General features: G+C 40.6%; 4 protein-coding genes and 1 long non-coding RNA gene across 8 annotated transcripts; 3 read left to right on the forward strand and 2 right to left on the reverse strand.

The window, feature by feature from the left end:
- The first annotated feature begins 17030 nt into the window (after positions 1-17030).
- PIAS1 (protein inhibitor of activated STAT 1) lies at positions 17031-141714 on the forward strand. 2 transcript variants are annotated; one of them, XM_020910014.2, is made up of 14 exons: positions 17031-17114; positions 51588-52032; positions 94572-94656; positions 94918-94965; positions 98671-98761; positions 99422-99556; positions 107609-107714; positions 118149-118222; positions 128136-128296; positions 130011-130141; positions 130855-131035; positions 134861-135003; positions 137017-137054; positions 137673-141714. In XM_020910014.2, exons 1-14 carry the CDS (start codon positions 17091-17093, stop codon positions 137964-137966), a joined length of 1956 nt encoding a protein of 651 aa, XP_020765673.1. In that variant the 5' UTR covers positions 17031-17090; the 3' UTR covers positions 137967-141714. The 2 variants fall into 2 exon arrangements, with proteins under 2 accessions (XP_020765673.1, XP_020765674.2); XM_020910015.2 differs by lacking the exon at positions 17031-17114 and adding an exon at positions 17679-17889.
- A 2359-nt stretch (positions 141715-144073) lies between these two features.
- On the reverse strand, positions 144074-154640 carry CALML4 (calmodulin like 4). 2 transcript variants are annotated; one of them, XM_020910018.2, is made up of 5 exons: positions 153239-154640; positions 153107-153137; positions 148687-148827; positions 146920-147108; positions 144074-144377 (listed from the first exon to the last, which is right to left on the reverse strand). In XM_020910018.2, exons 1-5 carry the CDS (start codon positions 153371-153373, stop codon positions 144280-144282), a joined length of 594 nt encoding a protein of 197 aa, XP_020765677.2. In that variant the 5' UTR covers positions 153374-154640; the 3' UTR covers positions 144074-144279. The 2 variants fall into 2 exon arrangements, with proteins under 2 accessions (XP_020765677.2, XP_070324808.1); XM_070468707.1 differs by lacking the exon at positions 153107-153137 and having other exon boundaries at positions 153239-153299.
- Positions 154641-157495: 2855 nt separating this feature from the next.
- Positions 157496-176754, reverse strand: CLN6 (CLN6 transmembrane ER protein). The gene is made up of 7 exons (XM_070468706.1): positions 176473-176754; positions 168689-168803; positions 165388-165486; positions 163957-164145; positions 163644-163699; positions 162087-162209; positions 157496-160262 (listed from the first exon to the last, which is right to left on the reverse strand). The coding sequence occupies exons 1-7, from the start codon at positions 176640-176642 to the stop codon at positions 159992-159994; spliced, it is 1023 nt and encodes a 340-aa protein (XP_070324807.1). The 5' UTR covers positions 176643-176754; the 3' UTR covers positions 157496-159991.
- Positions 176507-178450, forward strand: LOC139035557 (uncharacterized). 2 transcript variants are annotated; one of them, XR_011488152.1, is made up of 2 exons: positions 176507-176595; positions 177543-178450. It is a non-coding gene; the product is annotated as an uncharacterized lncRNA (long non-coding RNA). The 2 variants fall into 2 exon arrangements; XR_011488153.1 differs by having other exon boundaries at positions 176521-176609.
- Positions 178451-216766: 38316 nt separating this feature from the next.
- On the forward strand, positions 216767-232048 carry FEM1B (fem-1 homolog B). The gene is made up of 2 exons (XM_020880528.2): positions 216767-217708; positions 225969-232048. The coding sequence occupies exons 1-2, from the start codon at positions 217461-217463 to the stop codon at positions 227602-227604; spliced, it is 1884 nt and encodes a 627-aa protein (XP_020736187.1). The 5' UTR covers positions 216767-217460; the 3' UTR covers positions 227605-232048.
- The last annotated feature ends 4226 nt before the right edge of the window (positions 232049-236274 follow it).

Consider the following 236274-nt stretch of genomic DNA (forward strand, 5'->3'; position numbering starts at 1 on the left):
CATGGCTGCTTTCCTGCTACAACAGCAGAGCTGAGTATTTGTTACAGACACAGCATGGCCTGCAGAGCCTAAAATGTTTACTGTCCAGTCCTTTGCAGTCCAAGTTGACAAATCCCTGATGCAGGAGGTTGGGGTGGTATGAAGAACACCAGCCCCCAATGATGTCCATATCCTAGTCTCCAGACTCTGTCACTGTTAGGGAAAGAAAGCCCTTTGAGGAAAGTGCATTACTCCAAGGTTGGGAATCATGTGATTCATGCAGGTCACATACAGAACATCAAAACCTGTGCACAGGTGTCCCAGAACACTGACCCAAGAGATTCAAGCACATATTTCAATTTTCTAGTGATGTTTTCTACTAAATAATTAACTACAGAACTAAATCTATTCCTTTATGCAAAAAAATATGCATAATATGCCTTCTATGTACTTCACAAAGCAAAGTTCCTGCTGTCATGAAGTTTTGGCTAAGGGGACTTTGTGGATATAATAAGGTCACAGATCTTGACAAGGTGACATTATCATGAATTACCAGTGTGCATCTGATGTAATTGCAAAGGTCCTTAAAAGGGATAAAGGGAGGCAGGAGAGTCAGAGAGTTGAAGATGCTATGCTTCTGTCTGTGAAGGTGGAGCCATAAACCGAAGTATACAGGCAGCTTCTAGAATATGGGAAAAGGCAGGGCAATAGATTCTTTCCTAACCCCTCTGGAAGAAATGAACGCTTGCTGATACCTTGATTTTTTTATTTGTTTTTTAATTGAAGGATAACTGCTTTACAGAATTTTGTCGATACCTTCATTTTAACCCAGTGAAACCCATTTTGAACTTCTGACCTCCAGAACTGTAAGATAATAAATGTGTATTGATTTAAGCCACTAGGTTTGTGGTAACATACTGGAGCAGCAATAGCAATCCAATACAATTGATTTAAACAGATACTGGAAGACTGAGGAGGCAAAAGGGGGCTTTGAGATAACAGAGAAGCTGTAGGAAGTGGCTCCCCACCCCTAGGGCTGGAGAACAAAGGGAATTAGCCAGAGCTGTTTGAACTTAGACACTAGGAGAGCTGGGACCCAGACCTCTTGAGGAGTAGACACTAGAGCACCAGTGCTCTAAAGGGGCATCATGAAGCTCATTCTGGGTTTGTGGGAAGTAGTGAGAACTGGAACCAACCGTTGCTGCCAGTGTGAAAAAGTACTGGGCTTACTTTTACAGGGAGCCCTCAGGAGGCAAATAGGAAGTCCCTCCTTCAACTTTCCAGTCTCCCTCCAGCAGCTTGTATTAACAGAGGGTGATAGCAGCTGGCAAATGTAGTTTGTGGCGTATCAGGCCTAGCATCACAAAGCAGAATGAAAGGTTTCTGGACCTGAGACAAGAGTCTAACAACAAGCACACAGTGTTCATGATATTATCTGCATGCTGTACACTTTTCTCTGTGTTCATAAAAAGATTTACTCACGTGTATTATAGGTGTTCCTCTTTTTATTTAGAAAAAAATGTGATCATATTATACACGTTACTTGAAAACTTGATTGTTTCATCAAACTATCAATATATATTATGCTCATCTTTCCAAATAAGCATGGTAGAACAATCTCATTTTTTAAAAGCTGCTCAGTAATATCTAGTGGAAATACCAACATTTATCCAGTCGTTCCTAACTCCAGTGATTAGTCCAGGGTTTGGCATGTGACTCAATCCAGTCTGGAGTCCACTGGAGCTGAGGGTGTGGTCAGACCTACCCAATCACATGCCTGAGAACGTGAGGGGAGCAGTTCCTCCGAAGGAAAATCTACGTTTTCGACAGAAAGAAAAGCTGCTGGAGGAGGAAACTAAACATGTCCACCTCAATTTCCTCATATCCTTTTCCTATTGTTTCTGTTGGGTAGTTTTTTAATCAGTTGGTTAATGGTCTTTGAAGATAGCGAATATTTATCCTTTGTATATGTGTTGCCAATGTCTTTTTCTAGCATGTGATTTCTTTGTGGCATCTTTTACCACACAAAAGTTAAAATTAGTACATAGTCCAATATGGCTTTTTTTTTTTTTTAGTTTATGGCTGTGGATTTCCTTTCTTGCTTAATGTTTTCCTCCTACAGAGATTAAGCACACCGGTCATTGCATTGGTCAGGATAGATCAGGGGTGCTGTGATGAGAAAGAAAAAGACTATCTAAAACCTCAGTGGAGTAACTCAGTAGGAGTATTTCTGCTTTATTACATGTTAGGTGGGCAGAAAGCTGCATGGACCGTGGTCACGCAGGGACCCATGCTAAAGGAGACCGAACCTGAAGATGTGCTTCTACAAACACCGACACAGAGGAAGAAGAGGAAGAGGAAATGCTGGGTCAGCACTGGCTCTTAAAGCTTCTGCCCTGAGTTTCCCTGGTGGTCTAGTGCTTAGGACTCCAAACATCTACTGCAGGGGCACGGGTTTGAGCCCTCGTTTGGGGAACTAAGATCCCGCAGGCTGCCAAACCAAAAAAAAAGCTTCTGCCCCCAAATGCCATCTGTGATTTCCTTTCACATGTTATCAGCCAAATTCAATCACATGGCCAGGATTAATTTCAGAGGGAAAGAGGAAGTACACTCCTACCATATGTTTAGGAGAAGAAAACCAAAATATTTATAAACAGCCAGGAGGATTACTATATTCCACATCGCAGCCCCCAAAAGCCTTTCCCACAATCCAAATATTCTCATTCATAGGCTTCCCTGGTGGTCCAGTGCAGGGGACACGGGTTTGATCCCTACTCCGGGAAGATCCCACATGCCGCGGGATAGCTAAGCCCCTGCCCCACAACTACTGAAGCCCACGTGCCTAGAGCCGTTGCTCTGCAACAGGAGAAGCCATCTCTCTGCAATGAGAAGCCCGCGCACCATAGCTGGAGAGTAGCCTACATTCACCACAGCTAGAGAAAGCCTGTGCGCAGCAGCGAAGACCCAGGGGAGCCAAAAACAAAACGAAACGAAAACCACAAACAAAACCCCAAAATCCAAATAGTCTCACTCACTGAAGGGAATCAACCCCAAAGTCCCATTCTGATTGGACCTTTATTCTCACATTTTAGTCCTTGGGGAGGTTTTAAATGTGGGTATGAGGGCAACAGCCTTGAATAGATTCTTACTATAACACTGGGTTTTCGTTGTTTGATCTTCTATTTGTGAGTAGAAGCAGTCTTCTAACTTTGCAAATCTCTGAATTCCTGGACTTTTGTCTTTCATTCCTGCTTGCAAACCACTCACCCCTCCCTCCCTTTCCCTCTCTGTAATAACTTGTCGAAAACAGCCAAAGCATACGGTTAACATTATGTTTTTTAATTGCTTCTTCTAGAGCTACAACTTCATTAGGTACGTAATTTACCTTCCAAGTAATTTCAGGCAACAGCTTTTACCAAATGTTTCACCATTGGATAACATGACTCATCATCTTTGTCACTGCCAATGACACTTTACAGGTTTTTGTTCTGGCAGCATCTCATATTAGGCATGAGGTCAGGATTAAGCTGTAGTAACAAACTCCCAAATCTTGATCACTGAAAACAATGGAAGTTTATTTCTTGCCTATGCTATATATCCAGTGTGGGTCAGCAGGGCCAACTGTTTGATGATGTCACCCAGGAGCCTTAGCTGCTGGAAGGTCCACTTCAGCATCTGCTTCTACAATCATCACAGCAGGGAGCGGGAATATGCACTGATCCATGGCTCTGCCTAGAAGTGACACATCTCCCTCCTCCTAACACTTGGATATTTGTGAGCACACTTAATGGCTATCACAGGTATTTCTGTTTTGAAGGTTTATTGCAGTGAAATAGACTATAGGTAACAATAACAACCTCTCATTATCCACATCACTGGGTACCATTTTTTAACTCCAAGAAGGACTTCTGCTACTCTATTTTTATGGCTCTGAGGATGGGCCACCATATTCTGAGCCCACCTTCAAAAAAATGTAATTTTGCTTTAAAGCTAAATAAAAACACCCAGTCCTTTAGACTGACTTCCTTCCGCTACACCACCCTCACTCAAAATAAGTTATAATTTGGATATCTCCTTATTCTATCCTTCTTCCTTACCTGATATTTCATTCTGCAATTCTATTAAAGACTGAAGCTCTTGGTTAATAATGTGTTTTGCAAGAGGGTCAATTCAGAGAAATTTAAAAAGTTAGTTCTTATGCAAAACAAAATCCTTATTTTGGTTTTATTCAAAAATTTTAAATGGCTTAGTTTAGTTCCCTAAGATGGTGGATATTCATATGGTTATGATGATCTACTTTGTGGAATGGAAGAATGCTAGTTAGACAGAAAAGTGAACTATTGTTTAGCACTTAAAAGGTTAACATAAATATCTGGGCATATTCAAGAAGTAGCAACATGAGGCAGCTTTCTAATCATTTAACCTGAAATTAGATCCTCGATCTATCTTGAAGCTAGGCTCCCTTAATGCAGGCTTCTTAATCATTGGATGAAAATGCTTCAACAGAAAATATGTTGAATTAAACATTACAGAGGGGTTGGCTGTTGAAAATCCCTTGTCTATGAAGAAACAGACAATACAGCAGGTAATAAGCAAAGGAGGCATTCATTCATTCAGCTAGCACTTACTGAGTTCTTGTTATATGTAAGTTCCTATTCAAGCATAAGAGGTACAGTGGAAAACAAGATAGATACTAACCCTGACTTCCTGAGGCTTACTGTTAGGTATAGGTCAACACCAAGTAGACAAATAGATAAAATAATTATACATTGTGATAGCTATAATGAAAAAAATGAATGAGAGAGACACATCAGACAGGATCCTTGATTGTAAGCAAGCAAATTCACTTAGGTTAAAAAAAGGGAGTGGGGGGAGTTATTAGAAGGTAATTGGAAACTTTGGATGGAAGGGAATCTGGATAAGTAGACTCTGAAAGCAAACTAGAACCCTGAGAGGTCCAGGGACTGAGTATCAGAAACCACTGAGAAGGTGATGCTTCAGACAGCTGTGTTTGCTAGGTCTCTGCCCTTGTGTCTAGGTCTCAACAGAGAACCATCGAACCAACCGCAAGCTTTTGTTTGACTGGGTTTGATTCACACACCTGCCCCACTTCCTGTCCCATGAAGCTGTTGTTCTCCCTCAGCTCCTGGCTTTCATTTTGGGTGGCTAGCTCTGGACACTTGCTTCCCACAAAAACTCCCACCATGGGGAATTCCTTCTGTGAGGTCTAGCGTAACAGAGGTGACTTAGATGTGGGTTAGCCAAAATAAGGTAAATATTGACTACAGGTGAAATAAACACCACCATGTACCATCTTGGATAAGAAGGCATCTCAGAGTAACATTTAAGTTGAGCCAAGGCTGTTTCTTCCTTTTCCTAAATTTGCTACACTATGGGTTTAATAAGTGTTTCCCTGATGACTGATGAAGTTGAGCATCTTTTTATGTATCTATTGGCCATTTAGAATACGCTCTTTATTGAAGTGCCAATTCAACCCTCTTGTCTATTTGCTCTATGGGGTTGTCTGCTTTTTATTTTGTTGAATTGCTTTGAAAAATTTTTATAAGCTTCTTGCATAATATTATAGAAGATCTCTTTTGTTGGATACATGTATTTTAATATGTTCTCCCACTAATGGCTTGCTTTTTCTCTTTCTTCTAGGATGCACCTCCTAGAGTAACGGAAATAAAAACAAAAATAAACAAGTTGGACCTAATTAAACTTAACAGCTTTTGCATAGCAAAGGAAACTACAAATAGGGCAAAAAGACAACCCTCAGAATGGAGAAAATAATAGCAAAGGAAACAACTGATAAAGAATTAATTTCCAAAATATACAAGCAGCTCATACAACTCAATACCAGAAAAACAAACAACCCAATCATAAGGTGGGAAAGGGACCTGAAGAGACATTTCTCCAAAGAAGACATACAGATGGCTAACAAGCACATGAAAAAGATGCTCAACATCACTCATTATTAAAGAAGTGCAAATCAAAACTACAATGAGACATCACCTCACACCAGTCAGAATGGCCACCCTCAACAAGTCTACAAACAATAAATGCTGGTGAGGGTGTGGAGAAAAGGGAACACTCTTGCATTGTTGGTGGGAATGTAAATTGATACAGCCACTATGGAAGATGATATGGAGACTACTTCAAAAGCTAAGAATAAAACCACCATATGACCCAGCAATCCCATTCCTAGGCATATACCCTGAGGAAATCAAAACTGAAAAAAATACATGTACCCCAATGTTCATTGCAGCACTATTTACAATAGCTAGAACATGGACACAACTGAGCAACTTCACTTTCACTGTTCACTTTCATGTTGGAGAAGGAAATGGCAACCCACTCCAGTGCTCTTGCCTGGAGAATCCCAGGGACAGGAGCCTGGCGGGCTGCCATCTATGGGGTCGTACAGAGTCGGACACGACTGGAGTGACTTAGCAGCAGCAGCAGCAGAACATGGAAGTAACCTAGGTGTCCATCAACAAATGACTGGATAAAGAAGCTGTGGTTCATATATACAATGGAATACTACTCAGCCACAGAAAGGGACACATTTGAATCTGTTCTAATGAGGTGGATGAAACTAGAGCCCATTATACAGAGTGAAGTAAGTAAGAAAGAGAAATTTAAGTATTGTATACTGATACATACATATGGACTCTGAAGAGATGGCACTGATGAATTTATTTTCAGGGCAGCAATGGAGAAACGGACATAGAGAGCAGGCCTGTGGACACGGTGGGAGGAGAGGAGGGAGAAGGGGAGATGTATGATGAGAGTAACATAGAAATTTACGATACTATATGTAAAATAGATATCCAATGGGAATTTGCTGGATGACTCAGGGAACTCAACCATGGGCTCTGCAAGAGGCTGAAGGGTGGGGTGGAGAGGGAGATGGGAGGGAGGTCCGGGAGGGAGGGGACATGGTTGTACCTATAGCTGATCCTTGTTGATCTATGACAGAAAACCACAAAATTCTGTAAAGCAATTATCCTTCAATTAAAAAATTTTGTAAATTAATTAGCATATTTATTTTTGGCTGTGATGGGTGTTTGTTGCTGCGTGTGGGCTTTCTCCTGTTGCGGCCAACAGGGCCTACTCTTGGTTGCCACGCGTCGGGTCCTCGTTGCAAAGCAGGCTTTAGGCGTACAGGCTCAGTACTTGCGGCTTGTCTGCTCTAGATCACAGGCTCGGTTGCTCTGTGGCGTGTGGAATTCTCCCAGACCAGGGATTGAATTCACGTCCCCTGCATTGGCAGGCAGATTCTTATCCAGTGTCCCCCCAGGGAAGTCCATCTCCTCATAGTGTCTTATGATGAAGAGAAGTTTTGATTTTATATACTCCAATTTATTAAAGTTTTCCTTTGTGGTTGGCATTTTTTGTATCTCATTTAAGAAATCTCTGCCTATCTTAGGGCCTTAAAGATATTCTTCTCTGTTAACTTACAGAAGATTTTATTTTACATTTCACATTTAGATTTATAATTTGTCTGTAGTTGCTTTCAGTGTCTGATTTGAGGTAGGGGTCATGAGTCATTTTTTGCTAAATGATATCCAATTGACCTGTATCTTTTTCTGAAAAGATTGTGTTTTTTCCAAGTGTCTCTGAACTATTTCTTCTGTTCTTTGGTCTATTTGTCTCTCCTTGTGCCAATGTTATAATGATTTAACCACTCTAGGTTTATAATATATATTGATATCTGGTAGTGTGAAGCCTCCACTTATGTTGTTTCCTTTGAGACTGCATTCCCTTTTTCTGAATCATCACATTTCTATAAATATTGGAATCAATTTATTAGTATCTGTAACAAATCTACTAGGATTTTGATTACAATTACAGTGAATATATTCCAATTAAATACATATCAATAAAGGAAGAACTAATATCTTTACAATACTGAGTATTCAAATCTATGAAGAGCATAATCTCTCTGTTTTGTTTATTTAGGTCTTTAATTTCATCAAAAGTTTAATAGCTTTCTGTGTAGAGGTCTTTTTTTATAAGATGTGTTCAAATATATTTTTTGTTATTTTTAAAATGTAATTGACATCTTTTTCTGAATTACATCTTCTATTTATTTATTGCTGATATAGAAATGTAATTGATTTTTGTTAGCTCACATCCCATCCAGTGAAATTCACTTATTGATAAATTCTACTATCCAATAATTTTTGTGAGAATTCTTTGAGATTTTCTCCATGCACCATCAAGTTCTCTGTGAATGACAGTTTTATTACTTCTTTTCTAATCCTGATTTTCCCCTTCTACTTACATTATCATCTTGTCTCATTCTAATTATCAAAAGAAATACTTTCACTGTTTTACCATTAATTATGTTTTTTTGTGGGTTTTTGGTAAATACTTATAATCATATAAAGGAGTTTCCTCCTATTACTAGTTGATTGAAGTAGTATCATGAATACATATTAAATTTTATTAAAGGATTTTTCTGTATCTATCAATGTGATCATATCATTTTTTTCTTTTTGCTAATGTGACAAATGGTTGGTTTTCAAATATTAAACAGTTTTTTTGTGTTCCTAGAATAAGCTCCTCTTGGTTATATTCCATTACATGTGTGTGTGTGTGTGTGTGTGTGTGTGTGTGTGTGTATAGAGAGAAAGAGAGAGAAAGAGTTGGATTAAATTTGCTAATATTTTGCTTAAGATTTTCACCCCTACGGGAATGAAAGAGAGTGGCCCTTACTTTTCCTGTCTTGTAATATCCTTGTCAGGTTTTGGTTTCATGGTCCTGGCCTTGTAAAGAGTTGGGAATGTTATATCTTTTTCTGTTCTTGAGAAGACGAAGATTGGCTGTTATTTCTTCCTTAATTGTCTAGCAAATTCACTGGTAAAATCATGTGTGTCTGGCGTTTTCTTTGTAAGAAAGTTTTAAATAATAGATTCAACTTTTTCAATAGATATAGAACTGTTCTCATTTTCTTGGATATGAGTCAGTTTTGGCAAGTTGTAGGTTTTATGGAATTTGTTCATTTTGTTTAAGTCATCAGCTGTATTTGAATCAGACTGTTCACAGTATTCATTATCCTTTATAGTGTCTGTAGGATCTGTAGTGGGTGACCCTTAGTTCACTCGTGATGATCATAATTTCCAAAAAGGGCTTTTGTCATCACTGGCATGCATAGGACAGCTCGCTTGCCTTTCATGTAGAATTGACATCACGATGATGATAATTTCTTTCTTTTTTCTTCTTCTTGATACGTTTCATTAGGAGAAATTTAATTTTATTTATTATTTTTATTTCACTTTATTACCAATTTCATTAAAGTTTTAAAATAACCCACTTTAGGCTTTGCTGACTTATTTTTATTTTAAATTTTATCTCTGTTCTCATTATTTGCTTACTGCTAGCTTGAGTTTGATTTGTTATTCTCTTAATAGCTGCCTGGGATGGAAACTTATATAATTGATCTTCAACCTTCAAATTTTTCTTATACTGGCACATATGGCTATAATTTCCTTCCAAGTTTATTTGCTTGGTTAATTTTTTACTGTGGTAGATCATATGACACAAAAGTTGCCACCTAGAAGTTAAATTCAGTAATGGTATGAAATACAAAATCAACACATAAAAATTAGTTTTTTTTTCTGTACACTATGAACAATTTAAAAAGGAAAGTAAGAAAATAATTTCATTTTTAATAGTATTAAAATGAATAAAATTCTTAAGAATAAATTTAACCAAGAGATTCACATTGAAGAGCTTAATCATTTATATTTAAAATAACTATTGATTAGAAATGTCTTTCTTCTGTCATTTAACTATCTTCTGTATGGTTTATACACTTTTGATTCCCTCATTACTGCCTTGACAATTTTTTTGGTTGATTTTTATGTAGGATTATATTTTGATTCCCTTCTTTTCTGTATGTATTTTAGTGATTTTTCAATCTAATCTGAATAGTACCAATGTCTGAGCTTTGTCAGGGATAGTTTCTGTCAATTTTTTTTTTTTTGAATGGGCCATTTTTTCCTGTTTCTTTGTACTTTTTGTGATTTTTTGTTGTTGTTGAAAACTGGATATTTGAATATTATAATAGGTTATCTCTGGAAATCAAGCTCTTTCCCTTGCCCAGGATTTGCTGGTCTTGATTTTTTGAAGCCTCAACTTACGTTCAGCCAGTGCTTTTACTGAGATTTCCTTGAACACTGAGCACTTAAACAAACACCTTTCCCAATTTTTGCAGTTGCCTCTTGCAAGAGCATTCCTTTAACACTTAGCCAGGCCACTTGAAATTCTTCCTCAGCCTGTTAATTCCTGGTTGCACTGAGCATATAGATCAGCCAGTGGTACAATTTTAGGATCTTCTCAGGTCTTTCCTGAGCATGCCTCTTGTTCAGCTTTCTAAATACCCCAGTGTGCATAAACACTTTTGAATATGAGTGCTCTAACTTCCCAGAAAATTTCTCTCTCCAGCTTTTACTTCCAGGCTTTAGGTCTTTTGTGTACCAGCTGTAATCTTTGGCCCCAGGCCATTGCAGGTTATTTATTCACCTTACAGTGTTTTCAAGCAATGACCACTGCTTTGGGTTCCAGCGCTGGCAAGATGGAGACAAGGGCCTTGAATTAGTCCTTCAGCTAGCCCCCAGACAGATTGGAATAGACAAACACAGCGATACCAGGGATCAGGGCTCTTCCCTGGAAATGTGGACTTCTGTCTGCTGCAGAGTCAGGCGGGGAGTAGGGAAGGGGCAAGTAAAAATGTCATAAAGTTTTCTTACCATTTTTAAGGTGCCTTTAAATAAAAAATTAAGCATTTGGTTGGTTGCTGTAAATCTTTTGACTGTTTTCCAGCATTCTGAAAAAGTTGGTGTGATACCTTCTGTTTGTTTTTTCAATGATTTGTGGTATGGAATTGGGAGCTATCTACTCTGAATTTTGTTGCTGTTCCTCTCTCCACAAATTTTGATATATATATTTTTAAATAATTTCCCATTCATTTTATTTATTTTTATTTTTGGCTTCACTGGTTCTTCCGTGTGGCACCCGGGGGCTTCTCTCTAGTTATAGCACATGGTTTTCTCTTGTTGTTGAGCATCGGCTCTAAAGCATGAGGGCATCAGTAGTTACAGCATATGGGCTCTCTAGTTGTGGCACATAGGCTTAGTACCCCCACAGCATGTGGAATCTTAGTTTCCCAAACAGGGACTGAACCTGTGTCCCTGCATTTGAAGGCAGATATATAACCACTGAACCTCCAGGAAGTCTCCAGATTTTGATATGTTAATACATATATACATATATATATACATATATATATATATACACACACACACTGTTCAAACATATGTATATATATGTATGAAAAAATATATGTACTTTCATTTTGACGTAGATTAACAGAAGATTGCAAAGAAACATGCAGGGAAGTTACATGCATCCTTTTCCTATTCTCCCCCAAAGTTATTAATAACATCTTATGGAAGATGTACAATGTCAAAACCAAGAAGTTGACACTTGAAAGAACTATTTTCTCCCTATATCCCTAACTCCTGGCAACCACTAATCTCTTCTCCTTCTCTGTAATTACATTATTTCATCACCTGGTAGCTCAGATGGTAAAGATAAACTTAGATAAACTTCATGGAATTTATGCTGAGTGAAAAAAACAATCCCAAAAGAATTACATGAATTGTTGCTTGATTCCATTTATGTAGCATTAATGAAATATCTCATAGCTCAGTTGTGTCTGACTTTGTGACCCCATGGATGGTAGCCCACCAGATTCCTCTGTTCATGGAATTCTCCAGGCCAGAATACTGGAGTGAGTAGCCTATCCCTTCTCCAGTGGATCTTCCCAACCCAGGAATCGAACCAGGGTCTCCTGCATTGCAGGCAGATTTTTTACCAACTGAGCTATCAGGGAAACCCATATCCATTTTTTTACCAACTGAGCTATCAGGGAAACCCATATCCATTATAAGCATCCTATATTAATGTCTACTTTGTTGCCTATCACTTTGCCTCTTGCTGAATTCCTATTTCTCTAAGACATGAAGAACCTGAGCTTCCATAAGTCCTGGCACCAGGTGAGTGCTTTTAATTTAAAGATGGTGAGTTTGAGTCCCAGTCCATGGGTTCAAGACCCAATCTGAATTTTGACTGTGCGCAAATCCCATCCAGTGTGTGCAGTTTCAGCATTTCATGGTATGGATATATCAGTTCATTTGGCCATGTACTCATTAAAGGATATTTGGATAATATCCACTTTGGTGCTCTTATACAGCTGCTATGAACATTCTGGTACAACCTCCTGTATTTCTCTGGGAAAACTGCCCAAGGACACAACTGTTGTCTGTATGTTTTTAGTTTTCAAAGGAACTGCTAACCTATTTTGCAAGCGGCTATGAGAGTCCCTTGGACTGCAAGGAGATCCAACCAGTCCATCCTAAAGGAGATAAGTCCTGGGTGTTCACTGGAAGGACTGATGCTGAAGCTGAAACTCCAATACTTTGGCCACCTCATGCGAAGAGTTGACTCATTGGAAAAGACCCTGATGCTGGGAGGGATTGGGGGCAGGAGGAGAAGGGGACGACAGAAAATGAGATGGCTGGATGGCATCACCAACTCGATGGACATGAGTTTGAGTGAACTACGGGAGTTGGTGATGGACAGGGAGGCCTGGTGTGCTGCGATTCATCATGTCGCAAAGAGTCGGACACAACTGAGCAACTGAACTGAACTGAACTGATACTGGTACAGATGGAAAATATACTTTTAAAGTTTTTTGTGGAAGAAGGGGCCTCTGAGGTTCTTTCTGATACCAAATGTGGTGGCATCTTTCCACATTAATTCTCTAGCACCAACTGGGTATCCAACAAGTCAATTTTGACACTAACTACAGGAGTAAGACCCTGATGCTGGGAAAGATTGAAGGCAGAAGGAGAAGGGGACAACAGAGGATAAGATGGTTGGATGGCATCACCAACTCAATGGACATGAGTTTGAGCAAATGGACATGAGTCTGAGCAAACTCTGGGAGATGGTGAAGGACAGGGAAGCCTGGCACGCTGCAGTCCATGGGGTCACAAAGAGCTGGACGTGACTGAGCAACTGAGCAACAACAGGAGTAAGATCAGACCCCGCAGATTAAGTGCTCCCTTCCACAAGACTGCACCTACTTCAGATGCCAGTTGCCAGTTTCATAGGCCATTCATACTTTTGACTGACCATATTGGAGGATTCCTGCAATCCCCTCCTCAGTTTTGATAATTCCATGAAATGACTCAGAACTCAGGAAAACACTTCACTTACATACACCAGTTTATTATGGCTTTTCCCGGTGGCCCAAATGGTAAAGAAAGTGAAAGTTGCTCAGTCGTGTCCCACTCTTTGTGACCCTGTGGTGGTCACAAAGAGTCACAAATTCCATGGTCATGTACAGTCCATGGAATTCTCCAGGCCAGAATACTAGAGTGGGTAGCCTTTCCCTTCTCCGGGGGATCTTCCCAACCCAGGAATCAAACGCAGGTCTCCCGCACTGTGGGGTGGATTCTTTACCAACTGAGCTATCAGGGAAGCCCTGATTACAAGAATCTGTCTGCAATGCAGGAGACTCAGGTTTGATTCCTGGGTCAGGAAGATCCCTTGGAGAAGGGAGTGGCAACCCACTCCAGTATTCTGGCCTGGTGAATCCCTTGGAGAAAGGAGCCTGGCAGGCTATAGGCCATGGGGTCACAAAGAGTTGGGCACAACTGAGCGACTAACACTCACTTTTCACCATTTCATGATAAAGAAAACAACACAGAACAGCCAGATGGAAGAGATGCATAGGGCAAGGTATGAGAGGAGGGGACACACCGCTTTCACACCTTCTTCGGGCAGCCCACCTCACCTGCCACGGCTTCCAGGTATTCACGGTCCTCCCTCTAATCAACTTTGATTTTCTAATGACCAACTCCCATCCTGAAGCCACCCAAGAGCCCCACCCTGAGTCACCTCTTTAACATAAATTCAGGTGTGATGGAAAGGGGCTTGTTATGATTAACAAAAGATAATTCTATCACTCAGGAAATAAGGATTTTAGGAGCTGTGTGTCAGGAACCAATGTGTGTGTTTCAGTGGTGTCCGACTCTTTGCGACTCTTTGCAACCCCATGGACTGTAGCCCGTCAGGCTCCTCCGTCCACGGGATTCTCCAGGCAAGAATACTGGAGTGGGTTGCCATTCCCTTCCCCAGGGGATCTTTCTGACCCAGGGATTGAACCCTGGTCTCCCACATTGGAGGCAGATTCTTTACCTTCTGAGCCACCAGGGAAGCCTTCCAGGAACTGGGGACAAAACCAAATTTTATCTGTTATTATACCACAGTACCTAGAAGGCAAAAGTCCCTAGGACCAAAAAAGTCTGTGGTCCTGTCAGTTGAGTAGCTTTCCAGCAGTCCTTTTGTGAAATTATGGCAGCCCTGGAGTAGGGTGATAGTAGTGGAGACAGTGAAATGGATGGGCTTGGGATATACTTTAGAGATAGGGTCAGCTGAACTGACTGATGGATTGGATGTGAGAGGTTAATGAAGCAGCAAAACCAAGGGTGACTTCCACATTTTTGGCTTGAATGTCTGGGTAGATGATACTGCCAGTCCACTAAGAATATTGGGAAAAGGCCAGGATTGGGGGTAAGATCAGGCCTTTTGCTATGGATCTGAGAAGACCACGAGTCATGAGGTAGAAGTATTAACTAATTATTGATTGGGGGATTTTTGCAGGAACTAACACCTGTGGCCAGTGATTTTTATTTTGACTGGTCAAAATGAATTCTGTTATATAAGTAACACTTTGTGGGCTATTACATTCAATAGTTACATCTGACACCTGTAAAGCTTCTTCAGCACTGTTTCACTTTCCATATAAGAATCAATCACTCAGGTTTTTTGTTTTTACACTGGTCTAATATTCACAGGGCCTGAATCAGAACTATATTCTGAAGAGCTGTCATCTTCTGAGACACTAGTATATATGTCACTTGGACAATCAGAAAAAGTATGCATAAAATTTACTGAAAGATTTATCTTTGCTCAAAATTTTGCAATGAATCATTTTTGAAAATGTTATGGTAACAAACTTGCATTTATAATATACACAGGTTGGAACAAAAACCTAATGGAGCAAAATGTGATTGATAACGGTGATCATAAATTGCATAACGAACCCTTGATCAATTTTAAGCTCTAACACTGTGATGTTAATTGTCTCATTTTCTATAAACATATCGATACATCTCTGGTCAATAACTTTTGGGTAACAAAAGACATATTAATATGTCTCTGATCAATATTTTAAGTAACCAGTTGGATTTCTGAATCTGGGTTTTGGTGGAGTATCTGGGCTGGACAGAAATCTGAGTGTCATCACAGATTTAGACTTAGGGGATAAGGACTGAACCCTGGAGCACTGCAACATTGAGAAAAAGAGGGAAAAAACAACAAATGATTTTGAAAAGGAGGCTCAGGGAGGGAACAGAAAATCAGGAAAATAAGATATTGAGGGGAGTTCAGGTGGAAAAGTGTTTCTAAAGAAAGGAAGCTTGTCAACTGAATCTGCTGGGCTATCAATTTAGATAAGAATAGAGAATTGGCAATTGGCTTTGGAAACCTGGAGATCATAAGTAATCTTGATACGTTATGTTGATGAGGGAAGTCCAAGCTGGATCAGAGTAGGCGGAGAAGTAAATGTGAAGTGAGAAAGTGGGAAAGAGCACTGTAGAGAGCTCTTCAAAAACCTGTGCGTTTATGCAGCAAAGAGAGCTGAGAAATTGGGCGGTTCTGGAGGAACTTTTGGAGTCAGGAAGTTTATTTTAGATGGGAGGAGTTTCAGTATGTTTATTTGGATATAGAAATAATCTAATGGGTGGGGGGAATTAATGATGCTGGAGGGCAGGGTAATTGCAGGAGGAACATGGGAGGGGGAAAAAAGTCAGTTTCCTGGTGGAGGGACTGGCTTTTATAGGCACAGGAAAACTTACAGTAACCCAAATGTTCCCACACCTATAAGAGTAGTTTTAATGCTGAGAGGACATATGATATCTTTTCCATCAGGTGTGACACAAATGTAAGCAGCAATAAGTGGAGTTTAGGAGGAGGATTTTAGTAGAGAGGGAAAGGTGTGAAATAATTCTTTCAACACTTCTTAAATGTCAATTTCATGGAGAATGCCCTTGCAGGATTAAGTGCATCTCCTTCCAACCCCCTTTTCTCTCGCTGGATCATTTCTTCATTTTTGGTACTCAACACCATTTGTAATCGTATCTTTATTGGTTCACTTGTCTGTTCCCACGTTAGAGAACTACAGGGAGACAGGGACTTTGTTGTATTATATTTAATTTCCCAAAGTATATGTGTATATATATACACATATATAGCCCTTATAAGCAGGGCAGGTACATAGTCTCTAAATAAATATTTGTGAAAACAAATAAGTTAATGAATGAACGTCCTCAACCTCTTTTAAGTACTAATTTGGGCAAGTCACTTTTGCTATCTGAGCTTTTATGTCTGAACATATATACTACAAAAAATTGTAATCTCTTCCCTGCCTACCTCACTGCTTCATGAAGAGGAAGATCTGAGCTAATAAACCTGGGAATGCTTCAAGTGATCCTTGAAATGTAACAGATTGTTATTTGCAGCCCACGTGAAGCCTTGCAGGTAGCAGGTGCTGAAAAGGACTTGCTGATTAGGGGAGAGGGGCATTACTGTTTCCTGTGGCTGCAGGTATAGAAGCTTTGCAGAAGGGTTCCACAGGCCGCGGAGGGGCGGGGCTCAGGCCAGTGGCCCTCCAGCTCCGGCCTTTCCCTGGAGGCGCCAACCGGGCAAGGATGGGGGGCGGGGAGGAAGGGGGGGAGTAACTGTCAAACCTCCTCGCTTGGCGCCATTATTTAAATAGTACGTACCCGTCTCGCAGCTCTACGTGCCCGGGGCGGGGCTGCGAGCGCCCGGAGCCGGGCGGAGGCCCGGGGCGGGCCGGGGAGGTGGAGGGGAGAGAGGGGACGGGCCGGGGCGGGGCCAGGCTGGCTAGAGGGGCGGGTCTAGCGGCGGCCCCCGGCGAGGTTCACTGCGCTTGCGCTGACAGACGCAAGATGGCGGACAGTGCGGAACTAAAGGTAAAGCGCAGCTCGAATTCACTTCTAATATTCGGCCGCGGAGACGGCGCCGCTTGTGCCGGGGGGGATGGGTCCGACCCTGGGGGGCCGCTCGGGCTTGACTCCACATGGGCCTGGAGTTGTATAGAGGATCGGCGCCCCTGGCCCCAGTTGAGGGGGCCCGGCAGCGGCGGGCCGCGGGCCCCGGGTGCCTCGGGGGCGCTGACGGGTCGTCCCCGGCGTGTTATTGTTGTGGGCGCCTCTGGCGGGGGTGGCGGGGGTAGAGATCGGGAGTCCGGAGGTGGGAGCCGCGGCTGTCTCTGGGGCTCAGCTTCCTCACCTTCCAGGCAGCCTCCCCGCCCCCCGTGAGGAGCGGGGGCAGGGGATGGGTGTTCATGTTGGGGGGATTGGGAAACCTCCCCGCCGCGGCTTCCTCTTCCTCCTTTGCAGTCCCGGGCTGCTGTCAGGCGCTCTGCTCAGACCCCCGGGAACTTGGCTCTGGCCGCCCCGCCCCTCCGTGGCTCCCTGCCGCCCCCGCCCCGGACTCGGCTCTCCCCGGTTACCCGCCTGTCAGGAGGCGCCCGGGGTGCCCGTTTGTGGGCAGCGCGATCCTGGGGCGATGGAGTGGGGATGTGGGGGAGAAGCTCCAGTAAAGTTTAGTGAACCCCAGGCTGGCGTTGAGGTTCGACTGGGGGGTAGCGGGGGAGTCTGCCTGGGCGGGACGGTACTCTTTCTCTCTGATTCCGGGCAACCGCGGGGAGAAACCCCCTCGAAGGGTGTGTATTTGGAAGCAATGGTAGGTGGTGGGAAGCAGCAACTCTCCCTTCTTTTCCATCTCTTCCTTTTGGCTTGGTGTGGAGGGTGAGAGGAGCCTTCGGGGGTCTCTGCACACACCATGATGGCGATGCTATAGCTGATGGAGGTGAATGGTTCGTGTTTATATCCCCCCGTTGCCTTTTGTTTGTAGGGACATCTTGCTGGCCATGTTGATTTAAACAAAATTGTCCCCTCATCCTACTTCAACCTCCAATTAAATAGAACGTTCCTCCGTTCCTCTCAACTGTACCAATTACTCACGCCTCGCGAAATTGGATGAAAGGGTGCCCCCTTTTCCCCGCTTTTTCTCCCACCCCAGTCTTCTTTACCTGATGATGGCTTCTTTACCGAAGCAGATACACCACTACACAAGCAGTTGGGGGAGGGGGGGTGGAACCCTTGTGATTGGATTGTGACAAATGGGGCTCCGCTTGAATAATTTTGGTTTAGTAGCAAGCAGTTTTTAACTAACGCGTATTATTTCGAGGCTCTGAACGCGATATTCCCTTCTCTGTGGCTTCCTATATGTGAACCGAGCAGTTGGTTGTATCCTGACCCAGAGAACTGACATCGCTGTCAGAGTCGAGATTGGGGTATACAGTTGTAAATCTTTGGGGAAGGCTTGTCTTTTCCTAATTAGTAAAAATTATTTAAAGAATTCTCTCTGTTATAGTGAAACGATAACTCCTAGAACAGGCAAACGCCAGGTTTGTTTCTGGAGAGTTTTTCAGTGGAAAGCTTCGCCGAGAGATCGTTTTTCCCAATAATTTTTCAGTGTTAGCATTACAAAATTTGTATATTTAGACTCTGCCTTTGAGTGTCATTCTTTTTAATTTACTTCTAATTGCAAATTAAGGGAGAGCAAATCTAGAATGGGTGGTTTCGTTTTTTCTAGTTTGAAACTATTGACTTAAATGAAAAAGCCCCAGGGATTTGAATATTTGGAGGTAATTAACTCTTAAAATAAAAAAGTATGCAACTTTAAGGTACATGTTTTCTGTAGTTGTATAATGTAGTCACTATGTCGCTGTGATCTTTGCATTCTAGTATTTATTTTGTTAGGAATCCTTCTGATTGATGGCTAAACAGTTCTGTTATGCGTGGACTACAGCGTAAAGCTGAAAAGCTTGTGCTGGCTGTGTTGTCACTCTTGATGCTGTCCAAAGAACCTGGTATGGAAAGCACATGCTGGGAGATTTCCTCCTTTGTTCTTTCTCATTTTAAGAAAGTGCCTTTGGGGATAGATCAGATCCCTGGTGTGAGTCTTGTTAGGTAAAGTTTCTCTTTACAAAAATGAGCCTGCATCAGATAAATGCTAAACACATGGGGGGAAACATTATTTTTCTAAAACTAGTCTCCTGTTTTGCTCTCTTCAGAATCTCCTTGAGTTTTTCTAAAGGAGTTTTTTCTATTATTATGTTCTGTTGTACAGTGTTTTTTTCTTCAAATTGTAATAACTGTTCTTGACATACTGGTCTGTCATTGTGTGTACCAAGTACCTTGAGGAGCTGTGATAAATTGCTTAGTTGGTGATAGCTGTGTTAAACATTTTGTTTATATTTGATTGTGGTTACATTTGCTGCTTTTTTTTTTTTTTTTAAGGGGTGGAGATGATCTTAGGAACGCCTACCATAGTTATTTGAGAATGTGTATATATAATTTTCTCTGCAGTAAACTTTGGAAGATACTTTTGGAAATTATATTTTCTAAGTGATTTTGTGTGTGTGTGTGGTTTTTGGAGGTAGATAGCATTTATTCCTAATAAGGAATGAAAAGTCAGAGTAAGAATTAAGAAAAACTCAGATTTTTTTTTTTTTTAAATGTTAGGTGACAACACAGTATTCCAATGGATTTCCAACTATGAGGCTTAGAGTAAATACAGTGATTTGTTACTTTAATTATGAATACAATCCATAGCAAAACAGAAATATGGGTTGTAAATTTTTTTCCTCATGACCCATTTTAGTGAGTCCCTTTAAATCTATAACAAATCTGCAGAATCAGAAGGGGAAAATGGATAGATCTGTATCTGCTGCAAATGCAAGCTGCAACACTTAGAGATACTGCCAATAAAAATTAGATTGTGAGTCATACATATCAGAAAAGTCTCTGTACTCATTTGTTTATGGAAGGTTTAATTTTTCATTAGGGGAATACCCATAAATGACATTTGTAAGAATGTAGAGAGTGAGCATTTTATTATCTTTAGGAGCTTAAAAGCAGGAGGGTGTGATGACCAGATGATCTTGGAAGTTAATCTGACAGCTTCATGTAGCTTCTCTTAAAGCTCTTTAAAAAAAAATTACAAATATTTTTTGCATTAAAAGTCAGATTGGATTGTATTGCCATCTTACCTCAGGAGGAACAGTGGAAAGGAAGAAATTGATTATCATTTAGTGAAGTAAATAATGGAATTCAAGGGGAAGAGAAATCATACTTTAAAAAACATATCTTTAAAAGTAGTATCTATACGAGCCTGTCAGAAAATTATGTTGTTGTATCTTGCCTCTCTGTTTTCAAGAACTAGCCATTTAATTTTGGTCTTTGTGGTGTAATTTGTCTGTTTTTATTTTAGATGGAAGCAAGTAAATCTGACAATTTATTCATGAGTTTGATTTGAATCTCCATAACTTGCCTTGCTGAAGTGCCACATTTAGATGGCTTTTGTTTTAAATCACCATTTTTATGAACAGCATTTAAAAACAATTTGTAAGACACTCTGGTTTTTAAGTATTTCATATAATAGTTTTGAAATATCTCCTATTCCTCTGCTGTTTTCTCCTGGGTGATCGTATTGTCTTTCTCTTCAAAGAGTCTCTTGTAATCCCTGTTGATTGCAGTAGTGCTTAGTGGTGAGTCCGTAGCTGATTAACCTTGGGTTTCTTCTGCTGAACTCCATCAACGTGCTCCTCCAGGGTTCTTGCAAAGGCTTTGGAGTTCAGGGTAATTTGTACCCTTTCTTGCTCATAACTAGGGATAAGAAAAGAAAATGGCTTAGAGTTGTAATAGGAATGGGAAGAATTGTCTAAGTTTCTGAAAAACTGCAGTGTTTGTAATGAGATGTAGTCTTAAAAAACAAAACCGCTGGTCATTAACTGCACATCTAGAGGCACCCAGATATGAACCAGGGACCAACCACTGGTCATTACGTCATAGAAATGGTTGTAGTGTATTCTGCTCTGGCAGAATTGGATTTGTTTTGTTTTTTAATATGTGTATTTGAATAATACCTTATATGGTACTTGGCAGTTGATAATGTATCACATTATCACATTTGATTTTTCCATCAGTTCTTTGAGATAGGAAAGGCAGGTAGTATCTCCCTTTTATTGATAAAGTATGCCAAGAAAGGGTAAATGACTAGTCCAAGGTCATACAAATGAAAGTGGCAGGGATTTGAGCCTAGGACTTGTGATTTCAAAACTCTGTGCTGTAGGCTGCCTTCAAGGTGCCATGTCAGTCCTGGAACCCTTGAGGGTGCCTCGCTCACAAAGAATTCTAGTTATGTTGTTGCTAATACTTTCCCTCTTGCTCTCTGCCAAGGTATTTTTGGATATTCCTTGGGCTTTTTGCAGGGAAGAGTTTGGAGTTTCTTAGTTGGAATCATAGGCATTAATTCTTGCAAACATCATTTTACTTGAGAAAACTTCAGAGAATACTGAAAAGTAAGCACAAAAATAAACAGCACCTGTAATCTCAGTACTTAGAAATATCATGGATAGCATCTGGGTATCCATTTAGACTTTCTCTCTTAGAGCAAATGCATATGTATATTCAACACAAAAGAGAGATCATACTCTTTATTTGTAATCTGCTGTTTTCATGACTGTCTTTCCAGGGTAGTCAGTATAGGTCTTTATGATCCTTTGAAAGGTAACATTGTCTTTTATTCAGCTGATACCTTATCATTGGACTTATCTGGTGGCTCAGAAGGTAAAGAATCTGCCTGCAATGAAGGAGACCTGGGTTTGATCCCTGAGTCAGAAGATCCCCTGGAGAAGGAAATGGCAACCCACTCCAGTATTCTTGCCTGGATAATTCCATAGACGGCTACAGTCCACGGGGTTGCAGAGTCGGACACGACTCATTGACTAACACACACACACACATCCTATCATTGGACAATTGGGTTACTTCCACTTTTTGCTTTTTTAAGCAATGACTTGACAAACAGCCTGATACAAAAGTTTGCCAATGTTTTATTCTAACTAAATGTGTGTATTCTACAGACCATCTTTTGTGCTTCAGGAACAGTACAAATAGTGTTTTGATTAGGTGAAGTGTTCAGTGAAAAGTAATTTTTGATTTGTTCATTGTCTATACCTTTCTTATTTCTGTTCCTATAAATCTGTCAGATAAGGTTATAAAATGATGAATGATCAGATATTTTAAAATGATGAGATCATTATAAAATGATGAGAGATAGATTTTTATAAGTCAACATTATATAAATGTTCTAAATCAGAACATTTGATAAAGTATGAAATAGATTATGAAAATAGAAATAGATTTGAGAATATTTGCTTTAGCCGTACTTTTAATCTCAAAGCAAAGCGTTGCCATAGTATAAAATTGGTGGCTGACATTGTTTCGGGGAGGCTGTTAGAGTCAGGAGGTTCCTTCGGCAGTGAAAACATTTATTCTGTCTTAAAGAACCTGTGGGTTAAATCAGTTAATAAAACCATATGTGAATTGAATTAAAAATATTACTTGTGCAACATCTGAAAAGTACTACACTGTGGAAGGAGCAGCTAATGAAATTAAAGATATGAAATTGATCAAACTCTAAATTTTGACAAATTTGGTCCTCACCTAAAGCTTCAGCATTTATGTAACAAATTGTATCACTGGGAAGTTTTGGAGATAGGTGATAGAGAAATTTAAAAATACTAAGTTTTCCTTTACTACAATTTAAGAAATAGTGCTGATTATTATGCATTTTTTGCTACTCTTACTGCAAAGTGTTTGTGACTTTGTGACTACTACTTCCTCTTCCATGTTAAAAATTGTGGAATTCCTATTGGTTTTGATTCCATCTACTCTTTGTTTCATGGTAGCACATGAAACAAACTCCCTAAGTCTCCCCTCCCCTCAGAATTTTCTGGTAAAACTTCATTCTTAGTCATGAACTTCTGAAATTCATCAAAATGGAGAAATCTTTATTTCCTTTTCTGCTTCACCTTAGATCAAGAAACAAAGCAAACATAAATCCTTTGAACATTTAGCTGGTAACTTTGAAATATCAATAACTTTCGTAGGACTGTTGTATATGTTCCTGTTTTCAAAAACTTCATCTCTTTCTTACCTTTCCTGCTATTCTTCTCTTCTTTTAATTTCCCCCTTTAATTGCCCAAAGGTCAGTTTTCCCCAAACACTCCTTTCATCCTGTCACTCTACTGGCTTTTCATTGAAAACAGGATCAAGTTTTAGCTCTCAGTTTAGTATTCAAGATTTTCTAGTCTGACCCCAGTACATTTCGTGTGTATGTTTTGCCTCCTCCACTGTATAGCAGAAGTGTTTTACTTAAAGCCAGAGCTAAGTAGTTTGCTTTTTGTTGTTTGACCTCTTTGCTTTTTTGTTGTTGACTAGTGTTCTGCCTTGTATACCACTCCATTTTCCCTCCTCCCTACCCTGTGGACACAGTAGGTGCCTAAGGTATATTTGTCAAATTGCATTCAAGATTTGTTTCTGTTAGTGAGGGCAGATGCATGTATTTATATAACAGTCTTTTAAGTTGTCAGTGTTCTGAGATAGGGTCATATTGTCATACTTTTTTTCATGGCTGCTTCGTAGATGAATAACATTAAATCCAGAATAATTTATGAAGACTGTTTTCAGTTCAGTTCAGTCACTCAGTTGTGTTTGACTCTTTGCGACCCCATGCACTGCAGCACACCAGGCCTCCCTGTCCATCACCAATTCCTGGAGCCTAGTCAAACTCTTGTCCATCGCGTTGGTGATGTCATCCAACCATCTCATCTTCTCATCTCGTCCCCTTCTCTCCCGCCTTCAATCTTTCCCAACATCAGAGTCTTTTTCCAGTGCATCAAGGTGGCCAAAGTATTGGAGTTTCAGTTTCAGCATCAGTCCTTCCAATGAATATTCAGGATTGATCTCCTTTAGGATGGACTGGTTGGATCTCCTTGCAGTCCAAGGGACTCTCAAGAGTCTTCTCCAACACCACAGTTCAAAAGCATCAATTCTTCGGCGCTCAGCTTTCTTTGTAGTCCAACTCTCACATCCATACATAACTACTGGAAAAACCATAGCTTTGACTAGATGGACCTTTGTTGGTAAAGTAGTGTCTCTGCTTTTTAATATGCTGTCTTGGAAGACTGTTTTAGGTTTACCTTTCACATTTCTTTAAGTTATATAGATAATAAATGAATACATTTCTCATTGTAGTGATACAGCAGTAAGTAGTCTAAAATTTTAAGTCTTCATTTTCACCCCACCCACCCTTTGCCCCTTGCAACCACTTTGGTATCCTATTTTTTGAGGCAGAAAGAACATAAGCTTTATTGAGGTATAATTCACATACCATGCTTTTCATCTGTTTACATGCACAATTAAATGGTACTTTAATATTAATATATTCACAAAGTTGTGTAACTATTACTGCAACCAATTTCAGGATATTTTTCCCTTTCCCCTCCAAGAAATCTTGCATTCTTTAGCTATCACCCCTATTGCCCACAACTCATTCACCCTCAGGCAACTGCTTATCTGCTTTCTGTCCCTATAAATTTGCTTGTATTGAACACGTCATATAAATGGAATCACATATAGCCTTTTGTGTATTCATTTTTCTGTGTATGGACATTTAATTGTGTCTGTATAGCATTTGTAATTTATTGTATATGTCTAGATTTGAAACAAATTAGGGATATAGAACTCAGTATTTATTAAATGAATGTACATACATTGCTATACATAATCTTATTATACATGGTATCCTTTGACTTGCTTTTTTCACTTAACAGTATACTGTGTTGAAGCTCTTTCCATTGCATGTTCCAAAGTGAGAATGTTTCTCTCTTTTTTACAATGCAGATATTTCATATGTACATTTGTAGAGGTTTAGCTTGTGGATTTATCAGTGTATATGTCTAAAAATTCTTGTCTTGATGGTTTTGCTAAATTTTTTAATAGTTGACAATGTTTAATGTAACTCCAGTAAAGTTATATTTGAGGTTCCCTTAAAAATAGGAATGAAAACTGTAACAGGTAAGGGTTGTTTGGCTTGAAGAGAAATGGAATGTAGACTCTTGATGGCGTGCTAGCAGTACATAGCCAAAGCAATTCATTTTGTATTTGGGTTTTTGAATGTGAACAAGCCTGTTTTTAGCTTCATGGCATACTGCTTAAAATAGAATTTAAACATGCTGTCTTATGCTTTATGGTGAATTTTAAGACTTTTCCTTGTAGCCATGTAAGTGTAATCTCAAAAATAAGATCTGAAAGATTTTAGGGTAAATATTTTTCTCATATATTAAAATTATCAGTCTGGTCTGTGGGCTTCTGTGAGTTACCCCAAAAAGGGAATGTAGAGGCACCTAGCTCAGAGTCTAACATGGTAGGTATTTGGTAATTATTTGTTATTTATTTAGAAAGTATCTATCATATTCTGTTTGAGTTATGACTGTGAATGAAGTGTTAGATATCAGTTGGTTTGAGAATGTTGTCATGTAACTGCTGCTATTAAGTCGCTTCAGTCGTGTTGGACTCTTTGCAACTCTATGGCTCGTAGCCTGCCAGGCTCCTCTGTCCATAGAATTCTCCAGGCAAGAATACTGGAGTGGATTGTCATGCCTTCCTCCAGGGGATCTTCCCGACCCAGGGATTGAACTTTTGTCTCTTATGTCTCCTGCATTGGCAGGCAGGTTCTTTACCACTAGCACCACCTGGGAAGCCCATTACCATGTAAACGTGTATTTAAGCACTTACGGAGGGATATGTACCAAAAATATTTGTTTCTTAATCACCCAAGTAATGCATCAGCTATTACAGTGGTTCACAAAGTCTGTTTCCCACACCTCTGGTAGGTCTCCAGACTTTTTGGGGATCCTGCAGGTCAAAACTTTGCTCAATAAAAGTAAGGCATTATTTGCTATATTGAAAGTGGTAGTCATTCTGTCATGTCTGACTCTTTGTGACCCCATGGATTGTAGCCTGCTAGGCTCCTCTGTCCATGGGGATTCTCCAGGTAAGAATACTGGAGTGGGTAGTCACTCCCTTCTCCCGGGGATCTTCTCGACCCAGGGATTGAACCCAGGTCTCCTACATTGCAGGCAGATTCTTTACCATCTGAGACATCAGGGAAGCCCATTAGCTATGTTGGCATTTGCATAATCAGTGGTGGGTAAAATTGCATGAATTAAGGCAGTATTAAACGTTACTAGTTTGGGATATCATTGTGTACTTCAATTAAGATGATGAAGCAGTAAAACTTAATTTTATTATGTCTCAGTCCTTGAGCACATTTTAAAGTATATTTTGTGTGATGAAAGTCCTGTAAACCACTTTTACTAAACACCAAACCTGATGGTTAATTCACGAAAAAGAACTTGTACAGTTGTTTGAGTTGCATGCTGAACTAGCTGCCTTTTAAATGGGATATCATTTTTATTTTAAAGAATGGCTGACAAAGTACGAACACTTGGGTATTTGGCAGACATTTTCTCAAAACTAAATCAAGTGAGTTTGCACCACACTGACAGTATTTGTTGCTAATGATAAAATTCTAGCTCTCAAGTGAAAATAGAATTTTTGAAGACTTGTGTTTACCACTTTGAGCTTGATAGTTTCCCAATACTTGACTTTTTTTGGTATAAGATCAGTGGTGCTATTAATGAATGTCATATAGCGAAGTTGTATAGTGAAAGGGTCAAAATCAACATTGGCAGGACTACATAACTCTCAACTGTTATTTTCTAAATAATCAATGCATGGTATTACAAAATGGTAAAATGATCCATTGGAAATGTAACATAGATCAATGGATTTCAGTACATAAGAGTAGGAAGTATTCATTGATTCACATTCCATATTGGAGCAGCCTTTAAGAAACTGCCACTTGTTGAGTTTTGGTGAAGGATGAAAGAATATCCGTATCTGGAAAAAAAAAAAAGTGGAAGTCACTTTGTTGTATCCCACTCTTTGCAACCCCATGGACTGTAGCCTACCAGGTTTCTCTGTCCATGGACTTTCAATCACGAATACTGGAGTGGGTTGTCATTTCCTGCACCAGAGGATCTTCTGAACCCAGGAATCGAACCCAGGTCTCCTGCATTGCAGGCGGATTCTTTAATGTTTCAGCTACCAGGGAATCCCCAGTTACCTGGGAGAACTATTGAAATATTGCATCTTTTCTCACTACGTACCTGCATGAGGCTGAATTTTCTTCATGTACTTCGGAACAACCTAATGCAGATTGAATGTGAAAGTGGATATGAAAATAAATCTGTCTTTATTAAACCATACATTAAAGAGCTTTGCAAAAATGTCAAATAATGACTATTTTTGCTTTTTTTGTTTTTGAATAGTTTGTTTAATTTAATATTTTTATTTAACAAGCAATGTATTATATTTTAAATGACAGTCTTTCAAAATTTTGTTTTAATTTCTGTTTTTCTTTAAAAGTTTTAAGTTATGGTAATATATGCATAACTTGAAATTCTTGTCCACTTTTAAGTGTATACAGTTTAATGCTATTAAATATATTTACATTGTTATGCAACCAATATCCAGAACATTATATAAAACTAAAATTATATCCATTAGACAACAATTCCAGTTTTAACTTCTAATACAGTAAACGTGAATAGATTTAATCAGCAGAGTTTTTTGGAGGGAGGGAGCCTCTATTTTCAAGACTATAAAAAAACCCAGGTCAAAACTTTGAGACCCTGAACACTCTTCTTACGTAAGATGCACAGTGTAGCTTAAAATGGGAATATCCTTCTCATCATCTTATCCATGGTGTTTTTTATAATTTAAAAGAAAAAAGTTTTGCCTATAGATAATAGTGATCCATTTTCAAGGCAAGTTTGCTAAGCAGAGCTGTTTAATTGTATCCTGTGTCTCTATAGTAAGAATGCTAAGCAGTAATGGTTTGCATTGCATTGATTGGCATCATCGACTCAATGGACATGAGTTTGAGTAGGCTCCGGGAGTTGGTGATGAACAGGGAAGGCTGGCGTGCTGCAGTCCATGGCGTGGCAAAGAGTCGGACACTACTGAGTGACTGAACTGAACTGAATAAATGTGCTCCAGTATTTTCAGTCAGTAATGGTGTGAGAATTGTGTGATTTTTTTATTTTTTCAAGGTTATGTCTCAACCCTTAATCGCCATTTTTTTTTCTATAGTAGGGGATGGAAATAGCTCGAATAAATGAAAAATCCATACAGGTGTCCTCTAGCCTAATTTTAGCTGATAGTTTCCTCTTTAGCAGATCTTATTAGCTCTTGCATGCATACGTGCTCAGTTGTGTCTGACTCTGCAACCTCATGAATTGTAGCCCGCCAGGCTCCTCTGTGTCCATGGGATTTCCCAGGCGAGAATACTGGAGTGGGTTGCCATTTCCTACTCCAGGGGATCTTCTCAACTCAGGAATGGCACCCTTGACACTTTTGCATTTTTACCCTTGTACAACCTGGGAAGCCCCATTATCAGCTCTTAGCACACATATATATAAAAGATGGTTGATTTGCATTTGACGTATTTTGTTTTCTCCCTTTCTCTGTTGTATTAAAGTGGGACCTAGAGATTACAGGATTGAATGCTTTTTACTTTCTACTACTCTTTAAAGTTGTTTGAAAAACTTCAGCCTCTGTGTCTCAAGCATCTTTCTGCAGGATGTCAAGCTAAGATTGGAAAAGGAGGATTTTTGTAAATTATCTGCTTAAGACAGGCAGTAAAGCCATGCATAATTGATCTCTACCTTTTACTTAACTTTGAATCTCTGCATTACTGATATAGTTAAGAAAGTTAATTGTTTATCCTCAACTTTCACATATGAATGATTCTGATTAATAAAAATAGCTTTTTATTTTGAAAAATTTATATATATAGGCTTTTAGATTCCTGTGTCTCCTTTGTCCTGCTGTCTGCCCCTGCCCACAACCCTTCCTGCCCCATGGTTTTTAAAACGTATTGTTATGTTTTTTTTTTCTGCCAAACTAAGTTAAACTAGTCAAAATCTTTAGGAGCAGGAGAAATTTAAATAAGTGAACGTTGAAATTAATGATTTTACTCAGTTTCTGTTAAATCTTTGACAAATCTTAGCTTTTCAGAAAATTAAAGACTTGTTTTATCTGTTGATTGAAACTCCAGTTTGAAGTATGATATAATTCTAAATAGACATTTTCTCTTCTTTACTTTCGTAAACTAAAGATGATTTCTGTATTGTATGGAGTAAAGAGTGACGTTTTAGTTCTTGAACTTTTGCAAGTGGCCTGTCTGGAAGTTTTAGGATCTTTATGATGTGTGCTCAGACTTCATGACATGGAAACTGCATGTGGATGTTTTCTCATTCATTGTGCTGCAGTCCTCGGTGGAGCAGTCCGGAGGCGCTTTTATTTCTGAGAGATTTTCTTGTATTAGCCCTTAAGTCATTTTCTTCTTTTCCTCTTCTGTGTTTTGTCAGGGGAATGGACCTATGCATTTTCTTTCTTTTTTTTTTTTTTAAGCAATAATTACTGTTCCTTGAGCTTGTAAATTAATTTTTTTTTCTTCTTTTATTCTTTTTGCTTCCTTTTTGTTGTTGTTCAGTCACTCAGTCACGTCCAGCTCTTTGCCACTCCATGGACGGCAACATACCAGGCTTCCCTGTCCTTCACCATCTCCTGGAGCTTACTCAAACTCACGTCCATTGAGTCGGTGATGCCATCCAACCATCTTGTCCTCTGTCATCCCCTTCTCCTCCTGCCTTCAATCTTTGCTAACATCAGGATCTTTTCTAAGGAGTTGGCTCTTTGCATCAGGTGGCCTAAGTGTTGGATCTTTAGCTTCAGCGTCAGTTCTTCCAGTGCTTCCTTTTAGGGAGGGAATATGATAGATATTTATGTATGGTCATTTTGTATTTAACTGGAAAACACTGTAAACTTGCTGCAAAGCTTATGATACAAAATATTTGACCATTCTTAAATATTTGCTACTGTTCAATTAGGATTTATATTGAGTGTTAATAGGAATTGTGTTCTTTTCTGAGAAAGCTAGGTTGCTTTAGAAAAATAAATATATATGTAGAGTAATATGTATAACTTTGTAGAGCAATGTGTAACTTATAGATGACTAATAAACACCAAACTTAACAGAGTAGTCCAAAACTTTGAGGCTTTTTTTTGTGCAGCCACATCCTGTTTCCTCCCCACTTCCTTCATGCAGCTTTATTAATATGTTTTACTTTAAAAATCAAAACTAGTAGTGAAATAATAGTTTTTTGTATTATTTATTTGTAAGGTTGTTTTTAAGCCATTGCTTCTAATTAAACTATTAATTATATCACCATTTTATAAATTTCTAAATGTGACATAGCGTTTTTTTGAAGAGGAGGATTCCACAAGTGGAGAGTAAAGTTTTGGAGACCTCATTTTGAAAATATATGTGTGGCAGATATTCATGCCCATGTGGCAGATATTCATGCCCATGGAATCTATTAATTATGCTCAGTGATGTTTGGGGAAGAGAAGGGGTCTTTGGTTAATGACCACAGTGATCCACACTTGGTTAAGTCTTCAGAAGTGCTTAGATTTATATGTTTGTGGTATAGTTAATGAAGACATTAAATCAGTTATAGGAGAAGTCTAGCTTTTTAGTGGAAGCGTAAACTATTAAAGGATAAACCATTAAAGGGTTTCCTGGGTGGCACTAGTGGTAGAGAACCTGCCTACCAATGCAGGAGATGTAAGAGACCTGGGTTTGATCCCTGGGTCAGGAAAATCCCCTGGAGGAGGTCATGGCAACCCACCCCAGTATTCTTGCCTGGAGAATCCCTTGGACAGAGGAGCCTCGTGGGCTGTAGTCCATAGGGTCATAAAGAGTCGGACATGACTGAAGTGACTTAGCACGCACACATGCAAACCATAAAAAGTTATGTTTGATTTTTGTCCATTGTTTTGTTTGATACATTTTTAAAAGTCTTATGTAAAGTAAAATTAATTATGCCTTTTCTGGGCTATGGATATTCTGTGTTAAATCTTGAAAACAAATAAGCACTCTTTCCTCCCCCTTCCTTTTGCCTATTTCAAGTTTGGCTTTTCATGTCACAGTTGCTTACAGCAAGTTTCTTATTTATTCCATCAATAAAAATGAAGGCTGCTTTATGTGCCAGATACTTAGGTTAGATGGTCAATAATAGGTTGGGAATGAAAAAGATTCTTTGCCCTCATGAAACTTATATTCTATTATCCTGGTTACATGGTTGTATGTGGTTTTCATATATGAAAGATAATTTGGTTCTCCTGCACTTTTATGAAGGAGAAGGCAATAGCACCCCACTCCAGTACTCTTGCCTGGAAAATCCCATGGACGGGGGAGCCTGGTGGGCTGCCGTCTACGGGGTCACAGAGTTGGACATGACTGAAGCGACTTAGCAGCAGCAGCAGCAGCACTTTTATGAATCTAAATTTTTATAATTAGCAAAAAATGCTGTTTAATTTTGCAAGTTTTTAAAAAAGTATATATCAAATATACCAAATAACATTGTTAGAGGAAGTCATTGGTTTTATGTATGCTTCCTGAATGGGCTTCCCTGGCAGCTCAGACGGTAAAGAATCTGCCTGCAGTGCAGGAGAATGAGGTTCAGTCCCTGGATTGGGAAGATCCCCTGGAGAAGGGAATGGCTATCCACTCCAGTATTCTTGCTTGGAGAATTCCATGGACAGAGGAGCTTGGTGGGCTGTAGTCCAAGGGTCCAAAAGAGTCAGACATGACTGAGTGACTGATACTAGTGCTATGCTTCCTAAAGGTAGTATTGGGGGAAAGGAGATGTGAGAGGAGCAAGGGAAAGATATGAAATAGTTATCTTTCTGTGGGAGGTTTGCTGGTTACTGGAAAATTTAGTAGGATGCCTATACCCATTGAGATGGATGATTATGAGTGTATTGTAACATCTCTTTGCTTGTGTGAATGCATTCTTCTGTCTGCCTGAGTTGTAAAGTTAGAACAAGTTGTGTGTGCCAGGCATAGAGTGGGAAAGGGGATTTTGCACAGGAATGTTTAATTCTATACCATTCCCCCCCGCCCCCTGCTCCAAGAAAAAGGAATCTAAGCTGAAGGGATAGAGTGATAAACAGCACTTAACTGGAGGTCATGATAAAGTTGAGTTGTTGGAGTGAAGGTGCTTAAGCACGTAAGAACAGATGGTAGTTGGAGAGTGGAGTATTTGAATTGGTGATTTTTGAAGGTGGTACAGGTTTTGGTGCAGAGATCTAAGGTGAGGCCACGGAAGTGTGTGTGTGAGGTTGGAGAATAATGAGGAAGAGTCAGATACAGCCCAGGGTATTGGTTTGGAGCCAGTGAATGACAAGAGATATTATTTTAGAGCTGCATTTAGTTACTTTTTTTTTTTGCTTTTAAAAAATGTTATTGAAGTGTAGTTCATTTATAAATTTCTGCTGTACAGCAAAGTGATTCAGTTATACACACATATATGTGTATATATGTATATTCTTTTTCATATTCTTTTCCACTGTGGTTTATTTATTACATTTGTGGCTATTGAGCATTTGAGATGTGGCTGTGAGAAAAGATACACTGGATTTTGAAGACAGCATGAAAATGAAGGAATATATCTCAGTTGTTTTGTATTGATTACATGTTTGAATGATACTACTTTGGATATATACTGCGTTAAGCAAAATATACTGTGAATTTTACCTTTTTCTCTTTACTTTTTAGAGAGTGATTAGTGGAAAATTTAAAATTCCATGTCTGGCTAACCATTGCTGCTTACATTGTATTTCTTTTGGGCATTGATTTCTAGAAATAGTATCACCAATAACTAACCTGTGGAGCAGGAGGAAAGGCTGGGTCAATTGTACCCAGTATAAGACTTCTTTAGGAGAGGGCATGGGTGTTACTCTTAGACTTACTTTTGTTGAATTCCTGGTACTTTCTCTTCTGCTGTTTGTGCTTGCAGTTCCCTCTGTTCAGCCTTTTCACACCTACCTCTGCACCCCTATCCCATAGCTAACCTCAGGGGGTTATGCCTTTCTTGTGGAGGAGAGAAATGTCTAGAACAACTGTAATAGAAGGCTATAAAAGAATAACTATGTAAATAGTTAACAATATATTCATGAGAGGAAGACTAGTCACTTCTGGCCAAGCTTATTTTAAACTGGTTCTCAAAAGAGGAGACTTCTCGAAAGTTTTTGATTACAGGGAGGTTGTTTCAAGCAGAGGGAATGGCATGAAAAAAGGTAATGAGAGACATGGAGGTATGTTTATGAAACACCCAGTAGATCCATGTCTGGATATCTGTATAAGAGAGGAATGCAAATTGTGGAAAGCTGGAGCCAAATGATTATCAGGACTTTTCACGTTGAAATTATGAGTCTGAAACTGTACTAAGTTCTGTAAAGGAAAAGAACAAAGTTCTATAAGCACATGTAACAGGGAGACCTGACCTAGTTTGGGTGCTCAAGGAAGGCTTCCCTGTGTGTATTTCTGAGCCATCTGAGCTACATCCTTCACTTCCAGTTCTTGTCAAATGTTGTAAATGTTGTGTCTTCCTTTCCTTCCCTGCTATCACCCTCATTATTTCAGACTCTCATAGTTTCATGCTGATATTAACAACCCCTAAATTAATCTTGTATCTTAATTTCCCTTTTCAGTTTTAGTTAGATGACCTTTTTTTTTTTTTTATATGTCAGTCTCTTAGCCCTACATTTCTGCAGCTGGAGAAGTTTCCATAACTCCCCCATTTTTGTAGGATTAAGAACAAAATTCTTTACCTGTCTAAATTAAGTAAGTTACTATTTAAATAGCAATAACATGCTGAGTAGGCACTGAGCAGAATTATATAATGTCCTTATTTGTGAGAGAGAATACATATAATTTCTAATAGGCTTACACTCCCAATATGGTTTATAATAGTTGAGACGCCAGAATATTGTTACTCATATTCATTGGCAGTGAACAAAACACAGTTTGTATAGAGTGAGCTTATGTTTTGGTAGAAAGTAGACAAGTAAATAGGGCTTCTCTTCATTTTGGCATGAGAACTGTATTGGGTTAAATTGTAGGTAACATAAGGTAAATTTACTAACATTGAGGATAGCCTGTGGAAAGTATCCCAAAGTTGATGATTTCTAAGGTGTGACCTGAATGAGGTGAAATTAATTAGAAAAAGATTAGGATGGGAGAGGGGAGAAGAGTTATTGAAAAACAGCATATTTATGAAAGTCCTGGAAGACGGAAGGCTGGTTAACAGGGCTGTTAGTGGCAGTGTCCAAGACTGGATCATGAAGGATCTCTTATGCCATGCTGAGAAATTTGGCCTTTATCCTTAGTGTAATGGCTAATCATGAAAGATTTAAGCTCAAGAGTGACATGATCATCTTTCTATTTTAGAAAGACCTCTAGTGTGAAGAATGACTTTAAAGGATAATATTGGAGACGGGGAGAACAGTTGAATTTCTTACAGACATCTAGGAAAGGGATCATGGTAGTCCGAATTAAAGTGGTAATAGACATTTAAAGTGGTAGGATTGATGTGACTTGGAAAATAGATGTGAGTGAGGGAGAAGGTGGCATATAAGTTTTCTGGCTTGGATAACTGGTTAAGTGGTTTGAGAGAAGTTTGATTTGTTAGGCTTAGATGTGTTGAGCTGACTGCTTCTGGGACATAGAAGTGTTTAACGTTGTAATTCAGAAGACAAAGGCTAGGCTAGAAATGAAGATTTGAGGATTGTTAATCTCAAAATGTTATGAGATGGTTGAGGTCATCTAGGAAGATTGGAGTGAGTGAAAACAAAGTCAAGAGTTCTAAGGAACTCTCACAATTGAGGACTGAAATAATTTTCTAAAATACCTTTTAAAACATAAAACATCTTGTGTGGATGTGCTGTGATGTCTCTAAGAGTTCTCCTTTCCTTACAATTATATGATAGACACTTTTTAAAAAGTATGCAATTACAGACATCTTTCGCTGTCTACATCTGGTTTGTGAGTTCATTTAGCGAGAATTCAGTAGTCCAGAGTATTTTGAAAATATATATGATTGCTAGTGGAGAATTTTTTCAGAAGTTTGAGAAAAAGATATCAAGATTAATCATCATCTATATAACATTTTAACTGCATGTAATAACATCCTTGTTAATTTGGCATTTGGCAAAGGTAGTTCACATGCTTTAAAATAGGTGTTTAGTTTTAGAGTATTAATTCTAGGGTGACCATATAATTTACCATCCAAAGTGGGACACTTTTAAGAGTAGAAGGGACTACTTTTATTAATGTTGCTATAACAACAGGTGTACAGTGGAAAACTTGAAGATCTTGTTGGTTTTTCTAAAATTCTTTTTTTGTGAAGTGCTAGGAAATGAGATGACAGTGATTGAACAATAGTAATAATGAAGAGTTTAGTGGCCAGGTAACCGCAAAATGTTGGATACAAAGTTAACATACTTCTTTCTGCAGGACTTCTTAGGACCTTTAATGTGTGAATATTATTTGAGAAAGTAGGGCATGGTGGGGAATTAGAGAATCTTGAATTTCCTTGATTGGTTTTGCCACACCACCATATTACTTTGAATATCTATTAACCCTATGAACCTGGTTTGGAAAATGGTGACTTGGAGTATCCTGTCATTTAAATTAAATCTTTTTAATGTGAAACCCAATCAGATTGTTTCCAGTTTTAAGTTTTATTTAGGATTTTTATTTTTTCATGTTTGGGCAGCTAGCTGTATTACAGTGAGTAAAATTTGAAGTTTAAAAGAAATAACCTCATAAAATTGTCATTGTATGTAGATAACATACTATATATAGAAACCCCAAAAGACTCCACATAGAAACACTAGAACTGATAAATGAATTCAACAAGGTAGCAGGATACAAAATGCACATACAGAAATCAGTTGCATTTCTTTAACAATGAAATATCAAAAAAAGACTGTAAAAAAAAACTTTAAAATTTTATTAAAATTTTTTTATTCTATTTCAGAGTATGGTTCATTAACAATGTTGTATTAATTTCAGATGTACAGCAAAGTGATTCACATACACATGTATACACATGCATTTTTCTTTTTTAAATTCTTTCCCTATAAGTTACTACAGAGTATTGAGCAGAGTTCCCTGTGCTATACAGTAGGTCCTTGTTGGTTATCTATCTTAAATATAGCATTGTGTACTTATCAGTCCCAAACTGCCAATCTCTTCCTTCCCAGGTAACTGTAAGTTTGTTCTCTAACTCTGTGAGTCTGTTTCTGTTCTGTAAATAAATTCATTTGTATCTTTTTAAAAAAAAGATTCTGTATTTAAGTGCTATCATATGATATGTCTTTCTCTGACTTACTTAGTATTATAATCTGTAGGTCAATCCATGTTGCTGCAAATGGCATTTTATTCTTTTTAATGACTAGGTAATATTCCATTATATAAATGTACATCTTCTTTATCCATTCATTTGTCAGTGGATATCTAGTTTGCTTCCATGTCTTGGGTGTTGCAAACAACACTGCAGTGAACTTTGTCGTTCATGTATCCCTTTGAACCATGTTTTTCTCTGGATACATGCCCAGGAGTGGGATTGTTGGATCAACACACACACACACACACACACCCCCTAGGAATAAACCTGACCAAGGAGGTGAAAGACTTTTATGATGAGAACTATAGAACATTAGTAAAAGAAACTGAAGATGATTCAAAGAAATGTAACGATACCCCATGCTCTTGGACTAGAAGAATTAATGTTGTTAAAATGGCTATACTGCCCAAAGCAACATGCAGATTTAACACAGTCTCTGTCAAATTACCCATGACATTTTTCACAGGACTAGAACAAATAATCCTAAATAGGGAACTGTAAAAGAACCAGAATTGTGGAAGAATCCTGAGGAAAAAGAATAAACAGGAGGCATAACCCTTCCAGACTTAAGATAATGCTACAGTAATCAAAATAGTGTGCTACTGGTACAAAAACAGACATATGGATCAGTGGAACAAGATAGAGAGCCCAGAAATAAACCCACACACTTATGCTCAATTAATCTTCAATAAAGGAGGCAAGAATATAAGATGGGGGAAAAGGCAGTCTCTTCAGCAAGTGGTACTGGGAAAGTTGGACAGCTGCATTTAAATCAGTGAAGTTAGAACACATCCTCACACCACACACAAAAATAAACTCAAAATGGCTTAAAGACTTGAGTATAAGAAAAAACACTAAAACTTCTAAAAGAGATGATAGACAAAGCATTCTCTGACATAAATCATACCAATAATTTCTTTGGTCAGTCTCAAGGCAATAGAAATGAAAACAAAAATATACAAATGGGACCTAGTCAAACTTAAAGCCCTTGCACAGCAAAGGAAGCCACAAACGAAAAGACAGCCTGTTGTAATGGGAGAAAATATTTGCAAGTGACATGACCAACAAGGGCTTAATTTCTGAAATATACAGACAACTCTTTAACAACCCAGTCGAAAAATGGGCATAAGACTTTCCAGAGAAGACATATAGGTGGCCAAGAGGCACATGAAAAGATGGTTGTCATTGCTAATTGTTGTTTAGTTGTTAAGTCATCTCCGACTCTTCTGTGATCCCAGTGGACGGTAGCCTGCCAGGCTACTCTGTTCATGGGATTTCTTAGGCAAGAGTACTGAAGTGAGTTGTTGTTTCCTTCTCCAGAGTAGCTTCCTGACCCAAGGATCAAACCTGTGTCTCCTGCTTGGCAGGCAGATTCTTTATCACTGAGCCAGAAGGGTAGCCCTGCTAATTATTTGAGAGATGCAGATCAAAACTACCATGAGGTACTACCTCACACTGGTCAGAACAGCCATCATTCAAAGGTCTACAGATAACAAATGATGGAGAGGATGTGGAGAAAAGGGAACTCTTCTACACTGTTGGTGGGAGTGTAAGTTGGTGCAGTATGGAGGTTCGTCAGAAAACTAAAAATAGAATTACCATATGATCCAACAATTCCACACCTGTGCACGTATCTGGACAAAACTAATTCAGAAAGATACATGCACCCCTATGTTCATAGTTGCACTCTTCACAATAGCCAAGACATGGAAGCACCCTAAATGTCCATCGACAGATGAATGGATAAAGATGTGGTTCATACAAACACTGGAATACTACTCAGCCATAAAAAAGAATGAAGTAATGCCATTTGTAGCAAAATGAATGGATCTAGAGATTATTATACTAAGTCAATCAGAGAAAGACAAATACTATATGATTATCACTTATATGTGGAATCTAAAATGTGACACAAATGAGCCTTTCTATTAGATTGGTGCAAAAGTAATTTCAGTTTTGCATTGTTGAACTTTGCTGTTTGATATTGGAATCTTTCTTAATTGTGGCCATGTTATACATCATTTTAATGTGCATTTCTTGCTTTATGTATTTTGTTAATGAATTATTACTTGCTGTTTATTTGTATTTTAGACTATGGAAATGATGTTAGACAAAACGCAAATTCTAGCAATTTTCTTGTTTAAGTTCAAAATGGGTCATAAAGCAGTGGAGAAAACCTGCAAGATCAAGAATGCATTTGGCCCAGGAACCGCTAATGAACATATAGTGCAGTGATGGTTCAAGAAGTTCTACAAAGGAGACTAGAGCCTTGAAAATGAGGAGCACAGTGACTGGCCATCAGAAGTTGACAACGACCAAGGGAGAGGAGCCTCAAAGCTAATCCTCTTACAGCTAACGGGGCAAGTTGCCCAAGAACTCAATGTTGACTGCTGTATGGTCACTTGGCATTTGAAGCAAATTGGAAAGGTGTAAAGACTCGGTAAGTGGGTGCCTCATTAGCTGATCACAAATCAAAAAATTGTCATTTTGAAGTGTCATCTTCTCTTATAATTTGCAACAACAGTGAACCATTTCTTGATTGGATTTTGACATGTGACAAAAAGTGAATTTTATACAACAACCAGCAATAACCAACTCAGTGGTTGGACTCAGAGGAAGCTCCAAAGCACTTCCCAAAGCCAAATTTGCCCCCCAAAAAGATTCATGGTCACTGTTTGGTGTTTAGCTGCTGGTCTGATCCAGTACAGCTTTCTGAATCCCAGTGCAACCATGACATATGAGAAGTATGCTCAGCAGATTGATGAGATGCACTGAAAACTGCAATGCCTGCTGCCAGTATTGGTCAACAGAAAGGGCCCAGTTCTTCTCTGCGACAGTGCCTGACTGCGCTTTGCACAACCAGTGATTCAAAAGTTGAATGAATTGGGCTACAAAGTTTTGCCTCATCTGCCATATTCACCTGACCTCTAACCAACTGACTACCACTTCTTCAAGCATCTTGACAACTTTTTTGCAGGGAAAATGCTTTCACAACCATCAGGATGCAGAAAATACTTTCCAAGTGTTCCTTGAATCCCGAAGTACAGATTTTTATGCTACAGGAAACAAATTTATTTCTTATTGGCAAAAATGTATTGATTGTAATGGTTCCTATTTTCCATTAATAAAGATGTGTTTGAGGCTAATTATAATGATTTAAAATTCAGGGTTCGAAACCATAATTACTTTTGCACGAACCTAATAGAAAACAAACAAACTCACAGACATAGAGAACAGACTTGTGGGGGAAGTGGGGGAAGGAAGGGCTGGGATCAACACATTGTAATATTAACAATTATTATATATGTATTTATATATATAATATGATTTTTATATATATATATATATAAAGCTTCAGTTACATTTCCCTGAAAAACATTGCTGTTTTAGGGGAACTTTGAGGGTTGAATACTAATTTATTGAACAGATTTTTAAAAGGCCATTTAAGTGTTGTTTCTTCCAAGCTAGCCAATATGCCTAGCTAATTTTTTTTTTTTAATCATTTTAAACTTAGGATGCAGCTATTGGTATTGTTTCTTCTCTGTCAACGAATCTCTGTTTTTGATCTTTGAATGGAAAATTATGCCCTTATAGATTTAGGAAAGAAAGAATTGAACTTGCACTTTAAAGAATATTATTGCTTTGACTATATGGAGAAATGTTCTGGAATTTGATTCGTTATGCGTTTAAGGAATGGCATTGAGTTTTTATTTTTGTTTGATTATGATAAGCTCATAATATATGTATGTATTTTACTTTCTAATAACAACAAAAGGTAAATTATTCTTTTAGCCTAATTATAGTACATTTCTTTTTCTTGTTAGCTGGTTTTTTTGACCTTTAGATATACGAGTTAAACTTTTTTCCTAATTTTGTGCTTAAAAAAAATTACTTCTTCCTTGACAGTAACATTGGCATTGGTTTGCCCCCCCGCCTTTTTTTGTTTGTTTAATGTTCTGGATATGTAAATGTGGGTGCTGTTAGGTTTTTTGACATCAGAGGCTTGTAAGTAGCTGATTTTCCCTCCTCCCTAAATTTCAGGAAGAGTTTGTAGTATGTTTTCATGGTCTCACCTTGAAATGCATTTTTATATACATTAATGGAATTTCTCCAAAGAAAATATGAGCATTTTCTTAAACTTGCTTTCACTATTATAAAAGCTTTGCATGTAAATATTTATCATACTGATCTGTTCTGAAGATAATGATCTGTGTAAGTTTTGTAATACTTTAGCAATTTTGCTTTATTAACAGTATTACCTTACAGTAAAGGATGTTTCTGTTGTTTCTCTTAGCTGTAACTCGTAGAATAATCAGGTGAGAGTATTCTATTTATGTAGAAAAGGAAGGGGTATTATCATTAATAGGTTTCTGATAGGATTTAAAAGAATACTTAGACAAGTTGTCACTGTAGGACTTGGCTTTTCCATGCAACCTATTTTTTCCCCAATATTTCTTAGTAGTTTGTGAGCAGTCATTCCCAGGATTTTTCAGGATATTTGTATAATGCACCTCAGTGTTTGTACCAGCACTGTTTTCAATAGTCAAGACATAGAAGCAGCCTAAATGTCCATCAGCAAATGAATGCATAAAGATGTGGTATATATACACAGTGAAATACTACTCAACCATAAAAATGAAATAATACCCATTTGCAACAATATGGATGGACCTAGATGTTATCATACTATGTGCACTAAGGCAGGGAAAGACAAATACTATTTGATATTACTTATATGTGGGATCTAAAATATGACACAAATAAATTTACAAAACAGAATCACACTCACAGACATAACTTATGGTTACCAATGGGGAAGGGGAGTGAGGGGGATAAATTAGGAGTTGTGGATTAGCAGGTGCAAACTACTGTTTATAAAAGAGATAGACTACAAGATCCTACTGTGTAGCATAGAGGACTCTGATCAATATCCTATAATAAACTGTAATGTAATAGAAATTTAAAAAATAAAAAATAACATTTATGAGAATTCTCTGGTGATCCAGTGGATAGAACTCGGTGCTTTTAATGATAGGGCCTGAGTCCAGTCCCTGCTTGGGGGACTAATTAAGATCCCACAAGATGTGTGGCATCCCCCTCCCCAAAAGATGGATATCTTTTTTTCTAAGCTTGTTTTTCTCTGAGAGCTATAAGTCAAGACTGGTATATAATAACCTGAATTGTTTTTCTTGTGCACCCTGGACAATGTTTATTGAATAATTACCTTAAAATTGGAGAATCCTGGGGGAAAGTAATCATCTGTCTCCTAAGTAGTTGAACAGTCTTATTTGTAATCTTTAACTTTGTTATCTGAAGAGGAATTTCTTATCATGTGCCATTGGCCTCTATAGCCTAGACCCTGTTATATCTCAAGTGTTAAGGGTGATCTGTATGAATATTTAAGAAGCAAAACTCTCAGATTTTGTGGGTGACACAAAACTGGGAAGAATATGTTAGATGACAGAATCAAGAGGAATTAATTCATCATCACCATCATCTCCAGTGCATTTACTGGATATCATCTACCATACTTAGCATAGGTAATGTGGAGAAAAGTGTCCCTGAAAATTTCAAAGTCTAGGGGAGGACGTAGATTAGAAAATCATGTAATACTGTGTGATAAGTGCTACAGTTGAGACTGCAGGGTGCAATTCTTAAACAGCATTTTGAAAGGCTGTAGTGATGAACATGAAAAAAATGAAGTTTAACAGTACTATATATAAAGCTATATTTTTAAATTAAAAAAAATTAGAAGATGAGGGGGTTTAAACTAGTAGCATTTCATGTGAAAACAATTGAATAAAGGTTTTAGTTAACCTCAGTCTTAATATGAGTGACAATATGATGTGGATGTGACTCCCTGCCCCTGCTGAAAAAAAAGCATAATATAAAACATCCTTCCACCTGCCTAAATAAAATAATCCTGTCAGCCTAAAATGCCTTATTAGGTCGCACTGGTAGAAATAGTTGTATTCATAATAAGATAGATAATACTAAGAATAGTCAGACTTTTATCTGGATTATATCACTCACTCTGAGTATGATGGACAGCAGAATGCTCATGGAATAAGGAACCAGGCTGGGAAGGGGTCTCTGCCAACAGAATGAAATTTTAAAACCATTGAGCGTCAATTCACAGAACTTTTCAATAATATGTGCTGTTTTAAGATTGTAAACTCATAGTTCACAATCTTAAGTGTTTCAGCAGAGGATGGGAGACCATCAGTTAAGGAGATTACAAGTAGAACTTCATATATTAGATGAATAGTTGAACAAGAAGATTTCTAAAGTTCTATTTTAAACTAACAGCATTGTAAGTCAACTATATGTCTGTAAAAATAAAGTTCTATTTTATGTTATGATCCTGTGATTCTGCAGTTTTTAAAAACATCATTTCATGGACTTTCCTGTTGGTCCAGTGAGTGGTTAAGACTCTGGCCTTCCATTGTAGGGGTTGTGGATTCAGTCCCTGATTGGGGGAGTTCTTGTGCCATGCATTATGGCCACACACAAAAAAATCACTTCAGATTACTTACTAGTTTCTGTAATTGTCAGTACTGCCCAGCATCGTGTGGGCTTTGTCACCTGACTTGCAAGTCTGAACTCCACTGTTGCTAGCTCTGACTTCGGTTGAATAGGTCGCACCTGTGACCCTCACCTAGTTCTTTTCTCTTGATACTTTTCCCTCTAAGGTTTTTTACTAATCACTTTTCTGGGACCCAAATTGAAGGCAATGATTGAAAGACTTTGCGTAGTTACAGAGTGCGTTTTTTCCCTCACTGTTTGTTTTGTTAATATTTTAAAAATTAATTTAGTTTTTAAAATTTCTGTCTGCACTGTGTAGCATGTGGGATCATAGTTTCCTGACCAGGGATCAAACCCGTGCCCCTTACAATTGGAAGCTTGGATTTTAACCACTGGACTGCCAGGGAAGTCCTGTTTTGTTAACATTTATCTCTTCCTCCTTTTCCGCTTAACTTTCCGATAGAATGCAGTGGAATTCTCTAGGCTGGAATACTGGAATGGGTAGCCTTTCCCTTCTCCAGGGGATCTTCCCAACCCAGGGACTGAACCCAGGTCTCCCGCATTGCAGGCGGACTCTTGACCAGCTGAGCCACCAGGGAAGCCCAAGAACACTGGAGTGGGGAGCCTGTCCCTTCTCCCGCGGATCTTCCCAACCCAGGACTCGAACTGGGGTCTCCTGCACTGCAGGCGGATTCTTTACCAACTGAGTTATGAGGAAGCCTTAATAGAGTTATAGTATTACAGAATTTTGAGGATTTGAAGAACCTTGGAGAAGCTCTAGTCAGTCTCACATTTTTTAAATGAGAATATAGACCCTGAAAAATTGTGATTCAGTAAATTAGTGGCCAAGTCAGTACTAGAATCCAAATTCTACATATACTAGTACCATATTATGTTGTATTTGTACCTAGCACATAGTCGGTGTTGTTAGTTTTGATAATTGAATTAATATGATTTATGGCCCTATCTCTGAAGAATAGCTTATCTCTTTGTGTTCATTGTTTGTTCCAGTATTCCCTCTTTCTACAACTCATTTAGGGCTCATTCATAAATCCAGAAACTGTTACACACCTATGTACAGAGCAACTTTTTACATAAAGTCTTGTTTTTCCTACCTGTGTATAAGAAGTTTAGCAATGTGTTAGAATTTTAAATTCTTGATTTTTAAATTAAACTAAACTTTTTTATTTTAAAAATAATATTTTATCCAAATTTTAAACTGTTTTGGTTTGAGTTTGTTATTTTTAGTATTCAAGTTATCATCTAGAAGGAGCTTTTAAAGGACATATCTATCGGTTTCATGAAATGTGGTAGTACAGAAATGGGAATGATGTTTAAATTATCAAAAATCAAAGCCATGGTATGCGATTTCAACAGAATGTTAGGTTTGTACTTTGCTTAAAGCAGAATGGAATCTTCATGTTTTGTCATTATATTGGAGCTAAATGCAGCCCATGTGATGGAAGATACCAAAAGAGGAAAGGTAGTCAGCTAGAGGAGTAGGCACTGCAGGTCATTTTTCGGTCATCTTATATTGAGAAATCAATACAAGATGAGAAATTGGGTGGAACAAGGTTATGGAGAAGTATGTAACCAACCTAACTTGCTCCTTTAGTAGAAACTGTCTAACTAGGTTTTCTGGTTGAACTGGACATTGCTGACAATTGCTAATCTAACAACTGTTTAATTATTTCAAATGAAAAGGATTAGAAATGATCCCAAGGTCAGTTCCACTGAAAGAAGAATCCAACTTTGAAAATAATGAATAAAATATTTTGGTGTACTGTACCATCTTTAATGTGTGTACAGTATTTTAGATAATTGGGTTTTTATGTGGATAGAAAGCAAAAGTATAAATGAAGTACTTTGTTGAACGGGCATTGTTAAACGCTTCTTTTGTCTGCCTTTAGAATCCATTTTGCTTTATGATTGGTTGCAAATTGATACCAGATAAAGATTCGTTAATGTAGAGTCTGCTTCATGACTAATCCTTTAAAATACTGCAGTGGGAATGTGTGAACAGGGGTAATTAGTGGTTCAAAAGGAAGTACCTAATTCTTATTCAGAATTTAGTTATGACCTTTAATAACATAGGGTCATAGCTAATGAGAAAGTAACATTGGCACTTTTTATTTATCTCAGAAAGCACTCAGTCTACAGTATTCGTCACTATTGCTTGATTATTTATCTTTCTCAGGGTATGGTCCCTTCCTCTGTGGTCAAAATAGTGTTCTTATACAGGCACACACAGTCTGTGTATATGTGTGTTGTGTGTATATCTGTGTGTGTAAAATCTTAAATATGAGAAGAGATTAAGTTGAAATGTGTTCTTATTTAAGGACCTCTTCTTCCTCCCTCCCCGTTCCCCTACTGTGTTCTGAGGACACTGGAAGCCAGCCTTTTACTGCCAAACCAGGAGGTTGAAGGATTCCTTTCTGCCAAAATTGATCAGATAAAAGGAAAAAAAGGAATCCTCATGATAGCCAAGTTTCTTGCCTGATCACCCTGGAGTGAAGTACCCTGGTCTGGTCACTGACATAGTTCATCTGATCATCTTTGTCATCTTACTATTAGATACAGGGCTTCCTGGGTGGCTCAGAGGTAGAGACTCTGCCTGCAATGCAGAAGTTGCAGGAGACAGCGAGTTTGATCCCTGGGTTGGGAAGATCCGCTGGAGGAGGGTGTGGCAGCTCACTCCAGTATTCCTTGCTTGGAGAATCCCATTTACAGAGGAGTCTGGTGGGCTACAGTCCATAGGGTTGCACAGAGTCGGACATGACTGAAGTGACTGAGCACGCACTTAGTATTAGATACAAATGTACAGTCAAAGATTTCCTCTTGCTCAAGGAGGACATGAAGCCTGAGAGGCAGGGACCAGAGAAAATGTAAGAAAGTAAGAAAGACCTCAGATTATAGAGACACTGCAGGCAGCTGAAGAAAACTACAGTGTCAATCACCCAATTTATTTATATCCTCAAGAGAAGAGAAGATACTAAATTTGTGTAAAATAAGAACAAGATGTAGAAGGAAAGGAAAAGAAATGTGTAGCAAACAGAAAAGAACTCATAGAAATTAAAATTTTAAAAGAAGAGTTAGAAGCTATAGTTCAGGAAATCTCCCAGAAAGTAGAGCTAAAGACAAGAGATGTAAATGCAAGAGGAAAAAGAAAATAGAGCAAAAGAGACAGTTTAGGAAGGCCATAATCTAAATAATAGGCATAAAAGAAAGAGAACGAAGTCAAGGGAAGTTTACTGTAAGCAATCTTCCCAGGACTGAAGGACATACATTACTACATGTAGACACTTAGCCATGGTCAGTTCATACAGTTTCAGACAAAACCATGGGAAACTTCTGTAAGGGACACATAGGTGACTGAAAGACTGCCATCAGAAAGACGCCAGCCTGCTTAGCAGACATGAGGAGGAGAGCCTTACAGAATTCTGACGGAACATACTTTCTTGTCTGGAATTCTGTACTGAGCCAAACTCACTTATTAAGTATGAATAAATGAAGATATTTTTAGACAAAGAAGGAATTTTTAAAAAGTGTACTTCCCATGCCCTCTCCTCAGGAAGCTACTGGAGGAAATACCCCACTAAAAAGAGAAAATCCAGAAAGGAAGAAGTGAGATCAAGGAAACGAGGTCCAACATGACGAGTGACAAGGGAATTCCCCGGATAAGTTAGAGGGAAATTCCATCACCACAGTTTTGTGCCAGGCCAAGAGAGCAAGCAGTTCAAATTGGAACCTAATGGAGGGTTTTAAGAAGTATATTTTGAAGAAGGAAGTTAAAACAGAGATTTACCTGATATAGTTGAATATGTTGAGAAGAAAGTTGCACTTTAGCAGTTTGCAGATGAATTAACTATTACCAAGGAAACCAGATCTGAAAGAGACACGTGCACCCCAGTGTTCATCGCAGCACTGTTTATAATAGCCAGGACATGGAAGCAACCCAGATGCCCATCAGCAGACGAATGGATGAGGAAGCTGTGGTACATATACACCATGGAATATTACTCAGCCATTAAAAAGAATTCATTTGAATCAGTTCTAATGAGATGGATGAAACTGGAGCCCATTATACAGAGCGAAGTAAGCCAGAAAGATAAAGACCATTACAGTATACTAACACATATATATGGACTTTAGAAAGATGGTAACGATAACCCTATATGCAAAACAGAAAAAGAGACTCAGATGTATAGAACAGACTTGTGGACTCTGGGAGAAGGCGAGGGTGGGATGTTTCAAGAGAACAGCATTGAAACATGTATATTATCTAGGGTGAAACAGATCACCAGCCCAGGTTGGGTGCATGAGACAAGTGCTCGGGCCTGGTGCACTGGGAAGACCCAGAGGGATCGGGTGGAGAGGGAGGTGGGAAGGGGGACTGGGATGGAGAATACATGTAAATCCATGGCTAATTCATTTCAATGTATAACAAAAACTACTGTAATGATGTAAAGTAATTAGCCTCCAACTAATTAAAAAAAAAAAAAGAAATGGAAAAAAAAACCCAACTATTACTTCATAGAAAACTAAGCAAATACAAAAATGGTACAGTTATTAAGTAGAAGTAAGGTCTTACAAAAAATAAACAGTAATCATGATGTACTTTTGGCTCATCTTTGAATATTATTTACAGCCATAGTAATAATGTAAGCACCAACAATTGATTCAATCAAAAATGATGATGGGGAGGAGGTAGGGACTTCCCTGGTGGTCCAGAGGCTAAGACTCTGTGCTCCCAGTGCAGGGGGCCCGAATTCCATCCCTGGTCAGGGAGCTAGATCCCACACGCCACAACTCAGAGTTAGTGTTCTGCAACTAAAGATCTTGCATGCTGCAAGTTAAAAAAAGCAAAAAAGATCTTGCATGCCACAACCCAGAAGAGCCAAATAAATGAATAAATATTTTAAAAAAGAAAGATGGAGGTAGAGGAGATGTAACTAATCTAAATCGTTATCTTTTAATAGGAATCAATTTTTAAATTTAAAACAGTTATTTTAAATAACTCTAAAGACCTACTATATAGAAGAAATAGAGGGGGAAATGCCAGAAGACACAGCTAAAAAGACTTGACTGAAAATGGTTGCCTTAAGGATGTGAAAAATGGGGGCAGGGCAAGGGACATGTTTTTCTTCTAAAATTTTGACTTTTAAAACTGTGTGCATTTCTATCTGATTAAAAAGATTCATTTTAGAAAGATGTCTCTCACAGAATGCTTTCTATACAGAATATATTCATTTCTCAGACATTCTAAATTCCTTAGGATTCTGAAAACTATCATTTGGGCATGTAGAGTCAGCTCAGTGCTATCCGAGAAGGCGGTGATTTCTAGTAGTAGCAGTGGTTGATGTTATCCTTAGTTATAAATATTCATTTTGTTATAGTGCTAACAAACGGAGATTTTAAACACATGAAAGATTAAAATACATTGCATTTCAACATTTCAGATGTGTTTAGTTTTCCTCTCTTGTCAACACTTTACATTGTGAATTGACTGCTCCATGTTTCTCTGAAGTTTTTGGTTTGAGTAATAGATAACTTCAGATATTTGTGTTTCCCACCCTCTTTTACTTGGTTTTTTAAATACTGCATGCTTATTACAGTCCTTAAGATTATGCAGAAGCTGCTCCAGTAATAGCAATAGATAGACCCTCATCTTTCACTATATCTGATTATAAGGTGAAGTGGTTAATTTGAATCCAGATGTTTTCTTTTATCTTAACCACCAGTTTTTTTAAGGCTAAAATGTTGAAGCTTGAAGTTGAGATTGAGTATTAAATAAATTGATCTTTTAAAAAATTTTCCTAACTAAAAGGCATGTGGTTTGTTTTCTCTAAAAGACAATAACATAGTATAAAAGTGCGTTTGGAGTAGAAGTAGTTGCGTGATATTCAGCAAATTTCTTAACCTTCCTAGGGCTCAGTTTTTCCATGTGTAAAATGAGGACAGTAATTATGATGAATTATGCATCCTGTGATAACAAAACCAAAAATTATACCTATGTCATTAACTTCTTTCTTTTGATGGTCAGTCAGAAGATTTAATTTTATGTGAGTTGTCAATGTACTCTTCCATAGAAATAGAGCAATAATCCATCTATGCTGCATTTAAATCCTTACATCCATAGAGTTAGGACAAAAGTTCTGAGAAGTTTATGGTAACCCCTGAATGTTGATTTTTGTTTGTGTTAGACTTAGGATGGAATTGAATTGAAATAGAAAGACATTCTGTTTTGAAAACTTTATTGTGTTTTCTCTGTAAAATGAAATATATTTGACCAGTGTCAACTTAAATTTATTTTTAACCTATAATCTTTGAAGCATAATTCATATTATTCTCTAAGAGCACTTTACTTACTAATACAGTGCTTTTCTGTTGAAATCTCTGTTCCTTTTAAAATAAGTAGTAAAAAAATCTTTAAAACTATTCTATAGTTTTAAAATTGAGAAATTGACATTATAGTAATTATTTAACCTCTGATAGCAATCTAAAGAGATATGTCTAATTAAAGAAAGAAAGGATTTGGGGTAAAATTTGTTTTTAAGGCCTGTGTTATATCTTTGAATGAACCTAAGATAGCTTGGGAGTTAGTTTGGAGTTATATTTTAGTTGTATATATAACTTATCCTTGTAGAATCCATCCCCACCCTTTCTTCTGGTAGGACTTTCTAATTTTGTTCATCATTCATTGTCAAGGCATTATTGTTGGGCCGTAGTGTTAGAAGCTTAAGGTAACATGACCTTGTACCATAGAAGTCCTCAGTCTGATCGTGGAATTGTTTGTATAAAAATAAAATTGTAGTACAGCAAAATAAGTGCCAGAATAAAGATATGAAAAATGACCAGTGAGAGTAGTGAAAAGAGAATCATTTAGTTCTGCCAGGCCGAAAGGGCAAGGATGACAAAGTGAGCTTTGAGGAAACCAGGCCAGAGAAGGTAGGGGAAGGGCTCATAGTGTTTTGATTAACCACCTGTGTTGCATACAAAGCTCTTTATACACTTGTTTCTCTGTTTTTCTTAATTGTTTTGTAATGTGTAGGTAACTTCTAGATGATTGGCTTGAAATGGATGTCATTTCAGGGAGTGGCCATAAATTAGGGAAGAAGCCAGTTTAGCTTTTGTGTTACTGGTATTTGGGATGAGGCCTCCCTGATGGCTCAGGGGTAAGGAATCCACCTGAGAATGCAGGAGATGCAGACACGGGTTCGATCCCTGGGTTGGAAAGATCTCCTCGAGGAGGAAATGGCAACCCACTCCAGTCTTCTTACCTGGATGATCCCATAGACAGAGGAGCCTGGTGGGCTGCAGCCCATGGGGTCGCAGTCAGATGCACCTGAGCACACATGCACGAGTGTATAAAACAGTTGGGAAAATAGAGAGCACATGGTAAGCTTACATGTGCCTTTCATCCTGACGCCTTCTGTCAGTGGTGGTAAAGTCAGGATCCTGCTGTTAACAGCTGTTACGATCTTGGGTCGTATTTCCCTTTGGGTTTCATTTTCCTCAACTTTAAGATGAGGGAATTGGTATACATTGATATTTCCTGTTGGTGGTCTCTTAGTATTAAAAGTTGGGTGAAAAGGAGAAAGAAATTTGGGAACAGAGAGTTAAAGTTAGATTTCTTTACTACAGGCTTATGCCTTTTGACATGTGGATTGAATTCCTGGACTTTTTTGCTGCACTTGTGGGATCTTAGTTTCCACATGAGGGATTGAACCCAGGCCCTCAGCAGTGAAAGCACAGAGCCCTAATCCCCTTGACGGTGAATTCCCAATTTCTGGACGCTTTAGCCTAGCTTTGCCAATAGAATCAATAGTATGTTTCCAGTTTCATCCTTTTCCTAATGGTTTAATGAAAGATCATGGGATTTCAAATTACACATATCTGGGTTTGAATCCTGGTTGATATTTATTATAGTAGCTAAGTGGCCTTAGGTAAGTTATTTAACCTTTCTTAACTAGTTTCATCACATGTAAAGCAGGAAGGGTAACACCTTGTGGTGTGTAAAGATTTAATGACAATCCATTTGAAAATATCATATGTATCTGGTATATAATCGGTCAAAAAAGGTATATTTTAAGCCCTATAAATCCCTGAATTAGTATAGAGTACAATATTGTCTATAATGTTACAATATTTGTATCATGCCTACATCTGGTGCTTGAGGTGGACTGTTTATGTGTTTCGCATGTATGTATATAATTTTTCCCCAAGAAAACAAATTTTCTTGAGGGCTCATTATCTTTTTCCATCCACACAGCACTCAGTACTCTCTTGGAGACTTAGTAAGTGCTTGGTAAAGACCTGATGTTTTCATTATAACAATAAAATGAGGTGAGATGTGGTTCTACCTCATATCTGCTTTATTTTACAGCTTTCATAACCCTAGGTAGAAGTTAGTAAATTTATGAACATTAATTTTAAATTTCTTTGGTTACTTATTTTAAATGGTTAGATTTTAAGTTTGAAATAACTAGAATTGACTGTAATGGAACTGGCCTTTGTAAACGAAACATAAGGATAAAATGTTATAATAAAGTATTATTTAATGTTGTAAAGTGTGTTATTGGAATACTAATGTTTCACATTCTGTTTTGTCTCTAAGCAAATGGTTATGAGCCTTAGAGTTTCTGAACTCCAAGTACTGTTGGGCTACGCTGGGAGAAACAAGCACGGACGCAAACACGAACTTCTCACAAAAGCCCTGCATTTGCTAAAGGCTGGCTGCAGTCCTGCTGTGCAGATGAAAATTAAAGAACTCTATAGGCGGAGGTTCCCCCAGAAAATCATGACGCCTGCGGACTTGTCCATCCCCAACGTACATTCAAGTCCTATGCCAGCAACTTTGTCTCCATCTGCCATTCCACAGCTCGCTTACGATGGCCACCCTGCATCTTCACCCTTACTCCCCGTTTCTCTCCTGGGACCTAAACATGAACTGGAACTCCCTCATCTTACACCAGCTCTTCACCCAGTCCATCCGGATATAAAACTTCAGAAATTACCATTTTATGATTTACTGGATGAACTGATAAAACCCACCAGTCTAGGTAAGATTGTTCTATAATGGTTATTTGGTTACTATTGGAGGATACGTTTTCACTTTTGAGTTTGAATGTGACCCAGATTATTATTCATAATGAATTTTATATTTGGTATTAGCATCCAGATGGTAATAAGGATCTTTCAGTTTTAGACAAAATCAAATATATATAAGTTGTCTTTTAGACTGGAAAAAAGTATATTCAAGTCTTCAGTGTTGGTTGCTGACACAGTGAATGTTAAAAACTTTTAAAAAATATAAATGTTTTAAAAAGTATAATATTTTGAATTGTTGATTAATATTTTATAGTAACCTTTACAAAATCAAAACCCAGTAATTACTGTCAGTCTCTGAATTGTTTTTAATTTTTAAGGGTTGATGACATCTAAAATGACTATTGATATTTTTGATTATTTAAATGAGTAAATGGTTTAAATTGTTATAAAAGGAGATGTGAGCTTTGATGTGTAGTATTTCAATTTCAGTTGACTTTTTCAAGTGAATATGTGTGTCTTGAAGGTACGCACATGATCATGGTTATATAATACTAATAAACACTTGAAATTTCATGTACTGTGTTTTCCCATTGTTTGATCAGTGTGTAATATATTAATAGAATTCAATGTATTAAACAGCTAGAAGTTTTAATTGCTGTATGCTCCCTTACTTTATTTAAGGTAGAAGAAAACTGACCCTGTTGGGATCTCTGATTCATTCAGTGTAATACATTTAAAATATCAGACTTCCAGATGCTTGCTTGTTGTTAAAAATTAGTGATTGGCAAACTGTGGCAGGAAAGGCAGATCCTGTCTGCAGCCTGTTTTGGTGGATCTGAGCTAAGAACTTTTTTTATTTTGATATTCCTAAAGGGTTGTAAAGTAAAAACAAAGACGAAGAAGAATATGCACCAGAGACCATGTATATCTGCAGAACCTTAAAATAGTTACTGTATGGCTTTTACAGAAAAAAATTTGTCAATCCCTGTTACAAATCAGTAAACATTTCAGTTTGGGGGATTGGTGCATGTTGAATTTTGAGAACATTTACAGAAATTCTTGAACTAGGAAATGTTTAAATTATATTTAGCAGAATACATGAATAAATTAAGATTATAGGAGTCATTTTCAAACAACATGAATTTTATCACATTTGTAAAATAGCCATTAATAAGGAAACACTTGTTGAGAACCTGCTGTAAACTTCTAAAACTTATACATGCTCATTATAAAAAGTGAAAGTGCCAAATTCCCTTCCTCATTAGCAGTTTAGTGTGTATGCGTATATAAGCACATTATTTTTCTCGTTTTTAAGAAGGAATCTTATTGTACATAGTATTCTGTGACTTGCTTCTCCCTCCCTTTGTCTTACTAATATATTATAGACTTTTCTCCTTGTTCGTCTTCCCATTTTTGTTGGAGGCCATATATATATATACACACACACACACACACACACATATATATATATATATATACGCGGCCTTCCCTTGTGGCTCAGCTGGTAAAGAATCTGCCTGCAATGTGGGAGACCTGGGTTCGATCCCTGCCTTGGGAAGATCCCCTGGAGAAGGGAAAGGCTACCTGCTACAGTATTCTGGCTTGGAGAATTCCATGGACTGTATAGTCCATGGGATCACAGAGAGTCAGACACAACTGAGCAACTTTCACATCACACATACATACATACACATGTGTATATAATGTGTATGTGTACATGTGTGAGCGTATATATATAAAGTAGCTCTTTTCTCATTAAAGACTGTTAATTCTGTGTTCTAAATAAGTCCTCTATTCTAGTTTTTCGCTGCCAAAAACATGCTTAATAATTAGCATATCTTGTTGTTTTCAGTTTCACTAATATGAATTTCAGGTACCAGAGTGAGTAGATGATGTTTCCATACATGTCTATTAAATTTTGTCATGAAAAGTAGAAATGCAAACTGGATATACATTATGATTATATTGAATAATATTTTAAATAAATAAAATTGAGCATTTAAATGATTGATATTTAACTGAGGTACTTTGCTTAAGTGTGTATGTTATATGCTCACTTCTGATTGTCTACACTAATTTTTTATGCCTTTGTAGCTTAATATCTTGTCTTATTACTTCAGGATACTTTATCCTTATGAACTTTTTAGTGTGTAAAAATAACGGGTAAACATCTGGTTTTCCCCTAAAAAGATATTAGAAGGAGATAGTTCATAAGAAATTACATTAAAGCTACAGATAGCTTTTGCTATCTTTCTATATAGTATTTTCTTCTTAATGACTTTTTAAAGAGTAGTCAGTGAGTTTTAAATAATATTTCTCTCTTTACTCTTCATCTGAAAAGTAACAGAATGCTTTAATGGAGTGTTTTCATGTAACAGTTTAAGAACAGTGTCATAAAGTTTTATCCATTCTTGAAATCCAATAAGTAAACCCTTGCATTTACAAAATTGACTGAAGTGCTAAAATATTTCCCATAAGGTTTATTTAATTGAACTTTATTTGTGTTGTTGAGCCTCATTATTTGCACATTCTGGTGAGTGAATGTATGCTATCTCAAATTTACTTGTAAATTCAAAATCACTTCTCACAACAGTTGCATAGCCATTTAGAGACATGCACAGAGCTGCAAAAATCTTGAGTTGGCTGATGCAAGCATTCAACCTGTGGTTGACTAGGTGGTTCTTGCCTTTTTGTTTTCTGCTCTCATAAACAAATGTCCTCTTTGCACTCTACTTAATGCCACATTTTTTGCATTTCGGTGCTTTTTGTTGGTGATCACATTGTTTAAAATGGCCCCTAAACATAGTGCTGAAGTTTTGTCTATAATGTTCTGAAATGCAAAAAGGCTGTGATGTGCATTGTGGAGAAAACATACATATTAGATCAGTTTTGCTCAGGCATGAATTACAGTGCTGTTGGCGGTGAAGTTAGTGTTAATGAATTATCAATATATATCAAATAATGTGTCTTTAAATAGAAACACACAGAAAGCAAGGTCAGATATTGATCAGTTGTTGAAAATGTTGTGATCAGAGGCTTATAGGAACTTAACCCTGTGTTTATCCTAGGAGCAATGGTTCAATATTCACTAACTCATTGTTTCTGGTGACTTCGTATTAATAGAACACCAGACTTCATGAATGTGTATGTTAGCTGCTCAGTCGTGTCTGACTCCTTGCATCCCCATGGACTGTAGCCTGCCAGGATCCTCTGTCCATGGGATTCTTGTCCAGGCAAGAATACTGGAATGGGTTGCCATTCCCTTCTCCCAGGGGATCTTCCTGACCCAGGAATTGAACCCAGTTCTCCTGCATTGCAGGCATATTCTTTACCATCTGAGCCACCAGGGAAGCCTGTCTTCATGAATAAATCCATTATTTTTGATATACACACAAAATGATAGGTGGTATAGAATTGCTTAGTGGGATATAAATAGATTTCTAGTTTCTCACTCTTATCATAGAAATAAAATTAAACAATTTGGTTATACATAGAAAGCTCACCAGAAAGTGATTTGTGGGAGTTTATTGATCTAGTAAGTATTTGTGGGATGGAAATACTCAGAGACTCTGAAAAGATTGAAAAAAGATTCTGAGTAATCTGCAGGAATTTAGAATGAACGTATTTTAAAGCCCTGCTAAGTAACAGAAACGATTGAAAAAAGAATCTGTAAGATTTTTAACATTGTTAAAAGACTTTCTCTATACTTCATTAATTGAAGTGACTACTTCGTTGTGGGATTCAGTTTTCTAAAGGATGACTTTTGCTAGTAGGTCGTTTGTTTTGAATCTAGAAAACTATTTTCTGAAAAATTAAATGCCTTGCAGCATTCTCTTTCTTTCTCAACATACATACATTTAAAATCATTACAAACTCTTTAAGAATTTAGTTTTGACCTGTACTTAGCTAATTCATCACAGTCATTTGAGTCCAGAATGTGATGGATAAATTTAATTTTTCATTTTTTCCCCTTCCATTTTAACTGTAAGCACTAAATTTAAACAGAGTTTAAGAGGTTCCAGTGTAAGCTGAATGTTTGTATTGTATGCATGGTTCATGTTTCTAACTAAAAACAATAGTTTTGGCATTCCTCTACTTTATTAGATAATTTTTATCCATTTTTATAATAATTTTATTTCTTTAACAGTAAGTAATTTTAAGGTCTTTCTTCATTTTGGGACACATATTAAAGAGAACTCTTTTCATTGTCCATAGTAACTGGAAGAATTGGGAGATGAGGTAAAGATGTTTATAAAGTAAAATGCTTAATTTACTGTGTATTTTTGTCTGTCAGTATTAAAATCCTATTTGTTCTATGAGGCCTATTTCAGATGCTTTGAAAAGCCTTTTCCATTAAACTTTCCATGATGTCCCCCTTATATATCTGTGTTCTTTCCTGTCCAAATCATTTTCACTTTCTTGCATGCTCTTAATAAAATTTTGTGATTTATTCCTCAAAATCAACTCTGATGTATTCACCTGTATACTGTCAAAAGAATGTCTTATGTGGTAACCATAGTAAACACTTATTAGCTCTCCACTTTATTTAAATACAATAAATAAAGTCTTTTCTAATGTTTTTTGCAAAGAATCTGAAACTGAGACACATTTTAATTGATCATATATGGCTGTCATTCATCAGTTTGTCATGAAGCAAGTTACTTTTTTCTTTTTGAGTCTTTTTTAAAATTAATTTTTATTGAAGTATAGTTGATTTACAATGCTGTGTTAGTTTCTGCTATACAACAAAGTGAATCAGTTATAAATATACATACATCCACTCTGATTTTAGATTCCTTTTTCATATAGGTCATTACAGAAACGTGAGTAGAGTTCCCTGTGCTATACAGTAGGTTGTTATTATCTGTTTTATATATACTGTGTATAGGTCAATCCCAGTCTCCCAATTTATCCCTCCCTCACTCTTTTTGTAAGTCTTGGGAGGTGACTTCTATATAGGTTTTAATGTTTGTCAAACAGTCTTTTTCATCAAACACCACAGGTCTAAAACACCACATCTCTTTTCAATGTGTATTTGATTTTCCTGAGTTCTATTACGAGTAGTTCTCCTTTGATGTGGAACAGTGTACTGATACTCCTAGGAAAGTTCAACAGCCTAAGTGTATAGGGTTTATAGTCTCAGTATTTTAGAAAGCTTGGTCAATCTGTTTTCTTTTCAAAGTAGGACATTTGCATAAAGAAAATTACAGTTATTTTAGACTTGGGAAGATGTGTGAATAATTTATAGAAAATATTTGAATTAATAGATATTTATTCATCCGATTATACACACACACACACACACACACACACACACACACGCACACTTGATTTTTTGCCTTAGGAAACAAGACAGCAGATGGTGTCAGCGCTCCTAAACAGTTCAAGTGAGCCGTCTTGGCCTGTGCAGTGCGGGTAGGGTTTCTGCCACATCTTAATAACGTTGGTTACCAGTGCTTGCTGCCACGGGCTCCTCTGCCATTGGATTAGATTTCACAGTTTCCTTCTCCTCTCATTTTTTATAATTCAATTTGCCTTCCTTGACATGCCTAATAGCCAGTGCCTGAAGATCAGGTGATGCAAATTCAAGGACGCAGGCTCTGAGAAGTATTGAAAAGGGCATTCAAAGGTTTATGATTTACTCTGCTTTTAGAAAATATGCCTTCTAACAATTCAACACAAGCTGTGCTCTTCTGTACTTGAAATTTAGGAAATCAAAAGCACTAATTTTTTCTGTAGGCGGGTTTCTTCCCTAGAAACTTGTCTTCCTAATTTGGTAGCACTGGTTTCTTTTCTTTTCTAAAAGATGTAGAGAATATTTATTTATTTTAAACTTTGGCAAATTTGACTAATTTATTTCTTATGCATTTTAGTTACATTTGTTGTTGTATACAGTAGTATCACCATACACTAGTGTCCATTAAGTAATATAAATTGCAATTTTATTTTTAAAATTTTAATTAAAATATTTATAATAGTTTCAAGTATATAGTAAAATGATTCAGCTTTATATATAAACATATATATTCTTTTTAATTGTAGTTTATTACAAAATGTTGAGTATAGTTCCCTATGCTATACAGTGGGTCCTTGTTGGTTATATATTTTACGTATAGAAGTGTGTATATTTTATTCCCAAACTCCTAATTTAAACCCCCTTCCCCAACCCTGGCAACCATAAATTCGTTTTCTGTGTCTGTGAGTCTATTTCTGTTTTGTCAAAATGAAACTGTTAGTCGCTCGGTCTATTTATTATATTTAATTTTTACTCAAAATACATTTTAATGCATTTTTACTTAATATAAAAGTCAAAAGTTACAAAAGAGTTTATAGTGAAAAGGAAGTCTCTCTCCTAATTTTATTTCAACCACAGGTGTTGCTTTCAGTTCCTTTTATGTCTTTCCAGAAAGTTTTTGTCCTCATATTTGCCTCATTCTTTTTTTAGCATCTGCTTAGTATGCAGTTGATTGGACTATGTTTTATTAAATATTCTTTTGTTGATTGACATTTACTTTCCTGCTATTAAAAACTGTATCACACAAAAAAGCTGTATTACACAGATTGTTCTGGGATCTATATCCCTATGCACATGTCCAAATATATCCAATATTTTTATAAGATAAATTCCTAGAAGTAGAATGTGTGTTTAAAATTTTAATAGATGTTGCCAAATTTCCCTCCAGAAAAGGTTTTTGCCAATTTATAATGTTAGTGGCTATGTAGAGAATATTTTTTCCCCTATGCCTCGGGAATACTCTGTTACTAAACTTTTTGAACATTTCAGATTAGGTATCTGTAATACATTGAAGTTTTTACTTGCATCTCTTAGGAGTGAGGATTAAGTTTGTTTGAGATGGTTATATTTCTTTCTCTTTGGACTGTTCTGTGAACTTTGCTCAGTTAAAAACTGATTTATGGGACTTCCGTGGTGTTTATGGGACTTCACTGGCGGTCTAGTGGTTAAGTCTTCGCCTTTCAGTGCAGGGGGTGCAGGTTCAGTCCCTTGTCCGGGAGCTCAGATCCCAAATGCCTTGCAGCCAAACAACCAAAACTTCAGACAGAGGCAATATTGTAACAAACTCAATAAAGACCTTAAAAAATGGTCCATTAAAAAAAAAATCTTAAAGTAACATTTTATTTCAAAGAATAAGCTTAATCTGAGAAATGAGAAGATACAGAACTGAAGAAAAATTGTTAAGCAGTCAACATATTAAAAGTTTAGTCATTAAATTCAAGGACTTCCTTATCCATTCGTCTGCTGATGGGCATCTAGGTTGCTTCCATGTCCTGGCTATTATAAACAGTGCTGCGATGAACATCGGGGTGCACATGTCTCTTTCAGATCTGGTTTCCTTGGTGTGTATGCCCAGGAGTGGGATTGCTGGGTCATATGGCAGTTCTATTTCCAGTTTTTTAAGGAATTCTCACACTGTTCTCCATAGTGGCTGAACCAGTTTGCATTCCCACCAACAGTGTAAGAGGGTTCCCTTTTCTCCACACCGTCTCCAGCATTTATTGCTTGTAGACTTTTGGATAGCAGCCATCCTGACTGGCGTGTAATGGTACCTCATTGTGGTTTTGATTTGCCTTTCTCTGATAATGAGTGATGTTGAGCATCTTTTCATGTGTTTGTTAGCCATCTGTATGTCTTCTTTGGAGAAATGTCTGTTTAGTTCTTTGGCCCATTTTTTGATTGGGTCATTTATTTTTCTGGAATTGAGTGCAGGAGTTGCTTGTATATTTTTGAGATTAATCCTTTGTTGCTTCGTTTGCTATTCTTTTCTCCCATTCTGAGGGCTGTCTTTTCACCTTGCTTATAGTTTCCTTTGTTGTGCAAAAACTTTTTAGTTTCATTAGGTCCCATTTGTTTATTTTTGCCTTTATTTCCAATATTCTGGGATGTGGGTCATAGAGGATCCTGCTGTGGTTTATGTCAGAGAGTGTTTTGCCTATGTTCTCCTCTAGGAGTTTTATAGTTTCTGGTCTTACATTTAGATCTTTAATCCATTTTGAGTTTATTTTTGTGTATGGTGTTAGAAAGTGTTCTAGTTTCATTCTTTTACAAGTGGTTGGCCAGTTTTCCCAGCACCACTTGCTAAAGAGGTTGTCTTTTTCCCCTTGTATATCCTTGCCTCCTTTGTCGAAGACAGGGTGTCCATAGGTATGTGGATTTATCTCTGGGCTTTCTATTTTGTTCCATTGATCTATATTTCTGTCTGTATACATAATGGAATATTACTCAGCCATTAAAAAGAATACATTTGAATCAGTTCTATCGTGATGGATGAAACTGGAACCCATTATACAGAGTGAAGTAAGCCAGAAAGATAAACACCAATACAGTATACTAACGCATATATATGGAATTTAAAAAGATGGTAACGATAACCCTGTATGCAAAACAGAAAAAGAGACACAGATGTACAGAACAGACTTTTAGACTCTGTGGGAGAAGGTGAGGGTGGGATGTTCTGAGAGAATAGCATTGAAACAAGTATACTATCAAGGGTGAAACAGATCACCAGCCCAGGTTGGATGCATGAGATGGGTGCTCAGGGCTGGTGCACTGGGAAGACCCAGAGGGATGGGATGGGGAGGGAGGCGGGAGGGGGGATTGGGATGGGGAACACATGTCAATCCCTGGCTGATTCATGTCAATGTATGGCCAAAACCACTACAATATTGTAAAGTAATTAGCCTCCAACTAATAAAAATAAATGAAAAAAAAAATCAAGGACTTTAAAAAAATTGGTTTTCTCTGATCTGTAAAATTAAGGAATTTAGCACTTTGTGATATAATTCACAACTGTTTTTTCTGTTGTGATATCTTTTGACTTTATTTATGATTTGTGTTGGAAATTTGCATTCCACTCCTTTTTATTGCTAAGTAGTAGTTCATGGTATGCATGTATCACAGTTTCTCTACCTTTTTACCTGTTGAAGGGTGTTCTGGTTTTCTTCAGTTTTGGTCGATTATAAATAATGTTATAAGCACTGATGTGCAGTTTTTTTTTCTTTGTTTCTTTTTCATTTATAGGTTTTTTTATGGACGTAAGTTTCCTCTTTCTTTCCTGAATACATACCCAGCAGTGAGTTTTCTGAGTTCTAAGTATGTGTTTAGTTTTTTGAAAAAACACTAAACTGTTTCCTTGAATGTGCATACCATTTTATGGTTCCACTAGCAATATATGAGAGATCCAGTATCTCTTCATTCTTGCCAGCTTATGTGTTATTGTTGCTTTTTATTTTCAGTGTTTAATTACGTATGTAGTGACATCTCATTGTATTCTAATTTGTACTTCCCTAATAGCTAATGATGATGTTGAACATTTTTCCATGTATGTATTTGCTGAAATATTTATGCATGTCTTTCACATTGTTTTCCTGATTTTTATAATTGGAGGATAATTGCTTTACAATATTGTGTTGATTTCTGCCATACATCAAAATGAATCAGCCAGATATGCATAATATATCCCCTCCTTCCTGAACCCCACTCTCATCTCCCACCCCATCCCACCCCTTTATGTTGTCCCAGGGCACTGGGTTGAGCTCCCTGTGAGCACATTCCCACCTAACCCTAACCCTAACCCTAACCTAACCTAACCCTAACCCAACCCTAACCCTATCTGTTTCACGTATGGCAGTGTGTATCTTCCCTGCTGTTCTCAGTTCGTCCCACCCTCTCCCTGCCCCGCTGTGTCCACAAGTCTGTTCTCTGTATATGTGTCTCCACTGCTGCCCTGCAAGTAGATTCATCAATACCATCTTTCTAGATTCCATACACATGAGTTAATATACAATATTTGTCTTACTCTTTCTGACTGACTTCACTCTGTGTAATAGGCTCTAGGTTCATCCAGCTCATTAGGACTGACACAAATGTGTTGCTTTTTATAGCTGAGTAATAGCCATTGTATATGTGTACCACAATTTCCGTATCCATTCATCTGTTGATGAACATCTAGGTTGCTTCCATGTCCTAGCTGTTGTACAAAGTGCTACAGTGAGCAATGGGGTAGATAGGTCTCTTTCAGTTATGGTTTTCTCAGGGTCTATGCCCAGTAGTGGGATTATTGAGTGATATAGTAGTTCTATTCCTAGTTTTTGAAGAATCTCCATATTCTTCTTCATAGTGACTGTGTCACTTTACATTCCCAACAGTGCAAAAAGTTCCCTTTTCTCCACATCCTCTCCAGCATTTATTGTTTGTAGATTTTTTAATGATGGCCATTCTGACTAGTGTGAGGTGATACCTCATTGCAGTTTTGATTTGCATTTCTCTAATAATCAGCAATGTTGAGCATCGTTTCATGTGTTTGTTAGCCTTTGGTATGTCTTCGGAGAAATGTCTGTTTAGATCTTCCACCCATTTTTTGATTGTTTGTTTTTCTGGTATTGAGCTGCTTATATATTTTGGAGATTAATCTTTTGTCAGTTGTTTCGTTTGCAATTATTTTCTCCCATTCTGAGCTTTGTCTTTTAATCTTATTTATTGTTTCCTTTGCTGTGCCAAAACTTTAAAGTTTAATAATTAAGTCCCTTTTGTTTGCTTTTGTTTTTATTTCCATTAGTCTGAGAGGTGGGTCAAAAAGAATCTTGCTGTGATATGCGTCAGAGAGTCACATTTTTAAATTTAATTGTTTGTTTATAGAGTGTTGAATTTTGAGAGTTGCCATATATGTATTCTAGATACTAGTCCTTAGATACATGATTTGCAAATTTTTTCCAAGTTATAGCTTGTGTGTATTTTTTAATTATTTTTTAATTGATTTTGAAATAATCATAGATTCATAGAAAATTGCAAAGAAGTTCACAGTAACGATCATCCTGTCTACCCTTCACCCAGCCTTCCCATTGTTAGCATCTTTTCTAACTGTAGTGCAATATCTTAATAACTAGATAATTAACATTGGTACAACTCGTAGGCCTTATTCAAATTAGTTCTTTATGCATTCATTTTTGTGTGTATACCTCTCTGCAACTTTATCACGTGGTTTAGTCAGTTCAGTCTCTCAGTCATGTCCAACTCTTCACGACCCCATGCACTGCAGCATGCCAGGCCTCCCTGTCAATCACCAGCTCCAGGAGTTTACTCGAACTCATGTCCATTGAGTCAGTGATGCCATCCAACCATCTCATCCTCTGGCGTCCCCTTCTCCCCCACCTTCAATCTTTCTCAGCATCAGGGTCTTTTCAAATGAGTCAGCTCTTCGAATCAGGTGGCCAAAGGATTAGAATTTCAGTTTCAGCGTCAGTCCTTCCAAAGAATATTTGGGACTGATTTCTTTTAGGATGGACTAGTTGGATCTCCTTGCAGTCCAAGGGACTCTCAAGAGTCTTCTCCAACACCACAGTTCAAAAGCATCAATTCTTCGGTGCTCAGCTTTCTTTAGAGTTCAACTCTCACATCCATACATGACTTCTGGAAAAACCATAGCCTTGACTAGACAGACCTTTGTTGGCAAAGTAATGTCTCTGCTTTTTAATATGCTGTCTAGGTTGGTCATAACTTTTCTTCCAAGGAGCAAGCGTCTTTTAATTTCATGGCTGCAGTCACCATTTGCAGTGATTTTGGAGCCCCCCAAAATAAAGTCTGTCACTGTTCCACTGTTTCCCCATCTATTTGCCATGAAGTGATGGGACCAGATGCCATGATCTTTGTTTTCTGAATGTTGAACTTTAAGCCAACTTTTTCACCCTCCTCTTTCACTTTCATCAAGAGGCTCTTTAGTTCTTCTTCACTTTCTGCCATAAGGGTGATGTCATCTGCATATCTGAGGTTATTGACCGTTCTCCCAGCAATCTTGATTCCAGCTTGTGCTTCTTCCAGCCCAGCATTTCTCATGATGTCCTCTGCATATAAGTTAAATAAGCAGGGTGACAATATACAGCCTTGACATACTCCTTTTCCTATTTGGAACCAGTCTGTTGTTCCATGTCCAGTTCTAACTGTTGCCTCCTGACCTGCATACAGGTTTCTCAAGAGGCAGGTCAGGTTGTCTGGTATTCCCATCTCTTTCAGAATTTTCCACAGTTTGTGGTGATCCACACAGTCAGAGGCTTTGGCATGGTCAATAAAGCAGAAATATATGTTTTTCTGGAACTCTCTTGCTTTTTCAATAATCCAGTAGATGTTGGCAATTTGATCTCTGGTTCCTCTGCCTTTTCTAAAACCAGCTTGAACATCACATCACATAGTAGCTTCATGTAACTACCACCAAGTCCGCGTGACTGCCTGTTAAACTACCCTTTCGTAACCTCACTTATCTTCCTCCCCCATGCCTAGTCCCTGACAGCCACTAATCAGTTCTCTCTCTCTAAATTATTTCACCAATATTACATTAAAAAATCATGCCTTATGTCCTTTGAAGATTGGCTTTCTTCACTCAGCATAATTTCTTTGAGGTTTATCCAAGTTGTTGTGTATATCAGTAGTTCTTTTTTCATTTCTAGGAAGTAGTCTGTTGCATGGTATTCTGTTATTTAGCCATTTTATGCACTGAAAGACATTTTAGATAGTTTCCAGTGTTTTGACTATTATGCATAAAATTGCTATTACTCTTTATGGTGGTTCAGACAGTAAAACGCCTGCCTGCAATGTGGGAGACAAAGGTTCAATCCCTGGGTCAGGAAGATCCCTGGAGAAGGGAATGGCAACACACTCCAGTATCCTTGCCTGGAGAATCCCATGGATGGAGGAGCCTGGTAGGCTACTGTCCACAGGGTCGCAAAGAGTCGGACACAACTGAGCGACTTCACTTTCACTTTATATATGGATTTCTATGTGGAAATAAGTTTTCCTTTCTCTAAGATAGATGCCTGTGTATTCAGTTGATGAGCCATATGGTAAGTTCATTTCCAGTTTTAAAAGGAACTGCAAAATTATTTTCCACAGTTACCATGTTGTTCAGTCACTGAGTCGTGTTCGACTCTTTGCAACCCCATGGACTGCAGCACGCTAGGCTTTCTTGTCCTTTGCTATCTCCTGGAGTTTGCTCAAACTCGTGTCCATTGAGTCAGTGATACCATCCAACCATCTCATCCTCTGGTGTCCCCTTCTCCTCCTGCCTTCAGTCTTTCCCGGCATCAGGGTCTTTTCCAATGAGTTAGTTCTTCACATCTGGTGGCCAAAGTATTGGAGCTTCAGCATCAGTCCTTCCAATGAATATTCAGGACTGATTTCTTTTAGGATTGACTGGTTTGTACTCCTTGCTGTCCGTGGAATTCTCAAGAGTCTTGTTCAGCACCACAATTCGTAAGCATCAATTCTTTGGTGCTCAGCCTTCTTTATGGTTCAACTCTCACATCCATACATGATTACTGGAAAGACCATAGCTTTGACTATATGGACCTTTGCCAGAAAAATGATGTCTCTGCTTTTTAATACACTGTCTAGGTTGGTCATAGCTTTTCTTCTAAGGAAAGCAATCACGTTAAAATCAAATCCCATACCCACCGAGTGGGTGACCCACAAACTGAAGAACAGTAATACCATAAAAATCCCACTGTTGCAAAGATTCTATCCCACATCAGGCTTTCCAACCTGGGGAACCTGCAAAGGGACTGGGAATCCCCAAGGAATCTGACTTTGAAGGACAGCAGGATTTGTTTACAGAACTTCCATAGAACTGAGGGAAACAGAGACTCTTGGAAGGCACAAACAAAAACTATACCATTTTGCATTTCTACTGGCCATGTATAAGTGATCCGGTTTCTCTGAATCTTTTACATCATTTGGTTGGTTGGTTTTTTTTTTTTTTTTCTCTTGCCTTTTTGGTAGATGTGTAGTGATATCTTATAATTTTAATTTGGCTTAATGGCTATTGAACATCTTTTAAAGTTTTTTTTATGAACATCTTTTTATTTGTTTATTTGGCATCCGAATATCCTCTTTAGTGATTTTTCTCCATATTTTTTATTCATTTTCTAATTGGAGTATTCATTTGTCTTTTCATTATTGAGCTTTCAAAGTTCTTTATATATTCTGGATACTACTCCTTTGTTGAATATGTGGTTTGCCAATATTTTCTCCTGTTTTGTAGTTGTTTTAAAGTTCTTTACATATCCTAGATACTAGTCCTTTGTTGAATATGTGATTTGCCAATATTTTCTCCTGTTTGGTAGTGGTTTTTTATCTTCTTGATAGGGTATTATATAGAGCAAATTGAATTTTTTTTTTATAGATCATGCTTTTGAGGTAAAGTCTAAGAACTCTTTGCTCAACTCTGGATATGTCTGAAAGATTTTCTCCTATGGTATTTTTCTAAAAGGTTTATATTTTTATGTTTTATGTTTAAATCTGTGCCCCATTTGTTGTTACCTTTTATATAGGGTGAGGTTCATCTCCAGATTTCTGATTACTGCAGTATCATTTGTTTTAAAAGTGTATCCTTCCTCCATCAAATTGCTTTTTCACCTTTGTCAAAAATCATTGTCCATATTTATTTGGGTCTATTTCTGAGTCCTTTGTTCTGTTCCACTGATCTGTTTTCTGTCTCTCACTTATATCACATGATCTTGGTTACCATAGATATATAGTCTCATAAAATTGAGCAGAGTAATTTCTCTAACTTTATTCTTTTGTTTTAAAATTTTTGTTGCTATTCTAGTTTCTTTGCCTTTCCATATAAATTTTAAAAGTGGTCTTGTCTCTCTCTACCAAAAAAACCTGCTGAGATTTTGATGGAAATCAGGTTATATCTCTATATCAATTTAGGGATAATATACAGTTTTCCTGTTGAGTCTTTCAATATATGAATATCTTTGCATTTAATTTTTATTTTGTTCATCAGCATTTTGTGTGTAGTTTTCAGTATACAAGTCTTACACTTGTTTATTAGAGCTATATCTAAGTATTTCGCTCTGTTGAGTGATTACAGGTGGTATTATAATATAAATTTTGATTTTTCATGGTAGTTTTTAGTATATAGAGGTATGCTTGACTTTTGTTCTTGGTTTTCTATCTTGTGACTTTGTTGAGCTCATTACTTAGTTCTAAGAAGGCTTTTTTAAAAAAGTTTTTGAAATTTTCTATATAAGACTACAATGTCATCTGGTAATAGAGGCAGTTTTATTTCTTCTTTTAGTACCTTACATGCTGTTGTCTTACTGCACTTTTTGGGACTGAAATACACTGTTGAATAATGGTGATGAGAGTGACCATCCTTTGTTTTAATCTGAGGGGAAAGTCTCGAATTAAACTGATTTTTTTCCCCCCTGCTTTTAGACTTTTCCTCATAAAATTACCTTGTTTTGTGTTGTTACTTTTTTTAAGCTTCCTTTTTATTACTGTTTGCCTGATAAAAGCTGTGTTCTTTGTTTTTTCAGCCTTTTGTGGCATTTTATTTTAGAATGTTCTTTGTGTTTTAAATAGTGGCTTTATTGATCATTAGTCAGTTCAGTTGCTCAGTAGTGTCCGACTCTTTGTGACCCCATGGACTGCAGCGCACCAGGCTTCCTTGTCCATCACCAGCTCTCAGAGCTTACTCAAACTCATGTCCATCTAGTTGGTGATGCCATCCAACCATCTCATCCTCTGTTGTCCCCTTCTCCTACCTTCAGTCTTTCTCAGCATCAGGGTCTTTTCAAATGAGTCAGTTCTTCACATCAGGTGGCCAAAGTATTGGAGTTTCGGCTTCAGCATCAGTCCTTCCAATGAATATTCAGTACTGATTTCCTTTAGGATTGAATTTACCATAAAATTTACTCTTTTAAAGTGTACAATTCGTTGGTTTCAGTATATTCACAGTCTTGCAACCATCACCACTGTCAGTGTTGGAACATTTTCCTCACCCTGAAAAGAGACTTTATACTCATTATCAGTCACTCTCCAGTCCCAACTCCCCAGCCCCTGGAACTTCTAATGCAGTTTCTGTCTTTATGGATTTGCCTGTTTTGGATAATGTTTTCAAGGTTCATTCATGTTATAGCATGTTTCAGCACTTCATTCTTTTTTATAGCAAAATAGGTATTCCATTGTACCACATTTTTCAAATTCATCAGTTGATGGACATTTGGGTTGTTTCTATTTTTTCAGTATTATGAATAAAGCTTATGAATATTCATATACATGTTTTTATATGGACATATGTTGTCAGTTTTCTTGGTTATGTACTTAGGAGTGGAAATACTGGGTGACTCTGTCTAACCTTTGAAGAACTGCCAGACGGTTTTCCAAAGGAGTTGTACTGTTTTACAGTCTCACCAGTGATATATGAGGGTTCCTATTTCTCCACATTCTTGCTAACACTTGTTACTGTCTTCTTGTGTATAACCAACCTAGTGGGTATGAGGTGGCCTCTCCTTGAGGCAGTTTTCGCTCTTATAGCTAGGAAGCATCTAGCTGGCTGTTTAGCAGCTTCCCAGGTGGCTCAGTGGTAAAGAATCTGCCTGCTGGTGCAGGAGATGCAGGTTCAGTTCCTGGGTTGGGAAGATCCCCTGAAGAAGGGAATGGTGACCCATTCCAGTATTCTTGCCTGGAGAATCCCGTGGACAGAGGAGCCTGGCTGGCTGTAGTCTATAGGGTCGCAAAGAGTCGGACACGACTGAAGCAACTTAGCATGCACGCACTGTCATATTTGATCTTTGTTCTGCCATCTTTGTTTTCTTTCTTTTTTTTTCATCTTTGTCTTCTTAAGTAGTTATTATTTAAAGTTCTGTTTTTGTTGTTGTTTAGTTGCTAAGTCATGTCAGACTCTTTTGCACCCTCATGGGCTGTAGCTTGCTGGGCTCCTCCCTCCATGCGATTTCCCAGGCAAGAATACTGGAGTGAGCCGCCATTTCCTCCTCTAGGGAATCTTTCTCACTCAGGGATTGAACCTGCACTGGCAAGTGGATTCTTTACCACTGAACCACAAGGGAAGCCAATTTTAGTTTACCAAACACTTTAAAATCTAAGTTTTCTTAACAGCTTTGTTAGTTTTTCAGTGTAATCAATGTGTCTTGCCTCTTTCCCCCGCTTTGTTAACTTATTCATTGATTTATTTTACCAGAAGTATGTTGATGGCTATTTCTTCAAAGTTTATATTAACAATTGAAGTTTACATGACAGTCATTGACATAAGCATTTTTCTCACTGCATGATAAGAGTAGAAATCTTAATAGATTCAATAATTATGGTTATAAAAGAATTGCTGTCAAATGGACAAACAGACATTCACTTTAGTGCTTTATTTCAGATTATTTTGAGAGGTCTCTATAGAATCTAAAAGCTAATAAGGAGTTTTTCAACTCCAAGGTAGGTGAAGTGGGGATTAGAAAATCTGACAAATATATTGTGAATTTAGTTAAAGCTCAACCAAAAGAGGTGAGCTATAACAATATTTAGGATGTCCAAAAAAACCCCCAATATTTAGCATGTCAAATTGCAATTTTATCTGTTTAGCAGATTAGGAAATTCATATTTTCAAGTTCACTTAGGATGTGAATTGTTAACTTCCTTTTTTAATAGAAATAATACATTATTCTTTAACTAATAGCCTTGATGGTATAACTTGTATTTCTGCTTAAGATTGAAATTTCTCTAGAATTCATCCCATGGTTACTTTTAGATAAAGTAAAACAGGTCATGTGTTTGTATTTATTTTTCATGTGTTGGAGTGTAATTTTCTTATGCTTTGTATAGATTTTGGTTTGCTTTTGAAGTAAATTTAAAACCAAGATTGTATTTGTATATGTGACTTTTTTTTTTGTATTAATTCTTACCTTCCCACCATAAGACCTGGATTTGCTAAATCAAAAGACTGTTTAGAGAATGACTCTTGGTGTGACTAGAATTAAAGTGCTGGAGCTTTTACTACCTAATGAGTAATCTATATCAGCCTTTCTGTGTCTGCAGCTTGCTTCTACTTTGCTCCCCAATCTAGCATTTCATCTCTTTTGACCTCCTTTATGCAGACTTCTGAAATGTGTTTTAACTTTTATAAAATGAAACTGTAGTTCTTAATGATAGTAGTTTGTTATATCTTTGATTGCCCTACATGTATTGGATTTTCTATATAAAATTAGAGGATAGACATGTAATTTTTTTGAAAACTAAAAAATCATTCACACTGTTAACCATTGTACCTTTTAAAAAGTGATAATTATCAGTCTCATTCAGCTCTTCAACTGAAGGTCATTACAGAGCATACTTTCTCTGCTGTCAGCAAACTACAGTTTAGATACTGATTTAATTAAAGGTGGTACTTATTTTTCCAGTTGATTTATTTTAATACTCTTAGTTTTCATATATAGACATTTGCATACAAGAATATGTGTAAGAGAATGCACTCATTTGCACCCAGAGTTCGAAAGAGTAGGAGAAATGGAAATGTTTACATTCGAGATATTAAACTATTTGCATCCCCTTTTCTCCTCCAAGCTTAAAAATGATGGTTAAACACCTGTTTCTGTGCCCATGAGGAAAATAACCTTTGCTTCTAGGCCTTCTGGATTTTCTGAATGGAGGGTTTTGTGGTACAGGAAGGTCAACTTGAGGAGTAGGAAGAAACTATTCTCTTAACCCATGTGCAAAACTGGTGCAGACCAAATTTCAGTGGAAAGTATGTTTTTTTTTTTTTTGGCATCTTCCCATTTGTCTTTCTTCATGCTTCTCCCACCTCCTTCTGCCTTCTTCTTGGGTGTCTACTCTTTTTAGCTCCATACTGTGGCATTTTTTCCAGGCCTGCAGATGTACCTCTTATTAACTTCCACAAGACTCCTTCATTTTCTTTCCAATTCTATAAAATAAGAAAACATTGTCATCTATAGAGTGAAGGGAATTGGTTCTACAAGTCAGTGGATTAGCCTGACTACTGAGTGCCTGAAATTCTCTGTTACAGTAGTCTGCCATATTTAGATAGACACACAGCACCGTGAGCTTTCCTCCAGCTTTGGATCAGATTGCTGTGTCATTGGTTGAACACAGGTGAAATTGGCTTATGATTTGGGTCATGTCCTGTGAAAAATTTTTACTGGATCTTTAAAACATGAGCATCATAATGAGCATAGTGAGGTGCTCTCGTTAGGAGAGGTAGAGACTGACCTAAGAAAACACTTCTGCTTACCTGGGGACTGTAGTCCAGACAGAATTTCTGGCATTATTTTTGATTATTTGACACCTTAGGAGAGCAGTGGTTTTTGAGCAAGGAGCTGAATATAAGAAGCCTACTTTGGTTTGAGCGTTCTTCTCAATCAACTCCATTAATCTTTATATCATGATATTTCCACGTTTGAACCCGTAGGTTCTCTGCTTAGGAATGGGAGTCCAGGTAGTGATAGCTATTTGTACATGTTTAGTTAATCGTGTTAATTACTCAGTCGTGTCTGACTCTTTGCAACCCCATGGACTGTAGCCCGCCAGGCTCCTCTGTCCATAGAACTCTCCAGGCAAGAATATTGGAGTGGGTTGCCATTTCCTTCTCCAGGAAGGAAATGTACTTGTTTGCTTTTTGTAATTTAAGTATTTGTTAGAAATTAGCCAATGACTTATAGCTGGTTTCCCTCTGATCACTATTCATAGCAAAAATGCTTGGATATTGGGCTCACTTGCCACCACCTTCACCACATGAATTCTCTTAATCCTTATCAGAAGGAAATTCCATTTCTTCCTGCAGGAAAGTAAACATAATAGTTTGTAAGATTGAGTTCTCTTCAGCAGTGTATTTCAAGAGTATAAATCAGTATTTACCCAAATGCCTGGAATTTCTAGATTGTCTGTTGTAAATATAAAATCAGTTACGGGTAAATGTTACTAAATGTCTGATATTTACACTAGATAATTACAGTCTTTGGAACCTTTTCTGAACTTATGAATATAGGTTGCTACTCAGATTTTAATATTTTGCCCTTCATATATGAAAGGATAGTGTAGAATGACTTTGAAAATGACTTAAACTATATCTGAATACAAGTATGCAACTAATAGTAATGTATGATGACAAATAAGGTGGCTAACATTTATAAACAAGAAAAAAGTTCATGGTAAATACTTAATGCTTATATTTACTAGAGAAAATACACAGTTAAGAAAACAAGTGTACAGTCATTGTGTTTCAGTCTGTGCTATCAGATAGTTACTGAAAGATTATTTAAAGTAATTTCCCTTTCTAGTGTATAGTTGTGTAACTGGAAACTTCTAGCTACTTTTATGCAAGAACTCTTTTTTAATATATATGCAAGAATTTTTACACAGGAAAACTAGTAGAAAATCAGCTGTTTGGAGGTGTTAGAACTAATTAAGAGTTCAGCATGAGAGTGAATTAAAAAGTTATTGTGAAAAAAAATCAGTATTCTTACTACAAATGATACAAAAAAATCCACCTAAAACTGGCAGAAATGTAAAAATGAATCCATTAGTTTATATAACCAAAGAAGAAGAGGCTTGATGCTCAGCTCAATGACATCAGAATGATCCTTTTCTTAACCCTCTACTTCCCTTATCAGCTTCTACCCCCATTGCCTTGCTCCTCATTACGGCAAAATTCCATGAACAAGTCTTCTGTAGTCTCTGTCTCCAATTCCTCATTTTCCATTCTCCTGTAAGTTCACTCCAGTAATGCTTTTGTTCCAATCACTCCCTGAAACTTTCTTTGTCAGGAAGATTTTGATGCCAAAGCCCATGCATAGTTCATTCTCAGTCCCCAGCTTACTTGATCTATCAGCAGCATTTGACTCAGTTAAGTTCTCCTGCTTGCAGCACTTTCATCACTGAACAGAGTAGTCTAGGACACAACTCTCTGTCTTGGTTTTCCTTTTGTCTTGCTGGTCATTTCTTCTTACACGTATCTCTCTCTTTAAGTGTTTTTAACTGGAGTATGGTTGGTTCACAGTGCTGTGCCAGTTTCAGCTGTATGGCAGAGTGAATCAGCCGCGGGTATGTGCGTCGACTCGCTCTCTTCTAGATGCCGTTCCCCGTGGGTCACTGCAGAGTAACGAGTAGAGTCCTGTGCTGCCGCAGGTTCTTGCTAGTCATCCTTGTCTGCAGTAGTGTATATGTCAGTCCCAGTCTCTCAGTGTACCCCCTCCTCCCCCTCCCCCTTCCATTTGGTAACCTTAAGTTTGTTTTCTGTACCTGGGACTCCATTTACGTTTTGTAAATAGGTTCATTTGTACCTTTTTTTTTTTTACATTCCACATATAAGCGTCATCATTTATTTGTCTTTCTCTGTCTTCACGTATTAGTATGATAATCTCTAGTTCCATCCATGTTGTTGCAAGTGGCATTATTTGATTCATTTTTACGGCTGATGTATATTCCGTTGTGTATTTGTACCACATCGTCTTTATCCATACCCTGTTGACTTAGGTTGCTTCCATGTCTTGGCTATTGTAAATAGGACTGCAGTGAACATTGGGGCGCTTGTATCTTCTTAAATTATGGTTTTCTGTGGATTTATGCCTATGAGTAGGATTGCTGGATCATATGGTGTGCTTAGGCATTCAGTCGTGTCTGACTCTGCGATCCCATGGATGGTAGCCTACCAGGCCCTTCTGTCCATGAGGATTCTCTAGGCAAGAATATTGGGTTGGGTTGCCATGCCCTCCTCCAGGGTATCTTCCCAACCCAGGGATCAAACCCAGATCTCCTGCTTTGCAGGTGGATTCTTTATCATCTGAGCCACCAGGGAAGCCCATAGGATCCACCAGGGATCATATGGTAGCTCTGTTTTTAGATTTTTAAGGAACCTCCATACTGTTCTGCATAGTGGATGCACCAATTCACATTCCCACCAACAGTGTAGGAGGGTTTCCTTTTCTCATTACCCTCTCCAGCATTTATTGTTTGTAGATTTTTTGATGATAGCCATTCTAACCTGTGTGAGGTGATACCTCGGTGTAGTTTTGATTTGCCTTCTCAAGTAGTTAGTGATATTGAACATCTTATGCCTCTTGGCCATCTGTATGTCTTCTATACTTTTCTTATCCCCAGACCTCTTTGCTATCTACACTTACTTGATAATTCTATCTAGTCTCAAGACTTTAAATAGTAACTGAACATTAATGATTCTAAGTTTGTATCTGTAGCCAAGTTTTCTCTGAGTTGCAGAGTCTTATCCAACTGCCCATATAAAATTACTATTCAGATGTCTGTCTCAACCTTAATATGTCCAGCAGTGATTTTTTGTTCTTTCTTTTAAAACAAATTTGATCCACAGTCATCTTGGTTAAGGACACCTTCCATCTGCCTAGATGCTCAGGCTAAAATCTTTAGAGTCATCCTGGATTCTTCTTTTTCATTATAGTGTAAGTAAGTGAAAGTCATTCAGTTGTGTCTGACTCTTTGTGACCCCATGGACTATACAGTCCATGAAATTCTCCATGCCAGAATACTGGAGTGGCTAGCCTTTCCCTTCTCCAGGGGATCTTCCCAACCCAGGAATTGAACCAGGGTCTCCTGCATTGCAGGCAAATTCTTTTCCAGCTGAACTACCAGGGAAGTAAACTCCAGAATCCTTATGATCTAGTCCCGTCTTCTTTACCCATCCGGTATCATCACTTACTAGTATTCTGTTTAATTTGGCTCTAACTACAGTGAGTTTCCTGCTGTTCTTCAGATGCACTGTATGCTCTTATCCTGGGCCTTGGCATGGATGTTTTTTTAACCTGGAATGCTGTTACCAAGATATTCACATGGCTATCTCCTTCAGTTCCTTCAAGCCAAATTACTAATATTTTAAAATGACTTACCCAGAGTACCCTATTTAAAAGTCCATCTCATTCTTTCTAATCCCTGTTACCCTGTCATATTTTTTCATAATGTTTACCACTTTTTGACATACTTCATTATGATGTCATTTATTATCTTTCTTTTCCTTTAGAATATAAGTGCCATAAGGGCAGAGATTTTGGTTTCTTCTTCATTAATTATCCCAGGCACCTAGCATGATATCTTATACATGTTAAATGCTCAATAAATACTTGTTGAACGAGTGTTTGTGTAACAAATCTGTTTCATGTTATTTTGTGACTTTTGCTTCCTTGCTGTTGGTCTCATTTTTTTTAGTCATTATGTAGTTCCCAGCAGTTCCTGGAATCCTTCCAGATTCAAATCTAGCCCAAAAGAGAAAAAGTCTTTGTCCCAGTATTCCCAGGAAAAAGCCGTGAGGTTCACTATGATTTAACTACTTTAAATGCCATGTCCCACCCTTGACCGATCAACCTTGCAGAGGAATGCAGCGTACTTTCAGCCTAGACTTTGATCATATGCTCCATTCTGAGACTGGAAGAAAGTCACAAATAAAAATATCTGTTGGGGGAATGGAAGCTGCTGAATACAAGAAATGTCTACTAGCTTTTGTACCACTGTTTTACAAAATGTGATTGTTAGATACTGGTTCCATGGCATGTCAGTTGGTGTTCTGTGACTGTCTCCCATTAATTTTGGAAACTTAAATTTTGTAAAACTTTGTTATTGCAGAATTTCTTGGAGTTTTAAATATAATACTGTACTCTATGAATCTCTAAGTAGGATATGTTTAATGCAACAATTCCCAAAATTCTTTGAACACGGAACCCTTTTCCCTCAAGAACGCTCATGGTATATTCTCATGGCCCACACAAGGAGAAATATTGTTACATTTGCTAAGAACTAGTTAGGGAAAAAAAAAAAAACTAGTTAGAAAATTGAAGCAAAATCTCATGCAAGAACAGCAAAAAAAAGAACAAATATGAAGGAATACTCATCAAATTTACAGGATTTGTTAGAAGAAAAGTTTATGACTCTACAAAGACTTTATAAAGAAAAACACAGTCCTTTGAAAGATGTCTGTTCTCAATAAATTTAGTGTAGTTGTACTTATAAATCCAATTTAATAGAGAAGGGAGTGAAGGGAAGAGAAAGAGTGCTTTATCAAATGACTTTCAGAGTTCCTTTGTGTTGTAGTTTTTTTGATTGCAGGAAAGGGTAGTACCTCAGGCCACCTCAGAAAGGTTTATTGTGAGGCTATATAAGAATTAAAACCCAGAATTAGAAAGTTAATGATTATGTACTTTGTCTGGTTTTGTATATTCTCTCCCTCTGTGGCACCTCTTTCTCTTTCTAAGCATCTAGTTTGTTTGCCTCTGACTGCAGGTAGCTTTTGGAGACTTTCTGTGTCCACACTCCAAATCCTGAAAGAAGCTAGTTTGAATTGATTTTAGTTAATATGTTGCTAATGGACGAATTCCTTCAGGCATAGTCATTTTATGGTTTGCCAGTGGATATGCTACTGGATAGGCTACCCCTGGGAAAATTATGCTCCCTGTTGCTGACAGTGACTGTCCAGTATAGAAAACAGCCTAGAGCTGCTTTTCTGGTAGAAGGCATGGGCTGGGAAGGTTCAGCTAGGAGAGAAAGTTGGTTGTGGTAGGTAACATGACTGAAATGTCTAGTATAATTTAGAAGAAATAAGAATAAAGGAATTCTGAAAAAGAAGCGTATGGTATATGACATTAAAAATATACTGCCTATAGGAATGGTTGCTGCTGCTGCTGCTGCTAAGTTGCTTTAGTCGTGTCCGACTCTGTGCGACCCCATAGATGGAAGCCCACCAGGCTCCCCCGTCCCTGGAATTCTCCAGGCAAGAACACTGGAGTGGGTTGCCATTTCCTTCTCCAGTGCATGAAAGTGAAAAGTGAAAGTGAAGTCACTCAGTCGTGTCCGACTCAGAGACCCCTTGGACTGCAGCCCACCAGGCTCCTCCGTCCATGGGATTCTCCAGGCAAGAGCACTGGAGTGGGTTACCATTGCCTTCTCCTATAGGAATGGCAAAGGTATAGTAATTAAAGCTGTGGAACTGATGCCTGAATAAGCAGTTAATGAAGTAGAAATATAATTTTAAAACAACATAAAAGTGAAATTTCTAATTAGCATAAATTGGATATTAAATTAAGAATTACCTAATAAACTGCTAAAAGTAAAATTCCTACCTTCCAACTTGTCAGAATAATATAAAAATGGTTTAAAGGTTTAAATGCTTAAAAATGAAACTGTAGTGAGGTCAGAGAGGAATATAGGTTGCATTTAAATAAATGAATAAATATGCATTATGTGGCATAAAAATATTTAAATAATATTGGAGTTAGGAAGGAGTTTTTCTTCTGGGGAAAAAAGCATTAATTGTGAGGACTCAAAAATTTTTTTATTACATTAAATGGCAAAATAAACCAAGGGAAAATATTTACTACATATGATCGTATTATAATCTTTGATATATGAAAGACTGTTATAAATAATTTGTGTGTGGACGGAAGTGCTTAATTTTACCCAGCCATCAGACAGTGTTACCCTAGTTTCTAAAAGTTCCCACCATCACAAGTAACTTATACACACCCACCCGCATCTCTGCGCATATGCTATATGTGATTTTTGTGTGACTCTGGGTGAATTCTTTGATCTCTGAACTAAGACCAATCTTAATACTTGTCCTCTAGATCCCATTCGCTTCCTTATTCAAGGACATTGCTTATTAATTCTTCCTTCTCTCTCCTATGTCATCAGTTTTTTTTGTTTTGTTTTGTGTTTTGCCTATATACTATATCATTCCTTTAATATACAATTTTGTGTAAACTTTCCCATCTTAAAAAACAAACTGCTGTTCTCCTAATTTTCCTCCCGCTATACCCCCATTTTCTTTTCCTTCACCATAAAATTCCTTGCCAGCAGTGTTTCAATTCACTGTCTCTTGATTTCTTTCCTCCCTTTTCTGTCATGAATCCTTTCCAAGTAGATTTTCACTTAACCCATGCCAAAGAAACCACTGTTATCTAGGTCATCAGTGACTGTTATGACACTAAAAGCAAATCCTTTCTCAGTTTTGAGGCAGCGAAAGAGTGGCTCATAACATAAAGCCAAAAAGGGTATGAAAAGTAGTCAGCTTAGAGTAGCTAAAGAAATGCAAATTTAAGACAATAAGATGTTTTTCATCTAGTGCCCAGTGTTGGCAGGGAACTCTCATATACCACTTACTTATGCAAGTGAACAGCATTTCTGGAAGCAGTTTGGGCAGTTGTACAAAAGCTTTAAAAATATGTATATCCTTTGACCCACCCCTTCCTTTTCTAAGAGAGTATGTCCTAAGGAAATAAAGCTCACACAAATGTGTATACACACTTGCCATGGAAGAGGAAAGGATCATCAACGAGTAGTTTCCAAAAGGAAAAAATTGAAAACAACCTGAAGGGGAAAATTGAAAACAACCTAAATATCCTAACAATGGGCGATTGGTTAAATTATCACATATCTGTGTAATAGAATACCTTGCAGCCATTTAAAATGGTGACAGAAGTAGGTTTGTTGACCTGGAAAGATTTTTATTATACCTTTTTAACTGCGAAAAGTATTTAGAGCAATTTTTATGGGAAACATTGTGTATATTACACTCTTGAATGTACATACACATAACAATGAAATGCTTGTTCTTATTCAGTTGCCCAGTCACGTGCAATTCTTCATCACCCCATGGACTGCAGCATGCCAGGCTTCCCTGTCCCCCACCGTCTCCCGGAGTTTGCCCCAGTCCATGTCCATTGAATCAGTGATGCCATCCAACCATCTCATCCTCTGTTGCCCCCTTCTTCTACCTTCAGTCTTTTCCAGTATCAGGGTCTTTTCCAATGAGTCAGGTGTTCGCATCAGGTATTGGAGCTTCGGATTCAGCATCAGAATGCTTGGAAGAATGTATTCCAAATGTATTTTAGCTATCAAGTAGCAGAATTTTGTTTTTTTCTTAGCTTAGATTGGTTGTATTCCCAACATCAGAAAAAGAAGAAAATGAAAAACTTTTGCAAAAAGAAAAAAACCCACCTTTCCAATTATAGTCTTCTTCCTTTTTCTGTTTTTGCATTTAAACATTGAGCATCAAACTTGGTTCATACCTGGCTGGCTTGGTTTGACGTAGTCTTTTTTCTTAACCTCAATGGACTTAAATAGCCTGATGGCCTGTCAGCTGTGAAAGAATAGATAGGCCAGATATAATATTTACCATAATTTTAGTTCTAAAGTTATTCAGGGGTCTCTATAGGCTCATTGGATCTAAGTCTTTCAGGAGATCAGCTAACTAATTCAGTAAACTATCTGAGAAATTATAAAGACAAATAGGACAGGCAGAGTTAAATTCCAGAGGAGAAAGGTGATGAAAAGTATAGTAAGCTTACTGAAAATGAATTTATTAGGAACCTACAATTAGGATGTGATAAAATGAAACCAAAGGGTTTTATAGAGCTCGAGTCCATTAGAATTGCACGTTCCAATGTTCTTTCCCACTTATTAGTACTTTTTGTTCTATATAAGTGGAAAAATGCATGTCTAGCTTTTGTTGTCCCCCCTAAAGAACTTTAGTCAGATTTTGTTGTGAAATACTTGCCACCCTACAATTCTTAAAATCTTGAAATAGAACATCATAGCTGTATGTTTAATGCATATGTATGATATTATATTGGCTTCTGTGTAAGATAAAACATTATTATAAAAGCAATACATACTCAATATGGAAAAAATTTTAAGTTACAAAGTAATCAGTTTTGCTGCCTCTTGATCTTTCAATGCATATATATATATTTATCTATATATGAATTCTCCTTATGCTGTACATTTCAAGTTTATATCTTGCTTTTTTTAAAACTTAATATTTTATGACTGTGTTCTTAGATCTTTATATTTTGTTTGCTTAAAGTATTTCCCATATCAAAGATAGATAGTAAATTTGTTGATGATTTGTTATAGGCCTTTTATTGGGGAACAGATTTTTTGTAATCTTATGTTTTAATGGTAGTTAGCAGCCTAATGATGAAATTATATAATTTCAGGTATATTTTAAAAAATTACCTAGTCGTCCAGGTTTTTGTTTCTTTAAGTAAACCAATATGCTCATTAAAGATTTCATGACTGATATTTGTAGATAGGTGCTTTAGTTTCACTTTCCCCAAGACAGCAAGAAATATTCTGTAACAGAAAGATGACTATTTTTAGCTTTTCTTTCTGCTGGTGAGGTGGAATAATGAATATTTTTAGAGCAGTTGAAAGTACAACCACTTAGATTAGCTCGGTGTTTCTGTCATCAGAATCTCAATAACTTTGTTTATTTTATGTATCTAGGTTTTACCTTCCATGTGTTTAGTTTATGTAAATTGCCACATGATTCTTCTTTCTGTTTTTAGTCTAGTTCATCTTTCTATGGAACAATGTTTTATACTTTAAAAAATGAAGTTTCTAAAACCTTAACTTTTTCTCTGCACATTTTATATATTGAATGATAATTAAATTCTGTTTATTATGAGCAATGCTTTTCTTTCTTACAATTGAAACAGAAATTAATACTTACGGGGAGATTATTGAAAATCTTTTCTTTTGAGTACAGTATGCCCTTAATATTCTCAAGAGAAATCCTCTACAACCTTTGTAGGTAACTCCACTAGGACATTTCATCCTAAATTGGTGTATAGAAAAGGTGGAAATCTGAATGCCTCTTTTTACCCTCTAAAGAGCTACTGACAAGTATACAATGATTTAGGCCACATTGAGAGACTGAATTATTACCCAGGACACTCATCCTACGTCCTGAAAATGCTCATATTAACACTCTTAGCAAAATTTCAAGTTATATTATAGAACTTTGGAGATCTTCAAGATTGCTTATAATAATTCAAAACAGAATGATAATTAGTTCAGAAATCTAAGATATTAATTTCCTATTGCAGTTATGAAAACAAACATCTCATATTTATAAGTATTAAAATGAATAACCATTTATACCTGAATTTGTTACAATCACATTCCACTGAAACAGGTCCAGCCAAGATCGCCTATGACTTGCTAGTTATTAAGTATAGTTCTCAATTCTTATCCTGACTTCTGAGCATTTAACATTATCACTTTGAAATTCTATCTTCCTTTGATATCAAGGACAACATTTCCTTCTGTTTTTCTTTCTGAATTCCTTGACCTGAGCCTTAAATTTGGTACAGGTTCTCCAGGGCTCTGTTGTTCATCCCCCCTCACCATCTGCCCTTTTTTTGTGTGTGGGTGTGGGTGTGCACCATTTTGCTTTACATACTATTTTTTTAAACAACTTTATCCAAGTATCCTTGACATTCCATAAACTGCACATACTTGAAAGGTACAATATAATACATTTTGACTATGTGAAATTACCACCATAATAAAAATAATGAACATACCTGTCACTCCCCAAAGTTTCCTCATCCCATTAGTAATTCCTCCCTGCTGCCCCTTCCATTCCCACCCAGCTCCTAGATTAGATGTTTTTTGTCACTATAGATCCATTTGCATTTTCTAAAATTTTATAAATGGTATCATGAAATACATAATTTTTTTTTTGAATTGGGGAGTGAGGTCTGATTTTTTTTTTTAATTTAAGATTATATTCTAAGGTTTATCTATGTTGTATTGATAGTTTATTGCTTTTTATTGCTGAGTGACATTTCATTGTATGGATATAACACTATTTATTCATTCACCCATTGATAGATATATGAGTTGTTTCCAGTTTTTGGCTGGTGAGGACAAAGCTGCTATAAAAATTTGGGTTCAAATGATTATATGCTTATATTTTTCTTGGATAAATTACTTAGGAATGGAATGAGTGGGTCAGTGGATATAGGTTTAACTTAATAAGCAACTGCTAAACTTTTTTTAAAAGAATTAGGTCATTGTACATTCTTACCTACAGCATATGAACTTTGCAGTTGCTCTCCATCCTTGTCAACACTTGACGTTATTATTTGAAAGATTTTTGGACATTCTAATAGGTGTGTATCTTATTGTGGTTTTAATTTGCATTTCCCACAGGCTAAGGGTGTTGAACATCTTTTAATGTGCTTTTTTGTCATCCATATATTTATCTTCTTTGGTGAGGCGTCTGTTTAGATCTTTTGCACATTGTGAACTTTGTTATGTTGTTTGCTTTTTTGTTGGTGACTTTATGTAGAGTTCTTTATATATTCTGGCTGCAAGTCTTAATAGATATGTGAGTTTTAAATATTTTCTCCCAGTCGGTGGTGTCTCTTTTCATTTTTTTTTTTAACAGTGTCTTTCCAGGAGCATGAGTTCTTAATTTTCATTAAGTTCAGTGCATCAATTAAAAGAAACATTGTGCTTTGGGATTGTATCTCTAAAGAAATCTGTACTCTTAACTTGCCCCTGGACTGGGAGTTTGGGATTAGCAGCTGCAAACTATTATACATAGAATGACTTTAAAAAAAAGGTCTTACTGAATAACACAGGGAATAAAGTATCCTGTGATAAACCATAAGGGAAAAGAATATGAAAAATATGTGCATATATGTATAACTAAATCATTTCGCTGTACAGCCAAAATTAAAACAACATGTAAATCAACTACAATAAAATACAGTTTTAAAAACAGAAGTCTTTACCTAACCCAAGATCACAAAGAATTTTCTTTTATGTGTTCTTCTAGATATTTTGTAGTTTTAGGTTTTTCATTTAGGTCTAGGACCTATTAATCTTGTTATTATGATAATATAGGGCCTTCCCAGGTGGTACAGAGGTAAAGAAATCCATCTGCCAATGCATGAGACACGAGAGACGCAGGTTGGATCCCTGGGTTGGGATGATCCCCTGGAATAGGAAATAGCAACCCACTCCAATATTCTTGCCTGGAAAATTCCATGGACGGAGGAGGCTGGTGGACTGCAGTCCATGGGGTCGCCAAGATTAGGACACAACTGAGCACACACAATATATATAATATAAATTAGATTTGTCATTTTATCATTTTTAAAGTATGTAATTCAGTGTGTTTCATTATATTTATGATGTTGTTCAATGATTATAACTACATTTCCAAACGTATATCACCCCAGGCAGTGACTCTGTAGCCATTGAGCAGTAGTTCCCCATTCCTCCTTCCCTACAGCCGCTGGGAACCCCTAGTCTACTTTGGATCTCTGAATTTGCCTGATCTAGATACATAAGTGGAATCGTGTAATATTTACCCTTTTGTGTCTGCCGTATTTCAACTTAGTATTCTCATGGTTCGTCCATGTCGTAGCATGTGTCAGCAGTTTATCCTTTTAATGGCTGAATAATACATTCTGTGGCATAGATAAAGCACATTTTGTTTATCCATTCATCTGTTGATGGACACCATTTCACCTTGTGGCTATTGTGAATGAACCTGTCATGGACGTTGGCACCCGGTTACCTGCCTGAACCCGTGCCTTCCTTTCTTCGCTGTGTGTGTTTACACCTGAAAGGGGGTCACTGAGTCTTACTGATGGCTCTGTGTTTCACTCTTGGGGAACCACCAACTTGTTTTCCACAGCATCTGCATCTGTGTATGAGGGGTTCCAGTTTTTCTGTATCCTCACCAACTCTTGTGATTTTCTGTTTTGTTTTTAATTATAGCCATCCTAGTCAGTTTGAAGTGGTTCTGGTTTTGTGTACAGTAAGTCCCCTACATATGAACCTTCAAATTGTGAACTTTCAAAGATGAGAATGTGCATTTGCATGTCCAATCACGTAAGTTAGTTCACGTGTCTGGCATACATTGTCAAGTGCATGCTTCCTCTACAAATTGTTGTGTTTTTGTGTACTTTACTATATAGAATACAGTAGTACGTATCTTTATATCAAGCCTAGGATGTCCAGAAGCAAGTGTAAAAGCAGTGGTGATGTAGCTGATACTGCTCGAAAGTACCAAGTGATAACAAGGTAAACAAAAATGAAAATAATTGAGAGTGCAATGAGGTGAAAAGATGGTAGATGTTGCTTGTTCCTATAACATGAATCATTCAAGCATAGGCCCAATTCTGAAGAACATGGAGAAGATCATGGAACATGTGAAGTCTGCTGTGCTGGTGATATTGACAATAATATTGAAGAAGTGTGGAAAAGTAATGGAGGAGATAGAGAAACTTCTCAGTGTGTGAATGCAGGATCAGCCTCAGCACTGAGTTCCAGCTCAGCTTAATGCTGACTCAAGAGAAAGCTCAAAGTCTTTATGAAGACTTGAAGTAAAAACATGGTGAGAAATCAGAGGGTGCATCTTTTAATGCCATCCATGGCTGGGAAGGACAGGGAACCCTGGCGTGCTGCAGTCCATGGGGTTGCAGAGATTCGGACATGACTTAGCAACTGAACACATGGCTGATTTCACCAGTTCAAGGCTAGAGCCAGCCTTCACAATGTAAAAGTAAGTGGCGAGGCAACCATTGCAGATACGGTAGCTGCCTGGGAATTTCCTGAAACTCTTCAAGCTATTATTGATGAAGGCGAGTATTTACCTGAGCAGGTTTTTGTTTTAATGTGGATGAGATCTCACACGCTAGTAAAGTAATGCTTAAAATTCTCCAAGCCAGGCTTCAGCAATATGTGAACTGTGAACTTCCAGATGTTCAAGCTGGGTTTAGAAAAGGCAGAGGAACCAGAGATCAAATTGCCAACATCCGCTGGATCATGAAAAAAGCAAGAGAGTTCCAGAAAAACGTCTATTTCTGCTTTATTGACTATGCCAAAGCCTTCGACTGTGTGGATCACAATAAACTATGGAAAATTCTGAAAGAGATGGGAATACCAGACCACCTGACCTGCCTCTTGAGAAACCTGTATGCAGGTCAGGAAGCAACAGTTAGAACTGGACATGGAACAACAGACTGGTTCCAAATAGGAAAAAGGAGTATGTCAAGGCTGTATATTGTCACCCTGCTTATTTAACTTATATGCAGAGGACATCATGAGAAATGCTGGGCTGGAGGAAGCACAAGCTGGAATCAAGATTGCCGGGAGAAATATCAATAACCTCAGATATGCTGATGACACCACCCTTATGGCAGAAAGTGAAGAACTAAAGAGCCTCTTGATGAAAGTGAAAGAGGAGAGTGAAAAAGTTGGCTTAAAGCTCAACATTCAGAAAACTAAGATCATGGCATCTGGTCCCATCACTTCATGGCAAATAGATGGGGAAACAGTGGCCTGACTTTATTTTTCTGGGCTCCAAAATCAGTGCAGATGGTGATTGCAGTCATGAAATTAAAAGATGCTTACTCTTTGGAAGGAAAGTTATGACTAACCTAGACAGCACATTGAGAAGTAGAGACATTACTTTGTCAACAAAGTTCTGTCTAGTCAAGGCTATGGTTTTTCCAGTAGTCATGTATGGATGTGAGAGTTGGACTATAGAGAAAGCTGAGTGCAGAAGAATTGATGCTTTTGAACTGTGGTGTTGGGGAAGACTCTTGAGAGTCCCTTGGACTGCAAGGAGATCCAACCAGTCCATGCTAAAGAAGATCAGTCCTGGGTGTTCATTGGAAGGACTGATGTTGAAGCTGAAACTCCAGTTCTTTGGCCACCTGATGTGAAGAGCTGACTCATTTGAAAAGACCCTGATGCTGGAAAGGATTGAAGGCAGGAGGAGAAGGGGACGACAGAGGATGAGATGGTTGGATGGCATCACTGACTCAGTGGACATGGGTTTGGGTGGACTCCGAGAGTTGGTGATGGACAGGGAGGCCTGGTGTGCTGCGATTCATGGGGTTGCAAAGAGTCACACATGACTGAGCGACTGATTGAACTGAACTGAACTGAGACAGGACTGTACTGGAAGAGGATCCAGACCAAAGTTACATCAATAAGTAGGAAAAGTTGATGCCATGCTATATAGCAGGAAAGGATAGGCTAACTCTTGTTTGGTGGCAATGGTTCCAGCTATATGAAGCTGAAGCCTTTCTTGGTTTATCTTTCAGAGAACCCAAGAACCCTTAAAAACATAGCCAAGGACTCTCTTCCTGTTGTGTGGAAAAATAGCCCCAAAGCCTGTGTTGCACAGGCCATTTTCCAGGACTGGTTTTTCCACCACTTTATCCTGGAGGTAGAGAAATATTGCCTGGAGAAGGATGTCCCATTCAACATTCTTTTGCTGCTCAACAGTGCTCCAGGCCCTGTTCATGGACGACTTTCATGCCAACGTCAACGTAGTGCATCTGCCATCAAGTACTACGTCTCTCAGCATGGACCAGGGACTTATAGCGACTTTCAAAAATACTATTTGTGTCACACTTTTCGTCAGGCAGTAAAGGCGAGTGATGAATCAGGAACAGTCTTGCAACAATTTTGGAAGGGCTGTAACATCTATAAGGCTATAAACACCATTGACTTTGTGCAGCCTGAGGTTTCAGCTGTCATCATGAATGGAGTTTGGAAGAACCTTTTCCCACAGTTTGTTCATGATTTTCATGGATTTGAGAAGGTGGATGCAGAGTTCAAAGAGGTTGTCAGCAACTTAGTAACCCTCAGGGATAAGCTGGAGCTAGCTGTATTCCTTTTGTGTGGTCTATGACGTTTCTCTGCTGTTTCTCTTCAGTCAGCCAGTGATCTGACAGAGATTTCTGCAAATAGCCAATAACCCTCTCATCCTGCCCCCTCCTAAGGTGTGTAAAGTGTGTACATCTGTTTAAGTCTTGTAACAGTCCCTACAGCTATAGTAGGGCCGAGGAATAGGGGATGATTGCTAGATCTCTCACAAACCCCTCTCAACATATTCAATAGTCTCTTCATCAGGCATTCTTCCTGGTTGCTGTGACGTGTCTGATCAGGTTTAAAGTTCTGAAATCATTAATTCTGATCTTTTTAAAAAAAATTTCTCCAGCTTAATGGTTGTTTTGGAGGAGGGAATAACTCCTTGAGCTTCCTACTCTACCATTGTCTCTGTTGTCACTTATGATCTACTTTGTGTTAATTTTTACAAATCATGTCCTGTGTATTCAAAGCACTTTTCCCCCCACTGCATATGGTTATCCAGTTGTTCTGGCACCATTCATTGGAAAGACTATTCTTTTTCAACTAGATTGCCCTTGTGCCTTTGTCAAAAATCAGTTGTTCATGTATATATGTGGGTATATTTCAAGATTCTCTCCTCTGCTCCATAGATCTATTTTTTTTTTTTTGACACCAACATCACCGTGTCTTAGTTACTGTATCTTTATGATAAGTTTTGAAATCAAGTGGTATTAGTCCTCCAACTTTGTTCTTGTTCAGAGTTGTTCTAACTCTTCTAGGTACTTTGCATTTCCATGTGAAGTTCAGAAGCACCTAGTCTATTTCTTTAAAAGAAAAAAAACAGCAAAAACTAGCTAGGATTTTGGTTGGATTACATTGAATCTGTAGATCAGTTTGAAACAACTGATATTTTAACAGCATTGAGTCTTCTGATCCATAAACACTGTCTCTTCATTTATTTTGGTCCTTAGTTCTTCTGAGCATTATTTATCATTTTTCATTGCACAGGTCTAGCGCCTCTTTTGTCGCATTTATCCCTAAATATTTCATTTTGAGGGTATGCTACTATAAATGTGTTTTTAAATTTTCAATTTCTTACTGTTTGCTGCTAATTTACAGAAATAACACCGATTTTTGTATTTTATTGTTACCTTACTGAACTCACTTATTCTAATACCTTTTGGTAGGTTCTATGAAATTTTCTACATAGATCATCATTTTGTCTGTGGATAGATGGTTTTAGTTACTTTCCAATCCTGATGTTTTTTATTTTTTTTCTTGCTTTATTGCACTGACAAGAATTGCCAGTACTTTGTTGAATAGAAGTGATAAAGTGATAAATGGATATCATTGCCTTGTTTCTGATTCTGTAGTCTTTCATCTTTAAGTATAACGTTGACTATAGATTTTTCATAGAAATCATTTCTTGGGTTTAGAAAGTTCACTTTTACACCTGGTTTGCTGAGTTTTTTTAAAAATCAAGAATGTTGAATTTTCATCAGATGCTTCTATATCTATTGAAATGAGAATATGTTGTTTCTTTTTTCATTTGTTAACCTAGTGACAGATGTTGAACCAACCCTGCATTCTTGGGATAAGTCTCTCTTGGTTGTGATATGTTACCCTTTTAAAAATATAGTCATAGTATAGTCATTTTTTTATAGTCATATAGTCATTTTTAAAATTTTAATGTAATTGGATTTGATTTGCTAAAGTTGTGTCAAGAATGTTTGTATTTATGTTCATGAGAAGTAACAGTAGTAGTTTTCTTTCAATGTATTTGTCTTGTTTTGGTACTGAAGTAATAATACTCTCTTTGTGGAATGAGTTGAGAAATATTCTCTTTTTAATTTAGGGGCAAGAGTCTTTAAGTTGTCAATTCTAGGCTGAAAGGTGTTCATGATATTCTTTTATATGTTTTTTAATATCTATAGACTCTGTAGTGATGTCACTTCATGTTTCTTATTCTTATTTGTGTCTTTTCTTCTTTTCCTTAGTAGTCTTGCTAGAGGTTTTATCAATTTTATTGATCTTCAAAAAGAAACTAACTTCTGGTGTTGATTTTTCTCTATTTTTTTTTTTGTTGTTACAGAGTATTCTGTTATATGAATGCTTATCATTCTCCTATTGATAGTTTGTGTAAGAATAATTTAATGGAAACTATGTGATTAATTTTTATGATAAAAATGCATTCGTGTGTGCTCAGTCATGTCTGACTCTTTGTGACCCCACAGACTGTAGCCCGCCAGACTTCTCTGTCCGTGGGATTTTCCCAGTAATAATACTGGAGTGGGTTGCTATTCCTTCTCCAGGGGATCTTATTTCCCCAGGGATTGAACCTGTATCTCCTGCATTGGCAGGCAGATTCTTTACCACTGAGCCACCTGGGAATCCCATGATAAAAATGGTAAAACCTTAAGGATATGAATAAATGCACACAGGTACAGTACTCCAGGATAGAAAGATTAAAGATATAAAGATATCAGCTCTTAAAGTAAGTCATGGGTATAGTTTTACTCAAAATACCATTGAACTTTGAGAATCATGACAAAAGGATTCAGAAGCTCATCTTGATAAAACATTTTGAGTTGATGTTAAAAATTCTGAAAAAAGAATAAATGGAGAGAAACCTAATAGAAGATATCAAAACATAGTGGAACTATAACAGTTAAAAAAAATAGGGTGCCAGCACAAGGATAAAGAAGACCAACGAGAAAGTAGCCTGGAAATGGAACATGTTGGATATACGGATTGAATATGTGATAAAGGAAGCACATATATCCATAAGGAAGAAAGATTATTTAATAAATAGTGTTAGTATAACTAAGCAATTTGGAGAAACAAAAATTTATACTTTAAAAAATATCACGTATTAAAATATGTTCCAGATGAATTGATAATTACATGGAAAGAAGTCAAAGAAATGAATTGTGTACTGAATGAACCTCAGGAGGGAAACAATGCAAATTAATAAAGGAAGTGATTGACAGATAAGACTACATAAAACTTAACTTTGAATTATCCAAAAATATTGCCAAAATGAAAAAATATAACAGACCAGGGGAAATATTTTCAGCAAATTTCCAAGGGTTAATTTTTTTTTATATATGAAACTCTATGCAAATATAAAAATGGGCATAGGACAAGATTGGGCAATTAACTAAATAGGAAGTTGAAAACAAGAAAAAAATTTTTGATATAATTTAAACTACTAAGGAGTTACACAGACCCATCCATTAAATTAACAGCGACTCCCAGGCAGGCCAGAGTAAAATGCAATAAGTAGATGCACAAATTGGTAATGGTCTTTATATATATATAGTGTTATAAGCATTTGAAAACCACTCTTGTGATAAATCAAAATTCATTTTAAAAGATCTCCATACTTTTTGACCCAGAAAACCCACATCTGGGAATTGATCCAAAGAAAATAAAAACAACACCCCCCCCTTTCAAAAAGCAAGCATATAAATCCTGTATACAGAGTTGTTTTCAAATAATGAAAACTTAGAGAAACCTAAATGGCTAATCAAGGGAGTAATTACAATTTTCATATATCTCATAGATAGAATACAATGCAATAATTAAATATGGTAATAGAGATTATAATTGAAAATGTAATAAGAGTAATTTTTTTAAAGCAAGCTTTCAAATTATATGTATAATTTAATTGGTAAGAAATATGTAGAAATGACAAACAGTTATGTTGAGGGTATAATGGGGAACTCTTTTCCTGTTTTCTGTGATCAAATATAATGCTAGTCTGTACTTAAAAGAAGTACAACACTTAGATCAGGGAAGCTAATAGACCTATGTTATGAGAAGAGCATGGGCTTTGGAAATGTGTAGATCTGAGTTCTAATTTGGGTTCTACTTACCTAGTATGAGGCCTTGACAGTTAACTAGTTAGAACCTCAATTTCTGAATCTGAGAAAAGATTTGTTTATGGTTGTTGTGTGGATTAATAATAGTATATTGCAGTTGTTGATGGAAATATTGTTCTTGTCATGTGACATCTGGAATAATGTCAGCTTAAAAGCAATCATAAATTTCAATGGCAAACAGCTAAGATTTATTTTTCACTTAGCTACTTATTAGCTGTGAATTGATTGTGGCTCTGCTCTATGTTCTCTCCACTTTAGAATCAAGGTAGACTAGAAGGAAAGCTGTTGAAACCCAAGGACAGTTCTTAAAGGTCTGCTCTGAAGTGGTACACTTCCACTCATATTTCATTGACCAAGGCAACAGTGACATTGTGTCATAATCCTCCTTGGGGAATGAACCAGTACAGAGGGGCAGCAAATATTTGGGAGAAATAATATATGCTATGACAAAGAGTGTGTTCAGTGCTGTGACTTTAGAAGTGTGATAGGCTGGCATATGTCTGGAGGAGAAAGATCAGAATGGTGAGTAATTCTGAAATCTTGCCTGCAATACAGTGGAAATAGTCAATGGAGAGAGGGGGGCACATTAATGCTGTCTAAAATATTTGAAGAGTGGCTATAACTGGATATACTATATGACATTAATAGGTGGGAGTTAGAGCATTATGTTTTGATTCAGGAGAAGGCAATGGCACCCCACTCCAGTACTCTTGCCTGGAAAATCCCATGGACGGAGGAGCCTGGTAGGCTGCAGTCCCTGGGGTCGCTAAGAGTCGGGCACCACTAAGCGACTTCACTTTCACTTTTCACTTTCATTCATTGGAGAAGGAAATGACAACCCACTCCAGTGTTCTTGCCTGGAGAATCCCAGGGACGGGGGAGCCTGGCGGGCTGCCGTCTATGGGGTCGCACAGAGTCAGACACGACTGAAGCGACTTAGCAGCAGCAAGATCATAAGGAGAAAAGGAGACAGAAAAGGAAATTGGTGCTTTTTAAATATCTTACCTCATTTATATTTATATTTAAAATAATCCTATGAGGGTTTTTGTGTTTGTGTATGTTTAAGTATTGGAGAAAACAGTACCTAAGGTCACATGGCAAATAAGTGGTAAAACCTGTTTCAGTCCACGTCTGTGTGATCTCATCTCTCTCCCACTATACTTGCTACTCTGTTGGGCTGCAAGCTTTCTTACAATTACACTGTACATCACTAGTCATCTTCTGCCTGACAAGGTAATGACCACTCTTCCCTCATCTCTAAAATGTTTCAAAGTATATAAATGGAAGAATTGAAAGGAATGTTGAATTCCTGAATTTGAATTTAGATCAGTGGTCTGCAAGCTCATTTGATCATTTGTACCCTTTCAGGAAAATAATTTAGCATATGCCATACAAGATTTGACATAAAATTTTAGATATTTTTGTGAATTAGATTTTAAGGAAAATCTAAACTTTTAAAAACATATTTTACAGGTAAATATTTTTTCCTTTATCTCTGTGTACTGTCTTAGATGCTTATCCTCAACATTGGAGGTCATTGTTTCGGATGACTTGTAAGGCTTATTTTTCAGTATGAAGATTCCATGATTCTGTTTGACCTGAATTTGTCTGAAAGGAATAATAATAGCCTAATTAACTTTTAGAAAAAATTTTAAATGGTCTGTTACCTAAGACCAAAACTGTAAATTCACTGTCATTCATAACAAAATTAAACCTGAAAATCAAATAGTATGAAAGATGGTTTTCTAGGTAACCAGTCTACTGTTAATATATATAAAAGAGGATATAAAGGGGTTACTGTTAAGTAATAAACCTGATTTCTATGTGTGGCTCAAAAAGCAACCTCATTATTTTAGTTATATCTTTTCTAAGTCTGTGTGTGTATGTGTCCAAAACTTACTGTACTCATATATTCTAAAGGAATCTGAAATTTTGCCTAGAGAATAATATTATTTTTGATACTTGGGAACTTATTTTAGTACTGTTTTACAACAGTAGAGCCAGAAATCTAAATCAGGCTAAGCCTACTGGACTAAAATTTTGAGACAGACGTATCCTCTAAGTCAGAAACAAAGAAGTTGCTTTCATTGCCTGAAAGAGGAAGCTGCTTTTCTACATGCTGGTCCTTGGTTATCTGCCTTTTGCCAAGTTGATATTTCATGATTAAGATAACTTTCTGGTTATCTTAACTGTTTCTTGGGGATAGAGTCTTTAAGAAAAAACTTTCCCAACATAGGCAAAACACTGACATAAATCACAGCAGGGTCCTCTATGACCCACCTCCCAGAGTAGTGGAAATAAAAGCAAAAATAAACAAATGGGACCTAATTAAACTTAAAAGCTTTTGCACAACAAAGGAAACTATAAGCAAGGTGAAAGACAGCCTTCAGAATGGGAGAAAATACTAGCAAACAAAGCAACTGACAAAGAATCTCAAAAATATACAAGCAGCTCATGCAGCTCAATTCCAGAAAAATAAATGACCCAATCAAAAAATGGGTCAAAGAAATAAACAGACATTTCTCCAAAGACATACAGATGGTTAACAAACACATGAAATGATGCTCAACATCACTCATTATCAGAGAAATGCAAATCAAAACCACAATGAGGTACCATCTCATGCCTGTCAGAATGGCAGGTACCATTTCACGCTGCAGAAAGTCTGCAAAAGTCTATCAGAAAGTCTACAAACAATAAATGCTGGAGAGGGTGTGGTGAAAAGGGGACCCTCTTACACTTTTTGTGGGAATGCAAACTAGTAAAGCCACTATGGAGAACAGTGTGGAGATTCCTTAAAAAACTGGAAACAGAACTGCCATACAACCCAGCAATGCCACTGCTGGGCAAACACACCAAGGAACCAGAATTGAAAGAGACACGTGTACCCCAATATTCATCACAGCACTGTAGCTAGGACATGGAAGCAACTTAGATGTCCACTGACGGATGAATGGGTAAGAAAGCTGTGGTACATATACACAATGGAATATTAATCAGCAATTAAAAAGAATGAACTTGAATCAGTTCTAATGAGGTGGATGAAACTGGAGCGCATTATACAGGGTGAAGTAAGTCAGAAAAACACCAATACAGTATACTAACGCATATATATGGAATTTAGCTGAGGATGACCCTATATGCAAGACAGCAAAATAGACACAAATGTAAAGAACTAACTTTTGGACTCTGTGGGAGACGATGAGGGGGGGAATGATTTGAGAGAATAGCATTGAAACATGTATATTACCATATGTGAAATACATTGCCAGTCCAGATTCAATGCATGAGACAGGGCACTCAGGGCCGGTGCACTGGGATGACCCTGAGGAGTGGGATGGGGAGGGAGGTGGGAGGGGGGTTCAGGATGGGGGACACATGTACTCCCATGGCTGATTCATGTCAATGTATGGCAAAAACCACTACAATATTGTAATTAGCCTCTGATTAAAATAAATTAATTAATTTTTAAGAAAAATAAAAAACTTTCCCAGATCACAGAAAGCAGAAATACAAATGTAGACTTGAAGAAATAACTTCTATATTGACTTGAAATTGTAGATCCAACAGTACTCTTTTGGATTCCTTTCTCATTTCTTCAGCTTTTTTGGACATTTGTGTTTGGTGGTAGTTTTGGAGGAAGTGTTGCTTGCAGGTAAGAAATAGCCAACTTCAACTACTTTTTCCGCACCAGTTTAAGTGGCCCACAGGCTGGGAGTTCTCTGGTATTAAAAGTGATCCATTTGTTCTAGAAAATTATCCTGAAAAAGGACAGTTTAAATAATTTAATTTGCTATTCCTTCATTTTCGGTCCTTCCTTCGTTCAACACTCATTTAGTGCTTCTTTGTGCAGAAATATAGCAAACAAGAAAGATATTCACCACTGATTTCAGAATATACTCTTTTCTTTCCCTGCCTCTCCTTCCCTTCTCTCTATTCCCTTCTTTCCCTTTTTGTAACTCCTTTCCTCCTTTGAGATAGTAACCACAGGCAAATTTTGAGGTCAGTTCATCTAAGGATAGGGCAAATTATATATGATACTTACTTTATAAAATTTGCGTGGTATAGTTAGTCAGGGGGTGATAAAATTCTTAATTTGCGTTCAAGTCGAACTGTCATCTCACCTATGCAGATCTCAAGGTGCATGTATATGTTTGTTACTTAGCTCAAAAAACATATATCTTTAAATGGCTTTGTATTATTTTAGATAAAATTAATATCAGCATGTTTTTATACATGTCCTTTTTAGATGCAGACATCTGTGATTAGACATTTAGCACATATCTTATTTTTCAAATGCCATAATTGAGTTGTTATCTAAACACTAGCATCCATCCTAGGTAATTAAAGGCATGTGAATGGTTGAAGTTTTTTGTTTTGTTTGCTATTGTGTTCCATTTTGATGAATCTGAAGGTAATTAAAAAATATAATTCTTTTCTTCTTTAGCATCAGACAACAGTCAGCGCTTTCGAGAAACCTGTTTTGCATTTGCATTGACACCACAACAAGTGCAGCAGATCAGTAGTTCCATGTAAGTTGTCTTTGTGTGTAACTTGCAGTTTAACCTTTGAATCCAGTTTTGTCTATAACAAGTGACTTTTTGAAACAGTATATTCAGGGGAGAGTATTATTGTCGTGTTTAAATATTAGTACTGAAAATATTATTAGAGTGTTAGTTACTATAAGAAATGTTAATATTTCTGATATACGTTCTGGAGTTAGCCGTGTCTTTGAATCAGCTTTCCTGTGTATGTCTTTAAAATAATTGTGGTTCTTACCATGTCTTTTCTAGGGATATTTCTGGGACCAAATGTGACTTCACAGTGCAGGTCCAGTTAAGGTAGAGTATTGACTACAGTATATATTCAAAGTTTAGAAGTCAATATTTCTTAAAGATTTTAAAAATCTTTCTGATTTTCAATAAGTATTTTCTGCGTCCTATATTTAAACCATTAACTTTTAAATACTCTCTAATTTAGATTCTGTGTGAGACATCTCTTGATAAATTTGAAAGGCAAAATGAAAATTTTCCAACGTGGTACTGTCCCATATTCAGTTTCTTTTCTTAGCCCATTTCTTCTGAGAGTATCTAAGACATCTTTTATGTTAATGTCTCTCTCTCTCTCTCACTGCTTACATAAACCATCTTATGCTGTTCTTTTTACTCAGTGACTATTCTAGTGTAGACTTAAGTGCCCCACACTGTTCTTGTTGTGATAGAGATAGAAAAGAAAATAAAAGACAGTTGTTGTCCTCCGGAAGCTATTTTCCCTATAAAGTAGGAAGGATAAGTCAAACATATAGCCAGTCTCAAAATCAAATACTAAGTTGTATGTACAGATTATAAATATACTTGGAGATCAGAAAAGAAATTAAAGAACCAGCTCAGTGCTTCATGGAATAATGTGGAAATCTCTGATCTAGACTTAGAAATAGTGTGATGAAAACTGAGAAAGCAGAGGAGAGATTGAGGTCTTGGTTTTGGAAGGCACTGACAAAGGTGTTTTTGTGTAAAAGATACTTTATCCTCTGTCAGGGGCAGATGATGATAATGACTGAATAAAGGGCTAAAATTTGGTGCCTTCATAAATAATTACATATTGCTGTAATATTTTTTACTTCCTGCCTCAATTTACATTTTGTTCATACTGGTATGTGACTTTGTCTTTTAAAACAGTGGTTTTCAGACTGTTGCTTGAAGCCACCACTTGGGTCTACCCTCTGGCTATCATTCCACCTTCTCCCCCACCTCAACTCTCTACCTGACACACACACATATACAAACTCAAACCAAAGTAGTGCTGCTTTGACCTGTTTTTACATGTTTGACTTCTGGGTTAGTTTTTGTTTGAGGAGAATATCCCAAGACTAACCGTAGTTCTAGAACAGAAGATCCACCTGCTATTCTTGGCATTACCTTACATGCATTCTTTAAAGCAGCAAGCGGTATTGATCTCATTCCAAAGGAAGGTTTTCTTTCTTTCTAAGATCAATTCAGGGATTCTAAGGGAATCGTGATGGTTAAAAATGGCTTGTGAAGTGAAAGTTGCTCAGTCGTGTCCAACTCTTTGAGACCCCATGGGGGTCTGCCAGGCTCCTCTGTCTATAGAATTCTCCAGGCAAGGATACTGGAGTGGGTAGCCATTCCCTTCTCCAGGAGATCTTCCCAATCCAGGGATCAAACCCAGGTGTCCTGCATTGCAGGCAGAATCTTTACTGTCTGAGCAACCAGGGAAGCATAAGAATTCTGGAAGTGGCTTAGCTATTTTAAATTCAAATTATCTCTGAAACTTAATGGAAAAAGAACCATTTTGTATTATATTTGGGAATTATTAGGTGGTTCTTTGTGTTTTGCTAAATTGTTTTCGTCCCCACACTGCTCATCCCCCACAGCAATCCCAGGGTATTAAGTTTAGAGTGTATACCTTCTACTATCTTAATTATAAGTCTTTATCTAAAACATGAAAAACAAATTGGTCAAAATTAAGATCAGTATTTTCTCTATTAGATTCCTAATCTGTTTTCATTTATCTGTTTCCCCTCTCCACCCCCATGAACTTCTATATAGAAACTTTCTGCTATTGTTCCTTTTTTAAAAAATCTTTTTTTCCCTTTAGTTTGTAAGAATGATTTAGATTTTCACTTTTTACTTAGTTGAATAGGAGTCAGCTTGTCACATAAATTTTGTTTTCGGTAGCTTCAGGCAGCCAGGTCCATGCTTTTAATTTACCACGACATTGGTATAATTGATTTGAAACTAGAGCATCCTCTTACTTTTGCTGTGTAAAGAACTGGCCTATAATAGAAGGTTCTGCCGGAGTTAGAGATGATCTTGTGGGTGTTGATATCTATATGCTAAGGTATTTTGAGAAAATTTTTGCAGGTTATTAATTCTAAACCTTTCTATGACTCTCTAACCTCTTTGAGAATATAACGGAATCTATAGATTGTCCCTGCTTAAAAGTGACCGTATATATACCCACAAAATTTTACATAGAATATTGTCCCATTTGTGGACCTTCCCTCACACAGATTCCATGGCAGGCAGATCAAGATATTGAGAGAAGATACTTGTGCTTCTTGTGTAAAAACTTGTATAAAGCCAATGAATATTTCACAGAATTCAGAGATAGCATACTTAACATATAACTCAAAAAGTTCTGTGAACATTCTGTAAAGGTGGAATGAGCCTTAGCTCTATATTGGGAACAAAGAAGTAATTGAGAATCGTTGTCTTAAATAGCAAATTAATTTATTTCTCAATCTATGTAAGAATGAATATAGTAAGGAACTTCCCTGGGGGTCCTGGGCTAAACCTTTGCGCTCGCAATGCAGAGTGCCCAGTTCGGTACCTGGTCAGGGAACTAGATCCCACATACCACAACTAAGACCTGGTGCAGCCAAATAAATTAAAAAAAAATAGAATGAAAAGATTGAGAGTGTATAAATTATGTAGCTGTCTAGGTTTTTCCTAAAAGATTATGCATTTAATTTAGAAATAAATGTTTTTGTGAGTTTCTAAATAGTATCCTAAACACGTGTGGATATAATACAAATAATGTTATTATTCAACATCTTCGATTTTCAGGAACTCATGGAATACTTGAACTTGGTGGACAAAACTTGATCCCTGGAGCTTGACTTCTAGCATTTTCAGTATAGTCTGCTGAGAACCAAAAAAATGTTTTATAGACAAATAAATTTGGGAAATACCATATGTTATATTGGGCTTCCCAGGTGGCACAGTGGTAAACAATCTGCCTGCCAGTGCAGGAGATACAGCTTCAACCTCTGGATTGGGAAGATCCCCTGGAGGAGAAAATGGCAACCCACTCCAGTATTCTTGCCTGGAGAATCCCATGGACAGAGGAGCCTGGCGGGCTACCATCCTTAGGGTTGCAAAGAATCAGACACGACTGAGCACACACACATACATTATATTTCCCTCTTAAAAAGTTACAGCCCTTATTAGCTTTGAGATGTTCTGTATAGAGAAAACTTAATTGAATTTTTTCATTGAAGAATCATTGCTTTACCAAATGTCATTGTTTTCTGCCAAATATCAACATGAATTATCCATAGACATATACACATCCCCTCACTCCTGAACTCCCATCCCACCCCGCTAGGTTGTTACAGAGCCCTGGTTTGAGTTCCCTGAGTCATACGGCAAATTCCCATTGGCTATCTGTTTTACATATGGTAATGCAAGTTTCCATGTTACTCTCCAAAATTTCTTAAATGTATTCAACCCCAGAGCACTCACCCCTCAACCCCCTACCCCAGCCCCCACCAGCATGCTTGAACAAATGACTGGAAATATTATGAAGACAACTATAGGTTGGTAGTTGTGACTACTGAAACTCTACATTGATAAAATTATTTATTTTGATCCTATTTAAATGCATTTATTCATAATATGAAATGTCTAGTTTTAATAGTTGTTGCTGTTAAGTTTGACCATCTTTTAGATTAGCTATGGAACAAAAATATCAATGAGATCATCTTTTAATAAAGGAAATTAAATTTGTTCTTTATTGTTTAGGTTTTGTTTATCAGAAACCAGTTGTCCACAAGAAGATCACTTCCCACCCAATCTTTGTGTGAAAGTGAATACAAAACCTTGCAGCCTTCCAGTAAGTCCTAAAAGCTATTTTTCCAGTGCATTGCCAACATAGCTAGCAAATAAGTCATCACAGCTGTTGTTAATCATAGTTTTTCATTAAGAAAACATCTTTATTTTGGATGTATATTCATGTGACTGAGTGAAACACTTGTACCAACTATGTACAATTAACAGCTGTGACATTAGCTATGGAGACATAGTCTAGGACTTGGAGTTGGGTGTGGTAGCTTTTAGTATTTTATTTAATTTTGGGATGAAGAGATTCTTTCAGCAAAACCTCAGATGTATTCTTGTGTCTGAAACCTTGTGGTAGATGAGAGATTTGAAGACTGCTATGCATTTCACAATGGAGTGGGGGCTTTTATTGCTCACCTTTAAGATAGTCCTTATGTGTTTATCCAAGCTGTTTATGAATTCAACCTAATTCTTAAATTTTTAGAGATTTTTAAGTTCTATCACCAATATTTTTCTCAGGCTTACTGTAATGAGACTGTAGGGTAGTTTAGAGAAACGTACAGAAAACTCTTACAAATGTTTGCTTCTCCACTTTTAAATAAAAATACTCATATTTTCTAATATATAGTTTGTAGGTTTTTTTTTTTTTTTTTAAGGAATGGAAGTTGAAATGGTTGTGGAAGTAATAAATAGAAATGTTGTATTTCATCCTTAGGGTTATCTTCCACCTACTAAAAATGGTGTGGAACCAAAGCGACCTAGCCGACCAATTAATATCACCTCACTTGTCCGATTGTCTACAACCGTACCAAACACCATTGTTGTTTCTTGGACTGCAGAAATTGGAAGAGTGAGTAAATTTTTGTTTCTTCCAGAGTTTTGTTTTATAAGGAAGAGTTAATCTCCATGGCTACTTGTGCTTATATATAAATAAAATGGGTATAAAATGAGTTGCCAAAGGATTTATTTTTGTCTCACAATGAATTTTCAACATGTTCCCATTTTAAAAATGGGATCTTGCAGTTTTCAGTGTTTTATAACTTGATAACTATCACTCAGTATTTTCATAAACATCTTCCTATGTCATTTCATGTTCATCTGCATGATTTTAAACAGCTACATCATATTCCAATACGAGCATCTATAGTTTAGCCTATTCCCTATTGTTGAACATTTATTTGGTTGATTCTTTACTATTTCAAAGAACATTTTGAAAGCTATCCTAGTAGCTCTAACTTTGCATACATACATAGTACTTTCTTTAGAGTAAATTCCCTGAAGTGGAATTGCTGAATCAAAGAGCATCAGAATTTAAAGAAATTTTGTGTTCACTGGCAGATTTCCTTACCAGAAGATGTACAAATTTATTCTCTGACTTTCAGTGTTTTTTCATGTGCCTGTTGACTGATAACACTGAGTTTTATTTTCTTTGAAATCTCTACTAATTTTTATAGGTAAATAGTGGTATTAGATTGCTTTAATTCGTACTCCTTTTATTATTACTGAGATTGAACAAATTTATTTGTGAATATTCACATTTAAAAAATATATCAGTAGCTGTTTCTCTATTGCTGTTTTTATTTTTATTGTTTATGAGTTCTTATATTACTGATTTAACCTTCCACATGCTGCAAATGTTTGTTTCTAGTTCAGTACCTTTTCATTTATGTGATTATTTAATGTGTAGAAGATTGAAATTATTATGGAGCCAAATTTTAACCAGTTTGTTTCTTTTTTTTCCTTTATTTTTTATTGAAGTATACTTGAATTACAATGTTGTGTTAACTATAGCTATACATCAAAGATATGTGACTCAGTTATATATAGATATATATATTTACATTCTTATTCATATTCTTTTCCATTGTGGCTTATCACAGGTTGTTGAATATAGTTCACTATGCTATACAATAGGATCTTATTGTCTGTCTATTCTGTATATACTGGTTTTCATCTGTAAATCCAAACGCCTGCTTCTACCCTCTCCCATCTCCCTTCCCCTTGGCAACCACCAGTTTATTTTCTGTGCCCTTGATTCTGTTTGTTGCATAGATAAGTTGGTTTGTGTCGTATTTTAGATTCCACATATAAATGATACCATATGGCAGGTCGTTCTCTTTTTGACTGACTTCCCTTAGTGTGATAATCTCTAGTTGCATAGTTTTGTTTCTTTATAGTCGTGCTCAGCCTCTGTTGCATTTAGTCTATCTGCCCTTCTCAATCTTACATAAATATTTGTTTATATTTTTTCTTGACTTTTGAGATTTCTTGTTTTATCTTTACCTATTTCATCCATTGTAAATTTACATGTGGTGTGAAATAAAAATCTTAATTTTTTAAATAGCCAGTTCTAACACCATTAACTAGATAAATGCTAATTCTGAAGTAACCATTGTTATATATTTGATTTTTATTTATCCTGTGTGTGTTTCTGCTCTTAGCCTAGCATTCTTTTTCTGGCACAATTTTAGAATATTTTTGATTATTATAGTTTTATATGAGTTTGTGTATATTCACAAATTCATTTGAAATTTTTAGAATGTATGCTATATTCCATGTACTGTACTGAAAACTGGCAGTAACATAGAAAAAAAAGTCCTGACTTGGAGCCAGGATCCAGGGGCCAGGTAGTTTACACACGAAAATGTGAAGGTGTCACAGGAAATATAAAGAAGAGGTGCATGGTGACATTAGAATATATTAGAGCACTTTGAACTAGAGAGAGGTCAGGTAGGGCTTCCCTGAGGGTGTAATGACTGAGCTAAGAGTTGAGAGAAGGGTAGAAGGAATCAGTTTGGTGAAAGGTTCAGAGCAAACAATCTTCAGAGTAGCCCACTGGCAGGTGTGAGCCTAGTTCTTTTTTTTTTTTTTTTTTCCAGGCAAGACTTTATTGGGTCCCCTGCTGCAGCAAGGAGGAGCAAGAACAAACAACAGGTTTCCTTGTTTCCTTTCTCCCTGAGGGGAGATAAGCTTGTACCTAATACAGGGTGAGCGCAGGGGTGTGTTCAGGGGTCGGGCATATGCAGTTGGGGCAAATTCTGGACAAATGATACGAAAAGGCAAAAAAAAACCCCACTGCCACTTTTAAAGAACCAGGAGCAAAAACCAGGGTATTGTGAGCAAAAGCAGGGTACTGAGCATGTCTGCTGCACTCAACACCACCAGCGGGGTGGGCAAAATACCGAAGCCACTCTTCTGGCCTGACCTCAGCCTAGTTTTTTTACGAAACTGAAAAGGTGCAAGAATGGCTAGAGTTTGAGATGCCTTTAACATATTCTGAATAGGTGGGCATATGGGCTCAGAAAAGAGTTTGGGCGAGAGAGAAAAAAAAAAAGCATTCTCTGCATATCTGCGTATTGGTGATTATTGGACCATAAAAGCAGGCTGACTTTGTTCAGGGAAAATGTTTCAAGTAAGAAGAGAGTGTTGCAGACTTATTCTTGAGGAACTATATAACATTTAGTACTGGGTAGAAGAGAATGAACCTGAAGAGGGCATGGGGAAATAGTACCAGAGATGCGACAGAATCGAGGGTGAGTAAGAGAAACCAAGGAAAGAATTGCAAAAGAGGAGGAGATGATAAGCAGTATTGAACAGATGTTGAGAAATCAAGTATTTTTCGAAGTCTAAAAAAATACCTTTTGGATTAAAAATACAGCATAAGCTGTTCTGGCAGATAGTGGGAGGAGAAGCCAGATTGTGACCAGGTGCAAGGGAGGCCATGGAGATTGTGAGTTGTAGAAGTGTGGATTTGGAAATAGTTACAGGTAAGCTGGAGGGAAATGTGAGATGATAGTTACTTGTTTGCTTTAATGGGAGAGTGTTAAATATGTATAAAGGATGATGGCAAGTATCATCTTGAGAGGAAGAAGTTAAATATACGAAAGGAAGAAAGAATAATCAATAGTAAATTTCACAGTAACTCATTGTACCTAGGAGGGACAGCTTCTTTATTTAGTGGAATAAAAGAAGTGTGTGTGTGTGTGTGTGTGTGTGTGTGTGTGTGTGTGTGTATGTAATTGTTACTGGAGAGATGAGTTAAGCTCTAATCTGGTGACTTCCTGTATGTCTGTGAAATAGGAAGTGAGAGAAGCCGCTGAGCATGAGAGAAGAAATCAGGGCCTTGAAAAGAGTGAAATGTTGGAAAAGTAATTACAGAGAATAAGACATATTCCCCTGCATTATTCCCCCAAATCTTTCTGGAATTGAATGAACTTGCTTAAAATTTGTGTTAGCTTAGAGAAGATTAATTTATTTACGGTATTCAGTGTCCTTATTTCAGGAACTGTATGTTTCTCCATTTATTCGAATCTTCTTTCATGTTCCTGTGTAATTTAATAGATTTCTTCTCATAAATCTTCCATATTTTTTTGATTCTTATATTGTTTATAGTTATTACTGCTTCTATAAATAGTTCTTTTTCTATTGTATTTTCTAAAATTTTATTTTTTACTTATTTAAAAGCTAGTTATTGCTGAATATTTACTGTTCCTGAATTGTTTCTGATAATTTTTTAGTAGGTTCCTTAGTGTTTCCAGACCGGCAGTCTTGAGTCTGAGAAGTATCATTACATAAATAATGATAATCCTAATACTTATGCCATAATTTCTTCTTCTTCTTCTGTTGTGCTGTCTACAGCCTTCAGACAATGTTAAATAATGTGAGCACTATACTTGACTTGTTCTTTATGTTAATGAGAAGACATGTCACAGCATTAAGTATTATAATGACTATTAATTCTTAATAGAACTTAATTGTATTAATAACATAATCCTATGATCCTCTTTTTTACTGGATATTTTTGAGAGAAATATCCAGTAAATTTTGATATTTTATCAGAATCCTTTGTGACATCTATCACGATTATCTTTTTTCCTTTGCCTAATCAATATGTCACTATTAGGTTTCAAACCTTTAAAATGTTTTTTGTCTGGTATACTCTGGGCTCCTTGTTTTTTTCGTCCTTTTTAAAGAAGGTATTGCAGATATTTTGGGTTTGTCTGTGTGTGTGAGAGTATAACCTGCCTGGGAAGTGAATAAACACCAGGGTGTTTACAGTGAACCGTGAAGAAAGTCTGAGACTATGGGGAGGAGGGAGATGTGGTCGCTGATAATATAGCACTAGAGCAGGGGGAGATACTCTCCCATGGGAAACATTCCACACCTTAGACAGAAAGCAGTATAGTATCTTCATTGATTTGAAGATCTCCCAGGTAAGATCTTTATGTAGACCCTGATCTAAAAGTTGAGGTAAAATGCGGAAAGTAAATTATTCTTTTTTAAAGCTGCAAAAGTAACTTATTAGTTTGGTTTTTGATCACTAGTTTTATTCAGCTTTTGAAGATACTCTAAATAGTACATGTAGGATTTCTTACTGTTTGGAGGATTAATTTCTATATTATTAGTTTTTATTGAGAAATGTTACCATTATGTTTCAAAGGAAATGTGGTAAGGTGGTGAGTGGAAATGTTAGTCACTCAGTCATGTCTGACTCTTTGTGACCCCGTGGACTACAGCCCACCAGGCTCTTCTGTCCATGAAATTCTCCAGGGGATCTTCCTGATCCAGGGATTGAACCCTGGTCTTCTGCATTACAGGCAGATTCTTTACTATCTGAGCAACCAAGGAAGTCCATAGTGGTGGTAACCATCTTACAATATATTTTAACTCTTTACAGTCAACATGTTGTACACTTTAAAACTTACACAATGTTCTATGTCAATTAAAAAACTATAAAAGAAAAAGCTACTACAGTGCTTGAAGGAAATAAATGAACTATAACTTCAGAGTAATCACTGCATCTAGTATTTATTAAACTGTCATGGTAGAGAAGTTTAGATACTTGTATAAATATTGATACTTAATGTGTATATCATATCTTAATAATGAAGAAAATGTCCAATGAACTCACTAGACAGTTCTGAAGACTCTTTGAAAGAGCATTTGACAAAAGCATTAGTGTAGTGCAGTGTATTTCAGTAGTTGGAGTTAGATAACACTTTGAAAGGGTAGCTGGATTAGTATGTTACCATCCACTTAGAAGTGATACTATATCGCTATGAAGGTGGGTTTTTTTTTTTTGGAGTGGGGAGTTGCTGCTGAATCTTTCATGTGATATAAAATTTAATTCCATATTATCAGTCTAAGTGGTGTTTGTCAACAGCTGACCATCTCTTTGCTTTTTTGCTTGTCATATGTTTCAACTAGAGTGAACATACATTTTCACTTGTACCTATGGTTTCTACTTGATCTCTCCTTAAAAATCTATATAAAACCTTAGGTGATTCTGAATATTCAAGCTGTCAGTATATGATTTCACAGTGTTAATTAGCATTTCTTCAGTTTCTGTCATACTTGAAGCATTCATCAAATAATAAAGATGAATAGGATTTTCTTTTTCTAAAATAAGTTTTTTAGTTTTATATTAGATTGGTATGTTTGTTGTCAGTTTAAAATTTTGGCAAATTTTAACTTATTTGTTCCTCATTAATAAATTAGAAGACTTGGGACTTGCCTAGTTGCTTAGTGGTAAAGAATCCACCTGCCAATGCAGGAGACATGGATTTGATCGCTGTGGCGCACAACTATGGAGCCTGTGCTCTGGAGCCCAGGAGTCACAACTACTAAAGCCCACACACCCTAGAGCCACGCTCCGTAATAAGAGAAGCCACCTCGACGAGAAGCCCATGCACTGCAACTAGAGAGTAGCCCCCACTCGCTGCAGCTAGAGAAAAAGCCTGCTTACAGTGGCAAAAGAAAGACTACTAAAAATAATTATGTTTAATTATGGGATTTATTAATGAAAGTACATGTGTATGTGTGTTAGTCGCTCAGTCATGTCTGACTCTTTGCAACCCCATGGACTGTAGCCCACCATACTCCTCTGTCCTTGGAATTCTCCAGCCAAGAATACTGGAGTGAGTAGCCATTCCCTTCTCCAGGGGATCTTCCTGTCCCAGGGATTGAACCTGGGTCTCCTGCATTGCAGGTGGATTCTTTACTGTCTGAGCCACCAGGAAAACCCCTGATGAAAGTAAATTAGCTCTAAGTTTTTTTAAATTTAACTTTTATTTCATATTGAGGTATAGTTGATTTACAGTGTTGTGTCAGTTTCAGGTGAACAGCAGAGTGATTCAGTTTTACATATACATATATCCTTTTTCAGATCTTTTCCGTTTATGTTATTACAGAGTTTTGAACAGAGTTCCCTGTGCTATTTAGTAGGTCCTTGTTGATTATGTATTTTATATATGTGCTGTTAGTCATGTCCAACTCTTTGTGACATCATGGACTGCAGCCCGCCAGGCTCCTCTGTCCATGGGGATTCTCCAGGCAGGAATACTGGAGTGGTTTGCCATGCCCTCCTCTAGGGGATCTTCCCAACCCAGGGATTGAACCCAGGTCTCCCGCTTTGCAGGCAGATTCTTTATAGTCTTAGTTACCAGGAAAGCCCAAGAATACTGGAGTGGGTAGTCTATCCCTTCTCCAGGGGATCTTCTCAACCCAGGAATTGAACCGGGGTTTTCTGCATTGCAGAAGTGTGTATATGTTAATCCAAGACTCCTAATTTATCCTTCTCACATTAGCTTATTTGGTACTTTTCTTTTCCCCCCAGAAAATGTATAACATGTGAGCACCAGTAAGTTTCTGTAAATGAAAATGTGACCTTCCAGAGAGTATTATGGAATATATTCTCCTCTTGCCAAAAGAGGGCAATGTGTTTTCCAGAAAGTGGACGTAAATGAAAGTTGAGATGTACATTGGACTAGGTTAGGAGGGTCAAATCAAATGGTGTGTGACATTAAGATCTATAGAGAACCACTCTGGCCTTGGCCATTAGTCCTTTGTCTTGATATCCCTACTCTTTCCTCTTGATTTCTAGTGCCACCTTTGTCACCAAGCAGTTACATGATCATGAGCAGATTACATACATTTTTAAATTTTAAATTAAAAAATATTCTGTGTGCTTCCATTGCATCAATCCCTTACTTAGAAAAGTACTTGCCCTACCTATCTCTTACAGGCCTTCTTTGAGGTTTAAATGAAGTGGATAGCATACATTAAGAGTGCATACAAAGCTCTATATAGCTAATAAATTGAAAATGGCAATAACTGTTTTTCCTTTTGCTTCTTTCCCAGTCTCTTGATCTTCTTGATTGCAATACCAAGTGGAAAGTGGGCCTCCTCATTTACCTCTCTTACCCTTCATAAGCTTCAGCCCTCTTTTATTCCTCTTATCCAGTCATGTACCCTTTCCTTTGCCCTGTTGATGAGCTTTTTCTTTGTTCCTCTTTTCCTGCTTCCATCTCTGGGTAGTCCCTCTGCTGGTGATGGATATTCATCTGTTCACTTGCCAAACCAGCGGCTTCTCTTTGACTCTTCAGTATTCCCTCTGCTTATTGTGGTAATAGCCCCAGCAGGATCTTTTCAATAACTAAAGCATAGAGAGAGGTTAAATGGTATAAATTACCAAGCTAATTTGTAATTTTTTAAATAGCTACCGTTACTTACTAAATATGGTTTACGATGACTTTGACATCTTATTGGCCTTGGTTTATATTTATGTTTAATGATGTTCTCTTACAAAAGTGCCTAAAATGGTTAGCTTCAAGCATAGGTAGTCAGGTAATACAGAAGCATAACAGATCTGGCTTTATCTCTTGAAAGTTGCAAAATTAGGGCAAATTCTTTTACTTCTCTGCACTTCACTTTCCTCCGCAGCTTTTTGGTTAAGATTAAATGAATTACTGTTCATGAAAACACCTAAGATAGTGTTCGCACACAGTAGGTGTTTTAACAGGTGTTAATTTTCTTTATCATTTTGGGATTAAAGTAGATGTACCTATTTACTTACATATGTTGTTTGTTTTCTACATCGTTGTTTTTTTTTTTTTTTTTCCAGAACTATTCCATGGCAGTGTATCTTGTAAAACAGTTGTCCTCAACAGTTCTTCTTCAGAGGTTACGAGCAAAGGGAATAAGGAACCCGGATCATTCTAGAGCTTTAAGTACGTATGATAATCTTGTTTTATTTATGCAGCTGAACTGTTTTGGTAAAAATTAGAATAGTGTTTTTTCAACTCAAGAAATTTTAGTGTATTTATTTATTTATTTTTTACTAGAGGTTGTCACTGTGAATTAAAACACTGAAAACCTTGTGTTGTGAGCTAGAGTGATTCAAGACTTAACAGTAGTTTTACGGAATTCCTTGGCAGTCAAGTGGTTAAGACTCCATGCCTCCACTACAGGTAGCATGGTTGAGGAATTAAGATCTCACATACTGCATGGTGTGGCAAAAAAAAAGTTTTAATATCTTTGTCATGACCTATATTGTATAATTTATATTTTATTTATCTTAAAATTAACTTTGTAACATCAGTATATGAACACAGAATATTTTACCAAAGCTTCATAAAAATAAATGTTCAGGAATTTTAGAAGATGGAAAGAAAATCTTGGCATATATTTTACAACAATTATTGTGTATTAAAAGTTTATCCAGGAAAAACGTCCAAGGATATGTGATGACAGCATCCCTGCATTAACAAAGTAAAAAGAAAGTCAGTAGGGTGGTAGATAAAATAATGAAATAAGTTCTGCTTTTGTGTAGCCTTGGAAAGTCAGTCTACCTCTTCTGAATTGCTCATTCCTCATCTGTAACAAGATATCACATGATACCACATGATAATCTAACACTCCTCCAAAATCTGCATTCTTAGGTAGAAAGGATCATTCTTTTTGTTCTGTTGAACTTGAGAGGTAGAAAGATGCAACTAAACTATTCTGCCCTCAGTGAGGGTTAAGCCCAGAGGTTGACAGCCTTTCCAAAGAAGTAAACTAAGCTCTTCCTTTATTCTCTTCTTTATAAGAAGTAGATTCTTCATGAATGAATTTGCGGGTATCTGGAAATGGGCACTTGGAAAACAAAACTTTTACAGATGAAGGTTAGATGGCTACCCATTAAGGACATTCTTGATGTGAGTTGGTTAATGGAGCCCCTATCAGATTTGTAGTTGGGAACATTCTGATAGAAAAAAAACTAAAGCAGTAAGACCAGCTTTCCTCTTGCTTCCCTTTGTGGCATAGCGTTTATTTTTGTTCTAACCTGTTTTCATACCAAAGTAACAGATCCCACTACCTCTGAATATCAGTATACCCTTAAGAGTTCATTGAAGGATTTTTCTAATTTAAAGAGGCTCTTTTAAAAAATGCAAATATTCTGAGTCAAGAGGAGCACACTGGTGGCTAATGCCTCTTTAGGCATTCCTTGATAGACAGTGGAGAGCTGGAGGTCTGGTTGATGTCTAAGGGAATAGAAGCACCATTTGCCAAGGCCAAGGAGATAGTGAGGGACCCTGAAAGTAGGGAAGGGACCGACACCTGCTTGGAAGGAACATGAAGAGAAGAATTTTTCTTTTTTCACACTCCATTCCGGGTCATTCTCTTGAGAATCTTGGTATTTGCCACATGGTATTAGACTCTCATTTAGTCAGAAAGTATTATTAAATTATGGGAGCCTGTGTAGAAAAGGTCATACCAGGAAATAAAGCTAAAAGCTGATGAAGTTATTAAATGGCACAACAGTAATAAGGCAAGCTGTCTTTGTTCAGGCGGTAAACTCTTCTCCATTTGTAGCTGTAGCACCATCTGGAGGGGGAGTGGAAAGGTGAGCCTAGGGTTACTTTCTTTACTGGCACAAACTGCTGTTAGCCGCTGTTAAGCAGGAAAAGCTACTTAACTCAAAAGCTGTTTGTTTCACCTCTGATGCATCCTGGAAGTGGAGGCTAGTTGGAGATTGGGTAGAATTTTTGTCACACTTTGTTATCTTATCTTAATTGGCCTGGGGAACCAACAAAACATTCATTGGATCCTACCAATAAAACATTTGTCGTAATTGACTAAAGAACAGATTGTTTGCCTTTGTGCTATCTCTAAAGAAGTAACTTTCCCAGCATATTAATTATGTAATTAAAAGATTGTGTGAAACAACTTGACAGAAGAAAATGTTGGTGGATTTCTCAGATATTTTGAAGGATCTAATTACCTCCAAATATGTTCATTGTAAGTTATTCTTATCAATAAATTCTACTGGCAAAAATAAATCAGACATTATTCCTGAACTAAAGTCAGTAGTATTTAGGCTTTTCACATTTGTTTTAGTAGTTTTTGTATTGTGGTTTCTACCTTCATGTAGAGTTTTCCCCTCATAACTATCACAAAAGAGTCCTTTACTAATTCTTGGTCAGGTTCCTGTCTCCGCTTCTTTTTCCCCTGAGCAGACATTTTAAACCTTGGCCATACTTAAACAATATTCCCCCTCTTTCAACACACTGTCAGTGTAAGAAAATTGGTGCTATAAGATATGACTTCTCTAAAATGTCCATTTCTTCCATAATGTCACCATAACTTCATTCGTACTCATCCTTATTTATTCTCTTCAATCTCAGGAGGAAACGTCCCTTTTCATGCCCCAAATTAATCTATTGATTCATTTGTCTCATTCAAGAAATTGTTTAAGAGTCTACTGTGTTCCTGGCACAGGAGAACATGGTATTATAATAGCAAAACATACACTGTTTTTGCATCCTTGAGACGTTTGCAGTCTGATGGGAAAGACAAAATTAAATGATTGCACAAGTCACTAATGAATTACAGTTGTGACATGTGTCTTAAAGAAGAAAGACAGGGAACTCTGGAGGTAACAGCAGGAGAACATAGTTCTCTGGTGCTGTGATGTTTAAGGCAAGATTATAAGGATGAGGAGGAATTAAGCCCCAACATAGGAGGAGAATATATCAAGAGACAAGGCTAGTGGAGTTGGAGTGGAGAGAACAAAGGAGGAAAGGAGATAGCCATGCAGTGAGTTCTTATAGGTGATATAAAGATAAATGACAGAAGACCCTTAAAGGACTTTTAAGCAGAGCATATGACCGCATATGGGCAATGAAAAGATCACTTAGTAGACTGAATTGAAGGGGAGCTAGGCTGATGTAAGTGAGCCAGTTAGAAACCCAATTGTACAGAGATGTTGTCTTGAACTGAGTAGTAATGATGAAGATAGGAGTTGATATTTTGAGAGATGTTGAAAGGGAGAATGGTGATTATGTGTGGGGAGCAAAGAAAAAGAAGAAGGAATTCTGGGTTTCTTACTAGGCACTAGCTTACATGGTAGTGCCATTTACTCAAATGGAAAACAGTGTTGAAAAGATCAGGTTGCAGGAGCAAGATCAGAGTCCATCCTTGGACTTTTGGTATTTTAGATATCTGTGAGGCATTCAGATGGAGATGCTCAGAAACAGTATTATGAGGCCTGTCTTGCTCACTTATCTGCTCTCTGTCCTGTATTTTCAGTTCCTTCCTCTCCACAGGCTCTTTTGTCAACCTTCACTGTCAGGTCTTTTTCATCCTTTAAATAATACAAAAGCAAGGTACTCTCTAGGAACCTGTGTTCCTCCTATTCTCATCCTAGTTTCCTCAAAGACTAGTCTACACTTCCCTTTCTACCTCCTCACTGCAAACCATTGTGTGCTTTTAACTCCCATCATTCCACTGAAACTACTCTTGCAGATATCACAAGTGACCATCTGATTGCAGAATTTAAAGTTTGTTTTTTCAGCTTATAACTTAGGTATTTTTGCTACATTTCGTGCTAACAACTTTCCCCTTGAAATTCTTGTCTCTCTTCTCAGTCACTTGCCTTCAGTGGATTCTCTTAAGGGAAGCATCTTGCATGTTTGTTTTCCCTGGGTTTTTGTCCTTGGTCCGCTTCTATACATACTTTCGCTAGAGATTATCACATTTACCTTTGTGGTTTAAGTTAGCACCAACTCCCAAATAAATATTTCATTCCAGACCTTCTCCTGAATTTCAAATGTAGATATACGTAGCTGTCTTCACTGAAACATAATACTGTTTCCTCTAATTCAAGGAGTGAAAACTCACAAGTTCTATCAGACATAAACCCTAAATATTTCTCAACTCTTGCCAAATTTTCTCTCCCTACCATCACTGACCTCATTTAAGCTCTTATATCCTAAGTTTATTTCAAAAACCTATTCTTGAATTATATATTGCTCTCCTTTCTTAGCCCCCCTTTTCCTGTCTCTCTTCTGATAGCAACCTAAATGACTAATATGACCTAACCTTACCTATTTTTTTGCAATCCATGGCTGGCTAACACCAATGGAATAAAAACTAACTTTGAGGGCTCCCCTCCTGGCTCAGTGGTAAAGAATCCACCTGCCAATGCAGGAGACATGGGTTCAAAGCCTGATCCCATGTGGGAGGACCCCACATGCCGTGGGGCAGCTAAGCCTGGACGCCACAGCTACTGAAGCCTGCATTACCTAGAGCCTGTGCTGAGCAAGAGAAGCCTTCACGATGAGAAGCCCACACACCACAACTAAAGAAAAGCCGGTGCAGCAACAAAGACTGAGCACAGCCAAAAATAAATAAAAATTTAAAAATTAAAAAAAAAACCAACTTTGTTAGGATGACTTAAACATACAGCTTTTCATGGTGTGGCATCTGTTTATTACTTTCTGATGTCATGTGTATTCACTCCTCTCTCATTCTTTATATTCCAGAAATAATGAATTCTTTTATTTTCCTCAATGCTGTGTCAGTATTGTTCTCTGACTCAAACTTCCCTGTTACCTCCTTTGACTAATTCTAGTTAGCCTGCATGCTCAGAACCCCCAGAGTTGTTGCATTGAGTTTCAGCTAGTCCATTACAATGCATTAGAGATACTCTCAACTAAGTATCTTTGCTCCCATCTAGACTATGAATTCCTTTAGGCAGGAATTTAATCTTATTTTTCTTTGAATTCCCAATGCGTAGCTCAGGGTCTGGCACATAGAAGACCCTAAGACTTCTGTTAAGTAAACTGATGAGAAGAGATCTTGAGTGAAAGATCACATCTCTGTGCCTCTTGTTTTCTTTGTTTATAAAATGAACATGTTGTTCTTAATATGTTCAGTTGTTTCCAGCCTTAAAATTCTAAAAAGCATAGAAATTTTTTTTAATCCAGAACAGCACTAATGGAACCATCTGTGATGATGGAAATGTTCTGTATCAGCACTGTCCTGTCCCGTGTGGTAGCCACCAGCACCATGTGTCTGTTGAGCACTTGAAATGTGGTAGTGCAACTGAGAAACCGAATTTTAAATTTGGTTAAATTTAAGTATAACCACATGTGACTAGTGGCCAACTCTCATAGCACAGGACAACAGGGATTTTCAAAGATTAATTTTAAATGTGGCTAACTGTAACTTTGTTATGGGTCATAAAGTAATATACTGCTGCAGCTCACAGTGACACAAGAAAACTTGAATTCCTGGAAGACTTATCACATGTTGGTTGATGCAGCAGGATAAATATCATGTCTTGTTTTTATTTTTCACTCAAATGGCCACAGAGGATGAATACTTTACTTACTTTGTCTATCCTTCATACTTTCTTCTGAAATTTAACATAATGATTCCCATCCCCTACCTTTCTTCTTCAGCTCTTTGGTTGTGCTTATTGAAGTTTACAAGCAGTAAAAATTCACGTTTTTAAGTGTACATTCTGAGTTTGACAGTTATATGCAATCATGAACCACATGTTACAATGAAAACATGTAACTTTCTTCACCCCAGAAAGTTCCTCTGTGGACCTTCACACTTCCTCTCATTTCTTGTCCCCTGGTTCCCATAACTATGAATATGATTTCTGTCTGTATAGTTTTTCCTTTTCCAGAATTTCAGATATTTGAAATCCCACAACATGTAGCTCTTTTTTTTTTTTTTTTTTTTTTACTGAAGGCTTCCCTGGTTGCTCAGATGGTAAAGAATCTGCCTGCCATGTGAGAGACCTGGGTTCGATCCCTGGGTCAGGAAGATCCCCTGGAAAAGGGCATGGCAGCCCAGTCTAGTATTCTTTCTTGGAGAGTCGCAGGGGCAGAGGAGCCTGGTGGGCTACAGTCCATGGGGTTGCAAAGAGTCAGACACGACTAAGTGACTAACACACACACACTTTATTGAAGTATAATTGCTTTACAGTGTTGAATTAGTTTCTAGTGTACAACGAAGTGAAACAGTTTTACATGTACATACACCCCCCTTTTTTTAATTTCTTTCCTATTTAGATCATTACAGAGCATTGAGTAGAGTTCTCTGAGCTATGCAATTGATTCTCATTAATTCTCTATTTTATTTATAATATCAATAGTATATATATGTTAATCCCAATTCATCCCACCCCCTGCCTTTCATTTCTGATTTCTTTCACATAGTATAATCCTTTTAGGCTCATTTGTGTAGTTTGAGCTCTTTATTACTGAGTAATGTTCCATTTCTTGGTACTGTAATTTGTTTATCCATTTGTCAATTGATGGACATTTAGATTGTTCCCAGGTTTTCGTTAAAAATAAAGTTGCTGGAAACATTTACATTTTGCGTATGAATATCTCAGTTTTGTGAACATACATTTTCATTCCTGTTGGGTAAGTACTCAGGATTAGGATTGCTGGATCACATGATAAATGTATGGAAAAGAGATTGGCAGTTTCTTATGAAGTGCATATTCCATTTTTGCATTCTTTCCAATAAGATTTGAGATTTTGAGTTTTTCCCAATTCTCACTAGCAGTAGGTATTGTCAGGCTGCTTTGATTTTGCTGTTCTGATTACTCTGTAGGTGATATGTCATTTGTGGTTTTAATGTGCACTTTTCTAATGACTGATGATGTTAAACATCTTTTCATGTGCCTATTTGCCATCCTTCCAGCTTCTTTGATGAAATGTCTCTTCAAATTTTTCCCATTTCTTTTATAGTTTATACTTTTTGTATACTATGAAATCTTTGCCAAATCCAAGATCACAAACATTTTACTTCTAGAAGTTTTATTGTTTTAGTTTTCAGTTTAGGTCTGCAATTTATTTTACAGTAATTTTGGCTCTGCTTGGTCTTTGTTACTGCACGCAGGCTTTTTGTAGTTGCAGCAAGCGGGGGCTGCTCTCTCGTTGCAGTGCACGGGCTTCTCACTGCAGTGGCTTCTCCTGTTGTAGAGCAGAGACTCATGGCACACAGGCTCAGTTACTCCACATGTGGGCTCTTCCCGGACCAGGGATCAAACCCAGGCCCCCTGCGTTAGCAGGTGGATTCTTAACCGCTGGATCACCAGGGAAGTCCCTACAATTTATCAGAAATTAATTTTTACATGTGATACAAGGTAAACTTATAGGTTCATTTTCTCCCCATATAGATACCCAGTTCCATAACATTTGTCAAAAATATTAATTTTTCCTCCATTTAATTACCTTGGCACCTTTGCCAAAAACCAATTGATGATAGATATATAAATTTATTTCTGGACTCCCTTATTATCTTCCATTGACCTATTTGTCTACGTTTATACCAATGACACAGTCTTACTAACTAAAGCTTGATAGTAATTCTTGAAATCAGGTAGTCCTCCAACCTTTTCTTTTTCAGAATTGTTTTGACTAAGTATAGTATATAAAAAGCTAATGCATAGTGATCAAATAGTTTATACAGGAATATTAGGGTCATTAAATATTTTTTAAAAATCTGTCAATATAATTCACCTTCTCAGCCAACTAAAAAAAAAAAAATCATATGATCATCTCCATAGATTCAGTAAAAGCTTTTGGTCACTTTCAATATCCATTCATGATAAAATTCAGCAAAGTAGAGACAAGGGGGTTGTTTAATGTATGAAAGGGTATTTTATAAGAAGCCTTTAGCTAATATCATATTAAATGGTAAAAACTTCACCCCTAAGATTGAAAATAAGGCAAAAATATCTTTCATAATACGTCTATTCAGCATTGCCCTTGAGATCCTAGCCAGCACAGTAATGCAAGAAAAAAGAAACAGATTAGAAATGAATAATAGTTATTGTCTTTATTTGAAGATGACATCATTGTGTAGGGAAAAAAATCCCAAAGAATCTACCAAAAAAAAAAAAAAAGCTACTTGAGCTAATGTGCGAATTTATATGATCAGTTTATAAAAATTGTAACATCAAAAAAATGAAGTACTTAGGGATATATTATGCAAAATACGTGCAAGATTGGTATGCTGAAAACTATAAAACGTTGGTAAGAGTAACTAAAATAAGACCTGAATAACAGAGAGATACATCATGTTAATGGATCAGAACACTCAGTATTGTTACTGGAGAGATGTCAGTTCTCTCCATTTTGATCTGTAGGTTAAATTCAATTCAATCAAGATCCTCAAAAAGTATCTTTACATGAAAGGATTGATTGAATCTATAATGGCAAAGGTGAAAAATCAAAGCTTTTCTTAAGAGAGAGTGACAAACTGATTCTAAAATAATTTCAGAAAAATCTTTCACCTCTGAAAGAAATGAGCATACAAATCATATTTTGTTGCAATAGCTAATATTTTTTCCCTCCCTCCTGAACCTCCCTCCCACCTCCCTCCCCATTCCACACAATAGCTAATATTTATTGAGAATAATGTTATTTTAAAGCATTTGTTTGTAGTAACTCATTTAATTCTTAAAACAATGCTGTGAGCTCCTAATACTATTCTCATTTACAAGATGATGAAACTGAGGCACAGAAAAGTGACTAAGGCTGAATTATAACCTAGGCTGGCTCTAGATTCTTTGCTCTGAACCACTGCCTCAGGTTGCCTCTCCTTTCTCATGTCTTTTCAGAGTACTAACACTGAACTTCGTACAGACAAAACCTAAAGTCAGTTACTGTTCCCATTGCTGTTTGTCTTGCTGTGTGGGTATTAAGAAGGGTGGTTGTAAAATGGTTAGTAATCACATTTATCATACGGCAGTTGTCACCTTTAAGCAGATAGTATTCATTAAATGTATCTTAAGAAAGGATTAAGATTGGGTCTATAATGGCAAAAGCATGTTTTTCATAATTTACTTATATAATTAATTAGCATAAGTGATGTGATAACTATTTTCCAGACAAAATCCATGGATTGTATGCCTTGTTAGATGTGATAGCTTACAAGCTAAGTAGACTTTAAATTTTTGGAATTTCCAGGCCATAAAATGACTTTTTAGTATGTCATCAGAATCTCATCTGGAACTTTTTATAAAAAACTACTCATTTGTATCCCTCTGCTCCATTTTGATTCAGTGGGCAATTATAAATTAGAAAGTTCTGTAGGTAGTTTTGATGTGCATCTTAGTTGAGATCCACTAGTTTATGGAGACGGTTGTATAGAGTATCTAAGATTTGGACCACTTCAGAAAAAATTCAGACTATATGCTCATCAGGTTTAATAAAGGCAGGATTCTTAATTCTTATAAATGGCTATTAGTTCAATAGACGTCTATTCTGAAATTCTTCTTCTTTATACAAGTACTTTTCCCTTTTCTTCTCTTTGTGTATCTATGCATATCTGTGATTCTACCCATCTATCAGTCAACTGTCTGGTCACAATCACTTGTACCTCAGGTCTGAAATTCTGTGATTAACTATGTCCACAACTACTCCGCTTGGGCCCCCTTACATTATACAGACTTTAAAGTTACTGTGAAAGAGTTTCGAAAATTATTTGAATTTTACATTTAGGTATATCCTGTCTCACTTCTGTGTTGAAGTTTAATTGAAGTTCTAGGGTTTTTGGAAGTAACCTGAATGTCTCTGGTTTGCAGATGAGAAGTATAAAGATCCTTGTTGTATTAGACTGACCAAGAGTAACAGAATAGCTTTAAAAGTAAAATTACCAGAGCTGCCTCTCTTAAGAACCATAGGAAATTTGAACTGAGAAGACTTAGAGATTATATAGTGTGGGTTGTTACTTTCCAAGAAGTTAAATTAATCTCAGAGAAGAGGATTGACTTGCCCAAGATAGTGTAACTAATCAGGTTATGGGTAAATAAATAGAAAACTCAAATAATTATATGGTTTTTTTAAAAAGCAGTTGAACTTTTTTCTTCTTACAATATGAAATTAGAATTAATATGTTTACAATAAATATTTTTATTATCTGAGCTTTGTAAAAGTTTTATACATGTTAATTTTATAGTTTTTATTAATTTTTTAAAAATAAAATTGTCATAGTTGAAAAGAAAGAAAATATTTACCTAGTTTCTTAGCGTTATAAAAGAAGGGTCTGCCATCAGTGACTGTGTTAACCTGCTTATATAAATTTCCTTTATGTTAGTGCAGTGCAACTTTTGTTTTGTTGGTGAGAAATAGGAAGCTTACAGGAAATGTAGTCAGTCTATAGATAGGTATACGGTCATTTTCCTTCCTTTGCTTATTGTAGAGATTATAAACTATAAAATTGTTTTTCCATTCAGTTGATTGGAAGATAATTGAGCAGATTATTCTTTAGTATCATTTTTTTAAGTCCCTCATTCTTTTTCTTATGTTGCATCAATGATATGTCTCTAATAAACTTCTTTTGTTTGCTTTTTCTTTGATGAATGTCAGTTAAAGAGAAGTTGACTGCGGATCCAGACAGTGAAATAGCTACAACCAGCCTGAGGGTTTCTCTACTATGTCCAGTAAGTGCTAACTAATATTTGCTCTCCAGGAGGTTTAATACACATTTTCTTTTTTTTATTAAGTATTTCCAGTATTTAACAAATTCTGTTACCTTGAAACATACCCACTTTTTAAGAGTTTATGAAAAGTAAAAGATATTATGTAGTCTTAGGATTTGAAATCTAAACAAATTTATACCCACTTTTTAAGAGTTTATGAAAAGTAAAAGATATTATGTAGTCTTAGGATTTGAAATCTAAACAAATTTATGTCTATAAAACTGAACTCTTCAGTTCAGTTCAGTCGCTCAGTCATGTCCAACTCTCTGAGACCCCATGAATCGCAGCACGCCAGGCCTCCCTCTTCATAACCAACTCCCAGGGTTTACTCAAACCCATGTCCATCAAGTTGGTGATGCCGTCCAACCATCTCATCCTCTGTCGTCCCCTTCTCCTCCTGCCCGCAATCCGTCCCAGCATCAGGGTCTTTTCCAATGAGTTAACTCTTCGCATGAGGTGGCCAAAGTACTGGAGTTTCAGCTTCAGCATCAGTCCTTCCAATGAACACCCAAGACTGATCTCCTTTAGGATGGACTGGGTGGATCTCCTTGCAGTCCAAGGGACTCTCAAGAGTCTTCTCCAACACCATAGTTCTACTCTTAGTTATATTTAAATATTGATTATGGTTATTAGATGATTGTCTCTCAGACTTAAGTGTAAAATCTCCAAATAAGGCATGTTAACATTTCAGTGTATTTATTGAAATTTCATTTTATTAAATAGTATGCTTCTGAATAAAAATCTGTCCATGATTACTTATACATTTAACTTAATCCCTTTGCCAACAATGACTATAACAAGAATTAAAAACTATTGTTTAACCTGAATAATTGAATTGGTATGCATATAAAAATCAACTAGACATATTTTTAAACCAGAAAATGAGATCAGTTTCATTCATTTCTATAAAATAAATATAATGCCTAAGTGAAAACTGGTAGTGAAAATATTTCCAAAAACATGTTGTTAAGGTTTGTTTCTTAACTAATGTGATGTTAGGTCCACCAATAGTAGGAATGGTAGTTGAATGATGCTTTCATACAAAAATACATGAAAAACTAAAAGTAAGTTACATTTTGATTGCCTTTTGTTCTGTGATGAATCATATTTCATTTGGGGAGAAAATATGAAAAATAAGAGGACGCAGCTATTTCCTCATTTGCTGGGATTGTTCAGGCAAGTCTGATATTGAAGGCTTTTAATACTGAAATCCTACTAATCTAAGATGAATTTATTCTTAAAAAAAACAAAAAATTTAAATAAAGAGTTTTTGTCTTATATCTTAGTCTCTTATAATTTATAAAGCCTGAACACAAGTGTGAAAAACACACCTCAACACAAAAAGTAATGAAAAAGTCAGTAGCTCAAGAATTAGTTTATAATATAATGTTTTGCATAGCTTAAAAAAAAAACTTTTGTTAAGAGAACTTCTGTTCACTATTAAGCATCTATAAATTACAGAAACAGTATAGTGAAATTAAGAAAAACCACTGAACCTATCATTTTGTATATATCCTTCTATCTTTTTTTCCCTTACTGTGGCCAGTCATTTTTATAGGGAAAATATTTTGACTCCAGGATTTTTGTTTGTTTGGGTTTCGGGGTATTTTTTTTTTCTTTTTGCCATGCCACGTGGCATATGGGGTCTTAGTTCCCCAACCAGGGATCAAACCCATGCCCTCTGCATTGGAAAGGCAGAGTCCTAACCCCTGGACTGCCAGGGGAGTCCCTGTATAATTATTTTAAATTCTTTCCCACGTTTATGATTCAGTAGTTGACAGGACTGAAGGGAGAAATAGACAGCAACACAATAATATTAATAGTAGTAGACTTTGATACCCCACTTTTGGTTATTGATAGGACAACCAGACAGAAGATCAGTAAGTAAGCAAAGAGCTTAATCAACACTGTATACCAGTTGGACCTAACAGATATGCTGCACCCAACAAAGCAGAATACACATTCTTCTCAAGGGCACACAGAACATTCTCTAAGATAGAGCATGGGTTAGGCTACAAAACAAGTCCTAACAAATGTAAGATTAAAATCATATAAAATATCTTCTTTGATCACAATGTGATGAAACTAGAAATCAGTAATAGGAAGAAAACAGGAAAATCCACAAGCACGTGGAAAGTTAATAATACATTCTCAACCGATGAATCAAAGAAGAGGTCACAGGGAATTTAGAAAATATTTGAAGACAAATGAAAATAAAAATACAGTATACAAAAATTCACAAGATGCAGCAGAAATAGTAGGAAGAGGAAAGTTTATAGCAGGAAATGCTTACGTTAAGAAAGAACTCAAATCAACAACCTAATCTTGTCCCTCAAGGAACTAGAAAACTAAAGCCAAAGTCAGCACACGGAAAGAATAAAGATTAGAAAAGAGATAAATGAAATAGAGACTCGAAAAACAATCCAAAAAAAAGTCACGAGACTAAGAGTTGGTTTTTGAAAGATCAACAAGATTGACAAGCCCTTAGTTAACTAAACTAAGAAAAAAGAGGAAAGATTCAGATAGGTAAAATTAGAAATGAAAGAAGAGACATTATAACAGATGTCACAGAAATTAAAAGGATTATGAGACTGTTATGCCAACAAATTAGATAACCTAGAAGAAGTAGATAAATTCCTGCAAGCATATAATCTACCAAGATTGAATCATGGAGAAATAAGAAATCTGAACAGACTTCTAACTAGTGAGGAGATTGAAGCAGCAATGAAAAACCTCCCAACAAAGAAAAGGCTAGGACCCCTTGGCTTCAGTGGAGAATCCTACCAAACATTTAAAGAATTAACACCAAGCCTTTTCAAACTCTTAGAAAGAATTAAAGAAGAACACTCCCAAACTCATTCTTTGAGGATAGTGTTACTGATCCCAAAAACCACACAAAGACACAAGACAAGACAAAATAAACAAACAAATTAGAAAACTGCATACCAGTATCCCTGATGAATAATGATGCAAAAACTTTGAACAAAATTCTAGCAAACTGATTTCACCAGTGCTTTAGAATAATCACATTACCAGACCAAGTGGAATTCATAGCTGAAATTGTAAGACTGGTTCAGCATACAAAAATAAATCATTGTAATAGAGCACATTAACAAAATGGAGAACAAAACCCACATCTCAATCAATATAGAAAAAACTTACAAAAGCATTTAATAAAATTCAACACCCTTCCATGATAAAAATACTCAGCAAACTAGAAATAGAAGGATGCTTCCTCAACATATTAAAAGCCATATATGAAAAGCCCACAATGAGCATTATACTCAATGTGGAAAGACTTGAAAGCTGTTCCTCCAAGGTAAGGAACAGGACAAGGATACCCATTTGCACCACTGCTGTTCAACATAGTACTGGAAGTTCTAGCCAGAACATTTGGGCTGGTGGTAGATTGGAAAGGAAGAAGTAAAATAACTTCTGTTTTCTGATGACATGATCTTTTATATAGAAAACTCCCCTTAAGATTCCTCAAACAAACAAAAAACTTGTTAGAACGAACAAAGTTACAGTCAAAATCAGCACAAAGTAGCAGTCAAACGTTAGTGGCCTTTTGGGCTTCCCTGGTGGCTCAGTGGAAAGAATCCACCTACCAATGTAGGGGACACCAATGTAGGGGACACGGATTGGATTCCTGATCCAGGAAGATCCTACATGCTTTTCAGAGCAACTCAGCCCGTGTGCCACAGCTATTGAGCCTGTGCTCTAGCGCCTGGAGCCACAACTACTGAAGCCTGCGTGCCCTAGAGCCAGTGCTCCATAAGAGAAGCAACAGCAATGAAAATCCCACATGCTGCAGCGAAGAGTAGCCCCCACTCGCCCCAGCTAGAGAAAGTCCATACAGCAACAAAGATCCAGCACAGCCAAAAATAAATAAAAAAATTTTAAAAAGTTAATTTGTCTTTCTGAATAGGAGCTAAGTGACCAAACTGAAAAGGAAACTAAGAAAGAAAGAAAGAAAGAAAGTGAAGTAGCTCAGTCGTATCTGACTCTTTATGACCCCCATGGGCTGTAGCCCACCAGGCTCTTCCCTCCATGGGATTTTCCAGGCAAGAGTACTGGAGTGGGTTGCCATTGCTTCTCCAGGGGATCTTCCCGACCCAGGGATCAAACCTGGGTCTCCCGCATTGTAGGCAGACACTTTACCGTCTGAGCCTCCTCCCATTTACTATAGCATCAAAAAGGATAAAATATTTAGGAATAAACTCAACCAAGGAGATTGAAAACTATAAAACATTGCAAAAATTCAGAGAATATAGAAATAAATGAGACATCCTATAATTATGGACTAGAAAACTTAACATTGTTAAAATGTCCATAGTACCAAAGTGATCTACAGATTCATTGTTGTTCTTATCAAGTCCCACTGGCATGTTTTGCAGAAATTAAAAAAAAAAAAAAATCCTAAAATTTTTATGAAATCTCAAGGGACTCCAAGTAACCAAAGCAATTTTAATGAAAACAGAGTTTGAGCTCTTCCATTCCCTGATTTCAAAACATGCTAGAAAGCAATAGTAATTAAGAGGGTATAGTATCGACATAATGATATTAATAGATAATATAGACCAGTGGCCCAAAACAGATTTTTGCAGCATATATGATCAAATGCCTAGGAATGCCAGTGCTGCATGATGGGAAAAAGATAGTCTCTAAACAAATGGCATTGGGAAAACTGGATATTCACATGCAAAATAATGAAGTTGGACCCTCAAAATTAACTCAGCATAGATTTAATATCTAAACCATAATACCTTTAATTGTTACATTCCCAGAAGAAACATGGGGGGAAAGCTTCAGTTGAATTTGGCAGGTACTTGGATATCACACTAAAATCACAAGTGACAAAAGCAAAAACAGACCAACAGGACTGCACCAAACTTAAAAACTTCTGCTTATCAAAGGAAACTATTAACAGAGTGAAAAAACAGCTTAGGGAATGGGAGAAAATAATTGAGAATTTTGTACCTGAGAAGGGGTAAATATCCAGAATATATAAGGAACTTCTGCAACCGAACAGCAAAAAAAAAAAAAACCCAAAACCTGATTAAAAATAGGCAAAGGACTTAAATAGACCTTTCTCCAAAGAAGATATATAGATGGCCAGCAGCCCAGGGAAAGATGTTCAGCACTGCTCATCATTAAGGAAATGCATATCAAAAGCACATATGAGATAATCACTTCATGCCCATCAGGTTAGCTCCAACCAAAAAGGCAGAGGATAACGAGTGTCAGTAAGGGGCCACAGACACTGGGAGCTGGTGCGCTCTTGATGGGGATAGAAAGTGCTGTAGCCGTTATGGAAAACCGTATGGAGGTACCTCAAAAAGTTAAAAATAAATTGAGTGTGTGAGCCATCAATTCATATATCTACAAGAGTTCAAAGTAAGATCTCGAAGAAATAATTTGCATAACCACATTCATCACAACGTTATTCACAGTAGCCAAGAGGTGGAGGCAACCCAAATGTCCATCAAGAGGTGAACAAATAAAATATGATATATTATGTATGCAACATGAAAAAAAGAAGGAAATCCTGTCATATGCTACAAGGTGGATAAGCCTTGATAATATTACAATAAGCAAAATAAACTAGTCACAAAAGCATAAATACCATATGCTTCCACTCATGAGGTATCTAAAGTAGTCAAAATCATGGAAACAGAAAATAGAAAGACAGTTACTACGGGCTGGGTGGAGGGTTTCAGTGGTGCTAGATTAAAAAGTTCTAGAGATGTGTCATACAGTAGTGTGAACATAGTATTATTGAATTGTACACTTTAAGATGGTTAAGGTGGTAGATTTAATGTTAAATTTTTTGTACAATAAAAGTTATTGGCTGGAGGGACCTGGGATGGATTCTTAAATTAATCAGGTGTTATAATAGACTATGGTGTAAAGGAATGTGGTATTTTTTAACATTTAGAAAAATGGTTCACAGTCCAGGTTAGTGGAGGGCGAGAAGACAGTTTTTTTTAAGTTGTATACGTATCATACCCTCTTTCTTCCAAACACCTATTTATCCACCCTCTCCTTTGATGTGATTTCTTGCCACCCCGTTCCATTATAAAATACCAGTTTAGAGAATATGAGAAATTCAGGAATGTGCATAAGCTTCATTTTCCATTTAAATCACTGGAAGGGGTCTTGTTTTTTATGCATTCTCATTTAAAAAATGTTTACAGTTGTGTTAATATATATGATGTTTGTATCGTTTAACATTTAGATGAAGCATTTATTTGTATAAATAAGCACTACAATATAAATCTTGATGTTCTTATTTATAGAACTAGTTTTGAATTTCATAGTTCAGGTGATCTTTATATTATTACAAAATACTAATCATGTTTTGCTCCTTGTACCTCTTAATTTAATGGGCCAATTTAAAATTTTTCTTTCCATATCCCCTTTTTTAGTTTCAGCAACTATAGCAGTTCATTTTAAATTGACTTATGCTTTCAAAATTCAGATTGTAGGAAAAACTACTCTCTTAATCCATAATTATAATAGTTTTATGGATTTCTGTTTGACCTAAGAAACAATACCTTTACAATTATTCTGGAACAGTAATGCTTATATTTTAGGTAGGTTTTTACTCTAAAAAGTAAAACTTCTTAATGACAACTCATCTATATATCAAATTTATAGAATAATAAAAGAGATTTGTTCCCTTTGAAATATGTAAATATGATGTCTGACTGTGCATTTGAATTGCCCTGTTGTGATATACACAGCTCAAAATAAATGAGTTTCTGTTGTTTGTGTGCTGTTTAGCTAAAGGCAATGAAAATAATTAAAAATGCTTTTGCTCTTTGGGAATTTTTTAGTTCTGATTTATTAAAAATAGAACGGGAAGAATATTTGTGAGCTTGCTTTGTGAGGTACTCCCTAGACCTGTAAACTCAAATGCAAATCACTTGGAGTTGATTGAAGAAAAGGAAAAAGAAACTCTTTGAAGATTTATTCATGAAATACTTAATGATAATGATGAAAAAGTTGTAAAAGCCCCAATTTCACACTGTTCTTTTCTTTTTACAAAGGAAAAGTACATATATTCTTGATGTTTTTTAGAGTCCTTTTGGTATAAGCTGGTTTGAACTTATATCTAAGTAGGGTATTTTATTTTCTCTTGCAATATCCTCAATTACTATTATGTTATAGTAAGATTAGTGGCTTTAGAAAACTTATTTGGGAGTTGTTTTCAAAGTGTTTATTTGCAAATGATGCAAATGTCCATCCCATCCCATATAGGGAAAAGGGGTTTGTAATTACAGGATGAAGATGTTCAAAGCTCAGCTTCCTCTCTGAAAATTAGAGAATTCAGTGTCCACTCTTAGATAAGTATTTAGAATTTAGTGATTGTTTTAAAAAGTCAGAAATGTGAGGGTTATCACCTAACAATTACTCTGTAATTCTTTGAAACAAGGCATTTGTGTGACAGCTAATAAATTGCATTTCAAATTGAACTTCTTTCTTGTACCTGTTTATACATGTCCTTCCTGTGCCATTCATGTAGCAGTGTTCCTTAAAAATTCTGTAGGTAAACTTGTCAGTGTGGCTGATCATAAGGGCTTGAGAGTTGCTCTCCCAATGAAAAGATGAACTGACAGCTGGGAATTTAGGGCTAAAGGTATGTGAGATGATGGTCTTTGGAGAATAATTGCTTTTCAGAGTATAAGTTCTACAGCCTTTGCTTGGATTCTGAAACTGTCTCTGTATCTTATCTTCTTATCCACTGTCTTCATAAACTGTCAGAAGTAGCCTGCTTAGTTATACAGTTACGTGAACCATGTCTGTGATTACCGTATTCATCTAGGATCTCTCTACTTAGTTTTAAGGCAGTGGTAAATACACCTGCTCAGTAGGAATTTGCACTTCCCAGATAAGTTAAAGCCTGAACTTTAGACATAAAAATTTAATTTAGCACCACCAACTAGATTGTTTTGGGGAAATGTTTCTAGACTAATGTGGTATGTCTTGGCTAATGGTAAATAGGTGATTTTCTTGTTATGAGGGCTAGTTCTGTTTATGTGTATGCCTTTTCATCAGGTATTTAGATAAATCAAATCATAAAAATTAAATAGAAGTGTAGAGGGGAAGTAATGGAATTGTTTAATACTGTGTGAGCATAGAAGAGAAGACTGACTGGGCTGAGGTTTGAGTGGGTCTCCTACTAGCTCATAAAGCGATTTGAAGTAAATATGTTTTGGTACTTTAATTAATAATGGGGGGCATATATTGAGTACTTACTATGTGTTCGACCCTGTGCAATGAATATTATTTAGACCCCCAGTCTTATGGTATGGATGCATTTTTATCCCCATTTTATAAAACTAAGGCTCAGAGAGACTACGTAATATCCAAAATTCACACCCTAAGTGAATGGTGCCTCCTAAAACTATCCAGCGTGCACAGCTGAAGCCTGATCAGTACACAGGACCATCTTCCTGCTGTATATGTAGCAGGTACATTTCCTAGTGCTGAAGATAAGGAGATGAGCCAGATGTGTTTCTTGGAGGAGGAGAAACACATAAATAAGTAGTGTGATCATATGCAGGGTGGAGTTGGGAGCACAGAGGAGGAAGCTGTCAGTTTTCTCTGTATCCTTCCTGTTCATACTTCTGATACTATACACTGGCATTTCTCCTTTCTTAAGACGATGGCACATTCTGGGTCCTTGTTTAATCTTCGTCACTACATCCTGTTGAAGTAAGGGGGAAACCATGTTCCATCAGAAATAGAAAGAGAGGCCCAGCAAGGTTAAGTGCCTTTCCTAGAGGCACAGTAAGTCACTGGTGCCAGAACAATAATTTAGCACCCCAAATGACAGTTTCCTTGGTAGACTAGGAAATTGCACATTTTCCTGAAATTCAAAGCCAAGAATCTTTTTTTTTCCCTTATTTAACTTTTATACTTTTCAAACCTTTATATTTTTCAAGCTCACAAATATGTGTGAAAATCTTTTCCTGATATTTAGCGGGGAAAAAAACTGGTTATTGAAAGTAGGTGACTTCTATACTATATGGGCACTATGACCTTTGGGACCCCGCAGTGGTTATCCAGCTGAACTTGTATGAAGTGTCGTCCATGCAAGGAGGTGGTGGTATGGTAGTTCCCTGGGCAGGTCTTGGGACAGCTTTTCTGCTTTGGGCCAAAGCTAGCAGTTCAGGGACCGCATGAAGCAGATCTCATTGTTCGTCGGACAGACTCGACCTGTGTCAGCAGAAGCACTGTTTGCAGGGCAAGAGGAGCATGTCTCATAATACTCCAGAGATGCTAGAGGTCCAGAGGTGTTTGCTGAATTGCCTGTGATGGTACCCAGTGAGGGAAGAGAATGTGAACAACGGGCTTTCTTCTCAGAGCTGCCATTTGGCAATTATGCCAGACATGGGAGTGTTTATTCTGTTTTGACCTGTGAATTACTCTCATTCAGAGATCAGGTTGATTGTATCTTGAGCATTTAGTAAGGCATTCATTTTTCCTTTCCCAGCACCTAGTAAAGTGGTTCTTTTTTGGATTTGGGACTACCCTAAAAATTTGGTGAAAGCAGTCTCTGGAAAAATGCACACACTTATAAGATTTTGTGTGTAATTTCAAGGGATTCATGGTCCTTCCCCCTAAAAGTGGATCTGTAAGCTGTGAATTGAGGGTAAATAACCTATGCTGTAGATTTTCCATAGTCTCTGTATTTTATTATCTAAAGAAATAATAGTAATTTTTAACATGTCGACGTTTCACAGGAATTGTGTTGAAAGTAGACACAATATGCTTTAAATCAGAATACATGTACATTGTGTTTGTTTCAGGAAAAACTTTTAACAACGCTTGTCTAATACTTAACTTTTGTCTCCCTCTTTTAAAGCTTGGTAAAATGCGGCTGACAATTCCATGTCGGGCCCTTACATGTTCTCATCTGCAGTGTTTTGATGCAACTCTTTATATTCAGATGAATGAGAAAAAACCAACTTGGGTTTGTCCTGTCTGTGATAAGAAGGCCCCATATGAACACCTTATTATTGATGGGTATGTCAGTTTAAAGCTTTTCCTTGTACTTCATGGTAACCATCTATTACAGTTTTGTTACCCATCAGGTTTGGGATTGAAATTCTATAGATAGTGGTTTCTCAGTTATATATTTTTAGGATATTCATGACTGTAGAAATCAATATTTTTCTAAGTAATTAATATTGTGAACATTTTGCCTTTTTAACTATGTCTTCTTGTTGTAAAGATACATGTCTCATTGTCAGTGCCTCCTGACATTTACCATTTTAAAGGACCAGTGGTTCTGAGCAGGGTGTAGCTTACACCTTTTCCTAACATGAATCCATCTGTCCATAGACATGCAGACCATTTTAGAGGAAGAATGAAAGAATTGTGAAACTCTGGTTCACCTAAGCTGACCAAAAGTTGGTCTGTTTTTGGAGATTTTTCTGGTGCTTCATTTACTATATGGGCCTACACCCTGCTGTGTGGGTTCCTAAAAGTGATCAATACCCTGAATAGCGCTCTCTTTGTTTCTGTTTCCCCTAAAATACTTGTCTTTGTCTTTCTTCTCCATCTACAGCGTCACAACAGTTACTTTTTTTTTACATTCCAGTGTTTTATCTGTCCTTCCACACATCTTCAAATGTCTTTTAAAATTTTCTCCTATTCGCTAGCCTCCTTTTTTTTTCCTTTTTCCCTCTGAATAAAAAAAAAATTGTGAAAAGAAGAAAACATATTCTTGATATTTCCTGTGCTATCTATCTAGCAAAATGCTTACTGTATCTTATCTATAATATTTGAGGAAACAAAGGAGCCAGAAGGTATAACATAAGGAATGGAACACATTTATCAATACAGGTGTAACCCAGAGCTTGAAAGATGCCCGACCAATCATATGGGGGAAAGTAAATGTGTAACTTAAATGTTTTATGTTTAATTTTTCAGAGACGTCAGTGATCACTAATAAATTGAATAATATTTTACCAACTCTGTATATTACATAACTTTAGATGCCCCCATCAATTAGGATTTTTCTTTCTTATTATAAAATCCACACATACACACTCCTAAAGAAAAATTGGAAAACACAGGCAAATAAAAAGATGTATTATTTTCTGATTTTTATTTTCCCGTAATTGTGATTATATAGTATCAGTATTTTTTATCCTTTGGTTTTGTTTAACATTATAACCTAAGAATTTGATCATTCATGTTGCACATTTCTGCAAATCTCATTTTTTAGTATCTGCATGGTACTTAGCAAGGAGTTCTATCTTTCAGTACATATTTTTGCATGTATTTCTTCAGTTATTGACTAAGATGTGCTTATTGTAGGCAATTTGGATTATGTTGAAAAGTTTAAAGAAAAAGAATAAATATCTTCCATGTTACCTCTCAGAGATAACCACTATTTATATACCACTCACACACAATTTTGTTTTTGAAATACAGAGTTTTCTTTCTTTGTCCTCTTCCCACTTGCTGTGAACATACACTCCTCCCCATGTTATTTTTTTTTTAAATCTCTGGAAACCTCATTTTTCAGTTATGTAATATTTTCTTGCATAAACCTACCATAATATAAGTAACTATTTTCCTATTTAACCCTAGATTTTAAAAACAAATAATACCCTGTACTTTCTCATTTATACTCGTACAAAAAATAGGTCTGAATGTTTTTTGAACAGTAATAATGCTAATAGGTCTTAATTTAGAATGTGATATTCAAAGGAAAAATTGTTTTTTATAGCTTGTTTATGGAAATCCTAAAGTACTGTACAGATTGTGATGAAATACAGTTTAAGGAGGACGGCTCTTGGGCACCTATGAGATCAAAAAAGGAAGTACAGGAAGTTTCTGCCTCTTACAATGGAGTTGATGGTGAGTGTTAGTTTTCCAAAGGGGTGGTGCAGTCTCCCTGCTGTTTTAAAGCATGGTTTTCAATATTAAAACTCAGATTTTTTAAAGAATATTCAGTGATATATGGACAGCACAGTAACTCTTATTAAATTGTTGGTTAAATGTTCACAAGTAGTGAAGCTCTTTTTAAATTCACCTTTTGCAAGCTTTTAAATTTTTGTGTATAAGGTTTCAGAGTAACATAATTTAATAAGCTTTTTTTTTTTGTAAAGTCATGCTTTTGAAATGGTATCCTTTTAAATTTTTAACAGACTTAATATTAGGTTAGTGGACATTCTTTTTTCATTTGCGTTTTTTCTCTGGCTACTCACTATGTTTTGCTGTAAGGAAGCTAAAGTGTTACCATAACATTTCTCAGTGTATCAGGTAATGTACAGGGAAATGTGTAGTATGTGAATTTGCTCTCAGACTGTTTTTATTGTGAGGTGGACATAACATTTTGATTGTCCTAACTCAGAATTGTTTTTTTAAAAAAAAATCCTTGACAATCTATACAAGTAGTCTTGCGCTTAGAGGAACAGAGCCACTATTGCTTTTTTCTTCTTAGGCCCCAGCAATATAACTATAACTGATAAAGTCTAAACTATAACTGATAGACTAATCCATAGGCTGAGGAAAGAAAAAGAGATATCACAGGCCTTTTTTTGCCTTGTGTTTCGATTATTCCCTCCCAGGATGCTTAAGCTCCACATTAGAGCACCAAGTGGCTTCTCATCACCAGTCCTCAAATAAAAGTAAGAAAGTGGAGGTAATTGATCTAACCATAGACAGTTCATCAGACGAAGAGGAGGAAGAGCCGTCTGCCAAGAGAACCTGTCCTTCCCTCTCCCCCACATCGCCACTAAATAATAAAGGGTAAGTGCGGAGAGCTTGTTTTTAAAAAGTCATTGTGAAAGTTAATTTTGAAAATAGGATTAAAAGATCTCTCAAATAAAGTGGTTATGCATGATTGTAAAACAGTACAGAGAATGGGTTGGATTGTTCTCAGTGTATTTCTTAAGGGGCTGGAATAATGCATTAAAGGGGTCACTTGGATGTGATATTCATCATACCAAAAGATGGTTCTAGTACAGTGGTTCTCAAACTTGGTGTACATCAGAATCACCTGCAGGGCTTATTAAAACACATGGTGTCTCCTGTCCCCCCTTTCTGATTCAGGAATAGGAACAGAAACCATTTGGGGTTGAGCTCGGGTCTCCTGCAGGCAGATTTTTTACCGTCTGAGCCCTAGTGGGCTCTCAGATGATCCTGATGCTGGTCATAGGATTTTAAATACTTACTCAGACTAGAAAGCGTAAGCTCTGAAGTTAACCCTAAGTTGAATGTGTTAAGTGGAAAGCAGAGAAGTACAAGGTAAATGTTTTAAACCTGGCTCAGAATGTGCAAGACTAGCAATGAAAGTAGTCTAAGACTTAAGTTGCAATACACAGTGCTTTCTGTTTTGCAGGCTCATTTCCCATACTTCCCATTAGTCTCCTGTCAGTAATAATGTACCTTGGTTAGGCCTCAGTTCACTTCATGAAACATTGTTACCTGCTTTACCCCCTGTGCTAAACATGAGTGGTAATACAGTGAGTTAGTACAGCCCCAACCTTAAAGAGTTTAACATTTTGAAGAGGATGGTAAAATAAGTAGCGGACTCTATAGTCATACTCTTAAACAGACTGCTAGTCTCTTGAGACACTTTGGAGATTCTCAGCAAAGGATGTCCTGTTTTTCTGAGCCACAGTTGTAGCACACAAAAGGTAAATCTAGAAATAGATGTGACACCTTTTAGGTATATATCAGGAGAGTTATGTGGCCTGATGTAATTGAATAGAAGCTATTTAGAAAATATTCTAACAAACTAGTGCCTGAAGGAAGAATTTAAGTGAAAGGAGGAAAGTCTGCAGAAAGCATTGATACAGATTTCAAGGTTTTAGGAGGGAAGGTTAACACCAGACCAAGAACAGGTACTTTGATGCTTGCAGTCAAATTATTTTCAGGCTTGATATTGTTTGATGAAATAAAAAGATCTTCTATTTGAGTATATTTGTAGTTACATGAAAGTTGAAGTTTCAACATTAAAAGAGCACAATTGTTATAAATGTAGCTCCTCTCTTGTTAAAGGACTTTGGCTATTTCAGGAATCTTTGTAATACAACCAAACATGTTACACAGATTGATGTTTCACTCTAGAGTAGCTTATTTCATCACACAGATGGGAATAAAGATATTAAAAGCAGTGTCATTATTCTAAATGAAATGGGTCTTTAAACACTAATTCTACTTTATAAACATTCACTTCTGATGTAGCCTACCTTGACAGCTATTATCCAACAAGCCTGACCTTGTTATTATGCCAGCTTCTTTTTTAAATCTGGGGGTGTCATGGGGAGTCAGATTACCGAAAGCAGCATAGTTAGAATAAATATCTTATCGAATTTTTATTCTGAGATTTTATTTTAGATTTTATATTTAATATATATATTTACGGAGCTTCCCTGGTAGCTCAGATGCCTATAATGCAGGAGACCAGGGTTCAATCCCTTGATTAGAAAGATCCCCTGGAGAAGGGAATGGCAACCTACTCCAGTATTCTTGCCTGGAGAATTCCATGGACAGAGGAGCCTGGTGGGCTAATTTATATTTAAATATATATTTTTTAATGGTGTGACTATATTACATTTAACATGTGCTTAGTTGCTCAGCTGTGTCCGACTCTTTGCAACTGCATGGACCGTAGCCTGCCAGTATGACCAAAACCACGTTATTATTTTATTAGTTTAAATGCCATTATAGCACTATTAAAATTTATTTCATAAATCTGGATGTATAAATATTTCATGGATTAAGTGCATCGTTTTATATACATAAGTTCTACTCTTTAGGATATTGATAGTAGTCATATATATGTAAACATTTTTCCTTAAAGGAAATATTTTGAGTGTTTAGAAATCTAATATTTCTTCTTTGAATATTTGCTGTTCTGTTTCTCCAAAAATAGCTTATTTATTGTGTTTGGGAAATTACATTAGATGCATTAACTACTTCTTGAGCTTCCCAGTGACTAATTGAACCCAGATAGAGTGTTTGCAAATGCCAAACCTTTCTCTATTTTCAGATTTAAAAACAAGCAACCTAAAAGTTTATGATTTTTTTTTTAGAAGGATAACACCATATTCAATACCAGTGATCATTTTTCAGTAATGACTAGCCTATAAATAGAAACCTAAACCCAATATATTGGATTTGTTATTGTGCAGTGTGAAGGTGGAAATCGTTTTAGAATATTATCACAAAATTGGAAGAGAAAGAGCCAGCCAAGAAGTAGAAAGAGGCAAACATTAGTAAATGTAAAATATTTTGCCGTCTTCAGCCACTGAGTGTTTAGTATTCCTCCAGAAATTTCCTTTGCTCTTTGGTATACCAAGATGTTTTTCAAAGACTAGTGTTTCAACTGCTTTTGTCTCTTGTAATCCTTTATAATCCCTTGAGTATTGTCTGAGGAAATAGCTAATGGAAAATGGTACTTTCTGTAGATGTAAGAAGTTTAATTAAGTTTCCATTAGACAAAGCAATTTTATGAGGTGGATGAGAGTATATTTTATACTTCATATCCCATTCATAAAAACAAGGTAGCATATCATAACTAGAACACTGTTCCTGGAAATCCAGCCTTGCTTGGCATCTTTAGAGAGATTCTCTACCATTGAAATTGCATCTCCATACCCCCAACACTTACGCAAACTTTTAAATGCAAAAGACAGCCTCTGTCTGTCTCTCTATTTTCTATAACATATCTGTTGGCCTCTTATATGTTTGGGATAGCATATGGCCCTTATGATTTCACTCAGGACTATGAGAATTCTTTTTCTTTTCAAAATCATTTTAATTCTGCCTTTTCTTTTTCCTTTATTACTTCCTCCTTTTTGCTTTTCATTAATTTTTGGTGAAGAAAAAAAGTATTTAGTTACTCAGCTACTTAAACATTTCCCTCTATTCTCCCAGCATCTTTCTCTTTGTTCTTTTTTCTTTTTCCATTTATACTGTCCTCCCTTTAAAAACGCTCCACCTGTTCATTTTGGAGGATCTCTACTCCTTGTCTTGCTGCCTTCGTTCATTCAGCAGGCCTTTTATGCAAACAGCGTTCCTCCTGACTGTGCTGGGCATTAGGTATTCCAAGATAAACAGTACCTAGTTTTTATTCTCATAAATCTTACAAGTCTGAGGGCCAGCTTTTAACGCTTCACTGCTCAGATTGCTTCATTCCCTTAGTCTTGTTAGATGTGTTTTCTTTGCAAGGATTTACCTATCTTTTTACTTGCCAACACCCTAGTGCTTATTTTTTAAACGTTTCAGAATTTTGTCTGCTGTACTTTTCACTTACATTTCATTGAAGTGGCTCAACTATGCCTTCGGCCTGCCATTATAAAAGAGTGTAGATGATGTTCCAAAGACAGCGTGTGATTTATGAATGTCGGATACCATTGCATCCATCTCTTTTCCTTATAGCCTCGGAAAGATGCTATTAAGTGTACAAATTATTTCCTAATAATCATGGTAGTCTAAATTATATATTGCTTTGCTTTTGTTTTTATTTTCAGCACAAAAACTAGGACTCATTGTGAGATTCTGCCCTTTTATTAAACTTAAGTTCAACTGACTCATGAAAATTTTGCAAACCTTTTTTTCTTCTAGCATACTGAGTCTTCCACATCAAGCATCTCCAGTGTCCCGCACCCCAAGCCTCCCTGCTGTAGACACAAGCTATATTAACACATCCCTCATCCAAGACTACAGACATCCTTTCCATATGACACCCATGCCTTATGACTTACAAGGTGAGTTACCCATTCTTCTGTGTTGTCATATAGCATTATAAATGCCTTTGATCTATATAGTCTTCTTCTGGGCAAGTTTAAGAAAGATAGAAAGGTCAGGGATAGAGGAGGTTGGAATCTAGGAAGGTGGGGGAAATATATACTCTGGTCATAAATAAATACAGACTCAGTTTCCTGTTAGTACCTTCATCAATAGCCAGTGTTTTACTACCAGTGGTAAAATACAGGAATGATCTTTAGGTTTTTTGTACTTCAAAGTAGTAGTCTGCAAGTGGGTTTTGAATGATTTCCACTATGTTGCTTATGTTGCTTTGAATTTTTATATTTATGAAAATTATTTTTTGTTCCCTGAATCTGGTTATAATGCAGCAGGCATTGTGGGTAGCTGTGTTGTATTATCTTTTAGACAATGCAGAATTGAAACACTGGAAAGTTTTAATTTTTGTTCTGGTGAACCCGGTTTCTTCTTTTTGAAAGTAATTTGAAATGTCATTATAATCATTTCTACAATGTATTTTGAGTTCATAATAGTTGTTTATATTATCAAAAAGAATTGTTGTTGTCATGTATCTTTGTAATTTAATAATTTGTATGTTAGCCATATAATCTAAGAACACTTTTTAAATTACAAAAAGCCAAAAAAAAAAAAATTACAAAAAGCCATATATGCTCACTGTAGAAAATACAATACAAAAGCACAAAGTGGAAGTTTCTTTCCATCCCTTGTCTACAGTAAAATTCAGGGTCACTGGCAAGGATTCTTGGGAGCTGAGATATTTGAGTGGATTCTTAGTGGATGTTGTGAAAATCCTGTTTCAGCTCTGTCCAATAGAACTTTCTGCAACTAGGGAAATGTAATCTGGCCAGTACAGTAGCTGCTAGCTACATGTGGTTACTGAGCATTTAAATGTGGCTAGTGTGACTAAAGAACTGAGTTTTTCATTTTATTTAATCTTAGTAAGTTTGAGTAGCCATATCAGGTGGTTAGTAGTTACTCTATTAGTCAGTGTAACCCTGTTTCTTACTGCCTGTTGCCAAGCTCACTATCAAGAACCAAAGTTCTATACATTTTCAGATCCTTATGGTATAATCTGTTCTAGTGTAAGATAGTGGTAGTGGTGGTGGTTTAGTCACTATGTCAAGTCTGACTCCTGTGACCTCATGGACTATAGCCTGCCAGGCTCCTCTGTCCATGGGGTTTTCCAGGCAAGAATAATGGAGTGGGATACCTGCCATACTTTGGAGGTATCCCCAAAGTATTTGTGTTGTCATATTTTTGTCTACATCTGTGTGTTATACTTTTCTTCAAGTTCAGATATCATAATGAGGGATTTTTTTTATTCATTTTGGTTTACTTGCTCTTCATCACATCACACACTGGGCCTTGTGGACAAGAATGTGAACTGGAAGGGGCCAGCTTACAGTGACTCCCCTGCAGCCAGGGATGAGAGCTGGTCCCCCATGCCTGCAGAGACACTCCCTCGGATCTCTTCCCCCGCCTCGTGTCACTTGAGTCTCTGAGTTAGAATCCAGTACAGGCAGTGGGAAGTGAAGGAATTTGAGGAAGAAAATCTCTTACAACTTGCTTAACGTCTTTTAACTTCAAACTTTCTCATCTGCAAAATGAGACCAAATATAATTACATACCTTATGAGGTGCTTGTGTGGAGTAGGTTAGATTGAAAGGTAACTTTACGGGAGTCAGTGAGAGCATTTGGTGAAAAGTACTCAGTCAGTTTAAGGGATTGGTGTTTGGATTTGAATGGAGCAGCAGTGGCCCAAGTCCCACAGATGGCGTCACTGGGAGTGCACACCATTGCTGAAACTTGGACTCCAGGCTTTGTAATCTGGAGATGGGAGGGATCTTAAAATATTCAGCTGAACTCTTCATGTTTAAATAAAATGCTAAATGAATTTAGAATTAGCTTTTAAGATATTGTCTTTATTTTTGTAGTGTTGGGGTATTTGGGAGGCTTTTTTTCCCCCCCAACTAAAATGATTTTTTCTTCTGCAGGATTAGATTTCTTTCCTTTCTTATCAGGAGACAATCAGGTATGTTATATGAAATAAATACTGTTCTTTTAATTCTACATTAAAATACTTAAAAGTATAATATGTAGTCAAGAGAAAGAACATAAATTCCTTTAGAAAATTCAGAGTTGTTATACTTGTTATTTTTAAGGTTTTAAAATTTTAAATTAAAGTCCCTTTGTTTCAACTGTGCCTGAATATATTAAGTACAGTGTCTGGTTCCCAGTACTATTTTATAAAGAAACAGGGCAGTGGGTCATATTGACTGACAAATTTCTTGGCCAAGTATCTCCAGAAGGGGAAGTAGCCTGTCCTCTTTCCTGCATATGCCTTTTCAGAAATAGCATTATGAGAATTGCTTGCAGTACAGATTAAAACAAAAAACAGTATTTTGATCCCCACCCCCAGTTTCAGATACAAAAATGTCTCAATGTTGTGCTAATAAAAATTAAAATAAAAAAGGTCAATGATGTGATCATTATATAACACCATTTAATTTTGCAAAATGTTTTACTGAATATTTCAGAAACACCAGGTACTTAGAATATGTTAAATTTAGGACTTCGTTCTGCTGAGAAGAGAGTTTATTAATTTATGACTATAATTAACTTTATTTTCTGTCTTTTTTCTCCTCCCCAGCATTATAACACCTCCCTCCTTGCCGCTGCAGCAGCAGCAGTTTCAGATGATCAAGACCTCTTGCACTCGTCTCGGTTTTTTCCATATACCTCCTCACAGATGTTTCTCGATCAGTTAAGTGCAGGAGGCAGTTCTTCCCTGCCGACCACCAACGGGAGCAGTAGCGGCAGTAATAGCAGCCTCGTGTCCTCCAACAGCCTAAGGGAGAGCCACGGCCACCCCGTCGCAAACAGGAGCAGCGCGGACACAGCATCCATCTTCGGCATCATACCAGACATTATTTCACTGGACTGATCCCCATGCCCCTGCTGCTCCCATTCCCACCCCGGATTAAAGGAACTTGGCAGAAAGAAGAGAACTTTGTGCTATGTTTTACCTTATTCTGTTTAGAAGAGTACACAAGCGTGTTTTTTTTCCTTTTTTTAGGGAAAAAATTAAAAAAGAAATGTACAGAGAACAAAACTATATTTTCAGTTTTACTTTTGTATATAAATCTAAGACTGCCTGTCTGAAAAAAAACACTTGTAAAAAAAAAAAACAAAAAAAAGGAAAGAAAAGAAAAAAAAGAAAAAAAAAACAAGTACCCACAAACCACCTTCGGTTCATTTTTTCTGGATTCTGAAGATTTTTTTTTTCATCGTTTGTCCTATGGTTTTGGTTTTATTTTACTTCAATGGCATTATTTTATTTGCAATAACAGAAAAGGAATTGCATGTATGAAGTTTTCAATTGTGGGCTTTTCTTTGTTGTGGGGAGGGGGCCGGGGGGGAATAGTTTTAATTTCCATTTTCTAAAAATGACAGATTTGGATTCTGTTTGTGTGTGTGCATATTTTATTCAGCCTTAAGTTATAAATCTCATCTGTCCCTCTGCATTCCCTGTGTATTTTCAGGACATAGCTTGTAGGTGTGTGTTCAGTGTGTGTGTCTGTGTGTATTTTTCTGTCATTACTGTTCCTTCTCCCGAGTTTGCATTCAGTTGATAAACCAGTTGCCTGCTTCTTTCAAAGTGCTTTGAAGGTCTTGAATTCACATATGAGCATCTTTATCAACTGTCCCAATTGCATGTTCTCCATCACATATTCTCTCTTAATTGCTAGATGCCCCCTGAGAATATGTTTCAGAGATTGGAGTAAAGCTGTCTGGGTAAGGAGTAGGCTTAGTCTAGTTCTTTATTCTAAATTTGGATTGCCAGTATTATGTATTTAAACCAAATCTGTGAACACCTGCTATTTTGGCCACAGGGTAACAAATTTTCCTGTAAGATCGTCATACCAAAGTAGGAAGTAAAAATAGCATAGAAAGCCCTGTTGGGTATCTATCAATAGCATAGAAAGCTGACAGAGGTAAGGCTACATCACCTCAAAAAAGAAAGACAGTCAATTATCCTTACAAGTAAATTCTCTTCAGAAAATAGAGGGCACCATAGATGTTCGTCTGTAGAAATCTATCATCTGATAAATAATTGAAATTCAAAATGGGCTTAATCCTTATTCATTTTCATTCTCTGGTTCTGACTGTACTTATTTTTAGCCTAGTAATCTTGTTTATTTTTTTTCTTCACTTTTTAAATACAAGCATGACATAGGAAAGTCAGATTTTTTTAAGAATTCATGGATCAGTCTGATCTATCCTTATAATAATGGAACATGTAAATATATTGAAAACTGTTTTTCAGGAAATGAGTGAGGGTTGGAGGGAAGGAAAAAGTGATTCTACTTGTGTTCCAAAATCCTCGTCAGAGAAGGTATTAACGTTCTTCAGGTAATATCTGAAGGTGTCGAAAATATTTTTTATCTGATTGAAAGGTTTAGCAGATTTAACAGAAAAGATAAGAAGGGGCATAATGATTACCAGTTTTCCAAACTGGATTTTTATATCACAACTGTTAATGTTCTCAGAGTTGTTCTCAGAGTTGATGAAGGACCACCTTTGTGTATAAAATTGTCATATTTTAAACCTTGCAGTGGTAACAAATTGACCTACTTTAATCCAGTTAGAATTCAAGATGGCTATGTCTTCAATTGTATGATAAAATTAATGGCTCACATGACTGTGTGGCGTCTAAAAATACCTGTTTTTACAGCATCTCTCTGCCACCAAATTGTTGACTTGAATTTTGAAAAACAAGTTGGTATTGATATGTATATGTGTGTGTGTATATATGTATTTATAGACAAGTGTGTGTGAGTAACAAGTGAGTTATATAGTCTTCCCTACGCATGTGTATTCCACACATACATGGCTGAGTTATAGTCACTAAACAACTTGCAATAAAAAAAAATTTCATTGTCAGTTAAAACAGGAAATAGTTAAGTTTTTAAATGAATCTGGTGTTATGGTGAGTAAACACTTTAGAACTCTCATTGCCATGTTAACTTAGGCTAATATCTAATAGTATTATAATTTGTGTCTAATTCAGATTGGGATAGAAATTACTTAAATTGTAGGGAGTTGCTTCTTATTTCACATTGTAATAGGAAATGTTTCTATTAATTCAGCTACCTAAGATAAAATGAATAGTTTTGTTTTTTTCTTTTTTTGTCGTCCGTTAGTGGTCTCAGAATTCTGATCAATAACTTTGTGTATGATGCTGAATTACGAACTCTTTGAATGATCCAGTTGAAAACCCGTCCCTCTACTTTCTTCAGCCCAGTTTTGGAGAGAGTTATTTTCCCTCAGTGTCTTGCATTATACCAGCCTAAGGGAAGAACAGGTAACAGGGAGAAATAAATGTCTGTCTAGTAGCTTTGGTCATGTCTCCACAGGAGCAACTAACCATTCAGTTGTCTTTATTTTAGTTCATTCCACTGTAAGGAGTTTGTTCCCTTCAGTTGTTAACTTTCTAAAATGTTGCAGTAGTAGTAGCTATTACTCTGTTGGTTCATGGCCGATGTTAATCAATCAGACTTTTATGATCCGTAGTAATTATTAGTGGAGTAATGCGCTACATCTTTATCTTCTAAGTTTTGTTTTGTTTTGTTTTTTAAGCACAGTTGTTTCTTTTTTCCCTAGCCAACTATCACTACCCCCCCACCCACCCCCTACCCCAGCACAGTGCTAACACTGACGTGCTGTCTGTGGACAAATGACGATTCTCAGAATCTTTAGTCAAGTTACCACCATCCCCCCTTGCCTTGGTCATTCATAATAGGTGTGTGCATATGTTTGTGTTTCTGTACAGAACTGTGGGGTGTGTATGTGTATACGCACACGCACCTTTAGTATAATAGCTGTTTGACTAGCAGGGTTGAAGTGGCTTTTAATTACTTTGTGGGCATTATTGAACACGTTTTTAAAAACTATCTGGACCTTAACCATGCCACGCTTGGTTGACTAATTTATTTTGAGCATTAAAATTTTTCTGCTCCTGTTAATTTAGACATTATCACAATTCTTTATTACTGACTTAGAAAAGATATACTTAAGCTTCTGAGAAATGTGATTTCTTGGCAGATATTTCTTTGAGTCAAATGTCTGAAACTGAATGGAAGTATATCCCAATTTTAAATTACTAATTGTAGAAAGAACATTGTTTTTAAACAATTTTAAACACATAAAACACTTCAAGATCTTTAGGACTTTAAAGCACATTTGAAATTATTTTTAGTAAGATTTTAGTAAGAATTTTGTTTTTTCAATACATGTTGAATTCTGTTTTTTTAATTAAAAGAAAACACAAAGCTTAGATTTCAGAAAGAGGGAGGGAGACTAGCTGGTGGTTCCAGAGTGTGCTGCTGTTAATTGTTTAATTAACAAAGGGGAAAAATGTATATAAACAGATATAAAAGTTACCATAAATTCCATGAACTTAAATCTGTGATTCATTGCCTTAAAACTTTCTCTCTTAGAATTTCCATACCGCATGCCAAACCAGTAAAATGGCTTTTAAAAATGTATAGTAGACCAATGTCAGTTTGTATAAAAGTACCAAGTGAAAATATTTATTACATGCATTGGAAAAAAAAAAATTGTTTACCTATTGAATGTTACCTGTTTATGTAGAGCTCTTTAGATGTAATAAAAGAAAAACCTTCAGTTAATTTGTCTTCTGTAAAGTACACTGCTGGGTATACAAGGGGACAGTCCCTATGAGAAAAAGTGACAATGCTCTGTGCTTCCAGAGCCCCTTTGATGCAGAGATTTCAAAGCATGACAGGTAACTTATTCTCTTGCAACATGCTTTGAGGTAAGTAATGAATATACAGCTGTCATTCCCCTTTCTTACTGAAATATGGCCAGCTTTGTAATGAACCACAGCATTGGTTTAGTTTTAAATCTGTTTGATTAATTTGCAGTTTGACTGTTAAGAACACTGTGGCCTTTTTTGCAGCCATACTAGGCACTGGGTAAACCAGTTTCAGGAATGAGCATGAAACCCAGGCCTGGGATCCTTGTCAGAGCCTAATCTGGGGTGTATTCTTAAATTAGAACACATCCCAGGATCTTGGAATCCTACCCACTGAACACCCTTAAAACACGGAGTCAGTGGACATGAGCCCCAGGTTCAAAAGGCCACTACACACCACTCAGGTGTCTTTGGCAAGCTATACTTCAGATTCCTGTTAGACAAATGAGATTATAAAATTTGCCTGGAAGCTATATGAGTACCACCCAGTAGCATGTAAAGGCCAAGCTTTGAGGCACTGGACCCTCATTTACTATTATAGCCCAGAACTTCCTTTTCCTGTCCATCTAAATCCCAGGTATCTACTGTCTAATCCTTGATATTCCAGGTTGGCTATGCAGGACTAACTTCCTCATGTCCATGAGGGGTTAACAGTCGATGTGGAGCTTGACCCTTGAGCCTTGCCTGAAAGTGAAATATAGCAGTTCTCCATGGTCTGCCAGCATCTAACCAGCCTCAGATGAATTTACCATGAAGGTAATGAAGTTAAAGCATGAGAACCCCTCACTTGCTCTGACCTCTTCCAGGGTCCTGGGAGCAGCCCAAAGTAATTCTGTATTTCTCTTGTATTATTTTGGAAGGCTGCCGAATCATATAACCCTCAGATCCCACAAAACCTGGATCTGCCCTTGTATCGTATGAACCTAAGATCCCCAGCTAGACAATCACAAGTTCACCTCTGTCTGCCCCCATATAACCCTTCTCTCCAGCTCCTAGGAATTCCTGATCATTTAATGGGCAGTTACACTGTTGGGGAAACAAAAGTGACTCTCCTTTCTCAGGACCTCCCATTTGGTCTGAAGCCACGCATCCTTACTGAGATAGTTAAACCGACTGTGACTGCTTTGTCACCTGAAGTTTCCCTTGTGCGTTGGCCTCAAACTTGTGTCCTGTGTAAACCTCCCCAGAGACATACCTCCCTCTTAATTTGGTTTTCTTATGCTTTCGCTACTAAGGCACCATTAGAAAAAGCCACAGCCCAGAGAGCCCAATTTTGATACATATAAGGATGAAAATCTCTGTACTTTGAGTTCTGCGCCCGGCTCCCCCCTCAACATGCTGATGTGTGACTCCAGCCCTTTTTAGGGCTGTGCTGACTCTAGCAATGGATCCAAAACTTTGATGAGTACACAGGCAGTACCAGCCTGGCACCTCCCGGCTACGTAACTAACTTAAAAAGCCACTTATGCTAGAAAAGCTCCCGGCAGGACCAGTAAGAACCCCTAGAACAGTTTTGCAGGGCTCTTGCTGTGTCACGGCTGTGGTCTGTTCCATCACCTTACTACTTTGCACTAGTCCTGAGGAAACAGTTTGAAGCCATCATCAGTTTGACCCACTTAATTAAACCCATCCTAGTCCCATGACCCTCTGATAATGGGCCAGGGAAGAACTCAAAATTCTGACAGAAGCATCATGCTAAGTCTTCTCAAGCTCTGCAAGGCCGCAGTGCATGCAGCTCGTCACACCTGGTTTCCTTTGGTCTGGGGTGTAGTCAGATCCTTCTTCCCAACGTTTAGCTCATGCTGCCTGTTCTAACCTCTTGTATATTCTGCTTATGAATGAATATCCAGGACTACATTAGTATGCATTGGGAATGTGAATTTATACATGACCCCATGGTGCTGCAAGAAATGTTGCCATAGTTTGTCTGAGCTCTCTGCTTGTTGCTGTTTCTCAGCTAGCTTTATCTTGGGAATGTGGAAGATGGTTCCAGCACCCAAATACAGAATATTAGTCTTCCTGCAAATTGCCCTTTTTAGGAGAAGCACAATCATGGCAACCCAGGATTACACAGTGTTCTGCACTTTGCAAAGACAAAGCTCATTCTCAACAGGCTCCGTGAGGTAAGAAGCAAGAATCCACTTTAGTGAGGATCCTAAGGCTTTGAGGGGTGAAATGATTTGCCCAAAATCACCTGTCTTGGAAATGGCAGTGTCAGGACTAGACCCCTGGCCCATCTCTAAACCACAGGCTGTAAAGGGCTAGACTAATGGTAGTTGTTAAAACAGTAAAAAATTTTATTAAAGACATGCTAATCCCGTAGCTGGAATCATTTTGTTTCCTTGTTGTCCTCTTGCTGTGGTTAGGTCTGTCATCTTGCTGTGTTGGCCATCTCCTGCAAGTGAAAGGAACACTCTTCTTTTCAAAAACCCATCAGTCTGAGTGTTCAGGCCCAGGGGAGGCTCTCTTGCCTTCTCGTTCAGTCGTCCCTCACAGGAGTGGTGATCTTCTGGATGAGCTCGTCATACTTCACTTTGCCATTTGGTTCGATACCTGCTTCCCTGAAGAGATCCTCCACTGCAATAAATCACAGTAATTTTTCAGTGTGGCTTCAGTGTCACATGATAAGGCATCCAGTTGGGGGTTGAGCCTCCCGAGGTCTCCCCTGAGCCTCCAGCTGACTGCTTCCATAGGTGAGGAAGTAATCCAGTGAACAGAAAAGGACAACCCACTCCCTCCCAGTTGGAGACCATGGAATCAATTCTGAGTTCATCAGGCTTTCTGCAGGGGCCAGGATAGGGGGTGTGCGGGTAAGGATTCAGTCAGTGAAACCACCTTGTACTTTTTTTTTCCTTCAGAAAATATCTGGCTCCTGTGCCAGTACTTCCAGAAAGCGTTGGCATGGATTTTACCTTCTACCGCCTACCCTCTCAGACACCCTCCATAACAGACACCCCTGCAGCTCCATCCTGGGCCCCCTAGCCCAGACTATGGCCTGACAGCCCCCCACCCCAAGAGGGGGCTTGGTGACAAATGGTATCTGCCACTATCACCTCTTTCTGAAAGTGTTTTGGAGGTGGGATAGTACAAGAGAAAATAAATTCAACTGTGTCTAAGCTCAAAGCCTACAAAAACTGCCATTGTTCTCTAATATTGCTCAGAAAAAGAAAGAAACCTACATTCGCTGGTTCTGGATTCCTGGGATAAAATACAAGCTTGTCCCAGGAGTTGACAAGAAGAGCCAGTTCAGTTGACACTTCTCAATGGTGGCTTCTCAGGACCCGCCTCACCCTCTTAAAAAGCGCTCTCACTCTATGTCAACTCTGCCAGCCCCAGACAGCCCCAACACAACTCTGGACAGTGAGAAAGTATCACCTGTGACTTGCTGCTTAAGCATCCTCCTCAAAATTATAATTGCTATGCACTGTGCTTAAGCTGATAGTACTTCTGAGTATTTTTAGAACATTGAGCCTGTAATTTATTTCATGGAGAAGCTTCTACCCATCAACCACTTGGTTAAAACTGTCCCAATGGACAGGTCCAGTACCAATCACTGCAGCCTCCAGCTGTCCAGAAGAGGGGCAGCTGGAGTCTGATGGTGCCTTCTGGTTAGAACAGCACAGGGAACCAGTTTGCAAAAGAGGCCTCCCCCACAGCCATCTCAGCTGCTCCAAGGATGCTTCTGCAGTAAACCAACTTCTTTCTATCACTGAAGGTAAAGGAGTCCCCTTTCCTATCTCCCATAGCCAGGGGAAAAGGACATCAGTCTCTGGCAGACACTGCCAGTTTTTTGAAATGTTTCTTTACTGGTTAAACAAATGAGAGAGAGGTTTGAGTTTGGGGACCATGGTATTGTTTTAGGCAGATCATTAACCGCAAGAACGAAGGCCCCTGCTGGCCTCTCTGCTAACACTCCACCTGATCCGTAAAAGGCCGAGTAGTGTCCTCGGAGCCCGGGAGGGGTGCACAGCCTGTGATTCCCTGTTCACGTTGAAACAGCCACAGTGAAAGATGGGCTGATGATGGCCACCAGCCTGGAGGAGCGGGGGAAGCGCCATCTGCCTTCTCCAGCGCTATTTTTACTTGCTTTGCACTGTGCCTTGTGACTGCAGATGAAATCGCGGCAGGCTGCTTTACGAAGGTTCGCTCCTGCAGGGTCCTGAGGAATTGCCTGCTGTAACCTCGCTTGCCAACAAGGACTGAGGAGGGTGAGAGAGGGTGAGAAACTCACCTGAGTTCCCCCAGAATGAGGGGGAGCCGGGATTCAAGTCTGTTGTGATTTTACCAAAGGCTAAAGGCCCGTCATTACTGGAGCGACCCACTGTGTCCTCCTGCCCCAATCACAGGTGAGTCCAGCGGACTACCTAGAAATTGCAGCCTCTGGGGTTGGTGGGTGTGGACTCTGGTGGCAGCCTGGCATGGCTGCTGTGGCTGGACTCGGGCCTGTCAGCCGGCTGGGAGGACATCTGCAAAGGGCTCAGCATCAGGGTCACCCTCACTATGAACAGCAGGCTTTCCTGGAAGGTCCAAGCCCCTCATCTGGCTCTGAGGCAGGAAGACAGGGAAGGTAGACAGGACGTTCCTTCTGGAAGAGCTCAAAGCTGCCTGACTCATGAGAAAAGGGAGCAAAGTAACATCTCAATGTAGAAACTTGGCAGCAGCAGCAACTTCAGAAGACAGCTGTGGTGAGAGGAGAGAGCTTGAGCAAGGTCGGGGGGTGGGGGTCCCAGTGTCTTAAGAGCCCTGTAGCCAGCTCCTAGCTCTGCTCGTCACAGGCCACACACTGCACCTGTTTCTTTAATCGGTATGAGGGGGACACTAGTGATCCTAGAGGTGTCAATAGTCACTAAATGAAGGCCCACAGTGAAAGTTTAAAACATAGAGTAATGCCCAAGTAGATCCTAAGTGGGTTTCCCTACTGTCCCTTCACCCTGGCTAGCTTCTGCCACTCACAGTTCCTTAGTTGTTTTCCAGGTTCCAGGCCAGAGTTCACCAAGCTTCGCATCTAGTCCTAACATTCAAATGTCTACATAACCCACGTGGCATGATTTGGACTTAGGTGCCCCCCCAACTCCTTGGTCACCTCCCACTGTTGGGAAATAGGGCCCCAGGCCATTACCTTCTTTGGGGGTGAGCTTCTCCCCCAGTTGCATGAGTCTTGACCGCAGTTCAGATGCCATGATGTAGCCTTTCTTCTCCTTGTCCGCCATCAACATGGCCAAAAGAATTTCCTTTTTTGGGTCCTCTTGCTTTATTTGCATATGCATGATGGTCAGGAAAGTAGAGAAATCCAGCTCTCCACTTCTGTCTAGGAAACCCCCAAACAGCTGAGTGAGCAAAGAGGAAAAGGCTTCTCGGGGATGTCAGCTGGCCTCCTGCCCAAGCCTTCAAGGCCAGCTCAAGAGCCACCTAATTCAGGAAGCACTGTGATGGTGGCTGTGTTCCTGGGGAAGAGGCTGCAGCCTGTCTTGCTGAGTTCCCACCATGGATATGCCTCATTTAATCTTCCCAACAACCCTCAGTGCCTGGATATCTCATTTTGCCCACTAAAGAGACAGAAGCTCAGAGCATAGTCAACTCAGAGCAGTGACAAGACCAGGATGACACACTGCTTCCTCTACCCCTTCTGGATGCTTCTCTCGTGCCCTGAACTGGAGGAAGTGCACCAACATGTCTATCCATGTCTATCCTCCCCCTTGGACAGTCGCTGCAACACAACTACAAAGACAGGTGGATGATGGGGCTCAAGCCTCACTCACTTGCCCTTCCCTTCACTGCAGCCTCCACCCCAGCCCACAACCCTCCTCCAGGCATGCCTGGGGCCCTCAGCCCAGGCTGGGCTCCAGCTGCAGGAAATCGGAAGTGCCTGCCCCTGCCCACGGCTTCCTGTCTGAAGGAGACAGAAACCAAAGGAAACCAGCACGCTTTGAAGACGGAAGCAGGGGCTCTTGGTGGCTGAGCCCCCCGTCACCAGGCCTGGGGCCTTCAGAGGCCACCCCGAGCCCGGCCTCAGGACAAGCTCCCAGTGCTGCTGCAGTCGCCCTCCGATGGGGCTTGGGGGTAACCCCAGCAGAGAGTGGGAACCCGTCTGAGAGGTGGGGCAATGGAGGTCCAGATGGGCTGTTGATCAAGTGTTCCTTGCAGGCCATCCCTTCCTCTTTCCTTCCTGAGTGTCCAGCTACCAATGCAAACAGCCATCCTGGCTTCTGATATTCCTCCCTCTTTTTTTCTTAAAAAAAAAAAAAAGTTGCCACCACCAACAAAAAGCAAGTTGTTTTTGCTTGTAAAAGCAGTATATGTTTCCTTTGTCAAAAATAGAGGAAATGAGGAATGAAAAATCACCCATGATCACATCAGCAGAGGATAACTTGGTAACGTTTTGGGTGGGTTTTCCTCTACATTTTCTTGCTGTTTTGAAAAATTTGGGGAAGATGAGTGTTAGAAATGAGAATCTGGTTCCAATCTAATTCCGCCATTGGCTTAAGGACTCAGAAGTTACCATCTGGGCTCTGAATCTGATCTTTATCTGTAAAACTTGGATTAGGATAGTGCCTCCTTCATGGTGTTGCTGGGCTAAGCAGAGGACACACACTAAATAAAGGGACACTTCCATCAAGACAAGCTTGGGATCATTTAGCACTGTCTGGACTGCAGGTTTGTGACAACTGTGGTGAAATGTCTAGATCCCCCGGTCCTCTGGGAGGGGGCGTCACCTGTTGCTATGAGCACACCTGGCCAGGTGCCTCCAGACCCCCAGCCAGAGAGGTCTGGCTGACACTGACCCCTCAGACCTCTGAGCTGTTCACACCCGCCCGCCTGCCTGCGTCCCTGGGACAAGAGCTATAGGGCTCAGGGCCCACCCGCTCACCCAGCCGGGCCCACTCACCTATCCCGTGCGTCTGCAGGTGCCGCCGCGCCTCCCCAGGCGTCGGGCTGGCCCCCAGGCACCTCATCACCGTCAGGAGGTCGGCGGCTTTGATCTTCCCCCGCTGCTGCTTGTCGTATAGGGAGAAGCACTCCTTGTATTCTGCCACGGCCCAGAAGGGAGAGTCAGGGGCGCTTTTCCACCCGCCCCCCACTTCTCCGTCCTCTCCCCCTTTCTGCCCCTCCCCTTCCTCTCGCCTGCCCCCCACTCCTCCCCTCCTAGAGTGGCCAGGCCCAGCAAAAAAAAAAAAAAACTCCGGGGCTGTCAAGGTAAATTGAATTTCAGGTAAACCTCGGTCCATGAGGTCACAGAGAGTCGGACAGGACTTAGCAACTGAACAACATGCTTACAAAGGTATTTGTTGTTTATCTGAAATGTATGTTTAACTGCATTTCATCTGTCAACCCCATCCCCTTTCCCTCCTGACCTCCCTCCTGCCTCCTTCCTCCCTGCTCCTGTCCTCAGTTGACTAAAACCACAGTGGTAAAGAACCTGCCTGCCAATGCAGCAGACATAGACGTGGATTCGATCCCTAGGTTGGGAGGAGCCCCTGGAGAAGGGAATGGCAACCCACCCCAGTATCCTTGCCTGGAGAGTCCCATGGACGGAGAAGCCTGGCGGACTACAGTCCATGGGGTGGTGCAGAGTTGGATGTGACTGAAGCGACAGCACACACAGGAGAACCTGCTCTCTCTCTCTTTCCAGGGCCAGCCCAGGGAGACCAGGAGCCCACAGCAGGGCACCAGAGTCCCAGGTGTTGTAAGTTGTAGCAAGCTACAACTTACGTGGGAAACAGGATAATGCCTTGGGGCTTGCTGGAGGACCAGAAATCCCCTCTGGGAAGGCCTGGCAGAGAGGCCATCATATGTGGTGACAGATATCACAACAGGGAGTTTTGAGTCCACTGCTGCAGCCGCCGTCTCAAGGCTGCTGAGCTCTCAAGCCGCACTCTCACTCAGGCCCTGGCCCCACTCAAGACTTCAACAGGCAGTGCCCGAAGTCCTCCCAGCTCTACGGAGATCTTCCTTACTGCTCTCCTCGCACCCTCTCCCCCCTCTGGAGGCGAAGTGGCCTGCAGATACACAGCCCCCCAGCCCAGTGGAACCAGCCCCACCTGCATCTCCCCTGACACCCAGCCCTGGAGCCATGGGGAGGCCAGCCAGGAGCTTGGGAAGGTAAGGGGCCCTTACAGAGGCCCTGACCACGGAGTGGGGATGGGGGTGGAACTGGCCAAAACTCCCGTCTTGTGCAGCCCCCGGGACCCATGGGTAGAGCTCCAGCTTGAGCCCCGATGGGAGCATGTGGGGCCCTGCATTGTTCCTAGCACCCTGCTCTTCTCCCACTTCCCACAGCCAGCTGGTTCCTCAGAGGCCTGGACCAGCAGCTCCTGAGCAGATAGTAACAAAACCAGCCAAAGCAGCTCCCACTACTAGCACTTTCCCCCAGGCCCTGTGTCATCCGCACTGTGGCCCTGTGGGGAGGGACCCTGGTTGTTCCCATGCTGCAGATGGAGTGAGGAAGGCTGAAGCAGCCAAGAGCTCCTGGCAGCGGGGGCAGTGGGCAGCCTGCTCTGCCCAGGAGGCCTCCCTGGAGCTCCGCTTCCAAGCAGAAGCCCCCAGAGGGACGGAGAGCGGGAGAGGCGGCCGAAGTTACGCCCAAGCCTGGGGCCCCTCAAGCTGCCTCATTAAGGCCCCTCCCAGCAGCCTAGGATTTCAGGGCCCTTGCTAATCAAAGGCAGGCCAGGCAGTGGGGTTTAGGGACAATTATCTGCTTTGATGCCTGTGGAGAGGTTCAGAACTTTCCAGAGCCTGAGCTTTGGAGGGGCAGACCACCAACAGGACCTGGCAGCAGGAGCCAGAGTGGCCCAGGGAAGCAGGGCTTAACTGGTTCCTGTAAAACCTGATTCCCCCTAAGAGGGCCCGGGCCACTGGGGATAGGGACAAGGGCTGCCCTGCACGCCGGGCTTGAACTCAGCCCCCCCGCCCCCCTCCACGGGACCTGTCTTGGCCACCCCAGCTTACCTTCTGTCTGGGTTTGCCTCTGCCCAAGGGATGGGCCCACTACCTTCCCAAGATCCCATCCTGTGACAGTTGACCACCTTCCGACAGTAGCCGGGTGGGGACATCACACTCAGGACCCAGAATGGACCAGACTCCACAGGGGCAAACTACCTCCCTCCATACTCGGCTCTTGGGGGCCCTTGGCCCCTGGTATCAGGAGGGCTAGATTCAATTCCTAAAAGGTGTTCTGTCTTCCTGCCTTTAAAGATCTGGGGGGTCCTCTGAACTTGGCGGCTGGCCCTGAAACAGTAGGGCTCTTCTCTTTCTACTCCTGCCCCCTCCACGACCTCTACACCTCCTCCCTCCCTGCCCTGCCCTCCACCTGACAGACCTGCCTGCACTCCAACATCCTGTTTACTTTGCGCCTTTCCTCTGTGGCCTCCCTCCCGCCAAGGTGAACCCTGTGAGCACAAGGATGTGGGGCTCCTCTGTGCACCGCTGTATTTTTAATCCCTAGAACAGGGCTGACACAAAAAAAGGGCTCATAATTGTTGAATGAAAGAACACATTGGGTTAAACAAACTGGATTAAAATCCCCTTTAAGTTTTCCCTTCGAAAATGCAAATGCCCCACGGCAAGAAAGAATCGTCCCCAGACCCAGGATAACACCAGCTGTGCTGGGAATGGAACAGCTGACTCTGATGACATCTGTACGTGGTGTAGACTTAAGGATGTATAGCATACAACTTACAAGTAATAAAAACACTGATTATAAATCCCATCTAGCCAATTGATTATCACAAGTTAATTTTTGCCAAGCTCTTATATCCATTGCCAACCTACAGTTTGGATTTAACCATAAGTGAGGTAAGCTGCAGGCCAAGGAACTATTTTCCCAATGACTACGCTGTCATTACATCTGATGAGTGATCTACTATTAAACTATTCCTCACCTTTGCACAAATTACATCCATTAAACTGAAACCTTTCAAATCTTCAGCACTACTAATTGCAACAGAGCTATCTTTTTGAAACTTTTGTATAGACGAAGGGACTGGGACATTCTTTCATCTTCCTTTATTTAACAATGGTTCACAAAATTCCTAAAAGTGCACCACGCAGCTCACGCTAGCAGAGCAAGCTGGCCCCGGATGTCACCTGGGTGACAGCCAGGCCCAGAGCCAGATGCGTGGCCGCCATCTGCTCTGTCTCTTGCTCACAGCAGCCTGATGAGGCAGTGTCATTACTTCCACTTCACAGATGCGACCACTGAGGCTCAGAGGTGACTGGAGCCCAGGCCCACTGCCTCCAAGGTCCCTGGTCTTCCCACTCAGTCAGTCTTCCTTTCCTGGACGTTTGTGGTCACTTTCTTTGTGTCAGACTTTAGGATACAGAGGGAAACTTACCTTCTTCCCTTCTGGGAGATTCAGAAGCCCCAGAGGGAGGGTCAGTGAGCCCCGGCACCAGGTTTGGTGGGGGGACGCTGACAGCTGGATTCCAGCCCCGAGACTCATCAAGTCTTGTCTTAAGACCTAGGTAGGGGAGGCCCCTCTCCTGGGCCTTGGGTTTTAAAAGTCCCTGCTCTGGCCCCCCTTGAGGGGTAAGGATATGAAGGGGCCTATGGGGAGATGCCTGCAACCCACCTACCCTCTCTCCCTTATAGACGCTGCTGGTCCCCAGAGTTCTGCACGTCCTGCCCAGGTAACCCACCCTCAGTTCAGCTCCCTGCTTCAGCTCAGCCGAGCCTCCCCAGCTGGGTCTGGCCCCGGGGTTCTGTGTAACCCAACTCTGTTGGCTTGGCCTCGCGGAAACAGAACCAGGCACTGTGGGAAACTGAAGCTGCCTGGGGGCAGCAGGTTTGGGGACTCAAGGAATAAAGTGCTCCAGATGCCAACACTAGGCTTGCTGTCAGGGCAGAGGGACCTCTGAGACCACTGGCCCTCACCCTTTACAAATGGGGAGACTGAGGCCCACAGCCTAAACAAAGCACCCTTTCCGAGAGCACAGCCCTGGGCCCTGTTCTCTTTCTCAGCCAGTTACAAAGCCCCCTTCTCAGGCGGGGCCCTCAGCCACAACCAGCTGGTGTCTCTCTGAGCAGCCCCTCTCCCCACCTCTCCCAACTATCAAGTTCTGGAGGAGAACTGAGTGTGCTCCCTCTCCTATCAGGCCCTCTCGTAAATCACACTGACCAGTGGACTAGCGACAGTTCTTACCTCCAAGCCTTATCCCCCGCCCCTCCACCAGGCCCTTGCTGGTAGCAGTCGGCCCCTGGCTCGTGGGTGGGCCCAGCTCTCCCACCAACAAAACATGAGCAGAGCAAATTGCCTAATGAGACCCATATTTTGCTGTGAGTTGCTAATGAAAGAACAAACCAAACCTACCATTAATTTGGTCCTGGGAAAGAAACTTGGCCTGCAGCAGAGAGAGGAGAACAGTCAGGAAGGGACCCCATGAAAGCCCCCTGCCTCCCCAGCCCAGGGCAGCCTGGCCAGGCCACACAGATCCTCACTCACCATCGCGGGGCCTCCAGCTGCCACCCGTGGGCTCGCTGCTCCCAGAACTGCCTTCCTGTTCCCCTTCTTCCCGGCTTCAAGTCGAAAGTCCGCCCGGCCGGGTGGAGGCCCCGGTAATAAATCCACGGCTGCCATGGAGACCAGGCCCGACGCCAGGGGTCAGATTCCGGCTTCCTGTGCACGGTGGATGCCTGGCTGTGGGACGGTGGCAGCCTGGATTTTGAGAGATGGGAGCTGCTCGAGGGTTTCCCCGGCACTCGGTCCTGCACCAGGAAGCTGATGGCCTGTAGTCAGAGGACAAAGGCCGCTGTTCCTTCCTGGGAGCCCTCCGTGGACACTAAGAAGTGGTCACCCAGAGAGGGGGTCGCTGGGTCCCCCTGGGCCTGCCTTCAGGGGTATTTCTGAGGATTGTGCTAGGGGCTAAATAGTGTCCTCCTGGGTGTCGGGCACCTTGCACACCCCCTTTAGACTCATCACACACCACTTCATTAGTTCAGTTCAGTCGCTCAGTTGTGTCCAACTCTTTGCGACCCCATGAACCGCAGCACACCAGGCCTCCCTGTCCATCACCAGCTCCCGGAGTTTACCCAAACTCATGTCCATTGAGTTGGTGATGCTATCCAACCATCTCATCCTCTGTCGTCCCCTTCTCCTCTTGCCCTCAATCTTTCCCAGCATCAGGGTCTCTTCAAATGAGTCAGCTCTTCGTATCAGGTGGCCAAAGTATTGGAGTTTCAGCTTCAGCATCAATTCCTTCAGTTGAACACCATCAGTTCCTTCCAATGAACACCCAGGACTGATCTCCTTTAGGATGGACTGGTTGGATCTCCTTGCAGTCCAAGGGACTCTCAAGTCTTCTCCAACACCACAGTTCAAAAGCATCAATTCTTCAGCACTCAGCTTTCTTCACAGTCCAAGTCTCACATCCCTACATGACTACTGAAAAAACCATAGCCTTGACTAGATGGACCTTTGTTAACAGAGCAATGTCTCTGCTTTTTAATATGGGAGGAAAACTCGCGTGACACCACAGCCCAGTGACAGCCGCCTCCTCCGCCAGAGCCTTGGATGCCGCACACAGGAGAGAAAAGCCCCCCCTGAGGAAGACCTCGGTGCCCATTCCACAGCTCTGTGCCTCAGCATCCAAGCCTTATGTTGAGAGTCAATGGCCAGATGGCCAGTTTTCAGCTTGAGTCAGTTCCCTCCCCCCCTTCTGGGGGTGTGGTAGGTGCCCATGCCGGGGTCTCTGGCCCCACCACAACCCCTGGCAACCCAGGGGACTCAGAGGGAGACCTCTTAAATGACTTTCCTGGTCAGGAAGGCTCCTTTTCTTCCTTCCCCTCCACTCCCCACTGTAGCTCCCAGCCCTTCCAGCAGAAGCTGCTGACTCTCCCATTCCTCAGCGGTTTGTCCCCAGCCCACCCCTCCCCTCACCCACTGAGGAAGTGAAGCGGGGGTGGAGCTGCAGTGCTGGGCACAGCTGGGTCCCCCTTCTTCTCCCAGATCCCTGCTGTATCCCATGCCCACAGTTGGTGGCTGCCCTGCCTCTGGGGCTCTGACTCCAGGGCCCACCCCCCCCATCAGGACCGGCAGGTGCGGCCACACAGGTTGTGCGCTCCACCAGGGCTCCTGGTCTGGGGACCAGCGGGTCCTGCAAAGGGCTGCGTGTGCAGAGGGACATGTTGGGAACTTGTGGAAGTCACATGGATTGGGTGGGGGGTCTTTGTCCCCTGACCATTTCCTTGTGAAAGGTTCTCTTTTCCTCTACTTCACACCCATTTCGAGACCCAGAGAGTTTTAGCTGGAGGTTTCTGACTCCTCCCAGTTGGGGCTGAGAAGAGGGAAGGCTGCTGGGAGCAGGAGAGGAGGGAGCTCCTATCAGCCTTACAGGAAGAAGAGGAGACATCAGGTGGGGCCTTGGAAGGGCCAGGTCAAGGGCTCACTTAGAATCACCCTGTATTTGGAAAGGGGCTCCTGGGGGAGACATGACCACTGGGCTATACCCCCAAGGTCCTGCAAGCCTTGTAGTAGCCCAGCCTCGAGACAAAAGAGCCCAGAGACACAGACAACAACTTATCACATGGGGGAATCTTATGTATCTGAAGCCACATCCTGGAGCAACACCCCACTGTGGACGGCAGACGGCAGGCAGGACACGGCAGGGCCTTCTGCTACTCTGGAGGAGGCGGCGGCTACCAGTTATAGAGCACTGACTTCAGATGGGCTCATCAGTTACCAGGGAAACCAGCTGGGGGCACGGGCAAGCGTGTGGACAGTCACTGATAAAGGCCTATGATTAAGAGGACTGGATGGTCCTGTGAGTGAAGTAGGGACTGGTGGAGCAGAGAGCAAGTGAAGAGCCATCCTGAGTGGCCTGGCCATACATGCCCACATATCTGGCGTGACTCTTATAATCCTGGCCCTGCCCCTCTTCTGAGATATTCCTGGGGTCAGGTGTGCAGAGGGGCATTGCAACCAGATATCACAAATGTAATTACAGATTGTTGTTACTGCTGCTTAGTCTCTAAGTTGTTTTCGATTCTTCTGCAACCCCATGATAACAGTAGCTGGAAGAATACCAAGAGTTCCCAGGTGGTGCGGTGGTAAAGAATCTGCCTGCCAACACAGAAGACACAAGAGACATCGGTTCGATCCCTGGGTTGGGAAGATCCCCTGAAGTAGCAAGTGGCTACCTATTCCAATATTCTTGCCTGGGAAATCCAATGGACAGAGAAGCCTGGCGGGCCACAGTCTATGGGGTCGCAAAGAGTTGGACATGACTGAGCACACACAGGCAATCAAGAGTAAGACACAAAGTGTGCTAAAGAGAGTTAATTCCCCAAGAGTGGACCAGCTTGGGCTGAATTTTTCGTGGCAGTCCACAGGAGGGAGACCCTGCAGTCAGACCTACCAGTGGTGAGGCCGGGACTTCCCAGGTGGCTCAATGGTGGGAAGTCTACCTGCCAATGCACAGGACATGAGTTTGATCCCAGGTCCCGGAAGATCCCACATGTCTCGGAGCAACTAAGCCCCTGCACCATGACTACTGCAGCCTGCACGTTCCAGGGCCTGAGTCACCAGCGATTAGAGCCCGGGCTGCAGCTGGTGCAACCCGTGTGCCTAGAGCCTGTGCTCCCCGAGAAGCCACTGCAGCGGGAAGCCCGCGCTCTGCAACTAGAGTCGCCCCCACGCTCCACAACTAGGGAAAACCCGTGCGCAACAATGAAGACAGCGCAGCCATGAACACATAAATAAACTGGTGAGGCCACCACAGTCACCTGGTCCCAGATCCCCTCTGCTCAGGCTAGGGAAGAAACGTAAGAGGCTTAACGGGCACAGTACAGAGAGATCGTGGCCATGAAGCAACACACAAGCAGTGACAGCATTCTGAGATCACACCACCCCAGCCTGCGGTTGGTGTCCCAGCCTGCAGTCCCCACAGCTGGCGCCGGAACCTGGAGAGGGGGTCTAACAGACCCTAGGGGTCATAGAATGGTGACTTTCTCCAGTAGAGACCCGGATGAGTGACCTCAGTAGCGGTCTCAGGTGGGGCCGAGGGGAGGACAGCTGAAGCCTGTAAGACCCTTTCTAATCCTATTCCCCATGAAGCGGCAAACCCACACCACCAGAAACTTACCTGCCAGTCCCAGGCCATGTTATACCGTGTTCCCCTGGGAGTAGGTCCTGTGGTCAGGACAAAAACAGTTGGACTTGGATGGTGCCGACTGGTTGCTTTGGGGTTACCATGGCATAGTCTCTGGGTTGAATGCTCCTGGCATATTCAGTTATAATGTGGGAGGCTTGAGTTAGCCTCCTAGTTCACATGTCAGAGAGTGGATTTCCTGTCTCACTTGCTGGTTAAGTAAGTAGTCCATCCGTCCTTCCGCTTAGCCCGGCAGCAATGGAGGAGGGTTGTAGGGCAGGTGGAAATGCCAGTGTCTGTGTCATCTTTTATAGGCCAGCTCCTGATTCTCAAGGCCCATAAAGTGGTTTCCTAGGTCACTATTGCAGCCCTTTCCCCATAGGGGGCGTGCAGCCACCAGCACGCCCTCTGGTGGTTTCCTCGGGATTTATCCAGATGCTGTTACAGGCCAGTCACTGATGTCCACCAGCGTGATCACCCCAGACCCACCTATCCATGTGCCTGTATTTCTTGGGAAACATTTTCAGGAAACTTCCCAAAGAGATCTCAGTCAAGAGGGACATGAATCTCCAACGCTCCAATGATTTACTGTGATATCTTTCCCATTCTAAATATTCTTTCATATCTAATTTTTATTCACTTTAAGTTTTCTTATCAAGCACACTCAAAACTGTGTAAGCCTCAGACCCCACAATCAGATCTGTGCCCACTTAGGTGATATCCATTAAGTCCTTGTATGGAGAACGGGCCTGGGACAGGCTTTGGAGGAAACATGAAATCAACGTAGGGAAGAACTGAGGTTACTGGGAAGGTGGGGGGCCTTGTGCTTTGAGAGGCCAAGGCTGGAGCTGGCTTACTGAACTAAGATTGTGCAGACTGTGAACTGCTAAGTGAGGCGGGGCACAAGCCACCCACACTGGGGGCAGCAGACAGCGCCCTCAGCATCCAGCTCCCACTCTGGGGAAGTGAAACCCATGGGGTCCTTTTGATTGAAGGCAGTTGGGCTTCCCTGCCAATGCAGGAGACGCAAGAGATGCGAGTTCAATCTCTGGGTCAGGAAGATCGCCTGGAGGACCCCTTGGAGAAGGAAATGGCTACCCACTCCAGTATTCTTGCCTGGAAAATCCCATGGACAGAAGAGCCTGACAGGCTACAGCCCATGGGGTCACAGAGTAGGATACAACTTAGCAACTAAACAAGTTTCAATACATCGCCACCAAGGAAGTGAAATCACAAAATTCATTGTTTCAGGTCCCAGAAGCCAGGGGGCCCAACTAGCCAGAAGGGCCGTCCTCATCCCAGATCCTGAGCAGGAGCTATTGAGCAGGACAGCAGGCATCTGTTACTCCCAAGGCGGTGGGGGCGGATGTCACTAACTTCTCATGGGTGTAAAAGATGCCTGGGAGCAAAGCAGGTCACGTGACTTGCCCAAGGCTAAGTGCCAGCCTCTCACAAACCGGCCCCCCGCCTCCCCCCAAAGGACACCCTCTCTGCTTCAGTTTCCTGAAGGCGCTAGCAGCACAGCTTGGGGGCTCCATCTGCAGACGCCCTCTGCCGGCCCCACCCCCGTGACTCTCAGCCTCCTCTGAAGAGACCTGGGACCTAGAGGAAGCCCTTCTTGCTGGTGACCCCCCAAACTCAGCATCATACTAAGTAGCACAGCCAGCCAGTGGGCAGTGGCAGCACCTGCTTCCAGCCGGGCAGGGCTGAGCAGGCCCTTGGGGTCAGCCCAGGGCTCCTGCCAGGCCCCAGACCGGCCACTCCCTCCCCTGCTCCAGGGACCCTCCTCCTCCGGCCTCCCAAATTCACACCCCAAGGAAGCAGCAGCAGCCAGTGGGGCTTGGCTCCACACCGCCTTTATTCACACTGCTCACCCCTGATGCTGCCAGCAGACGGGGACTGACCAGGGCTGGGGGAACCCTGCGTGAAAGGAGGGTTTGAGGCAGAGTCCCTGAGAGCACAGGATTGGCGGGGAGGGCAGGGGAGGCAAGGCAGGCCCCCCGGAGCCCCTCGCATGCATGCAGGCCAGCAATGCTGGGAAGTGAGGCTGCATGCCTGCAGTCGCGGGAGGAGACCTGGCCCTGGTGCTGGGGAGGGGGCGTCTTGCCAGAACAAGGCCCCCTCTCCTGGGAGCAGGGCCGCGGGCGGCAGGTGTGGATTCAGGCTGAGACACGCTGACAAGAGCCCCACGATGTCCGCCTTAGTGAGTGCAAGTACCGGAGAACTCTGCCTTCAGCGGCCGCTCAGAAACCTTGGTCAGGTGAACCAAGCGGGTGCCACGATCCTGAAGGCGGGACACAGACCGAGTTCCCGGGAGAGGAAGGCGGCCGGGAATGACCACAGCCAGACCCCAGGATCAGGCCGGCGGTTGGGGGAGGGCTGGCTCTGGCTCCCCACCCCATGCAGCCTGCGGCGGGGTGAGGATCTGGGGTGCACATACCCCTCCCAGCGTTGAAGAAGGCAGGGACAAGGAGGAACCATCCACCCCTCCCAAGGCTGCCCTGAGAGGAGACGGCAACCAGCCCACAGCCGACTGGGGACCCGTCGGCCCGTCTGCTGCAACCGTGGCCCAGGGAAGGGGGTGCATTGCAAATGGTTACACAGCAAGTTCACGGAACGCCTGCGACCTGCCCTCAGGGTCAGGGGCGCTGAGGAGTCAGCCAGGTGGTAGGTGACAGGCCAAGTTCCCTCCTGACCTCTGCCCCACCCAGGCCTCTCCCCTGCGGCCACCAGAAGACGCCCAGGGAGAGACGGCCCTGAGCAGTGAGAGAGAAGGCCGGGCCCAGCTCCTGGTCTGGACACACTGCCTCAGACTATGTCCCATCATGAAAATCGAATGGAAACTTAACCAAAACAACTCAGCCTCACAGCGATGCTCTCCATATGCGCACACACAGACACACACACACAGACACACACACCCCTATCCACAGGCACCAGGCATACTCACCCACGCTCTGAGCTGCAGGCTACACACATGTGGGTGCACGCACGCACACACACACTCAGACTCCTTCGCTGTCCATCCCCAGTGGGTGCGCACACTCCCCACGCTCACGCTCAACCATCCACCTCCCACCCACAGAGCACCAGGGGCCGCTGCTCAGGACTCAGTGTCGGCTGCTGACGTGCAGGGTGTAGAAGGCCCAGGGCTCGGGGACATAGATGACGCCCGGGTACTTCTTCCTGAGTACGGGGTCATTCCACAGCCAGGCGACCCAGAGCGCCACGAGCAGGAGGGTGAGGGCGAAGGAGGAGAAGAGGAAGAGGCCATTGCTGTCTAGGAAGAGGCGCTTGCGCTTCTGGTGCAGGACGAGGGCCAGCATGGCGAAGGAGGTGAAGATGAAGAGAATGAAGATCTGGCCCTCGGTGACCAGGTACCTGAGGAGGCAGGCGGGCAGTGAGGGGTGGGGGCGCCATGACAGCCCCCCCTGCCCAGCGTCCTGCCCTCTACCCAGGCCCCAGGCCGCCCTCCCAGCTGGTCAGAAGAGCGCGTGGAGTGAGGGGTCCACTCTGAGCCACAGCCTGTACACAGCATTCGGATTTGGCTTCTAGAATTACTATTTTTCAAAAGGTCGAGTTTGTTGCCAATATTTAAATAACAGATTACCTGCCCACATGGAGTTCTGATATCCCTGCTAACGTTAGGTTTGTATTCCCACATGACAATAACTGATGAGGAGAAAGCGGCTGCTTAGAGACAGCATGGTGCTGCAGCTTGCCACAGCTCCCACCACTCCCTACTGCCTCACTTGATGCTCTTCTATCACCAGTTTAGCCCCTAAAGGCATCTGAGTTGGGGATGGAGTTTCGGTTTATGGGGCTGTCCTGACTATCTCCTTGAAGGCGGGACACGGCCTCCTCCCCAGGGCTCCCTGCAGCTCTCAGGGCAGAACCAGGCTCAGGCCAGGAATGCATAACGCCTGCTGCAGGGCTTCTCAGAGCTTATCCCGTCTACTCCCTTGCCTCGAGAGAGAACCACCATGCTGACCCATCCCACTCAAGCGACTGCACAGCCCTGCAACTGAGTGGCTGTGTCACCTTGGGGAATTTACGTGACATCTTGGAGCCTTTGTCTTCTTACTCATAAAGGGGGCATAAGCGGCCCTAGCTCTCAAGGTTACTGATGAGAACTGTGTACTTGGAAAGGCACACTGTTCATGAATGGCCCCCTGTAGCTGTCACTGCACTGACACACCCTGGGTAAGAATGGGCGGAGCTCACTTCTCACCTCTTTCCCTCCAGCTGTGGTTGTCACCCATTCCTTCTAATCCTGTCCTCAGAGGGCATATGGATTCACCCTCATGGATCCCCACTGCTGGTCAGGGGCAGCCCCTGGAGGTGGGGGAGAAGGCCCCAGGAGAGGAGGCCTTTTTCATTTGGCTGGAGGCTTCCCCCCAGAGAAGGGCTAGGACACCCACCCTTTCTAAGACACCCACAATCCCCGGGGAGCCTGACTCCAGAGCAGAAATGACAGAGAAAAGGGAAGAGCCTGGCTGAGGCCTGGTCCTCTGGAATGGGAAGAGGAAACCAGGTGGGAAGCCCAGAGGCCATGGGATTCCCCCATAAGTATCCTTGTCCTCTCCATGATGCTTCATAGTTTACGAGCCCCTCTCTCTGGGTTCTCACCATGTCCCAAAAGGGAGACAGCCTGGTATCATCCTCATCTCACAGGGGGGGAAATTCAGCCCCCCACCCCCCACCCCGCAGGCTCTACAGGCCTCCCTGGGGCTTCCCCAACGGCCCAGAAGGTAAAGAATCGCCCGCAACACGGAAGACACAGGAGAGGCAGGTTCGATCCCCGGGCTGGGAAAATCCCCTGGAGAAGGAAATGGCAGCCCACTCCAGTATTCCTGCCTGGGAGAATCCTGTGGACAGAGGAGCCTGGTGGGCTGCAGTCCACAGGCTGGCAAAGAGCTGGAACAACTGGGCAACGAAGCACACACAGAAATTATGCCTCGACGTGGATTCTATGGGCCCTGAGGTTACACCCCGAGTGCAGAGAGGTCACACTCAGGCCCGCCTTCCTGGTCACGGAGCGGCCACCAGAAGGCACTGTCCCAGGCCCACTGAAGAGGAGGAAGCAGGGACCCCAGCGGGAGTCTCACCAGGGCTCACACGGCAGCTCCGAGGACAGGAGCACATTTTCCCTGACTGGACCACTAAGGGCCCCTCCCTGCCGCCCCAGGTCTTCCATCCACTCACCAGTAGTACAGGCCGCTGGGCACCACCAGGAGCAGGGCCGCCCCTGGCATTGAGCTCTCGGCTTCGGTGGGAGTGAAGCAGCCGCTGAAGTACATGAAGAGGATGAGGAAGAAGGGGACGTACCTGCAACAGGGAAGCCGGTGCTCAGCAGCTCGGGCCGCCCAGCCCGCCCACCCCGGCCGTCCTAGGACTGGCTGCCTGCACCACCCTCTGCGGTCTCACTTCACAGTTCACAGAAACGCCTGGTTTGGGTGAGGGGGCTTCCAGCCCCTCCCGGGCAGGGGGTCCAGGAAGGAAGATGAGGCCTGCAGATCCGAGCCATGGGGGGGGGCCCTCCTGGGGGGGGAGCGGGGGCCTCCTCCCACTGTCCCGGCCTCCTCACTCACTCCCCGCGTGTGTGCACGTCTCTCTCTGCCCCACGCACTCACCCCAAGACCAGCAGCCCCAGCCCCTCACTGCCCTGGAAAAGGGTGCACCCAGCAGGATGCTGGGAGGGGCCCGAGGTCCCAGTTGGGGGGAAGAAAAAAAAAGAGGTGGTGGTGGGGAACAGCACGTGCCGGGGGTCTCCTAGGAGCTCTGTGACGCTCCTTCACTCACACCCAGCCCCCAGCCTCACCCCCTTCCACGCACAGCTCACCCACGTACCTCCACACACACACACACACACACACACACACACACACACACGCTGCTTTCCCCACGCCCATGCCAGCTCGCACAACACCCCTTTCTGTTCCCACCGCCACTCATCTCCTTCCCCACCTTCCCCTCACCGGCCCCCACACCCTCCCAATCCTCTGCTGCCCTTTCACCTTACACCTCTCCTCCTCCCTTCCCCAGCCTTCCATGGCAAGGGTCTCGTGGCACAGGCCAGGGAGAACTGGCAAGAGGCCTGTCCGTGCAAGGATTCCCTGACTTTCTAGTCCCTAAAACAGAACCCAGAAATACAATGTAGGGCCCGTGTGACAGGAGTGAGCCCACCTCACTCGGGAGTGGGGCCACCCACGTCCAGGGTTGGCTCTGGCACCAGCTGTCAGCCCGTGGGCAAAGCCCCTCCCACCGGCCCCAGCTCATCCCGGGATAAAGTGGGGTCTGGAACAGACGACTGCCCCGGCTCGGGCCGCATCTCCTGTGGCTGAGCCCACCTTTGTGAGGTTTCCTCCACTGTGGGGTGAAGGGGCGGGAGGAAGGAGCTCCCGGGGGGTTCGGAGGGGGGGCACTAGGAGCACCCCTACTCCCACCTCGCCCCCAGCCTGGTTCAGCCGGCCCTCCTCGGCTCCCTCCTTGCCTCCGGGTCCCCATCCTCACCCTCCGGGTGAGGGGAGTTGTTTACCAGCGCAGCAGCCTCGGCCCAGGGAGGACAGCCCCTCGCTGCCCTCTAGTGGCCGCCGCGGATACTGCGGGCTGGTGGGCACGGAAGGCGGCGGGGCGAGCGCCAGAGGAGCGACAGCGCCCCCCGCTGGGGAAGAGCACGCCATTCCAGCGGCTGGGCTGGACACCTCGAGACCCCGGGGCCCCTTGTTCAGCGTCACCAGGGCCAGGGGCCCCATCACTCACCACATGGAGTGGCCCAGGTACTCATCGTAGTAGTAGAGCAGCTCAAAGGAGTCGATCTGGGGGAGCAGAGAGGGTGGGGCTTCAGGAAGGGTGTCGGGCCCACGCAGGCCCCAGGCTACCGTCCCCCTGACTGCCCATGCCTCCCTCAAATGCCCCCAGTCCCCCCCTACCGGGAGGAGGGGATCTGGGTTGGGGTATCCTAGCTTGGGGTTCGGGGGGTGGGGGGGCGACCTGCTCTATCTGGGGCGCCTGCGATGGGTTGGCAATGTCTTTGGCCTCCAGGACAGGCTGCACCGTGGAGGTGGGGGCTCACCAGCGTCTCTGGTTTGAGATTCTTGATGATGGGGTTCTCACGGACCGACAGGTGGTTCTGGTAGCCACTGAAGATCAGGCGGTGGTTCACTGAGTCGCCCACCAGGTGGATGCTGGCCCCCATGATGAAGGTGATGATGCTGACGTAGATCAGGGAGCGTGGCAAGGTGCGGGGGCACCGCTCGATGAGCTGAGGTCAGAGGGAGGCCCCACAGCATGACCCCCGACGCCATCACCACAGCAGACACCCTCTGCTTGCCCCCCTCACACCCCTAGTGGGATGGATGCCACCAGCCAGAAAGCCCTTCTCACATGGGTTCCCTTTAGGAGAGTCAGTCCAGCCTCCATCATCTCACATGATCCTTGTAAACCCAGCAGGTGCTGGGGAAGAGCACCCTCTTTGGCCCAAGAGGAAACACACTCCCCAGGGCCAGCTCATTGCCCAAGGTTAAACACACCCATATACCATGCTGGAGATGACAGCCAGGCCTTCCACACAGGCAAGCCAGGCCCTGACCTCCCACCACCCCTAGTTCTGCTTCTGGGTGGCAGGGCTGGCCTGTTGAGGCTGGGCTGCTCCCATTTCTGAGCAACTGAGCCACGCAAACAAAAATGTGGGGCAGGTGTTTCTGAAACTAAGTTATTTAACTAAAGACCCCTCTGAATTCAGAGATTACACCTCCCCTACTCTGAAAGAAAGCAAGCTAAGTCAGTCAGTTATCCTCTGTCCATGGGATTTTCCAAGCAAGAATACTGGAGTGGGTTGCCATTTCCTTCTCCAGGAGATCTTCCTGACCCAGGGATTGAACCCAGGTCTCCCACATTGCAGGCAGACGCTTTACCGTCTGAGCCACCAGGGGAGTTTGGAAATGTCTCTCTAAAAACAAAAGGACGGGGATAGTAAATGGCAGTAGTTTTAAGAGCCCTGACTTGGCAAAGTGCAAAACCAGCAGAGCAGAGAGCTTTCCAGGAGACAGCTCTGTGTTCCCAGTGGCGTCTCAAAGTCAGGCTCTCGGTCGGGAGGAGAGAGTTCACCCTGCATTGCTGCCCTTCCTGCCTCCAGGCCCCCACCTGCCTGTCCAACTGGTCCCTGACCTCTCCCTGAGCAACCCAGCCACTCCTGCCTCACCCTCCCCAAACATGGCTCCTCAAGACCGGCCTTGTTTTCAGACACTTCTGCCTGAAGGTCTCTCCCAGTTCACCCCCAGGCACACCAGGGAGGCCCAAATCACACGCCCCTCCCTGGGGAAGCCTGCTCCATCCCTCGCAGGCAGAGGCAGCCTGCCTCCCCTGGGACCTCAGGCCCTCCCCTCTGTCACAGCCTTCTTCCCCCAGAGTCAGGCAGGAGACAGCCTGATTCAGGGCACTCCCAGGGCTCAGCAGCAGGGCAGAGAAAGGGTGGGAAGGGAGAGGCGGGGCCCTGGGATCCTACCTTGAGCAGGAGGAAGGGCGTGATGATGTTGTAGGCCATGTGGAAGTAGTCCCCCACGCTGGGCTTGTTGAGCGGAAACCACTCAAGAGGGAACACCAGCTGCGGAGCAAGTGGAGAGTGCAGTTCACCAGGCATGACCCACGCCGCCCTCAGAACTGCCTCTGCGCACACTGCGTTCTTTCTGTGATCTCCTGGAATCCTCTTGGCAGCACTGGGGTGAAGGTGTTCTCAGACAAACAGTCCCAGAGAAGGCAGACTTGTCCCCAGTCACACAGTAGGTACAAACCCAGTCTGACCCCGTGTCCCTCTCCCTGTGGATACTAAACAAAGGTCCCTGGGTACCAGCCTGGGAGTTGGAAGAATCTTTGGGACTCAATCGTGCCAAAAACTTTCTGGGTGACCCTGGGGCAAGTTCTTCTCTTCTTCATGCCTCAGTTTCCCCATCTGTAACACAAAGTGTGGCCCAGATGGTCTACATGGACCCTTACTGATCTGGCTCATTAGAATGATGTCAAGAAATCCTGACCACCCAGGTGTGGAAAACATCCTGTCCACTGAGCAGATGGACCACTTCCAAATCAGGTCGGAACTATACCTTATGAAACAAAGGAGAAAATATGTGAGTTCTACAAAGTAGCTTCAGTTCTTCCTTTCCTACCTTCCTGAGATACGCCAGGGCCATTCCTCTGTCTGGAATTCCCTTGTTCTTCCTACTGGTCTACCCCAGTAAGTTCCAGCCTTGTCAGGGTTAGCGTGACAACACCTATGCAAGATCACTACACTTCCCAATATCTGCCCTGCCAAACTATACCTCTAGAACCTACCAGTGAACACGGGTAATGATCATAAATTTCAATAAAAATTTAAATGTTTATTTCTCTTAATTAAAAAATGTGCTGGATAAAACCAACCTGCAGAAATAAATCTCCCAGGAGACAGGAATCTCAATCTCTTTCTTACTTGCTGTGTGGGCATCTCTATAGCTTTATCTACAGCAAGATATATAGCTGGCTGAAACACTTGGTGATAATAAAAAATCAGAAATAGGCCAACTCTTCAACCAAACAGGACTACTTGAATACACTACAGCACATCTTTATTACAGAAAGTTAAGCAACCACCAACAGAAATGACACCTCCTTTGTGCTGACATGAAGAGATATCCACGATACAGTCTAAAGTAAAACAGAAAGTTGTAGACTAAGGTATAAAGTAAGATCTCATTTTGGTTGGGGGGGGGGAAGGATGTATACATATATGTTGCATGAATAGAGAAAGGAGTGGAAGGATGTGCCCCAAACACTCAGAAGTGGGACTAGGAAAGGGAGAGTCTCATACTGCTTTATATTACTGGGTGTGAACTCACTTGTTATGTAACTATGACATACTTTTATATAACTTGTTATATAACTATGACTACTTTTATAACTTGTAAAAGGTTTTATTTTGTAGTTATTACAAATTTGAGACTATCACGTATCCATCTGAAAAGCTCATGTATATACTGAACCTGTTCAGATGTATGCTCCTACTGAGCCCACTTAGGGTTACAGTGGCCACAGCAACTCTGAGCAGGATGGCGGGAGGTGATCTGCCCCACCGGGGAGCCCTACTGGGCCAGATGAGGCTAGTCCTAGTGAGTGAGGAGAGCCACGAGCTACCCTGGCCTCATCTCCCCTCTCCCCAGAACACCAGTTTGATGGGCAGCTCCTCTGTCCCCTGGTAAGTGAACCTTCAGCTCAGGTCAGCTGGTCCAACCAGTCTTCTTACAGATGAGAGAGCCAAAGCCCAGATGAACTTGCCCCAAATCACCTACAAACCTGACTGGTGCCCTGCCTCCTGGCTCAGTCCCTTTTCTTTCACCTACATTTAAAAAACAACTTGTAAACCTTACCAAAAACCTGCAGAAAGGAGACTCAACATCCACCATACCTCCTCCCTGAAACCACTGCCAGCAGCTTTCTTTCATCCCCTTGAAGTCTTGGATCCCACGTATACAAGATCGTTAGGGCTGTTACTGACTGACAGGCAGTTCATATGCATGCCACCCAGGCATCTGTTTTCTCCTTAAACATTCCAGGATGCTCCTCTATAGTACCCATGATTCCTGTTCACTGCCCAGGTGGCATCCTCTATCCTACATACAGCAAAGCTGATTTACCCAGTCCCTACTGCTGGACACGCAAGTCCCTTCCAGGTTTGGCCACTGTAAGCAACACTGCAGTGAACACCTTTGGTACAGAGGCTGTCGTCTCAGTGATCATATTCAGGGCAGATTCTAGGAAAGGGTCGTACTGAGCCAGGCAGGATGAACATATTAGGGTTCTGGATATAATCATGATGGAAAGGGGTGGTGGGCTCTGGGGCCAGAGTGCCCAGGTTGGGGTGGGGATGGCAGATGCTGGCTCCTCCACTTGCTGATTGGGTGACCCTGAGCCAGTTATTTACACTCAAGCCTTCTCATCTATAAAACTGAGATTAACAATAGCATTGATGGGAGAACTAAAGAAGTTTAAACACATAAAGATCTTAACTGCTATTTCTAGCTTACTGTTAGTATTGTTATTCATTCAGTACAAGAATACTGAGACATATCTTGCTAGGCACTATCTAAGTACTAGTTATCACCTTGACCAACTGCTTTCCCAAAGGACTTCGCTACTTTGCATTATCACTAGCATGTACGAAGTGTCAGCTTCAGTGCTGGATATTGTTGTTTTTACCACCCACATGCAAAAATTAACACCTCAGCACATGGTGATACCTCACTCAATTTTTTTCCACCTTCTGTTACCTATCTGTCTATTCATCTAGCTGTCTAACTGCTCATGACAAGTGAGGGGCTTCGGTGCTCTTCCAGTGTTAATCTCCACAGAGACCACCACTGTACACTGAGGCATGGAGTAGCCTTGGAGAGAAGGGGACGGTTTCACCAGGCTCAAGTCTATGACATGCACACTCAGCCCATACTCTTCACCTCCAGAAAACACAATTCTATCCCAAGGCTGCAGGGAAGGCTGGTGGGATCCTTTCCCATAGTCCACTGTCTGAATTGGTGCTTTGGGTAAACCTGAATGTGAGATACTGGGGCGGATGGTGGGGGGCACAGTATGACTGCTCAGATCCCCCGCTCCCTGGCAGCTGCCACCCTGGTTACAGCCACAGAACTAAGGGACCTCATCCCGGCCTATTCTCACAGTGTACCGGGAAGCGCAGGACTTGTCTGAGGTCACTCTGATCATTCAGATCACACTGTCCCCACACTGCCGGTCGGGGGTTGCATCCACAGCTTCACGCTCACCATGGCTATGGGGCGGCCAAAGTCCAGAACCCAGTTCTGCAGGGTGAAGTAGAACCAGAGGTCAAGGTGGAAGGGAGCCGTGGCAGCGGCCTCATCAGCCTTGACGGCGCCGTGCCTGGGAAAGATGTAAACGAAAGCAGTCAGCCCTTCTCTCCTCCATGGGAAGATTCCCCACCAGGACAAGCCATAGGGATTTGTGGGCGGGAGGAAACACACGGGATTAAGTTCTAGGAAAAGGTTTTGCTGTACTGGGGCCTGGGGGAAGGGGTCCAGAGATGGACTCCGTCTACCCTGACAGTTGCTTCTCTAGGATCCAAGAAGGAAAATACTCAACAGATACAATCACGGTTGGGCTCTCTCACCTATAGACTGACGGGGAGATCGGATGGGGCAGAGGATGCAAATGTGGCTGAAAGGCATGACACACGGTGATGGATGATGATAGCTAGGCTTCACTGGACATTTTCTGTATTCCAGGCACCACTCCAGCTGTTTACATGTACCATCTCATTTAACTCTCGTAATCCTCACGGAAACCTCTGAGGTTATGCTATTACCCTCATTTTACCAGTGAAAAGCTGAGCCCAAGATGCTAAGTGCTGCAGGTGCTGTGCTCAGTTGCCCAGTTACGTCTGACTCTGTAACCCCATGGACTGCAGCCCGCCAGGCTCCTCTGTCCATGGGGATTCTCCAGGCAGGAATACTGGAGCCCCAGATGATTACGTTTCAGAGCTTCTGTTGTTAACCTCTAATCTTACAGCCACAGGTTTCCCTGGTGGCTCAGTGGTAAAGAATCTGCCTGCCAATACAGGAGACGAGATGTGGGTTTGATCCCTGTGTCAGGAAGACCCCCTGCAGAAGGAAATGGCAAGCCACTCCAGTATTCTTGCCTGGGAAATCCCACGGACAGAGGAGATGGGTAGACTACAGTCTACGGGGTGGCAGAAGAGTCGCAAATTTATGACTACACAGCGACACTGTATTCACAGTGGTTTGTTCACGGGATGGGCGTGTGACCTGAGACGGACCAATAAGAGCCCCTTAGTGAGATGTGACTTATAGACGGTAGGCTGAGATGAACGCGGGGCTTCCCTTTCTCTTGGTTTCTGAACGATGAGGAGGTAGGAATGGAGGCAGGAATGTCCTTCCTCTCACCAATCCACAGTAAAACCTAAGGAGGAAGCCAGCAAGAATAAGGTGATGAGGGGGATGTGGCAAGAAGCAGAGCACCATCTTTGGATGCCCATCCCTTCTGCAAAGCAGTCAGCCATCTGTTCTTCACAGGTGAGCTGAAGTTCAAGGGCAGGAAACATGCCACCTTCTCCAAGAAGGCTTCCCTGACGAAGCTTTCCCCAAAGCCCACTACCAGAAGGACTTCATCTCTAATGCCCACCCAGGCCACGACATCACAGAGCTGGAGTTTTGCTCTTACTGAGACCCTCAAGAAGAAGGGTGATTTTAAGGTTCCTGCAACTCACCAATCTCCCCATCAGAGTACAAATCCTCTTTAGAGCATCCCCGCCGCTACTCGCACACCTTCAATGACAAGCAGTCACCTCCTCCTGAGATGACTCAGGTGTGAGTTACACTGCCCCGTTAGCGCCCAGACCAGGAGCTGTGGACAAGTGCCTGTATTCTCCAGAATTTTCAGCTCAGAACCTGATTTATGCCCAGTGATTACTGGCTAATATAAAACAATCCCAGTTACCAGTTACTTATAGCACTACCAAGGGCTTCCCAGGTAGCGCTAGTGGTTAAGGACCCCCTGCCAATGCAGGACACTCAGGAGACCTGGTTCAATCCATGGGTTGGGAAGATCCCCTGGAGAAGGAAATGGCAACCCACTCCAGTATTCCTGCCTGGAGAATCCCATGGACAGAGGAGCCTGGTGGACTATACAGTCCACGAGGTCGCAGAGAGTCAGACATGACTGAAGTGACTTAGCATGCACCTACTCGTTCATTTCAGTGGCTAATCAAACATTAGCTTAGAGGCACCATGAAGGTTTCCCTCTGTCAGCACTGCTATTGCTTCTGTAATTTTCTGGGATCCTTTTCAGCCAATTCCAAGAATGGTCCGCACTGGGTTGCTAGAGCAACTCAGAGACAGGAAGGCAAGCTGTGGAGGAACTCATTATCCTCTGGTGGCAGGATGAATGGGTGGAGTGGGTTTTTCCAGATCAGCTAAGTCTTCCTGGCCATCCCCTCTGATCACTGCCTACTTACCGTGTGCCATGCTAGAAGCTCCACCAGCACCATCCCATCTAAGCCCCACAGCAATACCAGGAGACTGCTACCCTCTCATTTTACAAATGAGGAAACTAAGGCTTAACCAAGGTCACCTGCCCTAATAAGAAGCTGCATCAACTATTCCTTCTGCCACACTATTTCCCATTCCCTCCTCCCCCTGGTCAAAGATGATGTTCCCTGAGACAGAGGGAAGGCCCAAAACCCAGGTCAGCCCAGTGGGACTTTTCTAACTAGAGTTGAAAAGAGCACCCTCCTTTCTGTGCTGTGGGGCTAAAGATGAGAGCCCGAGGGCCCGGGGCTGCCTGTGGCCAAGGTACCAGCCTCAAGGGACAAGTCAGATAAGAATGAAACGGCCCTGCAGAGAAGAGGAGGAAAAGGCCTGAGAGGGTTCACATTCCCACTTCCAGGCATCCCCAAGGCAACAGTTTGGCCACAAGTGCCAAGACATTCCTTTTTGCTAAGGGTGCCGCAGTTCACACTGGCTTTCTGTCACTCTGCAACCCAGGAGTCCTGGAGTGCACAGAATTCAAACTGAGGTCTATAAGGATTCCAGACCTGTGCTTTAAGTCATCTGTTATTCTGCTGCTGATTACTATCAGCTATAGAATATATCAGGAGATCAAGATACAGAAGGACAGGTGTGGCCTGGAGCAGTATGCAAAGCCTGAAGGAAGGAATGGAGCCTGGAAACATGGGTGGGTGGATTCATGTTGGCAGAAAAGCAGTGAGAGTGCAGCGTCAAAAGCCTGGAGGTTGGAGTGAAAACGGCGCTGCAGGGAGCTGAGATGCCTGGCTTACTAGTGGAAGGAAGAGAAGGAGGGGCTGCCGGGCCTTCAGACTGGGCAGATGCTCAGAGACGACTAACCGTGAGGACAGTCTGAGATGAGTATGAAATGAGTGACTGGTACAGAAGTCCCACTATGCCCTTCCCCTTCATGACCATCAAGGCAAGGCCTCGAAAAGCAGGCAGGAACAACCTCCAGGCCTGAAGAGCTTAGATGAGGAAGAAGGAGAACAGTCTTCACTGTTGGGACTTCCCTGGTGGTCCGGTGGCTAAGACTCTGAGCTCCCAATGCAGGGGGCCCAGGTTCGATCCCTGGTCAGGGAACGAGATCACATATGCCAAACTAAAGAGCCCACAGGCCGTGATGAAGATCCAGTGTGCTTCAATGAAGACCTGGTGCAGCCAAATAAATAAATAGATAAACATTAAAGAAAAAAAAAAAAAGGTCCTCAGTGTTCTGTTCTGGAAACTTTCAGAGCAGGATGGTAAAGAAAATAAAAGGCATTTTGCAAGCTCAGGAAGCGCTTCGTGTGAGTCTCTGGAAGCTGTGGATAGCAAGCACGTACTCAGGGCTTGAGGACTGTTTCCTCCTCCACCTCAGGAGGCACCTCAGTCAACTGGGATCCCTGCCGCGAGTCCAGCCTGGCTGAGCAGAGCAGAAAGAAAAAGGGCAAGTGCAAGGCTGACACCCAACTTGGGAATCAAGACGGGTGAGCATCTGTTTTCTTCTGCTGGGACTCTGAGCACAGGAGGCAGACCATGGAGAGTGAAGGCGTCCTCTCCCCCAGCGCTGTCCTGGGGACGAGCATCCTCATGCTAACCCAAGTACCTGAGTCCACAGACACGGAGTCCCCAGACTGCCAGCTCTGGGCCCCAGTCATCAGAAACTGCTGCCGAGAGCGATGAAAGCACAAGGGCAGGTAACCCAAGACAAGGATGGCCTTTTCACTCCTCCACAGCCTTACAAGCCTACCATCTGGGAAAACGGATACCCCGACAGTTGGAGACTACATACCATACAGCGCATAACATACAGATGAGATATTCAGAGCAGTCGGTTGTATCTGCAGGACTGCCTGGCAGAAAAGGAAGGCGTCTCAGCCACCGGGAGTCAAGGAGAGAGCTATGAATGGGGACGAAAGAGGGACTGATTTGGGTTCTATATGCACAATGGTAAAATACCTGACATGATGAGAATTTTAAACAAAAAATGAGAAAACAAAAACAAAAAAAAAAAAAAAGAGAAAAAAGGAAAGGCAATTTGAAATCCCAGGAAAAACAAAAGCAATGTAAGAAAGCAAATGTAATTTTTAAACTTACTGGACTCTGAAGGGAACAATATTTACATGGCTTAACAAATAAAAACGTACATTGATTTTCAAAGTTTAGAATCAATTCACAAACAAAACATGGAAAGCAATTACGGTTAAAAAACAGCAGGTAAACACTGTCAACCTTGACCACTTGAAAGTAAAACTATAGATGACAGGAGCTGGAGAAAGGGTAAAGAAAGCTAAAACTTCGGGTAGGAGAATAACAGTATTCTTTTAAGAAGGAATCAAGAGATACTGCCCTTATTTTAAATTAACTATACTTCAATAAATAAATAAACTTTATTTTAAAAGATACTGCTTTATAGTTGACCAAAACAGAAATAATGGTATTACATATTTCCTAAGGCTACAGAGGTAACAAAGAGCAAAACTAAAAATGGTGATAAAAAGAACTATCTTGTGGAGAAGGAAGAGGTATGAGTAAACCAAATTATAACAGGATAATTAGTAGGTCAACATTAGCTTCAGAGGCTAAAAATTGATAAACTAAGAAATAGCAGTTGAGCATAACTTTTGTGTGTGGGCTCTGGAGCCTGCCTGGGTTCACATCCCAGCTCTACCACTAACCAAATCATGAGCAAGTTACCTCATGGGCCTCAACATTCTCATCTGTAAAATGGGGGATAATAGTATCAAGTATTCAAGAGCTGTGGTTGGATAATAGTATATCCTACTTCAAGAGTTGTGGTTGGAAAAAAAAAGTTGTGGTAGAATTAAATTACGCAAAAACCTTTTTCAATGCAAAAACTTAAGAGCAGGGCCTGGTCCACAGAAATTGGTATGTATGTAGTATTTGTTACTATTATTGAGAAATATGAATTTAATTCTGATAGAAACAGCTAAAAGAAGCTAACATGGTTGTCTCTGGTACTAGAGAGAGGTGGAAAAAGAACCACTGCTTTTTACTCTAAGCCTGTCTATGCAATTTTATTTATTTATTTATTTTCAACATATAAAATTGATTTTATTTTTTCTATACTTTGATTAAAACAGCATTCAGTAACATACTATAACACTAAGCATTTCAAATAAAATTGGTGATCAAGAAGGGCATAACCTCCTTCTGCATGACAACTGTGGATTTTAATTGGAAAAATCCTAAGTAAGAATATCCAAAACATATTTAAACCACTTGAGCACTTGATTTTTCCATGTCCTTTGCATCTAGATTGAACAGACCACAGGAAATTTCAAAGACTGATTGCTGAATCTCCTTATCCTCAGAATCTCCTCCTTCCAAAAGCCAGTACAGTGGCTCCATTATGGACTGTAGATTAGATGAGCGAGGCGATGCTCAAGGACAAATTTCAGTCAACACTTGGAGGAACCCCACAGTTCAGACGTGAACTTAGCTGAAAACATCCAAACGTATTATGGAAGCATCATACTCATAACCGAGAGCCCAGAGCGGCGCAGGGCACCACCGCGTCCATCCCGTCCACGGCCGGACGGACGCAGCTCGAGAGGCAGGAAGCCCGGCTGAGACGCAGAGGGTACGCAGTGGCAGGGTGGATGCGGGGCTCACCTCTCCTCCTGCAATTTTATTTACTCATGGGCACGGACTGAAACCTGTTAACGGAGCACGTGAAAACTGGAATAGGGAGTGAGCACTTTGTCACTAGAAGTGTGTAAGCAAAGCATGGATGGAGCAGAGGAAATCCAAGCATCCTAGGAGTTGGACAGGGTGATTCTGCCTACTGTCTTGTGCAGCAATGAGACTGAGAACAGGAGGGCAAAGGGTAGGGGAGGTGGGCAGAGAGACCCCAGAAGAGAGCCAGCCCTTTATGCAATCCCCAGGAGATCCTGGCTGGTGGGGAGCTCATGCAGGAGTCGAGAGGAACATCACCCCTGAGCTGCCAGAGTGGAGCAGTAAGAACAGAAACCAGAAGCCCTAGGTTCACGCCCTGGTTCTTGCCAGCAAACGATGTAACCTCTCTAGGTCTCGGTTTCCACATAAGAAAACACAAAAAAGACAGGAAGACACTGCATGTGGAAACACTGCACAAATCAAGTGGAGACCATGTCTGAGGCTCACAGACAGTTCTAGCTGGGCGGCCACAGGTCACGGCAAAGACTCCCAATTTGTAGGGGATCCAGAACCCAGATGTGCTTTAGCAGCAGGAGGAAGAGCTACTCTCAGCCGAGTCTCTCAGATTTCCTCCCTTATCCCAAATCATACCACAAACTTCCTGAAACTGACGACCAGCACACTAGTGCTTGAAAATCTTCCATGGCTCCCCTGTGCCCTACAGAACAAAAGCTGCACCCTTAACCTGCCATTTAGAGCAGAAACTAGGGTGAGGCAAGTGAAACACATGGGACCCAACATTTGAGGAGGTACACGTGGGCCATAGAAGATTTTTGAGCACTAGTGTCCCAAGAGTGAGCCTCTCCTTAAATTTTGCACTCTAAGCTCTCACTCTGGTCCCAGTTCGGCGGCCTTAAAGGCCCTTCACAGTCTATATTCCTCTTGCCACTGCACACACAGAAAGCAGCAGCATAACTGCACTCCTTGCCTTTCCAAGCTTTCCCAGAGCTGAAATAGCCTTTATTCCCTTGTCACCTGCTGAGTACTTTGAGATGCAGCTTAAGCGCCACTTCCTCCAGGAAGCCCTCCAAGTCGATCTCTCAACTCCTGGCCTCTGTTCCTACCAGGTCCTACTGGACTGTGGGGTCCTCCGGGCTTCACTTTACCCACCCCTGGCACAGCGCTGGGGCACACCAGAGATGATTAATGAATGCCCGCTCTATGCAATGAATGTCTGTGACCTGTAAAACGGGATGAAGGTAGAGTGAAGAGGAAGATTAAAGGTGGCTTCTGTACCTCTTCCTCGGACCCAAGCGCCTGGCCTCAACTATCAATACATAAACCAGTAACTTCCCCTTGCTGAGAGAAGGGAACAGCAACCGTGTCGGTAAAGCCCTTCCTGGTTCTTTCTCTGAAGGGGAGTTTCCACACTTCGCTGTCTCTTCCATTAGCATTCCCAACATTCTGGGTTCCTCGGGACAAGGAGTGAGCCTCCCGTTAACACCAGTATCCAAATCCTAGTCATGGTTAGAAGGACCCCGAGAACTTGGGTTGGTACCCGGGGCTTGCAGGCGCTTTGGGGGCCCTAGTGAGCAGCGGTGTCCTCTGGGCTCGCCGCCACCGCCCCCTTCCCGAGTTTCTTGGATACCAGATGAGCGATCGTCCCGGAGCCGGCCGGGCCATGGGGGCCGCTGATCGCCGCGGCTGAGACTCCCTGGGTCCCGGGGTTCCCCCAAGAAGCCGCGGAGGCGTGGCTCAGGCGAGTGGGCGAGGGAGCAGATGCCGGCGTAGCGCCGGGAAGACCCAAGCCGGGTCCGCGGCCCCGACCCCCGCCCGCAAGATCACGTGGCTGGGCCGCGGTTCCGCTCCGCCCGCCGGCGCGCGCCCACCTGGCCTGCAGGAAGGAGGCGCCCGGCTGCGCGCCGGGGCCGCCCGCCGCTCCCGGGTGCTGCCGCCTCCGAGCCGCCGCCTCCATGCCTAACCTTCCGGCCAGGCCCTTCGCGCCGCCGCCGGTAGCTGCAAACAGGTTCCGCGGGCCGAAGGCTGCGAAAGCGAACATCCAGCGCGGGGGCGGGCTGGGGCGGGCACGAGGGCGAGCGCCGGCCCCGAGGCGCGGGCCGGGGTGGGGCCGGCGGGGGCCGGGACCACGAGACGCGCCGCCGAGCGAGGGAGGCGGGGCGTCCTGGCGGGGAAGGAGGGGCCCAGGACCGTGGCCGGCGGGGCGAAGGGGCGGAGGGAGGGGCGCACGGCGTGGGGCCTACTCGGGCTGCGATCTGCTGGGGTCCCGCGTGTGGCCGGGGGCAGGAATCGGCCTAGGCTACCCGAAACCTGAATATTAAGTCAAGGGTGGGCTAGGGACGTGGGGGAAAGGCCAGTTCGACCTAAATACTCCCCTTGGGGAGGAGCCGGGACTGGATTTCCCTAGTCCTTGCGGACCTGAAGGCTTTGGGGGAGGGGCTCAGGTCCTTTGCGGCTGTGCTAGCCACATTCCTTAGATGGAAGATAGCACTCCTTAAAATGTCAGCTCAGTGGCCTTTGACGCTGGGAATTAAAAATCAATGGGATAGGTTAGGACGCATAAAAGAGCGAATTCTTTCCAAGTTGGGGTGGATGCAGATTCCGATTGTGGCTTTGTCACTCTTCTGGACTCTGTGGCTTCATAAAAGTTACTTCCCTTCTCTTCCATTCAAACATGTACTAACTCCTGAGCAGTCCCTCATCTTCAAGAATGGATGACCAATACCCTAGGAAGACTTACGTGGGGATGAAATGGAGCAGGACTCATGGTCCAACCCCCCCCCCCCCCAATATCTTTTGCCTGCCTTTTGCCTGTGGAAAATTTAGCCTAAAATGAGTTTAATCAGAGAAGTGAGAAATGCTGAAACAAAGGTAAACAGTCAAAAGAAACCAAAGAATGTACTCATTAAGCATAGTCAAAGACCTTTAATTTCTTCTACAGGGCTATAGATAATATTTGGAGCCATATGCTGTGAGCTGTCTTAGAGAGACTAAAACACGAGGTAGAGAAGTTAACTACGGGATGACCAGACTGAGCCCAGGACATGAGCTGCCACAGTTCTGAGAACTGACCACAAAGAAATGGTAACAAATGGACCCTGGAACTGAAGATTAATTGTACCTAAAACAATCAAGATGACACTGGCCAGAACACTGATGACCAATTTGAAGATGATTGTCAGAGGTGACTTTGCTATTTCTGCATGTAGCCCCCTGCTCATGAGTCAATCAGTTCAGTTGCTCAGTTGTGTCCGACTCTTTGTGACTCCATGAACTGCAGCTGGCCAGGCTTCCCTGTCCATCACCAACTCCTGGAGCTTACTCAGACTCATGGCTGTCATGTCGGTGATGCCATCCAACCATCTCATTCTCTGGCATCCCCTTCTCCTGCCTTCAGTCTTTGCCAGCATCAGGGTATTTTTCAATGAGTCAGTTCTTCACATCATGTGGCCGAAGTATTGAAGCTTCAGCTTCATCATCAGTCCTTCCAATGAATATATAGGACTGACTTCCTTTAGAATGGACTGGTTGGATCTCCTTGCAGTCCAAGGGACTCTCAAGAGTCTTCTCCAACACCACAGTTCAAAAGCATCAATTCTTCAGTGCTCAGCTTTCTTTATGGTCCAACTCTCACATCCATACATGACTGCTGGAAAAGTCATAGCTTTGACTAGATGGACCTTTGTTGGCAAAAGTGCAGTGTCCCTCCTCACTCTGTCTATAAATGCTCTCACCTCCTGCTTATGGTGGGCGGGAAGGGGAGGTGGGGAGTTGGCCTTTGGACTTATGTCCTCTCCCCTACCCCCTCCCCAGTTGCCGGCATCTGAAATAAACTTTCCTTTCCACCAACCTGGCCTGTTTATTGGCTTCTGACTGGCGAGAAGCCAGACCCCGCACACATACATTTCAGTAATAGGGGGACTGGTAAATGGTGGGGTGGAGGTGGGGAAGACAGTGAATACTGTGAGGCTGGAGACCTGGAGGGGATTGTGTCCGACAAGGCTTCTGGAGGAGAGATTAGGGAGCTGAACTCCACTTGCTGAGGTGGAGCACAGCCGATTTACTGAGGAGCTGCGGTTGCTGGAAAAAAGCACAGCCTAAAGGGTTGAGAATTATGTTTTATTCGGGGACATTACTGAGTGCTGTAGACCAGTATACAGCCTCTCAGACAGCTCTGAGGAATCATTCCAAAGAGATAAGGGTGAAGCCAGGATGTTCTGTTCAGTTGCTAAGTCGTGTCCAACTTTTTGCAACCCCATGGATTGCAGCAATCCACAAGTTTGCTCAAATTCATGTCCATTGAGTTGGTAATGCTATCTAACCATCTCATCCTCTGCTGCCCCCTTCTCCTTTTGCCTTTAATCATTCCCAGCATCAGGATCTTTTCCAGTAAGTCAGCTTTTCACATCAGGTGGCCAAAGTGTTGGAGCTTCAGCTTCAGCATCAGTCCTTACAATAAATATTCAGGGTTGATCTCCTTTGGGACTGACTGGTTTGATCTTCTTGCTGTTTGAGGGAGACTCAACAGTCTTCTCCAGCACCACAATTCAAAAGTATCAGTTTTTCAGTGCTCAGCCTTCTTTATGGTCCAGCTGATCTTAGCGAGGCAGCAGTCAGTATGGCGTGAAGTGAGCTCTTAATTCCCTGCCCAGGAATTGAACACGAGTGGCCTGGATGAGAACCAGGAATCCTAGCCACCAGACCAGCAAGGGCTAGAGCCTAGAAGCTATTTTTCCCTGGATCTTTGCCCCCAGTGAAAAATGCACTTATCACAGAGGCAAGACCTGTAAATACAGATACAAAGTCTATTATTAGAGATATAGCATAACAGCAAGTGGGACAGCACACGGAGAAATGGTTTGTTTAGTTAAAACAGAAGACAGGCAGAGATGCACACCCAGAGAGAAAGGGTGTGGGTGTCCTCCCTAGTGAGGAGGAATTCTGTAAAGAGGTTATATAGCTCAGCTCTTACGAGTCTTTTTCCATTCAGGCCAATTATGTGGTTTCTTTTTCCTCACCTGACCTATCTTGGGACCCTCCCCTGGATGCACACGCACCCCTCAGTCAAGATGGATCTTGAAGTGAAGGCTTCTGGGAGGAGCAAGACTCATTATGGCCTGGTGTTATCCTCTGCCTTTTGGCCCACAAAGAGCCTTTCTGCACATGTGTAGTGTCTCCCTCGTCCCAAAAGAGGGTGGGAGGGAGACCCCTTAATCCTTTACTGAAACAGGGTTTTGCTCCTCTCGTCCTTGCCATGACTGTTACCTTAAGGTGCTTACAAGAGAAAAACACTGGCTATTTACCCTGTTTATATTGTTACTTGCATTTCAGAGGGCAAACAGAAGTCTGATTGTAAATGTCTTAACTGGAGTCCAGCCGTCTCTTGTCTCAGAAAATGCTAACAGTTCTAACTACCCAGCCTGAAGTCTACTTCTTTGTGCCCCATGACATGCAAACAGGAGGCCAGCTGTAAATATCTAACCTGGAGCCTATCTTATCTCCTACATCACAACTCTCACAACCATACATGACTACTAGAAAAACCATAGTTTTGACTATACAGGCTTTTGTCAGCCAAGTTATGTCTCTGCTTTTTAGAATGCTGTCTAGATTTGTCATAGCTTTTTTCCCAAGGGGTAAGCATCACTGCTACAGTGATTTTGGAGCCCAAGAAAATAAAATCTGCCACTGTTTCCATTGTTTCCCCATCTGTTTGCCATGAAATGATGGGACCAGATGCCATGATCTTAGTTTTCTGAATGTTGAGTTTTAAAGCCAGCTTTTTCACTCTCCTCTTTCACCCTCATCAAGAGGCTCTTTAGTTCCTTTCACTTTCTGCCATTAGGAGCCAGGATACATAGGAGTTTTTGCTGCAAAACAATGTAGTCAAACATCAGAAGATAACTGCTAGTCACAAAAAACAGACATCTCAAGTTAATGATTTTAGTGTGTGGGAAGGTGCAAGAGTCTGGGCTCATTGACCTTTGATATGCATCTTAATTATCTAGGGCCAGTACCTTGTTTCTCTCCATCCTGAATGCCCCTCAGGGTGCACATGGGGGGCAGCTGCAGTGGCTGATGGCTTGATGGTGGGCAAGAATTTTTTTGTTGTTGTTCACTTGGTGAAGGAAAATACAGCATTTATTGCAGGTTCTAAGCAAGGGAGTGGGAGACAAGCCTCAGATCTACTTCACCTTAGTCTCTGAGTTAGGGTTTTTAAAGAGGAAGAATGAAGAGGCTGGGATTAATCACTGTCTTGTGACATTCATTAATTGTTGTTTCAGGAGCCAAGGTATCTCTATGATTCTTCAACCAGATGGTCCCATAGTTGGGGGAGGGGGACATCTGTTAGCTCAGCTTGCCCTGGAGAAGCAACTTGAGTTTATATGTTAATGATGATCTCTCTAATAGCAACTTTAGTACATTAACAATGTTATCAACAGCAATTTCAATCATCTGACTTTGGCTTACTAGTGTTCAGTTAGCACAGGACAGAGGTCCGAGATGATGAGAAAGGGAATAGAGTTTTGGATAGAGATATTAATCATGAACTTGGTTTAGAGGGTCTTGGTTTCAGGTGGACATCCTAGTTGTGACTTGGAACTTCTGAACTAATAATGAAGTCTGAGCAGAAGTCTACCGAACACATAAGGGAAGAGTGTTCCAGGCAGACGGAATAGCCCACCAGGAGGCCTGGCATTCAGAGAGACCCTAGTGTTTGGACTAACAGAAAGAAGTTTAGTGAAAACAGCAGAGGGCAGGAAGGAAAAGCAAGAGGAGCTGACCTGGGAAAGGCAACAGAATTAAGGAGGAGAGCCTTTATCCTGGGAAGAATGGGCAGCAGTTCAAAGCTATGAGGCAGGGGAGCACCATCATATTTGTATTTTAGACCCATCCCTCCACAGCATGCAGGGCAGATGGATGCAAGGCGGCAGGACTTGAGAGCAGGAGATGGAGCATGTGGTGCACAGTTGTTCTAGTGAGGGTCCTGGACTGGTTACATAGTGGGAAGGAGAAAATTGATAACATCAAGAGTTGTGTAGGAGGGAACTTCACTGGTTGTCCATCAGCTAAGACTCTGTGCCCTCAATACAGGGAGCTGGGGTTCAATCCCTGGTCAGGGAACTAGATCCCCAGACTGCAACTCAACATCCAGCATGCTACAATGAAGACTGAAGATCCTGCAACTAATACCTGTTGCAGACAAAAAAAAAAAAAACAACAGTGTTGTGTGGGAGGGACCAAGGCTGTGACTTGGATGTCAGGGGTGAGGGGAGAAGAGTTCAGGCAGTGGCCAGGTTCTGCAGTGGGGTGGATGGTGGAGGTGCCCCTTGGGAAGTGGGTTAGAGCAGGTTCAGGCTAAATGAGAATTGATCCTTGGACATGTTAAACTTGAGGTGAGTTAGGAAGGCTGCTGGACCCATGGATCTGAAACTTAGGTCAGACCTGGGAGCTGGGCAGACGGATTTGTGAGTCACGGGAATATAGATGGCAATTAGAGCCTTAGAGGCTGCCTGGGGAGACAGCTTCCCTGTGAGAAAAGAGAACAGAGGGCAAAGCCTGAGAACAAACAAGGGCCTATTGTACAGCACAGGGAACTGTATTAACCATAGTAGAAAATAGAAAAGAATGCAAAATATAAAAGAATAACCATCTCATAATAAATCATAATGGAAAAGAATATGAAAAAGAATATATATATATATACACACACACACATACATGAGAAATTCCCAGTAGTTTATCAGTAAAGAATCCACCTGCAATGCAGGAGGCACAAGAGACACGGGTTCAATCACTGGGTCAGGAAGATCCCCTGGAAAAGGAAATAGCAACCCACTCCAGTATTCTTGCCTGGAAAATTCCATGGACAGAGGAGCCTGGCAGGCCTACAGTTCACATGGTCACAAAGAGTCGGACATGACTGAACATGCTTGTATATATAATACACAGACACATACACACACACACATACATATAGACATAGCTGAATCACTTTGTGCACACCAGAAACTAACACAACATTGTAAATCATCATATACTTCAATTAAAAAAAAAGATTGGAGAATAATTTACAAGGCAGACTGCCTGGATTTCAATCCTGGTATCATTGCTAACTACCTATGACCCTTGGGTAAACCCTCTCAGCCTCAGTTTATTCATCTGTAACAAGCCTGTTGCATCCACTGCTTTGGAGTTGCGGTGATTCAATGAAATAATGCACATGAAGCACTTAACACAGAGCCTGGCACTGGTGGGTTTGTTATGTATGCCAGTCTGTCTCTGGACCTGAGGTGTGCCTCCATGATGTGTCTACTTCTTTCTATTTTCTTTTCTATCTCTTCTCTTGAGAGACTTCTGTTGGGTTTATTCCCTATCCTTTACATCAGAGCCCAGATATCCTCTCTTGGCAATGGCTGGTCCCTGCATCTGGGCCACTTCCCACCAACTCCATCCTGGGCTCCAGGAGCCCCAACAGCCACCCCAGCCTCACTAAAGGGCACATTTGCTTTACAACTCCCTTTCTCTCATTTCCTCCTCACCATGTCATCAACAAGCAGAGGATGTCCGTGCTTTGCACCAGGGAAAGCTAGTATACCTGAGGTCAGCCAACAACACTCAGACTGGATCCCAGATTTAATTTTGAGTTTGATCTTCCATCTACAGATTGTTCCATGCCTACACCAGAGAAGAAGGATTGAGGCTTCCCACTCTGACCTCAATCTCATTCTCTGCTGCCTTTGTGAGCCTGCTGGGCTCCGAAGGCAGGGACATACAGTGCCCTGTGATGTAATTATCATTTAATAATACCCAGAGGTGGGCGGCCAGTCATCAGAGGCTGAGGTTGTGCAGTGGGGGCCTCTCTGGCTCACTTAATCCTCCAATCCCTTAAATACCAACAAATCTGCCTCCTGGCTGGGGCCGACAGCTGCCCCTGAGTGGAGGGGAGTCCAAGCCGGCAGAGAGGCCAGGACTTTCTGAATGAACATAATGAAAACTCCCCTAGTCTGGTGGGATTATCAGCCCCCTCCCCCTTTCCTGTCCCATCAGGACTCTTTGAAAACACCATCTGCGTTAGCTCTCAAATTGCATGGAAATTGGGAGGAGCGGGGGTGGGGCGGGGGATAGAGCAAAGCTGGCACCAGTTCTTGGGCACTGAGGGGCACATTTCCAGGGATCTTGCTTGCAGCTCTCTGGAGCCATGTTTCCTGCACACCAGAGGGGCAAATGGTCTCAGCTGCAATTTCAGTGAACAGCATTAAGGAATTTTGCAGCTGGGGAGGTCCTTTGGAGTGGTCCAATGGTTTCAACTTTTATTTTAGCAGATGTTTTTACTCTTTTTCCAACAAGAGCTGTATGAGCGCCTTCTAATTTTTATTTACTTTTATTTTTTGGCTGTACTGCGAGGCATATGGGAATCTCAATTCCCCCAACCAATGATAGAACCTGTGCCCCCTGCATTGGGAGCACAAAGTCTTAATCACTGGTCCACCAGGGAAGTCCCAGGAGCTCCTTGTTAATGCCTCACCTAAGATCCTCTCAGCCACACCTGTCTTCCAGGTCTTGCCACTTGTTTCACTCTAGCATAAGCCAATGGCAACCCCCACCCCACCCCCAAACTTCTGGCCTCAGAGTACAGGAGTGTCAGACACTCCATGGGGTGAACCTTTGACCAATAAGGGACAGGTGTTGGCCAATAAATTCCTTTCTCTTCGTCTTTCTGAGTGGACTGTCCTAAGCCTCACACAGTTTCTTTGAAGAAGGTCCCACAAGATTGAGCATCAGGTGAGATGTGTGGGGGCCAGCCAAGCCCTCTGCCCCCTCCCACTTCTCTTTCTCACCTGGATTTTTGCTCAGCTCTGCTTCCTCAGCATCACACTCCCTCTTAAAGTGTTGGCACATACACTTCTGCCTCAAGATCTGTTTCTTTGGAAACCTGGGATAAGATAGCACTTGAGAAGGATGTTCAGTGTATAAAAGAGAAGTGAGGCCACTCTAAGTGAAGAGAAACAGGGTGTCATCTGGTTTTTTTTCCCCCTGCCAGTTCCAAGGCAATGATGGAAGCACCCTCACAAGGCTCCCCCAAGCCTTCGCTCTCATTCCATCCTGCCATCCTGCTGCTGAGGAAAGGAAGCCTGAAGTCACACAGACAGTTAGAAGCAAAGACAGGACTAGACTCTAGGCTTCTCACTCCAAATCTGGTGAGACGAATCCTCATCTTTCTATCAAGTTTACATAAGGACTTCTGAAAATATTTCTTTTCCCAAAACATCTTCCCACACTGTCTGCCTCCCTGCCCCACCGAAAGCTACCCCCACTGGGCTTTATTGAGAAATAATTGACATACCTCACTGCACAAGTTCAGGCACACAGCATGATGGTTTAAGTATATTATGAAATGATTACAGTAGGTTCAGCTAATATTCATCATCTCTCAGGAAGGCTTTGAAGTCAGTCCCCTGTTAGCCTCTAGCCACCCCTGGGAGGCAGGACCCACAGAGTTCTAAACTCAGAAGCTGGGACACAGGAGGGCAGGCGAGGAGGAAATGGGGAGGGAAGGTGCAACGATGCTGGGAGAAGGGCGGTCAGGAAGAGCCTGACTTAGGGACATCTGCTTGTGGGAAACAGGGGTTACAGCACAAGGCCAGACCCCAGGGAAGAGGGACCACGGGAGATGGAGACTGGCCTTCTCTACCAGCTGGTGCACCTGTAGGACACGCTCCTCCAGGCTGAAGCCGTCCTTAAGGAAGCTGGAAGGGTGACCACACTGGGGGAAGCGACTGAAGGAGGTGTTACCTCCAATTACTTTCATTAAAAACAATTTTTTGACTATAATTGCTTTACAATTTTGTGTTAGTTTCTGCTATACAGTGAAGTGAATCAGCTATATGGACACATATATCCCCCACCTCTTTGACCTCTCTCCCACCCCCCACCTGACCCCTCTAGATCATCGCGGATCACTGAGCTGGGCTTCTGTGCTTTCCAGCAGATTCCCACTAGTTCCCTCTGTCACACATGGGAATGTATATATTTCAATCCTAATCTCCCACTTCGTCCCACTCTCTCCTTCCCTCACTGTGTCCACATGTCCTCTCTCCATCTGCATCTCTATTCCTGCCCTGCAAATAGCTTCACCTGTACCATTTTTCTAGATTCCACATGTATGTGTTAATAATACTATATCTGTTTTTCTCTTTCTGATTGACATCACTCTGTATGACTAACTCTATGGGCTTCCTGGGTGGTTCAGTGGTAAAGAATCTGCCTGCCAATGTAGGAGATGAAGGGAGATGCAGGTTCAATTCCTGGGTTGGGAAGATCCCCTGGGATGGAAATGGCCACCCATTCCAGTATTTCTGCCTGGAGAATCCCACTGACTGAAGAGCTGGGCGGGCTACAGTCCATAGGGTCGAGACTGAGCTCACATGACGGACCCCAGGGCCATCTCGTTAAGATTTGTGTGACTGTGACCGCTAGAAACAACTGGGGCCAGGTCAAAGGCAAAAAGCGATGCTATATTATAAGGGCACAGGGCATCTTAAGGAATCTGGGTACCAGGGTGCATCTGGGCCTTGGGGGACAGAAGAGACCAGGGCTCAGAGAACCCCAAAAGCCACCTCCCTCCAACTCTGCCTCTGTTCCATCCCTCTCTCTCTCTCTGAAACTGGCTTTCCCTCTGTCCTAGGGAGCATCGCCAGCAAAGGGACTCAGCTAGCAACTTCCAAGTTGACCTCACTTCCATCCAGGAGACAAGCAGAATCAGCCTGGACTATTCTGGGCCCAATGCTGAGCTCTCCTGGAGGTTCTGGTTGGACCAGCTCGAGGCAGGTGTCTGCCCTGGGCCAGTCAGAGAGGCCAGAGGCTCTGGAATCACAGCTGCTTGCTTTCTGGCCAGACAGGCCAGGGAGGAAGCGGGTGGTTCATTACCTTGGGCTTCAACTAAAGCCCTAAAATAAGAGATTCTGTGCTCTTCTATGCCTTAATGAAAGAGATGATTCTTTTCTACATTTGTTGTAAACCCAAACCTTGTCTGGAAGTCTGCCTCCCCGTTGGAGCCCAGAGCTGAATTATTCTCAGCATCCCCACTGCCGCACACCCCCACACCGTGCATCTGCCACTGAGAGCTGGGAGAAGCTGAGAGGGTACCAGGGCCTGCCACTGTCCACATCCTGGCTCTTACGTGAGCATTAGAAAAGTTTACTTAAGTTTCATCTTAGACTCATTTAATGCAACAGGTCAGTGGGCTCAAAATTCTTCGTTCAAGAGAATTTCTAAGGACATGCTCCTGAGCCCATGGTGGAAAAGGCTGATGTGAGCTTCTAAAACCAGAATTTATGTGGTGCTTCCTGCTTTGGGAGTCTATGGGTTCAATGCCAGAAAGGAACTCAGGTCCTTGTCTTTCACTCTTAACAACTGCTGATAACATCTATTGTACGATTGGTATGGGGCAGGCCCTGGTCTCAGTCCCTCCCTTCTACCATCACCAACCCTGACAACCGCTGATCGCCTTGATGTCACCATAGTTTTGTATTTTCTTAAATTTCATATAAATGGAACCATCTAGCTTTTTCTATCCAGATTTTTCCACTTAGTATGATGCTTTTGAGATTCATTTGTATTTTGATACATTTCAAGAGTTCAGTTCTTTTTACTACTAAGTAGAATGCTATTGTCTGGATGTACCATGGTTTGTTAATCCATTTGAAGGACATTTGAGTTGTTTCCACTTTGGGGCTACTGTGATAAAGCTGCTAAGAACATTCATATACAAGTCTTCGTGTGGACTGATATCTTGTTTCTCTTAGGTAAACACCTATGAATGGGACTGCTGGCTCCAATGGGAAGTGTACCTTTAGCTTTATAAGAAACAGCAGAGTCTTCCCTGGCAGTCCAGCATTGGCTTAGCCTTCCACTGCAGGGGGTATGGGTTCGATCCCTGGTCAGGGAGCTAGGACCCCACATGCCTCAGCTAGGAAACCAAAACACAAAACAGAAGCAATACTGTAGTAAATTCAATAAAGACTTTGAAAATAGTTCCACATTAAAAAAAAAAAATCTTAGAAAGAAAAACTGAAAACTGGAAATAGAAATACCATTTCAAGTGATCTTTAATCTTAAAAATCTTCGGATGCTCAGCTTAGCATGTATGCATCCTCAGTCGCTAAGTCATGGAAACCTGCAGGCTCTGTCCATGGAATTCTCCAGGCAAGAATACTAGAAAGGGTTACCATTTGCTACTCCAGGGGATCTTCCCGACCCAGAGATCAAACCCATGTCTCTTGCACCCCCCACACTGACTGGCAGATTCTTCACCACTGCACCACCTGGCCACCTGGGAAACCCACTCGCCTAGCACTAGGCCTCAAAAAAGACTACCTGCTGGACAATAGCAGAGCTAACCATGACAGTATCACCCCGATGACGAATCAAGTTACGTTTCACTCCCATGGCCTGGAGTTTCCTCACCCCTGCGATGTGAGAGGGGAGGGTCATTCACCTCCACTCTATGTCTCATCTTCCCCTGCCTTTCCATCATCTTCCTGTGTGGGACTCTGGCCTGAGTGCCACATGCAGAGGTAGGTACAGGCAGTCTATACATAATGTATATATTGTCTGGGAGTTAAGTTTCCACCCAAAGCAAAAAGCCTTAGCTGCCTGACTTTAAATTAACTATTCATTAGTTTGGCTACAGTATCCTCCATCAAACAATGGGCAAGTCATAAGGCTGAATAGACCCAGCAGACAAAGCAGGATCCCTTTTCCTAGCTGGATGTCAATTCTCAGTTACCAAATCAGTCAATAAGCATTTGCTGAACTGTACCGGAATAGTACACATGGAACCGATATTTCTTACAACCTTACAGTTCTTGCCCACCCACTCTGGGTATTGTCATTACTTTTTGACAGATGATTAAACAGAAACTTGAAGATGTGATGCGAGGTTACCCAGCAGAAGCCAGGATGGATTCCAGGTCTTCCTGCTTTGCCATCCCTTCCCTGGGTAACCCCTAAGGTAGCTGGGTTTGGGGTCGGGGTGGGGAGACGAGGCTAACATGCATGAAACAAGACAATCCAGTTTTTTCCCCAGGGCATTCCTGAAAAAAATTGCCACTGCATAAAAGTGTCTTTTCCCCATAAGAATGTACTTTGAGTTGTGAATTTGTTCCTGATTAAGGCTCTGACATAAATGATGAAAATGTCTTATAGGTAAAGTTATTACAAACAAATCTTTATAATAACTACTAAAACCCTCCTCAGTCCTTATGAAACAGGCACAGAGCCACTGTAGACCTTAGTTACACAAGGAGCCCTCTTCCACTGCAAATTTTCTTATGCAACAAGAAAAACTTAATGTCTTTATCATGATTTAAAACTAATATGCTAGAAATGGTGAGCGGTGAACATATAGTTAGAAATGCTTTTATTAATGTTTAGAACAGCACTGGGAGAGAAAATGCCAACTGCTTTGGCCACTTTATAAAAGCTGGACTAACATTTTGTATGGATCTTATTTCTCTTTTGTTAAGTTCTTACTCTCCATGGGCAGGGTCCACAGATGGTCATCAGGGGACTTTGCACCACCTGAAATTGTATGCAACATGTTTTGAACATATATATATTGTGGAGCCTCTAGCTTTCACCAGATCCTCATAAGCCTCTGTGACACAGCCACAAATTTGAATCACTTATTTCTTAGTGTTTTTTCTATTGTGAGCAGAGGCATTAAAATTATTCCACTGACTTTAGAATCATTGGAATCATTCTTTTAAAAAGCAGTCTGGGGACTTCCCTGGTGGTCCAGTGGTTAAGAAACCACCTTCCAATACAGGGGATGTGGGTTCTATCCCTGGGTTGGGAAGATCCTCTGGAGAAGGACATGGCAACCCACTCTAGTATTCTTGTCAGGAAAATCCCATGGACAGAGGAGCCTGGGAGGCTACAGTCCATGGGGTTGCAAAGAGTCGAACACGACTGAAGTGACTGAACACCCGCATGGCACAAGTAGAGAGCCCATGTGTCACAATGGAAGATCCTGCTGAGGATCTTAAAAAAACCTGAGGCAGTCAACTAAATAAATATTTATAAATAAAAAGTAGCCTGGATCCTCTTGGTGGTGTGATGGGCTTGATTCCTAGAAGGGCTCCCTCCATATAAAACAACTGGATCCTTAAAAAAAATTTGTTTTTGCATTGCTGCTTATGCAGATAGTAAAGGAAATCATCGGTTTCCTCACCACTAAAATTAAACAAACAAAAATCACGGACCTGAGACTGGAGGAAGGAGCACTGATTAGAAAGCAAAGTAAAGACTGGGCAGCCCTAAGGGCAAATGCCCATTTTAGCTGCTTCTGGGAAGCTTGTCCTTGGGCCAGTGGCGACATAAGAGATCTGTCTCAGGATTCCACCTTCAGTTAGTCAGTCAGTTCAGTCGCTCAGTCGTGTCCGACTCTTTGCGACCCCATGAATGGCAGCACGCCAGGCCTCCCTGTCCATCACCAACTCCCAGAGTTTACTCAAACTCATGCCCATCGAGTCAGTGATGCCATCCAGCCATCTCATCCTTTGTCGTCCCCTCCTCCTCCTGCCCCCAATCCCTCCCAGCATCAGGGTCTTTTCCAATGAGTCAGCACTTCGCATGAGGTGGCCAAAGTACTGGAGTTTCAACTTCAGCATCAGTCCTTCCAGTGAACACCCAGGACTGATCTCCTTGCAGTCCAAGGGACTCTCAAGAGTCTTCTCCAACACCACAGTTCAAAAGCATCAGGTCCAGCTTAGCTCAGTTTAAGGGATGGTCTTTTGTTACTGGCTCCACCTCTATGGATTTCCCTGGTGGCTCAGAAGGTAAAGCGTCTGCCTACAATGCGGGAGACCCAGGTTCGATCCCTGGGTCGGGAAGATCCTCTGTGGGAAATGGCAACCCATTTCAGTACTCTTGCCTGGAAAATCCCATGGACGGAGGAGCGTGGTACGCTACAGCCAGTGGGGTGGAAAAGAGTTGGACAGGACTGTGCGACTTCACTTTCACTTTCCACCTCGGAGGTTTCCTCTGCCTCACTGAGGAGAAGTGGAAACTACATTTCCCAGAATCCTCTGCTTCCCAGAATCCTCTGCCCTGTGGGGTTCCAATAGAGGCTGCACGTGAGAGTCCATTGGTAGATTCCGAAAGCAGGTGCGAGGGAGAGGGCACAGTTCTCCAGGGGAGTTGAAGACTCATGAGCAGACATGAGTTCACGGTGGCTTCAGGATGTGCTTCTTGAGGCTCACCTGCAACATGCTGCAGCCTGAGAGGGTGAGGGGTGGGGGTGAGGGGCGCTTCCCAGAGGCTCTTGAGATTAGGGTGGTTCTTTCCCAGAGGCTCTTGAGATTAGAGTGGCCTTCAGGCAAGCCTGAGAATCACCCTCGTGGGTGCTACACACTGAAGTTGCAGTTGAAGTTTCCCTTACCTTTGCTTCCCCAAGCCTTCCAAGGGTTATATAAACCTCTGATTTCCTGTCTCCAAAACTGAGATGCTTGGCATGCCAACTATCACTCTATTCTCTCTTGTTCCAAAGTCACTTTTCAATACCTGTTCTGTGATCATGGGCAAAACTTTAAACGTATCTTCTTACTATGAGCCTGATATTAAGTTTTTCACAGATGGCACTGGAAAGACACTGGAGGAGGAAAGGCTTCTCCTGCTGGTACTGGTGCTGTACATTGGAAGGTGGTACGGATGGGAGCAATTTGGGTGGTGCTCTGCCCAGACACACACCCACAACACACAATCTCTCAGTGACCTCCCAGCTCCTGCTTGGTCTGGTGATCACTTCCCTCGGCGCTCAAACACAGACAGTGGGTTGCAGGCCTCCCTCCTATAGTGGTGCTAAATTCCCTCTGCACACCTGCATGCCTGATCACCTGCGCCCTGGGCACTGCTCACCTGTGCTTCACTGGGCTGCTTCTTGCCTTTTCAGACCTTGAGGACAGGCTCTGGCCCAGGCTACCTTTCAAACTTCTCTGCCATACAGTGGTCTCCACCCACATCTTCTCCAGTGAGGTCTGAACCCCAGCTTTGGGAAGGGAGCTCCCCTTCATCATTTGTCCTTCCTTAGGTACTTTCTCTCAGCACTATATTCCTTAAAAAAAAAATAATGGTCCTATTCTATTTTGCTTATATATTTTTAATATTTTATATATTTATTTGGCTGTGCCAGCTCTTAGTTATGGTATGCAGGATCTTTGATTTTCGTTAATGGCATGTGGGATTGTTGTAGTGAAAAGGAAAACAGAGGAATGAGTTCTTCTCTTTCCCTTCCCTGAGAACAAAGAAGCTAAAGAGAGCAGTGAGCAGGCCTGAACATTCCTAGTTGGTTTTTTTTCCACTTTAACTGCTCCTAACTCTGAGTGTCTGTAACTGAGTTTGCTTTTCTGCCCTCTAACTCTGCAGGACCTACAATTCACATTTTTTCCTTTGTAGCTGTTCAGTCGCTCAGTCATGTCTGACTTTGCAACCCCATGGATTGCAGCACGCTAGGCTTCCCTGTCCTTCACCATCTCCTGGAGTTTGTTCAAACTCATGTCCATCGAGTCAGTGATGCCATCCAACCATTTCATCCTCTGTCGTCCCCTTCTCCTCCCGCCTTCAGCTTCCCCAGCATCAGGGTCTTTTCCAATGAGTCAGTTTTTTGCATCAGGTGGCCAAAGTATTGGAGCTTCAGCTTCAGCATCAGTCCTTCCAATGAATATTCAGCGTTGATTTCCTTTAGGATTGACTGGTTTGATCTCTCAAGAGTCTTCTCCAACACTACAGTTTGAAAGCATCAGTTCTTTGACAGTCAGACTTCTTTACGGTTCAACTCTCACATCCATACATGACTACTGGAAAAACCATAGCATTGACTATATGGACCTTTGTCAGAAAAGTAATGTCTCTGCTTTTAATACAGTGTCTATGGTTGTCATAGCTTTTCTTCCAACGAGTAAGCATCTTTTAATTTCATGACTGTAGTCACCGTCAACAGTGATTTTAGAGCCCAAGAAAATAAAATGTCACTGTTTTCCCATCTATTTGCCATGAAGTGATGGAACCAGATGCCATGATCTCAGTTTTTTGAATGTTGAGTTTTTAACCAGCTTTTTCACTCTCCTCTTTCACATTCATCAAGAGGCTCTTTAGTTCCTCTTTGCTTTCTGCCATAAGGATGGTGCCATTTGCGTATCTGAGGTTGCTGATATTTTCCCCAGCAATCTTGATTCCAGCTTGTGCTTTATCCAGCCCAACATTTTGCATGATGTACTCTTTACATAAGTTAAATAAGCAGGGTGACAATATACAGCCTTGACATACTTCTTTTCCAATTTTGAACCAGTCTGTTCCATGGTTGATTCTAACCGTTGCTTCTTGACCTGCACACAGGTTTCTCAGAAGGCAGGTAAGGTGATCTGGTATTCCCAACTCTTTAAGAATTTTTCCTTTGACTCTAGGCTAAATACATGCCCTATCTGGTGTTTACCCTTACAACACCCTTCCCCTTGTAGTTACATATCAGAAAGAAGGCTGCAGAGACACAGAACTGCCAGACTCAATTACTGTGTTACTGACACCAGCCTATGACTGTCTTTGAAATAATGCAAGAGGAAGAAACCAAGATCCTATCATCTTTGTTCCTTGTCACTGACTCCTGAAAACCAGCCCTTGCCTTATATAAGCCCCTAGACTCTTCATGGAGGGGTCAGTTCTTGAGGCCTGAGCCTAGGCTGTTCCCCTCTCCACCTGCTGAGAACTAAAGCCACCTTTCTATTTCCTCCAAACTCTCCGTATTTTTTCATTTGGCTTTGGTGGGCAGAGAAGGCCGAGATTTTGGCCAGCAACAGGATCTTTAGTTGTGACATGGCAACTCTTAGTTGCGGTTTATGGGATTTAGTACCCTAACCAGGGATGGAACCCGGACTCTGTGCATTGGGAGTGTAGAGTCTTAGCCACTGGACCACCAGCGGAGTCTCTATATTATAGTTATTTTTATATCTTATAGTTACTCTTTTATCTTAGCTTAGTAATTCTTGATATTAAACATACTCTATTTAAATCACTGTGTGGTTTCCATTTTCTGATTGAACAAAGGTGGATACACTCGGAATACATAGAGTATTTGGCTTCTGTTTTCCCAAGGAGAGCCTGACTGATAGAGGCTAACCATAGCCCTGGGTCTGTAGGCATCTTGGCACTAAGAAGAAGCAAATGTGTTCTTCTCTGGGGTTTACTTTCCTGCTTAGGTCCTTAGGACTCATTTGTTCATTTAACAGATTTGTTGAGCATCTGTTATGTATCAGTCATTGTTCTAGATGATGGGGATATACTAATGAACAGAAGAAAAACCCTACCTTATATTTTCACAGAAATATATCATCAAATATAGAAGGAAATGTGCTACCATGAATAGAAGACAAAATAGAATACATTTATCAATAGATCTCTCTGGTTTTTAGATATTGTAACTTTCAGATAGAAGAAGAAATAAATAACTTGAAAGGAAATGTTTAAAGAAATAAAAGATGGGGACTTTCTTGGTGGTCCGATGGTTAAGAATCCACCTTCCAATGCAGGGACATGGGTTTGATCCCTGGTTCGGGAAGATTCCACATGCTGCAGGGCAACTAAGCCCATGCACCATCAACTACTGAAGCCTCTGAGCTCTAGAGCCCATGTTCCACAACACTGAGAAGATGGTGCACCACAGCTTGAGAGTAGCCCCTGCTCACGGCAACGAGAGAAAGCCCACATGAGCAACAAAGACCAGCACAGCCAAAACTAAACAAACAATCCCATTGCTAGTGGGATTGTAAAATTGTGCATCCCCATGGGAAAACCTGGCACTTTCTCATACTGTTAAATAGAGCTACTACATAACTTAGATATATAGGTATATAACCAAGAGAAAAGAAAATATATACTCACACAAAAACAAGTACATAAATGTTCATGGCAGCATTATTCATAATACCCCCAAAATAATAACAACCCAAATGTCCATCAACTGGTAAATAAATAAACACAATATGGTAGACCCATATAATGGGATATTATTCAGCCACAAGAAGGAACAAAGTAATGATAAAATACGGATGAAATTTGGAAATGTTTTGCTAGATGAAAGAAACCAGTTATAGAAGGTTATATATATATTGTATGATTCCATTCACATAAGTTGTCTCCAATAAGCAAATCCAAAGAGAAAGAAAATAGATTAGTGATTTTTGGGAGACAAGGGTATAAAGAAACTGGCAGTTATTGCTAATGAGTACAGAGTTTCTTTTCAGGGTGATGGAATTTTTTGAGAATTCATGGTAATTATTTCACAACCTCTGTGAACATGAATTATACACTTTCAAAGGGTGAATCTTACTATTTGCAAATTATATCTCAGTATAGCTATTATTTTTTTTAAGTGAGCAAGGCAAAGAGACTATTGAAAATGACAAGACATATCTGAAAAGGGAGCAAATAGAACTTAACAATTTAGTTGTTGAGATTAAAAACTCAATAGACAGACTAAACAACAGATTATACCTAGCTGGACGATGAATTAATGAACTGGAAGATAGATCTGAGAAAATTACCAGAATGCAGCACAGAGAGTCAAGGAGATGAGAAATATCAGTGAGAGGTTAAGGGAAGAACAGATGGAATGAGAAGGTCTAATATATATCCAATTAGAATCCCAGAAAGAGAGAATAGAATAAAGAAGCAGCAATATTTGAGAAGCTAATGGATAAGAATTTCCAGATCTGATAAAAGACACCAACACATGGACAGGAGAAAAAGAACATGCATCAAGCAGGTTAAAAAAAGACATACACATGGACATATTGTAGAGAAACCACAGAGCAACAATGTTAAAAGCAGCTAGAGAGAAAAGAAAGACTGCCTACAAAGAAATAACAAATTGGACAGTAACAGTAACAGTGAATCTAAGAAAAATATCTTCAAAGTAACTGCTAACCCAGATAACAGGTAAATAAACTATTTATTTAAACAAACAGTTATATAGCAGTTAAAATAACTGCAAAAAACTGCTAACGAAAGATGGTGATGACGTGTAATGTGTGGGGTTGAAAAGGACAGGCACAAATACTGGACGATAATAATTTATAGGTGGGGGAAGAGAAGGAAGGCTGGTAAGGGGAGGTAGAGTGTTCGGAGTTCTTCTTGGAAAGGTTCAGGTATTGATCACTTCAGACTTTGTTAAATGTACCTGGTAAAATTTCAAGAGAATTACTAAAAACAGAGATAGTATAAACTGCCACACCAGTAGAGGAGAAAATAGAGTAAGAAAACAAAAACAAAAAGTCAGTTTAGGGGAAAAAAAATGGAGAAATTGAGAAAAGGAGAACAAATGGAAAATAAACGTGAAGATGGTAGAAATATTTTCCGTAATCACAGGTATAGCACTCCCCTGGTGGTCCAGTGGTTGGGAATCTGCCTGCCAACGCAGGGGACAGACACAATGTTCCATCCCGCTCAGAGGAGATCCCATGTACCCCCAAAGCTACCGAGCCTGTGGCCACAACCGCTGCCCCCAGCTCCGGAGTTATTAAGCCCAAACTACTGAAGCCCACGTGCTCTAGAGCCTGCCTGTGCCCCGCAACAAACGAAGCCACGGAGAAGCCCACCCGCTGCAACTAGAGACAGCCCCTGCTCTCCACAAATAAACGCCCTCGAGCAGCACCGAAGACCCAGAGCAGCCAATTTAAAAAAATAAAGAGTGACCACAAGTATAAAAGGGACAAACAAGTAAAAGAGCTCAGATCTAGATTTTTAAAAAATCTAGACACACCTAGAATTAAAAGACATAGAAAGGATGAAAGTAAAATCATGAACAAAGGCAAAAGTTAATTAAAAGAAAGCCGGTGTGATTATATTGATATTAGATAAAATAGACTATAAAGCAAAAATGTATTATTAGGACCTTTTATCAGTTTAATGATAACAAGTTTAATCCATCAGGAAAATATAATAGTTTTAAAGTTGTGGGTGCCTACTAAAATAGTATACAAATACACAAGGTAAAATGTACAGAACTATGGATAGAAATTGACCAATCCATTAACATAGTGGGAGATTTCAATACAGAGCTCTCAATTATTAATGGGTCAAAAAAGATTGGAATAACACAATCAACTATCTTGATTTAGTGGATATTTATAAATCACTCTACACCCAACAATCAAGGAATAGACATTCTTTTCCAGTGCACATGGAACATTTCCAAAAATTGACTATATAAAAGGCCATAAAGCCGGTTTCAACAAATTTCAAAGAATTTGATTCACATAAATCACATTTTATGACCTATGATCATGGATACAGCTTATGCAATTAAATTAAAAGTCTTTAACAGAAAGATAAATGACAGTGTCCTCTAAGTTTTGAAAATTAGAAAGTACATTTCTATATAATTTATGAGTCAAGTAAGATATAATAGAGATTAAAAGTTGTATAGAAACAACTATATGGTACATGATGAAAACTGTAAATATCAAAACTGGTGGGTGTAGCAAAAATGGAAATTACAGGGAAATTTATTGCTTTATATGTTTACATTAAAAAAGAAAAAAGGCTGAAAATTAATGAGCTAGCTTTCACTCTAAGAGAAAAAAAAAAAACCCCAATAGAAAAAACACAAAGAAAGCTTAAGAGTAGATGTAAAGATAAGAGCAAAAATGTATGAAATGAAACAAATACATAATAGAGATGATCAATTAAGCCAAGGCCAGATAAAATAGACAAACTTTTGGTAAGATTCATTACAAAAGAGTGTAGTAAGTAGCATGCATAAACAAGTAATAATAGGAACAGAGTACTGAAGAAAGCTGCAAATACAGAAGAGATTAAACAGATAAAATGAGCATACTATAAAGAACATTACATCAATGAATTTAAGAACTTATTAAAAAGGGAAACATTTGTAGAAAAATACAACTTATCAAAGCTGTTACAAGAAAGCTTGAGTTTCTAACAGTATTAAGGAAATTAAATCAGTTTCAATGTCTTAAAAAAAAATAAAAAAAAAACAAGCTTTGTCATTTTTCAGGCAATTCCTAGCAGATTTTCACAGAACAAATGATTCTAATTTCACATAAAGAGTGTCAAATAAGGCACTGCTCCTCAACTCATATGAGGTTAGTATAACCTTGAAATAAAATCAATCAAGAACTGTATGAAAAAGAAAATTCAGACCAGAATCCCTCACGAACATAGATGGAAATATTATAAATAAACTATTAGCAAATCAAATCCGACAGCTTATATTAAGGGCAATTCATCAAAACTAAGCTGGATTTATCCCAAGAATATTTGGATCATTTAACATTAAAGCCCATAACTTTAATTTATCACATTAATGGGTTAAAGGAGAAACTGTATGATTATCTAAATAGATGTAGTAAAGGCAGCCAGTAAAAGCTAACATCCAGTCAGTAAAAGTTAACATCCATTCTTGATTAAAAAAAAAAAAAAAAAAAACTCTTAGAAAAGCAGGAATAAAACAAAACCTCCTAACATTAAAATGTAATCTTTTAAAAAAAAGCCTACAGAAGGGACTTCCCTGACAGTCCAGTGGTTACGACTCCAAGCTACCACTTGCAGGGGACACAGGTTTGATCCATGGTCAGGGAACTAAGATCCCACATACCACATAGTATGGTCAAAAAGCAAAATAAAAAAAAAAAAGAAGAAGAAAAAGAAGACAATAGCCATCATTTATAATCGTGAATCATTGAAAGCATCGTTCCTTTAAGAGTGGAATGAAACAAAAGTGTCTGCTATCACCTCTTCTGCTCCATAAGGTAGAGGCAAGACAGATACAAGGAGAAAGAAGGAAACAACACTGTCATTATCTGCAGCTAATCTAATTGTATATGTAGAAAACCCTCGAGGAATCTATGGATAAATTACTAAAATTGATCAGAGAGTTTACCAAACCAAACTTGTTAAATACAATTCACCAAAGTTGCTAAATATAGAAACTGATATACACACACACACACACACACACACACACGTGCACACACACACACACACACACACACATACATATATTCCCAGATTAAGATCTTAAGCTTAAAATATGAAAAAGACAAACCAGTTAAAAATGGGCAAGATGTGAATAGGCACTTTATGAAAAAGGAAACGTAAGTCGCCAATTTAAATTAAAATATGCTTGACTTCACTGACAGCTAGGAAAATACAAGTCAATGCTATGGTAAGAACTGATTTTCCAGGTTTCCCTGATGGCTGGGTGGCGGAGTCCGCCTGCCAATGCAGAAGACATGTGTTTGATCCCTGATCTGGGAAGATCCCACAAGCCACGGAGCAGCTAAGCCTGTGGGCCCCAAGCACTGAGCCTGTTCTCTGGAACCCAGGAACTGCAGCTGCTGAAGCCACGCGTCCCAGACCCTGTGCTCTGCAAGAGAAGCCCGACCACGACTAGAGAGGAGCCCCCACGGTTGCAACCAAAGGAAAGCCTGCGCAGCAACAAAGAGCCAGCACAGCCAATAACTCCACTGGCAACAGTTAGGTGATTTAGTAACACCAAGTACTGGTGAAGATGAAAATCACTGGAACCTTTTATATACCACAAATGGAGTGTAAATGGGTACAACTCTGAAAGACTTTGGTTATATGTATTTTGTAAAATTGAACTAGACATATTACAAAGAAATTCTTAAATATGCATAAAAATATTCATTGCTGCATTGTTAATGTGGCAAAACATTGGAGGCTATGAAATGTCCATTGACAGGAGAATGGGTAAATGGATAAATAGGTGTCTCTTCCCACAGTGAATTAACTCCAGCTATAACACGTAACATGGTCAAGTAAATGTATGAAAAAGGCAAGTTGCAGAAAACTACATAAAATCATGATGCCATTTTTATAAAGCTCAAATGAGCAAATTAGACAATATTTCATTTATGGATGCATACAGAAATGATAAAATAACCTTTTAAGGAAACCAATAAAATGGTCAACATAAAATTCAAGCCAGTATTATCTCTGGTGAGGCAGGATAAGATAGGAAAAAGGCATACAGATGGATGGATGCATTATGGGTAATGTTCTAGTTCTTAAGTTTGCTGGTGCATTTCCAGGTGTTTATTTTCTGTTGCACTTATTATTTCGATATATCAAATACTATGTATTAAATATTTTTAAAGTGGCCTGTAGTTTCCCATTCTCACCACTATGTGGCAGGCTAGTCTGTCAGTAAAGTATTGCAACTTCTGAAAGGGAAAGTGAAAGTGTTTGTCACTCAGTGGTGTCCTGACTCTTTGCAACCCCATGGACTGTAGTAGCCCACCAGGTTCCTCTGTCTGGGGAATTCTCCAGGCAAGAACACTGGAGTGGGTAGTCATTCCCTTCTCAGGGGATCTTCCTGACCCAGGGATCAAACCTGGGTCTCCTGCATTGCAGGGAGATTCTTTACCTGAATGCGAAAGACTAGCGAAAATAAAACCATACTTAATGACACAGTTTTCGCAGCAAGCAATTTCCTCTATAAGAACACATGCAAAATGTAAAACAGGGTTTTTTGTTCTAAGTGTTTACATGCACACCCAGGGCGGCTCAGGTGCACATTACTTTGACCTGGAGCTTGCAGCTTTGTGGCCAGGTTTTGTTTTTCCTTCCTTTTGCCTGTGAGCCATTTTTGCAAACTTAAAAGTGTATCTTCTTAAATGTTAATTTTTATTTCTCAGAACTTTCCAATATTTCCCAACGTATTCATTTCTAAATTAACAACACGGAGCATAAGGTTGGTTATTTGGCTTCCCTCTTGGCAATGGGGATTCCCTGGTGGCTGAGTAGTAAGGAATCTGCTTGCTAACGCAGGAGATGCAGGTCAATCCCTGGCTTAGGAAGAAACTCTGGAGAAGAAAATGGCAACACTCCAGTATTCTTGCCTGGGCAGTCCCATGGACAGAGGAGCCTGGTGGGCTGCAGTCCATGGGGTCGCAAAAGAGTCAGACACAACTTAGGGACTAAAACGACAACTTGGTAATTGACACATCTAACTTCCCCTTCTAATATTTATTGAATAGGAGTTGTTTTGTAGCATTAGCATTAGAACCACTGTTTTAATGAATATCTGGGTGACACTGTTATATACAGGAATATTTAAAAATCAGTAACAGTGTTAAAATAGCGACTCAATATTCATGACAGTCATCAAAATCACTCACAGGAATTCTGCTGCCAAATTCCACCAGTCACAGGAAGTGATTGACAAAAATAGGTATTTCTGTTTTAGCAGCCAATGTTATGCCACCCAGAGGCAAGTACACAAAGTCTTCAGCCACCCACTTCCTTCTTCATGCTCTAGATCTGCCTGTGTCAGCCACTAGACACATGTGGCAACTTAGGTCTTGTAACTAACACCCAAAAAAGACATCCTTTTCATTACAGGGGACTGGAATGCAAAAGTAGGAAGTCAAGAAACACCTGGAGTAACAGGCAAATTTGGCCTAGGAGTACAGAATGAAGCAGGGCAAAGGCTAGTAGAGTTTTGCCAAGAGAACACACTGGTCATAGCAAACACCCTCTTCCAACAACACAAGAGAACACTCTACACATGGACATCACCAGATTTTCAAAACCAAAATCAGATTGATTATATTCTTTGCAGCCAAAGATGGAGAAGCTCTATACAGTCAGCAAAAACAAGACCAGGAGCTGACTGTGGCTCGGATCATGAACTCCTTATTGCCAAATTCAGACTTAAATTGAAGGAAGTAGGGAAAACCACTAGACCATTCAGGTATGACCTAAATCAAATCTCTTCTGACTATGCAGTGGAAGTGAGAAATAGATTTAAGGGACTAGATCTGATAGACAGAGTGCCTGATGAACTATGGATGGAGGTTTGTGACATTGTATAGGAGACAGGGATCAAGACCATCCCCATGGAAAAGAAATGCAAAAAGGCAAAATGGTTGTCTGAGGAGGCCTTACAAATAGCTGTGAAAAGACAAGAAGCGATAAGCAAAGGAGAAAAGGAAAGATATTCCCATTTGAATGCAGAGTTCCAGAGAATAGCAAGGAGAGATAAGAAAGCCTTACTCTGATCAATGCAAAGAAATAGAGAAAAACAACAGAATGGGAAAGACTAGAGATCTCTTCAAGAAAATTAGAAATACCAAGGGAACATTCCATGTGAAGATGGGTTCAATAAAGGACAGAAATGCTATGGACCTAAAAGAAGCAGAAGATATTAAGAAGAGGTGGCAAGAATACACAGAAGGACTGTACAAAAAAGATCTCCACGACCCAGATAATCATGACGGTGTGATCACTCCCCTAGAGCCAGACATCCTGGCATGTGAAGTCAGGTGGGCCTTAGGAAGCATCACTACGAACAAAGCTAGTGGAGGTGATAGAATTCCGGTTGAGCTATTTCAAATCCTGAAAGATGATGCTGTGAAAGTGCTGCACTCAATATGCCAGCAAATTTGGAAAACTCAGCAGTGGCCACAGGACTGGAAAAGGTCACTTTTCACTCCAATCCCAAAGAAAGGCACTGCCAAAGAATGCTCAAACTACTGCACAATTGTACTCATTTCACACGCTAGTAGAGTAATGCTCAAAATTCTCCAAGCCAGGTTTCAGCAATACGTGAACCATGAACATCCAGATGTTCAAGCTGGTTTTAGAACAGGCAGAGGAATCAGAGATCAAATTGCCAACATCTGCTGGATCATTGAAAAAGCAAGAGAGTTCCAGAAAAACATCTATTTCTGCTCTATTGACTATGCCAAAGCCTTCGACTGTGTGGATCACAGTAAACTGTGGAAAATACTGAAAGAGATGGGAATACCAGACCACCTGACCCACCTCTTGAGAAACCTATATGCAGGTCAGGAGGCAACAGTTAGAACTGGACATGGAACAACAGACTGGTTCCAAATAGGAAAAGGAGTATGTCAAGGCTGTATATTGTCACCTTGCTTATTTAACTTATATGCACTGAGTACATCATGAGAAACGCTGGGCTGGATGAAGCACAAGCTGGAATCAAGATTGCTGGGAGAAATATCAATAACCTCAGATATGCAGATGACACTACCTTTATGGTAGAAAGTGAAGAGGAACTAAAAAACCTCTTGATGAAAGTGAAAGAGGAGAGTGAAAAGGTTGGCTTAAAGCTCAACATTCAGAAAACTAAGATCATGGCATCTGGTCCCATCACTTCATGGGAAATAGATGGGGAAACAGTGGAAGCAGTGTCAGACTTTATTTTTGGGGCTCCAAAATCACTGTAGATGGTGATTGCAGCCATGAAATTAAAAGACACTTACTCCTTGGAAGGAAAGTTATGACCAACCTAGATAGCATATTAAAAAGCAGAGACATTACTTTGCCAACAAAGGTCCATCTGGTCAAGGCCATGGTTTTTCCAGTGGTCATGTATGGATGTGAGAGTTGGACTGTGAAGAAAGCTGAGGGCTGAAAAATTGATGCTTTAGAACTGTGGTGTTGGAGAAGACTCTTGAGAGTCCCTTGGATTGCAAGGAGATCCAACCAGTCCATGCTAAAGGAGATCAGTCCTGGGTGTTCATTGGAAGGACTGATGCTGAAGCTGAAACTCCAATACTTCGGCCACCTCATGCGAAGAGTTGAATCACTGGAAAAGATCCTGATGCTGGGAGGGATTGGGGGCAGGAGGAGAAGGGGACAACAGAGGATGAGATGTCTGGATGGCATCACTGACTCGATGGACATGAGTTTGAGTAAACTCCGGGAGTTGGTGATGGACAGGAAGGCCTGGCGTGCTGCCATTCATGGGGTCGCAAAGAGTCGGACACGACTGAGTGACTGAAGTGAAATGAACGAGATGTGCCCTAAGTGTAAAATATATACTGAATTTTGAGGACTTAATATGAAAAAAAAAAGACCCAGTAATTTTAATAATGATTACTTGTTGAGATGATAATATTTTTGATGCCAAAAGCTCAGCTTCTCTGTACACTGGTGCCAAATCAAATCTTGCAGATAGTTTCGGGAGAAGCAGAAAAGGATAACTCTATTACTTTGCCAGGCAAAGGGGGACACAGTGGGCTAATGCCCTCAAACCATGTGTCCCCACTTGGGGAAGACAGTGAGAAGTTTCATATCAATTGTTTGTGTGTAGTCCTTGACTGGAAACTGGGACCTTGCCCCAAAGGTGCTCTTGACTGTTTCTCCTTGGTCTCGCATCCCTTCTCTTCCCTAAATAACAGCTGCTTGAATCTGATTGGAACTCAGGGGAGGTCATAGAGGCTGAATGAAGGCTGTTTCCTAAAATCAAATAAATGGGGGACACAGAAAGTCCTGCGCCCAGGAGACCCACAGAGCCTTGCTCAGTATTATTTTGGATATGTTAGGGAAAATAAAATATATTATTAAAATTACTCTCATCTGTTTCTTTTTACCTTTTTTATTGGACACTGGAACATTTAAAGTTACATAATGTGGCTCGCATGTGCGGCTCACATTTTCCTTTTTTTTTTTTTTCTTGGACAACACTGCTCTAGATGTTACAATACTTGTGATCCCTACCTACCAGGGCCGGCTTCATGGGCGTGTGGCCAGTGCGGTCAGCCGAACAGGGGCGTCCCATGCGGGGAAGTGTCTTGCATTTCACTTAATGACCCTTGGTGATCCTGTAGCCCGCCAGCTCTCGGTCCATGGAATTCTCTAGGCAAGAATACTGGTCAGGAGAGTGCCCTCCTCTAACTGGATCTTAGAACGTACTTTTCAGAAACAAGTCTCCTGGAACAATGGAGCATGCGCCAGGGGCTAGAAGCCCTGGTTCCTGCGCCATCCTGCCTTCCCGGCTCTGCCCCGCGACTGCTGCCCCTTCCAACCCGGGCTGGGTTCTGGGCGCGGCTGTGCGAAGGCGCGGGGCTGTAACTGTGGTCATCCCTTCCCCGGCCTGGCTGCTCCGGGTCACCCACTCGCCCCGATGGAGGGGCGAGAGCTTGACCGACGCTGAGGTCTACGTACCGTTGGGAGTCGCTTGTCTGCCCCGCGGTGGGCGGCGGGCGCTGGGGAAGCAGAGACACGTGGCCTGAAGCCGCTAGACCTCCCCCGGCTAGGGCGCGGCGCCGCGGTCCGCAGCTGGCAAGAGCCGGACCCAGCCCCCGGAGCCGGACCCAGCCCCCGGCGCCGGCCTTCTTCGCTGCCTGCCTGCGGGAGGGATGCGCCCTGCGGGGCCGTCCTGCAGAGAGAGTGTCCGCTTGCCCCTGGGGCGCCGCGGACTCCGGCTCTGAGCTTGGGGGTGGGTTGGCAGGAAGGACTCCTTTCCTCTTTCTAATCTTCCTCTGTCTTTCTAGCGTCTGCCTCTTCTGGACAGTTCAAGACACCCCCGGGGCAAATCATAACTCACAAATTGTGTGATTTCTGTATTGTGTAATTACGTGTGTGAATACTATGATATTCGCATTTAAAACTGGCATTGCACAGTAGAAAGGGGAAAGGTAAAACCCATGTTGATTATAATTTTTAATTTTAATTTACTTTATATTTTTAAATTAAAAAATTTAATTGTGGCAAAATACTCAACACAAAATTTACCATCTTAATCATTTCGATCAGCTCAATAGCATCAAGTATGTACATTGCTGTGCAACCAACACATCCATATTGCAGTGTGTGTCAGAAATTTGCTTCCTGGTTAAGACTAAATAATATTCCATTGTATGTGTATACCAAATTTTATTTATCCACTCATCCAGCAATAGGCGTTTGGGTTGCTTCCACTTTTTGCTGTTGTAAGTAATGCTATTAATTTTTGTGCATAAGTATCTCTTTACTTTGTTTTTGCTAAAATAAACAAGTCTGCTTTTGTTTATTTAGACTTGATACATACATCACTTTGCATACTTGTGTGTGCATTTGTAGGATAAGTTCCTAAAAGTAAAATCATTGTGTCAAAGGAAACGTGCCTTTTATAATTTGTTAAATATTGTCAAATTGCTGTCCACAGATGTTGAACGATTTTTCACAGCCTCACCAGCTCTGTATGCTTTCAGAATTTTTGATCTTTCACACTGTGCTAGATTAAAAATATTTCCATTAATAAGAATGAACAGAAACATACGAGATATGTTTAAACCCATGAGTTTGTAGTAGTACAATAAACTTCCCCTGAAACCCAAAATGTTCACTTTTGGAGGATGCTAGGGAAACAATTCATTATTTTAAAACCAACAAATGAAAACAAAAGGAAAGAATCAAGAATGACCTGCCTTGTCTATGTAAACTGTATGCCAGGATAGCTAACTAGTTAACAAGAGGAAGTGTCTGTTTATAAAAAATATTCTCATGCAAACACTAAGGAAATGATAAAAGTAGGCAATGATCATCAATTGTTGCAGAGATGGAGATAAATGAGAAAGAGATGACTAGACATCCATCTATGCATTGTAACAGGAGACCACCATGCTACGTCTCAACTGTTCTTGCCTAAACATTCAAAACTGAATCTGATCAAGTCATCAGATCTAACTGCCAGCAAGTTACAGAAAATATAGGGATAGGAAGAATATGTTAACATATCAAGGAGATGCAACTGGCAAAATTCGGACTGTAGGAAACTCTACAGAAAAAGTGACAATTTCTTCAATGAATAAATTAAACAAAGAAAAAGGAAAAAAGGAGGGGGAGGGATAGGAAATCTCTAAATTAAATTTAAGGTAGATAGCAACAAAATGCAATATATGGGTCCTATTCAGATCCTGTTTCAAATGAAAAAAACACGTGCTATCATTTAGAGGCAGTTGGGAATGTGAACCCTGATTGGATATTTAATGATGTTAAGGTAGTAATTGTTGATTTGAAGATAGTATGGTATTATGCTGCTTTAGAATATGATATTTTAGATAATATGGGGCAATTTTTTCAGATTTATGGTATTATGGTTAGGTAAAAGATATCTAATATTTTAAAACCATATACTAAAATAATTATTGATGAAATGATAACAATGTCTGAGATTTGGTTCAAGATAATTCAATGGGAATGTGTGTGGGCTGGGTATGGACAAACCATCATTGATGATGAGCTTATGATTGCTGAATGATTCATACTCTACAATTCTCTCTTTTATGTTGGAAATTTTCCAAATAAGAAAGTTCATTTAAAGAAAAAAGTTAATGGAGTCACAAAGTGTTGGACACAACCGATCGACTGAAATGAACTGAACTGAATCAGAAACAATGAGTACAAATAGCTCTTTTTTTGAATTTTGATGTAAAAAGGAAAAAAAAAAATCAACAGCTGTAAGGGTCAACAGAAGGGTGTTATCAAAAGAAGAAAAAACAACCCAACTTCTTAATTATTCAGTTCTTACATATATGGAAAAGTGTACAGCACAAGGACCCCTCGCTAAGTAAATACCCCCATGTATTAAAAAAAGGTATTTGAGTGGGTTTTTTTTTTTTTTTTTGTAAACATATAGAAAACAAATGAATCCCACATCTAGGAGTTTAAAACTTAGCCCCCGCCCACAATGAACTCACTTATGGAAAGGACAGACAGCAAAAACAGGCAAAAACAGGTCTCCACTTCCGTGAGAAAGCCGATTTGAGTTAAGAAGCTGGTCTTATCAAGTAGGGCTTCCCTTGTGGCTCAGCTGGTAAAGAATCTGCCTGCAATTCGGGAGACCTGGGTTTGACCCCTGGGTTGGGAAGATCCCCTGGAGAAGGGAAAGGCTACCCACTCCAGTATTCTGGCCTGGAGAATTCCATGGATTGTATAATCCATGGAGTCCCAAAGAGTTACTGAGAGTTCTTACTCTCAGTAAGAACTGAGACCACCCATGTCAACATGAGTCAACTGCTCCAGGAAATTCTTTTTTATTTTTATTTTTTTACTTTAATCTTTATTTTACTGATGAGGAAACAGGTTCCAAGAACTTAGATAATTTATCAGAACCCATCATAGGAGGTTAATACATATTTCTTTAATGAAGGAAATGATGGAAAGAATGATGATGCTGGTAGTGATTGATTGATCAGGGGTTAAAAGTCAAGTTTTCTGATTCCAAAGCCCAAGATTTCCCCAGTAGATGATCCTCTTCCAATTCTAATTCCAACTAGAATATTTCTTCCAGTTCTAAGACAGAATGAAGGATTTACGAAATCACTGAATTAAAAAATCAGGAAATTATTGGTTTTTTTTTTTTTGCTGCACTGCACTGCATGCAGAATCTTAGTTTACCTGACCAGGGGTTGAGCCTGTGCTTCCTGCTGTGGAAGGACAGAGGCTTAACCACTGGACCACCAGGTAAATCCCAGGGAACTTCTTATCCAGGAGGATAAATAGATTAATTGTTTGCTTCAAGAAATTAATTTATCTGGGCAAATAGTTTGCTCATCTGGGACAGGACAGATGACCGTCAGGACACCAGACTACTCACACAGGCAAAGAGTTCACATATATGACTTATTCAAGGAGACTTGCTTCAAGACTGCTTCTCTGTGTCTACGAATCCCAAGCTATCTTAAACATCATAAATGTGCCCAATCCCCATCAGTTTCTTGCTTTGACAAACCACCTTAAAACCACTTGAGCCTAGGCCGCCAAATCCTGTAAGCACCCTTTCTTGAAATCCTCTTAGTAACTACACCAAGTTTCTTTCAAGGTGTTATTCTCCCTCATTGCAGTAAATAGCAAATTAACTTAGACTTGCTTTGCTTGATCAACAGGATTTTCTGGTATTCTTTTGAGGTGTTGGCAGCAGCCAAGAGTTCTCCTAAAATCTGTGAACTTGAATGAGGGAAGAAAAAAAAAAAAACCCTGACATTTTCAGAAACTTTTAGCTGAATGTATACAATAAACCACAGTGACTTTTGTACTGGTAAAAACTACAGGTATTCTTGGTCTGCATTATAGCTGTTGCATACATCTCAAAATATCATTTTCACTCAACTCTGCTTTGAGATGAATGGTAGGGTCAGAATTGTGAAGGCGTTCAGACTTTACCCTCCCTGCAAGCTAAGTCAGCTTGCTACAGTTTCCTGGATAAGGACTGAAGACACTAAACTTCTAGGTGCCAGATGTAAGACTTCATTATTCATATTAAAAGGGGTAGGGAGAGTGTCAGCATGTTTGTGCAGTTTCCCTCAGCTCTAATTCCCATGGGGCAATGCAGAGGGCCAGGTGAAGAGCACACGTAGTAGACTGTTACATAAAAAGAACTTAGAATCAAGGCCCAGTAGTTCTGGAGAAAGCAACGAATAAGCTACTCTGTCGCCTGTGTCTGGCTACTGAAACCGCTAATATCACAAGAGCAAACTCAGCTGGAATGTGCAGGAAGACTCAGGATGCCTGATGAACTACCCCTCCTTACATGTAGCTCTAGATCTTGCCATTACTGCTCCTTGTCATAAAGGCGCAGATGTGTTACTCTACCATCATTTTGCTTTTATATTTAATATAATTGGGCTGCTGCTGCTGCTGCTAAGTCACATCAGTCGTGTTCAACTCTGTGTGACCCCATAGATGGCAGCCCACCAGGCTCCTGTCCTGGGACTCTCCAGGCAAGAACACTGGAAATGGGTTGCCATTTCCTTCTCCAGTGCATGAAAGTGAAAAGTGAAAGGGAAGTCGCTCAGCCGTACCCGACTTTTCACGACCCCATGGACTGCAGCCCACCAGGCTCCTCCGTCCATGGGATTTCCCAGGCAAGAGTACTGGAGTGGGGTGCCATTGCCTTCTCCGATAACTGGGTTACATGCATATAAATACATTACTCTGAGAAGGGGCTGGTAGGCTTTTTCCTTTGTTTCTCTTTGGCCGTGCCCTGCGGCATGTGAAATCTTGGTTCCTTGGCCAGGGATCAAACCCATGCCCCCTGCATTAGAAGGGCAGAGTCCTAAGCACTGAACCGCCAGGGAAATCCCCGGGGTAGGCACACTTAACCAGGCTGCCAAAGGGGCCCATGGCAAGAATATGGTCAAGAAACTGAAGATTTAAAAAAATATTTTCACCAATAAGTGAGGATATAAAAATAATTTTTTCTACAACTCCATTACTCAGGGAAATCTTTTTGGAGCTCATCTTGCCTAGATGGCAGAGTGGGAGGATCTCTGGCACCAAATCCAGGGCACTAGAGTTTGACTTTCAGTTGTATGAATCCCAGTCTTCCTCATTTGTAACATGAGATGCTTGTTCCCTAACTCACTGGCTCAATCAGAGAGTGAGAGGTAATTGTCACATGGTGCTGGTCAGAGGGTAAAGTGAATACATTTTTCTCAAGAGTAATTTGGCTGTATGTACTCAAAAATATTAAAACCCTTGGAGTTAGTAATTTCATTACTAGAAATTTACTATTAGGACATAATCAGATATACAGACAAAAATGTAAGTAAAAAGATGTTCACAGGAGTATTATTTAAAGAGTTAAACTTTTGTAAATATTTGGAATGTCTAACAATTAGGGGGTGGCTACAGCAACTGTGGCACATCTATACTGATAAATGCAGTCATTAGGAATTGTTACAGCTAAACGTTTGGCACCATTAGAAAATCCCCGTGATGTTATGTTACACGAAAAAGAAAAGATCTAAAACTTTCTGGGGATTTCCCTGACAGTCCAGTGGTTAAGAATCTGTGTTTCCAGTGTGAGGGGCATGGGTTTGATCTCTGGTCGGGAAACTAAGATCCCACATGCCACATGGCATGATTGAATAAATTAAAAAAAAAAAAAACAACTCTGTAGTACTTCTCAATTTTGTTTAAATGACCTCTGTATGTACACAGGCTCGGGGAAAAAAGACTAGCTAGAAATTTACTGAAAATGTTATTACTAGTGGTGTAATATGTACATACTTGACGTTTTAAGATTTACATTTAAAAACACTTCCCAGTATTCCTCAAAAAGCACTTGATGCTTTGTAATAAGAGATGCAAAGTATTTTAAAAAGCAGCTAAAATTGAGCTTACTTATGTGGAATGCTTTGGCAATCACATTGTGCTTCACAGTTGTGAAAATGTTATTAGGGTTTTTCTGGGGCTTTAGAAGCATGGGCTGGATTCCTATTTAAATCAATACATTTGCCTTCAGGGAAGATAAATTGATCAGTGGGCGCCCTGTTCTGTGCCGGCAGGCTCCCTCCGTTCACTTCTGCTCCCTCCCCCTGCAGCCCAGCAGCTGTGAGACTTGCTCAGCTCTAAGCCCTGTTTGTTTTTCTTCTCCCTCTCCATCCGCCACCCAGGCCTCCTTCCTCTGGTACAAGTCTGTCTGGTCTTGTCTCCTGGGCTGAATCATGCCTCAGAAATGGAAAATGCCTCAAGGCCAGGGCCTCTCTGTGTTAAAAATCAGGGGCCCAGCTTTGAGTGTGACATCAATATGCAATAATGAGAGTTTTGCTGCAGATTCCGGGTTAGAGGTCTGTATGGGTGGTGCCATGCTTATGGCCTTCTGGGTCTGAGGCTTGATAGAACGCTAAAACCATATGGCCAGACACAGGTGAGGAAAAAGCCACCTCTGTGGCTTGACTTGAGGGCAGCCTGTGGTCTCCCTTACCCCAGAGATCTCTGGTGCCAACTTACTGTCCTCCACTCTTGACATCTCCACCATAGGAGAAGGCTCCTGGTAAAATATACATGGATCATCTGGGGCGGCAGCATATCCTAATAGTAAGAGTGAGGCTCTGGTCTCAGACAGCCTCAGTTAGATTTGGATCCCAGCTCCACTACTGCTTGATGTCTGAGCCTGGGTCTCCCCATCTATAAATGGTGACAAAAAGCTCTTACATACACCAACATGTGACAGGTACACATCTAAGTGTGTTTATTATATTAACTCATTTGATCTATGGAACAACCTCATTTAGGTACATGCTAACAGCATGTCCATCATACAGATGAGGAAACTGAGGCCCAGGTGGTTAATTAACTTAAAGTCTAATAGAATTAGCACTAAGTTGAACCCAGACAGTATGGTTCCAGAGTCTATGTTTTTAAGGAACATGTTTGGGAGCCTCACTATAAGATGGAACAATAGTGACTCTGGTTTATTAGGAGCTTCCTTAGGGCCAGGCACTGGACTAAAGGGTATATTACAGAAATTTCTCATTAGTTCCTCCCACAGCCTGGATGAGGGAGGAACTATTGTTACATGCTAACCCCAACCTGGCAGGATAGCCTACTATATACAAGGCCCTCTGATAAGGGCTGGGCCTTCGGGGTAGCTATATCATAGAACTAAGTTGTGTCCATAAATAACTGTGATTCATGGTAGAATCAGAGCTTGACAGAGCTAGCAGAGAGCTTAGAGAGCTGAGTTAAACTGGCGACAAGAACTGATTTGCTTTGATTTTTTTCCCACAGGGTCTGGGGATTCAATGAGATAATGATAACAATAGCCAACACTTAATGAGTTACTTGCTGTGTGTGCATGTGTGTTAGTGTGTGTGTTTTTCTATGTGTCTCTGTGTGTTTATTTCATTCAACCCTCACAACAACCAGAAACAAGCACTATTATTCTCCCATTTCACAATAAGAAAATGGAGAGAAGTCAACCAGTAACTTGTCTAGCAAGTGGTGGACCTTGGATGCTAAACTGCCATGCTCTCTTGTCACCTGGGTTATAGAAAATGGTTAAGAAGCCTAGGAAGTGGGGGCTGGGTTAGGCAAATTGGAAAGTGTTGTAGACCATGAAGTGCTGGACAGACATGAGTTCTCATTAGAAAGAGATAAGGGTCCCAGCAAAGGTATAAAGTGATACAGAACTCAGGGCAAACAAAGATGATCTCTAGGATGAGACAGCACTTGCTTTGGAAATGGACCTGTGTTCTTGGTAGGAGTGAGGAATGTCCAGGGTGTGTGGGGGGTGGCCAGGTGGGGAAGAGTTTCCACTAGCATTCCCCCATCAGCAATGAATGGATGATCAGATTAACTCATTGGCCTCTAGGCTCAGGCAAAGTGATCAGGACCATAGAAAGCCTTGGGGAACCTCTAGCCGAGATCCTAGCCGCAGAGAACAGGCTGGATGAGAGCCACTCACAGCGGGGAGAAAGAGGGAACAGAAGGCTGGTAGCAGGGTCAGTGGGTGGGGATCAAACGGCTGACATCCAAATCCTGACATCCTATCACACTCTAGTTATGAGGCCATGAGCAAGTTACACAATATCGCCATCTCAGTTTCTTCACCTGAAGAATGAGGATGATAACAGTGGCTTGTCCCTCCGAGGCTTGCACAACTTTAACATGCTAATCTGCACACAGTATTTACTGTGATACCTGGCACGCAGTAAGCACACAGTATGAGCTCACTACGGTTATTTCTGTTGTTATAATCCCAGGGTACCTGACTGCGAGGTCCCACTCTTTATGGAGGAACGAGGTTAGAAGAAAGAAGACTTGTGTCTATTTCCGTCTGTTGTAGCAGTGTAGTGTAAACTCTCTCAGTCGTGTCTTAACTCTTTGTGACCCCATGGACTGCAGCCTGCCAAGCTCACTCTGCCAATGGAATTTTCTAGGCAGAATACTGGAGTGGGTTGCCATTGCCTTTTCCAGGGAATCTTCCTTACCCAGGGATTGAACCTCGGTCTCTTGCATTGCAGGCAGATTCTTTATCATCTGAGCCACCAAGGAAGCCCCTATTTCAGTCTACTTTCCAGGTAAACTTATACCAGCAGGGGTGAACTGGGTTGGGAAATGACACAGACAGACCAGCTGCCCCCTCCTCCACATTAGGTCTTTGACAATTATTGTATCTGCTTTTCGGGGAAGGCTGGGAGAGAGAGAACGAGGAGACAAAGGCTAGTGGGTCAACATTTTCCTCTGAAAATGAGCTAATAGAGGCTGGTCATCAGTGGTTTCTTGGTTGTCATTGATTTCTGATATCTTTCTTTGGTGGTTCTGTTGAACTTTTCAACCTCTTGTCAATTACTCTCCCTAGCCCCTTGCATATGGGCTCTCCATATGTGTCCAGACACAGACACATGCCTGTAGGAAAAACGCAGATGGGCTGGAAATTCCTTTTTCTTTTTTTGGCCATGCCACACAGCATGCAGGATCTTAGCTCCCTGACCAGGAGTGGAACCTATGCCCCCTGCTGTTATGGAGTGCAGAGTCTTAACCACTAGACTTCCAGGGAAGTCCCAGAAGTCCCTTCTTGAACAGGTTAATGGCACAATGGAAGTATGATAGGGGTGGGAGCTAGGGAGAAGAGAAACATGTGTACTGATGGGCACTCCTTCACAGGATGAGGATGGGTGAAGGAGCTTGCTTATCAGCATCACACTAGCCCTACAAAGAAAGTATTACCTCCATAGTACAGTTGAAGAAACTTGCCCAAGGCCATGGCTAATGTTCAGAGAAGGGAGTCCAACCCAGATCTATTTGATAACCAAAGTTATCCTCTTCCATTAGAGTATGTGGGAGACTTACAGGACTAAAACAAGTATCTTTACTGGTGCTTGAAAAATGACATTTTGAATGTGCATTAAACAAAATCCGAGAAACATCACTGACTTGGAGCTGTAGGCTGGGCCAACCTGGCTTAGAAAAGTTCCTATGGAAAGTACAGCTAATTCTGCTCACAGGCACCTCCAATCCCCAGAAAGCAAAGCGCTGGAGGTTGCTCCTGTCTTTTGTCCAGTAGAAGGCTGCAGTTTGCTGTCACCAGCAAATCAATCTCCATCTGGATACAACTATTTTCAGTTATATTTTATTACTGATCATTTGCTCAGTGGTGGTTTTCTGTCAAAGTGGAAGGGAATAGGTCAGAAAAACAAGGTGCTATTTCTGGGCACTGGCCTTTGGAAAAGCAGCCTTGTTCTGTTTATACATCTTCTCTCCAATTTGCACAACCTGACCAGAGAAACCTCATCCTCCAAGCCCAGGTAAATACAGGCAACCAAATAGTCTCCAGTCAGTTAATGGCTATTGAGCAACGCAGGGAGCCCAGAGCCTTACACTAGGCAATGGTGATAAACAAAGAAGGCTCCTGACCTTGGGCTGCTGGAGCAGAAGGATATTCCCATCTGGGGGTGGAGGCCCTGAAGTGCAATTTCTACGCCCTTCTCATGACTCTTGGTTTAGCCACCCCTCCTAGCATTCATCCAGTTCTACCACCAAAGTGAGGTGTGAGCACCAGGAAGAACCCTACTTCATCTCAAAAGGGCAAGAGGAGGAAGAAGAAAGTTTCTGATTCAGCAATGAATAAATAGTTGGATGAATCATGTCTCCTTCTGAAAATGAAACCAAGGGGAAGAAGAGCCTTGCGTCTGAATCACCTTCAAAAAGTTGAGTTTGAAAAGAATGATGCAGGGAAAAAGGCTACACAGAGAGAGAAGAAGGGAGGGAGACAGAGAGAGGTCGGGGGGAGCAAATCGGAGGAGCCTGGCATTTCTATACAGAGCCTGGGAATGAAATCGGTTGGAAGGGAGCCCCGAGGTCCCACATCCCACATTTGTCCCAGAGGCCAAAAAGGCTGGGTCAGCCTGTCAAGAACTGGAATTTTTTTTCCAATCTTGAAGCCCCAGAATGAGAACAACCAGCTTCCTCTTCTTTTCCACCAGCTACTTCAGAGACTTTATTTCCAATGTTGTTTTTGTTTAACATGAGAAAAAAAAGTATAGAGATCTGAAAATAGGTAAAGTTGTGCTGTAGAGTGGAAGAGAAAATTTGAGCAGTGGCCCAAACCCCCAACAATAGCTCTGCAACTAAGATGAGGCCTTCAAACTAGTATTGGAATAGTGGGGTTCACATGCAATAATTTATGTGAACTGAGCCCAGCCTGGTCCCTTGGGACCAAATAAATGGATTTTCTCTTCCTCTATGTTAGATATTATCTTTTGTGTTTTAGGGGTGGTGGTGTAGATACTATCCTTTGTGTGTGTGTGGAGGGAGTGACCTCCATATCGAACTTGGACTTTTTGTGACTGCCCCACCAGCTTCATCACCTCCACTCCTACCATCCTAGTCCCAAACCTTTCCTCTTAAGGGGCCTTCCTGCCTTGCCTCCTGCCTACTAGAGACTCATCTTTTAAAGAATATAAACCGTATCTTGTCACTTTTCTGTTTAAAACTACTCAAATGCCCCCATCACATTTGAGAAGAATTTAAACTTACCATGGGCAATTGGGGCCTAACAAGACCTGCTCCCCACTTTCATCTCCTATTGCTCTCCTATGGCTTACTCTGCTGAAGCCACTCTTTTTTTTTTTTTGAAGCCACTCTTACCTTTGTTTCTGAACTCACCAAGCCTGTTCCCCCTCGGGGCATTTGTACTCCCTTTCCCTCTGCCTAAAATACCCCCTGTTCTCCTTACCTGTCATGGAGGTCTTATCTGACCACACACACTAAATTAGCACCGCCCCACCATCTCTCTATTTCACTTGTTTCACAGCAAATCATGGTGATAGAACTCAGCCAGTCTTATCTATTATTTGTTTACTTTATTGTCTGTTTTCTTCACAACAACACAGTCCCTGAAGAGGCACTGTGTTATTCTGGTCTATCACTGAATCCATAGAGCCAAGCAGAGCCTGGCACCCAGTAGACCTCTAATATTCGATGGATTAATGATCTTTTCAAATCCTAACAATCTTGTGAGATACGGGAGAAAACTGAAGGCTCCATCAGGCTCAGGATGAGAGTCCTGGTCTGTGGGAACACAGGCCGTGCCCTCCTTCCAGGGTGAGCCCTTTTTTGCTCCCTGTCTCCCCCGACCGTTTTCACACACTTCATCCTCCTCTCCAGGGAGGACAGGCCGGACTTCCAGTCCCTTCTCAAAGCCTCGTGCCGACACCCAAGACACCCAAACTCCTCCCTTATTTGTAAGGCTCAGAGACACCGTCCTGGTCTCAAAGTGGACCCTGCAGGGTCCGCGTACCCGCCTCCCCGGGCCCCAGTTGGGCGAAGGGTCCCATAACATCTATGGCAAAAAGGAAAGGGCCCCCCGAGTCGCGCCCCCCCGCCCCCCAGTAGTAACGGTTCAGCGGCCTCACTCTGTACCACTCCCTGGCTAGGGACCCGTAGGGCCTAACGGGGGCGAGTTGGAAGCTCCGAGCAGCAAGGGCAATGAGGACATCAGGGCCGAACTGGGTACGGGCCGCCTTCGCGTAGCAGAACCTTTCTTCATTGGGTCTTGTTTGCCAGCCGGTAGGCTTTGGAAGAGACACCCCACTTAACCGTCCCCTGGTCGCACCCTCCCCCTCTCGGCCCAGTCTGCAGAGGCCCGCCTTCCTCCCTGTCCCAAGCCCAGGGGCTGCTGGCGCCACAGCGTTCCGTCTCGCTCCGAGGGCCTTCCCTGGCGTAGACCTCTGAAACCTTCGACAGCGCCTGGCGTTTCTGAGCTCCAGTGGGCTAGGACCTGCGGGTTTCCTGGGTAGGGCGGAGATTGGGGGCGGAGGACGAGGCAGTTTTAGGCCCTAGGCCTGACGGGCCGGGTCGGGTGAAACGCGGCCGTCCTTCGCGATCCGGGGCGCGCGCGGCCCTCTTGGGATTTCACCGGCGACCCGTAGCTCGGGCACGCGCCTGTCGCAGCCCGCAGGAAGGAGGGGTCCGGCCTGAGGCCCGGGGCGGCGGCCGCCATGGAGATCCCCTCGGCCCAGGGCCGGCGCCTGGGGCCTTGGGGGCGGCCCTGACCGCCCTCCTCCCTGCCCGGGCTGGATCGCAGACCTGCCCCCCGCGGCATTCGGCCACCTCTGCGTCTCAGCCCTCCCCGGGCCGCGCTGCTGCCTGGGCGCGGCGGCGGCGGCGGCGGCGGCGCCCTGTTGAATGGGCTGTGAGGGCCCAGTTTTCAAGCGCTGGCGAACGCGGCCTCCGGGGGCGCAAGGCAGCAGCAGCAGTGGCGACCAAACGGGTGTTGGAGTTGGCGGCGGCCATGGAGGGCCTGGCTGGCTATGTATACAAGGCGGCCAGCGAGGGCAAGGTGCTGACTCTGGCCGCCTTGCTTCTCAACCGGTCTGAAAGCGACATCCGCTATTTGCTTGGCTATGTCAGCCAGCAGGGAGGGCAGCGCTCCACGCCGCTCATCATCGCAGCTCGCAATGGGCACGCTAAGGTGGTGCGCTTGCTGTTAGAACATTACCGGGTGCAGACTCAGCAGACTGGCACCGTCCGCTTCGATGGGTAGGTACATCCCAGCTCCTGCCTCCTCTCTAACGCGTGCGAACCTGCCACTTCATGGATCTTCTCGTCCCACGGTTTCACTTCATGGAGGTGTCGCTTCTCCCGTTTTTGTATCTCCTGACCTGCAGCATCAATAACCACTTCATCTTCTAGGGCGGATACTCCGTTCCGTGTTTTGCTGACCATCCTTATCGGCCGCTACCCCTTATTCCCTCTATAGGTAAATAGCCACACCCTCTGTCTTAATATCTAATAGGTATTCTCCAGTATTCTTGCTTGGGAAGTCCCATGGACAGAGGACCCTGGCGGGCTCCAGTGAATGGGGTCGCAAATAGTCGGACACGACTGAGCACGCAGGCAAAACCAGCGCTCTGCTGGATAGTGTATGAACAAGCAGTGTGGAGGTCGTAGCAGCGTTTCAGGTTTTCCCTCTGTCAGGACTGAGGTTGTAACCGAGATCAGAAATTAACCAGGTCAGCAATTAACATTGGAAACCTCTGATTGATGAATTATTTGACCGCCCAATTTTTAGCCCTTCAAGTGTCTGATAAAGCCCTTAGTGGGTTATGGCACCTTAATGTCAAAATAAGCCCCTATAACCAGCAGCAGCTTCAGCGTCTTGCGGGATTGTCACGCAGCCAGACTTACCTAGACATGATTCTGACTTACACATTGCTGGGAAGAGATATGTTGGCTGCGAAAATGGCATAGGACCTGGTGTGAGAGAAGATTATGCCATTTTTAAATTAATGTTATCCCGTCATCTTCTGGGGAAGCTTGATAATTTACTGTTATTCCAGGTGGGGAGTTCAAAAATGCATATTGTCATAGTTAAAATTTGCCACTTAGGTTGAATTGTACATATTTTGAGGTGTCATGTTGTTGAATGCAGAATTGTCAGGTTTGACGTTATCTTTTCTGTGTGGATCGTTATAACCTGTTTTACAGATTACAACTTCATGAAGATTTTGCTTCGTTGATTGCATTTGTTTTTGTTGACTTGTGCCAGTAGGTAAGCTCTTCTAGCGTTTTCTTCTTTTGAGGTAGATGTGATCCAAGCGTAAAGATATGTATCTTTAGTTTTGATAATTGAATACTGCTTGGATAAAACCTGATTGAAAAAAACAATTCTTCTTTGAGATGACTAGGGCATTGTTGAATTTTGATTGATTCTTTTTTTAAGTTGAGATAAGCAGAGCTTTTTCTTCTGTTTCAGATGAGAGGAAAATATTTCAGAGTATTACGTTTTACTGAAATGATAGCCCATGGGTGGTGGTTAATCTCTAGTACCACCTCTCTAGACATTAAGGAGATGGTCTTTATCATATTAACCAAAGATGGCAACGTGATTCTTGTTTGTTTTCCTTTACTGGCTCCTGTGTCCCTTTTGTAACTGCATTCCCACAGCCTTTCTATACACAGAGGAGGAGTGAAGTAGAATGACCTCTGAACTTCAAGCACCATTCCAGTTGTATAAGCACAAGCATCCACTGAGCTATGAATCTCTGCAGTAACAGCTGCTGGTTCCACTGCTGCTAAGGAGATTGGTGAGGCCTGTTTTGATGAGGAGAGAATAGTGGCAAGAAAAAATAGTTTTTTCTGAAGCATTTGAAAAGGCTTTGCTTATCTTTCTTAACTGTCAAAGAGAGAGGTATTTTGAAGTGGCAATTAAGAGAACCTGAAATGACAAGGAATGTGGCGTTGAGCCCTCATAGTGGCTTATCTTGCCCCATATTTTGCACTGACCAGTGAAATTAAGTTCAGTAAGCAAACATTTTTTGAACACCTACTCTGTGCCAGGCTCTATAGTAGGGATTGGGTATTCAGAGATGAGTAACATACGGTTCCCAGGAAGACGTTCAGGTGGCCCTGGGTGGGAGGGATTAAGGTGCGGTGGGGAGGTGAAAGATTGACGAAAATGAGTAATAGATGCCATGCCATTTAGGGTTACAGGAATCTTTTGGACTACTGAGGGAATGCAGGAAGAGGAAGTGCTCACCTTCGCCTGGGAGAAGCAGGGACATTTTCGCAGCTGAGGTGATTTTTGAGCTCAGTCTTGAAGGATAGAAAGTAGAAAGTGAAGAAGAGGGGCAGCAACATGGTACACTTGCAGTGACAAGTGTTTCAGTGCCGTTGCAGGGAGGGGTTCAAGCCTGGGAAGTTAAGAGAGACTGTGGGAGACTGGAGTGAGGTGGAGGCCGGATTTTGATGATTGTCATGTAAAATATCAGACTGGTGAGACTGGAATTGCAAGCATTTCTATCATTTGACATTTTGTCTGAGCCTTCTTCAATCTGTCTTTTTTGTTTATGTATTATTACAGTTATGGATTCATTAGCTGCTCTGTCAAAGTAGTTTTTTTAAAACTTACTAAATGACTGTGATGGGCCTGGCACTGTGCCCCACACATACTGTGGAAGATACAGAAAAAAATACAAAGTTTCTACTTTTGAGGAGCTTACAAATTAATTAACAAAAGAGAAGATTGAAATTGGCCACCTTTCTGCCCACTCACACCATTCTGAGATTATTTTACTTGTGGCTTACTCTGTTAAGATTAAAGTTGACATAGATGAGGGGGTAAGAAGAAAGGTTAATGAATAGGAATGAAAGAAGAACCTTTAGTTGTAGAATGGGAAGCTGTTAAGAGTGTTATAGAAATGGACCAGAACAAAGGAGAGGCGCCATGTGATCTTGGACTACTGTGCTGGTTTGAGTTCTGAGGGCCTGACTGCTCAGTGCCAGAGTTTGTGGGGAACTCTTGTCCTAGAAGAAGTTTGCTGACATGGATAGGAAGGAGAACAGGACCTCTGGGAATCTTGTCGAGTGCTCTTTTTTAAAGTCAGTGTTAGTACAAATCCTTAAATGTCCAGGTAGAGGAAAGGTTTAGGGGCACAGTGTCACTTGACTTCATTTAGAAAGTCATTTCCAGTGTATATTTCAAGGAAGTATATATGATCTAATAAATGATTTTAGGACTTTGGTTAAAATAAAGTGTTGATCATTTACACTGAATGAATTTTTATTTTCATTTCAAATGCTTGAACAAGACAATAGATGAGTTTAGGTTTGTGATCAGAAATGTTATTCTTATACATTTTAAAGTTTAAATGCCAGATTAAAGTTTCTTGATTTTTCAGATGAAATACGTGTGTGTGTGCTTAGTCACTCAGTCGTGTCCGACTCTTGCGACCCCATAGACCATCGCCTGCCAGGCTCCTCTGTCCTTGGAATTCTCCATGCAAGAATACTGGAGTGGGTTGCCATTTCCTTCTCTAGGGGATCATCCCCACCCAGGAATTGAACCCAGGTCTCCTGCATTGCAGACAGATCCTTTACCGACTGAACTATGAGGGAACCCTAAAATTTGCAATTTTAGACCAGAAAGATCAGTGTTTTATAGTGCTTCTCCCATACTCATTAAGTAAATATTGCATTTATTTGATTATATTTTTATTTACTATCCATTTTGTTGTAAATATTTTTGGCATTTTGTTTTGAGGCAGTATGCAGCTATAACTAGCTGTATTTTATGGACAAAAAAATGTCGTAAGTGTTAGGATTATTAGTCCCTTTAATCTGTTTAATGCTGATTAAGGTGTAGAAATTTAAAAATTACTAAGGGTAATGTTCCTAAAGGACATTCTGCAGTGAATATTTTTGTCATTAAGTATTTCAAAATTTTTATTGCCTCAATAAAAATAGATAATTGAAACTTTTTCTAGGCTTCTGTCATATCACCGTAGGGAAAATGGAAATTACTAGATTACATTGGAAAAAGTATTAATGATTATAAAGACCAAGTGACATTGTTTAGTTTCTGAGTCATGTCCAACTCTTTTGTGACTCCATGGGCTGTAGCCCACCAGGCTCTTCTGTTCATGGGATTTCCCAGGCTAGAATACCGGAGTGGGTTGCCATTTCCTTCTCCAGGGGATCTTCCTGACCCAAGGTCAGAAACTGCGTCTCCTGCATTGCAGGCAGATTCTTTACCACTGAACCACCTGGGAAGCCCAAGCGAAGCGTATACTTGTAATTTAACTTTTAATCTTATGTCATTGTGTGTGTGTGTGTGTGTGTGTGTGTGTGTGAGTTGCTTAGTTGTGTCCGACTCTTTGCAACCCCATAGACTGTAGCCCACCAGGCCCCTCCATTCATGGGATTCTCCAGGCAAGAACACTGGAGTGGGTTGCCACTTCCTTCTACAAAAGGAACTATAGAAAGAAAATGAAGTCGCTCAGTTGTGTCCGACTCTTCGAGACCCCATGGACAGTAGCCTACCAGGCTCCTCCATCCATGGAATTTTCCAGGCAAGAGTACTGGAGTGGGTTGCCATTTCCTTCTCCCTTATGTCATTAGTACTGGGGAATTTGAGGCCAGAAAAAAATTTTTAATCACTTTTTGTCTTTTTTTTTTCCATTTTAAAATGGGGGTCCTATTTATCTTATATGGTTATTGCAAAAGTTAAAGATAATATATGTGAATGCTTATTTTAGTACAGCAATTCTTGAGTTTTATTTAGTTTAGGTTCATGTTTCTGGCATGTAACAATTTTTTATTTTTAAGGAGTGCAAGGAAACTTTGTAACTATGTAAATGTAACTATGTTAACTATGTATTAATTTTTTGGATAGATTACATTAATAAACAGATGGGGGGAAGCTTTTTAAATGGAAACATGTTTGAACAATGACATGTATTATGTTTCCTTACATTTGATGCATTATGTAGTTTCCAAAGATTTTTGTATTTTTAATCTCATAAAAGCCTTTTAGTTATATGTCTTTAAAATAGGCTTAATAGTGGTTATCTACTTTATAGGATTATTGGGAAAAGGTTATTATGAGAATTAAATGTGCTCTATTGCTTAGTACAGTGCTTGACACATTGAAATTATTAACTCTCTGTTTAAACTTTTTCTTTAAATTGACTTGTGCCTCTTTTGTTTTTAAATTATATCTATTTTTAGTTAAGGTATAACATCAGGTAAGGTGCATAAATCTTAAGTGTATAAGTGTTATAAAATTTTAATTTGCTTACATCCATGTAATCACTTTCTAGATCGATAGGCACAACATTGATGTCACTTTAAAAGTTTCCTTTATGCTCTTTCTCAGTCATTTCCCCTCCCTCCCCCTCCCAGAAGTAATGATTATTCTGACTTCTATCTCTATAGATAAGTTCTGCCTATATTTGAACTTCCTATAAATGGAATCATACAGTGTACTCTTTTTTTCTGTGTGGCTTCTTTTTGTTTAACACAGTATTTATGAGAGTCATTCATTGAGTTGCATGTATAAGTATTTTTAAAATGTCTTATAATATTACATATATGAATGTATGGCAGTTTATCCTATTGACAGATATTTTGGTTGTCTTTAGTATTTGACTATTATGAATTACGTTGGTATGAACATGTTTGTATATGTCTTATGGTGGAATTTGCATTCATTTCTCTTAAGTATATACCAAGGAGTGGGACTGTTGGCTCATAGAGTTGGTGTATGTTTAATACTTTCTCAAGCAGTCAACCACCAAAGTGGTTGAACCAGATCATATTACCACTAAAAATTTCCATCAGCAGGAGGGGTTTCAGTTACTTCACATCCTGGCCAATATTTAGTATTGTCATGTCAGTATTATTAATTTCATCTGTTCTGGTGTGTATTGGTCACTCCTGGTAACTCCTGGTTTTAATTTGCATTTCCTTGCTGAGTAATTATCTTGAACATCTTTTCATATGTTTATTGGTTGTTTGAATATATACTTTTGAAGTATACTTGTTCAGTCTTTCCACATTTTTAAAAAAAAATTGAGTTGTTTGCTTTTTTAGTGATTTGTCAGATAATTGATTGTAGGTATCTCCAGTGAGATTGGACCAGTGACCAGTGGATTGCTGGTCACTTTTCTGACAAAATTTTTTTAATTTTTTGAAGTCTAATCAATTTTTTCTCTTATTTTTTTTTTTTTTTTTTTTTGCATTATGTTTAAGAACTCATCAACCCCAAGGTCATAAAGATAGTCTTTTTTTTAAAGAAGCTTTTATTGTTTTGTTTTGCATACTGTAGGTCTCTGCCACTTTGAAATTTTTGTGAGTAGGGTCAAGGTTGATTATTTTCTAAACAGATGTCTAGTGGCTGCTTCTTCACTATTTATTAAAAAGACCATACTTTATACCTGAATTTCAGTGGACCTTTTGTCATTAATCTGTATTCCTGTATATGTGAATCTATTCCTAAGGTGGGGTTTTTGGTTGTTTTCTTTTGATTAGTATTTATCTATCCTTATTCTAGTAACAGACCGTCTTACTGTATTTTGTCCTCCAACTTAACTTTTCTTTCAAGATTATGTTGGTTGTTTTGGGTCTTTCCTTTGTATTTCTCTGTACATTTTAGAGTTGGCCTTTCAATTTCTACACACATGTGGATGCATGCACACACACATATGCCTACTGGGATTGTGATTTGGACTGCATTGAATCTGTAGATTATTTTGGCGGAGAATTAACATCTTAACATTCTTGAATCTCCAAAACAATAAACATGGACTGTTTCTCCATTTCTTTAGGTCTTTAATTTATCTCAGGAATGTTTTATAGTTTTCAGTATAGAGTAGAGGTTCTTGTACATTTTTATTAGATTTACTATTAGATATTGGTATTTTCTGGTGTTTTTGTAAATTGAATTTTTTTTTGACTGAAAGGAAACTTTTTTCTTTTTTAAGAAAACATTTTTGAACTTTGTGTTTATAATCATGACAATAAAGATAATAAGTGAATTTTAATTAAACTAAATTGTCTGCAAAAGCTACAGTTGGCAACCACTGAAACATTTCAACTGATGTAATGTCTTATTGATTCATTCTTTTTTAAGATTTGTTTGTTTATTTTTATTCTTTTGGCCCTGTTGGGTCTTCGTGGCTGTACGTGGGCTTTCTCTAGTTGTGGTGCGCGGGCCTCTCATTGCGGTGGCTTCTCCTGTTGGGGAGTGTGGGCTCTAGGCCAGCTTTCCGGGCTTCCCATAGTCGTGATCCGGGGTCTCAGTAGTTATGACTCCTGGGCTCTAGAGCATAAGCTCAGTAGTCGTGGTGCATGGGCTTTGTTGCTCTGCAGCTTGTGGGATCTAACCTGTGTCCCTGCATTGCAAGGTAGATTCTTTACCACTAGATGACCAGGGAAGCCCCTCTTGATTCACTCTGTAGTTTAAAAAATTAATTAACAATTAAATGACATTTAAAAAATGAAATTCTAAAAAGAAACTTCAGAAATATTCAGTTTATTTTGAGGACTGTTTTCCATACAGTAAAATGTACAAATCTTTCTTATGCAATTTGATGAATTTTTTCCCCTAAATATCCACCCATGTAGCTACTACCTAGTTCAAAATATAGGACATTGCTAATAGGTTTAAGCCCCTTCTGAATCAATCCTACACTCTCCCCTATAGATAACCCTATAGGTAGCTGTTACTGAGAATGCTTTTACTTATAGCCATTTTGCTTCATTATTTGAAACTGAAGAAGTAATTGCTTGGATGTTTATAAAGTGTGGCTTTTATTTTCAGCAGAAGTGATAGACAGTATTGACAGTTAGGGTTGAACTATGATATTTTTTATACCAAGTGGATTGTACTTTTTTTTTGCTTCATAAGATATATAATTTGACCTGTGTTGTATCATTCATATTGTAAGGAGCAGTAATTATTTCATTCTCATTGCTTTAGTAGAGTATGTACATACTTACTAGTTTAGATAATCCTAGGTAAAATTATCTGCTCAAATACTTTTCTTCTTAATGCGGTGTCTAAGGACATTGACACAGAGATTGTGGTGGTTTTCTTACTGATGTACTGAGAGGAACTGTGGTACCTAGGGGTGCTGGGAGAGAGGAACATTCTGTGCTCCTCTAAGAGCCAGGGAATCAGCTTGGTGGTAAAGAAGTTACAGAACTCCGTGTATTTCCTCTGTTTTCTGAAATTTATGTACTTCTGCTAGTAGGAAGTCGGTGACTCTTTTTATTTTTTCTTTAAGTTTTTATACTGTGGAAATACTAATAATCGCTCACATTTATTGAGCTCATACTAGATACAAGTACTATGCTGAGTGCTTTACTTAAATTACCTGATTTTATTTTCACCAAAACCAGTGTTTAACTAACGCTCTGTAGAGTGAGGTTTTGGATCAGTGAAACTGATTGCATCCTTTAAATCTGTGTCAGGGTGGGTGGCCTCTGTTTGCTGACTGTTTGTTCTCTTCATGAACAGGTATGTCATTGATGGTGCCACTGCTCTTTGGTGTGCCGCAGGAGCAGGACATTTTGAAGTTGTTAAACTTCTAGTCAGTCATGGAGCCAACGTGAACCACACCACAGTAACTAACTCAACCCCCCTGCGGGCAGCATGCTTTGATGGCAGATTGGACATTGTGAAATACTTGGTCGAAAATAATGCCAACATCAGCATTGCCAACAAGTATGACAACACTTGCCTAATGATTGCGGCCTATAAGGGACACACTGACGTGGTCAGATATCTTTTAGAACAACGTGCTGATCCAAATGCTAAAGCACATTGTGGAGCCACAGCATTGCATTTTGCAGCTGAAGCTGGCCACATAGATATTGTGAAGGAGCTAATAAAATGGCGTGCTGCTATAGTAGTGAACGGCCATGGGATGACGCCATTAAAAGTAGCTGCTGAAAGCTGTAAAGCTGATGTTGTTGAACTATTGCTCTCTCATGCTGATTGTGACCGGAGAAGTCGGATTGAAGCTTTGGAGCTCTTGGGTGCCTCCTTTGCAAATGATCGTGAGAACTACGACATCATGAAGACATATCACTATTTATATTTAGCTATGTTGGAGAGGTTTCAAGATGGTGATAACATTCTTGAGAAAGAGGTTCTCCCACCAATCCATGCTTATGGGAATAGAACTGAATGTAGAAATCCTCAGGAACTGGAATCCATTCGGCAAGACAGAGATGCTCTTCATATGGAAGGCCTTATAGTTCGGGAACGGATTTTAGGTGCCGACAACATTGATGTTTCCCATCCCATCATTTACAGGGGAGCTGTTTATGCAGATAACATGGAATTTGAACAGTGTATTAAGTTGTGGCTTCATGCCCTGCACCTCAGACAGAAAGGTAACAGAAATACCCATAAGGATCTTCTTCGATTTGCCCAAGTTTTTTCACAGATGATACATTTAAATGAAACTGTGAAGGCCCCAGACATAGAATGTGTTTTGAGATGCAGTGTTTTGGAAATAGAACAGAGTATGAACAGAGTAAAAAATATTCCAGATGCTGATGTCCACAGTGCTATGGACAATTATGAATGTAACCTCTATACCTTTCTGTATTTAGTGTGCATCTCCACTAAAACACAGTGCAGTGAAGAAGATCAGTGCAAAATTAACAAGCAGATCTACAACCTGATTCACCTTGATCCCAGAACTCGTGAAGGTTTCACCCTGCTGCATCTAGCTGTCAACTCAAATACCCCAGTTGATGATTTCCACACCAATGACGTTTGCAGTTTTCCAAACGCGCTTGTCACAAAGCTCCTGCTGGACTGCGGTGCTGAGGTGAACGCTGTGGACAATGAAGGGAACAGTGCCCTTCACATTATTGTTCAGTACAACAGGCCCATCAGTGATTTTTTGACCTTGCACTCTATCATCATTAGTCTAGTTGAAGCTGGCGCTCACACTGACATGACAAATAAACAGAATAAAACTCCACTAGACAAAAGTACAACTGGGGTATCAGAAATACTACTTAAAACTCAAATGAAGATGAGTCTCAAGTGCCTGGCTGCCCGGGCAGTTCGGGCTAATGACATTAACTACCAAGACCAGATCCCCAGAACTCTTGAAGAGTTTGTTGGATTTCATTAAGTGACTGGATATGTAAAATCGTTTAATGTGGTGCTAAAAAGTAAAGGACTTTAATCACAGACAATAGAATTATGTGTTCATAAATTCTACTTTTCTTTCCGCTACCCTTCCTCCCTACTTATCCTTCCTTAGTTTTGTATTTGCTCTTCTTGCCTCATATGGTTATTGATTTCAAATACACTTTAAACAAAGCCACATTGTTTAGGTGTAACTATAATCTTAAGGTGTTTGGATGTTGGTCACTTAGCTATTTTTTTCTTTTTTTAAAGGAATGAATATAAAATGTTTTGTTTATGTAACAAGGGACATTTATGATTTAAAGTTGATAAATGTTTTACCAAAATTGCCTAGAAAAGCATTTCTGTTAAGCCTGTGTCAGCATGTTAGCCTTTGTAGCAGTTTTGAGGATTTCATGAAGAAAAACAACTGAAAGAAGCATTAAAAGTAATGGAATATCCAGGTGTTCTGCACATGCCAAACTGCGATAGGTAGTTTTCACTCTTCCATTATTTATGTGAAATGATACAACACATTATAACATCGGGAGGATTTTTAAAAAGTATAGCTGCATATTAATCTGAAAAATGTGCTAACTTAATAATAGTTAAAAATTCATAAAGTTAATTCCATTGAAATTGTTGAATTATGCTTGGTGATACATACAAAGTAGTTATCTTAAACAACTTTTCAGAGAATGTTGATGGACTATTTGCCTTTGGGCTTGGATTCTGAAATGCATAGACATCTCTATTTTGATGTGATTAATCTAAATTCCAGCAGTCAGCATTTGACTTAACTCACAGACATGTAAAAATTATGATTGCTGTGTTTTCTCCTATGAAACAAGTTGTCACATTATAGTTATACATTATACATTCTGTTTTTATCCCCTTCTCCCTTTCTTCTTGTGTGGTATCTTTTCAAATTGAAAACTACTTTTCCAGAGGGCATTATTTGTGCCTCCCTAAGGTTTTTATGACAGGTGAAAAGGAACTGGGATATTTTTTTCACTTTCTTCATTTAGTCTGTGATAAGAAGTAGAAAAATCACTAGAGTGTTATAGATTCAATGTTTTTGATGATGAAAGTAATTCTCATTGCCATTTTGAAAGTTATTTCTGTCTGAGGGCAGCAAATTTTGGAACCAGAAAATGTCACTTATTCCAACAGGCTGTACAGAGGTCTTTATGGTTTTGGTTTTGTTTTAATGGCAACATTTTGACTGTCAGACTAAAAGAATATTCTGTGATTATCTTTAAGCATCACAGAAATTCACGGGTACATACCTATTTCTTTCAATGTTAAAAATGATAAGTAAAATTAGCTATATCTGTATTTTTTTCTCTAGTGCCAAATGAATGCCTTAGCTACTCATAGTGCATGGTACTGTAAGTGAAGACCTGCAGCTTTTTTTCTTTCATGAAAAGCATTATATTGGTGTAGCAACATCAGATATAAACTTAAAATACAACAAGATTTCGGTTAACGTTTTATGTATGGATATTGCTTTGGGAAGTCTAAGAAAAAGGTTGCAGCTGGATCAGTATAAAAGATAGTGACCAAGCCAAAATCTGCACCTAGGGCCTTAAATAAAATAAGAGATACCCCATGAAATGAGATACTCTGAAGGATGGGAGGGAATGGATGGGGGACTTTCAAAACCTATTCCCCCAAGGATGCAGGATACTTGTACTGTTGCTGTAGTTACACTTCGCGTGTCTTCTTGCTTCAGTCAGGAGTGTTTTGATGGTGAATTCTGCCACAGTGATCTACTTCTGTTTTCCTAACCTGGGATTTTTACAAGAAAGGTTTTTAGGATGGTCTAAAGGGAGGTATTTGATACCTAATTTGAAAATTGCTGGCCTTGATCTTCCTGGTGTGAATCAAGGAACTAGTGTACCTTGCTCTTGGCAACTCATGGCCTGAAAGAGAAAATGCTCATCCTCCAGGTGGGTGGATCACACCTTTTTCACAGCTCAGATCAGACCCTGTATTTTTCAGACTTCAAGGCCTGCTTATTTGACAGTCTGAGGAATAGCTGTGATACTTGGTATTTACTTGGTTCCATTATTAATGCATATGATTTTTAAACATCAGAACTTAAAATATCAGATAATGTTGCATGTTTTATAAAACATTTCATCCCTTTGGCTACCCAAGATGAGAACTATTTTAGGTGTTACTTATTAAATGAGAATAATGATTATCTGTACATATTCAGACAACGAAATTTAATGATACTCAAGTGTTTTTGAAAAGGGAGGACCGAATGCTGGAAAGAGTAAAACTGCTGATTGAAATGCTGACAAAGTTGAATTTGAAGACAGTAGGATAGATTATGAATTTTGCCAATGGTAATTGAGATTTTTTTTTTAAACTATACTATAGCAGTACATTGTTCACTATATCACTAAGGATCTAATTCTGTCTTGTAAAACAAATCCAAATATGTATTGTGAAACACCTGTATAAAACCATTCTTGAAACAAGTGATCTACATGCCTGTTTTTTTTTAATTTGTTTTTGGTAGAATTATTTTAAAATGTGTTTAGCCAAACCCTTCCCAAACTTAAGTTTCTTTTTTTTAAAAGGGAAATAGATAGGTAAGAAAGGTAATAGTTCTGTATCTCAGCTTCTCTGAGAACTCTGGGCTATTGCTGTTTTTAGCCACTTTTGTCATTTTGTGTTTATTATTGGTAGAATTGTGTTTTGGATTATAAATCTTCCTTGATAACATTACAAATTCAATCAAAACTTCTCGCTTAATAATTGTCATATAAATTTGAATTAGAGACCCAGGTGGATGAATGCCTGGGCAAACCATGTGAAACCTGGGTGGGTTTTGCACTTTAGAGTTGGTAAAATTGATCTCTTGAGTTTAGGTAAATGTATAATTCAAGGACCGGGCAACAAATCCATCCTTAGATTGATAAAGGGGAAATTTTTGACCTAAGAATTCTGAAACAACATTGTTTTCAGTCTACCCTGGATTGCTCTCTCATATGCCACATTCCAGCTATCTTAAGGTTTTTTGCTGTGTGAACTTCAGCCAGCCAACCAATCAACGAAAAAGCAAGCTTTGGTCTTGTTTGTTTCTGGGAAGGGTTTTATTTCATTACACTGGTAGTTGATTAGTAACTGGTAATTATGAGAAACTTAGGTCTGCTAGCACTGTTTGAAGTAAAATGTGATTTGGGGCCAGCAGCTGCATAAGTATCAACTCTGCATTTGGCAAGTGTTTTTGAAAATTAGATCCCAAGGGAACAATACTCTGTCACTAGTCTCCACCTCAGCTGAGGCAGCTACTTTAGGAATAAGGTTGCTTTGGATTATTTGAGCAAAAACCGTTCTTTCTTGGGGAAAGTGGCAGGGTGAGGAGTGAGTTACTGGACCTTGGATTAGTTTGCTGGTTTTAGAAGCAGCCAGTGATTGAACTAGAGAGGAGATGGATAAAAGTATAAAGGACTTGTTTTATGGTAGATTTTCTGTAAAAACCTTAAGTATTCCTTTCAGGCTAGCCAGATGTGTCAAAGTACAGATGACTATTCCGTTTTCCTCACTGACTATACTGTAACATTAAAATGGGTTAAAACAAAACTCTGCCTTTTGCTCTATGAAAAGTTATTAGTCCATAAGATTTTAAGCTGTGTGTTTTATTTCTGCTCTGAAAATGCACAGCCCTGCTCTGGATACCCTCTCTGGAAGGTAGAGAGCTCCTAATGTGTATGGCACATTGCCGGGCTTTCTCATACATTCCTGGCAGATTTGCCCAATTCTTCAGATGGGCTGGGTTGTATAGTATCTTCTCCAAATGTGGGATCTGAAATACTACATGGATAATGGCGATAGATATATTAATTTTTAAAACTGTAAAGTAAATGTCTCTAGTCTTAGGTTTGTGGTGTGTTCACTTGTGTTAATGTGTAGGGAAGGAACACTGACTTGATGGTTATGGGGAGTGTCTCTTGTGTGTGCAGGGGTGAGACTCGCTAAATTGTTAACAGCTTTTCATTTAGGGGTAAGTCACATGTTGAGTGGCCTAATCAAAAAAATGAAGGAGCGGAGATACAAGCTTTGCTAAGTGATGAAGTGAACAAGGTTTTATATCTGTTTTTTATCAGGTGTTGTAAAATTTGTGCATGGCCTTTTTTGTTGTTGCTTAGTAATTGGTAGAGAAGAAAAGATGAGGGAGAAAAATCAGCTTTGCTAACCAGTCTTTTCAGACGTACATAGCTGAGGAGTGAAATCTGACTGGCCTAACATGGTGAAAGAGCCTATCTTTTATAACACTCACCTCATCCTGCAATCCTCCATATAGAAGAATTACATTGTTGTATTCTAGTAATTCACTGTGATTTATAACAAACCAGTGGTGTCATTCTATTGTGCACTTTTGTCAAACCATTTACGTGACTTTAATAAACATAGTAAACTTGCTGACTGCACCAGAGGTCTGTTAGTGATTTATATATTGCATGACTTTTTCTATTTGAGTTTGACATGTAGAATCATTTTTAATTTCGTAGTAATTGATAGTCCTAATAGCCCAGCTAATTTGAAACTAACTATTGCTGTGTAAAAGGAAAAAATGGTGTTTGTGTTCAGTAAATGTTTGAAAAAAACTGCCTTGAAGTGTGTGTCTTTATTGTTCAGTGTTGAGATGATATTTTGTCGAATTCATTTTTTAAAAGTTGTGAAAGTTATACATGTACATGGGGAAAATTCAGATAGTTAAGAAAAATTCAAATAGTTAAAAAAAATTTTTTTTTCATCTCTCTCTTCATCCCATTTGGACTCTTTAGAGGATACTCGCTAGTTTTTTGAGTAGCTTCCTAGAATTTTTCTGTCTGTATATATGTATTTTTTCTCCTTTTAAAAATGCAAGTGGACTTTTAACTTTCCTACACTATTCTGCATCTTGTCATTTTCATTGAGTATATATTAGACATTTTTTCATTTTGGTATGTATAGATTTTTTAAAAGAACAAATTTATAGCATTTAATTCTATGGATGAACTTAAAATTTATTTAACCAGGCCTTCCTGTTGGATTTTTAGGTTTTTAGTTCATTGATATTCCAAATACTGTTTCAGTCAGTGAACATCTTGTGTACTGTTTTCATAGAACAAACTCATCTGTAGCCCTGGAACTTCTGGTTTAGTGACCAGGTGTTAAAAATCCTGACAGAGGTGAATCAGTTGCCTTCCATCTCCCTACATCCTTATTGACATCAGATGTTATCTCGTTCAGCTTTTGCTAAGGTGATGGAAATGGAAAATATTTCATGGTTTTGATTTGAGTTCCCTTATTATGAATGAGGTTGACATATATTTACTGACCTTTTAAATTTGTTTGCTTTTGGGCTGTGGTCTTTTTCTTGCTGTGTGTTAGAAATTCCTTGGAAATGTAAGGAAATTTTCTCTCATGTCACTGTTTGTAGTTTGTTTTTAAGTATAGTAGTTTTTATATCTACTGAATTCTGTATCTTGCTGGTAAAGTTGTCTCCATTCCAAGTTCATACATCTTTTTTCACCCATGTTCTCTTTTAGTGCTTTTACGGCTTTTCCCTCCCACATCTCTCTTCGGTCCTCTCTTTTTCCCCTCCTCTTCCTCCTCCTCCTCTCCTCTTGTTGTTCGGTTTAAATCTTTTTATCTACCTGGAATTTATTTTAATTAAGGATCCAGCTAGCCAAGAACTCTTGTTTTCCACTGATTTGAATCATAAGTTCAAATTCCCATAAAGTAATTGGATCTGTTTCTGGCTTCTCTGTTCTACTCTGTTGTCTTGCCAGCACGGTGGGACCCTGAGGAGTATCGTCTGGGCTCTGCGACCTCGGGCAAGTTGCTTTTCGGTGCTGGCCTCAGTTTCTCTGCATTGGGACAATAATATCATCTAAGTTGTAGTGTGCAAATGGGAGAATTAATATTCTTAACGTAGTGCCTAAAACTGAGGTGCCTGGTAAATGTTAAGTACTAATCTTCGTCGGGCTGATATTTCTTCATTTGTCTTTTTTTTCTCTAAGCAGAAAAGATTTTTTACATTAATTTGGCTGTGTCGGCGCTCAGCTGCGGCATGAGCAGTCTTCGTTGCAGCATGCGGGATTTCTCGCTGTGGCACATGGGTTCTCCAGTTGCTGTGTGTGTGCTCCAGGGCGCGTGGGCTTCAGTAGTCGGGGCACTCAAATGCTAGTTGTCACGCACCAGCCTAGTTGCTCTGTGGCATATGGGATCCTAGATCACCCACCAGGGATTGAACCCATGTCCCTTGCATTGCAAGGTGGGTTCTCAACCACTGAACCACTAAGGAAGTCCCCAAGCCAGAAATTTTTTTACAAGTTTATTTTTAGAAGGTCTTGAAAATATATTATTGTTAGTTTTTTTGTTTATAATGTGGATAGGAGCCTTTCTTCCATTGTATATATTTCTAAATGTTAATGTTTCAATATAGGCATTTTAATGGATTTCCCTTTAAAAAATTTTTTTTCAGTTGCTTCATTTGGATGTCCTGGGTATACTAATCATAATTTACAGGTAATGATAATTTTGCCTTCTCATTTCCAGTATTCATACCTCATATTTCTTTCTTTTATCTAATACAGTCATTGGGATTACCAGAAGAATATTAAAGGGTGGTATGAGAGCACATTTTCTGCAACTGTTTGCTTTCACATTTGATTTAGGGAGTCCCTTTATAGCGGTCTGAAAAATCATTTAGGGTTTACAGGCTCACTTTACAGTTGAGGATACAGGCTCACAAAGAAGTGAGTTGTTCATCCAAGGTCTCGCAAGGACCAAGTGTCAGGGCCTGGAGTAGGCTTGGAGCTTCTTGACCCACTGACCAGTGCTCATTTGCTGTAAGACTGACTGACACACCAGTACCAGAGAAGCTCACCTTAGGATTTCTGCTAGATCTGTGCTGGGCAGCAATATCGACTGGACTGCAGAAATCATCCAGACAAATTCTAAAGCATCGCTCTCTCTTTTTTTTCCCCTCTGTGTTTCAAGTAATGTCTGCTGTATTAAAGTAACCGATGCCCAGATAAAAGAAAATGCTGGCAGGAATATATTTCATCAGGTACTTGATCTAGAAAACTTCAGTATGAGATAAAAACTTCAGGTGGCTCACAAAATCTTGGCTTTTTGGCAAGCTTAGACAAAATTATTTGTTCTAATTTGCCTGTGCTTGGTAAATCTGGTGTGCTCAGTTCATCTGGAGAGCAGGACTCAGGTTTGCTCTGGCCCTAACCAATGGGAAAAAACTCAGAAATTCAGGCTTATCCAGCATCTACTGTGTGTCAGCACTGTATTAGGAATGTTATAGGTATAGGACATATGGGGATGTTCTGTACCACATATAAGGACTAAGGTCCATATGGACCTAATGGACAATAAGGACTATGGTCTCTGCCCATGATCATCTTTTTGTCCAACTAGATGCCACTATTTGAAATCTGATTTTCTATTTTTCCTCAAATTTTAATTTTGTTTTTAATCTGACAACAAATTTTAATTTTTAAAGTTTACAATGTTACTTTTGAACTCTGTCTTGGGCCACCTCCTGAAAATGTTTCAGAAAACTTTACCATCATCCTTTTTAGTATAGTGCTGGGGAGATAGGAACAGAACATGCACAGCTGACGAGAAAGGATGAGTCCTTAAGTAATGGTGCCTCCATCTTTAAAAACATTTTTCTGTGCATACCCTACTCTGAGCCTCGTGTGTTTGCTAGGTACATTTTAGCCTATATCTTATTGAACAGTTTGAGAGGCCAGGTGCCAGGCTTCTCACCCTCCCTACACCAGCAAAGCTCCTCTGTTCTGGTTTCAGTTTCTGTTTGGAACATGCTGTCCCACTTTAGCACGATGTCAAAGCTAGTGGAATAGACAGTGACACAAAAGCACTCTGCAGATTTAATGTGGTCGATTAAGCTTGACTGTCCTTTGAGAGGGATCTAGTTGACAGTAATAGTAATATAAGGATAACTTGGGTTTTTTTTTGTTTTTAATGGTAAGAAGTAGTGCAGAATAAAGGGCAATGTGACATTAGTTGAAGGTGAAAACAAAGTCTGGTGTGGTGAAGACAGGGCCATTCACTGCTAATGGCTGTAGCAAGTCAATCACCCAAGGCGTATCTGGTGGAGAAACTGGCTACTTCATGTTTGGGGTGGGGTGTGGAGGCAGTGAGTCATTGTGCCAGAAAAGAAGCATGATTAAGTCAGCTGTTTCAATTACAGGCTGCCTGGTGTCTTGGGGCTTAAAGCCAAAAGTCTAATGTCTTACTTTGGGAGAATATGGATACTAAGAGCTCTTGAACATTGGTGGAGAGAGCAGCTTGTCTTTTGAAGACCTGAGACCTTAGGTCTCCTGGAAGCTCTCCCATATTTCCCAGAAAAGTTAATTCTCCTCCCTCTCTTATGTGTTTATGCTATCACCTTGCCCCCTTTACCTGATACCCATCTTGTTAAGAAATACCAACTTCCTTAACAAAAGGAAAATCCAGAAACTCCACTGGTTTACTGGAAGGACACCCCTTTAGGGTTTTTGCCAATAACCACTGCCACTTTGATAGGCTCAAGGGTAGGTAAAAAAGGCCATGCTGCCAGAAATTGACATTGAAGTCTAGAGAAGACCAGTATCTTATGGTTCATAAGTTTAATGTGTTTAAAATGATC

This window comes from Odocoileus virginianus, chromosome 6 (assembly GCF_023699985.2).
Source record: "Odocoileus virginianus isolate 20LAN1187 ecotype Illinois chromosome 6, Ovbor_1.2, whole genome shotgun sequence".
Classification (NCBI taxonomy): domain Eukaryota; kingdom Metazoa; phylum Chordata; class Mammalia; order Artiodactyla; family Cervidae; genus Odocoileus; species Odocoileus virginianus.

What these genes read in the sequence shown, in the direction of transcription:
- PIAS1 (XM_020910015.2), top strand. Translation starts at nt 17,713, where the DNA reads ATGGAGTGGGGATGTGGGGGAGAAGCTCCAGTAAAGTTTAGTGAACCC. An exon ending in ACAGTGCAGGTCCAGTTAAG is followed by an intron (nt 94,966 to 98,670) that starts GTAGAGTATTGA and finishes TTTATTGTTTAG; the next exon opens with GTTTTGTTTATCAGAAACCA. An exon ending in GGACTGCAGAAATTGGAAGA is followed by an intron (nt 99,557 to 107,608) that starts GTGAGTAAATTT and finishes TTTTTTTTCCAG; the next exon opens with AACTATTCCATGGCAGTGTA.
- CALML4 (XM_020910018.2), bottom strand. Translation starts at nt 153,373, where the DNA reads ATGGCAGCCGTGGATTTATTACCGGGGCCTCCACCCGGCCGGGCGGAC. An exon ending in CAGCTGGAGGCCCCGCGATG is followed by an intron (nt 153,138 to 153,238) that starts GTGAGTGAGGAT and finishes TCTCTGCTGCAG; the next exon opens with GCCAAGTTTCTTTCCCAGGA. An exon ending in CCTGCAGACGCACGGGATAG is followed by an intron (nt 147,109 to 148,686) that starts GTGAGTGGGCCC and finishes GGGGTTTCCTAG; the next exon opens with ACAGAAGTGGAGAGCTGGAT.
- CLN6 (XM_070468706.1), bottom strand. Translation starts at nt 176,642, where the DNA reads ATGTTCGCTTTCGCAGCCTTCGGCCCGCGGAACCTGTTTGCAGCTACC. An exon ending in GCCTCCTTCCTGCAGGCCAG is followed by an intron (nt 168,804 to 176,472) that starts GTGGGCGCGCGC and finishes CATCTTTCCCAG; the next exon opens with GCACGGCGCCGTCAAGGCTG. An exon ending in TACCTGGGCCACTCCATGTG is followed by an intron (nt 162,210 to 163,643) that starts GTGAGTGATGGG and finishes TCCCTGTTGCAG; the next exon opens with GTACGTCCCCTTCTTCCTCA.
- FEM1B (XM_020880528.2), top strand. Translation starts at nt 217,461, where the DNA reads ATGGAGGGCCTGGCTGGCTATGTATACAAGGCGGCCAGCGAGGGCAAG. An exon ending in GGCACCGTCCGCTTCGATGG is followed by an intron (nt 217,709 to 225,968) that starts GTAGGTACATCC and finishes CTTCATGAACAG; the next exon opens with GTATGTCATTGATGGTGCCA.